We start from the raw sequence: 268,855 nt of genomic DNA on the forward strand, positions 1-268,855 counted from the left end.
TGTTGAGCACGGGGAAGGGGGAGCATAGGGCTCCAGCAGAGGCACAGAGGGAGCTGCAACCCCCACACCCCACAGACTTGGGAGGTCGGAGCAGGGAAGGCCTCTCTGAGAAAGGGATGCCTATGCTGAGGAAAGCGTAGGAGGCAGGCAGGCATAGAAAGGGAAACGGATTCCAAAGCAGAAAGAATAACGTAAGTGGCATTCTTAACGGGTCTTCCTAACCATCCTGTCTGCCGGGCTACCCTCGCACCCAGACCTCAGGCCTCTTTTGAGCAAGAAAACCTGATATTGTCGGTTCACTGTTTAAACCCCTCCAGCAGGGGTTTTGGAATGTGCCTCTCACTCGGTGCCTCTTCCCGGTTTCGGATGGTGCCTCTAGGCCGGTCCCATCACAGGGACCGCGGTCGGAGACGCAGCCCAGGGGAAAGATTTGTACCCAACGAGCCAGAAACGGAACAATTTGAAACGGATTTTTAAAGTACTTTTAAAAACGTTTCAAGAGAGAAAAGAAGGTATAAAAGTGCTAAGAACCAGGCAGCCCCCAGGCAGCCCGGGGCAGGCTCGCCCGAAGCGCACGGCGGGGGTCGCTGTCTGCACGTCTGGCCGCCCCTCCCCCTCCGCTGCAGGCGGCGAGGAGCAGCCGGGTCCTCAGCACGTCGTGGGGCACACAGCGGGGCGCCCCACAAACCGAGGCTGTCCGTTCCCGCCTGGCCGCTGCCCCAGGGCGGGAAGTGCCGGGCTCCTCTGCGTTCCCCGGGCCAGCTCCGGGCGCAGTCGGCCAGCGGGCGGCGAGCGCCGGAAAAATGAATGGAGGGCAGGGCCGCCCCTCACAGCCCCCGGCGGTCTCCGCGCAGGCTCCGGAACGACCCCCCAGGCCTCGGTCCCGCCTCCCGGCCCCGCCCCCGGCCGCCACTCGCCAATAAGCGGGGGCCGAGAGATCTGCGCCCGCCCCCTGGCCTTGCTCTCTGCCAGTCACCGAGGTCCGGCCGGCCGGCCGGTGCACGCCTCTGTTCGCCTGTCAGGTTCCAAATAAAGTTCTTGAGGAACTTTGAATTTTTTTTTTAAAGCGCCCGCTGCGGTCTGCCGCCGGCGAGAGCAGCGAGTCTCCGCCCCGCCACTTCCGGTCCCGCCGCCCCGGAGCCGGTGCGCCGTGAGGGGCCGCGTCTCGCCGCCGCGCCGCGGGGCCGGGCGTGGTGTTGGGCGCCGGGCTCGCCTCGCCTGTCTCGGGGGCCCAGGTGAGGACGCCCCGGGGCGCCGGGCAGGGCGTGGGGTGCTGCACCCGGCGGGCTGGGGGGCGCGTGGCGGCGGGCCGGGGCCGCTCCTCACAGCCGGGCGCCGGCGGGCGCACCCCGCGGGCGCGCGCCTGGCCGCAGACCCCGAACCCGGCCCCGGCCCGCGAGGCGCGTGGGCGCGGAGGGGCGGTTGCCGCGGACGGGCGCCGGGGCGGTGTAGGCCGGCCGGGGCGCTGGCCTCGCGGGGCAGCGGGGGAGCGGGCGGCTGAGGGCCGCTGCAAGGAGCCCGCACCTGGGCCCGGCTCGGAGCCGGGCGCGGCACGGCCCCCAGCGCGTGGACGCCGCCCTCTTACTCGCGAGCTGCTCGCTCCATTTTACGGAAGGGAAGCGGAGCCGAGCGCTCTGCCCAAGGTCACCGGCTCCGCGCGGCCGCAGGAAGCGGGCCTCGGACGCGGGCGGGCCGACTCCTGGCTGATGTAGGAGTCACGCCGGCTGTACGAAGCGGTAACGGCGAGGAGCGAGCGCTCGCGCCCTGTCAGCTCACCTGCCGCGGAAAGCATGTGAGCGGGCGCGGATCCGCAGTTGCGGACGGCCGCGCTGGTTGGGCAATTTCACCCGAGAAGGGAGGACATCTTGGAACGATGAATACACCCGAGTCCAGCATTCTAGATCTGGTTCTGCTGGCTTGTAGTCTTGGGTGTGGCCTTCCCCTTTTGGGGCTCAGTTTTCTTATCTGTCACGTGAGGGGAGGTGGGCTCACCCCTCTGCATTCCCTCCTGTGCTGGAGTGGGATCTGGATGGTTTGGGGTAGTTAAGAAGCCAGGCTTCTTGGAGGAGATGTTGGAATCTGGATGGGGCCTTAGGAAAAGGGTAGGATTTGGTGGTGAAGGGAAAGAGGGCATTTCAGTCCTGGGGTATCAGATATGAATAGAAGTTCCCAGAAATGACCAGAGTGTCGTTGGGGAGCCGTGAGGGGACTGGCCTGCTTGGTGCAGAGGGTTCTTGGCTGGACTAGAGGGAGGGTGGGGGGATGAAGGACTGAGATCCAGAAGAGGGTGGGGAAGGGGACAGGTGGGAGAGACTTCAGAGACAGAAATCACCAGGCTTAGTTTAGTAGTGTGGGGTCTCCTTGGGCATAGTGCCATTTAGGTGGTAGGCAAGGCAGAAGGGGGCAGGCTTATTACCTCTGAAAGTGAAAGCTTGGGTTGGCCAACCAGGAGGACTCCTCTGCTAGGCGGGAGATTCCTGGGCACTGGCATTCTGAAGGAGAGTGGGGTGTGGACTTTTTTTGTGCTCTGCCTGTTCTGTGCCCCTTTACTGGCGAATTCTGGTGTTCCTGCTGACCCACTGTTCCATCTGTTATGCTTGGATTGGGTCCCCTCCAGGGCAGAGACGTTGTAAATGAAGAGTTTCCCACACCTTAAAGTGACTGGCCCCTAGTGTCCCTGCAGAGGTGACATGGCCTGATCTTGCCACTACCTTCAGGGATGCTGAGTAAATATCACTTGACGATGAAACTGGTAACATACCACACAAGAATTCTCTTTGAACATTGGAAATAAGTTCCACCTGGAGGAGGAACTTAACTGGACAACTTGTGGAATTTAGAGATTGAGCACGCCATTTAAAATAGCTGAGGTATTATGAAAAATGCTGCTTTAGTCAGAGTATAATTTGCAGTAAAGGGGAAGTTTAGTTCTAAACCAGGTCCCCAAGATGCAAAGCATACAGAAAAAGGAAAACAGAATTCTGAAGCAACTGCAGGCATTCATCTAACCTCTTGACAGTTTGAATGCTCTTTTGTTCAAATCCATTTGTATATATTTAATTTAACATTTATGGAAACATTCCCAAATTATGCCTTTTGGGTAATGATACAGATGATGGAGAGAGAGAGAGGGTAATTATGTATTTGCTTTCTTAGAATTTTCAGAAAGTAAATTTTATGTTGTCTTCTAAGGACAACAAAACGCCAGCATTATTTTCTTTTACACCAGTGTGGTTTATTAAGAGCCATTGTTGAAGACAGCAAGCCATGGACCTGAGTCAGTGGGCTTGAATATTGCCTCCAGAGAGGAATTCAGTGTGCAGTTGCGGGGGGGGGGGGGGGGGGGGGGGGGGGGGTGTACAGGATGTAAGACTCGAGTCCAGTCCTCAGTCTGTGGTGGTGTGGAGACTTTCTTGGTGGTGCCACTTTCTTTCTGTGAGTGCTTGCTTTCCCCGGATCCCCAGAGCAGGCTCCTTCAGTGCCAGTCCTGGGGATGTCTGTCTAGTTGGACCAGGCATGTGCCGTAGCACTCGCTTCTCCTTAGGGTTCTTCATTATGGCTTTTCTCGGGTACTGCCTGCTGAATGCTCCTTACACATGTTGTGCCTTTATTTTGTATTTTTTGCCACGTTTACATCCCAAGGTCACCCAGAAGATAAAAACCCAGTGGCCCTTGTGTGGTTACTTCCTTCTGACCCCTACGTGAGGGGTGTGTATCGTGGCCCATCATCAGGTGACTGACGATCTGGCAGGACCCATGTGCCCATCTGGGCTCTTGGCCGTGGGACTTGGTCAGGCAGGCACATGGTGCTCTGTGATCCACCCGCTTCTGGGAAGCCTGGCAAAATCCCTCCAGGTGGGGATGGAGCAAGGGAGCTTGCCCCAGCTCTAGATAGTCCTCCTGTTCTGTCTGCCCCCACCCTCTCCCTTTAAGAAGTCACCATATAAACGGGACAGTCGCTCCCTTGCCCTGGGCATGGCTGTGAAGGTGTGGGTTTTGTTGGTTGTGGTCCGGGCCTCTCTGTAGATCTCTAGCGTGGGAGAACGGAGAAGTCCCAAGGTGGGACTCTAGAGGGGAGTATTCTTATATTTTGGCTTTCAAGATCTTGGTCTCAAACTAAAAGTTCTGGGCTTTGGTCAAGTTTTTCATCTGAAATTTTTAGATTATTTTCTGTTATAAGGAATCAGAGCAGTATTGAAAGGAAATGGTTTTAAAGCCACAGAGAAATTATGACTTGTGACCAATATTTGCCCTCAGAAGAAGTTCCAGAGTTCTTCTCTATGAAGCCATGTCAGATGAATGGCAGTGTATCTCAGAAGCAGAAGGCAGATCCAGAGAGTAATGATACCTGTCAAAATCAATGGCGTTTCCTCAGTCACTGTCTCCCAAGCAGTCATCCACCACCTGTTGGATCTTGCTTTCAGGGGTGGAACTTGAAACACAGATGTGTTGGAAGCAGCCATTGAAGAAGGAAATCTAGTGTTTGTCAGTAATTATAACTTCATCTTAATGCTAATGTTGCCTAAAATGTAAATGAGACACAACACATAAGTGTGAAGATGCTTAATTATGGTTCTCACACACCTTTATTAAAGGAAGAAGGAAAGTAAATGCCTTGTGGTGCCCTTGCCTTCAATAGGCTAATGCTCTCTCTGTCTGTGGCAGGCTAGTCGCTAGAGCTGTACCCCAAATGGGAAAGGCAGACTTCCCAGTCTGCGGTGGCCACGTGGAGCCCTGCAGCAGTGGCACACTGTTTGGGAAGTACTAGAGGGATCGTGAGCTCCAGGGGGCTTTGTTACAGTCACCTCCCAGGGCCTGGCACATGCCTGGCACCTAGCTGGTGCCCAGTGAGGATTTGTTCAATGCATGCCTCCCCTTTAAAAAATGAGGTCTATAGAGTGTGGCAGAGAAATTACCCCAGTTCATTGAGATAATCCAGTTTTATTCATGCACTTCGTATGTATAGAAGAAACTCAAAATTTAAAAAGCTGCACGTTTTTCCCAATGTCTGGGCAGTGTCTAGAGACATAGGTCTTATCCCATTCTTATTCTTGCATTTCAGGGTAAAGGAGCAGTAATGCTAACTCTGGCAAGCAAATTGAAGCGGGATGATGGTCTTAAAGGGTCCCGAACAGCAGCCACAGCTTCAGACTCCACGCGGAGGGTTTCTGTGAGAGACAAGCTCCTGGTGAAAGGTGAGGATCACACCTGTGAGCTGTTTGCATATCACGTAACACAACCAAGTTTGAATAGAGGCTCTTGTGGGGTGTAAAGAGCCCGTTTCTGAATAAAAATACCTGTTGGAAAATACTTAAAAATCTAGTTGCTTGGTGCTCCAGTGGAAGAACTCTCTGCCGTGCAGACACTGAGAATGCTGGGGTGGCAAGGACCTGGTCTTAGATGCGGTGCTGTGTCTCGCCCACTTTAAATGTCCTTCATGGGGCCTGCAGGGATGCTATGGAAAGAAGAAGGTCAGGGTGTTGGCAGGCCCCCACCTTGTCCAGGGCCGCCATTATCTGGCTGGGGCGTGTGTGGTTTCTTCCTGAATCCTCTGCACCAGAGTTTCCTGTCTGTAAAGGGAGGGGTTGAGTTGGACAATCTCTTAGGATCCGTATAGAGCCCATTTTATTCAGGTCATAAACCTAAGGAGATCTTTGTGCAAAATTAGTTCTCATCACAGAATAATGTGCATCACTTCCTAGAGCTGTAGTCTCTTCTTTCGGTGTTGACGGAGGAAGTCTTTTCCTTGGGAAGGGGTCATGTAACCATGGATGTGAATACGCATGCATTTGTGTGTTTGTGTGTACATTTGCACTCGTTCACTGAGCAAACTTTTACAGTTGTTAGATCAGGAGGACTATACAAGGTGACGAGGAAGGTTTCTGCCTTTACGATTTGCAGCACTGTTACTTTATAACAGATATTTACATTTCTTTCTTAAGTGTGGGAGCAGCTAGAATGCAAGGGTTAAGTGGTTTGTTAGCACTGCCTGCTTTCATGTTTTACTAGGCAGACAGCGTGAGGAATCCTGGCATTTATACGTCCTCGGAGAGTTTGATAACAGAAGAGTGTGTGCATGTAAAAGCCATGGGTTGAGCCTTTGCAGAAACCAACCCCTGCTGAGCTCCAGGAGGAATGGGACCAGGAAGGGGTTTGGTTGGAGGAAACTTAAACAACATATCACTTCCTTGTTCTCCCCTCAGCCCCTGGATCTCGATCTAGCTCTAAGAAAGACCAGCATAATGGGTAATCGGTTAAAGAAGGAGAAGGAAGCTTTCTCCCCACTGAGTCAGGAAGGCCCTAGATTATGTTGAAAGTCCTGCAGGGGCCCTGGGGTTGGAGTAGCGGGATGGGTTGCGGTTTCTCCTCGAGCCTCTTCCTCTGGATTCTGGCTCCCAGACAACCATTGCGGATGAGAACAGCAGCCAAGCAAGCCCAGTGAGGGGTCTGGGAGGGGGTTGTCACATTCTTATGAGTGGGGAGTATTTTGGGGGCCTGCGAAGTTGCAGTGAGGGAGACCCAGACTTTAGCTGAGGAAGAGTAGGTGGGAAGTGGCAGAGAGAGGACCCTGCCTTCTGCCATGGCCTCCTTCACTGTGTTTGAGACAGTTAATAGCAGCTGTTGTGCACCAAGCACATAGGGCTGGGACAGGCCCTCGGTCAGGTACCTGGTGGGGGTAATTGTTGTTGAACCTTTGCAAAGCTTGGCCAGGTGGTGGCGGTATCATCCCCATTTTACAGATAAAGAACTGAGGCTCAGAGAGGTGAAGAAGCTTGCCCAGGTTGCAGGTATATTGCAGCTTAGTGGGCAGAGCCATGTATTGGCATGTGGCAGGCTAAAGGGAGCAGACCCAGCAAGCAGATACTTAATGAGCAGAACAGAAGCGCAAGTCCAGAGAAAAGAGGATTTGGGAAGGTGGGTCTGAGGCTCCTCCTGCCTGAGCTCAGAACTCACCTGGGGGTTTTCATGAGGGACTGGTGCTGATGAAGTTTCTGGGGCCCAGGGCACTTGGGGGTGATAGGTAGGTGGCTGCGGGCAGTAGACCTCAGGGTAGCACGCCCCTCACGGGTCCCCTGGCTCCCTCCATCTTCCTGTGGAGCCCTGGCTGGGCCAGACCTGCTGAGTGGGGGGTAGTTTGGGCCTGTGGTAGAGTGTGGGTGAGGGCAAGAGTGGCCTGACCTGAGAGGCTGCAAACAGAAGGTGCACCCAGAGGATGCTCTGGTGAGTGAGTGGTCCCCAGCTAGGGGCATCTTTGCCTGGCTTCCCATTGGGGTCTGTTATCAATGACGTGTGCAGCTGCGACGTGCCAGCCCTCATTGCACTGTGCAGATACGGTAAAGCCCGTGGCTATGGCTGTGGTAGGGTGAGGTGTGTGGAGTCAGAGTTATTTGGACTTGGGGATAAATCGTGGGAGTGGAGGTGTCCATAAGAACCGAGCAGCTAACACCCTAGAGTCTGTTGTCTGGTGGGTGAGTGAAACCTGTTGAAAAGGGAATGCAGAAGAGTCAACCAGGCCTTTGTCAGCTGGGAGCCTTGGAGAGCTCCCGAAGCTGAGGCAGGTGCTTCAGTAGCGGTGAGGCTGTGATGGCCTTAAGTGTGCCATTGAAGCTGGCTGACAAGGACGCGGCCTGGACGCCTGCACTGGGAACTTGAAGACGGAGTTGAGGGGCGGAGGTACTGACTTCAGGGAGGGCAAGGGGCAGGAGGAGGCTCTCTACCCTTCCCCAGCAATGCACATTCTGCCTGTGGGCCCGTGGGGAGAGTGACCTGGGGTGACCTGCGTTTAAATCCGAGTGAAGGTGCATGCTGGCTGTGGGACCCCAGGGAAGGCGCTCAGCCTCTGTATCCAGTCTGCCTCGGCTCAAGTCAGAAAGGCCGGCTCTGCATGCGTGGTGAGGAGGGGCCAGCTCAGGGCCTGACAGGTGAGAAGCTTCCTAAAAGCTGACCTCGCTGTCCCAGCAACATGGGGTGGGGCTGCAGAGGATCCAGCAACAACTCGGGGAGCACCAGGTAGTGGTGGGGGTGCTGCTGGGGACAGGGTCTGGTGCCTCCAGGAGAGGCTGCTGGCCCTCCCATGGGCTGGTGCTGAGGGAGGTGGTCTGCTGCTGGCCGTGGGCCAAGTCCCAAGGGACCCTCATCAGGAAGGTCCTGCCAGAATTTGTGGCCTGGCCAGGGCAGCCTTCCTGCGGAGCAGGTGCAGGGAGGACGGGTGGGCTGGGAGAAGGTGTCCTGGGGGTCCTGTGGGCTCATCCCAGGTGGGGACTGAGGCAGAGCCCCTGGAAGCGGGACTTGGCACAGGCAGCCAGTGGGCAGCATGATTGTGGTGAGAGGTTCTCCTCAGCGGAACATTCCAGAATGGGGCTGGTTTGGGGAGTGCTGGCAGGAAGGCTGGCACATCCTCCCTGTACAGGGACACCCTGTGCTCCTGGGACTGGAGTCCCTTCCTGGAGAAATTCCCCTTTGGGCGATTTGAGGAAAAGTAGGTCGTTGGAGTTTAGCAAGGCTGGTGCCTCAGAATTGTCGTCTGGGGCTGTGGGTTTGGCTCACGTGGAGATGTTATTCAGGAGGATCAATCTGTTGTGTGTTAATGTGCCTTTGGGACTTGATGTGGAAGCCTGGGTTCCTGAGAAGCAGGGAGTTTGGCATGTAGCACGGTTGTTAAGGAATGTCCTTGGACCCTTGGAGGGGCACCTCTGGAAGGGGGGAGGCAGGGAGCAGGAGTGGGCAGGGGGTGAAATCGAGTGGCAACCAAGACCCCGCAACAGGCCCTTTCAGGCTGCCCCTTGTCGGGCGAGAGGGCTGGGCCATTTACTCCTGCATCGGAGGGTTACTGATTGGGGCTGTCCTGGGAGAGCTGGCCTGGGGTGAGGGGTCAGTGCAGCCCTGGCAATCCCTGGAGGGCCGAGCACCAAAAGCTGTTGCCTCTAGCCCTCCCAGCCACAGGAATACAGCCCTCGCCCTGGGGCGTCACAGTGACCCCCAGCCATGAAATGGGCACCCAAGGGAGAGTGCAGAAGCCAACAGGCAAAAAGATATATTTTAACAGGCCCGTTGCTCTGCCTGACTTCATGTGGGTGACGTCTGCAGGGAATGCCTGCAGGGCTGCGCTGACCAGCATGAGGGAGGCGAAGGCTGCAGGGCCAGTCGTCCCCAAAGCAGGGAGGCCCAGAGGCCACACAGCTGAAGCACCCACTCATTTTCCTGGATGGGAAGACGAGAGGTAGGAGTCACCTCCCTCAGACCCCAGCCCAGGGACACTGCAGTCACCTCGGGGTGGTGGGGTGAGGTCTGCATGCCTGCAGGAGCTCCACGCTGACACACCAGTGCCTTCGGCACCCGGGACCCTCTCGAGGAGAGCCAGTGTCCAGGCTGGAACTGGAGAGATGCCCGCAGCAGTTCCTCGAGGGTGGAGAACAATCCAAATGTTTCTGCCCTGAATCCGGGGAATTGGGGACCCTGTGGAGAGAGAATGTCAGATGAGCACATTTCCTGGCAGGTCCTGACATGGGACTGGGCCTGACCAGGGCCCTGTGGGTCAGGTGTCTCTGTGTTTTCAGCCACAGAGCAGATGGTGTCGTGTTCCCAGTGGACAAGGGCGGGCCCCTGAGTCCCCCAAGTTCTGAGCCTGGAAGTGTTCCCCAACCCCGCAAATAACCCTCAAGGCAGAATTACTTCCTTGCCTGTCAGAAATTGGACACTTCTTATAGGATGGTTAACTGAATGCTCGTCTGTTTTTCTCTTGTCTTCACTTATTCACTCAACAAACATTTTAGCCCCCTCAGGGGGCTCCAGGCAGGTTGGCAGGAACCTGTTGCCTATATCAGTGTTCAGGGAATGTGTAGATTTGTAATTGGACTGAGTTCAGAGTTGGAATTACAGGAACTGGCAGGGGTGGATTGTGGGCAGCCTTAGCTATCGCAGCCCCTGCTCCCCAACGTGCTTCCTTGTTCTCTGGTTTGGCTAGTGGGTTCTGGTGTGAAGGTATCTGGGCTCTGAGTCCACTTGGCAGAGCCTGGGGACCCTGGCTGCCCATCCACACCCCAGGCTTGTGGGGTCCTGGGCCTGGCCTGGCCTGCAGGGTGCCCAGTGGCCTTGGCCGTGAGTGTGGATGCTAGGATGACCTCAGGGAATGGACTTTGTATCTCCTTTCATGGAAGACCCTCCCCTTCCTGTAACTGTCTGCAGCGGCGTCCTTCCAGAGTAGTTCCTGTGGAGTGGGCAGAGAGAGAACCGTTTGTGCTCCAGAACTGCGTTTTCATGCTAGTCCCACCCAGAACTTGGAGCTGGAATCAGGGTCTGACTTGCCGTAGCATCTGGGTTTGCAGGGCAGTTGGCAAGGAAGCGTGGCAGCACCCTTAGGTGTTCCGAGCAGCCGGTGGGCCGAGAGGGCCCAGGGAAGGTGTAGATGGGCATCAAGACCACGGCGTGTGCTCCCATGCAGAATGGGGCTGGGGTGAGGCCGTGGGGCTCCATTCTTGGCGGTGCCAGTCTCTGCTTCTCAGTGCTGTCCGGTGTCCAGGGGTGCAGCTTTGTACCTCCAGGGTGTGAGCATCTGGGGCCCACACCCTGCATGGTGGGGCCGGGGAGTCCTTAGACCGAGTAAGAGGGCTGAGGTAGGGGCCCAGGCCCCCATGGTGCTCTCAGACCCCCAACCAAGCTGGATCTGTGGAGTGGCTAATGACTGTGGTTTGGGTGTTTCCCAGACCAGGGCACCCTGAGTGGGTGCTGCGAGTACAGAGGAGGGCTGTGATGTGTGGGGTCGGCCTTCTAGCGGAGGCAGCCAGGAGGGAGGGCTCGGAGCTTGTTCTTGGTGAGACCCTTCCTTACCCCCGGGTGGTCTTTGGGATGCCCGGGTCCTCAGCCACGAGGAAGAAGGCTGCTCGCACCCTTCCCACCAAGAGCCCTGCCCTCGCTTGGCAGGCAATGCCCAGGCACCCAGCTGGGGTCCAGCCCTGGCTGTGAACGTGGGGATGGGGGCTGGCCGCAACAGCCATGGGCCTCAGCCGGGAGTGGCCACAGCGGAAGGGCGAGGCGCCTTGCGGGGAGCCAGCCTTGTGGCAACCCGGCGCTTCAAGTGGGCTCCATGGTCTGAGCTCTAGCTGAAAAGGAAGAGCCCAGTTTCACAGAAGGAAGCTGGGCAGCCATGGAATTGTGCAAGGAGCCAGGTGCTGACGGAAAGGCTGGGTGTGTGGGTGGCAGAGGTGTTCGCTTCTTGGCGTGGGTGAGACTTTCAGCAGTTTAAAAATACCTCATTTCTTGTTGCGGAGGGTGAGGCAGTGGCCTTGGGGGCAGGAGGGTTATGGAGAGAAGAGCTTTGATGAGTGTGTGAAGTAATTTGTAATTTGCTTGTTCTTTGGTCCTGGTCTTCTTGTTCTCTCATTCCAAGGTTGGTAACCACTAATACTGATGGGTTCTTGTTTGCAATCGTCTGAAGTTTAGAAAGAGACTTGTCATTTCTCTAACTCCAAGGGGAACATTCTTTGTGTGTGCCCATACTGTTTCACGTTGAGTGTGCCTGCGCTGTTTCACACTGAGCGTGCCCGCGCTGTTTCACTCTGTGTGCCCATGCTGTTTCATGCTCTTGAGTGTGCCCGTGCTGTTTCACGCTGTGTGTGCCCGCGCTGTTCCACGCTGTGTGCCCGTGCTGTTTCATGCTCTTGAGTGTGCCCGTGCTGTTTCACGCTGTGTGTGCCCGTGCTGTTTCACGCTGTGCGTGCCCGCGCTGTTTCACGCTGTGTGCCCGTGCTGTTTCATGCTCTTGAGTGTGCCCGTGCTGTTTCACGCTGTGTGTACCCGCGCTGTTTCACACTGTGTGCCTGTGCTGTTTCATGCTCTTGAGTATGCCCATGCTGTTTCACGCTGTGTGTGCCCATGCTGTTTCATGCTCTTGAGTGTGCCTGTGATGTTTCACAGTGTGTGTGCCCGTGCTGTTTCACACTGTGTGCCCGTGCTGTTTCATGCTCTTGAGTGTGCCCGTGCTGTTTCACGCTGTGTGTGCCCGCGCTGTTTCACGCTGTGTGCCCGTGCTGTTTCATGCTCTTGAGTGTGCCCGTGCTGTTTCACGCTGTGTGTGCCCACGCTGTTTCACGCTGTGTGCCCGTGCTGTTTCATGCTCTTGAGTGTGCCCGTGCTGTTTCACGCTGTGTGTGCCCACGCTGTTTCACGCTGTGTGCCCGTGCTGTTTCATGCTCGAGTGTGCCCGTGCTGTTTCACGCTGTGTGTGCCCGTGCTGTTTCACTCTGTGTGCCCGTGCTGTTTCATGCTCTTGAGTGTGCCCGTGCTGTTTCACGCTGTGTGTGCCCACGCTGTTTCACGCTGTGTGCCTGTGCTGTTTCATGCTCTTGAGTATGCCCGTGCTGTTTCACGCTGTGTGTGCCCGCGCTGTTTCACGCTGTGTGCCCATGCTGTTTCATGCTCTTGAGTGTGCCTGTGATGTTTCACAGTGTGTGTGCCCGCACTGTTTCACGCTGTGTGCCCGTGCTGTTTCATGCTCTTGAGTGTGCCCGTGCTGTTTCACGCTGTGTGTGCCCACGCTGTTTCACGCTGTGTGCCCATGCTGTTTCATGCTCTTGAGTGTGCCTGCGCTGTTACACTCTGTGTGTGTGCCCGCGCTGTTTCATGCTGAGTGTGCCTGTGTTGTTTCATGCTCTGTGAGTGTGCCCATGCTGTTTCACACTTGCCCTGGGCTGACCTAGAAGACCAGGCATCTTTGTTGGCCCCTTGTGCCCCTGAATTGTGTTGCTTGCCTTGGCTCAAAGCCCGCGGGAGCCTTGGGCATTCTGGGGGTTGTTAGACCTGGGCTGGCACGAAGGACCCCCTCCTTGGCTACCCTTCCTGCATCAGACCCACCAGACATTGGAATCAAGGATAATGCTAGTCTTTGGGCTCTAGATTCTAGACTGTTTGTGAAGTTTCTATCAGATCCCTTTATTTGAAAAGCTGTGTGTAAACAGTAGCCTGGCAGAAGTGGTCTGCAGCGGTGCACGGTCCCTGGGGTGGGGAAGCCCTAGGATGTTGGGTGGAGCTGGTCTGCAGTGGGACCGGGACATCAGCGTTTTCAAAAACTCAGCAGGTCCTGGATGGTGGTGGTGGGTACACAGCTCCAAAATTTACTAAAAACCATTGAATTGGACACTTAAAAGGGCCTGTTCATGGTATGTAAGCTGTACCTTAGCAAAGCTGTTAAAAATAAAAACAGCAGCCCAGACGCCTGGAGGTTGAGAGCGCTGCCCTGTGGTGGGGCGTCCTCCGGGTCAGCGGTCTGCCAGCCCCATGCGCCTCCTCCCCCCCAGGCTGTGGGTAAAGGGCCCACTCTGGTGCTTGTCCATCACGGTTTGTTCTGCGCCTCCTGCGTGGCAGTCCTGGGCACTGGTCAGTGGCCTTGCCGTCCTCCCATCCACAGCACATCTCAAACATTTCACTTCCGTTATGTGGTCCTTCCTCTTCACCTGCATTGTCCAGTGCCACCCAGCCTTTGTTTGCTTTGCAGAGCTGACAGTCTGAGTTACACGATTGCAGACGGAGTCATCCCACTGCTTAGGCTAGCGCTCAGGCCCCCTCTGCCAGGCGAGGCCAGAGAAAGCTGGGTTCTGGTGGCACTTGTCAGTCCCAAGAGAAGGGACTTCCAGGACAGTTCCTTTTAAATTCGTACCACCAAAAAGTAGATAACAGTATAATATACAATAGTAAGTAGTGTTCATTTGAAAAGCATAATTATGATGCTATGTATTAAACAGATAGTATTAAAAAAATATGATTGGTGTGAATGACTGACTTGAAGAAAGTTGTGCTTTTCATATGACCCGAATGCCCTGTGAGCTTGGGGTGGGGCACACCCTGTCCTCGGGCCAGAGTGAGCCTGTCTTTACAAGTGTCCCTCCGCCGCCAGTGGCCACACTCAGGAAGACAAGACTAAAGGTCAGCGTGGTGGGTGTGCAACCCTGGCACGGGGCCGTGGTGGTTCTGTGAAGTGCATGTGCATCAACAACCACAAGCCAAGGCCACCAGGGAGGCTGACTCCCAGGCCTTTTCTGGCCACAGTAAGGGGGTGCGGGCCTCTTCCCCCCACGCCCAGCTCCTCTGGAGGAGATGTGCCCCTTTCTCCCCCTGGGCAGGGACCCTCCCTGCGAGCTGACTGGCTGGGAGGCCCCGGAACCACATACTGCACTGTCATCTCCCCTTTCCTGAGCTCCTCCTGCTCCTGCCACCCTTTCTGGAGGCCCTGCTCCATGCCTGGACCCTAGAGCCAGTGGATTTAATGGGCCTGGCTTGCCTTGACCAGATTCTCAGTCACAGCATGTAACAGCTGAACATCAGAGGCCTGTGTGTTTCCTAAACCCTTAGCCTCTGAGTAGGACCACCTGCCAGCTTGCCCACTCACCTGCTCTCAGCCTCGTTTTGCAGACATTCTGCTCTCCATCTCTCCTCTCCTTCCCTTCCCGACTTTTGGACAGGGTTGTCTGTACCTGCTGTGTCTGTATTATGACCACCCCTTTGCTTCTAAATTTTTTTTATAATCTGGCCATGGGCTTTCCTGCTGATTTGAGTGCTGAAGCCCGCTTCTGTGCTCTGGCTATATCATTCATCTCTCGCTCCTACTATCCCACCCGTTTCTCATCTGTCACAGTCCCTTCTCCTCTCCCTCTGCTTTCTAGCTAAGTTGCTTTTCCTTCCGTCTCTCTGCAGTCTGATGATGTAGGCGACATTCAGAGCTCCTTGGCCTAGTCCTCCGGCGGCTTGCCCACTGCTCATCTGGTGGTTGCCTCCCCTCCGCCCGCCCCTCCCGTTCTGCCTGCTTGCTCGCTCTCAGCAGCCTTTCTCCTTGGGGCTGCCACAGTGGCTGTCTCCAGAGCTGTCTTCTTGAGGCAGAGCTTAGAAACTTGCTTACAAATCTCCCACACTCCCTGTTGCCCACAGAATGAAGCCTAGATTTCTAAACCTGCTGCCCGGGGCCCTCCCTTCCCCCGTGAGTCAGCCATGTTCCCACAGCTCTGCTCTTTGCCCTTTGTTTTGGCCACGCTTGATGCCTCTGGTTCTGTGCTTTTGAAACATTGTTAATTTACCTGCTCAAAATACCTTTTTTACTACCTCTGCAGGACTGAATTCTACTTATTCTTCAGAGCCCAGTTTAGAAAACTCCTTCCTCATCCCCGTGGCTGGAGGCCCAGACAACCTGCCCACCTGGTCATTTCTACATGTGGCCCTCTCCCCACCAGCCATGGTTCTGACAGCAGGGTTGGGGCTCAGGGCTCTGTCCTGGCAGGGTGGCTCTCAGGGCAGCTTCACTGGCCCAGTGAGTGTCGTCCACTGAGGCCTGTGCAAGGAATGGCCACAGCGGGAGGTGGGGCGTTCGCTCCCTGGAAAAGTCTGAGCACAACCTGGGCGCACCCTCGTGGGAAGGCAGGAGGGGAAGGAACCTTGTCGAGGGGTGCTCACTGCTGATGAGAGCAGAAACTCACTGGCAGGTTTGGGGCAGTCGGGGTGGACACCAGGGGTAGGGTGCACGTCAGACTGAGCTACTTTGGAGCAGGATTTTCAAAAACAGTTTTGTGATTTTTTTATCCATAGGAAATTTCTATGTTAATTTGAGGTATTTTTATTCATGTAAAATGAATTTTAAGCACATTGACTGCATTTGTCAACATCCTTCAAGTCAGTGTGTATGTTTGGATGCAACAAAAAGGTTTTAAAATCTAAACTTGAGGCCAACTGTAGGTTTCAGGTAGTCTCATTTATTTGTGTCCTCATTGCTCTGGAGGAAATTGCCAATTTAGAACTGGTGTTTTTATGTGACATAATTGACCAATATTAACAATAATCTCTTTGTTTCTACAGAGGTTGCAGAACTTGAAGCTAATTTACCTTGTAAGTATAGCATCCCCAACCAAACATTAAGTGTACTGTAAAATAATTGCACAGAGAAAGCTCATTCTATGTTTTAATAACCTTGCATAGCCTGCTTTTCATCTATGTTTTGAATGAATTTTAATTTTGTGCAAAAGGGTAGCAAGATTTCTTGGAGGGCCTGCTGAGAAAGAGGTGTCCCCACTCTCCTAAATGGCCCGCCTTGTGCTGGACACCCCTGTAGTGTGGCAGAAGCGAGTTCTGTCAGGGCTTGTACCTCTTCCACGTTGCATTCTGTGTCCTTATTGGAGTGAAAAGGTATATAAATCAATAATGGGTAGTCCTGGTTTTGTTAGTGATGCTTCTATCTTGTGGGGTCAGAAAGTGCTTATTTAGTACTTACCTTTGTGTTTGAAGTGGGAGGGTGATACTGCCTTTTAGTCTGCAGGTTGCCTCACTTTGCTTGGTCTTCCCTGCTCCAGGTACGCGATCCAGCTGTACAGCCCTCACCTGTGAGCGTGGGAGGCTCAGGAAGCTTGTTTGTTTCTTAGACAATTAACTTGAGTAATATATGTGAAATTTTTTTTTTTCTATCATTAAGCACCCCTCAACCCTTTATGGTTCATAAGACCATCAAAATCTGAAAGCTTTGACTATTTTAGCATCTTTTGAATTATAACCTTTTTGTCATCATAGTTTAAAAATAGTTCTGAGGCTGAGGATATTTGTTGGTGTGTGTGGAATATTCTGTGATTGGGCCCCCTGGTTTGGGTGAATGCTACAAAAGAACTTAGATTTTGATATGGATGAGCGTTCCCATTCCAGCCTGTATCTAAAGTTGGAACAATAATTGCAGGTTGTAGCCTGTAAGTGGTTATGAAATCAGTTTTGTAGGTAGGACCCAGCAATTTTAAAAATAAAGTCATGTAGAAAATATGAGTATATTTCGGGAAAGACATTGTTTCTTGAAAAGTTATTTTTCATATATATTTATGTATAGATTTATTTGTAACAGATTGAGATATAAAATATGTTTCTTTTAGTGGATTTCCATCAGAAATGTCTTGAAAGTTTCTGAATTGCTTGGCCTCAAAACTTCTACCCTCTCCCCTGTTTGGGGGAATGGAGGGTGGGGGCGATGTCTGAATCAGTTTTTATAAGCAAGCCATGCTTTCCAAAAGCGAGCAGCTCCTTAATCTAAAGAAACAAGGAGCCACCAAAGAATGAATCTTCAGCATCTGTGGACACTTCTGACATCAACTGCAAAGACTAAAGTAGCTCAATTCAGTTCAATTCTGACGTGACTTAGAGTAGGCCAGACCTCACAGACGTCACAGGATAAAGACAACCCTTCAGGCAGGGCAACATTCACCAGTTCAGGCCTGGGCCACCCCCACTTCTGACCAACTGGCTACAAATTTGGGGTTCCCACCACCCCCTCGGGTTCAGTCATTCGCTAGAGCTCACAGAACAGACTGAAAGCACTATACTTGTGGTTATAGTTTTATTATAGTAAAAGGATACAAATAAGGAGAAGCCAAAAGAAGAGACACATGGGCACAGGGGGAATCTAAAAGGCTCTCAGGCACAAGCTTCCCTGCCCTCCACGTGGAGGCAGGATGTGGCATCCGCAGTCATGGAAGCTCCCCCAGGCTCCCAGTGTCAGAGTTTACCTGGGGTTTCCTGATGCTGCTGCAGCTGCTGGAATTCATGACCTCGTGGTTGAACTCAGTCTCCAACCCCGTTCCCTCCCAGGGGTCTGACTTCCCTGGCCCCCTAATCATGTGGTTGGTCCTCAGGTGTGGCCTCCCACCTGACTACCATAACAGCCATCAGCTGTGGTCCTGGGCCCTCCATGAGTAACAAAAGATACTCTGGGGAGTGAGGGATACTTCACTTTCCAAGGATGAAGAGGTTCCCTTCCTGGAGGCAGGACAAAGACCAGATCTCTTTTTGGAAGCCACATTCTTTGTGCTGTTTTTTAAATAGTCTTTCTAAAATACTTACAAGGCAAGCAAATAATTACATCATAACTTGACATGTAGCAGGGCTGCCCCATAAGCATTGAGAACTAATTTGGGGCTCTGTATGTGCAATTAAAAGATGTCTCAGATGGATTGAAATATTTCTAGATTCTTAGATAACCCATGCCTACATGTAGAGAAAAGGCTTGATTTTGGAGTTTTAATAAAGCCTTTGCATTGAATTAAAGCAAAAATCTGGCTTTTAACGTTTCTGTTAGAACTTGCCCCTTTTTTTGAGCCTTAAATTTTGATTCTTTTAGGTAGTTTTATTGTTATGTAATCCACCTTGGTCATTTCTTTATTCTTGAGCAGACCTTCACTGCCAGTTTTCTGGCAGTTGATCTCTTTCCAGGAGTTGGTTTCTACACCTGTACCTTTAATAAACAAACAAAGGAGAATGTTAGGTATTAAAAACAAATGGTATTAAAAACAGTTAACCATTGAAACTTTCCCAAAGTCTAGTTGTCCATTTTTTTTAATTTAATTTTATTGAGATATATTTACAAGCCATACAATCATCCATGGTGCACAATCAGTTATTCACAGTACCATTATATAGTTGTGCATTCATCACCACAATTTTTGAACATTTTCATTACCACCCAAAAAAAGAATGACTAAAAGTTAAAGTAAAAAGAACACCCAAAACATCTCATACCTTCCATCCCTCTCTATTATTCATTTACTTTTTGTCCTCATTTTTCTACTCATCTGTCCATACGCTGGATAAAGGGAGTGGGAGCCACAAGGTTTTCACAATCACACAGTCACACGGTGTAGACTATATAGTTACACAATTGTCTTCAAGAATCAAGACTACTGGGTTGCAATTCAACAGTTTCAGGTATTTCCTTCTAGCTATTCCAATACACTAGAAAGTACAAAGAGACTTCTATATAATGCATAAGAATGACCTCTCGACTCCATTTGAGATTGCTCAGCCACTGAAACTTCATTTTGTTTCATTTCTCTTCCCCTTTTTGGTCCAAGAAGGCTTTCTCGATCCCATGATGCCAGGGCCAAGCTCATCCCTGCAAGTCACATTCCACATTGTCAGGGAGATTTATGCTCCTGGGATTCATGTCTCACATAGAGAGAATGGCAGTGAGTTTACCTGCCAGGTGGGATTAGAGAGGGGGGCCACATCTGAGCAACAAAAGAGGTTCTCTGGGGGTGACTCTTAGGTACAATTTTAAGTAGGCTTAGCCTCTCCTTTGCAGTAACAAATTTCATAAGGGCAAGTCCCAAGATAGAGGGCTCAGCCTTCTAAACTGGTAGTCCCCAGTGCTTGTGAGAATATCAGAAATTCCCCAGGTAGGGAAGTTTAATACTTCCACATTTTCCCCTAGTCCCTCAAGGGGGCTTTGCAAATACATTTTTATTCTCTGCCCAGATTACTTTGGGATGTATCATGGCTTCACACTAACCTATACAAACCAACCAGATTTCACTCCCTATTCAAAGTTCCATGTACTGTTTTTGATATATACATCTCACTGGAAAGATGGAATATTGAAATCCATTAAGTTTGCCATACAGAGTTCTAAATACCTGGCTTAGGAGAAGGTCTAGAGTCCATTGGCCCCTCTTTATTTCTTTTTAAAATAAGAAAGTTGAGAATGTGACCTCTAAGAACCTGTCCTGCTCTTGTAGACTGATCTGTCTTTCACTTCTGATATGATTTTCTGAGAAGGTCATAAAAACCCTGCTAACAGTTCTGTGCTGCTTCATGTAATGTGTCTCAGTCTCCCATAGCTAACATGTTTATGAAGTAATGAAAGGAAATGAGGCATCGTTTAGGGGAAAGAATCGTGAACTAGTTACTAATTTGAGAACTAGCTTCTGCTGGTCAGTGACCCTCTCTGGACCTGCATGTCATCTCCCAGTTGAGAGCACTAGACTAGATGGGCTCTACGGCCATTCCAAGTCTAAATTAGAATCATCCTATTTTTTGATGAAAATTCATATCATTGCAAAACTGAGCAAAAATTTTCGGTGGGACTTGTAAGAAGTAAAGTCTGTAGTGACCTAAGGAATTTAGCACAATGTTTTCTGAGTTTATAGATGAATATAGAAAATTTCTACATGTACTTTTTTCAGTATTTATTCTATGGGTATATATGATTTTGGGGTATCATTTATTTGAGGGAGGCGGATGTGGAGTATGGGCAACTTCCCAATATCATAGTGAACATTTACAATTTTTACCATGTGAGCTAATTCTTCACTAGTGTACTTCTTTTTAATTCTGTACCATGGTGAGTGTGAATGGTTATATGCCAGGTGTACAGACTAGAAGTTTGGCCCAAGTTCTTTCTATTTTTTTGCCATTTGTTTGTTTATCCTACGTATATTAACCTTGCTGGGGTGTATACAGTTTCTTCTTTTCAAACTAAGTAGCATAACTCTTGAAATTAATAGAAAGACCTCTTTAATGACCCTTTAAAGGTTGAAAGAAAACATCTCAATTTGGAATTAACTAGTAAAAGGACCTAAAGAGTGAAACACATTGCAAAAATCACTGGTTGCAATTTTAGCCTAGTGGTACAGTTATTATTCAACCAACCAGAGGGGCTCCTCCTACTTGGTCAGTAAGCCTTATCACCCTATGCACACCATCAGAGTTGACCTGTGTTTCAGTTAGTCCTGACAGAGGCTGCCAGTAGTTATCGGACCTTCCTGATGTGTGGTTTCTTTTGCAGGTACATGTAAAGTGCATTTTCCTGAGCCAAACAAGCTTCATTGCTTTCAGCTAACGGTGACCCCAGGTAATATTCTTTCATACTTAAGTGCTAATGCGATTTTAAAGCAGCACATCTTAAAGGCTGCCGACATCTGTAATCTTTGGCTTGACTTGTCCACTCTTACCTTTTCAAAAGTGAGGACATGAATGACTGTCCCTGTGGGAAAACATGCAGTCGCTTAAACCATGGAGATGTTACCTGAGGCCCCCAGCAGGTGCCGCGGTAACAGGTCCACATTTAATAAAGCGGGTGGCTGCAGACCGTGGGTGTGCGGAGAGCCTGGGGCTCCTAGTCACTGCTGGGTCCAAACACTGACTTGGCCACCCAGCGGCAATGGGACCCTGGGGAGGTCCCTCCCCCTCTCAGCAGCTGCTGGGCCTTCTGAAGGGGACCAGAAAGGAGCCGTCTCCTGGGAGGACTGCGGGGATGCAGTGGTGGCGTGAGGGAAGTGCCAAAGCCCGGGTCAGGCACCAGAAGCAGTCAGCAGATGCTGGCTGTTCCTGTGAGGCCCGTAAGTGTTGGTGCTTTGTGGCAGGGCTTCCCAGTTTGTTACAAACCCACATTTTATATTGGACTTTAATGTTCAGGGGACAGTTGAACAAATTTTGGATTCTGATCTCCAAGTTGGCCCCAGGCAGGGCTTGTGTGTTTTTTTGTTAAGTGCAGCTCCAAGAGTTGCAGATCCCAGCATTCTGCATAGTCCCTTCCCTAGCCCCCCGTGTTTATGTTGGGGCGTGGTGGCAGCCCCCACCTCTCAGTACACTGGCCCGTTGGTGCTGCAGTGGGATCGATTGAGAAAGGAGCAAAAGACAACTGGAATCAACAAGAGGGAAAAGGAGTTTTGTGGAGGAAATCTAGGTTGTCATTTTATTTTGGGGTTGGAAAGGGAATGAGAGAAACTGAGAATGAGTCACTAGCTAATTAAAAAGTGAAAGAGAATGTAGAATTTCAGTAGCTGAGAATAAGCCTCCCAAGAGCCATGGCCATATTCTCCCTCTAGGTAGGTTGGGTTCTTCTATAGAATATGTTCTATTAATAATAATAAGAGGAATCCCAATTTCAAAATGGGCTTAAAAACTTGACCTGATTTTTATCTGTGCGGTGGCTCTGCAAATGGCTCTGGGGCAGTGCCGGGCTGGGGGAGAAGTGGGCGTTCACGCATCTGGCATGGACGGATAACTGACACCCGGGACCCCAGCCTTGGCGATGACGGCAGTTGTAACTTCTGCACCTTCCCAAAACACAGAGTATGGAGGCCGTTTTGAAGGCGGGGGACTGAGCACACTAGAGCACTTCCTCGGAGACTCCCAGCCGGCGCTGTGGAAGCCATTTCCTCCACAGCTCAGGGTGCGGGCTGTTTCCAGAAATTATTGCAGCGCTTCAGATCGGGGCTCTGTTCACCAAGCAGTCAGACTGTAGGGCATTTTCAGTGTTAGGGGTTCTGCCACCCTGCCCCACTTCCCAGGCACCGTCTTGGTGGTTGCTCTTTGTCACACAAAGACCTCTGTAGATTTTTCCAGGTTCCTCACTGTCTTTTGTGATGCGTTTGTGGCAAGTCTAATTTGGGGTTAAGTTGGGGTGTTTTTTTTTTTAACTGAATTACATAAATATTGTCATTATTGCATTATGTATAGTACAGTGTCTTTGATATTTTAATTCTTGTCCTTGAGAAGGGAGCACAATTATTTGTTACAGTTTTGGTATTCATTGTTCCATTGGTTAAAAAGGTAAGTTGTGTTTTGGTATCTATGAGTACCCAATAGCTTAACATTTCTCTTTTGTGAAGAATGCACATCAGGACGTTACCATCCCAGTTGAATGGTTCTCAGCGTTCCTGGTAGGCACAGGCAGGTGCCCCACTGTGGGGAGGCGGCAACTCCGAAAGCTGCTGTGTTCCTGCCCTTGGTTCATGAGGAACGGATGGCAGAGTCCCCATCCTGAAAACTTGCCTCTTATCACCGGTTCTTAAAAATGTTCTGGAGACATGCTACTCTTAGAATTGGGGAGAAAAAAAAAAAAAAAAAAAAGAGTTAGGAGTAAAGCTTTAACAAGGGATGAAGCAAATAATTAGGAAACTGGCTTATTTGCCGCCAGTAATCCTGGAACCAGGTCTGAAAACTTGATGATACAGGTGATCCAAATATTAGGAGAGTCAGCTGGGAAATTGCGTCTGCAATTAAATTTAAAGCTGTCACTTGCTAAAGGCAGTACAGTTCTTGTGCACACTTGATGACAGTCTCGTAGTTTTTCTTATTTTTGGAATGGTCCCACATGCTTGGGAACAAACGTTCTCTTCAGAGGAAAGATGAGAGTGTAATTTGGTGATAGAGGAAAAGAAAGGAACTGAATTTAAATTAAAATCTAAACGCAAAACAAGAAAAAGAAGACTCCCTGGGCTTCTGTGAAGTTAGTGGAACAGTTTGAAAAATGAGCAGTTCAGTGAACTGGTCCAAATTCTAGAAGGCTTCTCAGCCTGTCCTACTTTGGTTATCAGTGTCTGTGTTTTAGGCTGAAGGGAACATGGACTTAAATGACAACTTTTTTTAATTTCAGCTTTTGCTTTCTAAATCAATTTTACTGAGGTATAAAATTACGTACAATAATGTACTACTTTGAACTATTCTAATTTGCACTGTCCAAACTTGATGAGTTTTGAAAATTTATACGCCTGTGTAACTACTACCCCAGTACAGATATCTGATGTTTCCCACGTTCCCAGAATTCCCTTCTGCCTTCTTGCAGTCACCCCCACCCCACTCCAACTGCACCCGCTCTCTGATTGCTGTTACTATAGATAAGTATTGTCAGTTCTTGAATTTCATATAAATGGGATGTTATGTATTCTTTTATCTCTGGCTTCCTTAATTTTTTTAATTCATCCATGGTGCATCTATCCAGTAGTTCTTTTTAATTGGTTGGACAAATAGGTCATAATTTGTTTATCCAGTCTCCTATTGATGGACACTTGTTTCCAGTTTTTGGCTGTTAGGAATAAGACTACTATGAGCATTCTCACATGTGCCTTTTTGTGCACATATTTTTCTTCTTTTCATTTCTTTCTAAGAGTGGAATTTCTGAGTCATAGGAAAGGTCTGAATATAAGTTTATTGTCTGACAAATGAGCGGTGGATATTTTCTCCCGTTCTGTGGCTTTTCTACTAATTTTTAATGTATCTTGTTGAAAAATAATTGTAATTTTAATGTCCAGGTTATCATTTTTTTCTTTTAGTATGTTTTGTTTCCTTTCCAGAAATCTCTGTTAAACTTCAGGGTTGCATATCTATTTTCCTGTTTTTCTCTAGAAGCTTTATGATATTAGATTTTATGTTAAGGTCCACAATCCATCTTGAATTAATTTTTGCATATAGCTTAAGAGAGGGGTTGAAATGCTGATTGTGGTGATAAATGTACAACTTTATGATGATACCATGAACAACTGATTGTACACTGTGGATAAATGTATGGTATGGGAATATAACTCTATAAAATTGTAGGAAAATACATATATAGGAGTAAAAGTGTTGGAGAAAACATGGTGAGAGGGATGATGCCTCACCAATATGGACTAACTACAATGTGTAAACTCAAAATTGAATCTTAGAACATAGCCTAACATGGACACAATAATTGTAATAGTCCCTAGATTGTAAGCTCTTACAGCAGTTAACTCTATCCCTGAATTGTAAGGCCTATCTCTAAACTTTGAGGTGCTGATCCCCTAGCGTATGTTGTCACAAACATTGGGACTGGTGGTTTGATGTGCTGAGCCCTTGAGCATGGGACTTGCCCTTATGAAGCTCATTACCACAAAGGAGAGTCTAAAGTTGTATGTAATGGTGCCTAAGAGTCTCCCCCTGAGTACCTCTTTGTTGCTCAGATGTGGCCCTCTCTCTCTCTAACTGAGCCATCTCGACAGGTGAACTCACTGCCCTCCCCTCTACGTGGGACCCGACTCCCAGGGGTGTAAATCTCCCTGCCAACGCAGAGTATGACTCCCGGGGATGAATGTGGACCCGGCATCATGGGACTGAGAGTGTCTTCTTGACCAAAAGGGGAATGCAAAATGAGACAAAATAGTTTCAGTGGCTAAGAGATTCCAAATGGAGTCGAGAGGTCACTTTGGTGGACATTCTTATGCACTATATAGATAACACCTCTTAGGCTTTAATGTATTGGAATAGCTAGAAGTAAATACCTGAAACTACCAAACTCCAACCCAGCAGTCTGGACTCCTGAAGACAATTATATAATAATGTAGATTACAAGGGGTGACAGTGTGATTGTGAAGACCTTGTGGATCACACCCCCTTTATCTAGTGTATGGATGAGTGGAGGAATGGGGATAAAACTAAAGGACAAATGGGGTGGGACGGGGGGATGATTTGGGTGTTCTTTTTTCACTTTTATTTTTTATTCTTGTTCTGGTTCTTTCTGATGTAAGGAAAATGTTCAGAGATAGATTGTGGTGATGAACGCATAACTATGTTATCATACTGTGGACAGTGGATTGTATATCATGGATGATTGTATGGTGTGTAACTGTATTTCAATAAAACTGAATTTAATAAAAATAAAAAAAAAAGAGGGGTTGAAGTTTATTTTATCTGTATAGATACCATTTGTTCCAACAACTTTTCTTAAAAAGACTTTCTTGTCTTGGTTGAACTACCTTGACAGGGGGTTAAAAAATCAATTGGCTCATAGGTGTAGGTCCGTTTGCTTAACTCTTCTGTTCTGTTGATCTCTGTGTTAACTCTCAGTCCAGTTCCATGCTGCTTTAATTGTTGTACCTTTATAGTAAGTTTTTAAAATGGGTAGTGTGGGTATTCCAGTGTTGTTGTTTGTTTTAAAAATTGTTTTGTCTAGTGTAGGTTCTTTGAATTTCTATATACAGTTGAACACACCCTATCGCTTCTTCCAAGAGGCTGCTGGGATTTTGGTTGAGGCTGTTGATGTATAGTTCAGTTGGGGGAGAAATGACATATTGAGTCTCCAGTCTGTCAACATGGTAAATCTCTCCATTTATTTAGATCTTCTTTAACTTCTCTGAGCAGTATTTTGTAGTTTTCAGTGTATATGTGTTGTAAATACTTTGTTACATTTCAATATTTTGTGGCTTTTGATGTATTGTAATGGTACTTTTTAAATTTCAACTTTCAATTGTTTGTTACTAGTATATAAAATTACAATTGATTTTTCAATATATTGATCATGGTTCTGTGACCCTGCTAAATTCATTTATTATTTTTAGTAGCTTCTTTGAGATTCCTTAGGATTTCCTGTGCACATGATCATCTCATCTGTAAAGACATTTTTACTTCTTTTTTGCAACAAATTCCTTAAAAGAAGAAATTTAGCAAAGTTAATATAATAGGTGGAGAGCCCTGTATCTATTATAGAAATTGAATTCACAACCAAACCCTTTCCCAGAAAGAAAACCCAGGTCCAGATTGCTTAACTGGTGAATTCTATACGTATTTAAAGAAGAAATAATGCCAATCCTACGTAAATTGGTCTGAAAGGTTTTCTTTCAAGGACTTTGTCCGTTTTACCTAAGTTGTAGAATTTATTGATGTGAAAGTTGATCAGAATACTCTCTTTATTATTCCACCAATGTCTGTATGCTCTGTCGTGACATCTTTTTCATTTCTGATATTGGTAATTTGTGTCTTCTCTCTTTTTCTGGCTCAGATTAGCTTTACATCAAAGTTTCAGACGCACATACTTTATACTCTCATCCTTGCTTCTTTCTAGCCTTATATTAAATTTTAGGGTGAAGATGACCATTATGAGGGAGGAAATTTGAAAAGAACAGAATGTTGCCTACTATTCATGAGGAACGGATGGCTATTTCTCTTTTTTCATGTGTGATGGAAATGTGATGTAAGCTCTTAAAGACACCTAGTTGCCTGCTGTAGTGGCGTCATCCAACTTGTTTTGTTAGGAAAACAATCCCAATCACTGCTGCTGTCTTTCTCCACCTGAGAACTCTGGCGATTTGATGCTGCTTTTATTCCCGTCCTTTCTGGTAGGGGACTCCTCCCGTGTCTGATCCATGGTCCTTACACTGAGGACTGCCCACCAGTAAAGATGCATAGAATGTGTACAAAATATTCAAAATGATGTGGTGTTGAAAGTTTCTTTTTTTTTGGACATTTTAAACAGTGGCCATCCCTCTTTCAGTTTCTTGTTCTATCTCATAGCACCTTTTATGTAGATAGGCTTTTTCTTTATCATTCTCAAAACTGATGTTTAGTGAAGTGCGGTATACGGGTAGTAAATCCACCCTTCTTAGGGGTGTGGTTCTCTGCACATCGATGACCCCGTACAGTTATGTCACCCTCGCCACAATCAAAACGTAGAATATTTCTGTCACCTTGGAGCGTTCCCTTGTACCCCTTGGTAGTCCATCTCCTCTCCCCACCCCCAACCCATTTCCTGGTAACCTGTATTCTAATTTCTGAGTCTGAATTTGCATATTCAGTTCTTTCATATCAGTGAGATCATACAATCTTTGTCTTCTTGTGTCTGGCTTATTTCACTCAACACGATGTCTTCATAGTTCATCCCTGTTGTCGCACTTTGTATTGGAACTTCATTCCTTTTTATAGCTGAATAATATGCCATTATATGATTGAAACACATTTTGTTTATCCATTCATCAGTTGATGAACACTTGGGTTGCTTCCACCTTTTGTGGAGAATGCTGCTGGGAACATTGGTGTACAGATATTGTCTGAGTTCCTACTTTCAGTTCTTTGGGTCATATACTTAGTAGTGGGATTGCTGGGTCATATGGTAATTCTATGCTTCACTTTCTGAGGAACTGCCGAACTGTTCTTGACAGCGGCAGTACCGTTTTACACTCCCACTGACAATGTACTAAGTCCCCCTATTTCTCAGCGTCCTTGCCGACCCGTGTTATTTTCCATTTTTAAAATAATAGCCGTTCCAGTGGGGCATGGGGGTTTGCATTTCTCTAACAGCCTAATGGCCAGTGATGTTCAGCATATTTGCATGTGTTATTGGTCTTTTGTTTATTCTTTGCAGAACTATCTATTCAGATTATTTGCCCATTTTAAAATTTGGGCTGCTTTTCTTTTTGTGGTTGAGTTGTAGGATTTCTTTATATAGAGGGATTTCTTTCCACTTTCTGATAATGTCCTTTGAGCACAAAAGTTTTTAATTTTGACAAGGGCCCATTTTTCTGTTTTTCTTTTGTTGCATAATTATGCTTTGGGTATAGAGTCTAAGAATCCATTGCCTTAATACAAGGTCCTGTATTGCTGACAGGGCGATGCAGGAATGAGACACGGACACAAAGCTAAGAGTTAAGGGAGCAGGGGGCCCACTCGCCTCTAGGGCAAATGGACGCCAATGCATTTTTGCTCCAGCTATTTATTAGAGCAGATCACGTGCATATGCTAAAGATCCTTGGGGTCAGGAGAGCCCACCAGATACCTACGTTTACATCAGGTGCGTACATCTTGTTTACATCAGGAACGTCATAGTCACAAGTTACATCAGGTGTATATCATAGTCACAAGACACATACATCAGGTGTATATCGTTATCATAGTCACAAGGCTCACATCTTTACAGGGCGGGCCTGCGTGGCATTCTGTGCAGGCCTGCGGCTCAGCGTTCTCAGCCACCACCCTAGATATGCCTCAGGCAGCATGGAAGACTCAGTTTCCCACATATCCCCCTTTTTATTTTAGCTGCTGGCCAGATCTATCTGCCACTTGGGCTCCGATCTGAGCTGGGCGTGGGCAACAAAGTAGCCACAGGGGCAGGAGACCTCCCTTAAGGGATGAGGGTTCAGACCCTCACAAAGCTGGGGGAGTGAGGTTCTGTGCCCCACCTCTGTTGGCCCCCAAGTTTTCTCCTGATGGCCCCTCTGCGACTGTGCCTGTCTTAGGTTGTTCCTTCCCTGAGGAATCTTACCCGTCTCTGGCTAACCAGCCATCCTCCGGGGCCATACAGGGTGATGTAACGGAGGGGCAACACCTCCCAAGAGGGTCAGCTCTGTCTCCTTGACAGCCCATGCCCCGTGGCCTTCATGCCCAACAATGGTTTGGACCCAGGCAGCCAAAATGAGGAGGGAAAACTGAACGAACTGTTTTTACTCACAGCAATAGCAACAAGAGCTTACACTGCTGCCATTAGATTAGAACCCGTCATGGGCAGCTTATCTTGTTGGACTTGTTTTTAAGCGTCCTGACATAATGTCTTTATCTGCCCCCAAGTTGGATATCGGGCTTCCCTAGTTCGGGGTGTTGGCCCAATCACTGTTGACTTTAGTGTCAGACGACCCTGGAACTGCATCACTGGTGGCTCGATGTCCCATAGGAATTTTCTTTTCTTTGCTGGGTTCATGGTACAGCTTCAGTCATCGAGCCGGTATCCATGGGAAGTGGTGCTCGTCCGTTACCTGGGGAAACACAAGCATAACCTCTTCCCCATGTTAATAAAGTAAGCATTGTCCATTCATTATACAGAATACTGGTGGTGTGACAAATCTGCCAAGCAGCCGTAAAAGCTGCAAATTTATTGGATGTAAATTTTTGTTTTATCTTGATTTGCTAAAGGGATGGAAAAGAAGCAGTTGACACTCTGTATATTAGTTAACATTTTCCATCTCCCTTTAGCCTCGATTCTATTCCAAGCTTTTAACCACCACCACCACCACCACCAAACTTGTTCAATGTTCAGATCATCATCAATGGTAGAATAAATGTCCAATTGATATGTTTACATCACTTTGTCGATTATTAACAGCCTGTATTTTAACATATTCCATTTACCAAGTCTTAAATTGATTAGCATCTTGGCCAGGAGGCACTTTCTCAGTAACCGTGACCGGGAAAGCAACAGGATTACTCATAGCCTCTAAATTTCCACGCCGTTTCACCTCCGCAAGACCCTGCTGAACGCCCGACAAACCGGCGGGCCTGTTCAGCGGAGCGCCGCCAGGCGCAGGAAGAGGAGGGGGGGGAAAGGCGGAGGCCATTTCCCACAGCAAGGCGCAGAAAGAGGTCTGGGAAAAGAACAAAAAACCTGAGATTTCACTGGATCTTTTTTACCCTTATCATCGTCAGAAAGAGGATTGGGACCAGTATCGTCATCAGACTCATGTTGTTCCTCATCATTCTGAGCCCCCAAAGCTTCAAGAACAGACTCAACCAAAGACCATGTCCAAAATCTGTGATTTCCCTACCTTAACGCCACTGGCCCGCAGCCGCTGCCGTAAGAGGGAAATATAGGAAACCTATTTATTGTATCCTTCAGCATTACCCATTACCCTGCTTAATGCTCGGGGTTGTTCTACATAGGAACGCAAACGCGCGGCCGCTACCTCCCCCCGAGTTCCAGCGCCGCTGTACCTCCTTCCTTCAAGCGATTCTTCCGTCAGGAACCAGGTCCGGTTCTTAAGTCCCTGTTCGGGCGCCACTTATTGCTGCCAGGGCGACGCAGGAATGAGACATGGACACAAAGCTAAGAGTTAAGGGAGCAGGGGGCCCACTGCCTCTAGGGTGAGTGGACCCCAATGCATTTTTGCTCCAGCTATTTGTTAGAGCAGATCACGTGCATATGCTAAAGATCCTTGGGGTCAGGAGAGCCCACCAGATACCTACGTTTACATCAGATGCATTTACATCAGGTGCGTACATCTTGTTTACATCAGGAAGGTCATAGTCACAAGTTACATCAGGTGTATATCATAGTCACAAGACGCATGCATCAGGTGTATATCGTTATTGTAGTCACAAGGCTCACATCTTTCCAGGGCGGGCCTGCAGGGCATTCTATGCAAGCCTGCGGCTCAGCATTCTCAGCCACCACCCTAGATATGCCTCAGGCAGCATGGAAGACTCAGTTTCCCACAGTCCTGAAAATGTTCCCCCATGTTTTCTTCTAGGAGTTTGATAGTTTTAGGTCTTTGATCTATTTTGAGTTAAAGTTTTTTTTCCTCACTATAAAATTTTAGGAGTTCTTTACATATTCTGAATACAGGCGTCTTGCTCAGATCGTGGCGGGGGGGTGGTGTAAATATTTTTCCCACTCTATGATGTGTTGTTCCAATTTGCTAAAGCTGCCAAAATGCAGTGTACCAGAAGTGAGTTGGCTTTTATAAAGGGGATTTATTAGGTTACAGATTTACAGTTCTGAGGTCATAAAAGTGTCTAGACTAAGGCATCAACAAGAGGATACCTTAACTGAAGAAAGGCCAGTGGCGTCCAGAACCCCTGACAGCTGGGAAGGCACATGGGTGGCACCTGCTGGTTTCAGCTTCTGATTCCGGTGGCTTTCTCTTTAAGTGTCTGTGGATTCTCACTTCACTTCTCCAGGGCAAACTCTGGGCTTCATCTCTTATCTTAGCATCTCCAAATGTCTTTCTTTCTGCAGCTCCAAGTGTCTTGAGTTTCTGTCAGGTCTGAGGTGTCTCTTTCTCTCCTGAGCCCTCTTAAGGACTCCAGTAAACTAATTAAGACCCACCTTGTGTGGGCAGGGTCACATCTCCATGGAAATAATCTGATCAAAAGGTCCCACCCACAATAGGTTTGTCCCCACCAGATTGGATTAAAAGAGCACGGTTATTTATGGTGTACATAACAAATTCAAACCAGCATGTGTCTTTTCATTTTCTTAAGTGTCTTTCAGAGACTAGAAATTGTTAAATATAATGATATCCAGTTCATGATTTTTTTTCTTTGTAATGGGGTGGTAGGCAGAATAATAGTCCCCCATAGATGTCCATGTACTAATTCCTGGAATTTGTGAATATGTAGGCAGAGGGGAATTAAGATTGCTAATGGTGGACCTCAAAATAGGAATATTTTCCAGGATTATCTGGGTGGCCCCAGTGTAATCACAAGGGTCATTGAAAACGCAGGTCAGGGAAGGAGATGTGATGATGAAAGCAGGACAGAGTGATGCAGCATGAGCCCTTGACTGGCCATGGCTGCCTTTCAAGGTGGACAGAGGGGCCAGGAGCCGGGGAATGTGGGCAACCTCTGGAAGCTGGAATGGCCATGAAATGGATTCTCCCCTAGAGCCACCCAAAAGGATCTGCTGACACCTCTGTTTTAGTTCCAGGAGACCTGTTTTGGACTTCTGGCCTCTAGAAGATTATAAATTCATAATACTTACCTCACTGAGTTTGTTAGAGCAGCAATAGAAAACTAATATAAGGGATGGGGGGGTGACTTGGGTGTTCTTTTTTATTTTTATTTTTTATTCTTATTCTGATTCTTTCGGGTATAAGGAAAATGTTCGAGGATAGATTGGGTGATGAGTGCACAACTATATGATGGTACTGTGAACAGTTGATTGTACACCATGAATGATTGTATGGTATGTGAATATATCTCAGTAAAATTGAATTTAAAAAAAGGATTATAAGCAAAAAAAAAAAAAAAAAACTAATATAAGTAGTTTGTGCTTTTTATGTCCTGCCTAGGAAATCTTTGCTAAAGAAATAGAAATGTTTCTGCCTATTTTTTCTTTTAACTTGAAGTTTATAGTTTTAGATTTTACAATTAGGTCTGTGATCCATTTTGAGTTAATTTTTGGCTGTGGTCCTCGGTGAGGGTCTTGTTTCTTTTCCTCTCTTTGCATTTGGATGTCAGGCTGTCCAGCACTGTTGTTGGAGACGGTCTTTTCTTGTTGAATACCTGGGCGCCTTTGTTGATGTCACTGGACCACCTAGGTTGGGTCTGTCTCTGGGCTGTTTTCCGTTCCGTTGGTTTATTTGTCTATCCTAATACAGATGCCACTTGATTACTGTGGCTTTATGAGACATTTGAAATCCTGTCATGTGACTCCTTCAACTTTGTTCTACTTTTTCAAAATTATTTTGCTGTTTTACTTCCTTTGCTTTTCCATGTGCATTTTAGGCAGCCTGTCAGATTCCATTTTGATTGGCACTGCATTGAATCTGTTGTAGATCAGTTTGCCACCGGAAAGGTGAAATAGGAGGTGGGAAAGGAAAGCTGACATGACACCCCCCCCTCAAGTGCAGGGCCAAGAAGGCTCGTTTTAGGATAGAGGACATGTGGAAGCTGACCCTCTCGAGGGGGGTTTCTTAAGCCTGTGTCTGCCCTGCTCCCCATGGGAAGTCTTTGTTCTCCCGGGGATACCCCTAAGCGTCTGAAGACCCTGGTAAAGGCTCCTTGAAGGCAGGAGGAGGCTGTGGGCCCCAGCGCACAGGAGGCAGGAGGGTGATTCTTCTCACTGCATTGGTGGAGGTGGGGGCGGATCGGGGGATTGAGAGCCCAGTGTCAGGAACTTCCCCGCCCTGTGTTTTAAAAGCCAGTTATCCAAGAAGCTGGATATTTTCAACTTAACATTGACCTGTCCCAAGCTTGGAAATGGTGTCCTTTGCCATGGGGACGGTAGTGCAGTCATCCACGCTCTTAATCACCCTCTTTCTCCTAGTCCAGAGTCGGGCAGACCCTCTCCACCCTCCCCTAGAAAATGCAAGCCTGAGTGCCAGGTCCAGGAGGCCAAATCAGAGAATTCTTCAATGGGAATACTAATTGAGAAAATTATAGCAAATAAGAAATACTCTTAATTTAATCTCAGTCCATTCTGCTCTCCAGCTGCTTTTTAAATTGGACTGTGGAATTTTGGGGCAACTTCAGTAATAAACAGAATGGAACAGGTCAAAAAGAAGAAGAGGGGGAAGAGGTATTGGCTCAGAAGGAGATCATTTTCCTGAAAGCAGTTTATTCCATAAAATAGAAGAAAAATTAGAACTTGCCTCCTGTCTGTTTTCTGTGGGTTAAGAGAAAGCATAGTTCTAGTAATTAATTTATTAAATATAATCTTGCCTGGGACAGAGAATGTGGCAAAACCAAAGCCAAATTAGACCAAATAACATCTTTAAAACTGGTTGGCAATAGAGTTGAAACTGTATAATCAGTGAAATGGAAATCAAACTGGAGAAAAACTGTGGTCTGGAAGGATGGAATGACAGCCCTGGGGAGAGCTCGTGGCATCTGATCTGGGGATCGCAGTCGTTCCTTAAGAAAAGGCAAAGCAAACGCAGCAGTATCACCGAAACATGATGGTAACCACCCTAGAAATCAAACATGCGATTGGAGCTACAGTGTGTACTGAATGGTTTCCTTAACCTTGGATTTCTGAGCCATGGTGGTTAGTACCAGAATGTGAGGCTAAAGTCTACAGAGTCGCTGGGAACGAGAATGTTCTCTGAGTGTTTTATACCTAACATGCCACTTGCTTGAAAAGTTCTCATAACTGGAGTTTAAAATTTTTCCAAACAAGTCTCTTCCACAGACTTTATACTGACACAAATCCAAGTGTATACATAAGAATTAGAAATATACATATCAGATCTGTGGGGAAAAGGATAAAATAGTAAATGCTGGGGGGGAGGGGTTGCAGTTAGGAAAGATAGACCCCCTTATTCCTATAATAAAGAAAGTTCTAGATGAATGACTAAATTGATTAAATGTATTATGTAATACACTAAAATTACTAGAATCGAATCTTGATTGGAAAAGAATATTTAAGCATGATATCAAATTTTAAAACCACAAAGAAAGGTTGTTTAAAAATGAAAAACTTGGTTTTTCAGAAATAGCAAAGTCAAAAAGCAAAGAGCACACTAAGAAAGATTACTTGCAGCATATATATAGAGAGAGAGACAGGTTCATTTTCTTAAGACTTTAACTGCTGGATGACAAATATTGGTACTATCTTAAAACCCTTAAAGGAAAAATATACTTCTTGCTGCGATGATTTGTTTGAAGCTAACAACTCCCTATTAAATGTTCATTCCATATAAAAATGAAGGAAGCAAAAAATAATATACCTGATGGGTTCATGATGATGGATATATTGGGGGGAATTGAACTTTCATTTTAAAGATGCTGTGATTGTGTGAACACTTAAAGAATTTAATTCATTCGCGGCTTTTCTGGGCCAGCAGCACAGTCGGGGCAGCCGGTACCTCGCCGTGGGGTCTGCACCGTGGCCCGACCCTGGACCTCCTGCACACCCCCCAGCCCCCGTTTCCGGAGGGCCTGCCCTCTCCCGAAGGCCGTGCCGAGCCCTCCTTCAGCCGCTCATTCCGCAAATGCAGGCCATGCACGGTTGCTGAGGCGGCAGTTTTCGTCTGCTCGGTTTGCCTCCGTGTCCCCCAGGGCCCAGGACAGTGTCTGCAGAGCGTGTGCTCAGTGAAGGTGTGCCAGGCCCCTCTGTCGGCCTCCCGCGTGGAACCCCCCTTCCCGCCTGAGGCCAGCCGTGGGTGGACGAGCTCAGCACATCCACGGGGAGATTACAAGTGCTGAGACCTTGCAAGGGGGTCTCCTGGGGGCCGCCTGGGACGTGGCGGTGGGAGGGCGCTGGAGGCTGCCTTAGGTCACGGGGTCCAGGGCGGGTGGGAGCAACTGTAGGGTGAGAAGGACCCGGCAGAGGACAGCGGGGAGGGGACAGCAGGGGCCAGCCCTTCGGGGGTTCAGGGGCGGGACTCACTTGGCCGCGCGCGTGTCTGGTGAGGGGACGGAGGAGCGCCGAGTCCCGTTTTCTGACCTCCGAGGTCTGTATTTGCCATTTCCTAACACAGTGTTTGCTTTTGTTTCCCCTTTTTTTTCTTTTAATTTAAAGGATATTTTTGTTTTGTTCTGTTTTTTGATAGATGAGGGTTACTACCAGGGTGGAAAATTTCAGTTTGAAACTGAAGTTCCTGATGCGTACAACATGGTGGTGAGTAGACGGCGTTTAGCTTCTTGTTTTCCGTCTTGGGGTGCGCAGCCCCCACAGCAGTGGGCTCCAGGCTGCACCACAGGCAGCCAGCCTCCCCACTCCCCACCCACTCGCTCGTGGGGTGAGCACTGAGCTGCTGATGTTTCCGTGCTTTATGTCAACCATCACAGGATTTAGAGCTTACTAGAGAAATTCAGTGATTCAGCAAATACTCCACGAGTCCCAGGGGCTGGGCGCTTTGCTCGGGACACAGCTGTGCTGGGCGAGTACATGGGTTCGGTGGGGACAGCTGGCCCCAGGCTAGCACCCTTACTGTGAGCTGCCTGCGGATTTTATAGACGTAGTGTTTGTTAAATTGTGGCTCTGATGAATAAGGATTTTGTTTAATACTGTATTTGTTTATAGTATAACACCAAAATTGCAGAAGTCTCTAAAATGTGTATTTTTGAAGTTCAGAAAAGAATAATGACTTCATTTTAAACTTAACTTACACCCACAGCTGCATTTTATTCCCTCCAAGACCCTTCTTGGTGATGATTATACCAAATAGGATCCCATTCTGTCTTTGCTTTTGAGGAGCTTGCAAACCATTTAGGGAGATGAAAAGTAAAGTCCAGCAGGTTGAATGTGTGGGGGATAAAAGCGGTAAACAGCAGGCAGTAGTGATACCAAAAAATGATAGGAATTTAGAGCAGGAAAAGAGACAACCCCTTTGGGGAAGTGGTTGGGGCCAGTGAAGGTCTGAGGGAGAAGCAGCATTTGCGTTGTCCTGCCTTTGGTTTGGCACAGACCCCCGAGTGTGTCCAGGTGGCATCCCCACCTGAGCGAGTGTGGAGAAAGACCCCACAACAGGTGTGAGGTGCATCACCTGGACTAGCTTGAATGAAGAATAGGATGGGGGGGGGTGGTGAGAAAATGGGAAAACTCAGACTTGGGAGCATTTTCTATTTGGTAGTGAGAACCCACTGGAGATTTTGAACAGCTCCACACATGCCTGTGGGGGCTGGGTGGTGTGGGGGGGGCTTGCCTGTGCTTCAGGAGACCGCAGTGCTGTCTGGACTGTGGGGGGTGGGCTACGGAGAGGCCTTGTATTTTTTCTCTGCTTTTTTCTAACCTTTCCAGGCCTATCAAATGGTAAAGAAAAATCTGATGGTGCTAAAATTGTCTCATTAACCTGAAGATGTGGGTGTTGGGGACAACAGGTGCCCCATTATTTTGCCTGCGGTAATTGTGCGCTCCTCCACCCCCACCACCACCATGCGAGAACCTAACAGTTGCAACATATTTTTGCTTGAGGCCAACCTTTTTCTGTGGAAATTGGCCTTCACTGGCTTACTACATTAAAAGTTCTTTTTGAAATTAATTGATGGGTTTGAGGAAGGGTTAGAAAGCCAAGGGCTAAAAACAAAAGAAGTGTGATTTTAAATTTTTCTAAAATGCATATTTCCCTGGTTGAACTTGCCATCCATCCACCCAGCTAGCCATGAGACTGTCCCTATTTTCCAAATCATAAATTAAGAAACCTGACTTGACTGGACACTGCGGTGCTGTCTTGGGTGAGAGGCAGCTTGAGAGAGTTGGTTTAAGTTCAGATATTTAGAATTGGGGCTATTTGAAGAGTTTCTGGAGAAACAACCAGGCATTCAATATCTTAAATTCCAAACTTCAGTGATATCTAGACCTCTGCCATCTCTTTGGGTTGCTCATCAATCCGTGGTGAGTTGGTGACATTGTCCTTTCGGAGAAGTACTGAGTTGTTGGAAGGAAAGGTATTTAGGGGAAAATTTAGCATAAGTTGAGATAGTTTTCATATAAGCCACAGGAAATCAGAAAACAGTACGTTGTTTTAGGGATTTAAGGCGTCCTTCAGTAGCAGTTTCTTGTTCCCACTATACGAAAAACCTCAGGAAGGAATGGGTATTCACGGAGAGTTCCTGTGTGCCCGGTGCTTCCTCTCTCCTAGCAGCAGCCCAGGGCAGGTCAGGGCGGGCGCCAGGCACTGCCCATCTGCCCCGTGCCTGCAGGTTAAGGGCCATTTGTGGGCACGCTACGGGTGTTCTCATCAGCCAGGCTGGCAGTGGTGCATCACTGTGAAAGCACACTCCTGTGGGTGTGGTGTGAGCCGACATTCGAGTGTGAAACGTGCCGGCCAATCAGACTTGATGCTCAGTTAGCAACGAAGCAAGGGAACGGTGTGCATGCTGGTGCGGGGACCGTGGGCACACTGCCAGGGCTGAGAGATGGCCGAGTGACCTCCTCCTCCGTGTCTTGCAGCCTCCCAAAGTAAAGTGCTTGACCAGAGTCTGGCACCCCAACATCACAGAGACGGGGGAGATATGTCTAAGGTAGGTTCCTCTCCTTCCCTGTCTTCTGCATTTGTGTGTTGTGTGCTTGCATGTGGGACTTTTTAAAATGTCACCTCCTATGAGAGAAGGTTTGGGCAAAGGACACCTCAGGCTTTGGGGAACTGCAGTAGCTAAGAGGGGATTATAAAGAATACAGAAAAAGGTATGGGCGCAGGCCCAGGAACACCCTACGCACTTGGATTTAAGATGCCCTCTGTTGACCAAACCAGCCCTGCTGCCCAGAGGAATCACACCAGGGCCTGAAGAGTAGGGACCAGGTGCTGGGACTGAGTCTGTGGCTGGCTGCAGGAGGCTGGGCCTGGGGGCTGGGCACTGGGGACTGGCTGCTGGGGGCCAGGTGCTGGGTGCTGGCCTGTGTCTGGCTGCAGGGGGCTGGGCCTGGGGGCTGGGCACTGAGGACTGGCTGCTGGGGGCCAGGTGCTGGGTGCTGGCCTGTGGCTGGCTGCAGGGGGCTGGGCCTGTGGGCTGGGCACTGGGGACTGGCTGCCAGGGGCCAGGTGCTGGGTGCTGGCCTGTGGCTGGCTGCAGGGGGCTGGGCCTGTGGGCTGGGCACTGGGGACTGGCTGCTGAGGGCCAAGTGCTGGGTGCTCTCCTGTGGCTGGCTGCAGAGGGCTAGGCACTAGGCACTGGGGACTGGCTGCTGGGGGCCAGGTGCTGGGTGCTGGCCTGTGTCTGGCTGCAGGGGGCTGGGCCTGGGGGCTGAGCACTGGGGACTGGCTGCTGGGGGCCAGGTGCTGGGTGCTGGCCTGTGGCTGGCTGCAGGGGGCTGGGCCTGTGGGCTGGGCACTGGGGACTGGCTGCCAGGGGCCAGGTGCTGGGTGCTGGCCTGTGGCTGGCTGCAGGGGGCTGGGCCTGTGGGCTGGGCACTGGGGACTGGCTGCTGAGGGCCAAGTGCTGGGTGCTCTCCTGTGGCTGGCTGCGGAGGGCTAGGCACTAGGCACTGGGGACTGGCTGCTGGGGGCCAGGTGCTGGGTGCTGGCCTGTGGCTGGCTGCAGGGGGCTGGGCCTGGGGGCTGGGCACTGAGGACTGGCTGCTGGGGGCCAGGTGCTGGGTGCTGGCCTGTGGCTGGCTGCAGGGGGCTGGGCACTGGGGACTGCCTGCCGGGGGCCAGGTGCTGGGTGCTGGCCTCTGGCTGGCTGCAGGGGGCTGGGCGCTAGGCACTGGGGCCTGCGGCTTAGACGTAGAACCAAGAAGGGGACTGATGCCAGAGCCCGTCCAGGCAACTAACATCAGTGCCTCAAGGGAGAAAGCAACAGACACAGAACAACAAAGCTCAAATGCTAAATTTACTTTAATAATCCACACACCTCAGTCCTCTGCCTCAGAGACCAGCAACCTCAAGAAGTCGGCAGCCCCCAGTGCCCAGCCCCCAGCAGCTTTGTGACCTGGGCGAGTCATTTAACCTGCAGGTGGCTCACACAGCTGTGGTGTGGGCACTAGGCATTAGAAGACCCCCTTCCTTCCCACATGAAACACTGTGGTCTGACCGTCCTCAGGCCCAGCCTGTTCCCCTTTCCTCCACTCTCCTCCTCCCTGTAAAGTCCAGTCTCCTTTGAAACGGGACGTCAAGCCCTGCTCCTAACGTTACACATTCGAATACCAAGAGCACTTTTCCTTTTTAAAAGTGCAATTAGTATCTGTTTTCCATTTTATTTTTCTATATACTGCTCCCTTTTCATATCAGCTTCATTTTTTAAAGTTAAAAATACTTATAAAAATTTTTGTAAGAGTGTACCTTTTTTAAAGTATCTGTCCTTTAAAGTTTTGGAATTTTTAAAATCTGATATCCTTAGTCTTAAGTTGTAGGTGGGATCTGGCTCACCTGGTGCCTCCTGGCTTCCCCAGTGTCCGTGGGACACAGCGGCCCTCAGATTCAGTCCTGCACCCTCGCAGTTCCCCCACACAATCAGAATAAGTTGGTCTGGAGCAGGTATTCCTTGTCATGTGTGTTGTCTTCTAGAAATTCAGATCACTAACAAAGTATGACAGGAATATCAGGTGGTAGTTAATACAAAAGCCAGGAACCTTAAAGAAAGATATTAATAAATTTGACCACATTAAAACTAAAAGATGTTCTAGAAACATATAATATGGGACTAGAAAATATCCATGGGCTAGTATCCATAGTATGTAAATAGTTCTTACAAATCAATATGAAAAAACTGTACACAGTCTCTGGAAAAATGAGCCTAGACTGCAAATAGGTAAGACATAAAAGAAGAAATACTTGTGCGCAGAGGTGTGCAGTCTCGTTGGTAATCACGGAAAGGCGCACAAGAACGAGGCACTGCGCACACCTTTCGGATTCGTTTCCTCTGATCACCCAGCTAAAAGTTCAGGGTAAACTTGAATGGTCAGTTTAATGTTGGTTATATTTATTCTAACTGATCCTTTTAGAAAATTAAGATTATAGCTTTGGTTTGAATTCTATATATTTTTGTTTTTCTCCTGATCTAAATTAACTTGTATGAATTTGGACACAGATTCAAAATTTTTTTCACAGGTAACAATTATGGCCTTTAAAGCCTGATTTTAAAATGCAAACTTAGGAAATGTTGTGTGCAAATGAGAACAACAGCATGATATAATTCAGTTTGCAAAAAATAATTTCATCACAGAAGGAATCCTGGCATAATTCCATATACTGTTATTTTTCCAAGTGTGGAATACTCATTTATAAAGAGCATATACGATGCATGTTTACACAGACTGCAGTGGAGGCGGCATGCGTGCACCAGGGCAAGACACAAGGTTCCCAGAACCCTTGAGCTGGTGCCTCCCGTGGTCCACCCCACCCGAGAGGTAGCCACCACCCAGAGCCTCAGGTTACTCTGCCTTATCCTTAAGTTTTCCCTTTTGAGCTTTTTAAAAACCAGCTACGAAAATGCCATGTTCAAGAGCTCACAGCACTGGGTGGGGATGCAGGCCCTGGGTGAGCTGCTGGCTGGAAGGACCTGCCCTTCCTGGGTGCCTAATGTCAGGACGCCCCTTCTCTGTGCCTCGGTTTCTTTGTCCCTGAAATGGGGTAGATGGCACCACCTTCTCACCAGCTCACGTGGGAGCGAAAGGAGCTTGATGCCCAACACACAAGTATGGAGCCTAAGTGCCAGTTCTTGAGGTGTTTGTGACCATCAACATTTTTCTGGATGTTAAATTAACGAATGTTCTTCCAGTGTTGTATGTTGAACAAGCTCTTCTCTGCTTAAAACTTCCACGTCCTTGTGGGTTAAAGATCTATGTGTACAATAAATAAAAATAACAAGGCATTATAATTGAATTTGTGTTTAGCCTAGAAAAGTCCTTCTTAAGCAAGACAATAAACTGAGAAGCCCAACAGGAGGGCATGGGCTACCTGCAAAGTAAATCTGTGTGGCACAAACAAAGCCCAAAGACAGACTGGGAGAAGGGGTGGCCCTGCTGCCCCATGCCTAACTGCCGTGCGCCTCTGTCGTTTCAGTTTACTGCGCGAACACTCGATCGACGGCACCGGCTGGGCTCCCACGCGGACGCTGAAGGTAGGGTGGCACCTTCCCATCCGGTTTCCACCTGCTCTCCCCGCCTGCGAGCCAGCACTTGCCTGCTCGGCTCCTCTGCCCCTTTCTCTTCCTGGGGTGGTTAGATCGTCTCCCTCCTCGGCCCTTTGCCCTGGGTGCTGCAGAGAATTGGCAGTTTCTCTTCAGTCTCCCCCAGCCTCTTCCAGTCGTCTCAGTGTTTAAGAAGAGGGGAGCTGCCGAGAAGAGAAAGGGTGGGGTGACCTCTGTCCATTCTGAGTTAGCTGGACGGGGTCGGGGGACTGGAGACGCAGGATGCCTGAGGTAAGTCCTCGGGGGCACAGGAGGTGCCACAGGGATAAACGTGACCCCAATTGCTCCAGCAGCCTCGGCCTGAGCGGGGCCCTGGGCCTTCACAGGGCTTTTCTGCAGGGACAGCTGCGGGTTTTTCATGTGTCCTCGTCTTGTTACGAGCTCAAGCCAGTGTGTTTGGCTGCCTTCACTTGGTAGTCTGCACTTCTTGGTTTTTCACCCTTGTGTTTTTTTTGTTTTTTTTTGTCTTCATTTTATTGAGATATATTCACATACCACGCAGTCATACAAAACAAATTGTACATTCGATTGTTCACAGTACCATTACATAGTTGTACATTCATCACCTAAATCAATCCCTGACACCTTCATCAGCACACACACAGAAATAACAAGAATAATAATTAAAGTGAAAAAGAACAATTGAAGTAAAAAAGAACACTGGGTACCTTTGTCTGTTTGTTTCCTTCCCCTATTTTTCTACTCATCCATCCATAAACTAGACAAAGGGGAGTGTGGTCCTTATGGCTTTCCCAATCCCATTGTCACCCCTCATAAGCTACATTTTTATACAATTGTCTTCAAGATTCATGGGTTCTGGGTTGTAGTTTGATAGTTTCAGGTATCCACCACCAGCTACCCCAATTCTTTAGAATCACCCTTGTTTTTAACCGAGTAGGTGAAGTGGTTCCAGGTGATCCTGTCTTCCGCTCAGTCTTGTGCGGATATCTCCTTCCGGAGGAACGCTTGCCCGACCCATGGTTCTGAGGCAGCTCCGCCTGCCCGTCAGCACCACACAGCCCGGGACCTCAACATAAAGGAGCAGTCCCCGGACCCAGGCCCACCTTCCCCTGCCCATGTCCTGTCCGGGGTTGGCAGCTTCACCACATCACTAGACACCGAAGCGCACGTCCCACACGATGCGCCGTGGGGAGTGCCTGCTGCTGGCTGGGAGCAGGGACAGTCATCTTGTGCTGCGGTGCTTTAACCGCAACCCCCTTGTTCACCTTGGACATGTGTTCTTACAAAGTAGTTTTATTTTTTGTCAGGAAGGGCAGGCAGGAGGTAGGGCATTTTTAAGCTTTGATATGTATGACACTGTCAAGGATCCTAGTTTTTTAAACTTAAATGAGTCTCGCCTTCCAACATGTATGTTTTAGTGTAACTTCAGGAAGATATGCAAATGCTGCAAGGTTTGGAGCACCAAGGAACACACTATAATATCGGGAAGAGGAGCCTTCCCAAGGGGATTTCCGATTTCAGAGGGCGCAGTCACCCCCGCCCCATCACAGCCCTCCCATCCCGTTGCCCCCTGCCCGATTGCAGACTCCCCGTCCCGTTGCCCCCTGCCCCATCACAGCCCTCCCATCCCGTAGCCCCCTGCCCGATTGCAGACTCCCCGTCCCGTTGCCCCCTGCCCCATCACAGCCCTCCCATCCCGTTGCCCCCTGCCCGATTGCAGACTCCCCGTCCCGTTGCCCCCTGCCCCATCACAGCCCTCCCATCCCGTTGCCCCCTGCCCGATTGCAGACTCCCCGTCCCGTTGCCCCCTGCCCCATCACAGCCCTCCCATCCCGTTGCCCCCTGCCCGATTGCAGACTCCCCGTCCCGTTGCCCCCTGCCCCATCACAGCCCTCCCATCCCGTTGCCCCCTGCCCGATTGCAGACTCCCCGTCCCGTTGCCCCCTGCCCCATCACAGCCCTCCCATCCCGTTGCCCCCTGCCCGATTGCAGACTCCCCGTCCCGTTGCCCCCTGCCCCATCACAGCCCTCCCATCCCGTTGCCCCCTGCCCCATTGCAGACTCCCCGTCCCGTTGCCCCCTGCCCCATCACAGCCCTCCCATCCCGTTGCCCCCTGCCCCATTGCAGACTCCCCATCCCGTTGCCCCCTGCCGCATTGCAGACTCCCCGTCCTGTAGCCCCCTGCCCCATTGCAGACTCCGCGTCCCGTTGCCCCCTGCCTCATCACAGCCCTCCCATCCCATTGCCCCCTGCCCGATTGCAGACTCCCCGTCCCGTTGCCCCCTGCCCCATCACAGCCCTCCCATCCCGTTGCCCCCCTGCCCCATTGCAGACTCCCCATCCCGTTGCCCCCTGCCCCATTGCAGACTCCGCGTCCCGTTGCCCCCTGCCTCATCACAGCCCTCCCATCCCGTTGCCCCCTGCCCCATCGCAGACTCCCCGTCCCGTTGCCCCCTGCCCCATCACAGCCCTCCCATCCCGTTGCCCCCTGCCCCATCGCAGACTCCCCATCCCGTTGCCCCCTGCCCCATCACAGCCCTCCCATCCCGTTGCCCCCTGCCCCATCGCAGACTCCCTCTCCCGTAGCCCCCTGCCCCATCACAGCCCTCCCATCCCGTTGCCCCCTGCCCCATTGCAGACTCCCCGTCCCGTTGCCCCTTGCCTCATCACAGCCCTCCCATCCCGTTGCCCCCTGCCCCATCACAGCCCTCCCATCCCGTTGCCCCCCTGCCCCATTGCAGACTCCCCGTCCCGTTGCCCCCTGCCCTATCACAGCCCTCCCATCCTGTTGCCCCCTGCCCCATTGCAGACTCCCTCTCCCGTAGCCCCCTGCCCCATTGCAGACTCCCCGTCCCGTTGCCCCTTGCCTCATCACAGCCCTCCCATCCCGTTGCCCCCTGCCCGATTGCAGACTCCCCATCCTGTTGCCCCCTGCCCCATTGCAGACTCCCCGTCTCGTTGCCCCCTGCCCCATTTTCTGACCTGCCTGGCTCCCAGAGGCCTAGATGGGCTGCTTTTCCCGACTTCAGGTTTTGCCCTCTTTTGTAGCCACATTCGTGTGTTTCACAGACACCTGTGGAGGGAGTGGCATCTGCAGGCCCTGGATCGGGTCCGGGGAGACCATGCTGGGCACGGTTGCGTTCTCTGCCCTTGCAGAGCTCACATTTTTCTTTGTTGGTAGTTGATGAAGTTGGTAGTTGATGAAGTTTCTTTGGGTCAGATTTATAGTTTAACAGCAATTTTACTCACTTCTTGAGTTATTTAAAAATCGATAAAGTAGAGTGATTTTGAGGTGTCTTTCCTGAGTGGAGCCCGTTCGTTCCTTGAAATTGTCTAGCCTCTGGGACATCACGTGGCGTGGACTATGGCATTCACATATGACTGCAGGCTGCTTCTCTCCTGGTGCCAGGTCCTGGTGGAGGCCCGCAGCCTCACTCCCACAGAGCTCACACTGCCAATGAATTTTGCATTTTGTTGTAGAGTCTGTGTCTTCACCTCTTCAATAAACTCACTACCTTTATTCTGTTCAGTCTTGTCCAAGTGGGTAATAAATGTTGATTCTAAATTTAGGTTGTTGATCAGAAAGACCCTTTATTGTCCAGAGGAAATGATGATTCCTTTTCACATAGGCAGTTTTGCTCCTGTTCAGATTGCTGTGATTGAAGTCTAGTATCAACAGTTCTCTAAGTGCGGGGAAGGGCCCCTCAGCAAAGCCAGCCCCCCAAGGACAGAGCCCCTGAGCACCAAAGCCCAGGGCCTGACTCTCCCACAGCCGGCCCCAGAGGGGTCTCGGGGACGGACCAGGAGGTCAGACCCGAGGCGGGAGGCCTTCCTGTCGGGCTCAGCCATGTTAACCTGAATTCTTTTGCGTCACTCTGGCAACCTGACAAGATGAGGAACAGGGACCTCAGGTGTTCTCTCCTTGTACTCTGTGAGCTCGTGTTGCGTGCTGGGAGGGAAGGCCATAGGCTCAGGGAGGCGGACAGTGTTGTGTGAGGGACACGGACTCTGGGGCTCTGATACTTGCAGTGTGACGTTGGATTAGTAACTTAGGCTGCCTCTCTGTGCCTCAGTTTCCTCGTCTGTAAAATGGGATTGCTGATAGTACCTTGGCATAAAGAGGACCCAGGCCCTCTTTCCCAGTGACCGTGGCCTCTGTCTCTGGGGTGGACAGTCTTGCAGGTCAGTCTCAAAGGACTGTCCAGGCCCACTGCACCTGCTCCTTCTTCCTTTTTTAGGAATCACGGTTTTCCACAGATGGGAAATTGGGCTCAGTCATGCGTCAATTATGAACGTTGTTTTAATTAAAACCACCTGTAAGTCTCTGTATCTGTCAGCTGCACAAAAGCTAATGATGGCTAGTAACGGAGACACTGGCATGGATCGTCCCTCGGGGACCGCAGCTATGCCTCAGTGGGACTGGATGGGCCTTGGGCTCTGCCCCATACGTGTGGCCTGGGCTTCTTTCCCTCTGAGCCATTGCAGGGTAACCCTGGGTCTGCCTTTTGAAATGACTTCTGCAGAAAACTAACCTTCTCCAGCACATGCTGACGTGACTAGCTCTTCTCAGAGGCCGGCCTTGTTCCTGCTTCCCACCTCTTGGCAGGGAAAGGAGGCCGTCACAGCATCAGTGCTGCAGGAGGAAACCGAGGCCCAGACAGGTGGCACCAAATCATGCTGCAGCCCTGCAGGTGCCCGCACTGAGCAGGGGCCAGGTCTGCCATCCTAACACCACCCGGTGAGCCGCTGCCAGCGAAGGGTGGGCTCGTGGCCCTTGTGGTTGCTCAGTTCTGGGGACACAACCACAAATTATGGTGTATGGACCTCTCCCCGAGGCCAGACAGGACCATCAGGTGCTGGGTAGCACCGAGGAGGCACTAAGGGGACCAGCACAGAAAAGGGGTTTTTGACACAGTTGCACACTCAGTGGACACTGAAGACCGGTGTGCAGTTGTCCTATGGTTCCCAAGTGTGGCCTGGCCCCTGACAATGTGGCCCGTGCGTCTCCTTGGAGCCCCTTGCTGCACCCTGCTTTTGCCCCCCTTTCAGGACTCAGCTCTGTGCATGTGGTGCCCTCTATCTGGTTGGATCCCACTCGCCCTCCTAGCCCCCACCCACATGGCTGTCCCCACTTCATTGGGGGAGGGTCCTCTTTGGCAACACACTTCAAATGATGACCTTTCACCTGCTGACACACACCCGTCTGTCCCCCTCCACCAGATTGAGGGCCCATCATCACCGCCAACACCAGCTCTGAACCCTGCTCACAACGAGAGGTCAGGGAGGCTTGGATGGATAGATGGATGGATGGATGGGTGGATGGACGGATGGGTAGGTGGGTGATTGGATGGATGGATGGATAGGTGGGTGGGTGGTGGATGGATGAGTGGGTGGGTAGGTGGGTGGATGGATGGATGGATGGTGATGGGCTGCTGGATAAATGAGAAGAAGCAGAAAAGGGCATTTACAATTGCCAAATAGCAGAGCGTGTGACACAAGAATGTGAGAACAGTTCTAAAAAAGGCAAGACTCTTAAACTGATTAAGAGGAGACCAAGAAAGAATTTGTGCTTGCATCACAAATCATGTTAGTTCAGATAAGAACAAAATGGTGTTTAATCTTATTTTAATGGAAGTCTCTGATCCTTGAAAATGTTAGTCTCCCTGATTCTTGAAGTAACTTTATAGTAAAATTATTAAGACGGCCCAGTGGGCTAATGAGTAATTAGCCTGTTATCCCCAAGAGATAGTAGATGCCGAAAAGAACAGATTTTGTTTTAAAGATGACTTCAGAAGTCTGAACCATATCAGACGATGACAGGTAAACAGCTGGTTTAAGATGAAGCTGCAGCATGCCGACGGTGGCTTGTGGGTTCTTGGGGCACGGTGCGGGGCTGGTGGGTCCTCGTCTCACTTGGGGGGGGGGCATTTATGTTCTCTTTGATTGCATAGTCACTACTTGTCATTAGTCATCTCTTTGAACTTCCCAGAGTTTGTTGTTGTATTTGAAGTGGGTGATTTTAAATTTCTGTCTTGAGAAAAACAAAGCACGCTGAAGATGAGTTTTGATGTGTATTATATATTTCTTAGTCATGGATTTAAAATGCTTTAAGTGCACAGGCGCCTGAAACTTGTTTTCTGTTTTCTTATTCATTTCAGGATGTGGTTTGGGGATTAAACTCTTTATTTACTGTAAGTATTTTGATCAGAATTCCAAGTTTTTCTCAATTCCCCTGACTGCTGGTTTTAAACATCAAAGATAGCACAAGGGGGTTAAGTGAAAAACAACCCCTTGCACATACTTCTCTCTCTTGCTGCTGCTCGTTTATGAGTCAGAAGTAGAGCACTCAGATGGGAGCTGAAGAGGGTGTTGGGGAGCAGTTGGGGGCTGTGGGGTGTGGGGTGGGAGTGGAGCCGTCTTGGTGTGAAAATCAAGAATGGCCCACTGGAGCCTGCTGGCCTGGCTCTCTGCCTTCTGGGGTCCCCGGGCCCGATGGTCCACCTTCACCTCCTTTGCATGGAGTGGCCTGGCCTCTGTCTGTCCCTAGGGTCCTGCCACCTGCCTGATCAGCAGCCCCTTTGCTCTCAGGTATCCTGGTTTGGGTGCGTCATCACATGGTCACCTAAGGCTTTTGCTGACCACAGCCCTGGAGTGCTGTCTTACTTTCAGCGATGAGCTGCTGAAGTCTGCTATTCTCAGAACGAAAGCAGATCTCAGGCAGTGGCTGAAGGGGGAGCAGCTGCATGCTATCATTTGCACTTTTACATAATGCTGTTTGTTCCTTTGAGTTTCTACTTTTTGTTTCATAAAAACCGTAAAGGAAAGAAACAAGTCCTCTGTCTTTGAAAAAAAATAACATTGTTTTGCTACATGTAGAAAAATCTAAGATTCCCCTATGAGAATGAATAAGCCCACCTTGGACCGTCCGGCTGTCTCGGGCAACTTCCTAGGATCCGGCATCCAGACCCCCTCAAGGCCTGTATCCATGTGGGACGTCACTGAATGTGGAGACAGTAGACACTCCTGCTCCAGACACACGCGTGGCCACCTGGGGTGGTCATCTCTGCATTTCCTCACCCCAACATTTAGGGCACCACCCTGGGAGACAGCAGAGAGCACAGCCTCACAGCTGAGCCACACACCCCTGCCTGCCTTTTGCCAAATAGGGACTTGTCACTTGATGCTCCCTGGTGAGCTCCTGTAACAAGCAGACCCCCCACCCTCACCCCAAACTCTTCTCAGGCCTGTCAGGGTCTTCCTTAATCCCTGTGGGAGGCCAATACCTGATGAGACCCAGGCTCCAGCCATCCAGACAGTTGTCTGCTGCATAGGTGGTTTTGTCACAGTCCTGCCATTGGCCTCTTTGGTGAAGTAGAGCCTCGAAGGCCGAGCGCCTCGTGGTTATGTGTGGTGGCAGTGCTGCTACTCTCCATGTTCAGCTTTGGGTGAAGAGGCCAAAAGGGACAGGGTCTGCTCAGGACCCCGTTTCCATCAGCAACCAAACAGGTCCTTTCCGGAACCATCAGTTCTTCCACAGGTTCTGTAGTCCGTGAAATTGTTTCCGTTGACAACCTGCTCTACAGCTATTTGAGGGCAACTGGAGCTGGAGAGCCCACCTCCCTAACCACCCCAAACCTCCTAAATTTTGAAGAGGCAATCAAAATTATAAATTAAGACTGTGATGATTCCTCCAACCAATATATCCATTGTAGGTCAAATACATGGTAAAGAAGATAAGAGATTTTGCATGACTGGCATCTTTATACTTCACTGGGTACCTCAGATAATGTGTACTTGACATTTTTGCCAACTTGAGTCCAACTTTATATTATAACTAAACAATTGTAGAGACTTGTGATGATCTTTGCTGTATTTCCCAGCGTCCCAGGGTGTGCCGACTGCACTCCACTGGGACGCAGACGTCGGCTCCACGGGGCACAAAGGGGCTGCTGTGGCACCACTTACAAAGGCAGGGTTGTTAGCCACAAAATAAAGTAAGATAGGAAAATGGATTTTTTATGAAGAAAGAATGAGAGTTTTATTTGGAAATGCCAATAATGAGGGTGGTTTCATTCTCCAGTTATCAACAATAGCTTGAGAAATTGTGACTCCTCCATTTTCACCAAACCTTTGATAATTACATATGAATGTGGCCCTGACTTCATTCAGTCAGCATTAAATCATCATTAAAAAAAACCCACACAGTGGTTCTCTGGCATCCAAAAACCTCTTGTTCCTGGTGGGATTTCCCAGTTCTCCAGGTGTTTCTACCATTTGCTAATTAGATTTCTGTTGCATGCCTCATAAAATGAAGATTTATGACTCAGAAAAACGGATTCTTTCCATTGTTAACTTTGAATTTCTCTCTTTTTTAAGGACCTTTTGAATTTTGATGATCCACTGAATATTGAAGCTGCAGAACATCATTTGCGGGACAAGGTGAGTTGGTAGCAGACTCATTCTAGGCTGATGCATTTGGTAAAAAGATTGTTACTTTCTCAGGATTGGATGAGGAAGAAATCACAAATGCTGGGATGCAGGACTGGAATTTAAACAGTTTACAAATTACCTGTAATAAATGTGAGCAGTCACAGAGTAGATTTACCTGAGTGTTACTAATTAGGTATAGTTTTCCGGTTGGATTTAATATGAATAAGGCAACTATCACTGTTACTTTATGGCACTGTGGAAGCATATAAAGAAAGATCTTTGCAAAAACTTCTGCAACTTTGGACACCAGCTGCAAATACTGCAGCAGTTCAGTTCTGACTCTAACCACCTGGAGTCCCCTACAAAACCACCCAGCTGGCATCTGTTGTCATTTGGGGGACCCAGGCCACCTGCACTTCTGAACAGCTGGCTACAAATTCAGGGGTTCCTGGTACATCGACTCACAGAACACACTGAAGGCTCTGCAACTACTACTGTGGCTTTATTACAGAAAAAGGATGTAAGTGAGGAGAAGCCAGAAGAAGGGTCTCCATGCAAGCTTCTGTGTCCTCCATGTGGAGGCAGAGCTCGTCACTGCGTCCTGTCGGTCCTGGAGGCTCCCGGGGCTTCAGGCTCCCAGGTTCATGTGGGGCTCGGTTGTATAGACGTGGCCAGTGGCATCAGCCCATGTGGTTGAACTCACTCTGCAGCCCCCTCCCCTCCTGGCCTCTTCCCGTCAGCTGGGCCCCCCGAGACTAACCAGAAACCCTGCTGTCAAGGGAAGTTCCGGAGAGGTAGAGGTTCCCTCCCCGGGGGCAAAGAACAGCCAAGCCCGGTTCTCGTCATTCTGCAGTGTCACTTCCACTAGCACCGCTGCACCCGCCACCCCCACCCCTGATGCCACACTTCTCCTCCCACACCTTCCACAGACCCCATGCCTGTCCACACATCTGGTTTGGGGTCCTATTTTAACCCAAAGGATGGGTTCGTTCTTATTACTGTTACTCTTCAATTACTTTCTATGTTTTTTAAGTTTTCTTCCTCCAGGTCAAGGCATTAGCCGTAACTCGTGGTAGGGGTCACACAGTGGTTATGATGTGGCTGTACCAAGCTTTCTGTAACCGTTCTCTTGGTGGGTGTTCAGGTTTTTTCCATGGGAGGTTTTTCAACCGTGAACAGTAATGCAATAGTATCACTTGGACACCCATCCTGAATTTTATTTCTACAGAGAGTCCCAAACTTGGGTTACTGGGTCAGAGATTACGTGTAAGCTAATTTGAAGAGCCTGTGCAGGAACGTTTGTCTGCGTGGCGGCAGCAGTCCCTACCCCAGCCCGGCGCGGGAGGTGCTTGCTGCCCCTCGTTCCACTCTGCTGTCTGAGTGCCAGAGAGCCTGGCTGCCTTTCTCTGCACGTGGATGCTGGCTGCTTGTGTTTCGCTCTGTTTCGCTGACTCCCTTGTTCCTGTTCTGAGCACTTTTCCATATTGATTTCTAGGAGGTCTTTGTACCTTGGGGACATTAACCCTTGGCCTGTCACTTGTGCAAACACCAGCCTGGCCTCTGTCAGATTAACGACCTTCCCCATTAGCCTGCATTTCTACCTTGCTGTGTTCCCAGTAAGACATCTGATTAAGGAGCCTATTTACCTGGGAATAAAACACAGAACTATTGGGAAGTAAAGAGCAAATTCAAGAAAACCAAAGTTGATGTGTGTGGTTCTTGAATGTCCCCAGGCTTGAGTGGCCTGGGCGCCAGGGCATCTGCAGTGCTGACTGTGGTAAAGGAGGCAGGAAGGGCCTCCAGGGGGCAGGCGTTGCCTGGGTGAGGGGGTCTGAAGAGGACTCTTCAGTCGGGCCCCTCATGCTGAGTGCAGCCAGCAGCATCACAGCATCTCGAGTCTGGGGGTGGCGGGGCCTGGCCTGGTCTAAGCACGTCAGCCAAAGCGTAGAGCACGGTGTAGTCGGGGAGCCCAGAGCCACACTGTGAGATGGGCTTGTACAGGCTCCGAAAGTGTAGCGCTCTAAGAGCCATCCGCTGGGGTCTAGCCGTCCTAACCTCAAGAGGAATTGCTTCTTTTTATTTAAGACCTGCTGTGTGCTGGATACCGTGTGGGCTTTACATGGGCGTGTCTGACCTCAGCAAGCCCAGGAGCAGAAGCCTGGGAGCTCAGGGAACTGCCACTGGGGAGGGGTTCTGCCTGGGTGCGGGCTCCTGTCAGAAGTGGGCAGAGAGCCCCCCGGCCTGTGCACAGGTGCAGACCCCGAGAACAAGTGCTGGTGCAGCAGTGACAGCGAGTCACACAGCATGGCTGGGGCTTGGCGGGTGGCTCTGGGTGGGCAGAGGAGGCTGGCTGGGGGCTGGCGTCCTGCTGAGGCGTCGGCTCTGTGCCCAAAGGCCGGGAGGCTGGAGGTCCTTAGGAGGAGCACCTGCACGTGAGGTGGCTCGAGCAGTGGGCAGCGCCCTCACTGTGCCCTCAGCTGTCAGACCCACTCTCCGTGCTGCTCCAGAGGGGGCCTGTGTGCCCGCCCAGCCCCCTGCCATCTCGTCTCGTGTCCCCTCACTGACTGCTTCACTTGGACCGTGCCTTACAGGAGTGTCACCTGCAGCACCGCCCCTGCCCCTGGCTGCTTCCCCCCTGACCTAAGGCTGTTCACCCACGAGGCAAGGCCCGGCTCAGGGTGCACACACCTGCTTTCCTGCTGTCCTCACGGGGCCTGGTGGCCTTTGGTGAAGCCGCGGGTTCTGTGCTCTGCCGAGGAGCTCCCGACAGGCGCGTTCTCCAGCCCTCAGGAGGAGGCCTGCTCAGGCTGCTCCTGGCCCTGCCCGGCGGGCCTGGTGGCTGTGCCTGGGGGTGGCCTCGCCTGCCTGGGGTGGCCCTGGTTCTGAATCCTGGAGAATGAGAGCTCTTGTCAGATAACGACAGGGAATGTGCTTTCACCCGGGCGGAGAAAGACTTGTGTAAAATTTTTTCTTTTTACTTTTCTTGGAAATTTGTTTCTTAAAATAAGGGACATTTTGTGATTTCTAGACTTAAGGCTCAGTAAAATGGACCCATCCTCCCCCGTCACACTCCAACCTGACTTCCGCTGCGCCCCAGCTCCCAGCGCCCTCATGCTGGATCGTGAGCACAGAAACTGAACCTTCTACGTAGTTTATCTTGTAGGATCCTTTCTTCATTCCACAAGTAGAATGTGGAGCTAAATGCCGGAGAGATCAGGGAACACAGCCCCCCCGTCCCCATGGCGCAGACTTTCTAGCAGGGTAGGGTAAATGCGCGTGCGCACACACGTGTTGTGGGGCAAGCGTTGGTGTCAGTTTTTACGTAGGGGATTGGAGAGGTCCTGTGTGGAGAGTGGACCTAGTGGATACTGGGAGCCTGTTCTGGAAGGTGAGCACCTGGTGTGCAGGCCCTGAGGCGGGACCACACATGGGGGTTCAGGGAAGGGGGCGGGGGGGCAGCAGTGACGCGGTGGAGCGGCAGCCTGGACGGGCCACACAGGTGCCAGGCTGCATTGCCATTGCCTGCGGCATTAGAAGGTGCCATAGGATGCTGGCTCAGGATACCTCCCTGGGGGGTCCTGTGATGTCCCTCTTGGCTGAGAAGCGGGGCCACTGAGGAGTCAGCCTAGCCTGTTGCCCAGCCAGTGGTGGCAGAGCCCAGGAGCTGAGCCCAGGCAGGTGGCTGCAGAGCCGCCGGCTCACGCCAGAGTGTCCTCCGGAGCCCTGGACCCGGGCTTCATCCTGGCAGAGCTGCTCAGGGCAGGAGGCGTGTGGCAGGCAGCCTCTTCTCTCCCGAGGGCAGAAGGCAGGGCCCGGCTGCTGTTTGTAGCATCTGAATTTCACATCCTGTGCACTTTGCTGCTTTGGTGGCCCTTTGTGAGCTGATGGGATTTTCTGGCTCCTGGGCACCAAGGAAACGATCTCATCAAGTTTTTGCTGGAGGCAAGTTGGGGTTTCTCCACACCCCTTTTTGTTGCCAAGGGCAAAGGGCCAGCGTCAGAGCCTGTGAGTGGGTCTTAAGTGAGTGGAGGGATTTGCAGTCAGCCGGCAGCCCACCACTTTGTCACCCCAAGACTGTGAACAAGTAGCTGAACCACTCCCATGGCTTCGAACCTGGGGACCCCCAGCCTTGAGAGGGTCGCTGAGCTCCATGGGTGGGGAGGAAGGCCTGCGTCTGCCTTCAGACTTTCTCCGCCAGAGAGAGGCAGTGCGGGCTTGGGCCCTGTGCGGGAGGGCACCACGTCGGCATCCTCAGGCTGTGTTCACCGCCACCGGCACGGACTTCAGGCACCTGCTGTGCCCTGTGCCCCACACCAGATGTGAGGAATGCACAGAGACGATGGCAGGCCCCTTTGGCAGGGCTGCACACGCGAGGAGACGGTGTGGCGTGTCCCGCACACAGTGGAGCTGCGTGGCTGGCACCCATTACCTGATGGGCTGAGGCAGTGTGGCTGGGGGGCCTCGGAGAAGAGGGGTTAAGAGCAGATGGTCGGGCCATGTGGCGCCCCGTCTCTATGGTGGAGCTCTGGGCTGCTGGTGGGGACCCAGGGTAGGCGCTCTAAGGGCCCGCCAGCCCCAAGGGCTGTGTGTTCATTCCTGCAAGCCCAGAGGACTTTGTTCCTGACCTCAGGGCGGGTGGTGGCCCAGATTCGAGAAGCCCGGATGGTTCCTTTTCTCACAGGAGGCAGTGTCGCCAGGGCACCTTCTGCTGTCCGTGGGAGACGGGAGCTCCACAGCTTCCTCCTGGGCAGCCCTTGCCCTGCTGGGGCTGTGCTGGGGCTGGGGGAGTGGACCCTCGGGACAGGCGGTGAGGCCAGGGAAGCCATCTGGCAGGGTGGCTCTGGAACCCAGGGTCTCCGGAGAGCAGCAGCATGTGGGACATGCTGAGGTGGGGAGAGTCCTGGCCTGACTCGTGATGTGGCTTTGATCCCACTTGTCTGGGCCATGCTCTCCCCTTGCAGATGAGGGAGACAGTGCGCTGCCCCCGTGCTCCTCCCACCGCACAGACCCTCGCCCAGCAGGCCCCAGGGTTGGGGTGGGGAAGGGGGAGGGGCGCTCAGACCCTGCAGGCTCCCCAGTTAGCCCTTTGCTTTAGTGGGTCTGACGTGTTCCTGAAGTGTCGATTCCCTCGCTCTAACTCACTCTTCCCTTCTCTCCCCGGTTCCTTGCTGATCATAGGAGGACTTCCGGAATAAAGTTGAAGACTACATTAAACGTTATGCCAGATGATACGAGGAAAAGACTGCAGGACCACGGGTTGCGTGCTATAGATGTGTCTCTCTAACTTAAAACAACAAGATTGACCCTCCTCTGCCCGACCCCACGTCCCTCCCACCCCTGGAGTGTACTGCATTGTCCCCAGGAAGAAACGCTGCCCGACTGCCCATGTGCGCAGGGGAATTCAACTTAAATACAGCCGGATAATGTGTTTTGGGTTCTAGAGCGTTGTCTGCTTACCTTGACATGTTTACTTTTTTGAAACTGTACTGTATAGGCTGTTGATGACATTCTTGAAAAGTTTTAGTCAACTCAGAATTGAGGCTAGACCTTGCTTACCCTTTTCCCAAGCAAGTCAGTTTCCCAGACAAGTGATGCTAATGATGTGTTCAATGTAACTGCAGAGCGGCCATAAGAAACTCGCTACACATGGGGATCGGATGCAAATTCTCTTAGCTTCTTCCAGGAATGTTGGCCCTACCTAGATGCCCTGAAGCTTGCCAGAATGCTTAGAATCATTTACTGTATCTCTCTCACTGAAATGCGTATTTTATTTAATGTAAGTATATTTTGGAACAGACTTGTAATTTGTACAATTTAATGCTTTAATTATTTTTTTCTATTCTCATTTAGTTTGTATTTTCATTGTGTAGAGCAGACTGAAAGATGCTGGTCCAAGCAACTATTGAAAAGAAATACAAAGAAAATATGAAAGACAAATTATCCATTCTTTCCAAATGCAACAAGAATCTAGCTTCTAAAAATCAGAGCTCTTACTTTCAGGTCCAGATGTGGCAAGAAAGTTTTGGAGCCTGAATGGTAAAACACGGGGAGCCCTTGCTTGCATGCTGCCCAAGGAAGCCAGCCGGTGCCCCAGGCCAGCAGGGGAGCATGGCGGCCTGCTGCCGGAGGGGCCTGCAGACCAGTGGCCACACCTGGGAGCTGGTCACCCCGAGCCACACCCCCGCTGCCTCGCATCCTGGGGCATGAGAGAGAGCCCCGAGGATCGGCCCCACCGTGTCTGGCACTGCCTGAAGCTGGACCTGTGGCTTTCTGGTGTTTGCTGTGGTTCCAGCACTGTCGAGGGCTGAGCCTCCTGGGCCCTGGAGGACCAGGACCCGACATCGGATAGAGCCATACCTGGTCGGGCTGGCGCACTCGAGAGTCAGAACCCTGAGGAGGGGCGAGTGGACTTACTCCCACGTGTAGACATTTGAACCAGTGAAATCAAATGGAAAATAAATGTTTGTATGGTTTCATTTGCTGCCTGCCTAACACTCCAGTTTATTGACAGTCTCCTTAAATGTCTGGTTTCCCCCCATCTGACATCTAGCGATTGTTGCTTTGGTGGATGTTCGCTAGTTGATATAACCTGGTGAAACCAGCTGTCGTGGAGGTTCAGCAGGTGGGGACTGACAGCCGAGCTTCCCGACTGTGCCCACTGGACTTGAGGATGTCCCCGGCTGGTAGGCCACACCTCAGCGTGCGCAGAGCAGGAAGGGGACAGGCTGGAGGCTGGTCCAGGCTTGTCTCAGCAACCCCACCTCCCAGGGCCTGGGTGAGGCACTTCTGGTTGGCACTGTTGCCAGGATCAGGGGAGCTCACTCAGTGAGCAGCGAGTCTTCCTTTTGCTGGGTGGGTGAGGGACCAGCAGGTGCCCCTCCTCAGTCCTGCCCTGACCCCGGTGGCTTGGGTAGGAGTCGCCACTTGCTGCGAAGCCCAGACCTAAGTAACATCACAGCCCCGGTAGTGTCCAGGCTGCCCCACGCTGCACTGCTGATGGTACGGATGTAGGCTGGGAGGCTTTCTAATGAGAGCTCCTCAGTGGAAGAAATGCCCCCACTGCCTGTCGTGACAGGGGAGTCCTCCGGACCAGTGTGGGAGGGATGATGTTGGTGGTGAATTCTGACCTCAAACTTTGCATGATAGGATAGTTCTTTGATAATCAGATATTAAGTAATAGTTCAGAAAATGGCATTTTCAGGTAACCTATCTTCTTTGGGAGCCCCCAGATTCCATCATGGGGAGCAGCTGTTGCGGTTTAGGGAGGGGTCTGCATTTCCCAGGCTCTCAGCCTCCTTCCCACCCTGGGGCCACAGTGGCCTTTCTGGCTCCCGTCCACAGCACCCCCACCCCACCTGCCTGGGTGAGCATTTACAATTTCCAGTCTGCCAGGGTGGGGGTCGCAAGCCTGGCTCACCGAGCCAGCCCCAGAGACTGACAGGGTGGGCAGTCTCTCTGGGCAGTGAAGCCCTTGGGCAGCTGTGACATCCTGACATCCCCCATCCCCACCCTTTGTTCCTGCCTTCCTGGTTCCGGGCTGTGCTTGGAGGCTCTTCTGACTCCTGGGCTCCTTAGAGTTTGGCGTGTGAGCGGCTTGGTTTCCAAGCACACTTGGAAGGAAACAGTTCCAGGATAGGACTCTCAGAAGAAAAAGGCCCATATCTCTCTTACCTTCCCTTAAACATCCCTCCAGCAAGTTACTGCCCCTTTGATATCAGTCGAAAGCTGTGGGTTCTCTGCCTGATGGGGCTCAAGTGATCAATTCCTGAGACACTGGAGCTTCAGAGAGAGAAAGAGTTTATTGCTAGGCACAAAGCAGGAGAGCAGATGGCCTAGCAGCCTAAAAATCTGTCTTCCCAAACTGCAGTAACTGCTAGATGGGCAGGTTTTAGAATAATGAGCACAATGGCTGGAGATGATGAGGTTAGAGGTGATCTAATTATTGAGCATGTGCAGATTGATTATGTGCTAAGTCACAGAATGTGTGTAAGAAAACTGCGGCCTTAATATGTTGGTGGTTGTGGTTTTTTGTATTATAATGGGGCATAGGTCACTTACAGGTTACAGTTTAAACTGTGCATGTCAGGTGGGCCCATTTTGGTTAGATGCAGCTCCCTCTAGCAAGATAGCTTTGGAATTGGGTGGGTTTGTTCTGGGCTGGCCCAAGGCCCTTCATTAATAAACATTAGGGGCTGTCTGTAGTGATCTAAAGTTGGAAAACAAGGGGGTACAAGTGAGGGTTGTCACAAGGTTTTAACACTCACAAGATAAAGACTAGATAGTTACAGGATCATTATCAGAGATCAAGTTAGCTGGAGTACAGTTCAGAGATTTCAGGTATTTCCCTCTGGCTATTCTAATATTCTAGAAAGTAAAAAGAAATAGCTACATAATGATCCAGTAGTCAAAACCGTTTGTTAAATCCTAACTTCTCGGTTACACCCTTGTGGCATTCCTACCAAGGAGCAAAGACGACGTTTTATCTCCAGGGTCCAGCCGCTCCTCTCCTGGCCGGGTTCCTCTCCTTCTTCCTTGCCCCTCGTCTTAGTTTCTGACCAGCTGTATTTGAGCGACATGGAGCGCTGGCCCCAGGCTTGGTGTATGGTAAATGTCCCACGACTGAAATCTTCAGAAGGCTGCTTGTGTGATATCCACTAGCTCTCTAAATTAGACCAGGTTACAGACCTGCCAGGGGCAGGCGCTGCAGTGTAAAGTGGATCTGAAAATTTTGTAGAGAGCTGGTTCAGACTACTTCCTGTGGCTAAAACTTTGTTCCTATAAGGAACAAAGCTGCATCTTGGAGTATAGTCTTTAGAAAGAACAAGGGCCTTAGTATTAGGCAGTTTCAATAGCGTGGGGCACCGGTGCATGTTTCCTTGGCCGGTAGTGACTTGTCCATCTGATTCCCACAGATGTGTCTGGAAAGACCTTGTGGGGTACAGGAGGCAGCAGAGGGCCGGCCCATAGCCCACCTCCTGCTACAGGCCTACATGGATCCCTGTGGCCACAGAAACATCAAACAGCTCTTCTGCCAGGCTCTGGGGCTTTAAAAAAATCCCAGAAGGCAAACTCCCGGGCAGTGGTGGTCACCAATAACTTGTTCAGTTATTGAAACAAGTTATTCAAATGGCACAGTTTAAAATTAGTTTTGTTCCAGTTTCTTCCCCTATAAAACCCACAGCACTAATTGTGCTTTCTGATTGAACTTTGCTGAGCAGAACCTCCATACTCCCTAAGAGGTTTTAAAAATGAATCACAAATTCATTATCATCAGCTTTTTTTTGCTGATACAAAATCCAGTTTATTTTTTCCTGTAAAAATTCCAACAAGAAGAGGTCAGCCACTAATTCCAGTCGACAAGTCAGCTCTTTCCCTATTTTCTGTCTTAGCTCAGGATAGCTTCCACCTGTATCCACTTTAAAATGTTCACGTGTGGAAGGAAACTCAGGTTTGCTACAAGTTTATTTTTTCATAAAATATCTCTAGTAAAATGCTAATATGTAGACTTCATAAAATAATGTCTTACTTTGCCAAAGAACTAGAAAACCTATAATCCCTCATTCCTCCCTGCGGCAAGCAAACTCCCAGCAGCTCGGAGGGATTGATTTAGACATCCATATCATCATCAAAGTCATGCATTGTTGCCCTGGGTTTCCACAGGTTGCCAAAATTGGTTTACTGAAAGAACTGGTTTGAGGAGACCCAGTGATGGAAGTTATTTGGGGACCTTGCATTTTTAAGAATGTCTATTTGTTGACCTTGAGCTGTGTAAAGAATTACAGTCTCCTTCAAAAAACACTGAGCTTAGGGCCCATTTATTTTCATTGTCAAATTCACTGGAAGAGCCGGAGTTCTTCCAGTAAATTTGCTGGGGCCAGCTGGAAAAAGACTAAATGTGTGCTCCAGTAGTTGCTGGTGCTGGAGGGGGTCTGTGAAAGGACCCCCACCGCACACGGGGACGGAGACAGGGAGGCACCTGTACCTGGAGACATTCACAGGCGTTGCCATGGGCTCCTCGGCCTTTGGTTCGGTTCTGAGGGGAGAGGAGCTTCCTCCCCGCAGGCTGCCTGCCAGGCGCCCACACTCGCTGTGGTTCCCTCCTCGGATGCTGTGACCGCAGGGTCAGGACTTACTGACCTGGCAGCACTTCACCCCACGCAGGGCATGATGCTCCGCTCGGAAGACTGTCTTGAACCGCTGTTGGTCCCACCTCCGTGGCCCTGGTCCCCTGGGGCCTTCCTCCTGCTGACCATGGTGCCGTTGCTAGATGCAGCACAGCCGTGGCTAAGGCTAAGGGGGTGTGGGAGGCCTGCCCTCCTCTGGGTAAGGCCCGAGCTAACCGGTGCCCTCCCAGCCTGCTGCAAGAGGGCGTTTCTGAAACGTAACTTTGGCCACCACATCTCCCCATTGCCCCCCTCAGCCCTGCCAGCTCCCCTGCCCTGGGATGGGTGCCACTCTTCCCGAGATGCCTGTCTTCCCTCTGGGCTCCTGTCAGGATTCTTCAGTTGGTGCCACTCTGTGAAGCCGTGCCTGCTACTCCCGGCCGCAGACACCTGCTGGGGCACGCTCGTCATCTCCACCAGGATTTCAGAAGGGCCAGGGCTGTGGGCTGCAGCTACTCACTGTATCCCTGCCTCTCCCAGGAGTCAAGAAGCCGTTAGAAGGCTTGTCTTAGCCATTGTGTGTCTCCAGAAACTGAGTAGGTTATTACCACATGATAGCTTAATGTTGAGTAAATGTAGCAGCAGGCGCTTAAGAAAATTATTTTGGACTGCCAAGTCAGAGTGGCATAAGGTTAGAAGTGAGTCTACTGAAGCCTCTCAACTCTCGAGTCGGTTACCCATGAAGACAAGAAAAGATGAAAACTCCACACCACCAAGAACAGAGTATCAATCCTCTTTGTAAACTGGAGTCTCTCTGAGAAAGGTGATGGCTTTTTACCTGTCCATCTTTGCGCCAGCTCAGAGGCCCAGGTTTTGCTCACAGCGCAGTGGACGGGCTCCCACTCGCCCAGGAGCCTGTCCTGGAGAATACTGCCCACTTCCTCCCCAGCAGCCTGCCTTGAACAAGCCTGGAAATTTCAGGAAACAACTGGCATGCTAACTTGTGGGATGGGCATGTGATGGGGAAATGCGTGCTCTCGGGTAAAGAGGGATGGAGACCGCAGCTGTGCTGTGCACGGACGTTTCCAGCATACGCTGGTCTGGAGAGCCGGTCACGAGCAGAGGCAGGACAGTGCAAGCACAGCGGGAGCAGGCGCTTTGCCAGGAGCTGGGCACGTCAGCCAGCCCCGGCCACAGGTGAGGCGGCCGAGGTCACACAGGTGAGCAAACCACCCTCATTGGCCGACAATCGCCAGATCGGAACAGTTTGCTTTGAGTGATGGGCCTGTGAAATAATACTGCAGACAAGAAGAAATAATATCCAGGAGTCTTGAAGGATGAATGTGACTGGAAATGAAGGGTAGGATTGAAAAAAGAAATTGCAGTGAAAAGATCCACGTTTAGGAGGATGCAGTAAATGGAACCTTTGACTCAGAATGAAAAATTCAGTCAGCAGAAACAAAAAGGCAACCAAATGGAAGTATGAAAAGCAGGTGGATGCGATAAGGAAACAAAACCATCATAATAGAGCCCACGGCAAGAAATAGGGCAGGACTGGTGCTGCAAACAAATCCATCAGGTGGAAACAAATTTGAGAAAATTTCCCAGAAAGCAGAAGAAAAAGACAAAAAGAGAAGATAGAGATACAAAGGGTAGAGGGGACTTGTGCTTCCAGCCAAGATGGAGTAACGAGGACTGGATCCTCCCTCTGTGGGAAACACCTGGAAGCCTGACGAAATGTATGAAATGATGCTTTTCAGACATGGGCCACTGGGCAGTGCAGGCCCCTGACCCGTGGAAGAGAGGAAATGCGCTGTGACCGCCCAGCCCTCTACCTGAAGAGCTGAAGCTGAAGAGCTGGCAGGCCTCAGGCTGGGTGGGTGGGGGGCAGGCGGAACCCGGGGTCTAGGCGGGGGCTAGGGGCAGAGCACTGCACAAGACCACTGCAGACCGCTCTGGAGATCTGCAGAAGGTTCCTTCCAAGCCTTGACCTGACTACTGGCGAGCATGTGCACTGGTTGGGGAGAGAACCCTCCGGAAGGAGCACAGAGCCAGGGAGTCCCCACGGGCCAGAGCGGACAGACTCCAATTCACAGGGCTCGGGCATAGCTCAGTGCTAAGGGGAAACCATCCCTGACAGCTACTCTGGTCCCACCCCAAAAATCCTTAAAAAGGAAGCCTGAAAAGTATTAAATAGTTTCTAAGTAACTGTCCTGAGCAAGGCCTAAAAATATTTTCAGAAATAAAGAAATTACCAGATGCTGCCACGAGCAGCAGCCAAGTTGGGAAGCCTCTGTCTCACTGGGCTGGAGACTCTGTCCCCCACCCGAGGCACCAGGGTGGCTGGATGGCACCAGGCCGAGAAGCTCTGCCACGATGAGCACTGTGTGTCTCCACTGACCTGAGACCCTCTCGTGCCATCCACAGACACGGAGTGGCTGGTGGGTGCCGAGGGGGGGCCCTGCCACAGCCAGCGCCCCACCGGGCAGTCTCTTCTCCCCGCAGGCCCGAGCTCCCCTCCCCGGCCGGCCTGGGGAAACACCTTCTGCCCTCTCAGGCAGGAACAGTGGGAGTCACAGCAAGACAAGGTGGATCAAGCAGATGAAAATAACACCCCCAAGGCCTCCTGGGGCCTGCGTGCTGCACCTGAACAGGGTGACCATCTGCCAACCCCACCCAAAATCCCAACAGCCTACTTTGCAAGAATGGAAGAGCCAATTATCAAATTTATATGTAAGAATAAGGAGTCCCAGGTAGCCAAAAACAACTTGAAAAAGAACAAAGTTGGAGGATTTATATTTCCTGATTTTAAAGCTTACTACAGTAGTAAAAATGGCATGGTACTGGCACAAAGATAAAATATAAACCAATGGAGTCTAATTGAGGTTAAGAAATATATTCTCATACCTATAGCCTATTGATTTTTAACAAGGCTGCCAAGTCCACTTAATTGGGACAGAATAGTCTTTTCAACAAAGGGTGCTGGGAGAACTGGATATCGGTAAGTAAAGGATTGAAAGATGACCCCTATCTCACACCACGTAAAAAATTAACTCAAAATAGATCAAAGGCCTAAGAGCCAGGACTGTAAAACTCCTAGATGAAAATGTAGGGAAGCATCTTTAGGTTCTTGTGTTAGGCGGTGGTTTCTTAGTGTTTACACTCAAAACAAAAGCAACAAAATAAAAAGTAGATAAATGGGACCTCTTTGAAATTAAAAACTTTTTTTTTGCATCAAAGAACTTTGTCACAAAAGTGAAAAGACAACCTACTCAATATGAGAAAATATCTGCAAATCATATATCTGCCAAGAGTTTAATATCCAGAATATACAAAGAAATCCTACAACTCAACAATAAAAAGACAGACAACCCAATTACAAAATGGGCAAAAGACTTGAATAGACATTTCTCCAAAGAGGATGTACAAATGACTAAAAGCATGTGCTCAACATTTTTAGCTATTAGGGAAATGCAAACCAAAACCACAATGAGATATCATTTCACACCCACTAAGATGGCTACTATTAAAAAAAAAACAAAATTACAAGTGTTGGAGAAAGAGGAACACTCAGTCATTGCTGGTGGGAATGTAAAATGGTGCAGCCGCTGTGGAAGACAATTTGGTAGTTCCTTGGGAAGCTAAATAAGAATTACCATATGACCCAGCAGTCCCGCTCCTAGGTATATACCCAGAAGAACTGAAAGTAGGGACTTGAACACATATTTGCACATTGACATTCATAGAGGAATTATTCACAACTGCCAAAAGATGGAAGCAACCCAGGTGTCCATCAACCAATGAATGGATAAACAAAATGTGGTATGTACGTATGATGGGATGTTATTCAGCTGTAAAAAGGAACAAAATCCTGATGCATGCGGCAACACGGATGAACTTTGAAGACATCATGTTGAGTGAAATAAGCCAGACGCAAAAGGACAAATATTTTATTATGTCACTGATAAATAATTAGAATAAGCAAATTCATTGTCAGAAACTAGTGTACACATTTGCAGGGGTAGGGAATGGGGATATAATGCTTAATTCAAACAGAATTTCTGTTTGGAGTGATGGAAAAGTTTTAGTAATGTCTGGTGGTAATAGTAGCACAACTTGTGAATATAATGCCACTGAATTGTGTATTTCAGTGTGGTTAAAAGGGGAAATTTTGGGTTGTATATTTTACTAGAATAAAATTTTTTTAAAAAGGTTCTAAAATGTAATAAGGGAGAAATAAAGACAAGGAAACAAGAATTATGGTAAAATGTTCCCGATATGCTCACAGAAATTACTGGAAGTCCCCTTGGATCTCTGCCTTCTGCTTTTATTCCTGTGTACAAGGCTCACTTCCCATCATCCTTCCATTCTCTTGCTGAATTAGATAAATTTCAGGACATTCATACGGAGGAATTCTTAGGATCACTAAAGAGGATATTTTGAAAGACTAATAATATCAAATGTGTTTAAACTATAATAAAAAAGCATATGTAAAGCATGAAAAAAGCTGCATGTGAATCTACAATTTTATCAATAAAATTTTCAATTAAAAATATATATCCAGCATCCAAGAAGGTAAAATTCATAATGTGTGGCATGTGATAAAAATAAAAAAAAAAATTACAAGGTATACAAGGAAGCAGGAAAATAAGACCCATGTTGTGGGGGAAAAAAATCTATCAATAGACTATTATTATTTTTTTGACCCCTTCCCTGTTGTTCAATTTGTGTCAGCTACTAGGAGTGTGATGGCAGAGAACTGGATTTTAAGGTACCCAAAGACGGGGGTAGCACCAAGCATGGGAGCCAAAGCTCACCCCTGGGAGGTGAACTTGCAGACATGCAGACGTCCCCTCTCCAGTAAAATGCCTGAGATCCCCAAAATGGATGAGAGGACACATGTTTGGGGGAGAGAACTCAAGGTGCACTGTTCCTGTTTGCTAATACTGCCGGAATGCAAAACACCAGAGATGGATTGGCTTTTATAAAGGGGGGTTTACTTGGTTACACAGTTACAGTCTTAAGGACATAAAGTGTCCAAGGTAACACATCAGCAATCGGGTACCTTCACTGGAGGATGGCCAATGGTGTCTGGAAAACCTCTGTTAGCTGGGAAGGCACGTGGCTGGCATCTGCTCCAAAGTCCTGGTTTCAAAATGGCTTTCTCCCAGGACATGCCTCTCTAGCTGCAGCAGCGTCTGGGCCTGTGTGGCTCTTTTTAAAGTACTCCAGTGATCCAATAATTTTGATCCACATTGAATGGGTGGAGCCACACCTCCATGGAAACATTCAATCAAGAGGTCACACCCTAATCAAAGGTGTCACTCACAGTTGGGTGGGTCACATCTCCTTGGAAACACTCAATCACAAGGTTCCAACCTAATCAACACCAATACATCTGTCCCCACAAGACTGCATCAAAGACAGTGGTGTTTTGGGGGACATAATACATCCAAACTGGCACAGGAACTGAGAGAGGAGATGCAGAACTGAAAGCACTAAGGAAAAATGCTGGTCTCTGTGCTGTGGAGAAAATAACTTTCCTGAGAGGCTGAGGACTCTACTTCTGGCTCTACCCTCCCCAGTTCTCCTCAGTCATCTGGGACAAATAAACCCTATACCCCTTCTATCTTTCTGAGACAGTTCTGTCAAAACACACTGTTCTTCAATAAAATCACATTTAAAAAAAAAAACCCCACACACACTGTTCTTTGGTTTTATCTTTTTATCCCTAGAGCCTGGCAGAGTACCTGTAACACAGAGGCAGTTTGGCTAGTTCTGGGGCCGGAGAGCCTGGGTTCCCAGCTGTGGGGCACTTAGACTGTTAGATTGTCTGTCGCCAACCGGGAATGGTGACTGCTGCCACTGCATCCTGCACCACCCAGTGTTTCTAGTAAGAGTGGAGGAGTGGCAAAATGAGTAGCCAGCTGGGCTATGTCAGCCAGGTAGTTGCTCTCTGTTCCTTCTGGGTTTCATCAGCCACATGGGCACTACCTTGTCTCTGAGATGCCACCTCGACACTCACTATATCCACCCAGGACACAAACCCTCTATTTGCTATCTAATCAGTTCAAAGAGCAGTTGAGATCAATAACCTTGTCACCTGCCCCTGAGCTCCCTCCAGCTCTGTGCCAGTTCGATGTATTACGTCCCCCAGAACGCCTTTATCTTTGATGCAATCTTGTGTGGGCAGATATATTAGTGTTGATTAGATTTTGGAATCCTTTGGGTGTTTCCATGGAGATGTGAGTCAATCAGCTGTGGACAAGACCTTTGGTTGGATAATTTCATGGAGGTGTTGCCTGACCCATTCAGTGTGGGTCTGAATTAAATTACTGGAGCACTATATAAGCTCAGACAGAAGGAGCAGGCTTGCTACAGCCAAGAGGGACACTGAAGAATGCACAAGTTGAGAGAGGCGCTGCAGATGAGAGACAGTTTGAAGATGGCTGTTGAAAGCAGACTCTTGCTCCAGAGAAGCTAAGAGAGGATAAACACCCGAAGAGCAACTGAGAGTGACATTTTTGAGGAACTGCAGCCTAGAGAGGAACATCCTAGGAGAAAGCCATTTTGAAACCAGAACTTTGGAGCAGACACCAGCCACATGCCTTCCCAGCTAACAGAGGTTTCCCGGACGCCATTGGCCACCCTCCAGTGAAGGTACCCGATTGCTGATGTGTTACCTTGGACACTTTATGGCCTTAAGACTGTAACTGTGTAACCAAGTAAACCCCCTTTTATAAAAGCCACTCCATCTCTGGTGTTTTGCATTCTGGCAGCCTTAGCAAACTAGAACAAGTAACCTCATCCCCTCTCAACAGCTCTGGGACTTCTGCTATCCACCGGCTCTTCCCTCACTTCCATCTTCAATTCCCCTCTTCCTGCTAGCTACCTTCAGCCTATAAACACGTTTAGTCTCTCTCTTCCTAGAATATTTCCCTTTAATCTTCAGCACCTTGGTAGATTCTCAGTCAAGTTTTTCAAGAGCTGACTACATTCTTTTTCAGGTCCCATTCATCCTCTCCCCTTCCCACCAATCCACTGGCAGTTCTCTTGCTAAGTTCATCAGAGCCTCCCGATTGTCACATACAGTAGATGCTTTTCCCATCTCCTCAGCTGCACGTGACACCATTGTGGACACTTGTGTGGCTTTGGGATGCTCTCCCAGTTCCCTTTCCTCCTCCTGAGTATTCTCGGGCTCCTGTACCTATCCACTTTTTAAAGGTTGGTGTGCCCCCTGGAATTGGCTGTATTGGGCAACAAAGGAGCTCGGCAAAGAATTAGTCCCTTTACAAGTGGGAATGAAAGGAAAGAGTCCAGGAACAGGGAGACTTACAGCCGTGAAAAAGTCAACTTCTTCCAAGCCCCTACAGGAGTTGAGAAAGCCTATGAAAAGCCAGTTAACATTCAACCTCTTGATAGAGCATTCCTGAAGCCAAGCTCTGGCTTCACCGCCACCTGTTTGAACTTGGGCAAAATGCCTAACTTCTCCATACCTCAGTTTCCTCACATGTAAAATGGGAATAAGAGTACCCACCTGATGGGATAGTTATCAAGATTAAATTAGTTAACACATGAAAAGTGCTTAGAACTGTGCCTGCATATGGTAAGGGCTCAATTAAAATTTGAAATTATTGTGTCAGAAACGCAGGGGGTGGTAGATGACTTGATTAGAATTCCAGAATCCAGGTGGCCGCCCTCTCTCCCCACCTTCACATCTGATTTTGGGGTAGAACTTCCTATCTGCCCCTCCTGCCTTCTCTTCCAGCCCAGACGAGCGCACTGACCTTCCCGGTCCCCGGGGTTACCCTCGTTTCCTCCCCCTTCCTCATGCCCCACATCCCTGGTCCTGCCCATTTTACATCCTAAACACAGCTTGAGTCCCTCTTTGCCTCCCTAAGCCTCGCCCCGGCCTCCACCCCACGTGCCCCGAAATCCCCGCTCAGTAAACCGTCCTCCGGTTTCGCTTCGTCAACACTAGGCGGGGACACGACATCGCGGACCCCCGGGCCGGAGGTGGGGGCCGAGGCCCGCAGGCGGGGCGGGCGGTCCGGGGAGCTCGCGCAGGGCAGGCGCCCGGGCCGGTCCCCGCACTGCTCCGCCACGCGACCTGCTGCCGGGCCGGTCCCCGCACTGCTCCGCCACGCGACCTGCCGCCGGGCCGATCCCCGCACTGCTCCGCCACGCGACCTGCCGCCGGGCCGGTCCCCGCACTGCTCCGCCACGCGACCTGCTGCCGGGCCACGAGGGCGCTGCTTCCGCCCAGCTGACAGCCTAGCACCGCGGGCCCGCGGGCCCCGCCCCCAGCGCGTCACCTGACCTCTCGCAGCCAATCGGCCCTCCCCAGTGCCGGTGTCCCCGCCTCCCCGCGGGAAGCCCCCGCTGAAGCTCGACGATTGGCCGAGGATTGGCAGGTGCGCGGCTCAGCCAATCCCAGAGCGCTCCTGACCTCGCGCCCCGCCCCGTCCCGCGACGGCTCTGGGGTGCGCCGGGCGCGCGGCGGGCCTCGGGGCGCTCGGGCAGGGCCGGAGCGTGACGCCGCGGGATGGACGCAGCCGGGGCGCCGAGGCGGGACGCGCGGGGTGGCGCGGGGAGCCCGCCCCGCCGGCACAGGAGCCCGCCGCAGAGGTGCGCGCCGTCGGGGGCGGGCGGTGTGGCGGGCCCGGGGCCCGGGGAGGGCGGGCGGTGACCCGCGGAACGGACGGTCGGCGGACTCTGGCCTCGGGCCCCCGGCGGCTCCGGCTCGAGTGCGCGGGGCGGTTTGTTTGCTCGCCTGGTCGCGACTGCCGCTGTGACCAGCGCAGCAGCGGGGTCGGCGGGCGGCTCCCCTCGCGAGCGGGCGCGTGTTGGTCACCCTCGGCGGCCACCCCTCAGAGCCCACCCCTCAGCAGTCATCACCCCTCGGCGGTCATCACCCCTCGGCGGCCACCCCTCAGAGCCCACCCCTCGGCGGTCATCACCCCTCAGCGGTCATCACCCCTCGGCGGCCACCCCTCAGAGCCCACCCCTCAGCAGTCATCACCCCTCGGCGGTCATCACCCCTCGGCGGCCACCCCTCAGAGCCCACCCCTCAGCGGTCATCACCCCTCAGCGGTCATCACCCCTCGGCGGCCACCTCTCAGAGCCCACCCCTCGGCGGTCGTCACCCCTCGGCGGTCGTCACCCCTCGGCGGTCATCACCCCTCGGCGGCCACCTCTCAGAGCCCACCCCTCAGCGGTCATCACCCCTCAGCGGTCATCACCTCTCGGCGGCCACCCCTCAGAGCCACCCCTCAGCGGTCATCACCCCTCGGCGGTCATCACCCCTCGGCGGTCGTCACCCCTCGGAGGCCACCCCTCAGAGCCCACCCCTCAGCGGTCATCACCCCTCAGCGGTCATCACCCCTCGGCGGCCACCCCTCAGAGCCCACCCCTCGGCGGTCGTGACCCCTCGGCGGCCACCCCTCAGAGCCCACCCCTCAGCGGTCATCACCCCTCAGCGGTCATCACCCCTCGGCGGCCACCCCTCGGAGCCCACCCCTCGGCGGTCGTCACCCCTCGGCGGCCACCCCTCAGAGCCCACCCCTCAGCGGTCATCACCTCTCGGCGGCCACCCCTCGGAGCCCACCCCTCGGCGGTCGTCACCCCTCGGAGGCCACCCCTCAGAGCCCACCCCTCAGCGGTCATCACCTCTCGGCGGCCACCCCTCGGAGCCCACCCCTCAGCGGTCGTCACCCCTCGGAGGCCACCCCTCAGAGCCCACCCCTCAGCGGTCATCACCCCTCAGCAGTCATCACCCTCGGCGGCCACCCCTCGGAGCCCACCCCTCGGTGGTCGTGACCCCTCGGCGGCCACCCCTCAGAGCCCACCCCTCAGCGGTCATCACCCCTCGGCGGCCACCCCTCGGAGCCCACCCCTCGGCGGTCGTCACCTCTCGGTGGTCATCACCCCTCGGCGGCCACCCCTCAGAGCCCACTTCGGCGGTCGTCACCCCTTGGTGGTCATCACCCCTTGGTGGTCACCCCTCAGCAGTCACCCCTCGCTAGCAGGCGCGCAGTGGCCACCCCAAACCCCTGGCGAGCAGGTGTGCTGCTCCCGGTGCTGCAGGGAGAACCGCAGGGAGGACTTGCGTGACCCTGGCCAGAGCCGGGTTTTCACAGGCAGTGCCCTGTGACTGGCACCACGCCATCCGAGTCATTTCTTTGTACAAATGTCTCATTATCAGTTATTGTAAAGACACGACTTTCTCAATTAGCTTACATTCTCGTGGTCAGCACCTTTATGGTGTGCTTTGGGACTGAAGATCATTACTAGAATTTCAACACAGAACAGGCAGCCGGCGGCGGTCACTCTTGAGGGATCCCACCTGGGAAGGGGGGCTGGCGGGCGTCCCTCCAGGGTGCCCTGTGCAGGGATGAGGCACTGGGCCACCTGTCTGAGGAGGAGGTCTCGGTCGGGTGGGAACTGAGCTGGCCTGGGAAGGGCCCCCCTGGAGGGGACACTTGGGCTGAAGCCCGGTGGCAGCAACAAGTCAGCCACAGCAGTTCTGGGAAGAGCATGCCTGGAAGCGGAAGGGCCACCCCCAGGCCCAGAGCTCAGAGAGGAGCCCCCTGGGGTCCTGAGGGCCCCTTAGGAGGGTGCTGCTTGGCTCTGCCCTCTTGGAGGTGACCCAGCAGAACACGTGGCACTGCTGGGGAGACTTCTGGGTTTGTGCTACAGGTTAAGGGTCCATTGAAGATTGGTGCAGATGGGTGGTGTCAGTCGTATTTTAAAGGAATCCTCCTGACTGCTTTGGAAAGAGTAGGGGTGAGGATGGGCACCCACTGGGGGTCTTTTGTAATGGCAGGGAGGAGATGGCTTGAACTAGGTAGTTGTGGTGGTCTTGGTGGGGACAGGTGGATGTATCAGAGCCGCGACCTACAGGATTTGCTGCTGCGTTGGGTGTAGGGACAAAGGGGGTTTTTGCTGGATGCCTCCCAGGCCACTGGCCCGAGCACCTGAGACAGTGGGGATGACCCTGCAGAGACTGCGGGGCCACCTCCCTCGGGGGCCGGGACCAGGGCATGCATTCTTGGGTTGGCGAGTCTTCTCTCTCAACTCAGTGTGGGTTAAATCCTTATACTTTTATGCTTTCTGTCTGGGTTTAGAATATGAGGTATGAATGTGTCTGGCTGTTTTTAAAGTTGGGTCCAGGCCTAATTCCCTTTCTTTCAACATTCTGCTTTGGTTGGTTCGGGAAGAAGGAGGCTGGGAAAATGTCCCCTAGGGTGACTGAGTGGAAACAGGGTGCCATTGCCTTTGTAACTTTTATTTATGAAACTAATAGAGCTTAGCTTTCCCATCCAATATTGATACCACTTTAAAAATGTAGCAAACAAGGGATCAAAGTGATAGATAAACCATTGATCTGAAATGCAAGCCATAAATTAGCTCAACAAACAGCAGATTGAAAAGCTGCAGCAGTTCCCTGCAAAAACTGGCAGTTTGAGATAGTGGGTGGTCCTTATTTACAGGAAATGAGAGATTTAAGTGCACAAGGTGCACAGGACATGGTGACTTGTGGGGTGAGTCCTGCTAACCCGAGTTGTGAAGGAGGTAGGTACCCCAGGGCCCCCAAGCCCTGCACCGGTTGGTTGATTGTAAACAGTTTATAAAAAAAGACTCTGCTTTAAAATCAACATACATTCACCCCATGCTGCACAGTTTAGAAAAAATAACTAAACCTTAACAGCCAGAGCTAGTAATTGCATTTGAATTTTCATGTAGATTGGCTTAAATATCATCATTTTTAAAATCAGGTAAAATAGCTAATAGTATAGGGTTCCTACCATTTACATACGGGGTTATTGTTTCTGAAGGTTTGGATGTTGGGAAAGAGACACATTTTACTGGGTGAGCGTTCTCATGGGAGATGTGTGTTTCCTGTGACATTTACTCTGTCACCTGGTAAAGGGAGCCCTTGAAATGGACCAGCCGTTGTTTGCAGTCAGGGATGGAGCAGTGGGCAAAGGGGACAGAACCAGGGGCGCTCGTGGGGCTACTCCTGTAGGGTCAGTGGAGCTGATGAGAAGCAGGGGCAGAGCTGGTGGGTCCAGTGACAGGGACGAGGAGTGCTGGGAAGCAGGGACCCGCCGCTGCCGTTGTAAATAGAGCTGCAGGGAAGGTTAGGAGGTCAAGAAGGTCAAGGGCAGAGCCCTAAGCGGTCAGGTAGGGGGCAGGGTCACCCAGGCAAAGGAGCAGCACCGAGGAGGAAACCTGCCACTGCCAGAGGTTGGGAGCAAAGAGGGTGAGAGGGGCCACAGGCCATTCAGACACAGGGACAGGGAAATAAAGGTCAAAAACAGGGAAAAATAGCCCCCAACCCCTGGGAACGTGAGGCCCCAGGGAAAGCTTGTCCCTCCAGCCCTCGGGAGGGCAGGGCCAGCGAAGTCGGGGAAGGTGACGGGCCCACACCCATTACCCGGGCCAGCGGTGGAAGGAATTTCTGAAAATCTCCATGTGCAGCCTCCTACCAGTTATTAAAAGGAACTGATTATGAGAATTTCACGGGTGCTTTCCATGGCAATGAAGGTTTGCAGTGCCCCGTGCTTGTGGGAGCTGGTGCCTGCCCTTGGCAGCACTGGGCCCTGTTGCGGTGGCAGGGACCGAGGACACCTGTGTCCCAGAAGACTGAGGTCTTTGTTTCCCCCCTGCAGGCAGGTCTACATGGACTACAACGCCACCACGCCCCTGGAGCCCGAGGTCATGCAGGCGGTGCAGGCGGCCATGCGGGAGGCCTGGGGGAACCCCAGCAGCACGTACCCAGCAGGTAATTCTAGAAGACGCCTGGTGCAGAGAGGCCCACCTCGGAGGTCACTGGAGGCCGAGGGACTGGAGGGAAATTGTACACCCCCACTTGATCGTTTGGTTTTGAATAGGTTTTCTGTTACCTTCAGATCTTTCACTATAAATTTTGACAGTTATTTTTTTCCCTGAGGAGTAGATTTGTAAATTAAGCCTTTTTGATACAATAACCTTGAAACTTTATAATCACTGTTCACTCCTGCCTCCTTTTCCCAGATAAAAGAAGTGTCCTATTAAGAGTTATTTTGTAACAACAATACCTGTTAAAACCCTTTCACGTGTCTGTACCACTCAATCCTTGTTAAATTTGCAAAATATATCTTTTAAATCATCAGGATCATATATAATCCTGTCCTTTTTCTTTTTTAATAAAAACTACTTTTAAAGTTTTTAATTATAATTCAAAATATCCTTATTTGCTTCTAGTTTTTCTTATTGTTAAATTGCAGGTTTTGGAAAATATTTTGCCACAGTTCGGTAGTTAAATGGCAGTGTTAGAGCACGTTTCTCAGAGGGCTAGGCCAGGAGTCTTCTTTCTTATTGGGGATAATTAGGGTAAATTCTTCTTCCTGTGGCTCATGATGAACTAAAACACCATTTCCAACAGGATATTGCCAGCCCCTAGGTTCAGTAATACCTGTGTAGAGCTTTGCAGTTTTTAAAGTGGTTTCATATCACTTTGCTCACAAAAAGTCTCACGGCAACTTGGTAACTAAAAGCTTTTTTAGGTGTATCGTCTGGGTGTTGCCTGGGATCTAATTTTTCCAGTAAAAGTGATCTTTCTGAGAATGTGGAGCACATTAAGTGCTGATAAAAAGGCATTTTTTCACTAAGTAGTTTGGGAATAGCTTTCAAGAGGAAAGAATGTCCCTGTCAGCGAGTGGCTAGGGGTGACCTCCACAGCCTTTGTTTCCACAGATCAGGGACTATAACTAAAAAGCACTTTGCAAATCACTCTCTGTTCATACTCCAGTAGAAGTGTGAAAAATGAAGAAAACCACCTGTGATGGTGTGTTCTTAAATGTGACCCATGCCTCTGGGTGTGGACCCTTTGGTGAGGCTGCTTCAGCTAAGGTGTGGCCCACCTCAGTCAGGTGGGTCTTAATCTTATTACTGGAGTCCTTTATAAGGAGAATGAATCCAGACCTGAGGAGAGAAAGCCAGGGAAGCAGGAAGCGGAAGTCAAGGAAACCCAGAGGAGCAGGAAGAGACCAGCAGATGCTGCCCTGTGCCTTGCCATGTGACAGGAGCTGGTCTTCAGGAAAGAAAGCATCGCCTTGATGGTTCCTTGATTTGGACATTTTCCCAGCCTTAAAACCATGAACAAATAAATTTGTGTTATTTAAGTTGAACCATTTCATATTATTTGCTTAAGCAACCTGGAAAACTAAATCACCTCCTTTATGATAGAATCGTTTAAGTACTTCACAGTGTTATGATTTAAAGTCTTTGGGAGGAATTTAAGAAAAACTTTGAGGCTGTGTAAGATCTTAGATTCCCAGGATGTTGATCAGTGTCTTCCTTGTAGTAGCAAAAACTGGAAGTCGCCTCAGTGCTCGTCACAGAGGACTGTCTATGTAAAGGATGGCGGTGCTCTTTAGTGGACTCTGGGCCCCCCTGAAGTGCTGGTGTGAACTGTATTAGAGACATAGAAAGACAGAATCACCATCTGGTTCAACTGGAAAAAGCAGGTTATAAGAGAGAATGTGCAGGATATTTGATTTTTATCCCTACTTACCCCTCAAAGCAAAAGTTGTGTCTGAGCAAGTATGGGAAATGTGTTATTGAGTTTTGCTGTGAGAGACAGAAAATCCAAAACAACAGTGGCTTAAACAGCTTGAAGCTGATTTCTCTCACACAGTTCAGGGTCCCTATGGCGGCTCACCATGCTCAGGGACCCTGGCACCTTCTGGCCCGTTGCTCTTCTGTCCTCAATGTGCACCTTCCTCCTGTGGTCAAGACGGCTGCCCCAGCTCAAGCCATCGTGTCAGCATTCCAGCCTGTGGGAAAGAGAAAGAGGAGGCAAGTGGTATGTCCAGGTCCTTCAAGGGCAATCCTGGAAGTTGCACATGCCACTCTGGCTTACAGCCCCTTGCTCGGAGGTTGGTCCCACAGCCACACGTAATCGTAGTGAGCACTAAGGCGAGCACCGGAGTTGGCCACATGGAGACCCCGGGAGAGGAGATTTGGGGGTCAGTGGCCTGATTGTAGTCCTCAAAAGAGAACAGAAAGAGGAGTGGAGACAGGAAACAGAGGACAAGTGCTGATGGCACCAGGCAGAGGACCAAGGGTTTCAGGTGTGAGGGACAGCCAAATGAAAAGCACTTGCTTTTGGGGGGCAGTGAGAACCATATGCACATACTCATTCCGTTTCATGCTTTGCTTTGATTGTCAGGAATTCAGAGCTAAGTGTAAGCTCAGCTCTACATGTGCCAGGTTCTCTGTGTGATTGTTTCTTTTCTGCCTCTGTGGTTTTGGAACTCTATTCTTTACATTTAATACACTAATGATGCATGCGTTTTCCTAATTTCTTATTGTGAAGACAGGAACATTTCAAACATTCAGAAAAATTGAAAGATTAGTAGAATGGAAGCCTGTATATCTTCTACCTAGACCCAATAGTTTTGCCGTATTTGTGTGATATCTTTCTCAGTTTACTCTTTTTTTCCTGAGCCTCTTGAGAGTGACTTGCGGCCAGTGAGATGCTTCACCATCCAGGTGACATGCATGCATCTCTAAGAGAAATGAGTCTCATTGACAGTGTTGTCCTGCTCTGAGGTCAGGCCACAGTCACGCTTCTACAGGTGGGTGTGGGGTGAGGACCCGTGGCTGCCAGGCATGCTTCACAGTTGTCTTTTTGTAACTCCTCCTACCAAAGTTTTATTTTCAAAATGTACCACCTGCAGAAAAGTGGAAGAACAGTATAATGAGCCTCCTGCATGCCTTTGACCCAGATTCACCAGTTGTTAACATTTTTGCCCCATTTTTGCCCAATCATTGAAAAGTCAGTAGTAAATAGTGTAATGTTTCACCCCAAAACACTGAGTCATATATCACCCAAGAACGTTCTCCTGTTTAATCATAGTATCATTGTCCCACCCAAGAATTTAACATTAATCCAATAATATTATGTAATTTACAGTCCATATGCAAACTTCCCTGATTACACATTTCTATTTCAAGTGGTATTAGATCCTTTTTGAAAATATAAATTATGAGTAAATGAAAAGAACAACCAACAGTTTGTTTCTGACAGTTTTCCTTCCTCCCCAAAGAGGACATGATTCTCAGTGTTCAGTAGCTGCCCAGCACACTTGGGTTCTTGGGGAGTCATTGGTCTTGTGTGTCTGTAACCATACCGAAAATGAGCTTTGCAGTAAAGAAACTCACCCCGATAGCCTTACTGAGGTGTAATTAACATTTAGTAAACTGCATAAAGTGTATGATTTTGCAACTTTGGACTCATCTCTGTACTTCCAAAGTGATCACCCCATTCAAGGTGGTAAACATTTTCATCCCTCCCCAAAGTTTCCTGGTACCCTTCTGTAATCCCTGCCCCCACCCCCACCCCAGGCAACCATTGATGTGCTGTCACTGTGGATTAGTGTGCATTTTGTGGATTTCATAAACATGGAATCATAGGTATATGTTATTTTTTGTCTGACTTCTTTCAGCTTAAATATTGTGACACTCATCCATGTTATTGTGCATCTCAGTAGTTGGTTCCTTTTCATTGTGGGGTGGTGTTCTATTGCGTGGATGCACCACAGTTTGCTCATGCATCTGTCTGTTGATGGCCTTGTGAGCTGTTTCCAGTTTGGGGCTATGACAAATAATGCCACTGTGAGCATGCGTGTACAAGTCTTTGGATGTACAGCTCATGTCTTTTCTCTTGGGTAACTAATACTTACCAAACACACCAAGGTGGGGAATGGCAAGAGCCTACATTCGTACATTTGACTTAAAGTGCCAAACTCTCTCCAAAATGTTTGTACCATTTTCTGTCCCCCCCGGGATTGTATGAGAGTTTGAGTGTCCTCTAATCCTCGCTCACACTTGGAATGGTCTGTCTTTTCATTTGAGCCATTCTGATAGGTAGTCAGGTAGCTCCTTGAGTCCTTATTTTAAACAGTCTCCAAGACTTGGTAAATGGAAAACATGAAGTTTTTGCCACACAATCAGTAAATTGTAAAACCCAATTTTGAAGAGAAAACCCCATGAAATCCTTGTCTGAAGGTATCTGTCTTAAATGCATTGGGCAGGTTGGGAGGGTCACACGCCAAACGGGGAACGGCGTTTGCCTCGGGAGGGAAGTGGGAAGGTCCCGCGGGCGGAGAGCTGCTGCCCGGGAACCAGCCGCTGGCTTCCGAGTGGGGGCTCTTCAGCAGAATCTTGGTGGAAGAATGGGAATGTTTCTGAGGGACAGTTTGTGCAATATTCTAAGCAGAGCTAACGACACGTGCCAAACAGTGGCCCTGCCATGATTTATTGACAGTTTATTACTGTACTTTTAATGTCTCTCCAGTTAAAATGACTAGGTTTTCCTGAGTACCATAGACCATCATTATGTATAATTAAGGAATATGAAAATTACTTTTCATATTTATTTTTATTTCATCCTTTCACATTTTCATTTGGATATATGTTCTATAATAAATTATGACATATTAGTGCAGTCATATAATGGAGTGCCTGCTCAAATTTTTTTACAGTTAGAACTGTATGGCCAAAAAAACTTTGGAGACAACTAACTGATCTGTAGGTTACTTAAGTGAGAACGGTCATCACATTTTTGGAATTCCCATCCCAGGCCTCTTTCTATGCCACATGAAGTTTGGCTCCTGTGTTTTCCTGCTAACCAGTGAGACTGGGGAGTCACTGGGTTGCAGAGCCTCGTTCCTGGTTAGAAAGCACATATGTCCTTGCACCAGTTACCTTCTGGTGGACCTGGGGTGGCCTGCATCGTGAGATGCAGTGTTGCGCTTTGTGTTGGAGTCACGCATTGTAGCTTTGCTTATTGTCTGTTGTTTTGCAGCAAGATCTTAAGCAAATTATTCATCCTTTCATTCTCCTGTCTTGATGAATGGGAAGCACGGGGCAGATGGCCAGTTTCCCCTCTGCTCTAGCATCCGGTAAGAAGGAAACCATGTCTTAGGGAATTTTAGGGTTTTCAGACATCTCCCTTGTTTGTTTGTGGCTTGCTCTAAGTTATCTAAATCTCAGTAGTTGGCACTGATCTGCTCATGTTTCTCTGCTTTGCCAAGTTATTTCCAGGTCGTAACACCTTGCTGTGTCCTGCTGACGGGACCTGTTTCCTGTCACGGGCCCACTCCACTGCTCGCTCCTCTGTGTCTGGCCAGCTTGTAAATGTGTGTTGATTGGACTTAGGGTAGCAGTGTTGACTGATGAATTTCCTTTCTGTCCCTCAAGGGAGAAAGGCCAAGGATATCATAAGGGCAGCTCGGGAGAACTTGGCGAAGATGATCAGCGGAGAACCTCAAGACATAATCTTCACGTCTGGAGGCACCGAGGTAAAGTTTCTCAATAAAGTTGTAAGTTACAATAAAAGATAGAATGTGATGCCATTTTGGTGGTTTTTTTTTAAAGAAACAGTAGTGCTTGGTCTTGCTGTTTTGCAAATTAGCTTCATGTAATCGGCCAGTATATATCCTAGTAAGTTCCGGTGGCTGATAGAATCTTTGTAATATAATGTGTGAATTAACTTGCTTTGCATTGTTATTTCAATAAAGAGAATTTCCCCTTCATGTTTGCCCTGGAATCATTCCTTTGAATCCCTACTAAGTTGTTTGCCTTAATAAGAATTGGAGGTTTGGCCCATTCCAAAGGGACTTATTTTTGAACCTGAAAGAAGGTACTGGAAGACGATGTGAGGGTGTCACAGCGTCTGCTCAGTTAGTAACATTCACTGCCTCATTTCCTCACTGGAAAGGAAAGCCCCACTGTCATCCACAGAGGCTCTGACTATCCACGGAGGAAACCCCGAAGAAGCTACAGCTAGATTACTAGAATTAATAAGCAAAGTTAGCACAGTTATTGTATCAATTGTATTTTTATATACCAACAACAAACGGCATTTACCAGAACATCAATATATGTATATGTGTCAATCTAATGTAAAAACGTGTTCGATCCCCACTGGGAAAGTTCAAAATGTTACTGAGAACTTCCAAGAAGATGAAAGTAAATGGAGCAATAGACCATGTTCACCGATTAGAAGACTCAGTAGTATAAATACGTCTGTTCTTCCCAAACTGATCTGTAGATACCATGCAACCCCAATCGACATTCTGACCCTCTTGCTGGAATCTCACAAACGGATTTATACAGAGATACAAACGGCTCAAAAATAGCCAAAACTTGTGACGATTACGAACCAGGGAGAAGACTAGCTCTGCTCACGCTCTCGCCCCTCAGGCTGTCGTGTGAGGGTGGATGGCAGGGCCGGCAACGGGCCTGGACCCCTGCTGCCCTGGCGTGATTATGACGGGCCGCCTTTTCTCTCAGCTGTTGGTGTTTAGACAGTAGATTACGGAATCATCCTGTATGGCTAAGGTAGCACAAAGGAGTGGGGAGAAAGGACCAACTGTATACATAAAGAAAAAAGGAAATTGGACTTCTGCTTCCATACAGAAAATATAATTCCAGATGGAATAAACACCTAAATGCGAAAGGTAAGTTTTAGAAAGCTTTTAGATGTCTCCATATAAATCTTCGTGACATTTGAGACTAATGGATTTTTTAAATAAAATACAGAAAACATTAACTCAAAGGAAAAAAATTGATTCATTCTACCACTACCCCAGCAATGACAACAAACTTCAGTTTATCAAAGGATGAAAAAAGAAAAGCTAGAGAGAGTGGGAAAAGATATTTGCAACACATAACTGACAAAAGGCTAGCATCCAGAACATAAAGGAACTCCTACAAATCATGAAAAGGCAGACAGAAAACTGGGCAAGAAACTCGAGTAGGCATTCAGTAGAGAAGCCTGAGTTCAAAAGAACAGACATTCACAAAAGAGAAGCCCACATGGTTTCAACATGAGAAAAGATACTTGGCCTTATCTGTAATCAGAGTAAACTGCAGTAGACACCTGCAGACCCATCAGAATGGTGAACATTAAGATGTCCGATGACACGAAGTGTTGACAGGGATGTAGAGGGGTAGCCACACCCAGGTAACACTGGTAGAAATGTGAAGTGGAAAACCATTTTGGGAAATGGGTAGGCATTACCTAGTGAAGTTGAACACACATGTACCCTCTGAGCCAGCAATTCCGCTTATAAGGATACATTCTAGAAAAGCGATACTCATGTACTAGGGCACATGTACAAGAACGTTCCCAGTGGCCCAACTGGGAATGATCCAAACGGCACTCACAGTTAGAAGGGGTAAGTGACTGTGTCGTGGTGTGGTCGTGTGACGGGAACCCAGCACAGCTGCCTGTGGGACGTGCTCCCAGGCCCGGTGCACTGAGCTTTCTATGTGAGCTGCTGTGGTGCTGGGTGTCAAAGCTACCACAGTTAGACGGTGAGAGCACTGGTGGTGTTGCCCTGGTGAGGTGTGGGGGAAGGCAGGACCTGCCAGTCGGTACGGAGGCCTGTACCTCCACTCCGTTCTCCCTGTGGATTGATGGGGAAGCCCATGGAGCGGGTCAGGACACTGTCACCTTGTTCACGTTCACCTGGATCGTCTTTTACTGCCACCCATGCTGATCTGTGGGTGCAGCCCCACCTGCCCCGTCCAGTCCTGTTAAATGGGGTGCAGGGGAGCCTGAAGGCTCTTCTCTCCTGGACCCGGAATCTGGGGGTGGGTGGGTTGTGGTTAAGGAGGTGTCAGGGTTTTTTTTACAAGGGTGTTATCAGAAACTTGTGAAAACCATCCACCTTTTGGAGAAGCTCATCTGAGGCATCACAAGGTTTTCACATCCTTGAATCTTTATTTGAGAAAAAACTACCATTGGTTTGATTCCGTTTACATAAAGGTGAAAAATAGGGGAAATGAACAGCACCATTTGGGGCTGCTCACACAGGAGGTAGAAGTAAAAGGAAGCATGGCAGTGGTCGCCATGACGACCAGGGTGGTGGGGAGCCCTGTGTGGGGGTGCTGATTGACAGGGTCCCTCGGGGCGTCTGCAGCCTTTTCCTTGGCCCAGGTGACAGCTGCTCAGGTATGCACTGCTAGACCTTCTCATTAGATGGTGCATTTCTATTTCACACACTGCTGTCTGTGTTATATTTAACAAGAGAAGAAGTTTTAAAAGCAGAGTTCACATCCCATGCCCTCTGTCGTCCACTTCCCTTCCCTTTAGGGGACACCAGTATTTTTAGTTTCTTGTCCAGAAGATAATCCATTCATTAAAAGCAAATGAGGTAGATTTTAATTTTTTCTCCTTCCATTTTTAACCTTTTCATAGATTTTTTTTTGAATATATAAGCAAACATGTATTTCTCCTTTAGGCAAATTGTAGGATATGGTATATAATGTTTGCTCCCTTTTGTTATTTAACAAGTATAGTGGCACATAAAGTTTCCTCAGTATTTTTTATATCTATTGAGTGGATGTTAATTTATTTAATGAATTCCACTTATTGATAGACATTTAAGGGTGTTTCCAATGTCTTGCATTCCAAACAGAGCTACAATCAATAAATAACCTTTATATAGGTAACTGTAGGAGAAAGTATAGAGTAGAGCTGCCAGGTCCAAGGGCTTCCACATTTATAATTTGATAGCTGTACCAAAAGGCCCACCCTAGGGTTTATATCAATTTATGGTCCCACCAGCAGTGGGTGCCTGGAAGACATACTCTTTTGACAGATTTATAAAATTTAGAAATTCATAACATTGTGTAATGAAACAGGCATGACTGATTGGAAATGAATTCAGAAATTTTTGAAAGTTTGAACCCCCCAAATCTTTGTACTTCGGCTGGATTTGTTTGAGGCTATTTTTTTTTTTCTTTTTTAATGTTACCCACAAAAGAAAATACAAGGGAGAGACATTTTTAGGACAATTTCTGTAAATGCTTTTTCTACTGTATCTCTGCAGTCAAATAATTTAGTAATCCATTCTGTGGTGAAACACTTCCAAGAAAACCAAACCTCCAGAGAGGACAAGACTGAGCATCACAAGCCCCATTTTATCACCTCCACCGTGGAGCATGATTCTGTCCGGCTGACCCTGGAGCACCTGGTGAAGGAGGACGTGGCCGGTGAGTGACTGACCGCTGGGGCTGTTGCGTGCAGGGCCTGGAAGTGACCCTGGAGATGGACGTTCCGTCTCTACCCCTACCCCCGACCGACTGGGCCTGCATGGACTGAGCTGGCCCCGCGGGCCGTGGCGTGTACCGTGCGCGAGCGGCCTGGCCTGTGCTCACCGCGTGTACCAGCGTGCCCCTCGGAGGCGGTTAAATGCCGCTAGATAGTCCTGCAGGAAGACCTTGGTAGCCACTGGTATGTAATCCACACATCACATTTACATGGTTTGTGTCTATGAATGATGAACTGTGCTCTTCATTATTTGATTTTAATGATCAAATCTTGCCTCTCGCTTCCTCTTTCAGGAAGGCGAAGGATCAGATAGACTAACCTGGGGCAGTGGAAACAAGAATTAATGACTCTGCTGCATAACTAGCTCAGCACAGCAGGAGACGAGGGCCCCTCGGGATGAAAGAGAGTGGGGAGATGGCCAGTGGGGACAGGCTCCCGGGTCTAGACTGCCAGGAGGGACAGGCTCCGGGTGTAGACTGCTAACTTCTGCAAACATAGGGAGGGCCTTTTCTCCTCCCCAGAGAGCCAAGGTGAATGCTCTTCTTTAAATAAGAAAGCCTTTTTCTGTCAACATCGGCAGCCTTATCTAATTCACCTGGAAACCTGCCAAATAAGGGGGAAATATTTTTTCTTAGAGGGTCTGTAGCAGAACTGCATAGCTTGACTATAAAGCCTTATCAGTTTTCCTGTTTGACTCCGTGAAGACTTGTTCTTTTTATGATCTTACCTGAATGACTTCCTGCAGGTATTCAGACAAAGGGTTTAGATTCTGAGATTACATTTTTCACCACTTAAAAAAACAAGCCAGTTCCAATTTTCTTTGCTTATTTAAATTGAAGTTCTTTTTACTCCCTGGTACCTTTTTTTTCTGTGTCTTCCTCATACAGGGAAGGGCAACTTAGTATTCATCATGAGTTACTGTTACATTTAGCCTTAAAAAGAAAAAAAAAACAAGTGTTTTTTAAGTATAAACCCGCATGTGGTGGAAATAAAACATTTTGAAGTGGTAGAAAGTAAAAAGTAAAGGTGTTCTTTCCTGCTGCCCCAGTCCTGCTCCTCAGAGGCAACCACTGTTCAATTTTGCTTTTAGTTCTTCTTGTGGTTATCAATATAACTACATACTTCTAATTTAATACAAAATAACTTAGAACCATGTTCTATATTTCTCATTTATCACCTCATGTATTCGTTGACTCCTCCTTATGAAAAATGAGAATTATGACCCCCTTAAGACTACCTCACTGTTCTCTCCACCTCCACACCTCCCTTTTTTTTTTAAACAGCTTTATTAAGATATAATTCATACACTGGTTTCTTCAACCATTTATAGTGTACAATTCAGTGGTTTTTAGTATAGTCCCAGAGTTGTGCAACCATTACCACGGTCCATTCTAGGACATTCTCACATCCCAAAAAGAAACCTCATACTCCTTAGCGGTGACTCTCCTTTCCCCCAACCCTTCACCCCCAGCCCTAGGCAACCACTGCTCCACTTTCTGTCTATATATTTTCCTGTTCTGGACATTTCATGTAAATGGTATCAGACTGACTGTCCATGGTCTTTGGGGACTGGCTTCCCTCACTTAGCATCATGTTTCAGGGTTCACCCATGTTGTAGCAGGATCAGAATTTCATTCCTTCTTGTTGCTGAATAATATTCTGTTGTATGGATAGACCACATTTGGCTTATCCATTCTTCACTTCATGCACGTTCAGATTGTTTGGGGCTATTATGAAAAATACCAATATGACCATAAGTGTACAAGTTTTTGCATGGACATATGTTTTCATTTCTCTTGGGTATATAGTTAGGAGTCGACTTACTGGGCCATGTGGTAACTCTGTGTTTAACCTTTTGAGATTAAACCTTTCATCTTCCAAAGTGGCTGCACCATTTATATTCCCGCCAGTTGCAATTTCCCCTTACCCTGGCTAACACTTATTATCTGTCTTTTTTTATTATGGCCATCCAGTGAGTGTGAAGTGGTATCTCACTGTGATTTTGATTTGTTTTTCCTTGATGGCTAATGATGTTGAACATCTTTTCAAGTGCTTATTGGCAACTTGCATGTCTACTTTAGGGAAATGTCTATTCAAATCATTTGCCCATTTTAAAATTGGGCTATCTTGTTTTTGGATACTCAATAAATGTTATGTTTAATGAATGAATGGACAGATGAAAGGCAGGGAGGGGAAGGCTGATAGTACAAATATAAATTTTGCCAGCATTATTAAAATAATAGTAAATACACTTAAATACATACAAAGTTTCTTAAAAGTAGCCTGCAACTGAAATACAGTAGAATGGAAAACGGCAGCAGTTTTGATGTCTTTTCCATAATAATGCACATTTATGAAAAGCACTTTTACGCATTTATATTTGATCTAATCATCCAAGGATGATTTTTATTATTGAATTTTAAGAATTCTCTATATATTCTAGATGCAAGTCCCATATCAGGTATATGATTTGTAAATATTTTCCCCATTCTATGGATTTTTACTTTTTTCGTGGTATCCTTTGAATTACAAGTTTTAAATTTTGACGAAGTCTAATATATCTGTTTTTTGTTTTTTGTTTTTTATTGCTGTGCTTTTGGTGTCATATCTAAAAAGGCTTTGTCTGCCCAAGGTCCTGGAAATTTTCTCCTATTTCTTTTTTTTAAGACTTTTATAGTTTTAGCTCTTATATTTGGGATTCTGATCCATTTTGAGTTCATTTTGTGTATGGTATGAAGTAAGGGTCCAGATTCAGCCTTATGCATGTGGATATTCAGTTGACCCAACACCATTTACTGAAAAGATGATTCTTTCTCCACTGAATTTCTTGGCATCTCTGTTGAAAATCAATTGACCATAAATTCAAAGGTTTATTTCTGAACTCTTGATTCTGTCACTTGATCTCTATGTCTTTTTTTTTTTTTTTTTTTTGGTGCTGATACCATACTGTCTAAGATTATTGGGAATGTGAAGTGTGAGTCTTCCAAATTTTTCTGGCTGTTCTGTCTCTTCCATTCCCATGTGCGTTTTAGAATCAGCTTGTCAATATTTGCAAACAAACAAACAAAAAAAACTCAACTGGGAGTTTGATAGGATGATGTTGATTCTGTAGATCAGTTTGGGGAATGTTGCCATCTTAACAGTGGTACATCTTCCAGCCCGTGAACATGGAATGTCTTTCCATTTATCTAGGTCCTCTTCATTTCTTCCAACAATTTTTGTAGTTTACAGAGTAGACATTCTGAACTTTTTTTCCTAAGTATTTTATTCTTGTGATGCTATTGTAAATGGAATAGTTTTCTTGATTTCATTGCTAATATATAAAACTAGAAATGATGTTTTTATATTAATCTTGTACCCTGCCCATTGCTCAACTCATTTATTACTTCTAATAGGCTTTTAGGGAATTCCTTAGGATTTTCTATATACAAGATCATGTCACCTGCAAATAGGGATACTTTAACTCCTTCTTTTCCTTTTACATGTACTTCTTTTTCTTGCCTAATTGTCCTGGAGAGAACCTCCAGGACAATGCTGAATAGAAGTGGCAGGAGTGGATATCCTCGTCTTGTTCATGCTCTTAGAGGGGAAACTCTTTCACCGCTATGATGTTAGCTGTCAGTTTTTTATAAATACTTTTTATAAGGCTGAGGAAGATTCTGTCTATTCTTAGTTTGTTGGCAGTTTTTACCTTGAAGAGGTGTTGGATTTTGTGAAGTACTTTTTCTGTATCTATTGAGGTGATCATGTGGTTTTTGTCCTTTTCTATTGATAAGATGTATTACATTAATTGATTTTCAGATATCAAACCAGTCTTCCATTCCTGGCATGAATCCCACGTGGTCATGGTATACAATCCTTTTGCTTTGTTTCTAGATTCAGTTTGCCTGAGTTTGGTGAAGATTATTTTTATTTTCATAAGAGATACTGATCTGTAGTTTTCCTTTCTTGTGATGTCTTTGTCTAGCTTTGGTATGAGGGTAACACTGGCTTCAAGGAATGAGGTGGGAAATGGTCCCTCCTCTTCTATTTTTTGGAAGAGTTTGTAAAGAACTGGTGTTAGTTTTTCTTTAGATATTTGGCAGCATTCACCTTGAAGCCATCTGGACCTGGGCTTTTCTTTGTGGAAGTTTCTAAGTGTCTAATTCAATTCGTTTACTTCTTACTGGTCTGTTCACATTTTCTATTTCCCTTTGAGTCAGTGTCAGTATTTGGTGTCTTTCTAGGAGGAATTTGTCCATTACATTTACTTTATCTTATTTGTCAGCATACAGTTGTTCAAAGTATTCCCTTATATCCTTTTAATTTCTGTAAGGCTGGTAGCAGTGTGTCCTCTTTCATTCCTGATCTTAGGAATTCAGTTCTTCTCCTTTTTCTTCTGGGTAGCCTAGCTAAATATTTGTTGATTTGTTGATGTTTTCAAAGAGCCAACTTTTGGGGTTTTTTTATTTTTCCTCTTTGTTTCCTATTCTCTGTTTTATTAATTTTCACTCCAATTTTTATTATTTCTTTCCTTCTGCTGGCTTTAGGCCTGGTTTGCGCTTTTTCTCATATCTTAAGATGGAGGTTAGTTTATTGATTTCAGATGTTTCTTCTTTTTTGATATAGATGTTTATAAATTTCCCCGTAAGCACTGCTTTAGCTGAATCTGATGAGTTTTAGCATGATGTGTCTTCATTTTCATTTATTTCAAAGTATTTTTCATTGTCCTTTTGATTTCTTCTTTGACCCATTGGTTATATGTGGGAATGTGTTGTTCAATTGCTACATATTTGTGAATTTCCCAAATTGCTTTCTGTTAATGACTTCTAATTTCATCCATTGTGATCATAAAACATACTTTGTAAGATTTAAATCCTTTTACATTTCTTGAGCCTTGTTTATGGCTAGTATCTGGTCTGTCCTTAAAATGTTCCCTGTGTGTTTGAGAAGAGTGTGTTCTGCCGTGGTTGGGTAGCGTTTTCCAAGTAGACGTCTCAGGGGTCTACTTGGTTTATAGTGTGTTCAGTTCTTCTGTTTCCTTGTTGATCTTCTACCTACATGTATCAATTACTGAAAATGGTGTATTGAAGGTCTCCAACTATTATTGATGAATTGTGTATTTCTCTCTTTTCTCCCATGTTTTTCTTCTCTAGGTTGTTTGTTTGTTTGTTTTGGTCCTTTTCTCTGAAGGTTCCCAATGTACAGCTTTGTCTTGGTCTTCAGGCGTGTTTATCTTCTCATTCAGCCAGTACAGGGAGGCTCTCATTTTAGAAATCATATTTTTAATTTCTAAGTGTTCTTTCTTCTTTAGTGGCTCCTTTTTTTTCTTTTTTAATGCAATTTTACTGAGATATATTCACACACCATATAATCACGGTTTCATCACATAGTTGTGCATTCATCACAACAATTAATTTTCAAACATTTTTCATTACTCCAGGAAACAAAAAAAAGAAAAAGAGAGAAAACCCAAAACATCCTTTCTCCTATTCCCCCCATCATTGACCCCTAGCACTGGTGCATACATTGTCACTATGATGTCCATAGTCACTACTGTAGTCCACAATTTGCAATAGGTACATTTTTCCCCATATTAACTCCTTATAATAGTGTCATACATTTGTTCTAGTTCGTAGAGGAAATAATTTATATTTGTACTGTTAATCACAGTCATCGTCCACCACAGGATTTACTGAGTTGTACACTCTCATGTTTTAACTCTGGCTTTCCTTCTGTTGACATATGTGACTCTAAACTTCCCCTGTCAACCACATTCACACGCAGTTCAGCACTGTTAATTATACTCACAATAATGTGCTGCCATCCCCTCTATCCCTTGCCACTCATTTGTTATTCAACCTAGTTAAAAATTCTGTGTATCTTAAGCAACCATTCACATTTTCTAGCCTCATTCTATCTCCTGGTAACCTATATTCTAGATTCTATGTCTATGAGTTACATAGTATAATTAATTCATATTGGTTGAGGTCATACAATATTTGTCCTTTTATGTGTGACTCATTTCACTCAGCATGTGCTCAGGCTTCATCCGTGTTGTCACATGCATCAGGACTTCATTCCTTTCACGCCTGAATAGTATTCCATAATACGTATATACCACAGTTTGTTTATCCATCCATTAGTTGATGGACACTTGGGTTGTTTCCATCTTTTAGCAATGGGAATAATGCTGCTATGAATGTTAATTTGCAAATATCTGTTTGAGCCCCTGCTTTCGGTTCTTTGGGGTATGTGCCTAATAATGGGACTGCCGAGTCATATGGCAGTTCTACAGTTAGCTCCTGAGGAGCTGCCAAACTGTCTTCCACAGCGGCTGCACCATTTTACATTCCCACCAGCAGTGAATAAGAGTTCCAATTTCTCCACATCCTCTCCAGCACTTGTAGTTTCCTGTTTGGTTAATAGCGGCTGTTCTAGTGGGTGTGAGATGATTATCTCATTGTGGTTTTGATTTGCATTTCCCTAATAGCTAGTGAAGATGAGCCTCTTTCCATGTACTTTTTTAGTGGCTCCTTTTTAATCGAAGCCTGTTCTTGCTCTGTGGATCAATGTCTTCTTGAATATCTCTGAGGATGCTGGTTAGAATGTTTTATTTGGTTTCCTCTGTTCCTGGGATTATTTCCTTGCTGTAGAATTAGTTCTTTGCCCGGTGCTCTTGGTTCCTCACTTGCACGCTGTTAGTCTTCCTCATTGGCCTTGGGATCCTTGGCTGTCTCTGCAGATGAATGAGGCCTTGGCTGTTTGCTGTGGGTGGTTAGGGAGGGCTCATCTCCAGTTGTAGATCTGTTTCCCCAGGAATTGTCTCTCTTGAAAGATGGCTCACTGTGGGTTTTGTGTAGGGTGGCAAGGTGGGTGACTGGCAAGCTACATATTTCCATCCCTCCCTGCAGAATACCACCAGCTCCTCTTTTGGGGTGGAGGACTCTGGTGTGTCATCCCCAAGGAGAGTCGCCTTTCCTTGTTCCCCTTTGAGCCTCTGTAGCTTGCACAGTGGGTGCTGCAAGCTCTGCCCTAACCCAGCCCCTGCCCCCCACCAGGAGCCCACCCCAGCCTGTCCTTCCTCCTGGGAGGGTGGTGTTTGTTGTTAGGACCCCTGCTGTCCACTTTCACATCTGAACCCAGCCCTGTGCCCGCCTCAGCTGCGTCGCGGGCCGGCCCTTCACCCCCTTCGCCCTGAGCTTGGTGGCCACTGGAGCTTCCCATGTTCTTTATGGAGTTAGTTTTCGCCTTTACGTGTTTTTAGTTGTTTTTTCCCTGCTCCTACTAATCTAATGCCATTATATTTTTATATTCTGGGAATTCCTGAAAATTCCCGGTTCACAGATGTTACCCTTTCTTAATATTGCAGTTTCAATGTTAGGACCACATAGGGGAGGTAGATGCATTTGTACTCTGGAATCCTCAGTGTAATCACTTCTTACTCTCCGTCTGCACCTGGTAGAAGGTGTGAGCAAACACTGGCTGAGTGCGTGGAGGCTGTGTGCTCGGCACACCGAGATGCTCTTGCCTCTCGCGAGCAGGCTTTCACCACTGGTGTATAGCTTCCTTGTGGGCCCCTTTGGAAAAGCAGAATTTGGAGGCAAATTCACCAGCTGAAGCTGCAATAAAGGAGCTTTCAAGTCAAAAATACCTGACTGTCATAGGGGGTGGCTTATATTTCCCTCTTCACAGTTTTCTGAGTTTGAACAACAAATTGCTTTTAAAATAGATTTTTAAAACTCTATCTAAGCAACCTTTCAGAGTCCACTCTGTCTTATTAACCCGGGCCTGGTGTCTGTTCTGCAGCTGTCACCTTTGTCTCAGTGTCCGAGGTGAGTGGGCAGGTAGAAGTGGACGATGTCCTGGCGGCGGTGCGCCCCGCCACGTGCCTGGTGACCGTCATGCTGGCCAACAACGAGACGGGCGTGATCATGGTGAGTCGGCTCCGCTCTTCTCTCAGGAAGCCAGCAGGGGAGGGCTCAGACTCGCTGGGATCTCCTGCGTCTCAGCTGGGCCTCTGCTTTTCCTCTGTTCTCCCATTTTGTAGTGTTTTCTGCCTGTCCTCATTGACTACTCCTTACTTCTGTCATTTAGTCATCAAACCATCCGACCAAGGCCATGTCATCACTGTTTGCTTTTCCCGCTGCAGCCCGTCCCTGCCATCAGCCAGCACGTCAAGGCCTTGAACCAGAGGCGGGCGGCGTCGGGGCTGCCCCCCGTCCTGGTGCACACGGATGCCGCGCAGGCCCTGGGCAAGAGACGTGTGGACGTGGAGGACCTGGGCGTGGACTTCCTCACCATCGTGGGGCACAAGGTACCGTGGAGGGGCTCCCTGTGGGGAAGACTGTGTTTGCCTAAAGGCTCGCTGTAGAGCGCCGCCTGCTGCCGTTTGTCATGTGCTTGTCAATCCGTTAGCCTTCAGTGCTCCCAGGAGCAAGACCCTGGGAGGTGGTGACAAACAGCTCATGGTCCCAGCAGATGGGGACCCGAGACAGTGCTGCTTTTTCTAATTTGATTCACACTGTGGCCCCTGAATGTAAAGCTTTGGATTTAGAGACCCATATCTTTAAGGTGGAGGGGGGAGGGACCCTATGAAGCTTTTGCTCCTCTTTCTGGCAGCTGACAAGGACCTGAAATATTTTTAGTGCTCCATTTTGAAGTGCGATCCTCAACTAGTTTCCAAAGGAGTGTGTCTGTTAGCTTGACACTGTGACTCTTAAAATTTTGGCATAATATCAATTTGAAAACATGGGAGTATGTGCAGGAAAAGCCCGAAGCCATCTCTAGATCCATCCCCTCTCCTTTTGCAGATTCTTGCTGCATGGTGTATAGTGAGCTCTGCCTGCTGCAGAGCTGGGAACGAGAGTGCAGCACCCTGGGCCTCTGCCCTGCCTCCTAGGCTTTTGTGACTTCTACGCACCCAAAGGGGTGATGGTAGCATGAGGGGCTCAAGGACACACAGGGAGTGTAGTTCAGAAGTATCTCTTCTCCAGGCTTCCAAGCACTTGGCACGTGTCAGGGTAGGACCCGGGAGGTTCTTGTTGGGTAAATGACTCATTTTTCGTTTCAGTTCTATGGCCCCAGGATTGGAGCACTTTACGTGCGAGGGCTGGGTGAACTCACCCCTCTGCACCCCATGCTGTTTGGAGGTGGGCAAGAGCGGCACTTCAGGCCCGGGTAAGGTGGAGAGCCAGTGATGGTTCTGACCCTGCCACTTGTCTGTAAAGCAGTGATTTCTTAAAGCAGCATTTTAGTATGTCTTCTGTAATAGGACAAGTCACATAAATGCTGAATCGGAATTGGCTTCACAGATCTTTTTCTTTCCGTTGCTTCAAAGCAGCCCATTTCCCTTGGCAGCAGGTGTGGTGCAACCATGAGCTTGGTAGCCAGACTCACCAGGGGTCAAAACCTGGTGCTGCCCCGGACAGGCTGCACGAGCTGAGCGCACCATCAACCCCCTTGGCCTCATCACGAAACATGGGGCTGACGACAGCCTCTCCCTCATCGGGTTGACGTGAGGAACCCGAGTCATCTGTAAGGCTTCCCACCTGGGGCAGCGCACGGGCCATAAGCCAGCGCCAGGTTCCCTTGCTGCTCTCGTTTTTGGGGCAGCCCACCCAACCTTCATCACTCAACCTTCATCGTTGAGATGCACTGCAGGGCCAGGTGGCAGCACCTGGGTTCCCTTCCGATAGCTCCTGTGTACCCACCACATGCAGAGATGTTTTAACTGGGGAAGCAGATGCTACCCACACACACTTTTTGTCTGTCAGAAACTTCATAACAAGAGGGAAAATTGTAATGACACATGGCGAATATTCTGGGTTTTCTTTTTGCCACATGTATCTCAGGCTTTGAGTGAAAGAAACCAAAAAACCAGAAACCCCAATAGGCATAGACAACCTAAGCCTGCTCTCTCTAGCCAAAGGACCAGGAAAGAGTCAGCCTAGCAAGACAGATATTTTAGACACTAACGGCACTAATCTAGCCAGACGCCATAGAAAAATCTGTGGTGCTACCTCCACCTACACCAGCAAAGACCTTGTGATGTTTTCCTAATCAAATCTGGAAAGCAACCAGAGAAAAATGACAAGAACTTTGCAAGATGAAGAAGAGAGAAAGAATAGAGTAGCAAAAATATTGATGAATATTCTAGGGTTCCTTTTCCTCTTGAGTTTTCTAAATTATGTTTGATAGTATAAACAAAAGTTGTAACACTGTCTGATGTGGTTCTAAATGTGTGTTGAGGAAATATTTAAGGATAATATTATAAATAGGGAAAGGTAAAGGGACATTAAATGAGGTAAGTTTTCTGTACATGATTTAAACTGGTAAAACACCAGCACCAGTAGACTGTGATAAGGTAAATATATGTATATATATATGTATATATGTGTATATATGTAATAGACTGTGATAAGATATATAATGTAATATCTAGAGCATCCACTAAAAAACTGTAGAAAGAGATACACTCAAAAACACTATATATGTCAAAATTGAACTCTAAAAATTATTCAAGTAACCCACAGGGATGCAGGAAAATGAAAACAGAAATGAAAAATAGAAAGAACAGACAGAAAACAAAAAGTAAAATGGGAGACTCAAGCCCTAACATATCAATAATGACATTGAATGTAAATGGCTTAAATATACCGATTAAAAGACAAAGATTCGCCTTGCATTTTTGTAAAGGAAATACTCAGAAATATCTGTTTTCATTTTGGAAATCATGGGACTTATTAGCTAAGTCAGGAACTGATAAGCAAACCAAAGAAACTATCAGATATACTCCCTCAAGCCTCTTGTTTGCCCAATAATCAGTAGTAAAAGTAGGACTAGGTCTTCAAATATGAGAAACTAGTTTACAAATACTTCAAATTCTAATTAAATTTAAAAATCCAGTGATAAATTTCATTGCTTACACCTTACTATTTAAAAAAAAAAAGACGGATTTGCAGAATGAATTAAAAAACATGACCCAACCTTATGCTATATCACTTCAAATATAGCAGTATAGGCAGGCTGAAAGTAAAAGGATGGAAAAAGATGTATCATGCAAACATTAATCAAAGGAAGGTAGGAGTGGCTATGTTAATAACAGATATAGTACACTCCACAGGAGAAAAAATTATGAGAAACAGAGAGAGGACATTATATGATTAAAGGATCATTCCACCAAGAAAACATGGCAGTCCTGAATGTGTATGCACCAACCAACAAAGCTGAAAATATGTGTAACAAAAACTGATAGAACTGTAAGGAAAAACAGACAAATGCACAGTTATAATGGCAGACTTTAACACCCGTCTCTCAACAGTGGATAGAACAGTAAGACAGAAAACCAGTGTTTTGGTTTGCTAAAGCTGCCGGAATGCAATATACCAATAATGGGTTGGCTTTTAACAATGGGGGTTTATTAAGTTGTGAGTTACAATTTTAAGGCTGTGAAAATGTCCTAATTAAGGCATCAAGAGGAAGATACCTCAGAGGAAAGGCTGCTGGCATCTGGGTTCCTCTGTCACATGAGAAGGCACCTAGTGACATCTGCCGGTCCTTCTCCCCTGGGTCCTGGTTTCAGTGGCTTCTCTCTCAGCTCCTTTGGGTCCTTCTTCTCCCGGGACATTTTCTCTAAGCGTCTGTGGGTCCTTTCTTAGCTTCTCCAGGGCAAACTCCGGATTTCATCTCGTAGCCTCTCTCCTGGTTCTGGTTTCAATTCTCTCTCCAAAATGTCTCTCCAAAAATCTTTCTCTACTCTCTGAGTTTCTTCTGCCTTCTATCCTCTCATAAAGGAATCCAGCAAAGGGATTAAGACCCACCCTGAATGGGTGGGGTCACATCTCCATGGAAACAACCTAATCAAAAGTCCCACCCATAATAAGTCTTCCCCCACAAGAATGGATTAAAAGATCATAGTCTTTTCTGGACTACTTAACAGCTCCAAACCAGCACAACCAGCAAGGATACAGAACGGCTCAGCAACACCTTAACCAACAGGATCTAATTGACATGTACAGAGAACTCTGCCCAACATCAGCAAAATCCACATTCAGCTGCCCACGGAACACTTACCAAGATAGACTGTATCCTGCTCTATTAAACAGACCTCAGTAACTTTGCAGGAATTAAAACCTTTATAAAGAGTGTGTCCTTTAATCACAGTGCAATCAAACTAGAAATCAGTAAGAAAAAGATAATGAGAAACTCTCCAGATAGTTGAAAATGAACCAGTAAACTTCTAAATAATCTAGGGGTCAAAGAGGAAGTCTTGTGGGAATTAAAAAAAATAAATTAAACTGAATGAAAATGAAAATACAGCATATCCTAATTTGTGGGACACTGGTAAAGCAGTATTAAAAGGAAAATTTATAGCACTAAATGCATATGTTAGAAAAGAGGAAAAGTCTCAGATCAGCAACCTAAGCTCCCACCTTAAGAACACTGGAAAAGAGGAGCAAATAAACCCAAAGCAAGCAGAAGGAAAGAAACAATACAGATAAGAGTTAGAAAACAATGAAATTGAAAACAGAAAAGCAATAGAAAAATCAATGAAGTAAAGAGTTGGTTCTTTTGAAAAGACAATAAAATTGTCAAACCTCTAACAAGATGAAGAAAAAAAGAAAAAAGACACAAATTACCATTACCAGGAATGAAACAGGAGGAATCACTACAGACCCTGAAGACATCAAAAATGATAAGGGAACAACTCTACAAATATACAACATACACACTCTGCAAACATACAGTACAAACAACTCTACACACATGTATTTGACAACTTAGACCAAGTGGACCACTTCCTCAAAAAATACTAACTAGCACGACTCACCTAATATGAAATAGATAATTTGAATTTCTCCATAACTATAAGGATATTGAATTCATAATTTTAAAACTACCAAAACAGAAAATATCTGGTGCTGGAGAATTATACCAAATGTTTAAAGAAGAATTAACACCATATCTACACAATCTTTTCCAGAAAATAGAAGAGGACGGGACACTTCCCAGTTCGTTTTATGAAGCTAGTATTAACCCTTATCACAAAACCAAAGTCAGTATAAAAAAAAAAACTATAGATCAATACATCTCAGAATTGATAAAATCCCTAACAAAATATTAGCAAGTAGAATTCAGCAATATGTAAAAAGAATTATATACCATAACCAAATGTGGTTTATTCCAGGGATGCAAGACTGGTTCACTATTCAAAAATCAATTGGTATAACCCATAATATTAACTGGCTAAAGGAGAAAAGTCACATGATCATATTATTTGATGCAGAAAAAGTATTTGACAGAATTCAACACCCATTCATGGTGAAAACTCTCAGAAATATAGGATTAGAGGAGAACTTCCTCAACTTGACAGGAGCATCTATAAAAACTTGCAGTTAACATGGTACTTTAGGGCTAAAGCCTGAATTTTTACCCCTGTGATCGGAAACAAGGCAGGGATTTGGCCCTCACCGCTCTTGTTCAGCAGAGTGCTGGAAGTTCTGGTCAGTGCCGCGAGGCAAGAAAAGGAAGTAAAGGTACACAGACCAGAAAGGAAGAGGGAGAACTGTCTGTGTTGCAGATCACATGATTGTCTACATAGAAAATCCTGAGGAATATGCAAAAAACTCCTAGAACTAGTGAGTACAGCAATTTCATAGATACAAGATAGCACAAAAAAATTAGTTGTATTTCTATATTTTAGCAATGAACACATTGACAATGGAATTTAAAATGCAAGACCACTTAAAAACACTCCAAAAATATGTACGTGTTAATCTAACAAAATATGTACAGGACTTGTATGCTCAGAACGACACAATGCTGACGGAAGAGGTCAAAGAAGACCTAAATAAATGGGGAAACATACTGTGTTGATGGATGGCAAGACTCTACTGTAAAAATGTCAGTTCTCCCCAAATTGATACACAAATTTAATGCAAGTCCTATCAAAACCTCAGCAAGATTTTTTGTACATATAGACAATATTATTCTAAAATTTATTTTGAAGGGCAAAGGAACTAGAAGGGCTAAAACATTTTGAAAAAGAACATGGTGGGAGGAATCAGTCCACCCAGTTTCAAGTTGTATATAAACACTGTGTGGTGCTGGCAGAGGTATAAAAACCAAGAGCAGTGGAACAGAACGGAGAACCCAGACGTAGACCTGCACAGACATCCCAGCCGATTGTTGACAAAGGTGCAGAAGCAGTCCGATGGAGGAGAGAGAGCCTTTTCAACAAGTGGTGCTGGAGCAGTTGGACACCCGTGGGCAAAAAATGAATCTCAAACTACATCTCACACCTTATAAAATATTAACTCAAAACGGGTCGTGAACTTAAATGTGAAACATAAAACTGTAAAACTTTTAGATAAAAATCAGAAAATATTGGGGATCTGGGGCTCTGAAAAGAGTTCTTGGACTTGACACCAAAAGCATGAGCCATAAAAAGAAAAATTGATCAATTGGACCTCATCAAAATTTAAAAGTTTTGCTCTTTGTGAAAGACCCTGTTAAGAGGAGGAAAAGAGAACTACAGACTGGGAGAAAATATGTTCAAACATATCTGACAAAGGGCTATCTCTCAAAACTCAACAGAAAAAAAAAAATAGCAAAAAAAGCAAACACTCCAATCAAAAAATGGGCAAAAGATAAGAAGAGATATTTCACCAAAGTGGATGGACAGATGGCAGATAAGCTGGTGAAAAGATATTCAACATCATTAGCTATTAGGGAAATGCAAGTTAAAACCACAGTGAACTACCACTGCACACCTATCAGAATGGCTAAAATAAAAATTAGTGACAACATCGAATGCTGGCAAGGATGCAGAGAACTGGATCGCTCAAACATTGCTGGAGGAGAATGTAGAAAGGTTCAGTCACTCTGGAAAAGTTTAGCAGTTTCTTTAAAAACTGAACATGCAACCCCCATATGACCCAGGAATTTCAGAAAAATGCAGACATATGTTAAGCAAACCTGTACACTTGGTGATATGGAGTGTGTGTAAAACCATGTACATGAATGTTTATAGCAGCTTTATTCACAGTAGCCAAAAATTGGAAACAACCGAGATGTCCTTTAATGAGTGGATGGTTGAACAAACTGTGGTTCCCCATGCCACAGAGTTCAGTTCAGCAATGCAGCAGAACAAACTACTGATGCAACAGCCTGGATCCATCTCCAGAGAATTAGAGTGAAAAAAGCCAACCCCGAAAAGATATATACCATATCATTGATTCCATCCATATGACATGCTGGAAATGACAAAATGAGAGAAAGGAGAACAGATTGGTGACTAGCAAGGGTTGGGGAGGAGGTGAGACACAGGTGTGTCTATAAAAGGGCAACGGGAAGGCCCCTCGTGGAGCTGGAAGGTTCTGTGTCTTGACTGTATCCCAGTGTTGGTATTGCAGTTGTGATCTTGTGTGAGCTTTCCCATGATGTTACCATTGAGGGGAACTGGGAAAAAGGGACACAGGCTCCTGCCTGTTACTTCATACTATGGCATGTGAACCTACAATTATTTCAAAATAAAAAAAAGAAAAGTAAACATCGGAAGCCCTACTGGGCAGCAGCGTGTTGGAGACAGCAGGAAGCGGGTTTCTTTTACCCTGGGTGGAGGGAGAGGTGGGCTGGTGAGACAGGCCTGATGGCAGGACTGGGTCAGCGCAGGGTGGGCTTAAGGCCCTCCCTACAAGGGGGTCCCAGACTGACCCTCCCTGGCAGCCCTTCCTGGCCAGTGCAGGCCCGTCTGCCTTTGCTATGCTCCTCAGCTTCTGATCTGACCATTGTCCTGCAGTGGAGGGAGCTGCCGCTGGAAAGGGGCTGAGAGCCCCCACACCCAAAGTACCCCGTTCCTCCCCGACTCTGCCCCCTGTGCCTGAGCACCGTCCCAAGCAGGTCCGAGCCAGGCTCAGGGAGAGGCCGAGCAGGGAAACCTGTTGGCAGAGAGAGAACGGCTTGGTCGGGTTTCCTCCTCATTTATCAGACTTTCTCCAGGTAAACAAACAGTAGCAGCCTCCGAGGATTTCAGAAAACTTTATTTAGCCAAAACTTAAAGTTAAGAGAATTCTGTTAAGTTAGCGTGTTTTGTTTTTTTTTCTCCTGAAAATGAAGAGTTTTACTTCTCAGTTTGTTGTATTAGAGTGAGAGCCACCGGGCTGCAGGGGTTCTGTTGTCCCTCTCCCACCAACCACATCCCCGGCCAGCTGACACCTGAAATCTCGGTAACAAAGGGGCCATTTGGTGGACAGCTGAGGGGCTTGATAGGTGACAGCTGCTGGCAGTGGGCCCCGGTGAGCCCCGCAGACCGCCCAGAGGAGGGCCCCGGGGCCTGCAGGAGAAAAGGGTCCAGAGAGAATTGTCGGGCTGGACACACACCCGTTTTGCCCACAGTGGGCCTTTCTGCCTGCCGCAGGCTGGACAGTGAGGGCTTTGCACGGAGGGATTCTGGGGTGGCCGCTGACATCCAGGCAACCACACGGCCCATGCTGGGGAAGATGTTGGTGTGACTTTTTATTAAAATCTTCACAGCACAACTTTCATGTAAACAGAATGGCTCCCGAGGACATTGCCAGTTGCAATAGCCTTGTTCTGTTTGCTTGCTGTGCATGGAGATAGGATTTAACCTCTTGTCTCCTGCAGGACAGAGAACACGCCGATGATTGCCGGCCTCGGGAAGGTAAGCAGGGGCTCACCCACGCTCGTCACCCACCAGCCTGCGCTTCCTCCTGGGGGTCCCCGGGGCGGGCAGCATGTTCCAGAAAGGCCAAGAGGCCTGCCCTTGGGGAACTGACCTTTGGAGAAGGTTCAAGTTCGAGCTCACTCCTTTGTTGCTCTTGGTAACCTTGAACAGATTGACGACTCGCTTTGTCTGTCACTTTCCCCAGCGGCGTTGGTAGTCGCCAGGATTTTAGGAAGATCATATTCATGATCCCGGTAATTCAATAGAAGAAAAAACCTAGAATTTTCTTTATCAACCTGGAGAACCAGATGCTTTCAGATCTCTAGGGTTGTACATGCTTAACCTTTAAAAGGAGAAAGCCCTTTCTTCGCGTCTGTTCTATATAAGAAATCCAGGGATGTCACTGGGCAGAGGTGAGGAGCCAGGCCACTGCCTCTCGTCCCCGTCTGTCCTGGCAGTCCCCGGCCGCAGCCTGTGGCCTGCACTGACCTCAGGGGCGACCTTTGGGGTTTGAAGGCAGCTTCTTCAGGGATAGCACCTGAGGGGGCCTGGGCTCGGCTCGTTTGCTGGCAGCCCTGCTCCGCGTAGACCGTGCTGCTGAGGGGGTTTTGTGGTCCCGAGGCAGGGATGCCGGCCGGGCCTCGGCCACCTCGGGGCTGCTCCCTCGCTGCCCTCGGCCTCTGGCAGACGATGCTGCCAAGCAGCCCTCCTGTCCCCCTCATCTCTCCGTCCCCTCGCACTGCTTTATCCTTTCCCATGCTTTTAGCCTTCCTCTTGTTTTGTGTATATGGGTTTTGTCCTGCCTCCCCCTCTCGAAGGGGACGTCAGCCCCAGGATTTGGCCTTGTTCACTGGGACGGCAGCACACAGTGGGTCCTCGGAGGACTGTGAGTGCATGCACCGATGGGCTGAATATTCAAAATTACATTCATAACTGGCAGCGGCCACATCTGAACATTTTGATGTGATGACGAAGACTTCATCCCCTAGAAGTAAGAACGTATGTTAAGTAGGAGCCCGCAGTGGCAGCTCTGGGGCTCTTTCACCGCAGCCAAGGGACCGACCTCCCTGAGCCCTGCCCGTCCCGCCTCTGAAGCGGGAATCGCGGGAGCAGCTGCCCAAAAGTTGACGTTGACGGTTGCTCCATCCCGAATGAGCTGCCTGGCCCCGGACGGCCTCCTCAGACCTCCCGGGGCCGCGGCAGCCCCTCATCCCCACATCCCCACCACGTGTCCTTCTCTTCCCTTCTTCCCCTGCTCTGTCTTACTTGCTGTGGTGTCTCCAGAGCCTGCAGACACCAAACTTCCTGTTAAAGGCAATTCCTGTTAACTGTGCCACACTAATACAAGGTGTTAACAGTGTGGGCTCAATATTCAAAATTACATTCATAACTGGCAGCATCTGAACATTTTGAAGTGATGTTAAATTCCTGTTAACTGTGCCACACTAATATGAGGGTGGTATATAGGGGAAAATACACCTAATGTAAACTATGGACCATAAAAAAAGTATTAGGAAATTTTTATACCCATTTAATAAATTACAATGTTTCTACCATTAAAAAAAAAAAAAGTAAATTCCTGGTGAATGAGGGAGTGAAGATAACACTCCAAGAACCCACTGTGGCTCCCGGCCCACAGCCGCTCTTGACAGTATTGCCTGTTTAGGGTGTTGGCGAAAGTGAGCAGCGCGAGGCAGTGCCACTCTCCGTCCTCTGCCAGCCACAGTTCTTTCGTTTTGCTGTAAGTGAACGTGCTTTCACCCGCCGTGAAGGCTGAGCAGCACTCGCGTCTGTCTGTCCGTCCCCAGGCCGCCGAGCTGGTGAGCGAGAACTGCGAGGCTTACGAGGCCCACATGGAGGCCGTGCGGGACCACCTGGAGGAGAGGCTGGTGGTGAGCGGGGGGCGCGGGGCAGAGGGGGCAGTGGGGACCGGACCCCCAGCGAGGGGCTCCAGACCACGTGAATGAAGAGAGAATATTTATTATTCTCCTCATCAGCCTCACTTCCCACAGCCAGTCCCCGTAACTGTGGGAGGTAGATGCTCACGACAAGGTCAACATTTAGACGCTGAGGTTGGGGTTTTGTTTCCCAGAACAGTCTAAAGTTCAGACAGTGGGGAGGGAGCGTTTCTTTGAAGCTGTCACCGAATATTTTGTTTTCTTTCCTCAGGCTGAATTTGGTGAGAAGAGAATCCACTGGAATAGCCGGTTTCCAGGGACTGAGCGACTTCCCAACACCTGTAACTTCTCCTTCCGGGGACCCCAGCTCCAAGGTGACCCAGCCGCCGCCCCTCGCTCTCCCTGGCTGGGTTTGCATCGCAGCCGCCCCGCGGTGTCGGGGTTGGGACCCTCCCCTCCGGCTCCGGGCTGCTGTGGACAAGGGCAGCTCGGGGCGTTTGGAGGCCCTTGCTGCGATGGCGGAGGGGCCCAGCGGTGAGCCTAGAAGGTTCCGCGGGGCGGCCGCTCTGTGGTTTGTTGAGGCTCTTGTCGTCAGCGTCTGGTTTCTTTCCCTGACTTGCTCATATTACTGGATCATGCTCCACGGTCGCCTCGGTCTTTGGCATTTACCTGAAAAGCTGTTGGGAAGGTTGGAAGGTAATGAAATTGAAGTTGAGACTGGGTTGTCCATTTTGATGGCAAATTTATGAACTATTTGATGAGGGTGAAGGAATGTGGAGGCAATCATTTTGTTTTAATGGCTAAGAGGAAGGATTAGGTGCAGCTTTGTGGATTTCCTTTGTTCCTGCAGTCTCTGCCTCCCTGTGCTGGAAATAAGAATTACCTTCCCAAATCCATGTGCACTTGGTGCACCCTGATTCCGAGAGTCCAAGTCCAGAATGTTCGTGGAGAATGTTTTGTGACTTCTGCACAATGTTTTGTTGCTTCTCAGAAGACACAGGGCGGTTGCTTTCTCCACATTCTTGGATTACACAACAAAGGGGCAGTTCTGCATGTTTGGACCATGAAGAAAACCTGGGATAACTGCCATCGCTCCATATTGATGAGAACCAGGGAGGGAATGCATTGTTTTGGCAGAGGAGCAGTTTTCATATTTCTGTTGGGGCCACAGAGGACAGAGCCTCGTCCCTGTCGACAAAGAGATCAGATTCTTCAGCCACTCTTGAGTGGGCCCTGGGATGACCGGGCGCGGTGGGCACATTGCGATGGCTCGGAGGAGGACCCTGGGTAATTGGAGGGTGCAGTCTTCTTGATCGGGCCAGCACACGGGTGGGGGCTGAGTCAGGGCAGAATTGTAGTCAGGCCCCCAGTGGTGAAAGATGCAGAGTTCCCATGTACCCCATGATTACCAACACCTTTTGCTTTAGTGTGATAACCTTTGTTAAAATTGATAAAAGAACATTATAATAATTATGCTATTATAGTACATAGTTTACATGGGGGTCACTGTGTTTTATGGCCCTTTTTTGGAAAATTTGAAATCTAGTAACATACATAACAGCCTGCAATTTCCCCTACTAGTCACATTCAAATATGCAATTCAGTGGTAGAAATCACATTTACAATGTTGTGCTACCATCACCAGCATCTACCACCAAAATCTTTCCATCATCCCAAAAAGAAACTCTGCACCAATGAAGCCTCAAGTCCCCGTTCCCTACCCCCACCCCTGGTAACCTGTATTCTAGATTCTGACTCGATGAATTTGTTTATTCTAATTATGTCATATCAGTGAGGTTATACAATATTTGTTCTTTTGTGTCTGGCTTCTTTTACTCAACATGATGTTATCAACGTTCATCCATGTTGTCGTATGTATCAGGACTTCATTCCTTTTTACGGCTGAATAATATTCTGTTGTATATACATAACACTTTGTTTATTCATTCATTGGTTGAGGAACATTTGGGATGCTTCTGTCTTTTGGCAATTGTGAATAGTGCCACTTTGAACATCGGTGTGCAAATCTCTGTTCGAGTTCCTGCTGTCGGTTCTTTTGTGCACATGCTTAGAAGTGGCCATTCTGCTCTTGGTGGTTCCTTTCTGAGGAGCCACCAGACTCCTCCACAGCAGCTGCACCATTTACATTCCCACTGACAACAAAAAGTGTTCTTATTTCTCCACATCCTCTTCAACACTTGTCATTTTATGTTTTTTTTTAATAGTAGCCATTCTAGTGGGTGTGAAATGGTATCTCACTGTGGTTTTGATTTGCATTTCTTTAATGGCTATTGATGTTGAGCATCTTCTCATGTGCTTTTTAGCCATCTGTATATCTTCTTTGGAGAGATGTCTATTCAAGTCTTTTGCTTATTCTTTAATGGGGTTGTTTGTCTTTCTGTTGTTGAGTTGTGGGATTTATTCATATATTTTCGATATTAATCTATTATCAGGTATGAGGTTTTCAAATAATTTCTCCCATTCTGTAGGTTGTCTTTTTTTAAATTTTATTTTGAAATAAATTCAACCTTCAGGAACAATTGCAAAAACAATACAAACCCCATACACAGAACTCCAGCATACCCTTACTCCCTTCCCCTGATACCCCAGTTCACCAACTTTAACATCCTGTCACGCCACCATCTCTTTCTTTCCCTCCCTCCCTCCCTATCATCCATCATCTATTGCTCTGTCTTCTGAACATATGAGAGCCAGCTGCACACATCCTTGAACAAACACTATAATTCACATATACATTTCCCATGAACAAGAACATTCTTTTATGTAATCCCATTAAGCGCAGCTAAGAAGTTCAAGAAATTCAACATTGATACAAAGCTTACATTCTATATTTCCTTTATTTTTTTTTCTCTTATGCCCCCACTGTGTCCCTTTGAGCCCCCTCTCCTCCATCCTCAGATCCCATCCAGGATAATCCTTGGCATTTAATTGTCATTGCCTATTTAGACTTTTTCTTTTTTTTTTTTTTTTCAATTGTGGAAACATATATACACCTTAAATCTTCCCATTCCAACCCCTCCCTAGCATTTCATTAGTGGGATTAACCACATTTAGAATGTTGTAATGCTATCACCCTCCCACCATCCATTACTAGAAATTTCCCTTCACCCAAAACAGAAACCCTACACTCATTTCTTAACTCCCCATTGCCCCTTCCCCCACTTCTTGGAACCCAGACTCTACTTTTCATCTCTATGGTCATATTCTGTGATAATTTCTTTGTGTTTACTGTGGGGCTTAAATTTAACCTCTTAAATCTATAACAATCTTGTTTTTCTTTGATACCAACTTAACTTCAATAGGACATGTAAACTATGTTCCTATACTCCTCCATTCCCCCACCTTTATGTAGTTCTTGTCAAAAATTACATATTTTACATTGAGTCCAAAACCACTGATTTGTCATTAGAGTTTATGTATTTTATATCCTGTAGGAAGTAAATAGTAGAGTTACAAATAAAAAATTATTGACTTCTATTTGTATTCCATTGTGGTCAAAGAATGTGCTTTGAATATATTCAATTCTTTTTTTAATTTATTGAGGCTTGTTTTATGTCCCAGCATATGGTCTGTTCTGGAGAAAGATCCATGATCACTAGAGAAAAATGTGTGTCCTGGTGATTTGGGATGTAATGTTCTATATATGTCTGTAAATTTCTCTCTATCTCTCTCTCCTTTCTTTGTTTCTCTGTCGGTAGGGCTCCCTTCAGTATCTGAAGTAGGGCAGGTCTTTTATTAGCAAAATCTCTCAGCATTTGTTTGTCTGTGAAAAATTTAAGCTCTCCCTCAAATTTGAAGGAGAGTTTTGCTGGATAAAGTATTCTTGGTTGGAAATTTTTCTCTCTCAGAATTTTAAATATGTCATGCCACTGCCTTCTCTCCTCCATGGTGGCCGCTGAGTAGTCACTACTTAGTCTTATGTTGTTTCCTTTGTATGTGGTGAATTGCTTTTCTCTTGCCGCTTTCAGAACTTGCTCCTTCTCTTCAGTATTTGACAGTCTGATCAGAATATGTCTTGGAGTGGGTTTATTTGGATTTATTCTATCTGGAGTTCGCTGGGCATTTATGCTTTGTGTATTTATATTGTGTAGAAGGTTTGGGAAGTTTTCCCCAACAATTTCTTTGAATACTCTTTCTAGACCTTTACCCTTCTCTTCCCCTTCTGGGACACCAATGAGTCTTAAATTTGGATGTTTTATTTTATCTATCATATCCCTGAGATCCATTTTGATTTTTTCTATTTTTTTCCCCATTCTTTCTTTTGTTCTTTCATTTTCTTTTCTGTGGTCATTGAGGACACTGAGTCATGGTTCAGCTTCCTCTTATCTTGTATTATGAGTATCCAGAGTCTTTTTAATTTGGCCAGCAGATTCTTTTATTTCCATAAGATCTTCTATTTTTTTATTTACTCTTGCAATTTCTTCTTTATGCTCTTCTAGGTTCTTCTTTATGTCCTTTGTATCCTGTGCCATGCTCTTCTTCATGTCCTTTATGTCCTGTGCCATCCTTTCATTGTTTGATTTTAGGTCTTTGATTAGTTGCGCCAAGTACTGTGTGTCTTCTGATCTTTTGATTTGAGTGTTTGGGTTTGGGCTCTCCATATTGTCTGGTTTTATCATATGCTTTAAGATTTTTTGTTGTTTTTGGCCTCTAGGCATTTGCTTTACTTGATAGGGTTCTTTCTGGATATAAAAATACCGATCTCTAATTTGTCAGATCAACAACTTGGTGGCGTGTACTTTCTCTAACTAGCTAGCAGATGGCATCTGCGAGTCACCTATTCCCCTCAAGTCAGTTCTCCCCAACTTTGTCTTTGTGTTTTGTGGGGATCTGATTCTTGTGGGGTTCAACTGGTGCACTAAGTTTGGGTGTGTTGCTGGTGCTGTCCGCCCTGAATGTGGGGCATGTGTCTGGGTGGTTAGGGAGGCAGGGCAGCTTTAATAATCAAACCTCCCAGGTATTCCCGGAGATTTAACGCTGTCACAGGAGTCTAAGCCTTCATTTCAGTCTTTCCACAGGTTGTCTCAGCCGCTGACCCACAAGTCCTTGGTATTCGCGTAGGGTCCCTGGGATTTCCGAGCGGGTCCCCTAACCCAGCTTTGCTCTTCCAGGACCTCTGCTGAGGGAAGGCTGTGCCACGTCACAAGTGTGCACTGACCCTCCAGGGAAGCCCTGGGCCGCTGGGCCGTGCAGGGGCGCTCCCAGCCTGCTTTAAAGATGGTTGAATGAGGCGTGTTAATTTCCCCCTCTTTGTACAGCTCCACCTTCCCAGCTCCGGGACACTTAGCTGTGGGTGCATTAATGGCCACTGTCCACGGCCGATATTGTGGCGTGTGCGCGGTGCTCTGGGAAAGACTCCCCATCACACTGGGTTTCTTGGCGCGGCTCTGGGCTGTGGGTCCGGCCCCGGGCGGGAGCATCCCCAGGCCACCAGGAAGATGTCTGCAAGGGGCATGGTTTCTTTCTCCTTTTGGCTCCCCTCTGTCCCCCCATCCCCGAGACAATCAGCAGCAGATGTGGAAAGGACTATCCTCCATGCCAGACCCCGAGGCGTTGACTACAGCCCACTCCTGCCGTGCTTCACTGTGCAGTTCTCACTGCCGTATCTGCAGCCACTCCTGGGTTTTTTGTTTTTTTTTTAAAGAACTAGTCCGTCTCCAAATGCCAACCCGTGGTTTCCCCACACCGCAGCACTGCCACAGCACGGCTGGCTTACTCACTTGTTTCAGGATGCAGACTCCCAGTTTCACAAATGGACAGTCCCTGTGGATTTAGCAGACCTTGTCTGGCTGGTGCATCGCTAGAACTGGTGTTCTGGGCCACTTTCTGGCTTTTATCTAGTATTTTTCACGGAGGTGTTTTTTTTGCCCTGTCTCACCTAGCCGCCATCTTAGGTTCCTCTATAGGTTGTCTTTTTAATTTCATAATGAAATCCTTTGATGCACAAAAATTTTTAATTTTGCTGAAGTCCCATTGATCTATATTTTCTTTTGTTGCTCATGCTTTTGGTTTAAAGTCCTAAAACAAAGTCCTGAAGATGCTTCCCTATGCTTTCTTCTAGGACTTTTAAAGTTTGGGTTGCTATGTTTAGGTCTTTGGTCCATTTGGAGGTAGTTTTTATATATGGTGTGGGATAGGGATCTCCTTTCATTATTTTCAGTATGAATATTCAGTTCTCCCAGCACCATTTGTTGAAGAGACTGTTTTTTCCGCATTGAGTGGACTTGACAGCCTTGTCAAAAATGACTTGGCCATAGATGTGAGAGTTTATTTCTGAACTCAATTCAATTCTGTTTTAATTTCCTAGGCTGCTCCAAGCAAATACCATGAAATGGGTTGGTTTAAACAATGGGAATTTATTAGCTTACAGTTTTGAGGCTGCAAAAATGTCCAAATCTAATGATCATCAAGGCAATTTTTTCTTCCCAAAGACTGGCCACCAGTGATCCTTGGCTCTTTTGTCACATAGCAAGGCACCACGGCAGCATCTGCTGGTCTTTCCCTTCTCTTCCAAGTTTGGTTGATTTCAGCTTCTTGCTTCCCTGGCTTTCTTTCTCTGTGTGTGTGTTCATCCCATGTATAAAGGACTCCAGTAATGTGATTAGAACCCATCCTGAATGAGGTGGGTCACACCTTACCTGAAGTAGCCTCATCAAAAGGTCCGACCTACACTGGGTTCTCAGCGTCAAGAATGGATTAAGTTTAAGAACATGTATTTCTGGGGTACATGCAGTTCCAAACCACAGTTCCATCGGTCTGTGTATCTGTCCTTGCGTCAGTTTCATGCTGTTTTGATTACTGTGGCTTTGCAATAAGTTTTAAAATCGGGAAGTATGAGTACTCCAACTTCATTCTTCTTTCTCAAGATGGTTGTGGCTATTCAGGGCCCCTTGTCCTTCTATATAAATTTGGTGGTTGGCTTTTCCATTTCTGCAAAGAAGGCTGTTGGAATTTTGATTCAGATTATAATGAATCTGTAAATCATTTCAGTGGAATTGACATCTTAACAATATTTAGTCTTCTAATCCATGAACATGAAATGTCCTTCCTTTTATTTAGGTCTTTAATTTCTTTTAACAGTATTTTGTAGTTTTCTGTGTACAAATCCTTTACATCCTTGGTTATTATGTATTCCTAAGTATTTGATTCTTTTAGTTTGCCATTTTAAATGGATTTTTTTTCTTAATTTCCTCTTCACATTGTTCACTACTAGTGTATAGCACCACTATTAATTTTTGCGTGTTGACCCTTGTACCCTGCCACTTTGCTGAATTCATTGATTGGCTTTAGTAACTTTGTTGTAGGTTTTTCAGGATTTTCTTTATACAAGATGAGGTCATCTGCAAATAGGGAAAGTTGCACTTTTTCCTTTCCAAATTGGATGCCTTTTATTTCATTTTCTTGACTAATTGCTCTAGCTAGAACTTTCAGTACAATGTTGAATGCAGTGGTGACAGTGGGTGTGCTGGTTTGAATGTATTATGTCCCCCAGAAAAAGCCATATTCTTTGATGCAATCTTGTGTGGGCAGACATTATCAGAGTTGATTAGATTGTAATTCTTTGAGTATTTCTGTGAAGATGCCCCACCCAGCTGTAGGTGATAACTCTGATGAGATATTTCCATGGAGGTGTGGCCCCACCCATTCAGGGTGGGCCTTGATCAGTGGAGCCATATAAATGAGCTTATGGGCAGAGGGAACTCATTGCAGCTGTGAATGACATTTTGAAGTGGAGCTACAGCCAAGAGGGACACTTTGAAGAAAGCACAGGAGCTGCAGATGAGAGAGTTTGAAGACGGCCGTTGAAAGCAGACTCTTGCTCCGGAGAAGCTGAGACAGGACAAATACCCCAAATGCAACTAAGAGACATTTTTGAGGAACTGTGGCCTAGAGAGGAACATCCTGGGAGAAAGCCATTTTGAAACCAGAACTTTGGAGCAGACGCCAGCCATGTGCCTTCCCAGCTAACAGAGGTTTTTCCAGACTCCATTGGCCATCCTCCAGTGAAGGTACCTGATTGCTGATGCATTACCTTGGACACCTTATCGCCTTAAGATTGTAACTGTGTAACCAAATAAACCCCCTTTTATAAAAGCCAATCCATTTCTGGTGTTTTGCATTCCGGCAGCATTAGCAAACTAGAACAGTGGGCATCCTTGTCTTGTTCCTGATCTTAGAGGGAAGCTTTCAGTCTTTCACCATTGAATATGACGTTAGTTGTGGGCTTTTTATATATGCCGCTTATCATGTTGAAGAAGTTTCTTTCTATTCCTAATTCTAGTTTGCTAATGCTGTCAGAATGCAAAACACCAGAAATGGGTTGGCTTTTATAAAAGGGGGTTTATTTGGTTACACAGTTACAGTCTTAAGGCCATAAGGTGTCAAAGGTAAGGCATCAACAGTTGAGTACCTTCACTGGAGGATGGCCAGTGGTGTCTGGAAAACGTCTGTTAGCTGGGAAGGCACGTGGCTGGCATTTGCTCTGGAGTTCTGGTTTCAAAATGGCTTTCTCCCAGGATGTTCCTCTCTAGGCTTCAGTTCCTCAAAAGTGTCACTCTTAGTTGCTCTTGGGGCATTTTTCCTCTCTTAGCTTCTGCGGAGCAAAAGTCTGCTTTCAGCGGCCATCTTCAAACTGTTTCTTATCTGCAGCTCCTGTGCATTTTTCAAAGTGTCCCTCTTGGCTGTAACAACCTCGCTCCTTCTGTCTGAGCATATATAGGGCTCCAATAAACTAATCAAGGCCCATGCTGAATGGGTGGGGCCACACCTCCATGGAAATTATCCAATCAGAGTCATCACCCACAGTTGGGTGGGTCGCATCTCCATGGAAACACTCAGAGAATTACAATCTAATCAACACTGATACATCTGCCCACACAAGATTATATCAAAGATAATGGTATTTGGGGGACATAATACATTCAAACCAGCACACTAGTGTTCTAAGTGTTTTTATCAAGAAGTAGTGCTGGATTTTGTCAATAGCCTTTTCTGCATCAATAGAGAGGACCGTGTCTTTTTTTTTCCCTTTGTTATATTAATTTGGTGTATTACATTAATTGATTTTCTTAAATTGAACTACCCTTGCATACCTGGGATAAATATCATTTGCATGCCTGGGATAAATATTACTTGATCATGGTATATAATTCTTTTAAGGTGCTATTGGACTTGGTTTGCTAGTATTTTGTTGATTTTTTGCATTTATATAGTTAGAAGAGATAAGGGTCTGTAATTTTCTTTTCTGATGGTATCTTTCTCTGGTTTGGTATCAGGGTGATATTGGCCTTGTAAAATGAGTTAGGAAGAGTGTGAGCAAAATTGGTGTTAAGTCTTCTTTGACTGGTAAAATTCACTGGTGAAGCCATCTGGTCCCGGGCTTTTCTTTGTTGGGGGATTTTTGATGACTGATTCAAACTCTTTACTTGTAATTGGTCTTTTGAGATCTTCTATTTCTTCTTCATTCAGTGTAAGTAGGCAGTGTGTTTCTAGAAATTTGTCTGTTTCCTCTAGGTTATCTAATTTGTTGGTGTACAGTTGTTCACAGTATCCTCTTAAGATCCTTTTTATTTCTGTGGGATCAGTTCTAATGCCCCCTCCCCTTTATTTCTGATTTTAGTTATCTGTGCCCACTTTCTTTTTCCTTGTTAGTCAAGCTGAATTTAGTCAAGGTAAATGTTTGTTGATTTTATTGATCTTTTCAAAGACTCAACTTTTGGTTTTGTTGATTCTCTATTGTTTTATCATTTACCTCCACACTAATCTTTGTTATTTCCTTCCTTCTGCTTGCTTTAGCTTTAGTTCACTCTTCTTTTTCTAGACCCTCCGGTTGTAAGATTGTCTCTTATGTGAGCTCTTGCTTCTTTTTTAACGTAAGCATTTAGAGCTATATGTTTTTCTTTCAGCACTGCCTTCACTGAATGCCGTAAGTTTTGGTATGTTGTGTTTTCCTTTTCATTTGCCTCAGAATATTTCCTAATTTCTCTTCTGATTTCTTCTTTGACTCATTCATAGTTTGAGGGCATTGTTTAATTTCCACATATTTGTGAACTTTCTAATTCTCCCTCTGTTGATTTGTTGAGCTTGTTACATACATCTTTAGACATTGTATGTTCAAAACCATAGATCTATCATTACTTCTTATGCATTTGCATTTTAGAACCTGTAAAAAGTAGTGTTACATATCAAAAAATACAATAGTACTGGCATGTACAATATGGTTACTTTACCACAGGTCTTAATTTCTTTTTTTTTATTCATTTTTATTGATATATATTCACATACCATACAGTCATACAAAGCATACATTCAGTTGTTCACAGTACCATTATATAGTTGTGTGTTCATCACCAAAATTAATTTTTGAACATTTTCATTACCACACACACAAAAATAATAAGAATAAACATTAAAGTGAAAAAGAACAATTAAAGTAAAAAAGAACACTGGGTGCCTTTTTGTTTTGTTTTGTTTTGTTTTGTTCCCCCATTTTTCTACTCATCCATCCCTACACTGGACCAAGGGGAGTGTGGTCCTTATGGCTTTCCCAATCACGTTGTCACCCCTCATAAGCTACATTTTTATACAATCGTCTTCAGGATTCATGGGTTCTGGGTTGTAGTTTGATAGTTTCAGGTATTTACTGCTAGCTATTCCAATTCATTAGAACCTAAAAAGGGTTGTCTAAAGTGTGCGTAAGAGTGCCCACCAGAGTGACCTCTCGGCTCCTTTTGGATTCTCTCTGCCACTGAAGCTTATTTCATTTCCTTTCCCATCCCCCTTTTGGTCAAGAAGATGTTCTCCGTCCCACGATGCCGGGTCTACATTCCTTCCCGGGAGTCATATTCCACGTTGCCAGGGAGATTCACTCCCCTGAGTGTCTGATCCCACAGAGTGGGGAGGGCAGTGATTTCACCTTTCAAGTTGGCTTAGCTAGAGAGACAGGGCCACATCTGAGCAACAAAGAGGCATTCGGGAGGAGACTCTTAGGCACAACCATAGGGAGGCCTAGCCTCTCCTTTGCAGCAACCGTCTTCCCAAGGGCAAGGTCTTTATGTCTTTATGCTGCCTCGATCCACCATCTAGTGTCCTCTCCTTTCAGTCCAAAGAACCCCCTTTAGCACTGCTTGTAGGGCAGGTCTAGTGGTGATGAACTCCCTCATATTTTGCTTATATGGGAATGTCTTAATCTGCCCCTTATTTTTGAAGGAGCATCTTGCCAGATACAAAATTCTTTCTTGGCATTTGTTTTCTTTCAGCACTTTAAATATTTCACCCCACTGCCTCTGGCCTCCATGTTTTATGATGACAAGTCAGCATTTAATCTTATTGAGACTCCCTTGTATGTAACATGTTACTTTTCTCTTGGAACTTTCAGAACTCTCTTCTTATCCTTGGCATTTGAGATTGACTAGTAAATGTCTGAGCATGGTTCTCTTTGAGTTTATCCTGTTTGTGGTTTGTTGGGTTTCTTGAATGTCCATATTGGTATCTTTCATTACTTTTGGGTAGTTTTCTGCCAATATTTCTTTTTTTTCTTCTTCTTCTTTTTTTTTTTCACCAGCTAATAAATTCTTTTAATCATCAGCAACAAATGCCAGTACCATTGACTGTAAACTCTGTGTCCAAATCAGCAAGCTTAAGAATCTGCCTGCCTACCCTAACCCGGTAGTTTGGGCTTCAGGTAGGACTCACACAAGACAAGCAGAGAGTTCTTGGGAGCTGGGAGGGACAAGTGGCAGCATCCTGGAGGACTGGGAATAGGAGCGTTGAGAGTGGCAGCACAGCAGGCAGACGGAGAAGGGCACCTGCTCATGGCAGGCTGGAGGGTACGGGCTTGGGGTGCAGACGGTCAGCATGCATGGATTCCTCACTGGGGCAAAGGAGAGGCCCCTCCCCATCACCCTGAACAGAGCGGATATCAGTTGCACGGGGAGGCAACGTGGAATAAAAACGGAGCACAGGCGGTCCAGTTTGCCCTCCATTTGGGTCGGGCAGCTACTTCTGGAGCATCTACAGCAAGGAGAAATCATGATGGGACACTGCGGCCCGCACTCATTGGAGTGGAAAGACCTGAAGAGGTGCTGTCACTGAACTTGAATCTATAAATAACTGATTTCTTGTCCTGGGTGTTCTGAAGGCCACTTCCTTGAACCACCACTGTGTATTCTTCTCCTACACAAGCAGCGGAAGGCTCCAAAGATTTCAGTTCAATACAGCTCTTTTCTGCAAGCCGGTCAGTGATGCTTTGCAGGGCACTGAATCCTCCAGTCACTCCAAATGCATGGTCCTTGGTGTCTGCAAAGCCTTCCAGCTGTGATTGAAGGCATAGTCTTTTATGCCCACGCCATACACAGTTGCCCCCATCAATCGAGCCCTCTGAGCTTCATACTTGTTTGTTCATCCGGTGTTGGCTCTAGTGTTCCTTGGTGAAAGGAATAATCATGCTGGAAATCTTAGTGATATCCTGTCTTGGAACTCTGCTGTGGGTACAATGGGAATCGTTCCACTGTGCTTTGCAAATTTTCTTTCCAAACTCTCTTGAACAGACATGAGCAAGTGGTAGTTAGAATCCTGTTCATATTTGAAGGTCAGATGGCCATAGCTGACATGATTTAGATTCTTCACCCACTCAAAGTAAGACACTGTCACTCTTCCAGCATTCAAGTAGAGATCAGGAATAACTATAATGTTCCTCTCCAGGAAAATCTTACCAGCTTCTGGAGTTGTGGGCCTGTTGGCACCTTCAGCAATGATCTTGGCTTTGACCCTGGGTGCATTGGATTTGGTCAGCTGCTTCTCGCTGGCAGCAGGGATCAGTATGTCACAATCTGCTTCCAAGATGCTCCCTTGGTAGCACTTTGCCTTGGGGAAGCCCAGGATTGATCCATGTTGCAGTTTGAAGTCTTCCAGTTCCTTTGGGTCAGTACCATCTGGATTCCAGGTGCTCCCATCAGATTCACGACAGCAATACATTTAGCACTAAAATGAGATAAATATCTCATGGAATGCAGACCCACGTTACCAAATCCCTGAGCAAGGAAGGTTTTATCTCTGAAGCCTGGGGTCATTCCTAAAATGCTCATGTAGGAGGCTTCATTGATGAAGTTTTCAATCCTGTGGAAAACCCTGCGGCCGGTGGCAGAGATGCACCCGTGGATGCCACCCTGGCTGACAGGCTTGCCGGTGACGCACGCGTGCGCGTTAGTGTTGTAGTGCCCGAGGGTGCTGGCGCAGGTGTTGGCAATCCGGGACATCTCCCGCGCGCCTGTGCGCATGCCCAGACCAATAAAGCCTTTCTTTGCCAACTCCATGGTGAACCTCCTTGTGATCTTTTCCAATTCGTTATCGGAACAGTTCTTGGGATTGATCTTAACGCCAGCTTTAGCACCCCCAAATGGCACATCCCCACGGCACACTGCACGTCATCAGGGAAGCCGAGGCTTTCCCCTCATCCGCACTCACGCCTGCGCGGTGACGGATGCCTCCCTCGCAGGGCGTGCGGTGCCGGCTGTGCGGGGCGCGGCACCCTCCACGGCCTCCCGGGAGCGCTCGGCGCGCGGGTGGGGAAGGAGAGGCTCAGGCCGGGTGGCAGGGCTGGGTGATCCGCAGGACGCCGCGCCCCGGGTCCGCTTCTGCTCCCGGCTCTCGCGGGTCCTGAGGTCCTCCAGCAGCTGGTCCTCCACCGTGCTGGCGCCGCGCTCGAAGAAGCTGGGGTCGTCCTCGCGGTCGGCCGCCGCCTCGCTGCAGTGTCGCCGGGCGGGCCGGGCCGGGGCAGCCCCTGCGGCGCTTCGCTCGGGCGGCGGAACGGGGCGGGCGGAGGCCTGTGGCCGGCGGGGAGGAGCCGGGGGCGGCGGCCCTCGTGGGCAGCAGCCTCCCGCCTGCCCGGCCGTCCCCTCCCCTCGCGGCCTCGCCGCCTAACGGGAGAAACGGACCCCGGGGGCCGCAGCCCAGCGACGCCGGGAAAGGCAGCGGGCGCGCGAGGCCTCCCTCCCTCCCTGGGGCGGCGGCGGCCTGCCGTTATTGCTCATATTCCTGCCACCCCTTTCTGTCTTCTTTCGGGATTTCCATAATGCATATATTGGTATGCTTGATGGTGCTGCACAGATCTCTTAAGCTCTGTTTGTTTGTTTTTTTTTTAATTTAATACATTTTATTTTGAAATAAATTCAATCTTACAGGAACAGTTGCAAGAACAGTACAACCCCATACATAGAACTCCATCATACCCCTCCTCCTCCCCCATACCCCGATCCACCACCTTGAACATCCTGTCACGTCACCGTTTCTTTCTTTCCCTCCCTCCTTCCCTATCTATCATCCATCATCTATTTCTCTGTCCTCTGAACATACGAGAGCAAGCTGCACATATCTTTGAACAAACAATATAATTCACATATACCTTTCCCATGGACAAGAACATTCTTTTATGCAATCCCATTAAGTGCACCTAAGAAGTTCAAGAAGTTCAACATTGATACAAAGCTTACATTCTATATTTCCTTTTTTTTTTCTTATGTCCCAGCTGTGTCCCTTTGAGCCTCCTCTCCTCCATCCTCATATCCCATCCAGGATCATCCTTGGCATTTAATTGTCATCTATTTAGACTGTTTTGTTTTTTTTTTTTTCAATTGTGGAAACATATATACAGCCTAAATCTTCCCATTCCACCCCCTCCCTAGCATTCCATTAGTGGGATTAATCACATTTAGAATGTTGCAATGCTATCACCTTCTCACCATCCATTTCTAGAAGTTTCCCTTCACCCAAAACAGAAACCCTACACTCATTTCTTAACTCCCCATTGCCCCTTCCCCCACTTCTCAGAACCCCTACTCTACTTTTCATCTCTATGGTGATATTCTCTGATACCTTCTTTGTGTTTGCCATGGGGCTTAATTTAACATCTTGAATCTATAACAACCTTGTTTTTCTTTGATACCAACTTAACTTCAATATGACACATAAACTATGTTCCTATACTCCATCATTCCCCCACCTTTATGTAGTTCTTGTCAAAAATTACATATTTTACATTGAGTCCAAAACCACTGATTTATCATTACAGTTTATTTTAGATCCTGTAGGAAGTAAATAGTAGAGTTATAAGTCAAAAATACAGTAGTATTGGTATTTATATTTACCATGTGATCTTTACTGGAAATCTTTATTTCTTCATGTAGTTTCAGTCAATTGTTTAGTGTCCCTTCCTTTCAGCCTGCTCAGTTCCCTTTAGCATTTCTTATAGGACTGATTACTGGTGATGAAGTCCCTCAGCTTTTGATTATCCGTGAATGTTTTCATCTCCCCTCATTTTTGTCCTCCAGGTGTTTGTGAATTCTCCAAGACTTTGATGGTTATTGACTTCTAGTTGTATTCCATTGTGGTCAGAGAATGTGCTTTGAACAAATTCATTTATTTTATTTTATTTTATTGAGGCTTGTTTTTATGTCCCAGCATACAATCCATTCTGGAGTAAGATCTATGATAACTAGAGAAGAATGTGTGTCCCGGTGACCTGGGATGTAATATTCTATATATGTCTGTTAAAATTATCTATATCTCTCTCTCCTTTCTTTGTTTCTCTGTCGGTAGGGCTCCCTTTAGTATCTGAAGTACAGCAGGTCTTTTATTAGCAAAATCTCTCAGCATTTGTTTCTCTGTGAAAAAATTTAAGCTCTCCCTCAAATTTGAAGGAGAGTTTTGCTGGATAAAGTATTCTTGGTTGGAAATTTTTCTCTCTCAGAATTTTAAATATGTCATGCCACTGCCTTCTCTCCTCCATGGTGGTCGCTAAGTAGTCACTAGTCTTATGTTGTTTCCTTTGTATGTGGTGAATTGCTTTTCTCTTGCCGCTTTCAGAACTTGCTCCTTCTCTTCAGTATTTGACAGTCTGATCAGAATATGTCTTGGAGTGGGTTTATTTGGATTTATTCTATCTGGAGTTCGCTGGGCATTTATGCTTTGTGTATTTATATTGTGTAGAAGGTTTGGGAAGTTTTCCCCAACAATTTCTTTGAATACTCTTTCTAGACCTTTACCCTTCTCTTCCCCTTCTGGGACACCAATGAGTCTTAAATTTGGATGTTTTATTTTATCTATCATATCCCTGCGATCCATTTCGATTTTTTCTATTTTTTTCCCCACTCTTTCTTTTGTTCTTTCATTTTCTGTTCTGTGGTCGTTGAGGATGCTGAGTCATGGTTCAGCTTCCTCTCATCTTGTATTATGAGTATCCAGAGTCTTTTTAATTTGGCCAACAGATTCTTTTATTTCCATAAGATCGTCTATTTTTTTATTTACTCTTGCAATTTCTTCTTTATGCTCTTCTAGGTTCTTCTTTATGTCGTTTATATCCTGTGCCATGCTCTTCTTCATGTCCTTCATGTCCTGTGCCATCCTTTCATTGTTTGATTTTATGTCTTTGATTAATTGCGCCAAGTACTGTGCGTCTTCTGATCTTTTGATTTGGGTGTTTGGGTTTGGTTTATGCATATTGTCTGGTTTTATCATATGCTTTAAGATTTTCTGTTGTTTTTGGCCTCTTCGCATTTGCTTTACTTGATCTTTAATTTGTCAGAATTGCAGCTTGGTGGCGTATACTTTCTCTAACTAACCAGAAGATGGCGTCCGTGAGCTGTCTGTACCTTACATTTGTGTCCAGCTTGTCATATGACAGAGATTTCCTTGAGTTCCAGGAACAAAAACAAACCCAACTCAAAAAATACCTTTCACAGTCTTTGCAAATTGGCTCTGCATTGCACTATCTGGTGCTCTATTGTATGTCTTAATCCTTTGCTCCAAGCACTTCTTATGTGTTTCCTACACTGCTTTAGTTGTCTGCATGCTGCTCCTGCCGGGTAGGGCTAGCCCGAGGTGAATTTCCTGGTTCAGTCTTTCAGGCTGCCATCCAGTAGATTGGCAGGGACATACAGTCACCCCAGTAAGCATATAGGGGTTACACTGCTCCCTGTGGAACTGGGCCAGGGACCCACAATTGGAGTGTAGACTGGCTTCATACCGCATGGGGTAAGTGCTAGGTGAGGGATCATCTAGGCTTCAGGAGCTTCTGCTACAATTTTTAAAGCTGTGTTTTCTTGATTTAGCACTTGCCCAGTCACTGTAATCATTCAGCTGCATTCCAGAGTTTCAAGGTCGATGGCTCTGCCAGTTTTTGCTAGTTGTTCAAAGACTCTACAGAGGACCAGCACCCCAGAACATTTTATGCCACCATCTTGGTCCTCCTTGGCCCAGGCATTCTTGAAAAAGAGGCAACTTGTGTGGCCATCCTAGTCTCTGATGAAATGCAATTTTGTTTGAAAGGAAGCATAATGCTTGTTTGCTATTACTTCAGATATCCTTGCTGTGAAAATTAAAGTTCTCTGTAATCTTTCCCCCTTCTTCCGGGGATACACTTTGTATTCAGTGATTTGCTCTGGTAATTTAAATGAGAGAAATATTCTCAGTCCCTCTATTTGAAGTCATTTTTTTTTAAACCTCTGTGTTTGTGAAAGAAGAGGAAAGTGCTTTCTAGCTTAATAAAAAGAACTGACGTGTGTCTGTCTGTTTGAGAAAACAGGTGTAAGTTTAAATATTACTAAGGCAGCGAATTATGAAGCAAGGCGGCCAGTAAGCATTCTGGAGTCTCAAAGGACAATTGGTTAGAAATAATATTTTCCAGGCCTGTATGACAGGGGACAACCGCATCTGCTTTTCTTCAGCCAAGGAAAAAGGATGCATTTGCCGGGATATCTCTCCCCGGCAGGTGGGAGGGCAGCAGAATTGAGGCTGGGACCGAGAAAGGGAGACCCCGCCCAAGAAGCCTGCAAAGGGAGTGGGGCAATGGGGCGTCACCCCTGGGCATGGGGCGCAGGGCTCCCACCTCAGGGGACTTGTGCTCTTTCTCTGCAGGCCGCCTGGTGCTCGCGCAGTGCCAGACACTGCTGGCCAGTGTGGGAGCCGCCTGCCACTCGGGCCATGAGGACCGGTAAGTGCTCTGTGTGTGCCCAGCACAGGTGTCCAGGGGCTCGGCCCAGGCTGGTGCCTTCACAGAACTGTGCCGTCGGGTGGGGACACAGCCTGGCCTGGTGGGGAAGCAGTGGAGTGAGCAGGGGTCATGTGGCACCCATTCCTTTGGGTTGCAAAAAGCCAGTAAATAAAGGGTCCAAATCAGTGGGCACTCGGAAGTTCGACGTGGGGGTGCCCCCCTCACCTGGCGGTGCCAGCGCGGGGCTGTCCCATCTAGTCCGAGGACAGCCTGCCAAGGGGCCCCTCAACCCCAGTCACGGCTGCTGGAGCTGCCTGAGTGCCTGGGACGCAGGCCTGCTTCAAGGAAGCCACCATCTCTGGGCTGATTCTTTGGTTGATAAACCTTTGGGGGACTGTATTGTCTGCCAGGGCCTGTGCCAGGTGCCAGGGAAACTCCCAGACGGGCTCAGGGGTGCCATGGGCCCTCCAGGAGGATACCTGGGGTTAAGGCACTTGGCTGTATCCACCTGAATATGTGTCTCCCTGCAAAGACGGCTTAAATCCTCAAGGACGGGAATCCCTGCATCCCCAGGGCGCAGCACCCAGCATGGCTGGCTGAACGGGGCAGGGGGCCACTCCCCAGGTGGAAAGGTTTAAGTGCAGCGGGTGGGTTGGAAGGCCAAATCCAGGGATTCCGTCCGGCAGAGAACCTCGGGCAGGGAGCCAGCCTTGCAATCTGGGGCTGGGCGCTGCAGGAGCTGAGCCCTGCGCCCCCATGGGGGCCAGGCCGGGCGGGATGCTGGAGAGGGGCAAGGCCTTCTCCTCCTTCCCTGCGATCTCAGCGCAGCCTCCCACCGCTCTCCCCTGCCTCCAGGCCGTCCCCGGTGCTGCTGAGCTGCGGCATCCCACACGACATGGCCAGGAATGCCCTCCGGCTCAGTGTGGGCCGCGGCACCACCATGGCCGACGTGGACCGCGTCGTGGAGGACCTGAAGCAGGCCGTGGCCCGGCTGGAGGCCAGCCCCGGCCCCGACGGCCCCCTGCCCGCGGACACATAGGCCACGAGCGCCTGAGCCCAGCTTATCCAGAAGATAAGCCCGGGTTTTTATAATCTATTGTCAGTTAATGGCTGTCACGAAATAGGAAACTTGAAATAGGAAACGTGATTCGGGGCTTTGCCTGGATCGTGCTGCTTGGCCTCTAGTGGCCCCCCATGCGCAGAGCCCCTGCCCTCCCCCCGCCCCCCACGGAGCCCAGACCGCTGCCCCCTCAGCCCTGGTCTCTGCCCATCCAGGGCCGGCAGCGCCCCCTCCCGCCGCAGACCCCCGGCCCACCCTTCCTGTCTCAGGGCTGCAGCACAGATGCCCGCCGAGGCCCCATGGGATTCTGGCCCATTCTGAGGTAGGAAATCAGTTCACCTCCCACTCAGCATCCATCTTGATTTTATTCACAAAAGGAATCTTACTTTCACATGTTTTGGGCACTCTGATACGCACCAAATAATCTGTGCTGAAGAGACATTTGCACAGGATTGATTTTTAATTAACATTTTTAATGTGTGGTTTGAAACTCTGAAGAACTACATGATATCTTGAGGAATCAATTGCCAGGAAATAATAAACTATTTCCATGCTGGTGTTTAATGTCCTGTAGTTTTTCACGTGGGTGCTGGGCGTTCTTTCCCTGGTGCCTTTCTTGGGGCGCTGGTGTGTTTGTGCCGAGCATGGGGACAACTGTGGAACTGAGCGCGGTGAGAGTGGCATTAGCGGGCTGACCGGGGTTCCAGTCTGAAGGGTAGTTACACTTTAGCTTAAGACATGCGCCCTGGAATTCTGTCTCTGGAAGCCCCTGGAGCCTGGGTCCCTGGCCCGCGGTGTCCCGCCTGCCACCAGGAAGAAGCTGGGACCGTGCTTTCCCTGGCGAAGAATTATGGAGTGTCCAGCACCACTGAAGAAAGATCTGGAATGAGATGCTGGGGCTCTGTGGTTGGAGGGTGGACTGGGTGGGGCCACGGCGCTCACACTAACTCCGGCGATGGGTGGGACGCGCACCCACACGCCCAGGGCCAGGGCTGTGCTCACCGCGAGCGCCGAGGGACGGAGCCCGCCTGTTTCCCCAAGGGAAACCGGCCAGGAGAGGGCAGGGACCAGGCACAGATTTGCATGCTTTTCCCACAGTCCGGCTCCCGAGGGAGAGAGGATGGGGACTCAGCTCTGTGGGAGGTGACAGCCAAGCATCGCCATCCCAAAGGGGGCACTCAGTATCCAAAACACGCGGTGATGTCCCCCAAAGGGCGCATCGTGCAGTGGCACTGGCCCCGCAAGGACTGGGGGAACAGTCTCCCGGGTGACGCCCGGCACCGGCCAGCGGCCACTCAGGATGGCTGGCACTGCGCTGTGGAAAGAGGACGCACGGGTGCCTCCCGCTGACTCGAGAGGACCTGGGTGCCCAGTAAACACGCTGCAAATCCATCTCAGGCAGAGAACTCGGGCGCTTCACAGAGAGAAATGGGGGTGTGCGGAGGAAGAGCTGGGTCCCGGCTGGCTGGCAGCCACCCCCTGGCCCGACCCAGACGCCGCCCTGCAGCCCCCTGCCCGCCACGGCCACAGGCCCCAACCCCCGGGCAAAGGGGCGAGAGAGAGGCTCCTGCGGGACGGCGAGGGCCCGCCCCCTCCCCTCTTCTCCTCCCATCCTCTCACCCGCTCCCTCCCTGTCCTCCCCTCCCCTCCCTCTCTCTCCCTCTCCTCCCCCTCCCCCCTCCTCCCCCTCCCTCTCCCTCTCCCCTCCCCTCCCTCTCCCTCCCTCCTCCCCTCCCCTCCCCCTCCCCCTCTTCTCCCCCCTCTCCTCCCCCTCCCCCCTCCTCCCCCTCCCTCTCCCTCCCTCTCCTCCCCCTCCCTCTCCTCCCCTCCCCCTCCCTCTCCTCCCTCCCCTCCCTTTTCCCCTCCCATCCTCTCACCCCCTTCCTTTCCCCCTCCCTCCCTCCTCCCTCTCCTTCCCCCTGCCCCTCCCTCTCCTCTCCCCCTCCCCTCCCCTCCCTCCCTCTCCTCCCCACTCCCCTCCCTCTCCCTCCCCCCCCCCCCACTGCCGCCTCCCATCTGCCCTCCGCCGACGTCGGGTAACCAGATCTGGGGACTCGAGTCCGCACCTGAAACAGGAAGCCCGTGCGGGAGCCGCCGCCGGCCGGCCGGGGCCGGGGCCGAGCATGGAGGAGCAGCGGGCGCTGGCGGCCGCCGAGCTCGGGGACCTGGCCGCCCTGGAGGCGCTGCTGGCGGGCGGCGCGCTGGGCCCCGGCGTCGCGGACGCGCGGGGGGCCGGCCTGGTGCACCACGCGGCGCGCGCCGGCCGCCTGGACTGCGTCAAGTTCCTGGTGCGGCGCGCGCGGCTGCCCGGCGGCCAGAGGGCCCACAACGGGGCCACGCCCGCCCACGACGCCGCCGCCACCGGCCACCTGGCCGAGCTGCGCTGGCTCGTCCGCGACGGGGGCTGCGGCCTGCAGGTGAGCGGGAGGCCCGCTGCGGGGCGCGGGTGGGTGTCCCGCGGGGCGCCCCCTGGCAGTGGCGGGGGGGGGGGCTACCCCCGAAAGCAGCATCGGCCCCTCCCACTTGGCCTCTTCTGCACGGTCTCCTTGGCTCCCCACAGCCCCTCCCCGGACACGGGGGTCTTCCAGGGCTCAGGACCCCTGTCTCTGGTCAAGCCTGGTCAGCTGGGCCTGTTTCCCAAACGACCTAGAAGTGGATCCTAGGAGAAGCACCATGGATGGGATTTGGGTTCTCCACAGCAGAACCTGGGGTCAGGAGTGTGGGGTTGGGGCTGTGGGGTCAGACTTGTGGGATCAGGAGCTGCGGGGTGGGACTGTGGGCTCTGGCGTAGATGACGGCCCCCTGGTCCCCCTGACAGCTCAGGCCCAGTGTCCACTCTGGGTGGCCATTTCTACCCGGGCCCCACCCGCTCCCTTCCTGCCTGTCCTTGGCTCTGTGTGTGGCCCTTTGGAGGCTGGGGCCACCTCTGATAGGCCAGAGGGGGAGGGGTCAGAGGCCCCCCTGGGATCTGGGGAGAGAAGACCGGGCTGAGGGAAAGTCCCCTCACCCCTACCCCGCCAGTGCCACAGGCCTCAGTGTCTCTCTCAGCTCTCCCGGAAACACTGAGAAGCTGCAGGGCAAAGCCACACGTGCTTCCAATCGCAGGGCCCTGGGGAAGGCCTGGTGCTAGCTCGGGGGGCACCCGGTGGTCAGTGGGGAGGTGGGTCAGAACCCCTGGCTCTCAGAGGGGCAGGGGTCCCCCCCGTGGATGGCCGCCTGCCCAGTGGCAGGATGGACAGCAGCTGAGCAGGAGGCCGCGTCCCTGCTGGAGGGCAGGTGGCTCCGAGGCAGCAGCAGGGACAGGGGGACAGGGGCCCTCTGGTGGGCGAGGGCGAGAGAGGGATGGGGCGGGGCGGGCAGGGCAGCCCTGGGCCGCCAGCTGGGGCCTGCTGGGGGCTCAGCGTCCTCCTTCCGCCTCGGCAGGACCAGGACGCCTCGGGCGTGTCCCCACTGCACCTGGCCGCCCGCTTCGGCCACCCCGCACTGGTGGAGTGGCTGCTCCGCGAGGGCCACGCGGCCGCGCTGCCGACACTGGAGGGGGCCTGGCCCCTGCACCACGCGGCCGTCAGCGGGGACCTGACCTGCCTGAAGCTCCTGGTGGCCGCCCAGGGCAGGTGAGGCCCAGGAGGGGCCGGAGGGGAGTGCAGGGGAGGGGGAGGGAGGGGGCACTCAGCTCAGAAGCTGGGGCCAAGGAAGAGACAGAGGAAAACCGCCCTGGGGTCTCTGAGAGGACCCTGTGGGGCAGGCACCCTGTCAGCAAAGGGGGAGTCTGGAGCCAGAAGTATGGGGGGGCTCTTGATGCCCACCTGGGGGTTCAGCCCTCATCCTGCAGCCGCGGGGCAGCATGGTGGTGAGTGCATCTTACCTGTGTGGTGGGTGGGACTGCAGAGGGCAGTGAGAACAGCCAGGAAGCTGCTAGAACGAGTGATGCTCAGGGCTCCCCCAAGCAGCTGGGACAGAGGCAGGTGGGAGGCACGGGGGCCCCTAAGGCACATGGAGGAAGCGGAGGCTGTTTAACTAGTGGACTTGGTGGCACCAAGGGCCCGGTCAGGCCAGCTCGAATGCGCCAGCCCCACTTTCCCATCCCTGCCCCGGGGCCCCTGGAGGATGGGGGTCTGTCACCTCTGAGGCCCCTGCCTGGAGCTGGTGGTGGGTGAGCAGGGAGGAAGGGCGGGTCCCTGAGGCGGCGGCAGGAAGCTCCCCAACCCCTCCACACCTCGCACCCTTGTCCGGCTCACCTCACCTTGGTCCCAGCCCTGCCACGGTCCCCCTCTGGGCCGGCTCTGGAGAGAGGGGGCTCTCGCGTAAACCCCAGATCTCAACCACCACCTTTCTTCTCACCCCTGGATTCTTCTCCTCAGTAACTTCTGCTCTGATTTTGTTTCTCCCCATTTTGGGAGTGGATGCCTGGCTGTTGTGGCTGCCCCTGTTTGGGGACAAACCCTGACAGCGCTGCCTTATTTTGGGGTCTGTGTGCCTGGGGATTTGGGGGTTCTCTTCCCTGGGTCTTTCCCAGGGACCCCAAACTGGCTGCCCTCTGAGGGGTCTTGGACCACATGGGTTTTAATGTCATTTCCTTCATTTGAAAGCTGGAAGACTTCCTATGAAACCGACAAATCCTGTTTCTCTTTAGAAAGGGGCATGTCTGAGGGTCTGGAGCCCACTGTCCCCCATGGTGGGCCGACCACTCGCTGTTTGCCCACGTCCCTTCCTGCGTCCCCCTGCCGGCCCCTGGCCCTGGCCCCTGCTGGTGGTGCTGCCCGCTCCAACCCAGGTTGGGTCAGGGGCCTTGGGGACTCTGGTGAGAGCTGGGCACCCCCCACCCCTTTGGGGTGCATTTCCTGACCCGTGAGCAGCCTCCAGGGCTCTGTGAGATCACGGGTGGGCCTGGCATTGGCAGGACAGGCTGGTGGTGGGGTCCAAGGTCAGAGGTGGGTCCCGAGGAGGGGTTTCCACTCTCACGGCCTCAGTTTCCCCTTCTGCAGGGGAGCTCTGTGGCTGGATCTGTCGTCAGAGGTGGGGAAAAGAACTGGGATGTTCACAAGTGATTCATTACAAACCAGCCCCCTCCCAAGAGACATGCCCCCAGCTTGCGGTCCGGGAGGAAGGGCTGACAGGACCCGGTCACCTCGCACTGCCCCCAGCCCACACCAGCCTTCGCAGACGGGGCACACGTTTCCCCTTTTAACTCCCCGCGGCAGCCGTCCCATCCAGTGAGAGCCCCCAGGAGGGGCAGGCACCCCCAGCCACAGAAGGGGAGCACGGAGGCAGGGGGGCCTGGGGACAGCTAAGGATTCGGAATCGGGTCCGGGATGGCGACCTTGGGGTCTGAACAGATTGAGGTTTACGGCCTGGGCCCGGAAGCCCGAGGAAAGGCACGGCGGAGCCGGCAGGTGTGTTCGCCAGCTGGGGAGACCTGGCTGGGGGTGGTGGGGACCCCGGAGCCCTGGGCAGCAGCTGTAAGGAGTTAGAGAAACACATGGTCACGTTCCCCGCAGCGGGCAGGGCCGGTGGGGGAGTCTGTGTCCCCAGGGGGTGGGCAGAGGCCCGGCCCTCCCTCCACCGTGTCACTGGGGACTGAGGACTCACCTGTGCCCTACAGCCCCCGGAGGGCGGGGGGGGGATGGGAAACCCGAGGCCCTGCTCAGCACAGCCACTCAGGGGCCTGAATGTGGGACCAGGCCTGGGCACCCCACCTCGCATCCCACTCACGCTGCCCTCTGTAAGAGTGGGGCATTGGGGCTCCGAGGCTGCCTGCCCTGCCCACCTGCCGGCCCCACCGGGCTCTCCAGCCCCTCGAGCAGACTAGAGAAAGCGCCCCGTGCTGTGACCCCGCCCCAGCCGAACCCGCAGTGTGATGGGAACGGGGGGAGCTGGCTTTCAGCAGTGATCCCTGGGCTGGGGCAGTGCACACCTGTGCAACCCTGCAGGTGCGCGGCTGGGGCCGCTCAGAGGGGATGGGCTCCGCTCAGCAGGGCAGCCCCTCCCCCTCCCGGGGGGGCTCCTCCCGGCCCCGCCCAGCGCCCCTGAGCCCCGCCCTCCCCGCAGCGGCGTGAACCGGCGGACCCGCAGCGGCGCCTCCCCGCTCTACCTGGCCTGCCAGGAGGGCCACCTGCACCTGGCGCAGTTCCTGGTGAAGGACTGCGGCGCCGACGTGCACCTGCGCGCCCTGGACGGCATGAGCGCGCTGCACGCCGCCGCCGCCCGCGGCCACTACTCGCTCGTCGTCTGGCTGGTAAGGGGGCGCCCAACGCGGGGAGGGGGTGCGGGGAGAGGGGGGTCCTGGGACCCCCTGCCTCAGCCCCGGCGCGGCCTCTCAGCTAGCAGAGCCAGAGCTCGGGTCGGGGGTCCCCTCTTGGTTTGCCCACACACCCTGAAACCTTGGGGTCAGAGGGCCAGTAATACAGGGCTGAGAGCTGCACTGGCGCCTCCTCACCCAGCACCAGGTGTGCCAGGCCCAGGGTGGGTCCCGGGTCGTGGCTGCCAGCTGGCAGGTGGGGGCCTCTGGAGGACCCCAGGGCTCGCAGCACCTGCCTGGCCACCCCTAGGCTCTCCCCAGCACATCAGAGGCCGTGGGGAACCCAGCGTCACCCCCTGGGGCTCTCCTCTGCCCCCACCCCCAAGGAGTCCAAGCCACGGGCCCGGGTCGGTCAGCCCTGCCCCTCCCCCTGCAGAGGGTCAGTGCAGCCTCCACCCAGAAGGAAGCCCTGAGACCCCAAGCATGGGGTGGGCGTGGGGGTGCCTTCCTCCCACTCCTGAGGTGAGCTGGGGGGCTTCCTGCCTCCACGGCAGAAAACCAGATCCCAGTGGGGTCCCTGGGAGTCTGAGGGTCCATTACAGAGTCCCGATGGAGTGCAGAGGAGGGGTGACATTGGGGAGCAGAACCGAGGATGGACGGGTGGTGGCTGGCGAGGGCCCAGGGCCCAGTGCGAGATCCGGGCTCGGCTCAGCTCCTGCAAAGGTGGGGAGAGGTGGCCGAGGGCTGGAGGGGTGGACGGGGTGGCCAGGGCAGACGCAGAGGACTGGGGGACCCTGGGCCCTTTCCTGAGAACATTGGGGGGCCACGGAGGGCTCTGAGCCAGGAGCAGCAGGATCTGACTGGCCGCCGCGTGGGGCAGGAGAGGGCCAAGGCCCTGTGAGCCCGTCTCCCCCTGCCCTCCTCCCCCAGCCCCGGGGCCTGTGCACGTGCTGCGCCTTCCCTGCCCACCCCAGCCCCCACGGTCCTGCTCCCTGCTCTCATCTCCTTCGCGGCACCAACACCCGGCCACCTGCATTTGTGACTTCATCTTGTCTGTTGTCTCTCTCCACCTCCTGGGTGTAAGTCCAGGAGCTCCACGAGGGTCTTTGTCCATCTGCTGCGTTTCCTGAGCCCGACCCACAGTGGGTGCTCAGGAAGTGTTCACTGAATGAACGAAGGAAGGAACAAATGAAGAAGCTAAGGGACTGCATTGCCCTCAGGGGAGGCGCAGCCTCCTGCCCTTGGCCCCAGAGGCCCCCAGGACCTGCCCCGACCTCCCTCTGGGGCCGGCTCTTCCAGCTGGCTCTGCTGGACCCAGGCCGACCCCCGGCACCCCCTGCACCCACAGGGCCCCATCTCTGCCGGCACTGTCTGCCCTCCTGGATGCCCCCCAGGTCCCTCTGCCAGACTCGTCCTCCGCTTCCCACCCTGTAGCTCAGCCCCTCCGCTGCACACCATGCTGCCCAGGAAGGGGCCTGGCCTTGGGGTGGACTGAGTCCCCGCCATCTCTGGCTGCGGAAGGTGCTCGGCAAAGGGGGTGGACCCTCATGGGGCAGGGAAGGGTGGGCAGGGGACAGGGGACCCCGAGCCACACAGGGGCCACTGCCCAGCTGAACCCTCTGCCCTGGGGAAGAGGCACCTAGGGCCAGGGGGTCGCAGGGCCAGGTGTGGCCCCCCGGGAACCCCCTCCCCAGCCTCCCAGCAGGGAGTGGGGTAGAGCAGGGAGGGCAGCCTCCAGCCTGGCTCTCCGCATCCCGGGACAGGACTCCTGCTCCTTTGGGGCAGCTGGCCCTTGGGGAGGGTCTCCATTCCCTGCCCACTGTCCCTTTCCTAGCTGACGTATGTGAGTATCGAGTCAGGAGTGCTTTGCATTGAGGTAACAAAACCTGACCTCAGGGGCTGGGCAGCTACGGGGCGGGTCCCCTGATCAGGAGCGACAGGCCACTCGATGAGGGTCAGTGCCGTCCGGCCAGCATCTCTCCTGTCCTCTTGGCTTTTCCCATGGGGTGAAAACCAGCCACATGCAGGCTGAGAAGAGGGGAGAAGGGGTGATACCACATGCACAACCCCTCTGGTCAGGAAGGCAAAACTTTCCTAGAGGCCACATCTCACTGGCAGAACCGGGTCCCATGTCTGTCCGTGACGCTTGTGTTTCACTGACAGCCCCAGAGAAGGGGGGTGATGGCTGTCAGGTTGGACACCCCAGAGCATCTGCCCCAGTGGCCCCTGGGTCCATGGGCCAGAACCCACTGGGCATCCCACGGAGGACGGGCCCCAAAGACACCCAGGCTCCAGGTACAGTGCTCCCGAGGGACCTGGCAGGCCTGCTCCTCCCGCAGCATCTGTGCCGGGGGTGGGCGCAGGGTGCAGAGAACACCCTGGGAAGGTGGCACCGACATCTGCTTGCCCTTCCTTCTCCATCAGCAAACATTTATTTACTGTCCCTGGATGCCAGGGGTGGATTTTTTTTTCAGTTGATGTGTGAAACCAGGTGCTGGGGACGTTTGGTTTAAGATGTTGGGCTGGGGCGGATTTGGGGACCGTGGAGTCTCCAAGGGAAACCCCTGAGGCCCACTGTACCCCCACCCTGAGCCTGGGTGTCACACCGCCCGTGGTCACGGGACGCCTGACAGCTCCTGCCCTCCAGGGCCTCGGGGGTCGGCCCCGCATTCCGGACAGGCACAGCCCGAGGTCGCCTCCCGCTCCTGCTCTGAGCCCCGGTGCCCCCCCACGGGCGCCGCTCCCCTCCGTCCTGCCTCCCTGGGGCCACCACGCCCACCCTCAGCCTGCAGGACCGTCTGTCCCTCGGCCCTGTTCTTCCTTCCTCTCCGCCCTCCAGGTCATGTTCACCGACATCGGCCTGACCGCGAGGGACAACGAGGGGGCCACGGTCCTGCACTTCGCTGCTCGCGGCGGGCACACGCCCATCCTGGACCGGCTCCTGCTGATGGGGGCTCCCGTCATGAGGGACTCCTGGGGGGGGACCCCGCTCCACGACGCGGCAGAGAACGGGCAGATGGAGGTATGGCTGGCGTGGGTGGGGGGCTGGCCCCGAGACGCAGATAGCTGTCATCGAGCATGTCCCAGGCCTGGGCACTCTGTAAAGATGTCACGTCTGCCTCAGGACAACCCTTTTTACCGCTAGGTAAACTGAGGCTCAGAGGGGTGGAGTCTCTCGCCCAAGGCCTAGTGGCAAAGGCAGGATCCAGACCTGGTGACGAGATCCCCGCCTCGTCCCCGCCACAGTGCTCCCTCCGTTCGTGGTCACATGCGGCCGCTGCCCGCCCAGCGGAGAGCAGGAGAGGCCAGTGGAGGACGATAGCCCCTTTGCTATTATCCAAATTAATCTCGGGGGCTCCCAAGGCTCAGACTCAGGGAAACGATATCCAGAACCCCCGAGCCGGCAGGCACGCTGCTCGCATACTGAGCGCCCCATCGGAGCTGGGGAGCGAGGGCTGCACGGCGCGTCGTGGGGACAGGTGCAGGCCCCTCGGAAGTGCTCCCCAGTTGGCTGCGTCATCATGCGCACGGCACAGCGGGGCTGAAGGAGCAGGGGCCGGGGTCCCATCGCGGCCGGGCTCCGGGAGGCCAGCGGCTCACGGCGGGGTGGGCGGAGGGCAGCTCCGGACGGGAGAGGATCTCTGTGCTGTTGTGGGTCAAGTCTTTATCCACCCCAGGGAGGGCCCCTGCCCCATGAGCACCTGGGGCTGCTGGTCCCGGCCTCCAGGTGTGAGGTTTAGTCCCCTGCCCCGTAGACCGCACGTCCCCCCAGCTGTGGGATGGAGACAGACGGAGGCGTCGCCGCATGCTGGGAGGGTGGGTAGACGGAGACGGGCTGGAGGTGCTGCTGAGCGGGTGTGGGCGCCGCCCCTGGGCCACCTGAACGGGGGCCTGGTCTAGGTGAGGCAGTGCAGAGTCCCCCTCCTCTCCTGTCCCCCCCAGGCCTCACCGGCACCTTCTCCAAAACGTGGGTCCATATGGTGCCACCATGGCTCCAGGGCTGCCCCGGGGCTGGGGCCTGCTGCCGCCTGGAGCTGGGACCAGGGGCCCCCAACCCCGACGAGGCTGGTTCAGTCGGGGGGCAGCCAAGAACCCCATCCCAGATGGCTCTTTCCAGCTGGAGGCGGAAGCACCCTGGTGGTCCAGCCCGGCACCCACAGCAGCGCTTCTGGAAACTGTCTCTCTGACTTGGGGCACTGAGGTCCCAAAGCCCCCTCCCCCCAGCGCTCCCCTCCCCCTGCACCTCCCTCACCGCGGCCCCTTCAGTCCACCACTGAGCCCTGCACGCTTGCACCCCTCAGCACTGTCTCCCCAGCCCCCCACCCCTAGATGAGGAGGGAACGGCGGGGAACCCCCTCAGCAGGCTCCCAGGGAAAAGAAAAGCCTGCGGATACCCCACATGGTGCTTTCTGTTCTGCTGCATTAAAAAAAGAAGCTGAGAAGGAGGGGACATGACGGGGAGGCCAGGGGTGCCTGGGGAAGGGGAAGGAAGGGGTCTGGGAAGAGGGGGCAGGTCCAGTCGGGGGTCCTCTGTACCTGCAGTTCTGGGGGGAGGGCTGGGTCCCAGTCAGACAACTCGGGGTGCGAGGGAGAGCACTGAGCTGAGCCGGTGCTGGGGGGCTCAGGCAGCCCCCTCTTGAGACCCCAGCTTCTCCTCCATAAGGGGGAGGGGTGACCCACCTCTGTGGTTTTCCATTTTTTTCCTTCTTTTTTTAAAGCAGCAAAATCTTTTTCTAAAATGAAATATTCTGTGGGGTCCATCACGTCAGACAGAAAAGTCAGGAGTCCTCCAGCTCCTCACTCTCCCTCAAGAGGGAAATAAAATCACTCAAGCCTCAGAGCTGAAAAACTCTTTCCTTTGAAATCGTTTTATTATGGAAATTTATGGGTCCAACCCTAACCTCCATTATCTCATGGCCAAGTCGGTTCCAGTTCTGGTTCTGTCTTCACCCAGCAGCTCACGCCCACCCACCGGGTCGTTTAAGAGCACGTCAGAGACATCACCCTGTGTCCTCCGTAGAGCCTTTAGCTGCCATCCCCGAGAGCTGGGGACTGTTGTCGGAGTCTGAATGAGGTCACATGTTGTTGATTTGTCTGCTAAGCTCTTTTACTCTGGTAACAGTTCCAGAAACATGCTTCATCCAGGAAATGGAGGCATAGCATTTGACTCTTCCTCATCTCCTTTTTAAAATAAACTTTTATTTTAGAATAGTTTAGACTAGTATTAGATTTGCAGAGACATTGAGAAGATATAGTACAGAGAATTCCCAAACACCCCACATCCATTTTCCCCTATTATTAACAGCTTACATTAGTATCCTGCGTCTGTCTTAATGCATGAACCAATACTGATTCATCATTGTTAACTGAAGTCTGTGCTTTATTCAGAATTCTTTAGTTTTTCTTAATGTCCTTTTTCTGTTCCAGGATCCCATCCCGGACACCACATTGCATTTAGTCATCATGTCTCCTTAGGCTACTCTTGGTTGTGACCACTTTTCTCCCTTTCTTAAAAACAAATTTCCAGAATAATGAGTTAGTGCCTTAACATCTTCCAGAGGGAGGCAATGATTATTTTAGCATATTTGACGTTTCAGTATATTACATTCTTTATTCTTTGGTGTGAATTACAATGATTTCTTTTTAAATGTTAAACCAACCTTGCATTCCTGGAATGAATCCAACCTGGTCATGACATATTATCCCTTTCATATATAGCTGCATTCAATTTGTTAACATTTTTTTAGGATTTTAGCCTCTATGTTCTTGAGTAAGAATGGCCTGCAATGTTCTTTTCTTGTTCTGTCCTTGTTGAATTTTGGAATCAAGTTTATGCTTGAATTAGGGAGTATTCTGCTTTTTCTATTCTTTAGGAAATTGTTACATTTCCTTAAATGTATTGTTGAATCCACTAATGAAGCTGTTCTAGTTTGCTAAAGCTGCCGTTATGCAAAGTGCCAGAAATGGATTTGTTTTTATAAAGGGGATTTATTATGGTACAGATTTATGGTTCTAAGGCCATAAAAGTGTCCAAACTAAGGCATCAACAAGAGGATACCTTCACTGAAGAAAGACTGTTGGCATCCGGAACACCTCTGTCAGCTGGGAAGACATGTGGCTGGCGTCTGTTCCCAGTTTCAGGTTTCCAAATGGCTTTCTCCAAAGTGTTCCTGGGCTTCTGTCTCTCTTGGCTTCTCTCAGCTCTCTGCTTGGTTCTTGTGCCAGTTTGGATGTATTATGTCCCCCAAAACACCATGTTCTTTGATGCAGACTTGTGTGGGCAGACGTATTAGTGTTGATTAGATTGTAATTCTTTGAGTGTTTCCATGGAGATGCGACCCACCCAACTGTAGGTGATAACTCTGATTAGATAATTTCCATGGAGGTGTGGCCCTGCCCATTCAGCGTGGGCCTTGATTAGTTTACTAGAGCACTATATAAGCTCAGACAGAAGGAGCGAGATTGCTTCAGCCAAAAGGGACACTTTGAAGAATGAACAGAAGCTGAAAGAGGAACTGCTGTTTACAGAGACATTTTGGAGACAGCCTTTGAAAGCAGACTTTTGCTTTGGAGAAGCTAAGAGAGGACAAACACCCCATTTTTCAGGAGCTGCAGCCTAGAGAGGAACATCTTGGGAGAAATCCATTTTGAAACCAGAACTCTGGAGCAGATGCCAGCCATATGTCTTCCCAGCTAACAGAGGTTTTCCAGATGCCATTGGCCTTTCTCCAGTGAAGGTACCCCATTACCTTGGACACTTTATGGCTTAAGACTGTAACTTTGTAACCAAATAAACCCTCTTTATAAAAGCCAATCCATTTCTGGTATTTGCTTAATGGCAGCATTAGCAAACTGGAACAGTTTTTCTGGGGTGTTTCTCTCTAAGCATCTGGGCAGCTTCCTTTAGCTTCTCCAGGGTAAACTCTGGGCTTCATCTCTTAGCTTAGCATCTCCATATGTCCTTCTGTCTATATTTCCAAGCATCTGGGTCTGTGTCAGCTCTTAGCTTCTCCCAGGGGCAAACTCTGGATTACATATCTTAACTTCTCTCCAAAATGTCTCTCTCAGCTCTCTTAAGGACTCCAGTGATCTAATTAAGACCCACCCCGAATGGGAAGGTTCATATCTCCATGGAAATAATCTAATCAAAAGGTCTCATCCACAGTTGGGTGAGACACATCTCCATAGAAACACTCAATCAAAAGGTTCCACCCCACAAAGATTGGATTAAAAGATCATAGCTCTTCTGGGGTCCATAAAAGTTTCAACCTGGCACAGAAGCCATCTGGATCTGGAATTTTCTTTGAGGGGAGACTTTTAATCACTAATTCAATTTATTTAATTATAGAACTATTAGAGTTTTCTATTTCTTTTTTGTTGGTTTTGATAAGTTACATTTTTCTAGAGATTTTTTTCTGGAAATGTTCCAAGAATCTATTTCATCTAAATTGTCAAATGTATTGGCATAAAGCTATTCATAATAGCTTCATTATTCTTTATTGCCTATTGGGTATTGCCCTGTTTTTTTATTCCTGATATGGGTTATTTTTGCCTTTATTTTTTTGTCTATCAGCCTCACCAGGGGTTACTCTGTATTATTCAGTTTTTCAAACAGTCAGGTTTCAACTTTGCTATTTCTAATATATGTATATTTTCTATTTCATTAATATCTGTGTTTGTCTATTTTTCTGCTCTCTGTTCTAACTTTTTGAGATGGATAGTTACCTCACTTATTTTCACCTTTTTTTTTTCTTTTTTAATATATATTATTAAGGCTATGAATTTCCCTCTAAGTACTGATTTAGCTGTAACCCACGTTTTCCTAATTGTTTAGTTAAAAATATTTTCTAATTCCCATTTTGATTCTTCTTTGACCCACAGATTAATCAGAAGTGTTTTTCTTAATTTCCAAACATATGAAGCTTTTCCATTGATCTGTTACTGATTTCTGTCCTAATTGCATTATGGGCAGAGACTATACTCTGATGGTTTCAGTACTTGGCTCTTTGCTATCACCTATGTTGTGGCTCAGTGAATGGTTAATTTTTATAAATTTTCAGTGTGTTCTTAAGAAGAATGGATAGCCTGTGAGTTGTTTTAAAATTGCTTGACAGAGATATGTTGAAAACCTCTCACTGTGATTATGGATTTGTCTGTGTTTCCCTCTATCCAGTCACTTTTTGTTTTATGTGTTTTAAAGCCATGTCTTTGGCCTATTTTGGCTGATATTACTATAGATACCCTAGCTTTCTTTCTGTTAATTCTTTGCTTGGTATATCTTTTTCCATACTTTTGCTTTCAGCCTTCTATCTCCCATTGAATTACCTGTGCTGACCAGATACCAGAAATGCTTTTTTTTTTTTTTTTTTTTTTTTTTTTTGGCCAGTCTGACAATCTTTGTCTTTTGGTGCATTTGTTCCATTTATAGCAAGTGTAATACTAATATTTTGGAGTTTATTTTTGCCCTCTTGGTTTATGCTCTTTATCTATCTTTCCTAGTCCATGTTTCTTTTCCTGTCGTATCTTCTGTGTCAGCTCAGGTCTCCAAGAAGCAGAGGCCAGGGAGGGGTTAGAGGTGCAGGGGATTTATTGAAGGAAACACCTGTGGGAGGAGATGGTGTGCATATGGGGGAGGAGCTGAGGGCTGGGAGAGGTGCACCTAATGCAGAGAGGGGTACAGAACACAGCCGCGGGGGGCATCTGTCAGTTCCACTCCCTGCAGCTGGAGACCTGAGAGGCACGTTTCCCTGCCTCCCACATGTCCCTTTGGATTGAAAAAAAAAAAAAAATCATTTCCCTGTTCTCCCTCTCCTAGATTAGAATGTGGGCCCTCTATTTCTGTGCTTTTAGCAGTTACCCTAAAATTGCAACTCAAATCCTTAACTTATTCAGGTCTAATATTAATCTATTCTTTCACCCTGCTCCCACACAACACAAGATTCCCGCAACCCTTGTGTGTTTTACCTTCCTCCTGAATGATACACCATTTTTATGTTTTATTTCTACAGTTTTTAGAATCCCATTTGATACTACCATTTTTTTAATGATAGTAAATGATAGTAAATGGTAGTGGTCATTTAGACTTAGCCACAAATCTACCACTTCTTTCATCTTCCTTCCTTCTTTCATTTCAGGCCTTCCATGTGAAATCCCTTTCCTTTGGTCTGAAGTAAATGTGTTAGATCTTCCCTTCGTGTGAGTTTGCTGCCAGCAAATTCTTTGTTTTGTTTGTTTGCCTGGAAGCAGTTTTATTTCATCGTCAATATTGAAGAAGAGTTTTGCTGGATACAGAATTGTAGCTTGACAGTTTCCAATTGTTTTCTTTCTGCACTTTGAAAACAGCACTCATTGCCCTCTGGCTTCCGGTGCTGCTACTGGGATATCATCTTTTGAAGAGAATCTCTTTTTCTCTTGTTACTTTTTTTTTTTTTTTAATTAAATTCAGCTTTATTGAGATATATTCACATACCATATAATCATCTATGGTGTACAATCAACTGTTCACAGTACCATCATATAGTTATGCATTCATCACCCCAATCTATTTTTTTTTTTAATCATCATTTTATTGAGATATATTCACATACCACGCAGTCATACAAAACAAATTGTACTTTCGATTGTTTACAGTACCATTACATAGTTGTACATTCATCACCTAAATCAATCCCTGACACCTTCATTAGCACACACACAAAAATAACAAGAATAATAATTAGAGTGAAAAAGAGCAATTGAAGTAAAAAAGAACACTAGGTACCTTTGTCTGTTTGTTTGCTTCCCCTACTTTTCTACACATCGATCCATAAACTAGACAAAGTGGAGTTTGGTCCTTATGGCATTCCCAATCCCACTGTCACCCCTCATAAGCTACATTTTTATACAACTGTCTTCGAGATTCATGGGTTCTGGGTTGTAGTTTAATAGTTTCAGGTATCCACCACCAGCTACCCCAATTCTTTAGAACCTAAAAAAGGTTGTCTAAAGTGTGCGTAAGAGTGCCCACCAGAGTGATCTCTCGGCTCGTTTTGGAATCTCTCTGCCACTGAAGCTTATTTCATTTCCTTTCACATCCCCCTTTTGGTCAAGAAGATGTTCTCCATCCCACGATGCCGGGTCTACATTCCTCCCCGGGAGTCATATTCCACGTTGCCAGGGAGATTCACTTCCCTGGGTGTCTGATCCCACGTAGGGGGGGAGGGCAGTGATTTCACCTTTCAAGTTGGCTTAGCCAGAGAGAGAGGGCCACATCTGAGCAACAAAGAGGCATTCTGGAGGAGACTCTTAGGCACAAATACAGGGAGGCCTAGCCTCTCCTTTGCAGCAACCGTCTTCCCAAGGGTAAAACTTATGGTAGAGGGCTCAACCCATCAAACCACCAGTCCCCTATGTCTGTGGTCATGTTAGCAACCATGGAGGTGGGGTAGGCGAATACCCCTGCATTCTCCACAGGCTCCTCAAGGGGGCACTACATCGTTTTGTTTTTTTTTTTTTTTCCCTTGTTTGTCTTTTTTCTTTTTTTTTTTTTTTTTAACTTTCCCTTCTTTTTTCAAATCAACTGTATGAAAAAAAAAGTTAAAAAGAAAACAAACATACAATAAAAGAACATTTCAAAGAGACCATAGCAAGGGAGTAAGAAAAAGACAACTAACCTAAGATAACTGCTTAACTTCCAACATGTTCCTACTTTACCCCAAGAAGTTACATACTATAGCAACATTTCAGTGAACTTGTTCCTACTACATCCATCAGAAATTAACAGACCATAGTCATTTCTGGGCATCCCCAGAACGTTAAATAGCTTATCTGTTCTTCTTGGATTATTGTTCCCCCCTTCCTTAATTGCTCTCTACTGCTAGTTCCCCTACATTCTACATTATAAACCATTTGTTTTACATTTTTCAAAGTTCACATTAGTGGTAGCATATAATATTTCTCTTTTTGTGCCTGGCTTATTTCGCTCAGCATTATGTCTTCAAGGTTCATCCATGTTGTCATATGTTTCACCAGCTCGTTCCTTCTTACTGCCGCGTAGTATTCCATCGTGTGTATATACCACATTTTATTTATCCACTCATCTGTTGATGGACATTTGGGTTGTTTCCATCTCTTGGCAATTGTGAATAATGCTGCTATGAACATTGGCGTGCAGATATCTGTTCGTGTCACTGCTTTCCGATCTTCCGGGTATATCCCGAGAAGTGCAATCGCTGGATCGAATGGTAGCTCTATCTCTAGTTTTCTAAGGAACTGCCAGACTGACTTCCAGAGTGGCTGAACCATTATACAGTCCCACCAACAATGAATAAGAGTTCCAATTTCTCCACATCCCCTCCAGCATTTGTAGTTTCCTGTTTGTTTAATGGCAGCCATTCTAATCGGTGTTAGATGGTATCTCATTGTGGTCTTAATTTGCATCTCTCTAATAGCTAGTGAAGCTGAACATTTTTTCATGTGTTTCTTGGCCATTTGTATTTCCTCTTCAGAGAACTGTCTTTTCATATCTTTTGCCCATTTTATAATTGGGCTGTCTGTACTATTGTCATTGAGTTGTAGGATTTCTTTGTATATGCAAGATATCAGTCTTTTGTCAGATACATGGTTTCCAAAAATTTTTTCCCATTGAGTTGGCTGCCTCTTTACCTTTTTGAGAAATTCCTTTGAGGTGCAGAAACTTCTAAGCTTGAGGAGTTCCCATTTATCTATTTTCTCTTTTGTTGCTTGTGCTTTGGGTGTAAAGTCTAGGAAGTGGCCTCCTAATACAAGGTCTTGAAGATGTTTTCCTACATTATCTTCTAGGAGTTTAATGGTACTTTGTTTTATATTGAGATCTTTGGTCCATTTTGAGTTAATTTTTGTGTAGGGGGTGAGGTAGGGGTCCTCTTTCATTCTTTTGGATATGGATATCCAACTCTCCCAGCCCCATTTGTTGAAAAGACCATTATGGCTCAGTTCGGTGACTTTGGGGGCCTTATCAAAGATCAGTCGGCCATAGATCTGAGGGTCTATCTCTGAATTCTCAATTCGATTCCATTGATCTATATGTCTATCTTTGTGCCAGTACCATGCTGTTTTGGCAACTGTGGCTTTATAATAAGCTTCAAAGTCAGGGAGTGTAAGTCCTCCCACTTCGTTTTTCTTTTTTAAAGTGTCTTTAGCAATTCGAGGCATCTTCCCTTTCCAAATAAATTTGATAACTAGCTTTTCCAAGTCTGCAAAGTAGGTTGTTGGAATTTTGATTGGGATTGCATTGAATCTGTAGATGAGTTTGGGTAGAATTGACATCTTAATGACATTTAGCCTTCCTATCCATGAACATGGAATATTTTTCCATCTTTTAAGGTCCCCTTCTATTTCTTTTAGTAGAGTTATGTAGTTTTCTTTGTATAGGTCTTTTACATCTTTGATTAAGTTGATTCCTAGGTACTTGATTTTTTTAGTTGCTATTGAAAATGGTATCTTTTTCTTGAGTGTCTCTTCAGTTTGTTCATTTCTAGCATATAGAAACATTACTGACTTATGTGCATTAATCTTGTATCCCGCTACTTTGCTAAATTTGTTTATTAGCTCTAGTAGGTGTATCGTTGATTTCTCAGGGTTTTCTAGATATAAGATCATATCATCTGCAAACAATGACAGTTTTACTTCTTCTTTTCCAATTTGGATGCCTTTTATTTCTTTGTCTTGCCGGATTGCCCTGGCTAGCACTTCCAGCACAATGTTGAATAACAGTGGTGACAGCGGGCATCCTTGTCTTGTTCCTGATCTTAGAGGGAAGGCTTTCAGTCTCTCACCATTGAGTACTATGCTGGCTGTGGGTTTTTCATATATGCTCTTTATCATGTTGAGGAAGTTTCCTTCAATTCCTACCTTTTGAAGTGTTTTTATCAAAAACGGATGTTGGATTTTGTCAAATGCTTTTTCAGCATCTATTGAGATGATCAATTGATTTTTCCCTTTCGAGTTTTTAATGTGTTGTAATACATTGATTGTTTTTCTTATGTTGAACCATCCTTGCATGCCTGGAATGAACCCCACTTGGTCATGGTGTATGATTTTTTTAATGTGTCTTTGGATTCGATTTGCAAGTATTTTGTTGAGGATTTTTGCATCTATATTCATTAGGGAGATTGGCCGGTAGTTTTCCTTTTTTGTAGCATCTTTGCCTGGTTTTGGTATTAGATTGATGTTAGCTTCATAAAATGAGTTAGGTAGTGTTCCATTTTTTTCAATGTTTTTGAAAGAGTTTGAGTAAGATTGGTGTCAGTTCTTTCTGGAAAGTTTGGTAGAATTCCCCTGTGAAGCCATCTGGCCCTGGGCATTTATTTGTGGGAAGATTTTTGATGACTGATTGGATCTCTTTGCTTGTGATGGGTTGGTTGAGGTCTTCTATTTCTTCTCTGGTCAGTCTAGGTTGTTCATATGTTTCCAGGAAATTGTCCATTTCTTCTACATTATCCAGTTTGTTGCCATACAGTTGTTCATAATATCCTCTTATAATTTTTTTAATTTCTTCAGGATCTGCAGTTATGTCACCTTTTTCATTCATTATTTTGTTTATATGGGTCTTCTCTCTTTTTGATTTTGTCAGTCTAGCTAGGGGCTTGTCAATCTTGTTGATCTTCTCAAAGAACCAACTTTTGGTGATATTTATCCTTTCTATTGTTTTTTTGTTCTCTATGTCATTTATTTCTGCTTTAATCCTTGTTATTTCTTTTCTTGTACTTGGTTTAGGATTGGTTTGCTGTTCATTTTCTAGCTTCTTCAGTTGATCCATTAGTTCTTTGATTTTGGCTCTTTCTTCCTTTTAATATATGCGTTTAGTGCTATAAATTTCCCCCTTAGCACTGCTTTTGCTGCATCCCATAGGTTTTGGTATGTTGTGTTCTCATTTTCATTCGTCTCTATATATTTAGCAATTTCTCTTGCTATTTCTTCTTTAACCCACTGATTGTTTAGGAGTGTGTTGTTTAACCTCCAGGTATTTGTGAATTTTCTAAGTCTCTGATGGTTATTGACTTCTAATTGTATTCCATTGTGGTCAGAGAATGTGCTTTGAATAATTTCAATCTTTTTAAATTTATTGAGGCTTGTTTTATGTCCCAGCATATGATCTATTCTGGAGAAAGTTCCGTGAGCACTAGAAAAGTATGTGTATCCTGTTGATTTGGGATGTAATGTCCTGTAGATGTCTGTTAAATCTAATTCATTTATCAGATTGTTTAGGTTTTCAATTTCCTTATTGGTCTTCTGTCTGGTTGATCTATCTATAGGAGAGAGTGATGTGTTGAAGTCTCCCACAATTATTGTGGAAACATCAATTGCTTCCTTTAGTTTTGCCAATGTTTCTCTCATGTATTTTGTGGCACCTTGATTGGGTGCATAGACATTTACGATTGTTATTTCTTCTTGCTGAATTGCCCCTTTTATTAGTATGTAGTGGCCTTCTTTGTCTCTCAAAACATCCCTGCATTTGAAGTCTATTTTATCTGAGATTAAAATTGCTACACCTGCTTTCTTTTGGCTGTAGCTTGCATGAAATATTTTTTTCCATCCTTTCACTTTCAGTTTCTTTGTGTCCCTGTGTCTAAGATGAGTCTCTTGTATGCAACATATTGATGGTTCATTTTTTTTGATCCATTCTGCGAATCTATATCTTTTAATTGGGGAGTTTAATCCATTTACATTCAACGTTAAAACCGTGAAGGCATTTCTTGAATCGGCCATCTATCCTTTGGATTATGTTTGCCATATTTTTCCCTCTCTCTATTAATATCCTTTATTGTACCCATACCGAATCTCTTTAGTACTGAACCTTTCTCCAAGTCTCTCTGTCCTGTCTTTGTTTCTCTGTCTGTAGGGCTCCCTTTAGTATCTCCAGTAGGGCAGGTCTCTTGTTAGCAAATTCTCTCAGCATTTCTTTGTCTGTGAAAAATTTAAGCTCTCCCTCAAATTTGAAGGAGAGCTTTGCTGGATAAAGTATTCTTGGCTGGAAATTCCTCTCACTCAGAATTTTAAATATATCGTGCCACTGCCTTCTCGCCTCCATGGTGGCTGCTGAGTAGTCACTACTTAGTCTTATGCTGTTTCCTTTGTATGTGGTGAATTGCTTTTCTCTTGCTGCTTTCAGAACTTGCTCCTTCTCTTCTATGTTTGACAGTGTGATCAGTATATGTCTCGGAGTGGGTTTTTTTGGATTTATTCTATTTGGAGTTCGCTGAGCATTTATGATTTGTGTATTTATGTTGTTTAGAAGATTTGGGAAGTTTTCCCCAACAATTTCTTTGAATACTCTTCCTAGACCTTTACCCTTTTCTTCCCCTCTGGGACACCAATGAGTCTTATATTCGGACGTTTCATATTATCTATCATATCCCTGAGGTCCATTTCGAGTTTTTCAATTTTTTTCCCCATTCTTTCTTTTATGTTTTCATTTTCCATTCTGTCATCTTCCAGGTCACTGATTCGTTGTTCAACTTCCTCTAGTCTTGTACTATGAGTGTCCAGAATCTTTTTAATTTGGTCAACAGTTTCTTTAATTTCCATAAGATCATCCATTTTTTTATTTAGTCTTGCAATGTCTTCTTTATGCTCTTCTAGGGTCTTCTTGATTTCCTTCATATCCCGTACTAGGGTCTCATTGTTCATCTTTAGTTCTTTGAGTAGCTGCTCTAGGTGTGTCTCTTCTGGTCTTTTGATTTGGGTGCTTGGGCTTGGGTTATCCATATCGTCTGGTTTTTTCATATGCTTTATAATTTTCTGTTGTTTTTGGCCTCGTGGCATTTGCTGACCTTGATAGGGTTCTTTTAGGGTTTGTAGACCAGTTGAAGTCCTTATCTCTAATTTATCAGATCTACAGCTTTGTGGAGTACACTTTCTCTAACTAACCAGCAGGTGGCGTCCACGAGCCACCTGTTCTCCACAAGCCAGATCTCCCCTGCTTAGCCTTTTTGGTGAGTGGGGGAGTGAGTCTTGTGGGGCCCAATTGGTGTCCCAAGCTTGCGTGTGTAGTTGGTGTTGCCTGCCCTGTATGTGGGGCGTGTTTCTGGGCAGTCGGGGAGGGGGGGTGGCCCTAACAATCAAATCTCCCTGATGATCCTAGAGTTTTAAAGCTGCTGCAATAGTCTAATCCTTCAGTTCAGTCCTGCCACAGTTTGTCTCTGCCACTGACCCACAAGTCTTTGGTATTGGCGTATGGCTCCTGAGACTTGCAAGTGGGCCCCTCTTCCAGGCTGTGCACCCCGGGTCCTCTGTTGAGGGATGACTGTGCTATGTCACAGGTGAGTGCCGTCCCCCCAGGGCAGTTCTGGGCTGCTGGGCTGTGTTGGGAGGCTCCCAGTCTGCTCAAATGATGGCTGAATGGGGCTCTGTTAATTCACACTGCTCCCCCTTCCCAGCTCTGGGACATTCAGCTGAGGTTGCAGGGAAGGCTAATGTCCACGCCCAGTTTTGTGGTGTGTGCCTGTTATTTGAAGCACTTCCGTCACACTGGGTTGTCTGGGGCAGCTCTGGGCTATGGGGCTGGCGATGGGCAGGAGTGTCCCCTGTCCACCAGGATGGTGGCTGTGAGCGGACACCCCCCTTTTCTTGGGAAGTTGTGTTGTTTAGTGAATTTTCTTAGCCACTGGATTATTGCCTTTTGTCTCAGAGCTCTCTTAGTTCTGCTCTTGACTTGACGTGCCCAAATTTCAATTCTTTGAAGCTTTCTGTATTGAGCTTCTTAGAGTAATTGTTTTAGAAAAAGCAAAAAGGATTTAAAAAAAAAAAAAAAAAAAAAAAAAAAAAAACGGCCCTCCTCAGAGATCTAATGGGTTATTGAAATGCTAATAGACAAAGCAACCAGGGCCATTAAGGAAAGGTGCCCAGGGTAGAGAGATCAGCCTTGCTTCGGGATTTGCATATGCGCCTCAAGGCCTGATCTCCGCCCTTCCCCTTTCTGTGTTCACCAGAACTCCAAAAATCCTCTGCTTTTATTTTGGAGTTTTTCGTGTTGTTTTTTTTCTATGCCTGTCTCCTCTCTGCTGGGCTGGCTGCTCTCAGAGTCTCTGGTGTCTGGCCTCAGTTTATCTATGGTTGGAGTTTGAATCAGTAGAATGAGTTTCCGGTAAGAGCAGCCACTGCAATTCTCCCTTCTCCTTCCCGGAGCTGACAGCCCCTCCTCCCCCGGGACTGAGCCTGGCAGGGAGGGGCGCGGGTCCCCTGGCCGCAAAAACTTACAGATTTCGCTGATCTCAGCAGTTCCACGTTTTCATGAGTGTTGTATGAAGTATGCCCAAAGACAGATTGCTCTGTGGTGTCCAGTCCACGCAGTTCCTGGCTTTTTACCTACTTTCCTGGAGGAGTAACTAAAACATACAGCTCACCAGTCTGCCATCTTGCCCCGCCTCCTCTCTTGTTACTTTTAATATTTTCATTTTGTCTTTGGTTTTCTACCGTTTTGCTATGATTTGACCAGGAGTCTAATCCTTTTATTTATCCTACTTGGGATTTGTTGGGCTTCTTGAATTTGTGCTTTGGTGTTATTCACCTGCTCTGTAAAATTCTCAGCCATTATCTGTTCAAATATTACCTCTTCCCCATTCGGTTTTGCTCCCGTTTGGTGATTAATATTACATATATATTGGAACTTACTGTATCTGCTGTTGTTTTTTTGTTTGTTTGTTTTCACTTTATTGTCTCTTTATGCTGTATTCTGGATCACTTCTTCTGACTGATTTTCTATTCACTAATTCTTCAGCTTCAGTTTTTAATTTTGTTATTATTGATATCTCCTAGGCCTCTATTTAATGCTTTTTCAAATCTGCTGTGTCACTTTTTATAGTTTTTATTTCCATGTCTAAATTTTCAAGCTTGTTTTTTTTTAAATTCAGTTTTATTGAGATATATTCATGTACCGTACAGTCACCCATGGCGTACAATCGCACTACCGTCACGTAGCTGTGCATTCATCACCACAGTCTATTTTTGAACATTTTCCTTATCAAGCTTGGTTTTATTTCTTTAAAAGCAGTTGGCATAGTTTTTTGGTAGTTTGTGAGTTCTCATGTCTGTGTGGATCTATTTCTTTGTTGGATTTTCTGCTTCTCATTTATGGCATCTTATTTCCTGGTGTTCCTGGTTTTATTTGACTATATGCTAGATGTTATATTTGAAAAAATGATTTGTAGAAGTCATCTGAGGCCTCAGACGATAGCTTATTTGCCTCTGCCAGGCACAAATGGGCATTCCAAGCCCAGGATCTTCTTAGTCCAGAATCCAAGCTGGATGTTCCCTGAACCTGGATTTTGCTGGTCTCAGAGAGGGACGGCTTACTTCTGGTTTGCCCTTTCTCTGAGGGTGGAGTCCTCTCCCCAGTCCTATGACGCTGCTGAAAGAACAGCTCACTTGTTTCCCCACGCGAACAGGGAGAAGGTTTATTCAGTGCACACGCAGGAAGGGCCTGTGGGCATCTCGCAAGCGGAGAGGCAAGAGGCCCCCGGTGTTGGGGGCAATTTGCTGTTATTGCTTAGCTTTACTTACTCCTCTCCTCTTCCCCCTTCTTGTTAGATCCAAGTGGCTTATTAACAAGAATTTTCTGATAGCCGCTCTATTAGGTCTTGTCTTTGCAAAACAGGACTTTGAAAAACATACAAGTCAGGCTCTTCCCCCCACTCCCTTCCCTCCGGGTGGTGCCGGGCGGCGCGTGCACTTGGGCGGGTCGGCCGCCCAGGTATTGTGGTAGGTGGCAGCCCCAGGAGGGTTGTCCTTGCGGGACAGGCCGTCCTGGCCTTGCTCAGCCATCCTTGCTCAAGGCTTCTTCTCGGTGTCCTCTCTGCCCTCTCGGGTCCCTGCTCTATTCTCAGGGTGTCTCCAAGCCTACCAAGGAGAGGGGAGTGAAGGTCCTTATTTTGGCTTTACCGTCACTCCCATGACTAGGCAAGTCCAAGTGGAGGGAGGTCCAGGGTGGCAGCTCAGGACAGAGCCAGTGGCTCCAGTGTTAATTAAGAAATAAACAGTCTTACCTGCCACATCGAGTGTCACCCAGGGCTCCTCTAGGTTGATGATCACGTGAAGTCCGCAGAGCCATCGTGGCCTTGGGGACCCTCAGCCTTCACTCGTCCTGAGCAGGGCTCTGGGGGCCATCCTGCCCCCCTCGGAAGACAGCACAGTCCCTGGCCCACTGCCCCTGTTGGCAGCACCTGGAGCAAGGCCCCTGTGGGTCCCAAGGTCGAGGGTTGTCTCAAGGTTTCGGGCTCTCTCTCTGCCAGTGGCCCTCTGACCCACAGTTGAAGTGAGGCCCTTGAGTCCTGGAGCCACAATTTGGGTGGCCTCGAGGGTACAGGGCACCTCTAACAGCGATGGCAGGAAGCTGAGCCTGTTCCCCGGTCTCCTGTTTTCCTCTTGGCCTCCTCCTCCTCGGCCTTGGCCCGGTTGTTAAAGGCAGAAAAGGCCGTTTCTAGCAGTCGTGAGTGGGAGGTGTGGGGCCCGTGAGCCTCTGCAGCTTTCTCCAGGTATCAGGGGCAGACTGGCTGGTGAAGTGGGTGACCAGCAAAATCTGACCTTCTCAAGGGTGCAGCTGACATTAGGGTGCTTCTCAGAGCCTCCACTAGCCTCCCCTGAACAGGGGCGGGTTTTCCCTTTCCTCTGAGTGAGCTCCCACAGCTTATTACGGTTGGCTGTCTTGGTGGTGCGCTTTCCTGTGCCGTCTAACAAACAGGCCGTGGTGTGGTCCCTACTGGCTAAGGGGATCATCAAGAACTTCTCCTCTAATGGAAGCTGAGACACAGGCACAACACAGGCAACAAGTTCCTCTCGGGTCCTTGTCTTGATAGAGCTGTAAGCGTCTGGGCAGAGGGGGTCTTTGAGCACTTTCCCTGTTTACCGGAGGATGGTGTTGTAATTGAGAGTCCATGGAGGCCAGGCCTCCCCATCTCCTAGCTGATATTGACTTTTGGTGTTTCCCACTTTCTCTGGAAAAGGACATAGAGGAGCCTCACTAGCTCCAGTGTGACCACGTGGCATCTCAACGCACATCAGAGCTGGGCAGTTTCCTCTCCGCTGGCCTAGTCTCTTGGGAACATGGAGGGTACAGTTGCTGGGCATCCCTGGGACACCTTTCCTGAGGGATGCCTGGACCTACCTTCCAGGGGGGTTCTCGGGCCTTGCCTAGAAGAATTCCAGGGCAATGCTCTTGAGGAATCCTTCCTCTCCGCAGGCCCAATCTCTTGGGAAAACGGGAGCAATGTCACCAGGTGACCCTGGGTCGAGTCGCCAGGTGTCCCTGGACGTTCCTCCATGGGAGACGTCTAGACCCATGCTCTGGAGGTGGGGACACTCGCCCCACCTGAGAGAAGTCCAGGACAGTGCTCTGGGGAATACCTTCATCCCCCAGTTTACTGTTTGCTGAGCGCTAAAGAGCGAGCACGCTCTAGAACAAGGGAGCTTTATGTTCATCTGTAATAGGTCTCATAGAGACTGAACAATCTGGGCCTGGGGGGGAGACGCTCCCCCTGGGAGGTTCCTAGTTCCCGTGAGCGTGGACCAGAGGTGACTCCCTAGAATGTCAAAGGCAACACCTTATTTGGTACAAGAATCCTTAGCCCAGAATCCTGTGTTACAAAAGAAATAATGTGCAGAAGCATCAAAAGCCAGACAGAGGAGAAAGAGGGAGACTCTTGAGGAGGCCAGGAGAGGCCCTCTGCAGAAGAGGAGAAGAGAGGAGCAAATCCAGCAGGAGGAAGGACCTGAAGGGCCAGGAAATGCTATCAAGCAAGAGGATCAAGAGGTGGTCCCCAGAGGGGAAGAAAGGGGAGAATGTGGGAAGTCTCGGAGAACTGAGGAGAGAGAGAGAGAAGAATGGGGGGGCTTGATCTGGGTCCCAGTGCTCTCCTGCACGACACGGGGAGAAGCCCCAGTCAGGTCTCAAGGGCAGCACCACCCGCCGCTGTAAGTCTCCTGGGATCTGCACGGCACAGAGACGAGCTCCTGCCACCTCTGCGGAGAGAGCCAGAGAGCTTGGAGTGGGCTGAGATTATGTCCTGGGGGAGCCGGGCCAGAGTCCCCAGATTCCTCAGGGCCCGAGGACACAGGAGAGGGTAACAACGAGCCCATGAGAAGAAATGTGAAAGCTCACAGCCAAGCCTCCCGGGCGACAGGCATGGCCCACCCGTCCGGATGGTCAAAAGGAGAAGCGTCTCCTGGCTGGCTCGCCAAAAACATGTTGCCGGTGTTGAATTCCTAGGCTCTTGGCCATGCTGCAAGAGCGAATGCAAGGGCACAGCACAGATCAAGCAAGTAGGTAGAAAATTTATTAAGAGCCCATGCCAGAAGGGCACGTGGGCTCTCTTGCAAGAGAAGAGGTGAGCAGCGAGAGGCCAGCACAGCTCACCTTTGCCACTGTCTCTCCTGCATCTGCAAATGTACCCATGGCAAAGGCAGCTCTGAGTGCTAGCCTAACCCGCTCTGAGATTTCTTGTCTTCTGAGTTGGGCCCGGTAATTCCTCACTGTCCTGTTACCTCTTTGATGCTTTAAGAAGGTGGTTTTTGCATCTGGTCCGTGGCTTACACTGTCCTGGGGAAGGGGCCTCAGGCACCTGCTATGGAGCATTTGACTGCCCAGCACAAGGGCAAGTGCAGCCTGCGTGGGGCACTGTCAGGGCCAGAGGAGGGTGCTTGGGGACTGGGGCCGGGGGGCACGGGGCAGGGCTCAGGGCCCCACTGCCCATATCCAGTTCTGCAGAATGGTGGTGGGGCCGTGGGGAAACTCCTCACCTGTGAGGTGGGAGGGGCCCTGCCTTGAAGCCAGGTGCGATGTGCCCCACCCCCGCAGTGCTGCCAGGCCTTGGTCTCCCACCACGTGGACCCTTCCCTGAGGGACGAAGATGGCTACACTGCGGCTGACCTGGCTGAGTACCACGGACACCAAGGCTGCGCCCAGTTCCTGCGGGCTGCAGCCTGGCCGGTAAGGCCTCCGGGGGCCTCGTCCGGGTGGAGGGTGAGGGGGGCTTGTCTCTGCACCACGAGATTTGCCAGGTCAGGGCCGGTCCTCAGGCAAGGGTCAGGGCTGGGGCTGAGGCTGGGGCTGGGGCGGGACATGGGGGGCTGCTGTACCCGCTCCCCCCTCGGGGCATCTCCTCAGGGGTCTGGGGCCATCAGAGGTGGCGACAGCAACTTCCCCAGCCAGGGTTCCTGCCTCCGCTGTCACCGGACCGAAACGCGCCCCCAGGCATGCTTGCTATTAGGGGACAGCCCCAGGGACTCGGGGACATGGAGTGGTTTTAGAAACTAGAATTTCGGTTACTGTTGGAAGTGACTTATTTGGTGTTTATTGATTTACCTACTAAACATTCGATTGGTGTGGGTCGGTCAAAGGTGGCCTCTCTGGCATGGGCTCGGGAAGCTGGTGGGCTCGGTGGGTTTCTGGTGCAGTGGACGGAGCTTTGCGGCTCCAGCTGCCCCCACCCCTGCCTCCCTGGCGGCCGTGCATTCCTGTGGCTCTGCCTCGCTCCCTGGGGAGGGCGCATGCTCAGCAGGGGTCCCTGCCTGGCCTCTGGGGTCCCCCAGCTCACCCTCGCAGGGTCTCTGTGTCCCCTGCCTCCCACCCCCAGCCCTTCCTGGTCACTCGTGCCCGAACCTCAGGGGTGGGGTTCTGGTTGCTCTCCTGGTGCCCCTGGGGCTGTGGGGGCCGGGCCATCCCTGGCTCCCTGTGGTTTTTCTTCCCAAGGGCTGTGCCTCCTCCCCGGGCCCTGCTGCTCCCTGGGGTCGGGATGGGAGCCCCTTCCCTCAGGGTCCGCCACGCCCTTCTGGACCAGCAGTGACGCCTCCACTCCCCACCTGGGGGCCAACCTCTCAGGAGCTCACCTGTGCCGCCCCTGGGGGTCGTGTGTCCTCTGGGCCACACCTCGGTCACTCCTGCCAGCTCTTGCCAACCAAACCCTCGCTTTCGAGGCAAATTGACAGGAGCTTCCGGAGCCCGTCTGGGAGCTTGGGGTTAAGGACTGAGTGCTGTTTTCTTGTCTTCTGCCATCCGTGGAGGGGCCGAGGCCGTGGGCACCCACGGGGAGGGAGAGCCGGGTGGGCTGCCCTTACCAACCCCACAGCCCACTGGGTGGGGCTGCTCGGGGCTGTGGGACCCGCTGGCTGGGGTCTTGACTCCACTGGTGTGGGAGGTGCCATCGCATGTCCAGCCCGGCTGTCGTCAAACTTGCTTTGTGGGGTTCAGGGACACCGGGGACCCCTGTGTGGGGGGGACAGTGGAGGGAAAACTGCAGCTGGTCACTGAGGCTGGAGGCCGTGGGCTCTGCTGCCAGCAGGCCAGGGTGGGACAGCAGGGGGTGCTGGTCCCTTGCCCTGCCGGGAGCCCCCCGCTTCCCACATGTCCTCGGGCTGTGCCCCACACTGTCAGGGAGGGGCTGCGGGCCGGATGCAATATTGACGGCAATGCAATATCCAGTGGTCGCCTGCCCCGGCCTCGGAGGGGTGCTGGAATCCGCCGTGTCCCCCCGAGAGGGCGGCCCGCGCCTGTCCCCACTGGACGCCAGGCCCCAGAGGGGCAGGCCGAGCGAGGCTGGGCAGGACGGGCGAGCCTGGCCCCAGGGAAGAGCCCTGGGTGCTGCCCCGGGTGGCCGGGGCCTCTCCCTCCCTCTGCACCGCTGTAACCCGGGCGACGGGGCCTCCTCCCCAGACAGGGTGGGCCAAGCCCCCGCCACCACCTCTGCCCTCAGCCTGGGCTGGGTTCCGGGTGTGGCTCTGTCCAAGGGTGGGGGACAGAGGCTCCTCCGCCCCGTGTGTGGGGACCGAGCCTACAGTGTCTTGGGGTGTCCAGGGCTGGCCGGCCCGTGCCCCTCGTCTCTGCCACTCCCTCTCCTGCACCTGCCTGCTGGAGCCCCCAGACCGCAGAGAGGGGAGAGGGAAGGGAAGGGAAGGGGCACGGAGGGGAGGGAGGGGGCACGGCAGGCAGCCCCTGAGCCTCAGAGGGGACGGCGGGTTGAGCTCCTCTGGCCCTGTGGCTGCTGGCAAGTCCTGAGCCTCTGGGAGCTTGTGTCCTAATCCGTAAAGGGATGGGAGAGCCTTGTCACCGGCAAGCAGATCTGTGTCCAGCCCCAGCAGGGCACCTGCCACGGTGGGTCCCAGGCACCGGCTAATCCTCTGCCCAGGCCATTTTACAGATGGGGAAACTGAGGCCCAGGGGCGCAGGCCCTCCTTGGCCGCGTCCCACTCCTGGCCGGTAATTGAATCTCAGCTGCTGTGGCTGGTGTCAGCGCCGATCCGTGGGCCATGATTTCCTCGGCCGGGTGGCATTACAGGCCTGTAACCCGGCTCACTGCGGTGCCCTCGATGCATAATGCATGGCAGACTCAGCCGCTGCTCAAATCTCACCAAAAGTATGGAAGCGGGAGAGCCGGGCCCTGGGAGGTGCCAGCCGCGGGCACTCAGAAGCCCGGTGCCAGGGCCCGGGGCAGCATGGGGTCCTCGGACCCCAGCAGAGCCGGACACCTGCCGCCCTCCGGAGCCATGTGGATCGGGCTGGTGTGACGGCCCGATCGTAGGGGACACAGGGACGCGGCTGCTCCACCGCCTGGAAGCATCACAGAGACCATCATTACGTGGCAGAAGAAAGTGCGTATCAAGCCCCGCCAAGTGCCAGGCCTGTCCCAGTGCTTTCCAGAATGTTCATCTTGCAAGCAGCTCTGCAAAGTTCTGATTTACAGCTGAGGACGCGGGCTCTGTGGGGAGGGGTTGCTCTCCCAGGACTCCCGTCAGTAAGGCCTGGAACCAGAACCAGAATGTGGGCCCAGGGCCAGGGGTCCCTGCCCCTCCAGCTCCCTGCCCGCCCGTCCCCCCCACCTGGGGGCCACTGCTCCCCACCCAGGCCCCTCAGTGCTCTGCCCGGGCTTGGCAGGCACGGGGGAGGCCAGTGGGGCGGTCCTGCTGGCGAGGGGCCCACCCGGCTTGGCCTTCCTCCATCCGTCTGTCTGTCCGACTGTCAGACCCCACCTCCCTGGTCCATACTCCGTCAGGATGTTGTGGATGCCAGCAGAGGACCTGAGACACAGGACTTCGCTGAGGTGTGTGTGTCGGTGCCCGTGGCCTCCAGGTCCCGGGGTTCTGCCGTGGACCCCACGGACGCTGCGTCCACAGGAGGCTCCCGTCACGACTGGGGACAGCCGCCCTTTCATAGCAAGCAGCAAGTGTGGCCGCTCGGTCCCCTGAGGCTGCTTGTGGTGAGCACCCCTGAGGAACAGCCCGGCAAGGTGCGCAGCTGCACGAGGGACCCAGTGTCGTGCCCCCACCCCCGGCCCCCGACAGGCCCCTGCTGATGTCCCCGGGGCAAAGGGGCAGCGACTCGAGGGGCCTTTGGGCCTGGCAGGGAGCAAGGACTGGGGTCTCCAGCAAGGGGGAGCTGGAGAAGGCCTGCTGCCCTCTCGGGGCCTTGGTTTCCCCCACTGGGCCCTGGGAGTGGTACTGGCGCTGGGAGGACCCCTCAGGGTGGTCTCCCATCCAGAAAGGGCCCCTGTGAGGGTTGCCGTGACCCGGGGGTCCCGGGTTTCTCCCTGCTCCGGCCCTCCCCCACCCGCGAAGGGTCAGCCGCTCTCCAGCCCCCGCGCTGTGTTGGGTTAAAGGCTCCGTGGTTAGGGATCCCACGCCCGGCCCGAGCCCGCCGGCCACCAGCCACCTTGGCCGTCAAATATTAATGTGTTGGGGCACAGCCCCCCTCCGACGTGCCTCTGCCCATGGCTGAGCTATCTCCGCAGTCCCCTGGCTGGGCTGCTGGACGTCCCTCCCTCCACCCTGGGGCTCCCAGATTCCTGGAAGGAGCAAGGTGCATGGTGCCAGGCAGGGGCTTGGGGCCTCCCCCTAACCCCACGGCCTCAGTGGGCTGACAGTCCCAGGGGGGGTGACCAAGGGGCTGTGGGCCATGGACACAGACTTGGAGTTCTCCTGAGGGCACCCCTGGGCTGGGGTGCCCAAGACGACCTGCCCTTCTTTGGGGCTGCAAGGCTCCTAGTGGAGAGCACAACTGGCCCCCCGAGCTGAGAGCAAGGGGCCAACCTCCGGGAGGTCCAGGGCCAGCAAGGCCCAGCGCTCAACGGAAAGAGTCTCGAGACGGCCACGGCGGGGCATGAGCCAAGCGGGGGCCTCCTGAGCTTGGGGTCCTTCCGAGCAGAGAGCCCTTCTGGGCGTGGACCCTCAGCTGCTACACAGGTTGCTCCCCCTGGACCCCTGCCCTGTCCCCAGGCCTCACGTCCTGAAATGGGGGCCCTGGGTTTGAACCCAGGTCCTCGGCCGAGCTCAGAGCTCTTTCCAGCCCTATCCTGGGCCCCCTGAGGGCCACGTCCAGCCTCTCCCTGCCCACGGGACAGAGGGGGAGGAGCTCTTGCCTCACTGCCGGGTGGGAGGCTGAGAGGGGGAGTCACGTGGCCCTCGGAGCTGGGGAACGAGCTGCCCAAGGGGCACCTGGAGACACTGGCACAGCCCGGGGTCCGGGGCATCCTGCTCGAGTGTCCAGCCTTTAGCCTCGGGAGGCGGGCAGTGCCCACGGCTCCGGCGGAGGACGGCTGGTGTCAGCCAGCAGAGGGACACAGGGGAGGCGGGCAGTGCCCAGTGCTGTGGCACCGCCCCCAGGGTCAGCACCCTCAGGACTCACGTCCCCAGCGACACCCCCAGGAGATGGTGGGGTGGGCGTCTCGGCTCCCGTTGCTCACCGGGGAAAGCCGTGGCCCCGTGGGCCGAGCCGGGTCTGCACCTCCAGGCCCAGGGATCTTGTGGGCTCCCCAGCAGTCAGCGCAGGGCGGGGGGGACAAGCCCAGGTCCGAGTGGGGTGATGGCCCTGTGCCCTTGAATGCTGGGCCCGTTGGCAGCCCACCCCCCCCAGTCCACAGCCCCCCCAGCTCCTTACCAAGTCCCTCGCTGAGCTGTCCTGCCCGGACACGGGGCTTGTGTCAGGGAGGGGGGTTTCCAGCGGGGCCGTCTCAGCATCCCCATCAGGGACGGTCCTGCAGGGTGCGCCTGTGCCCGTGTGTGCCTGTGTGCGCATATCTTCACGTGTGCACACCTGTGTGGACACGTGTGTGCCTGTGTTTCCCTGCATGTGCGCGTGTGTGTGCCTGTGTACCTGTATGTGTGCGCCTGCATGGCCATGTGTGAGCCTGTGTGTGAGCACACCTGCGTGGGCATGTGGGCACCTGTGTGTGTGCACCTGCGCATGTGTGTGCACCTGCATGGCCGTGTGTGGGCCTGTGTGTGCGTGTGTGCACCTGCATGGATGCACCTGCATGGATGTGTGTGCACCTGTGTAGGCATGTGCACCTATGTGTGCACCTGCATGGGCATTTTGCCAAAGGGAGCTGAGCACAAGCTGCACTCCTAGCCTTGACCCCACCGTGCCTTGACCCAGTGTCCCCTGAGGCTGTGTCCCGGAGGGAGCCGGGAGCCGGGAGCCGGGTCTGGAGAGGGGACGGTGCTCCCCGGCAGAGGTGGCCTGTGGGGCCGTCAAGGTGGAGGGCTCGTGAGCGAGGGCATCCAGACGAGCACGGCGGTGTTTGGGGAGCCCCTGGTCGTCAGGTGGAGGGAGGGGAGCGGGGTGGGAGAGCCAGACCCCAAGGGGCCTTGGCCCCTGCAGACCTGGCCCCCTGTGCCCCTCCCTGAGGTGCTTGCCCCCCAGGTCGGGTCCTGGCCTCGCCCGCTGGCGGCCCCCAGCCCCACCCGGAAGAGCTGGGCACCCCCGAAGTCAAGGCCCCCTCGGGCTCCCGCTGACCAGGCCTGTGCCCTGCAGGTGCCGCTGCTGCTGACGCCCCCGCCGCCGCCCTTCCCGCCTCCCCCGCTGTCGGCCACGAGGCCCGCCCTGGAGGACGGCAGGAGAGGGGCCTCGGGTCTCGGGAGCCCCACCCGTGAGTACCCATCTGGGGGCTCGTGAGGGTCCCGGGAGGGGGAGCGAGGTCAGGTCGGGCTAGCGGGGCCTTGTCCCTCAGCAGGCGCCGCGGTGGTGAGGGAAACCCCCCGCAGGAAGCACGCTCGCTCAGACGTGTAATTGCGTGTGGGTCTGTGTGTCCGTCTGGAGTGCGACGTGATGCTTCTTACCCTGGGTTGTGGCAGAAGCACCTCAAGGCCTCTAGGGGTGTGGAGGGGTGGGGAGGGGGCAGGAGCTCTGCAGGCTGACGGGCTGCACTGGGCTGCACTGGGCCGCACTGGGCCCAGACCCCCGAGCCCCAGGCTGGCCCAGCTCCTTCCAGGCCGCAGGGGGCCGGGGTGAGGGCTGCGGACGGGATGGGGGGGTGAAACGCAGCCTCTGGGATCCGCCAGGCTTGGGGCAGGCCCCGGCGACGCCCTGGAAAAAGACCCAGGGACAGATGAATTTCAGGGGTCAGTAACAGGGTGTGGCGGCTGTCCCCAAGCCCAGGGTCCCTGAGGCTGGGTGTCGCACTCGCCATCCCCCTGCGTCTCTGGTGGCCCCCCGACTCCAGCTGCCCCTTCCTGGCACTAGCAGCAGCAGCAGCAGCAGCAGCGGCTCCCTGCCCGGCCCGGCCCCGCCAGCCTGCCCAGCCTCTCTCCAGGGAGCAGCCGGCCTGCGCAGCCCCCCAGGGGACCCCCACCACTGCTGTGGCTGTCCCCACGGTGCGTCCCCCTCCCCAGCTGACCCCAAAACCCAGCAGCTCCCTCCGTGACCTCGGAGGTGGGCCAGGCTGGGTCCCAGGCCTCCCCAGTCCTGCTCCCGGGCAAGGCCCACCCCCACCCGCACCCCCCCACCCCCGCCGCCAGCTGCCCCCTCCCTGCACTTTGGGTGTCCGCCGCGTCTGCACAGGGAGCCGAGTCGGCGGCAGTGAGGGACGCCCCGGACGGCCTGGTGTTGCTGCAGCTGGACGCGCTGCCCCCGGGCGGCCTGGACGGGCTGGTGCCCACGCGGGACGCGCGCGGCCGGCCCATCCCCGAGTGGAAGCGGCAGGTGATGGTGCGGAGACTGCGCCTGGGCTCCGAGGGGACGCCTGAGGCCCAGGTGGGGCCCGCAGGGGCGGGGCTGGGAGCCGGGGGCGGGGGGGGGGTGTCCCGGCAGGGGGAGAGGGAAGGTGGGGCCCCCGGAGCCAGGACTGGGGATCCGGAGACCCAGGTACGCAGGTGCCCCACTGCCGGCCCACTAGGACCTCAGCTTCCTCTTCCAGGAGAGACAGAGTCGACCTGATCAGAGGGTCTGAGTGGCACCCTGCATCTGCTCTGGAGCGCGATTCTCCTTTTACTTAATTTAACTGGTTTTTGTCAGGCGCCAACCTCCAGCAGGAAGACGGGTGCACCAGCTGAGCACCCCTGGGGGGCAAGATTGAGGTGCTGTGGGGAGAAGCAAAGCAGGGAAAGGGAGAGAGAGGATGGGGTGGGGGTTGTTCAACGAGGGCGGCATTTGGGAGGAGCACATCCTAGGCAGAGCCAGTGCAAAGCCCTGGGGGTGAGCAAGCTGCCTGAGGGGGAGGAGGGCAGGGCTGCAGTGGAGGGCATGAGCGAGCTGTGGGGGGTCAGGGAGGAAGCAGCGGATATTGGGGGACCCCTGTCAGGCTGCTGGGGTGCCTTCAAGGATCGGAGCAGAGAGGGCTGCGACTTCACTGGGATTTCTCCTGGAGCTCTCTGGCTGCAGTAGTTCTAGAATCTCACCCTCGAGGCCTCAGATTGTGTTTGAACCACGTTCTACAATCCGTGGTCTAGACCTGGGCTGTCACGTGAGACTACTTAGACTTAAATTAACTCACATTAGTTAGAAGTAAAATGTCTGCTCCTTGGCTGCACTGGGCATCCCAGGGTTCGGCAGCGCCCGTGGCTAGTGGTCCTGTCGTGGACGGCACTGGACACCTCCAGTGACACCGAACCGGACAGCGCTGCGGGGGTGGTCACCCATGGGGTGAAGGAAGGGCAGGCATGGGCGGGGTTCTTCAGCCTCAGCCGGGAAACCCGTAGAGTCTTGGCTTGGGGAAGGGCCCAAGGGTCTGCGAAGGTGCTGGGAACTCCGGGGTGGAGGGTGGAGAGGTTTGGGGTTACTGAGTCAGAGCCGATTGACCTTGGCCACAGCCTGGTAGAAGGCTAGGGGTCCCTGGGCTAGAGCCTCATGGGCCAGACCCCTGCCCACCCAGCACAGTGCCCCAGGCCCCGGCCGTGCTGGGTGGAAGAAGGCAGGCTTGGTCTCCGCCCCCGTGAACCGGGCAGCACAGCGGTGCCTGCCGCAGAGGGGACGCAGCTCAGGGCCACTCCGTGTCCACCTCCCCTGGAGCCCGTGAGCGCCTGGGGCGGGGGGTGGGGGCTGGAGCCCGGGGCCGGGGTGAGGTCAGCGGGGCTCGTTTGGATGATGTTAGCGGCCCATCAAGGGAACCCAGAACCAGTGGTGAGGCTGCCCGTCCTCCGGGGCTGCTGCCCAACCACAGAAGGTTCTAGAATTTGATCAGAAGGGACTGGGAGGCCTCTGAGGAGTGAGACCCTTTGGGTTAAACATTCAGGAGGAGAAGATGTGGGGAACTCAACCTTTTGCCAAGAGGGAACTGGCCCCCAATGGGGCTGAGGTCTTCCTTGGGCCCCACACTCTGGGCTGAGGCTGGGGTGCACCTTGCTCACTCATGACATCCAGGCCAAGGACCAGCTGGGTGACCACTGGTTGGGCGGGTCCCTGGGGGAGCTGGAACCTCGGGGAACGTCTCCTGGTGGGAGCTCGCCCTCTCCCAGCCGCAGCGCGCAGTGTGGCCTCTTTCCGCTGACCGGCCCTCTCTGTCCCAGGACGGCGGCGGGGGCCTGGGGTCCGCAGAGCAGGTGGCCTGGCGGTACTCGCAGACCCACCAGGCCATCCTGGGCCCCTTTGGGGAGCTGCTGACCGAGGACGACCTGGTGCACCTGGAGAAGCAGATCGCCCACCTGCAGCTGCAGCGCCGCTGCCAGGAGTACCAGAGCGAGCTGGGCCGACTGGTGGCCGAGCTGCAGGCCCTGCTGCCCACGCCGCTGGCCAGCATCACTGTCAACAGCCACTTGCTGCTCCAGGTGCCCGGGCCAGAGGGTGAGGAGGCTGCAGGGGCCGTGTCCGAGGACCTGGCACAGGCTGGTGGGCAGCCCCTGCCCTCCTGGTGCGGCCATGTCGTCCGCTTGATGCGCAGCATTTCCCTGCTGCTGAAGGGCATGAACGGGCTGGCTCAAGCTGAGGACAGGCCACAGGACACCCCCCGGGAGGCCCCAGATGGCCCCCCGCAGAGCGCGGCCCAGCACGAGATCCGCGAGTGTGGTGTGTCCGTGCGGACGCTGCGCAGCCATTTCGAGCTGGCCCCGGCCCCCCGCCCACCCTGCACCTCGAGTCCAGGGCCTGGGCAGTGCCCGAGAGGCTGCTGGGTGGCGTCTGGGGGCGGCCCCATGGGTGGGGAGCCCAGGCTGGGCAATGCAGAGGCGGCCGGCGACTCGGGCACTGGCCGCCTGGACCCGGGCAGCCTGCGCAAGGAGCGCATCATCACCCTCTTCCTCAGCCACTGGAAGCGGTCGGCCTACACACCGGCCCTCAAGACTGTGATCGGCAGGACCCTGGAAGCCCGCCAGGCCAGGCTGCGGGGCCAGGAGGCAGCCAGGGGTCCGTGGCCACCCTCCCCGCCGCCCCGTGGGGGCCCCCGGCTGTGGCAGCAGCGCAGCGCCATTGCCCACCTGCTGGGCAGCTGGAAGGCCATCATGGCACACGTGCCGGCCCGGCAGCTGCGGCGGCTCAGCCGACGGCCCCATGGCCCGCTGTCCCCGGAGCAGTTCCTGCCCCACGTGGACGGGGCTCCCGTGCCCTATGGCTGCCTCACCCTGGACCTCTTCATGCTGGGCTACTTCCAGCTGCTGGAGTGCGAGCTGCCCCCCGAGGAGCGCAGGACGCGCCACCTGCTGTGCTTTGAGGTCTTTGAGCACCTGGGTGCCCACGGCTGGGAGGCCGTGCGTGCCTTCCACAAGGCCGTGACCGACGAGGTGGCCGCTGGCCGCCGCACCTGGGCCGACGGCTTCGACGACATCAAAGCCCGCTTCTTCGGCTCCAGCCGGGGTCCGGGCTGGGACACAGAGCCCGGCCGTGAGACGGGCCTGGCCCCGCTCGGGCTGCTGTCCCCAGCCACCGCCGCCACCCCCTGCAGTGACCCCGAGCCCACGGCCCAGCAGCTGGGGCCCAGCCCCCAGTGGGGCAGCTTCAACAGCGAGGACATCTGTGGCTTCATCGACCGCAGCTTCGCCTTCTGGAAGGAGAAAGAAGCTGAGATGTTCAACTTTGGGGAGTGAGGCCGGGCTGGCCTCTGGGATGGGGTTTGGGGGGTGATTTAGGTTTTCTCTCCTCCTTTCCTTTTCCTTGCCACCCTGGTGGGCAGGTGAGCCCTGGGCAAGGCTGCCAGACGCGCCGTGGACTTGGCACCACCCTCCGGTCCTACAGCGACAACCGATGTGCTCCTTTTCCAAGCTGGGACCCACAGTTTTGAATCTTTCTCGCCACTAAGTCCCAAGAAGCCCCTCCGGCACCCAGAGCTGGCCCTGAAGCTGCTGTGCCCTGCGGTCGCCTCGGGCTTCCGGCTTTAGCTCCTGGGATGCTGGTGGTGTTGCCATGTGTGACGCCTTCCGGTGCCCCGGGCGCCCGAGCATCCTGTTCCTGGTGGCCCTGGCCCTGCTGGACCCTCGGTGGCCATCGACCTGAGCCTCGGGGCAGCGGCCCTGGGCCAGGCCTCTCTCTGTTCTGTCTGGTGACTTTGGGGGAGTCCCTTTACCTCCTGAGGGGTCTGTGAAATGGGGAGCAGCTGGGGGGTTGGAGAGAATAGGATTCACTGGGTAAAGACGCCTTCCTTTCAGACGCAGCCACCCTCCGGAATTCTCCGGATGCACATGCCAGCCACGGGCAGTTACCCACTGACTGGCATGTCGCCCTAGGCCCCCAGGGAGGCCCCAGTGTGGCTCCTGCCCACCCAGCAGGCCCCAGAGCACATCCACAGGAGAGGGGCTGGTGGAAACGGGGGCTGCCAAGCAGAGTGGGCCGGCACCCTGCTCCCAAGGGGGCTGTGAGGAGAGGAGGGCACATGGCAGGTGGGGACTTCACGTGGGTTTCCAGATGTGGGCTGCTGGGTGGGGTCTGAGAAGGAGTGGAGGGAAAAAGATGGAGTCGGCTTCGGGGACCCCCAGGCTGCAGAGTATCCTGTGAGTGGGGTGGCTTAGGGAGCTCCGAGTGGCCCGTCCCCAGCTCTGAGGCCCCTTGGCCTGCTGGGCAGTCCCCATGACAGCCAGGAGGATGGGCCATGCCCCCCAAGAGGCCTGAGGAGGGGGCAGGGCCCAAAGGGGACTTTGGAAGAGGGGCTTCTGCAACTGTGAGAAGGGCCCAGCAGGCCGATACGGTGAGGGGTTTCAGGAACCTCCCTCAGCCAGGTCCACTTAGGGCCAAGGCGGGCGTGATGGGGACAAACGTGCGCCATTCAGGCCTGGCGAGTGTCCTGCAGGGGCCCTGCCATACCCATCAGGCAGCGGCCAGGCAGAGCATGGAGGGCTGCAGGCTGCTGGTCAGAAGGGGCTGGAATGGAGACCCCCACTCCCCCGGGGCACAGAAGAGACACTTGGGGACATAGGAGGTTGGGGAGTGTGAATATTAGGTGGCAGCGCTGCCAGGGCCAGCGGGAGGTGGCACTGGGCTGGCCCCGGGCTGACAGCAGTCCACGGCTATCGCCCAGGGCCTGCTCTGGGAGGCTGGTCTAGAGGCTCGGGCCCTACTGGCTCCCTCCACCGCGGCAGGGCCTCAAGGTAGAGCTGAAACTGGACACGAGTTTGTTAAATAAAGACCCTGCTTTTGGCTGACCCCCCTCCTGCACTATTCACTCCCCGGTCCCCTGGGAGGGGCCCGGCGCCCACAGAGGGTCCTGCCCCTGGGGTGGACAGGGACACTGGGGGCAAGGCCGTCAGCCCCACGGGGCCTCGGCTTTCCCACCTTTGCAACGGGCGAGTGATGGGACGAGGCCCGGGTGGGCGGGGTCTTCGCCTGGGACGGCGGCAGGAGGGGCTGTTGGGGCCGAGCCCCAGACCAGCGGGTCGATGGGTCAAGGATGAGGTTCTGAGGTGCGGGGCACCGTCTGCCCCCAGCGGCGAGGCCTGGGATGCCGGGAGCGAGGTCCTGGTGCTCGGCCCGATGTGCAGCCGCTGGAGATGGACCACAGCTGGCCCACAATGTGCTGTCACCGCCCGGCGCCGGCTGGGGACACGGGGCAGGGGTTGGGGTTGGGGGAGCCCTTGGACAGGGGTGCCCGAAGATGCTGGGTGCTCTGTCCCCTCCTGGAGCTGACCCCCTTGTGTGCCACCTGCAGGACAGATGCTGTTCCGGGGGCCCGATGGTGGGGGCAGCAGCAGGAAGTCGGCTCACCCAGCTTGGGGGTCCTGCCTGCTGGCTGTGGTCTCGGGCCTGTCTCTCCTCGGCCCCCCAGGCCTCAGTTTCCCAGCCCAGGGGATTGACTGAGTCTGGCAGGGGGTGTCTCACCAGCACTGGGGTGGGGGGCTCCAGGATTCCAGAGAACTTGGGGTCCGGGAGTGCTGCCAGGTGGTGGCAGCAGGTGGCTCAGACTCGCGGCTGGAAGGAGAGTAAAGTCACCTCCTAAGTGCCCTTCAGCTACACGCTGCCTCCCGGGAGACCTGAAAACATGGTTTCCTGGGAGCTGCCCGCAGGGGCTGACACTCAGCAGCTCACCTGAGAGGTGCTGGTCACCCTGGGACAGGCAGGGGCCACACTCTGTGCAAGGCCTGGCCAGGGCCTGGAAGCCTGTTGTCCGCAGGCAGGAAATTCCCTGAGGATCCCAGACACCCCTTGCCCACTTGGTGGGGCGGCTGTCTGTTGTGAACGGTCCAGCGGAGCAGCCCACCAGGGGAGGCCCCCACCCCAGCCAGCCCTCAGACGGCCGCGGCCCCCGCTCACCTGTGACGCAGCCCACGGAGAGATCCTGGGCAGAAGCCCTCAGCTAAAGCACTCCTAGATCCGTGACCCACAAACCCTGTGCGACAGTAAATATTTCCTGTTTTAAGATACCAAAGTTGGGGGCAATTTGTTATACAGCAATAGATAATACAGCAGACAAGGCAAAGTTAAATATTGTGATGAAGAGAGGCTTATGCATCACATATAAAAATACAATGAAAGAGCAATAGTCAGTCTTAAACAGGTGGTTCTGACCCGAGAAGACGGTCCCTCAGCTCAACAGACCAGAATAGAGAGACCGGAACCTGCGTCACACAAAAAATGTTGGCCCGAGATAAAGGCACTGCCGCAGATCCACGGGGGAAAGAACTGTCAGTACGAGTACTGAGGACACTGGTAAACTATTTGGGAAAAAAAAAAAAAATTTATGATCTCAGGTGCCCAATGCCCAAAATAAATGCCAGCTCAGGAGATGCTGTGAACAAATAAAGCCAGAAAATGCTAGAAGACAAGCGGGTGGGTCTGGATGAGGTGGGATGGCCGTGCAAGGCGAGGGTAGTTTTCCCTCCTGCCGGGGCAAGCATGCAACCCGCACGTCCACACTGGAGGACCCTCCGGGTGTGCATCAAGGGCCTTAAAATGCCCATGCATTGTAACTTGGCAGTTTCACACTCAGACTTTATTCTGGGACAAAATCAGAGCGGAGAGGCGACGCCTTATTAGTCATAACAGTGCAAAAGGAGAGCCACCCGAGTGCCCGTTAATAGGAGATTCTTAAAGGTGATGCATCCCCGTAAGATGAAACTTGTTTTCAAAGACATGATCTCGGAATGACGTCGCATGCCCATGATACAGTATCAAGTGATAAAACAGGACTCAAAACCAAATACGTAGTGTCATTCTAATTTTGAGAACAGTGAAAGGCTGGGAGGGAGCAAACCAGTATGTCCACGGTGATTAGCTTTTACTGGAGGAATTTTCTGCTTCATGTTTTTCTGTGTTTTCCAAATCTTCTGCAATGAACGTTTTATTTTTATGATCATGGAAAGAAATACCGAGTGCACCACTCGGTAGCAATCTGTGGCTGAAGCCCTGGTATTGAGTTTCCCAAACTGGCCTGTCATTTGAGGTCCTGGGTGTCCGGTTCCGCATCTCCCGCGGGGCCACCACCCCGGAGCAAGAGCTGGGCCCACTCCCAGGACGGCAGCCTGTCTGTCAGCAGAGCCCCTGTCTGTGTTTCCTCTAGCTGGGAACGCGTTAACCCTTCTTGTTCTGGCTGAAACAGGGACGGTGGCAAGCCCGATACCTTTGACGCCCTGCAGCGCCCCAACCTCATGATAGCATGGGACACACTGAGGATGTGAGGCCGTCCATGAGGGTCACCCACTTCACTTGAGGCTGATGCCCAAGGCCAGGGGAGAAGTCCTGGAACAACCTGGGGCAGCGGCAGGGCCTGGGGCTGGGCTGGGCTGGGCTGGACTGGACTGGACTGGACTGGGCTGGGCTGGACTGGACTGGGATGAACTGGACTGGACTGGGCTGGGCTGGGCTGGGCTGAACTGTACTGGACTGGGCTGGGCTGAGCTGGACCGGGATGAACTGGACTGGGCTGGGCTGGACTGGACTGGGCTGGGATGAACTGGACTGGACCGGGCTGGGCTGAGCTGGACAGGGCTGGGCTGAACTAGACTGGGCTGGACTGGGCTGGACTGGGCTGGACTGGGCTGGGCTGGGCTGGGCTGAACTGGACTGGACTGGGCTGGGCTGGACGGGACTGGGCTGGGCTGGGCTGGACTGGACTGGGATGAACTGGACTGGACTGGACTGGGCTGGGCTGGGCTGGGCTGGGCTGGGACTGGGCTGAACTGGACTGGACTGGGCTGGGCTGGGCTGGGCTGAACTGGACTGGACTGGGCTGGGCTGGACGGGACTGGGCTGGGCTGGGCGGGACTGGGCTGGGATGAACTGGACTGGACTGGACTGGACTGGGCTGGGCTGGGCTGAACTGGACTGGACTGGACTGGGCTGGGCTGGGCTGGGCTGGACTGGACTGGGATGAACTGGACTGGGCTGGGCTGGGCTGGACTGGACTGGGATGAACTGGACTGGACTGGGCTGGGCTGGGCTGGGCTGAACTGTACTGGACTGGGCTGGGCTGAGCTGGACCGGGATGAACTGGACTGGGCTGGGCTGGACGGGACTGGGCTGGGCTGGGCTGGACTGGGCTGGGCTGGACTGGACTGGGCTGGGCTGGGCTGGGCTGGGCTGGGCTGAACTGGACTGGACTGGGCTGGGCTGGGCTGGGCTGGGCTGGGCTGGACTGGGCTGGGCTGGGCTGGGCTGGGCTGGGCTGGGCTGAACTGGACTGGACTGGGCTGGGCTGGACTGGACTGGGCTGGGCTGGGCTGGGCTGAACTGGACTGGACTGGGCTGGGCTGGACGGGACTGGGCTGGGCTGGGCTGGACTGGACTGGGATGAACTGGACTGGACTGGACTGGGCTGGGCTGGGCTGGGCTGGGCTGGGACTGGGCTGAACTGGACTGGACTGGGCTGGGCTGGGCTGGGCTGAACTGGACTGGACTGGGCTGGGCTGGACGGGACTGGGCTGGGCTGGGCTGGACTGGGCTGGGCTGGGCTGGACTGGACTGGGATGAACTGGACTGGACTGGACTGGACTGGGCTGGGCTGGGCTGAACTGGACTGGACTGGGCTGGGCTGGACGGGACTGGGCTGGGCTGGGCTGGACTGGACTGGGATGAACTGGACTGGACTGGACTGGACTGGACTGGACTGGGCTGGGCTGGGCTGAACTGGACTGGACTGGACTGGACTGGGCTGGGCTGGACTGGGCTGGGCTGGGACTGGGTAGCAAAGCAAGGACACAAGGCTCCTGTGAGTGAGCCGGGTGTGGAAGCACCTTGCAAACTTGTCATTAGCCGATGAATTGTGGTAATAATTTGTCGCATGGCATCTCCTTGACTGGAGTGCACAGGTCACGAGGGCAGGGGCGTGGCCTCCTCACGCACACCCGTGTGCCCGGAAGGAGCAGGGCCAGCAGCCGAGCCGGTGGGGGAGGGGTGGCCCATCCCCGGCCCCTTCTGTCGTGACACGTGACACCCTTGACAAATGACCTAACCCTGCTGGGGAGTGAGGACAGCACCGAAGGACCACCCAGGCTTCTCTGCCCTGAAAGTGAGTCAAACTGAACCCCGGCGAGTGTTGGCGGCCCCTGCCAGACTCGCCCCCCCCGACTCTTCCCATGTCCCAGCCGCCTGGGAGACGGCACCGTAGTTAGGCCCTTGCAGCCGAGCCGAGGGCTTCTCCCCTGTGCAGCCAGAGCCCCTCAGCTGGGAAGCTCTCCTGTGGTCACCAGCATGGGAGCTGTCTGGAGACCCCCTCCCCGTCCCCCAGCACAGCCTCCTGGGTAGTGTCCCAGACCTCAGCCAAGGCCTGTGGTTCCAGAGCCCAGTGACGCAGGAGGGCGCCGCAGGTGGCTGCTTGTCGTCCTTTCCAATGGTCCCGTCTCTGGGCCGACTCTGGCACTCACTGCGGACAAAGGTCCCCAGGCAGTCTCAGGCCAGGGCCCTGGTGGGACATGACGGAGCCTTGGGATCCAGCGGCCCTGCCACCAGCCTGTCCACCTCTTGGGCACCCCATTTGACAACCAGAGACCCTCCCTCAGCCCCACGAACCCAGCCAAGTCAACTTTGTCAGTCAACCTGCATTTATTCCTAATTCCTTTTCCCACTTGAAAGAACCAGAGGCCACAGGGGAGCCCGTCACTAACAACAGTGAGGCGCGTGCTTATTGGGTGCTCTCCACGTGCACCTCCCTAATCCCCAGCAAGGGCTTCCACTGCCCCCATTTCACAGACGGGAAACCGAGGCACCCAGGGACGCCCTGAGTAGGGAAGCCACATTCCACCTGCTCGAGTCAGCCCAGTGGCCACCGGGAGGGGTTTAAGCTGGGATGGTGTCCGGCCCACCTGGGCTGCCTCCACTCTGTCCCCGCCCAGGGGTCACACCAACGCCCCGGGCATCCCGACGTGACGTGGCCAGTCGGGGCTTCCAGAGCGGGCAGTGCGGGAGGCGTCCTCACGTCGCTCTCCCCTGACTGGCCCATCTCACTGCCCCCTCTCCCGGCAGGCAGAGGCTAAAAATACCCTCTGCTCCCCACGTGGCCGGCTCGGGCCCAGCCCTGCCTGCCCAGCCCTCTCCAGGCACCTCTCCGGGCTCCCTCTCCAGCCGGGCTGTCCCGTTCTCGGGCCTCTGCTCTCAGCGTCGGGGCCACACGCCGACTGGACTGTGAGGTAGGTTGGGGGGCTCTGCAATGGGGGCAGCGGAGGGGGGAGGTGAGTACACGGGGCAGGGCCCAGGGCTTATTATGGTGGGCAGCTCAGTGGGCTCTGGAGAAGGCTGCACTGGGTGATTCTAGAGAGAGACCCCTCCATGCAGGCTGAGACAGGTACCCTGGGGTGGGGTGGGGGGCAGCAGGCCTGCTTCCCTCTGTGGGTAAGGGGACCGGGGCCACCTGGCTGGTCGAGTGGGTGGGTGGGGGCCTGGACCCACACCCCCGACTACTGCCGGGCCACGTGGGCTGGGCTCCGGCCTATGCTGGGGTCCAGGCCCCTCACTGTCCTGCTGCCCAGCCCCCCAACAGCCTCGCTCCTCTGGGTGGGCCTGGCTCACCACTCTGAGACCCTCCCCAAGCCCCCATGCCCCACTCTGTGCCGGGGACACCAGCTGGCAGCTCTGCGGCCCTGAGGACCCTCCCCACTCCCAGCCTGCCCGGGTCCCCCGAAGCCCCCACCCTGACTGGGGACTGCAGGGTGGCAGGTGTCAGCGGGAATGTGGCCGACTGTCACAGCCAGCCACAGGGATCCCAGCAATGGCTGGAATGTGAGGCCCAGGGGAGTCCCCCCTCCCACCCCTCCCCTCCTTCCCCGCCTGGGCCCTAGGTGGGCAGAGCCGCCTCTGGGGGGACTCCTCCTGGGAGGGGGTCTGTGGGATGGACACTCAGCCGGGGCCCTGGGGCATCGGGTCCGTCGGCCCCCCAACCTGTCTGATGTGGGACACCCCTCCTGGCAGCCTGGAGATAGGGGTGCTGGAAGTGGGGGCCCCCACCCCCACAACACAGACCCAGCCTCGTAGCTTCCGGGAGGCCAGCCCTGCCCCTGTCCACCAGCGTCCCTGGCTTACGGGGTCCCTGTGTCTTGCGATCCTGGCCACCTCGTGGGCATTTGTCCCCTTGCCCGTGGACGCGCCCGACGCGGTGCCTTCACCCCCCACCCCCCGCTCGGCAAGGCACCCCCTAGTGGGGCTGCGTCTATGACACACTTTTTCTTTCTTGGTGCCGGCATCTTAGGGTAAAATTCCAGAAGTACATAAATACACACCTAGGAAATCAACCCAGAATAGACTTGCTGAACCAAACGATATGAACCTGCTATGTGGCTTGAAATTACCCTCTGGGATGTGTTTTCAGCTCTCTGGACTTCACTCGGTGACGTGCAAATGGGGGTACAACACACGGCCCCCAAGCCCAGCTCTGAGTTTGAATCCCAGCTCCACCACTTCCTAGTCTGGTGATCTTGGGCAAGTGACTTGCTCTTTTGCCTTGGTTTCCCCACCTGTAACAGGGACAGGCACGGCAGCCCCTCTCAGGATTGTCATGAGGGGTGGACACACGTGCGATGCCTGAGGCGGCCTGGCCATGGGGAGCACGGGTCAGAGTTGGCTGCTGTGGGGACGATCCCTGGAGCCCCCATCACTGCCACTGTCTGTCTGCAGATGGGGAAACTGGGGAGCACAGAGAGCCGCGGCCCACGCAAGGCCACCTGCAGGGTCATGGCAGGCCGAGGTGCCACACAACCGCAGACGGTGTGGATCGGTGGGGCAGGAAACCTCTCAAACGACCCCAGCGCCTCCCCAGCACTGACTGATCTGGGAGTGGGGGGCCCACCTGGGAATTTGGCGCTAGGGGGATCCCCCAGTTCTAGGTGGCTGTTGGCAGGCCTCGCAGAGCTGTCGAGAAGGCCCAGGGTTGGGGGTCTCTAGCTGGCCCCACCTGCCCCCACTCCCTGGCTGTGGGTGGGCCCCGCCCTCTCTGAACCTCAATTTCCGCCCCATAAAAAGGGAATAACATATTGAGTCACTGAGATCTGCCAAAGGAAGCCCCACAGCCCAGCAGCTTAAAGCAGAGGAAATGTATTCTCTCGTGGTTCTGGAGTCAGGACTGAAATCAAAGTGGTTCCTTCCAGACACTGAGGGGACCTGCCCCCCGCCCTCAGCCTCTCTGCCAGCTTCTGGTGGCGTCCGGCCATCCTGGCATCCCTTGGTAACTGCATCGCTCCAGCCCCTGCCCCCCCTTCAGATGGTGTCGTGCCAGGTGTCCTCGAGTCTCACCTGCCTCCTAAGAGGACCCCAGCCACTGGATTCAGGGACCCCCCCCCCACTACAGTCTGGCCTCATCTTAAATGGATCACATCTGTGAGGACTCTATCTCTAAATAAGGTCACATCTGTTCTGTGGGTTCCAGGTGAACATGGAATTGGGGGGCGGGGGTGTTCAATCTAGAACAATCCACGGCCCAGGGTTGCTGATGAGGCCGGTCAGGAGAGAGGGGAGGTGAAGTGCCTGGTACATCACAGCTGCTCACTCGATGCTTGTTCGGGGATGGAGAGGACCGATGAACGGTCGGACGGGCGGGTGACTTGGAAGATGAGGCAGTCCACCCCTCGGCTGACGCCTCCTCTCTCCCTAGGAGCTCGGGCAGTGCCGGGCCGACTTTGCTGTGAGTGGCCAGGGGCCGAGGGTCCAGCGCTGGCAGCGGCAGCCATGGTGCAGAACGTGGACAACATGGACTTCCACCTGCCGTCGCACGCCCAGGACATGCTGGCCGGCCTGCAGCGCCTGCGCTCCCAGCCCAAGCTGGCCGACGTCACGCTGCTGGTGGGCGGCCAGGAGCTGCCCTGCCACCGCGGCCTGCTGGCGCTCAGCAGCCCCTACTTCCACGCCATGTTCGCGGGCAACTTTGCCGAGAGCTTCTCGGCGCGCGTGGAGCTGCGGGACGTGGAGCCGGCCACGGTGGTGCAGCTGCTGGACTTCGTGTACACGGGCCGGCTGACCGTCACCCAGGACAACGTGGAGGCCCTGACGCGCACGGCCGCGCGCCTCCACTTCCCTGCTGTGCAGAAGGTCTGCGGCCGCTACCTGCAGCAGCAGCTGGACGCCACCAACTGCCTGGGCATCTGCGAGTTTGGGGAGCAGCAGGGGCTGCTGGGCGTGGCGGCCAAGGCCTGGGCCTTCCTGCGGGAGAACTTCGAGGCGGTGGCCCACGAGGACGAGTTCCTGCAGCTGCCCCGGGAGTGGCTGGCCACCTGCCTGGCCAGCGACCTGTTGCAGGTGCAGCCGGAGCAGAGCCGGCTCGAGGCGCTGCTGCGCTGGGTGCACCATGACCCCCAGGCCCGGGCCGCCCACCTGCCCGAGCTGCTGGGCCTGGTGCACCTGGATGCCCTGCCCGGGCCCTGCCTGCAGCAGCTGATGGCCACCGAGCCGCTGATCCGGGACTCAGAGGCGTGCCGGGCAGCGCTGTCCCGGGGCCTCGGCGGGGTAAGTGAGGGCCAGAGACGCATGGGAAAGGGGGCAGGCTCAGGGGCCCCCAACTCTGGGCGGCAGAGAGAGGAGACCCAGAGACCCACCTGCACAGGAGGGGTGTCTTAGCTTCCCGGCTGCCAACAACAGGTTGGCTGAGCAGCAGGCGCTCATTGGGTCGTGGTTTCAGAGCCAGAAGGCTCGCTTCCTTCCGGGTCCGGAGCGTTCAGGCTGCCAACGACCTTTGGGTTCCTTGGCTTTCTTGACATATGGCCATGTCCTCTCCTTTTCTGGGTTCTGTTGCCTTCCAGCTCCTTCCACGGGGCTCCTCCCTGTGGCTCTCTCCCTCCAAGGCCTCCAGGAATACGGTGAAGACCTGCCCTGACTCGGTTGGCTACACCCTAACTGAAAATACCATCTTAAAAGGGCACATTGACAAGGGCTCACCCCGCGGGAACGGGATTAAGAACACGTTTTTTCCTGGGGTAGAACATTCAGCCTGACGCAGAGAATAAGGAAGGAGCATCCCCGAGGTGCCCCCCGACCTTGCAACTGTATCTTGGGCCTGTTAGCCAGGAGGACGCACCTCCATGCCCCCATCAAACACAGACTGTGCCCTCTGCCTGCCAGGCCCTGGGGGTGAGGGGAGGGGGGACCTGGAAGTGACAAGTCCAGGCCCGAGTCCTAAGGGAGTCCAAGCTCACTGGGGACAAAGCTGGAAGAAACCTGTGTGTGTGAGAAAGGCTGGAGCTGCACCCGAGTCTCGTGTGCAGGCTTTCGGGGTGTCCTCAGGGCGTGCAGTCAGGGAGGGCTCTCCCGAGGAGGCAGCATTTGAGCTGGGCCTTTGCGGAGGGATAGGAGCTCAGCAGGGGGAGAAGGAGGGAAACCCACCCAGGAAGCTGTCAGGGCTTGAGCATGGACAAGGAGACCCGGACGAGCAGGGTGGCCTACCACTCCCTGCCCCATGGGAAGCCGTCCACGTGTTTAAGGGGTGCCATTTCCTGCTGGCAGCAGACCTGGAGTTGGGGGGGGGTGGCAGATCCTGATGGAGTGACCGGCCAGGGAGTGGCTGAAGCAAGCAGCCGGTGGGGCTCAGGGCCTCACTCTGGGGGTCTCCTGTGGAGCCACATCAGGGGGCGAGGAGGGGCTCAGGTGGGTGGTTCCCAGGTGGGTGGGCTGTGACGGGCTGGCCTCAGCTGGCGCCGGCTCAGGGGACACCCTGCTCGGCTGCTGTGGGGACATCGAGCGGGGCGGCACGGGGGCCATCCCCTGTCCTCTGACCTGGCCTCTCAGCCGCAGGTGCTGCTGGGCCTGCCACGGAGGCTGGAGGAGGTGCTGGTGGTGGTGGGCGGGCGGGCGCTGGAGGAGGGTGAGGAGGGTGCCGAGGAGCCCACGCCCCACTCCGCAAACTTCACCTTCTACAACACCAAGGCCGGTGAGTAGCCCTCACCCCTCGCCCCGAAGTTGGGCCGCGGAGGCTGCCGGGCAGGGGGCTCGGGAGTCACTGGACAGTGGGGCCCCGCGGCCCCTTCTCCCTGCAGCCAGAGCCCCTGCCTTCGGGCCTGCTAGGCCCTGGGGTGTCCAAACAGCTGCCCAGACTGTGCTGCGTGAGGGGTGGGCGGCCAGGCCGGCTTCCAGCTCCTGATACCCCTGCCCTGTGGGGACGAAAGGGGGTGCAGGCCTCCAGGGAGGGGGTGAGGGCTCTGGTTTGGGCTCAGCCCCCCTGGGGCTCTGATTCTGGCCCGTGAGCAGGCCCCACCCCCACCCTGACCCCCAGCCTCCTCCCCTGTGAGATGGGCCCCCAGGCCCTCCCGGGGCTGTGACGGTGGACATGGCAAAGCAGGGTCACCCAGAGTGGGGGTGGGGGGGTGAGTGGGGCCTCGGTGGGGGCCTGGGGCTGCAGGAAACCGGAGGTCACCGTCCCGGGTCAGGGGCTGACGAGTGGGGATTTGGGGCTGACGTCAGACACTGAGCCCTGCTGGCTCGGCCTGGGAGCAGCTGTCCCCCAGAGCAGGCGGGGAGGGCACTGGGGACAGTGAATGGCGACTGCTGGGGATCCCCGCCCAGGGCTGACACAGGCGTGAGTCAGGGCGACACGGCGTCCTGGACCCCGGTGCCAGGGCCTGCTGGCTGCCAGTGAGGCACAGAATTCAGCATGGCCTAAAAATCATCGTCAACAGTCAACCGCCGAGCCCGGGTCCCTCTCCCAGCCCTCCACTGACAGCCCAGGTGTGCCCAGGTGTAGGAATTTACCGTCCTCACATCTGTCTTCTCATCTTGATGTTTCAAAGCATTTTCTCATCTCTCGCCTCCGTTTCTCCCATGAACTTCCATGCAGGCAGCCCTGTCTGGGTGTGTCACTCTGTCCCTCACAAAACATTACCGGCCCCCACCTCAGCCTGGGAGGCAGACATCACCCCACTCTATAGATGAGGAAACTGAGGCTGAGGCCTGCCCAGGGCACACAGCTGGTGCACGAGAACTGGGATTCGAACCCCGCTCTGTCTGGTGCCTGGCACACCCCTGGCTGCCTGTGAAGGTAGCAGGATGAATGCATGAATGAGGGAATGAATGATGGTTGTGTTGGAACCTGCCAGCGACACCCACAGATCAGGCCACTTAACTCCTTATCCTGGTTCAGGACTGGGCCTGGGGCTGAACGGTCTCTTCCGGAAGAGCAGGGTCAAGGGCAGGGGCAGGCGAGAGCCGGGCTCCAGAGCCTGTGCGGCCACTTGGCAAAGCCTGTGTGTGATCTTGTGTTCAGTCTGGGGCCGGGCTCCGAGGGGCGGCAGGGACAGGCGGGGATGGCTGTGAGCCGGGCTGGGCACGGTTGCCCAGGGCCACCCTCGGCGCCCCCCACTCATGTCCTGCTGAGTCCCACCCCAAGTCCCTGCCCGGCGAGGGGACATCACTGCACCCACTGGAAGAGCAACGAAGGGGCTGAGGCCTGGGGCTGGGTGCCGTGAGGTCTCCCATCAGGCCGGGCGAGGGCTGGGCCGGCTGTAAACTTGGCCGTGCCTCACCCCGTCTCCCTCTCTCCTCCTGCCAGAGAGGTGGATGGCGCTCCCAGACTTCCCCGACTACCACAAGTGGGGCTTCTCCCTGGCGGCGCTCTACAACGACATCTACGTCACAGGTGGGCAGGTGGGGGTGGCCGTGCAGCTGCTTGGCCAGGGGCCAGTGAAGGTGGCACCCCTCTCTGTGAATCTCAAACCACATGGGAGTGAACCCAGCGGAGGACCCGCCCCTCATCTCAGTTCCCAACACTGTTCTGGACCTTTCCGTGTGTGTGAAAATATGGACATTTAAATTCTCAGTCCACACACGGACACATGAACCATCCCATGGACAGATGTGTGCCCGCAGCCAGGGGCTCCCCAGAAGGAATGAGTGATGTGGGTCCACTCTGCTCTTTGAGAGCGTAGAGGCTGGGGTTCCTCGTGAGATTCAGTGGGGGCAAGCCCCCACTGATGGAGTGTCTGAAACCACAATCTCACCACCCTTTGGACCCTGTCCAAAGTCATAGCTAGACCAACCTCCTCAAAAGTAGGGGCCATTCTGGACATTTCCACACCACCCCTGCCATACCTCTTTCCCAGGGCGTGCCAGCATAGAGGCTCAACGTTTCTGTGGTCATGGCATGGGGGTGGGGGACCGTCACTACCCAGCCCCACTGTCCAGGGACCCCAGGCTGGTGGGCGCCCGTGTGGACGGACTGTCTCCCGGCAGGCGGCTCCCGGGGCTCCAAGACGGACACCTGGTCGACCACGCAGGCCTGGTGCTTCCCAGTGAAGGAGGCGGCCTGGAGGCCCGTGGCGCCCATGCAGAGGGCCCGCACCAACCACGCCAGCGTGGCCCTCAACGGAGAGATTTACGCCATCGGAGGTGAGGTCCCCCACTCCACCCCTCCTCTCCCTGGCCTGGGGCCTCTCTCCCTGCTCAGAGGCTCCCCACACCAGTCCCTGCCCCGGAGCTTGTGGTCTGCCATGGCGAATAGACCCCACGTCGGGGCTCCCAGCCACGGCCGGGCTGCCTCACCTGTTCCTGGACTTTCTGGGGGGCGGTGCAGGCCCAGGACCCCAAAGTCTGCTCAGGTGGTTCTGATGCACTCAGGGCAGAGTAAACAGGATGAGGAGACCCCAAAATGTGGGGCTGAGCACCCATGGCAGACCTGAACCCATCTCCCCAAACACCTTGCGGACCCCGGGACGAGCTGCCAAACTAGCCCTCCTGAGTCTGCGAGGGGCTGGGGGTGGGCAGGGCCTGGCAGCAGGGACACTCACTGGAGTGGAGGGACAGGCCACAGGGCACAGTGACCCGACATGCCCGGGGGGCGCTGGAGCATGCGTGGACCCGTCTGATCCCTGAGGTTCGTGTCGCCTCCTTTACAAACTATTTTTATTACACAGCAGAAAAGCCTTATTGCTGAAGGAAAAGAACTCAGACTAGCCAAAAAACTGCAAATTATTCATACGCTTTAAGTGGCATGACCCCCTGTTGCGGCTTGGCCCGCATGGCTGGCAGGCTGGTTTTGAGGCCCCCACGGCCTGTGGGACCCGGAGGAGCCAGCCTAAGGGTGGGTCTCGGGCTCTGGGCTCGGGCTCTGGGCTCTGACACTCGAGTCAGGCTGGAGTTTGGGCACAATGACAGAAACCCAACCCAACCTGGTGTAGGCCAAAAGGGAGTCCAGGGGCTCGCAGGACCCCAGGAGGGGAGGGAGAGCTGGGTCGCTGGTGGGTCCCGACAGGAAACAGGTGGGCGCTCTGGTTAGGGTCATTCGGGGGACTTGTTTACAGCACCGGGGAGGCAGGGACCGCATGGGGTTCTGTGGTCACTGGTGCTGGTGGCAGAGGCGCTGTGACCGTCCAGAGAGGACACGGGGAGCGCAGTGACCAGAGCTCGGAGCAGGCTTCCTGGGGGAGAGGGGTGGGGGACAGTGACCTCCATGGAAGAAAGCCAGCCAGCCCGAGGGACTGTGAAGGAGGGAGTGGGGGGTGCACCCCCCCACTTGCTCCCCTCCCTGAAGCCTCCTGGGGCAGAGAGCAAGGTGGGGTGGACCTGGAGGGGCAAATGAAAGGGAGCTGACACCTCGGTCCCTCCTGGAAGGCTGGGGGCCTGCTGGTGGCCGACGAGCTTCCTCCAGGAGCAGAAGCAGGGCTGCAGGAGCTCCCCAGGACTCACTTCCTCAACTCCACTTCAATTACCCCCCCAGCAAGGCCCCCACCACCCTCCTGGGGCTCCCCCAGCTCCTCTCCTACCTGAGCATTGGGGGGAGGTCAAGGCTCATCCTGCACTGTGGGGTCGGCATTCTTGGGCTAAGGGACACCCCCTACCATGTCACTCCCTGGTTGGGGGGGGACCTCAGCCTCCCTCTCTGTGAAATGGTGGCAGCACCCCTGCCCCGTGAGGCCATGTCCTCCCCCGTTCACCCACCCCTCCTGGGCCTCTCAGGGTGCTCCCTGCTGCCCCCAGGAAGCCCCCTGCCCTCCCCTATCTGTTCTCGGGTCCCTGAGGGTCTGGGAACCCTGCCCCCCACCCAGCCGAGCCCTGCCCCCCACCAGGCACCACTCTCGACGTGGTGGAGGTGGAGAGCTACGACCCCTTCACGGACAGCTGGACACCCGTCAGCCCGGCCCTCAAGTATGTCAGCAACTTCTCGGCCGCGGGCTGCAGGGGCAGGCTCTACCTGGTGGGCTCCAGCGCCTGCAAGTACAACGCGCTCGCCCTGCAGTGCTACAGCCCGGTCCCAGGTGGGCGGGGCAGGGGCGGGCCGGGGGCGGGGCCTCGGGGGGAGGGCGTCCTCCCTGCAGCGCTACAGCCTGGTCCCAGGTGGGCGGGGCGGGGGCGGGGCCTCGGGGGGAGGGCGCCCTCCCTGCAGTGCTACAGCCTGGTCCCAGGTGGGCGGGGCGGGGGCGGGGCCTCGGGGGGAGGGCGCCCTCCCTGCAGCGCTACAGCCTGGTCCCAGGTGGGCGGGGCGGGGGCGGGGCCTCGGGGGGAGGGCGCCCTCCCTGCAGTGCTACAGCCTGGTCCCAGGTGGGCGGGGCGGGGGCGGGGCCTCGGGGGGAGGGCGCCCTCCCTGCAGCGCTACAGCCTGGTCCCAGGTGGGCGGGGCCGGGCCGGGGGCGGGGCCTCGGGGGGAGGGCGCCCTCCCTGCAGTGCTACAGCCGGGTCCCAGGTGGGCGGGGCCGGGCCGGGGGCGGGGCCTCGGGGGGAGGGCGCCCTCCCTGCAGTGCTACAGCCGGGTCCCAGGTGGGCGGGGCGGGGGCGGGGCCTCGGGGAAGGCGCCCTCCCTGCAGTGCTACAGCCTGGTCCCAGGTGGGCGGGGAGGGGGCGGGGCCTCGGGGGGAAGGCGCCCTCCCTGCAGTGCTACAGCCTGGACCCAGGTGAGCGGGGCGGGGGCGGGGCCTCGGGGGGAGGGCGCCCTCCCTGCAGTGCTACAGCCGGGTCCCAGGTGGGCGGGGCCGGGCCGGGGGCGGGGCCTCGGGGGGAGGGCGCCCTCCCTGCAGCGCTACAGCCGGGGCCCAGGTGGGCGGGGCGGGGGCGGGGCCTCGGGGGGAGGGCGCCCTCCCTGCAGTGCTACAGCCGGGTCCCAGGTGGGCGGGGCATTGGGGGCATCTGCGATGGGGGGGGCCAGAGGACAGCTGGACCGGGAGTCCAGCCCCAGCATGGCTGGGAGTGGAGGATGGGGCCCAGGAGACAGGCGGACGGGTGGCTACAACCTGGTCACAGGTGGGCCAGGGTGGGGGGACACCAGGGTGCACAGGCCCCTCCCTGCAGTGAGTGGGGTTGCAGGCTCAGGCCGGGTGGGGCCGGGGTGGGGAGCAGGTGGCCTTGCAGTCAGGAGCAGAGACCCGGAGCCAACGAGGCTGAGGCCAGGGGCTTGGAGCAGACCCGTTCACAGCGGCCCCTCCCCAGAATGGTGCCCACAGGCCTCCCCCTACGGGCAGCTGTGACCCCGTGTCCCCACAGACGCCTGGAGTGTCATCACGTCACCCTTCCTCCCCAAGTACCTGTCCTCGCCGCGCTGCGCTGCGCTGCACGGGACCCTCTACCTCGTCGGGGACAACACCAAGAAGGTTTACACGTACGACCCCGGGGCCAACCTGTGGCGGAAGGTAGGCCCGACCCCAGGCCAGCAGGGCCACCCTCCCCAGCGCCCCTCCTCGGTGGTGAGACCCTGCAGGGGGCTCGGGGGTCATCAGAACTGGGGGTCTGCGTGCAAGAGGCCGACGAGGCCTAGGGCTGGAACTACCCCCCGGGAAATGGGCCCTGCAGCTCTCTGGTGGATCCCCGTGTGGCCGGGGAGTTGGTGCCGGGGGTTGTGCAGCCCATCCTCCCAGAGAGAGGTGGCCTGCTCCTCTCAGGGAGCAAAACCAGGCCTTATGGGGCAGTGCTTATGGGGTGCTGCCAGCTGGGGGCAGGGACTGGCCCAGGAGGGAGACCCCCTGCGCCCCGAGGTGGCCACACAGGGGAGGGGACTCCTGAGCTGTGGCTCAGGTGGGAGCAGCTGCTTCTCGCCAGAGGAGGGAGAAAAGGGGACAGTTTTTTGGGGGTTGGGGGGCAAGGCCCACTCTCCTAGCCAGTTCATTGGGGCCTGGCCCCAGGGGTGGTGGCTCTTCTCCACGGTGCTCTAGAGCAGCCTCCCAGGGGAGGGACGGCACCAGGGGGTGCCTGGACAGGCCTTGCCACAAGCGGATGAACCGGGCCCACCCACTGCCCTACTAACCTGTCCCTGGAGGCCTGAGGAAGTGGCCCTCCTTCTGGCAGCCGGGCGGCAGCGGCGGTGGCCAGGGACAGCAGGCCGGCAGCAGTACGTGGCCTGCAGCTGTCCTCCAGTGTCAGTGCTCAGCTGACCGGGGCCCATCACTGCAGGGGGACAGTTGCAGGGCCAGCTGCCAGGCGGGTGCCTTCGTCCTGGGTCCTCGGCTGAGCTCGCTGCTGGGCTGGGCAGGGTCACAGCGGAGCTGGGCCTCACCCCATCATCTACAGGCCAGGTGGGGGACAGCGGGGCCCAGTGCCCCATGACCCATCTTCTTTGGAGACCGCCCCAGGGCTCCCCCTTCCTGCCCTGGGCCCTTCTGGATGCCCCGCCTCTCTCTGCGGCCTCCAGAAAGCTGCTGGCTGTCACCCCGCAGTGCCAGGGCTCGTCAGAGAGCCCCAGGCAGGGCCAAGGGTGCAGGGGCAGGGCCAGGAGCCAGCGCCCCGGGGGCTTCCCAGGCTCTGGCGCCCCTCAGTGTGTCCTAGGGCACAGGACACACCCCCCCCTCCGAGAGAGCAGCTGGGAAGCTGAGCTGTCCCACACCCCCCTCAACTCCCCAAGTCAGAGATGGGCAAACTTGGGCCCAGGACAGTGAGAGTGGGGGGCTGGAAACGCATCCTGCCAGATGCATGTCAGGAGGGAGGGGGCGTGGAGGGTGCTCCCGGCCAGGGAGAGTCTGAGTGGTAGTGGGTGGGGTTGGGGAGGTGGGGGACCCCAGGGAGAGGCGGGCGTCCCCCGACCCCGGTCCCGCCGATGCCGCCCGCCCGCAGGTGCAGCCCCTGCACAGCCTGCACGAGAACGGGGCGCTGGTGCCGCTGGGCGCCGCGCTGTACGCCACGGGCGGCCGCTGGCAGGGCATGGACGGCGACTACCGCGTGGAGATGGAGGCCTACGACCGCGCCCGCGACGTGTGGACGCGCCGCGGCGCCCTGCCCCGCCTCTGGCTCTACCACGGCGCCTCGGCCGTCTTCCTGGACGTCTCCAAGTGGACGCAGCCGTTCGGAGCCCCCCAGGAGCCCTGACCGGGAAGGTGGGAGGGGGGTGAGGAAGGGGCCTGGGGGCGCCCCGGAGCTGCTCCCGCACCACGCCCGGAGGAGGGCTAGCTGAGCCCTGCCCTGGGGGGACGCCCCGTTTTTGTTTTGCTTGTTTGTTCCCCTGGAGCTGCCACCCACCCCCAGGGCTGGCGCCGGCCCCAGATACCCAGAGAACACGGCCTTGGGCCCTGGAGGCGCCTCCTGGGACTCTGGACTGACTGGAAACCTGCACAGTGATGGGGAGAGGCCTCCTGCCCCCCTCCACGCACCCACCACCACCACCATCACCACCGGTCCTGAGATTTCAGAGAAAGGGGCGAGGGGCGCGGGGAAGCTTTCTGGAAGCTCCCCCGGGCTGTCCCACTGTTAGCTGCGCCAGTTCCAGGTCTCACTGGTGGCTTCCAGAGGAGTTGCACAAATAAGGGGTGACCACGTAGCCGCCCAGGAAGCTGAGGCTGTAGGGGAGGGTGGTCAGGGACGGGGGCTGGGGGCCCCATTCTGCGAGGATAAGCTGTGCAGCGGTGGCCGGCAGCCTCCCCTCTCTGGGCCTCAGGCTCCTGGTCCACACCCAGGGGGCCCCCACAGGCTCTCACTCCCCCTGCCCCAGCTGGCTGGCTGGCTTTGCATTTCCCAAGGCTGCTTCTGGGTGCGCAGGAGGCCCTCTCCCAGCTCTCCATGGGTCACCCCCTGGAAGAGCACCCTACCAGGAAGGAAGGGGCTAGAGCCTGGGGGCAAGTGGGGAGGGACCCTCTGGCTGGAGTGGGGATCCCAGGGAAGGGAACTCTGGCCAGGATCTCCCTGTTCCTTGGGCCCTTCATTCAGAATGCAGTTCCCCCCCAGGGGGGGGCCACTCAGAAGGTTCTGCAGGGAGTTCCTGGGTGGCTCTCCTGCACGCTGGGGGCTGGCTCCCAGGCGGCCCCCCGAGAGAGGGTGGTGTCTGATGGGCTCCTTCTGCCAGCTCACACCATGGTGCGTGGTGAATCAGGCATGCTCTGGAGCCCCCCGAGTCTCTGGCTGGGGCCCCACACAGAATGGGGGCAGCCTCCCGGCTCCTTGTCACTCATCCTGAACAAGACAGTGTTGGTATCCAAGGAGACCACAGGGGTGCTCCCTGGGTGCTGAAGTGGTGCTCCCCTTCGCTCCAGGGCTCCGTCAGAAGGCAGCCGGGCAGCTCAGGAGCCCTGGGTCCCAAAGGGCCCAGGTGGAGCCGGGACCTCCTGGGTTCTTGCTCCCTGAGGAACAACAGCCCCAGGGACCCAAAAAAATCTAGGTCAGCTGGTGGGTTGGGTGAAAACCAGCACAAGGGTTTCTGGGATCCATGAACCTTTTTCTGGATAAAAATCTTCTGAAATGTTTTCTAGGCAATTACTGAAGATGAAAATAAAGTGCTTTTTAAAAATGAAGACTTGAAATATCAAAGGAGATTTATTTTCATCACAGCTGGGTGGTGGAAAGAGCGGTGCCATAGAGAAAGACCCATGTCTGCTCCCACACTCCCTCGTGGGAGTGGGGTCAATATGGGGTGCAGGGGATCCCAGCCCACTGCAGGCCCTCAACCTTGGGCCTGTTCCTGCAGAGAAACACGGCCAACAGGGCATATGGATGTATTAAGAGATTGATTTTAAGGAATCGGCTCATGCAGCTGTGGGGCTGGCAAGTCTGAAACCTGTAGGGCAGATCAAGCAAGCGTTGATGTTGTCATCTGGAGGCAGAATTTCTTCTCCAGGAAACCTCAGTTTTGCTCTTAAGGTCTTTAACTGGTTGGATGAGGCCCACCCACATTGTCGAAAGTCATCTTCCTTTCCGTAAAGTCAACTGATGATAGATGTTAGCCACATCTGCACAACGCCCCTGCAGCAACACCTGGAGCTGGGTGCTGCAGCCTGCCTGGCCAAGTGGACACATGAGACTAACATCATAGGACCCCAAGCTCCACCCTGACTGAACAGCAGAGCCGCCCCGGTTCGGGTGGCCTGGGTCAGGCCAATTGTGCCTGGCAGCATCCAGGAGGAAAACAGCCACTCAAATTGGGTAATTGAGGAGAATTTAGTGGAGAGCTGTTTCCCAGCTGTGGCCAGGTTTAGGCAATCAAACAAGGGCCGGAGAGGTTCCCTGGGGCTAGCAGCAGAAGGAACTGTCACCACCTCTCCACCTCCAGGGACAAGGGTAAAAGGTTCCGGAAGGAGCTGTGCAGACAGGGCTGCCCAGGGGCTGAGGTCTTTGGTGAAGGCCTGCAGGCACTGCCACCCAGCAGGGAGGAAGGAGCGGCATAGATAGATGTCCCAACCTCACTCTCCTTCCTGCCCCTCAGTTTCCCACTAGTGCCTCCCACTGGCCAGAACCAACCAGAAGCCAGAGGGAAGGGAGGCCATTGCCACAGTCCAGAGCGGTCAGCCTCCTGGGCAGAGAGCAGGTGGAGAAGTGCAGACAGGCATCGGGATGGGCAAAGAATGTCCAGCACATTAATCAAATACCCAAGAGATTCTCGTGTAAAACTAATTCGCTAACATACTAATCCATACAAGGAATGTCCATGGGGCTGCCTAAGCCATCCTCTTCCATTACCAAAGTCCCCAGGAAAACAAGGACTCTGTAGAAACTTTGCGGTACGAGCTTCTGGAAAAGGGAATGGATAATCTTGGGACATGTGCAAAAGCCCAACAAACCCAGGCCCACGGAGGGTGAAACCCACCTCCCCAGCTCGAGTAGTCAGGTCTGCCAACTGGGTGCACGTTGTCTTTCCCGTGGGCAATGCAGGATAAACCAAGACATTCCGGCAGCATCTGGCCTTCTGTGACCACTCAGTGCCCTCCACAGCCTGGTCCAGCACAGCCAACTTGGTCCCAGCTCCCTCTGGTCCTCAGGTTGGGTTTTCCAACACCTCCCAGACAAGACTTTTATTACTAAGCATCCTCCCTGCATCAGGAGGGACAGAGATTGCTGGAGCTGGGCAGTGGACACCCCATGCAGCCATTTGTAATTAAGCTGAATGGTCAAATGACCGTGCACTTCAGTCCATTTAGATCAATGCGCCAGTTGGTTGGTTGAACGGTCGGCTCAGTTGAAAGGATGCATGTTGACCTGGAATTAATTCATTAATGACATAAGGAGAGGTGCGGGACACTGATTACGTGCTTCAACTTGGCGGGCCTGGGCTGGGGGACCTGATCAGCCCCTGGGGACGGTGGTGGGCACGGGCGACAGCGCCCTCCGCAGCCCCCCGGGCCTGGGAAAGTGAGGCCGGAGGCAGGCCCCATTTCCTCACCCAAAATATACCACTGTTAGGGGAGGCTTGCCGGAGGGAACCGCCTTTTCCCCACCCCCTTATCTTGCCCGGACACTCCCCGTTGCCAGCGCAACTCCCATCACCACCAGTGCGCATACATTGTTGCCGGACACCGTTACCGGAGCAACTCTCGCCCCTTTTCAATCAACCTCCGCGCCCTCTCAGAACCAATCCAAGCCTTTAACCCCTACAGCTACCCCGCCCTCTAAACGCCCGATATAAGCTTGTACTCTCCCCTAATAAAGCTCTCTCTCTCTTGGTTTCTTCACCCTAAAAAGAACCGTGTCCCGCCTGTTCCTTTCTCGCCGCCCTCCATACTTTGCACGCCACCCCGCCGGGGACCTGGCCAAGTCCCCCGCCTCACCCTCGCCTCCGGGAAAGAGCCCCCGCCGCCGGTACCCTCCGAGCAATCCTGGGAGCCTAGGATTTAGCAACCGGCCGCCACCCCCCCCCCCAGACGAATCAACTGCGACCGCAGAGAGGGGTGGGCCTAGCCATGTCCCAGGTAGGCAAGCCCATGCCTCCAGGGCAGGGCCATACTCTCTGCCTTCAATACCCACCAATGCCCAGCACAATGCCCGTCACTCAGCCAACCCTAAGGTGTGGCGCTATGGCCGTGTGGGCGGCTTCTCCCTCATTCCCAGGTAGGTGGGGCGGGGGTGGGGGGCAGCCACGCATGAAGCTGAGTGATTGAATAATGACGACGACAGTGACATGGACCTTCTTTGGGAAATTAATTCCCTGATAGGGATGGGCCACGCCAGGAGCCCTTGTGACTTCCTCAAAGCCAACAGACTGCCCCCGGCTTCCTCAGGGACTGGAGCCGGGGTTGTTTTGATCACAGCCACACTTCAGAATGGGAGAGTCTACTCTGAATGGCAGAAAGAGCCACCAGTTATGTACCGTCTCATATTAAAACGAGAGGTGACCTCGAGACGAATTTTTTAAATTAATCTATCCAAAGTAGGGAGATAATTAGTAGAAAATAACCCGAGACCCTCTGGGTAAAAGTGAGAACTCTTCCCCTGTCGGATCCCAGGTTGCCCACAGACCCTCCAGGGGGCATGCGGCTCGCTCCCAGGCTGGGACCCAGCGGGGACTGAATAAATGCACTGAATAAATTCACTGAATGAACCTGTGGGCTCCTCAGGACTACTGGCCTCGAGTTGTGGTGGCTGGACCTGGACCAGGTTACATTTGGCAGCTCCACGACTTTGAGCCAATCCTGCGGCTGAGCCTCAGTTTCCTCATCTGTACAATGGAGAGAATCCCCTAATTTGAGGATCAGATGATGTTGTGTGCTCAGACAGGCTGGGTAAATGGCACAGGCGCCTGCCCGTGCATCCGAGGCCACCCACCGAGCTGCCTTCAGGCTCCCACCGTTCTTGGGGGCAAAGGGAGCATCTATTCCCATGACTTCATCCGCAAAGTTCCTCTGGAGGAGGAGCAGAGGGGGAGCAGCTTGACTGCATCAGGCGGCTGGCGGCCAGGGCCGGGGCCATGACACGAGGCCCAAGAATGAGGATTAGGTTTCCGCCCGGCGTGGAGGCGTGGTGGGGAGGCCACCTCGTGCTCTGCCTGTCCCTGTCCCCGGGTCACTCATCCAGGGCTTCCTCTGAGACTCGCTGATGCACCCCCAAGCGCCGCCCAGCTTCTGAAACTGTGGGTTGCTGCTGCTGGGGGAAGGGGAGCCCAGTGCCAGTGGAACCCCGTTTCTGGGAGACCTTCCCTGTGGGATTGTTTGCTCGACTCAGCCCTCCCCTGGGAGGAAGGCTTTTGGACACAGGCCTCAGAAATGTGTCCACTTTGGCCTCCGCCCTCTCGGTGCCCCTGCCCGGTCCAGGCCGTGTCGTCACCCCGGATAGTGTTACAGGACGCTGCGGCTGGACCAGAACCGATTAGATTTGGGCTCTCTGGCGGGACCTCTGATATCATAGGGCTGATCACTGTTTGGAAAAATAAGTGTTTTCACATGGCCCCTGTCCTCCACACTGACCTCATGCAGGCTGGTCCCCCACCGTGAGACGGAAACAATGTCACACACAGAGCTTAAGGGATCCCAGTCCCCAAGCTGGGTCCCCATCCCCCCCCACTCCTCCATCCCCACTGAGCTTCCCCTCAGCTGGCCTTCCCCCACCCCACCTGGCTGGGATAACAGGTGGGGCCTGGGAGAGGCCAAACACCTCTGCAGACAGAATCCAGGCCAGCGACCCAGGAGCGGCCCCCACACCTCCTGGCCTTCAAGCGGTGGCTTGTCCCTTCCTCTTGGCCTTGGCCTGGCTCACGCTCACCCTCGGCAGGCTCCGGAGGGCCAGCCAAAGGCTCAGGGCTGCCAGCTGCTACTGTGCCCACTTCACAGACCAGCAAACCCAAGTGTGTGTGTGGGGGGGCACCTAAAGGCCCAAGCCACAAGCGACTCTCACTCGGTCTCTGCTGGGCTCTGACTGTGCTCTGCCCCTGCCCCGTGTCTTCACGCCTGTCTTTGCGTCACTCACAGCCGAGGCCAGGGGACCCTCCGACCGAGGCAGCCTGGAAGGCATGAGCCTCATTCACGGCCCCACCCAGCTGCCCACTGGGAGCTGCCGTCTCCCTCAGGGCAGACCCTGGGGCCCTGAGCCTTCACCCCAGCTCATAGGTGGGGAAACTGAGACCCCGAGAAAGCTCCCTTTGAACGTGAACCCCAAAGCTGACGCCCCAACCTCAGACCACATCAGGCTGCCCCGGGGGGCTGTGGACAGGTGTCCCGGCCTTCCGGAGTGCCCGGCCACCCCCGCCTTCCTGGAGCCCAAGACAGCTGGACACGGGTCCTCAGCACACCCAAGCTGGAACCTGTAAGAAACCTGTCCCATGGGGACCTGTCTGACTTGGGGAGAAGTCAGGCCACATTTTCTGCAACCTGCATCTCTTCCTTTCGGGCTCACCCACGGCTCATGTTCAGATGAAACTCAGAAGATCCCGGGTAAGGAAACGCGTGGCCATGCCCAGTGGGCCGGGAAGAAGCCAGCAAGCTGCCGGGTGTGGACGTGCTGCTGCAGCAACGCAAAGGCGCTGCTCCCGGGGCCCCGGGGCCCCTTTCTGCTGGCCAAGTCGTAGGCAACTGCAGCAGATAATAACCCACACTCTGGTACCGAACGGAATTTTAAGAAACACTACAGGGGAAGCACCTGCCCAACACATGTAACCAAGTCAGGGCCAAGTTCCCCGTGCCAGGCTCCTTAGCAGACGTTCCTGTGGGACCTGAGATGAGCGCTCCAGAGACCCCCTACTCAGAGGGCTTCACGACCCTCGCTAGGAATCCCAGCTGGGAACATGAAGGTCCTGAGGCTGCTGAATGTTTGCATCGTGTTTTGTTGAGGACATGTTATATAAGCCAGTATTTCCCAAAGTGCTCTTGGAGATCTGCAATTCCTATAGGAATTTAATTTCTTTTCATTTCATGGATAACTCAAAAAAGAAAAACCCTTTTACCAGGCTTTAACGACCAACTTCTCTTGTGCAGTCATAATCTGCCATTGAAAGACATCTCCACGGCGTAGCCTACGGGTCACCCTGACCTCTGGGGAAACAGTTTTCAGTGGGCAGGGTGTTTTTCCCTCTAAATGCCTCCACTCCAAACTCCACCACCATCCCCACATTCTACATGGAAAGACATGGAATCACAGGGGATGACTGACACCTAATAGCACAGTTTTTCTTAAAGGAGAGAGCATTTCCTGCTTTCCCCCATCAGCCAGCCCTGGGAAAGCTGCGTGGACAAAGCCTGAGTGACCAGGACACTGTAGTTGATGTGGGGGAGCTTCGGGGTGTGGAATCACTTTGGCCCCAACTCCAAGGCTGGGAGTGGGCGCCATCTTGACGCCTGGCACTCCTTTTCAGTCCTTGGCCACACTCTGAAACAAGACAGGGAGCCCCGGCAGCTGGAGGCCCCTCTCCCCTAGACTGCTGTTCTTGGGAGAGGTGGAATCACGCATTAGCAGGGGACCTGGTGGAGACCTGGCAGGTGCATTTCCCCAGCTGCACCTTTCCCCGTTGTTTGACAAAACCTAGGTCTACCCACCAGGCGCAGGCACCTCAGGCACATGAGGAAACAGCCAGGTGGTGAGGAAGCGGCTCTTTCCAGGGAGGGGTGCTCTGAGGCCTCTCTGGGGCACTGACCCCCGTGGGCTGCAGGCAGCCTGGTCTCGGGGGATCCTCCCAGCCCGGGCCTCCGACGGCCACCATCAGTGTGGGGCAACCCCACCCCGGCTCAGGGAGGAGGCCGGGGAAGGAAAGGCTCCCCGCTTGGGAAGGGGGCGCGGAGGGCAGCCCTGAGAGCCTGCCGGCTCCGACGCTCCCAGCCTGTGAGGCCCAGACCTCGAGGGGCGCGGCCAGGAGACCGGAGGGGCAGCGCCCGGGTCCCCGCAGAGGACGCGCGCGTCAGGGAGGGGCGAAGGGGTGCTCCGAGGTCAGGACCAGTAGGCGCCCTGGCTGCCCACGGAGATAAAGAGGGTCCAGAGGGCGGGTGGCGGGACCCCCGGGGCTGCGAGAGGGAAGAGGAGCCCGTCAGGCTGCGGGGGGGATCAGGAGAAGGAGGGCGCTCGGGCTCCCCACGAAGCAGACGCGCGCGACAGGGAGCGGGGGGCTCGGGCCGCCGCCAGCGAGTGCTCCGCACGGCCTCCTTCCCCCGACGCCCCCTTCGCCCCGCCGGTCCTCTGCCGGCACCCCCTCCCCGCGACCCCCTGACCCCGCACCCCCTCCCCCGCGCCCCCCCGCACCCCGCTCCACTCCCTGCAGCGCGCGCCCCGGCCGGGAGGGGGCGCGGGGGGACGCGGCCCGGGGCGCGGCGGGGGATTCAAGCGCGATATAAGCGCCGAGCGCGCCGGGCGGGGAGCGCCGCGGGCCCCGCCGACAGGACGCCGCCCGCATGGCCCCGGGCCGCTCTGCCGGAGCCCGCCTGCTGCTCGTCTACGCGGGCCTGCTGGCCGCCGCCGCCGCGGGCCTCGGCCCTCCGGAGCCCGGCGCGCTCGCGGGGAGCCGCGCCCAGGAGGAGCCGCCGCCCGGGGCCCAGCTGCCCCCGGGGGCCGAGGAGAGCCGCGCCGGGCCCGCCGCCCGCCCGCCGGTAAGACGCCACACGGACGGACGGACGGACGTCTCCACCCCGCCGTCCCGGCCCGGCCGCTCCGGGTTCCCTCCGGGCCTCAGCGTCCCCGCCCGGAGCCCGCGGCTCCCGCCACCCGGGTGCGCCTTCGCGGGGAGCGCGGCTGCGCGGCGGGGCCTGGGCTCCCTCGGGTCTAACGCGGGGCGCGGGGAGACCCCATGGGCGCAGACGCCACCCCGCGGCACAGAGGGTCGCAGTAAAAGCAGCCTGCCCTCGGGCTTTGGGGGTATTAAAGCAAAATTCCGTTGGGCTAGGGACGATCCTTCTCATGTGGGGACAGAAGGAAGTGTCACTAATTTGACCGATGGATTGGAAAGAACATGTTTGTGAAAGTGGCAGCAAATTACTGTTTTCCAGTCCCCTTTCCTCCCTCAATCTATTTGGTGCTGCTCTCCCTGTAAAACAAGAGCTGGGAACCCCCAAAAAGTGTCTCTCTAGGCAGGTGGGGGTAGGGGGTCGGGGGGGCTGTAGCTCCAGAAGAATGTGGGGGGGGGGCTTTTTTCTGGCCACAAAGGGGTGTCTTTAGCACTGCTCTGCTCCCTTTTCCAGGGTCCCAGAGCCTGGAACGCTGAGCAGAGGGTGGGACCTCCGGGGGGGGGGGGCTGGGGACTCAGTGGCCCTTCAGGGGAGCCCTCTGCGTAGTGGGGCCTTTGGGTCAGCGAGATGGAGACTGTGGCCAGGGCCAGATCATTTGGGCTTCATTGAGGACACTCAGGGGGCAGTGCCTAGGCCGGGGCGTCACTGGGGCGCCAGGCCAGCCTCCGCGCTCAAGCATCACACAGAGCCACAAGTGTCCAAGGGTGCGTCCACTGAGGAAAGGAGGAGATGGCGGCCAGCCCCGCAGCCCCCAGCCATCATGGGGCTCCTGTCCGCCACCCCCAGCCACCTCCCCATGGACCAGAGGCAAGCTCCCCCATCCCAGACAGTGGCCACGCCACCCAGGTCTGGGACTGGGGCACAGCCCCCCTGCAGCAACCACCAGCAGAGGGGCTCAGGGTGCTTCAAGGCAGGGGGTTGGCCTGGATCCTCTTTTTGGGACCAAGGAGGCACCAGAGGCCCCTGGCACCCCCAGGCCCCAAAACATGCAATGGGCCTACCTCGTGGGTTCCACCTGTCTCTGCTCCCCTAAACCAAACTGGGGTCTGAGTCCACCCCCAGGCCACTGGAAGGGCCAGGCTGCTGGGAGGGCATGCCCACATGCCTGCGTGCCCGCTGCACCTGGGTGTAGAATCCTTATTCCACGTGTTTCCGCCCCGGAAGCACAGGGTCCAGGGGCCCCGGGGAACCACCAGGGGGGCAGTGCCTCTCAGAGCCTCTTGCCCAGCGAACAGGCTCAGCTGGGGCGGCCTCACCCCAGGGCAGGGGTCCCCGGCACTCCCAGGCTTTTCTCCAACACCTGCTGCCCGGGCAGGATGTGAGTCCTGGGTCTTCCGACACCAAAGCCACCACCCCCCTCACCATGGCGCACTGCCCTCTGCGTCAGTCAGCAAAGCCACGGGGTCTCTGCCAAGCGGCTGGGAGACCACGGGGCAGTGACCCGGTGGCCAGGTCTGTCTGTGCCGAGAGGACCTGGCCAGCCCTAAGCGCCCAGGTGTGGCCTGCGGCCCTGGAGGCAGCGCCATGACCTCATACCAGGCCCGATTTCCTTCCCAGCTGGTGGCCCTGCCTGGAGCCCTGACCGCCCCAAACTGCCAGGGGGCCAAAGGCCTCTCCCTGAAAGGTCCCTCCCAGAACGTTCCTTGGTGTCAGAGTCGGTTGGAATGGGGACAGGTGCGAGAGAGGACATTTCTGGAACCGTCACTGTCCTTGCTTGGTCAATTGGCTCTGAAGTCCTGCCCCATGTAGAGGACGTGCGTCGTCCCATCCCAGCCTGGCCTGCTGGTGGAACCAGGCCTCCCGGGGCTTCTGTGTGGGGTGGGCAGGCGAGCTGCCAGTGGCTGGGTCCCCGACAGGTGCCGGTGCCCCGGGCCGCCCGGGGGTTCTGCACAGGAGTTCTCACTCATACCCAGGTGGAGGAAGGGCAGCTGGAGGAGGGCTGGGAACCCGACTGCCACCCAGCTCCACACCTGTCTCCCTCCACCTGTGTCCCCTGCCCTCTTCTCCCCAAGGGCAAAGTCCAGGTCGGGCTTCCTCAGGGCTCGTCCTCCATGTGCCAGAAAAACACGGGACGGTGTGGGGGAGGCCGTGCTGCCTTTGAGCAGTCCACGTGGTGGACAAGGATTTGGGCCTTGCTTGCTGGGGCCCTAGGGAGCCAAGACCAGTTTCACTGAGTCCCTCATACCGAGCCTGAGTCCCACTCACAGTCCCCTTGTGTGAAGCCTGAGTCCCGCTCCGTGCCAGGTAGGGTGAACCAACTTGGGGGCTGGATGTGTTCCAGGAGCCCCTCGCTGAGCGCACACATGGCATCGACCCCAGGGACGCCTGGACACTTTTCGTCAGGCAGAGTGACCAGGGCATCAACGGGGTCAGCGGCAAGAGGAGGAGCAGAGGCAAGGCCAAGAGGCTCAAGGTGAGTGTGCAAGTCCAGGTGTGTGTGTGTGCAGGTGCGTGTGCGTGAGAGCATGGGAGGGAGGGAGGGAGGGTCTCACGTGCTGGCCTCCCTGCGCCCGCAGCCCACCACCATCATGCCGGTACCCCCCACCTTGCCAGCATCCCTGGCCCTATTTCCAACAAGCACAGACCCCACAGCCTTGGCTGGGTTAGATGACATGGAGAAGGCTCCACGGCAGGGCCGAGGGCAGCCCCAAGTCTGGGCCTGGCTCCAGCCTCTACCCAATGCCCCTGGCATGTCAGGCCTTGGCGCTGTCCTCCCTTCCTCTGGGTCTTGGTGAGCGAAGCCCGACGGGCAGGTCCCCTAGCCCAGCCGTCTGTGAACAAGCTGGAGGGGTCCCAGGGGCAGGCTGGAGTGGGGGTGGGGTGGTCCGGGGCCCTAGCAGGTGCCCCTCTCGCCCAGCCCGTGTCCCTGGGGCGGGAAGCCCTGAGCTTGGACTGTGCCGCCCATCTTGGGGTTTGGGCTTCTCTATCCAGGGGAGGCTGGCTCACCCTGTCTGGAGGGGACCCGACCCTAGAATGCCAAGCTCTGAGCCTGAGGCAGGCGGCTGGCAGTGCTGTCACCCTGGGCCTTGGCCACCACCCTCCAGGCTGAGCTGGGGGCTCCCCGAGAGCTCCTCCCGGCAGAGCTCCTGTGCTGGGTCCCCACCAGCCGAGTGTGGGCTCCTCGAGGGCCCCAAGCCCTGGGGCTGGGCCAGGTGCAGTGGGGGCCCAATGAAGAATGCCAGACCCTGAGACCAGAGACCCCGAAAGTGTCCTGCTCACCTCCGCCTAACCTTCCCCTGGGAAGCCAGCCCTGGGGGTGGGCTGCAGCCCTCTGTCTGCCCTGGGCCCCAGCACCCCCACCAGCTCCAGGCCTTCAACTGGATCCCAACTGGGAGTTGATCACAAAAGGTCCTCGCCCTCAGCAGGGCAGCTAGTAAGATAGGAACCTCACAGCTGCCCACGGCTGAGCCCCCTTGGGAGCCAAGCCCACTGGCCAGCCCGTGGGAAGCAACAATCCGGGGTCCCCAGGCCCCTCCTCTGCACCCTCACTGCCCAGGTTCTCTTTCAGTTCGGCCTCCCAGGCCCCCCCGGACCTCCTGGACCCCAGGGGCCGCCAGGCCCCAACATCCCACCTGAGACCCTGCTGAAGGAGTTCCAGCTGCTGCTGAAAGGTAGGGGTGCACACCCACATCCCCCCAGGGTGAGCAGTGCACAGAGAGGGGATCAGGGGGAGCCGGGATGGGCAGGACCTCAGCCCCTGGGCCACAGAGGGGCCGCTGGGCTGGGGTCCCCGCCCTGGCCTTGCTCGCGTCCCCTGGGGGGCAGGAGGAATGTGTCACAGGAGGCTGCCCAGAGGACGGTGCAGTGGCCGCACAGTGTCCACAGGTGCTCGGGGATCAGCATCCGCACGCCCCACCTGGAAGCGGGTGAGCCCAGCAGAGGCCCCTGGTCCCAGAAGTGGGGGCTGTCAGGGCGGGGCCAGGGCTCCTTAGGCTGGCAGGGCTCACCTGATCCCCACAGAGGCACAGAGAGGCATCCTTGTCCCCATTTTCCCAAAACCAGGGAGGTAACAGACTCACCTCAGGTCTCCTGATTACGATCCCCCCTCCCCCCCTCACCTCCGCCTCTGCCCCTTCCCCAAGGCAGATCTCAGCCGCCGGCCATGGGTCCCCAGGGAGCCACTGGGAAGAGGCCCCGTGTGGCAGGGAGGGCAGTAAGGGGGCAGCACAAGGTGGAGCCACGTTCCCCCTGCCCCCCGCCGGCCCTGGGTGCCCAGAGGACGAGTCCCACAGGTGTCACGAGATCACTGTCCCCACCCCGCATTATTGGGCGCATGCTAAGGAGGGCATGGCAGACAGATGCTGGGCCTGGCCCTCCTGGGACCATCTGCTGGTAGAAAAGGGATATTTGTTAACTAAGTCCCTACTGGTTCCTGTGGTTGGCAGGTGGGCAAGACCTGGGCTGCACCGTCCCTCCCTCTGTGCCCCGCTGGGCTGGGGCCCACATCATTCACTAGGACTGATTTTATTACAGAGCACTGTAGAGAGAGCCCATTTTCCCCCTTCAATTCAATCTTTTGTTCATTTAAACATACCAGCTTCAGCTGCCCAAGCGCCCCGGTTTTATTCCGTAAGAGCCACAATGATTATTTATTTATACACAGCTTTCTTCCAAAAAGGATTGGGGCTGGCTTATACGATGAGCTAATAAAAGGGAAACAGAAAAACATCCACGTGAATGGGGAAAGTGGATAGGACAGAAGTGAGGCTGGAGGGCCACGGCACTGGGATTTGCAGTGAGTCTGCCCTGAGCCTCCAGGTGGCCAAAGTGTGAAGGAAAACAGGATGAACCGCGGGATCAGGATTCTCCAGGTCCGGGGTCCCCCGTGGATCGTGAGGGCGCATGTGACCAGCTGGCTCCAGGCCACAGCGCTGGTGGCCTCCGGTCCCGTGCAAGCCCACTGATGGTTGTGATGAGTGAGGGTCTCCCTCGTTGTCAGATGGGACCCCTCCGGGGGTGGGGGTCCCGGCGCGGCCACGGCTCGCTCTGTGCCAGGCGCGGTGCGACAGCGAGAGCGCGCGGAGACCGAGGCCTGCCCGCGCGGCCCGGAGGACGAGGAGCGGGACGAGGAAGCGGCGGACGTCCTGGCCCTGCTGGCCGCGCCGCTGGGTCCGCAGGCGCCGCGCGTCCAGGCCGCCTTCCACTGCCTCCTGCGCCGGGACGTGGCGCTGGAGCGGCGCGCGCTGCGGGAGCTCGGCGGCTACTACCTGGTGAGTGCGCGGGCCGGGGCGGGGGGGCCGGGCCCGGGCCGGGGTGACCGTCCGCCCTCCGTGCGCCCCGCAGCCCGACGCCGAGGGCGCCTTCCGCCGCGGCCCGGGCCTGAACCTGACCAGCGGCCAGTACACGGCGCCGCTCGCCGGCTTCTACTCCTTGGCCGCCACGCTGCACGTGGGTGAGGCCCGGCGCGCGGCGGGGGGGGGGCGGGGCGGGGGCGGGGGCGCGCCCAGGCCACGCCCCCGCCGTGACCACGCCCTCTCCGCAGCGCTCGGGGAGCAGCCGAGGCGGGGCCCGCCGCGCCCCCGGGACCGCCTGCGCCTGCTCATCTGCATCCGGTCGCTGTGCCAGCGCAACGCGTGAGTGGCCGCGGGCGCGGGGGCGGCCAGGCTCCTCGGACCCACCCCCTTGGCTCCGTCCCAGCTGCTCCCCCGGGCCTGGGTGACCCCAGCGCCTCCTTCCCTCACTTCCGCCCCCACCAGGCCTTCCCTTCACAGCAGCCAGCGTGATCAGGTGCCATCCGCTCTTGGAAGCCCCCAGACTCCTCTCCCGGCCCCTTCCCTGGTCTCCCTCCTCCACCGCGGGCCTCTTCCACCCCCCAGCCTCCCGCCCTCCAGCCACGCAGGACACCGTGGCTCCGCTCCTCAGAGGCCTTTGCTGACCCCTCTTCCACGCACTCTGCTTTCTGCACCCCCAGCACCCCCGCCAGAGCCCAGGCCCACAGCAGAGGAAGGAAGGAATAGACAGACGATGCTCAAAACTTCAGTCTGGCTTTCGAAGCCGTCAAAACGTCGGCCTAAACCCGCTTCTCAGGGTCCCCCTGCTACGCGCCCCATCCAGCGTACCAGGCAGTGTCGCATTTCCCCGCACCACCAGGCCGTGGCTGCTGCCCTGCTGGCCCTGTCCTGATCCCCTTTGCGACCCGCCTCCCTGGGAAGATGCGCGGCGAGAACCAGTGTGCCCACAGCACTTCATCGGGGTTCCTGGGAGCACACTGTGGTGAGGTGGGCGGGGCGCTGTGGCCTAGCTGCTGCCACCCCGACATGGACCGGACTTGGCAAGTGCCTTGCTCCAGCCGGAGGTGTCCCGGGGTGGGCTGCCTCCTCCCGGGCTGACCCATCTCTGTTCTGGCCACAGCTCTTTGGAGGCTGTCATGAGTCTGGAGAACGGCAGCGACCTCTTCACCATCTCCGTGAACGGCATTCTGTACCTGCAGGTGTGCAAGACAGGGCACGGCGTGGCCACAGGGTGACCGGGTGTGGAGGCGGAGCTGGGTGGACACACCAGCCTCCAGCGCAGGCTCGGGAGCAGGGCCTGACGAGTGCTGTCCAGACAGAGCTGGGACCCATGTCCCAATCTCCAGGGGCCCTTGCCTGCAATGCCTGCCCCCCCAGCAGCCATTCCGCTCCTCAGTTACCAATTTTCAGACCTCCCGGGCATCCCTTCTCAGTCATACTGAGACGCAGTGCTCAACAGCCATAAGAGGCTTTCACAGTGCCATTGCAGGGGACAGAGTGTGGGTATTTCCTTCTGGCACTGTGAAGATTTGGCAGGTGGTAGAAAAGTTGACAGAGACGTGGGCTTTACTAGAAAAGGAAAAAGTAAAGTGCAGATAGATGGAATAGCAGCTCACACCTAAAAAGCACCAAGTCTGGCTTTGTTCTAGGTGCTTTACATAAATTACCCAGTTTAATTCTCACAGTGCTTTGAAGCCCGCTCTTTTATTATTCCTCTTTTACAAACAAGGCACAGAAAGGTGAAGGAATTTGCCCAAGGTTGCCCAGCAAAGCTACGCTTGGCTAGTTGCTGGAAGGTGTTTGTCCGGGGCACGGCACAGCCACGGGAATCCTGGGAAGCTGCGGGTTCAGACGCAGCGGGCGGTGCCGCCGTGCTGGTGCAAGGGCTCGCTGCGGGCATGGAGGCCGGAGCACTGGCCTGCGGGTGGAGGGCTGCCCTCTCCCCATCACCTGGGGCCCCCGCCAGCCTCTGCCGCAGAGAACCCTGAGCAGTGGCGTGCTCCCCACATGGCCTTGTGGGGCCCGGGAGAGCCCTGGGGGGTCACAGGCCCTGGGCCTCTGTTCCCTGCGGGGCTGAGTGGGCAGGAGGGGGGCCTCGGCGCCGCTGGGGGTGGCCTGGCGTCCTGACAGCGCCCTGAGCCGTGCCGGCCCCTCCCCGCAGCTGGGGCAGTACACCTCCGTCTTCCTGGACAATGCCAGCGGCTCCTCCCTGACTGTGCGCGGCGGCTCCCGCTTCAGTGCTGTCCTCCTCGGCGTGTGAGCAGTGCTGCGGGCCCTGCCTTTCCCGGGTGGACAGAGCAGCCCCAACGATCTGGTGGGGACCGCAGGCAGAGGCCCCCACCCCTGGGCTGTCCACCGTGGCTTCAGTGCTCCACCGTACCGGACAGGCCCCCGCTGGCCGAGCAGGGGGTGCTTTGGGGACACCGTCTCACTCAAAGGGGAAAGCTCTCCGGGGCTGAGACTGGACGTTTCCCTGTCCAGTGCAGTGCCTGGGTGCACGTGCTTCTGCCCAGCCCCTCTCCCTGGGCCCACCCCGGGCCTGGTGGCAGGTCGGCCCTGGGCAGCTGAGGGGGAGTGAGCTGTACCTTAACACTCAGAGGGGAGCAGAGGCTGCCCTTGCCCACCACCCCACCCTGCTCTCACCTTCTGTCTCCAGCTGGAGACCCTGGTCCTTAAGGGCCCCTCCCCCAAGGGCTCACCACATGCCTGTGGCCTCCGGGGGGACTGGAGGGAGGCCGGGAAGAGGCCATGGGTGGCTGGTGAGTGCGGGCCTCACTCTGGGAGCCCTCTCCCTTCTAAGGTCCTCCAGTCCCCCTGCAGAAGACGCCTTCAGACAGGAGCCACATCTCCTCCCCTGCTCTGCTAAGCCCCTGAAGGACAAGCTCGGCCTCCCCTCTGGAGGGCCGTCCCCTCCGGAGCGGAGCGGGCTCACTGCCTGCCCCACCCAGTAGATAAAAGGGGCATCTTTGCAGAGACTGGGCTCCTGCTGCCCCCCATAGCCCTCTCAAGTGGGTGGGAAGGTGGCCGTGGGCTTGGGCTATGGGCAGGAAGCCAGGACTGAGAGCTGGTCTTGGGAAGGCTGAGCCCAAGTCCCACTTGTGCTCTTTCGACGGTGCTGGGACATCAAGGGTAGGGGTTCCCATGAGACCCTGGGGTGTCAACCTGCACCTTTCTTAAATTTAGCCTGCTACATTTTATCCAAGGTGTAGCACTGTCCCTGAAGGAGCGTCCAGAAGCCCTCAGTAGCTCCCTCTGGGGGCCCCAACCAAGGGCAGTGGCGCTTTCCGGGAAGCCTGCCCCTCCTCCCCGGCCTTGCACAACTGACCACGAGAAACCCGAGAGGGCTCCTGGGGCTGCCTGCCCCGGCAAGGGAGAGATGGGCCCACGGGCGCAGTCATCTTCACCTTCCAGCCGGCCTCAGGGTGACCAGGTGACCACACTCCAGAACCAAGCGTGCCCCTCCTTCCAAGCCAGGGCCCCCTGGCTTGCTACCGTGAACCAGGCCCTGTGCCCATGGGCAGGCCCGCCCGGTTCTTGGTAGGACTGGCACCCACCCTACCAGGAAGGGCCTGGCGGGCTGTGCCCTGACCTCCCCTTGCACAGTGATAACAGCAGGGGTGCAGCCACACCCTTGACTGTTTCACCTTGTATCCAATGGGCAGATATTTTAGAAGTTATCTTTTTCCCCTGAAAAAAAGCCATGTATGTATTTCAGTCTCAATACAAAAGTATATGTCATACAGCAATTTACTGAAATATTTATTGTATAATATTGCCACATGGAAGTTATTTATATAACGGGAGTTGATGGAATGACAAGTACTTAAGAGCTGAATTACATGATTGCACAAAGTTACGAAGGGAAAGGGCCAAACTCAAAATAGAGACTTAATAAATTAGGAAAAATTTATAAGGAGGCAAATTAAAATTCTCCTTCCCTCTCTGAGCCTGAAAGAGAACTGACGGCTGCTGAGCTCACTAAGGACCACCAGAAGTGAGCCCCGAGAGGCAGAAGGGCCTCCCCTCTGAAGAAGGCAGCTCCAAGCCCCTCCCGGCTCGGGGACAGGGGCATTTTGTAATTTGGGAAGTGTGAGCTCTCAGTGTGCAAACCAACCCCGGTTTGCTGGAGGAAGAGATGTACTAAATAAATTGTTCTATTTCCTGATTCTGAGGTTCTTTTCTTCAGTGATGCCAAACTGAGCTATTCAAGCCCTCGAGGCACTCTGGGGTGGGAATGGGGGTGGGCCGCACTGATGATGCCTCTTCATTCAGTTTTACATATGGCCTCCACACAGCAGACCCCCAGGAATAATCCAAGGTCTGCACCTCCAAGGTGCTTGCAGCCTGGACACCCAAGGCCACACACGCACTCAACTGACGGCCGAGAAGGCCAGGGCGAGTGTTGGGGGGAGGAGGCAAATTTTTAGAACCACACAGAATCCTGAGCCAAACATTTACACAAAAAGATCTGAGAGCTGCTTTACTAAAAGATAATTACGGTAATAGTGACATGTTTTATATATAAACAGACACCTTGAAAGTATTTTAAAGTTTGTTCAGACTGACTGGGAATAGTCTCTTTCCTGTCTTCCCCATAAGCCCCCCTTCAAATGCATCCACCACAGGGACCAACCTCAGCCAGCCCAGGGCCTGCACTCCTGAAACGGGCAGCTCGAGTGCTGAGGCTACTCTGTGTGGCACTGGGACTGCTCAAGAGGGACGGTGCCCACTTCAGACCTGGACCCATGGGCAGACGACTTAACCCAGGGCTGCGGAGCCTTCAGCCCAAGCACATCTGTCAGCAGTGGCCTCGGGCGCAGGCCTGACCCCATGGTTTCTGGAGGGCCTGGCAGGGGCACAACACACAGGAGCCCAGTCCCTCCGTCGATGCCCTTGGAGGAGCTGGGGCTTGCACTACGGAACCTCTCGTGCCTCTTTCTTCTCTTAAGGAGAACAGAAGCCAGGGAAGTCCTGAGCCCTGGGTCTGGGTCTGAAGCAGCCGTACCCCCCACCCTCACCTCCTCAAATGGGGAAACCGGTACCTCCCCCACTGGGGCCCGAGGATGGAGAGTCCCGGCCCGGGGTCCTGAGATCAACAGGAAACCACACGCGTGAGCAGCGTGCAGGCGGCTGTTAGCCAATCCCAAGTGCCTATAGCGGCTTCGTCGAGGAAAAGCCCAAAACACTGGAATGCAAACACGTCTGACAGGTCAAGAGTCGCTCAAAGTATAAAAAGAGAACTCAAAAGACTAGGAAAAAAAAAACACAAAACCTTTATTTACAACCATGGGAGTCCCACAGGAGTACACAAAACGCATCATGTGCACACACACTAATGAACTTCGACCTCGGTGTTGCGCCGTGCCCCGGCGCAGCCTCAGTGCCCTATCTGCACCACCATCACCGTGACGTTGTCTGCCGAGCCCCGCTGCACCGCCTTGTTGGCCAGCCGGTTGCAGGCGGCCTCGTAGCGGGCGTCGATGGCAGGCTTCCCTTCCCGGGTCTGGATCTTCTCATCCTACCGCAGGCAGGAAAAGGGCACAGCTGAACAGGGCAAGCCTGGCCTCTCGGCCCAGAGTGGGTGAGCCACGGTCTCCACCATGGCGGGCAGGACCAACCGAGACGGGCAAACGAGCGCACCAGCTTCCTCACAAAGCTGGTGACGGTGGGGGGAGATGGGACGGGACAGGGTCACAGGACCCTGCTGTCCAGACGCTGCAGTGCAGACGGACACGGCTTACCTCGAGGCAGGACAGGATGAAGTTCACAGCTTCCTCGGGGGTGAAGACCTTGAAGAGGCCGTCACAGGCCAGCAAAATGAACCTACACCACAGGGAAGAAACAGAAATGGGTTTTAGCAGCAAACTTGCAAAACAAAATGGCCCTGGCAAGGGAGGTAAATAAATATTTGTCCAACTACTCAAAGTCTAGATTTTTAAAAACCAACTTAACGTCTATGAGACAAAAGTGAAAACTATTTAAAAATATTCATAGTGGGATGTTACATATCACAACTGGGGGGCTACCCTTCTCTTCAACAATAAATGTAATTCTGATTTAACGCAAACCTTGGGTGCTGTACTTTCTTCAACAAACTCAAGGACAATCACTAAATAAAAAGATCCAGTGTTACGGCCAATGTATACTGAATTTACGTCACCACATGCCCTGGGACATTTCCCGAAGACATCAAGATGACAATCAGTTTAGACGCAGATGAGATTCGTGCACGGCCCCTGCACACAGTGAAGGATGTGGGGAAGCCCAGGGCCCTGGCAAGGTGCCCACCCACGTTCTTGTTTGAAAAGTCACCATCACCTCCCTCTCAAGATCCCCCTCCTCAAGATGTCCCTCAGGCAGCCCTTTTGAAAAATGATGAATTTGAAGTGAGAGTTTTCAGTTTTCCCGGCCCCGAAGACTGTTTGTCCTCACAGCTGTACTCAGAACCACCCTTCTCTTCGCACTGCACACTCAGGTCCCCGGCTGTCTGCCTCTGACCGGGCATCACTTCAACAAATGGTTACTGAGCACAAAGTCTGTGCTGGGGGCTCCGAGGGGAACCAGGCTGAGCGAGGTGCTGCCTCTCCAGTCTCCTAGGCCAGACACTGAATAACTCCTCATGCAAATATGTATCACGACCACAGAAGGAAAGCTACGAGGGCAGAGTGGAGAGAGCTAGGACGGTTCAAGAAAGAAGGGACCTGGTCTAGCTGGGGTCAGAAAAGTTCATCCTGAGGCACCATTCAGGAAACCAGAGGAGGGGGCTGGGGGAAAACGTGTCCCAGGATCCGGAGGTCAGCAAGAACAAGCTCACCAGGGCCCGGAGCCCAGGGCAAGGGGCTGGGAGGAGGCAGAGGCCAGCAGGGGCCAGAGTGACTGTGTGCCTGTCACCCCGGCACTGGGAGCCCAGAACCGGGCTGTGCGTGGGAGGTGTGACTCCCGGGCTGCAGGTAGCCGACAGAGCTTTCTCCCCTCCTGTACCTACTTGGTCCCGTGAAGCCCACGTTCCTGAGCGTTTCTTTATTCTCCTTTCAGCTACTGCCTCGGTCCAGGCCCTCCCCATCTAGCCACTGCCCCAGCTCCTTCACGACTCATTGTCGCAGGTTTCCCTCCGCTGGGCCTGGGGCCTCAACTTTAGGCAGCTGAGAACAGGAACTGGACAGGTAAGAGGCAGTCTCTTTCCAAATCTTTCTTGGCTCCCCCTGAAAGCTGCCATGAGTCACCACCAATCAGAAGCTGAAGTTCAAACTCCTCAGCATGAATAAGGGCCCTTCACAACCCATCCCCAAAGCGCCCTGCCACCACTTCCCCCGACCCCCTAGAGGCATCTAACCCGCCGTGCTTTCACCCTTTCATGCTCAACTGCCTCTGGGTGGAGTCCCTCAGCCAGGAAGGCCCTTCTCCTTTCTCCAACAGGCAAAGCCTCCTGGGCGCCCTGGGAGGGGATCACTCCCTCACGTGTGCTCCCCACCAGCCTGTGGACCCCACCTGAGCAGAGACTGCATTTTATTTATCCCGGCACCCACAGGGCCCAGTACAAGGGCCTACAACAGGCCCAAGCCACCCCACCCCCCGGGAAAGGTTTGGCAGACAAACATGAAGGAGTCAGGAAAGCGAGCCAGCCAGCATGGGGGCACGTGCCCCGTGGCAGTGTCTCACCTGTCGTTGGGGGTCAGCTGGCAGCGTCTGATATCCGGCACAGACGTGACCCCGCAGCGCTTGTACTGCCCATCCCCGATGGAGCGGGACACCTCCAGCACGCCCAAGACCCGCCCGTCCCTAGAATGAGGAGGAAAACATTTTCAGACTCCAGCTCAGAGTGACGGGTCCACTGCACTTAGAATCTGAGGCAGAAAATGGGAAAAAAGTGAAAGCTGCAGTCTTATTAACTGGCATTATGAACCAGCGCTGGCACTCTCTGGCCAGCAGTGACACAGAGACTGACTCTTCGTTGCCTGAGTCCTTGGTGATGCTCTGCCCTGGGGCCTCGGCCCAGCTGCACAGACTGATGGGAATGGAGCCCCCTGAGGCTGCCAAGTGGCAGTGCTCGGCCCACCCGCTGATGTGACCTGGACCAAACGCAGGACCCCTTAGTGCCAAGGCCCACACCCCAAAGATCCGGATCAGATTCGATGGGGCAGGTGGCTGGAGGTGTTGGTGGTGATTCAAGCATGTGGCCAGGGTGAAGAACGGCTGGCCCAGCGGGATGCTGCATTTCAATCAACTCACCACGGGAAAGCACCCAGAAGTGATGATCCCTAGATTCCAAGGTACGTTCTCTTGACATCAGGTCTGGGTGTGACTTAAAGATTAACCAGCGGTATTCTGCACAACCTCATCCTTTTGCATGTTCTACTTTTAGGCAAGGAGATATGAAAGACGGGAGAGGACCCATTAATGGGCAGTAACCCTGTCGAAGGCTGATGACCATTACCACGGGAGACCCACCAACCTGATGCCCCCAGGGTGAGTCTGCCTCGGCTTCACCACTTCAGAAGACCCTCACCTGGAAAAACCCCGGGGAAGACAACACACACTCCCACGGCCGAGGTAAGGGCTGCAGGACAGGGGTCTTGCACCGCTGGAGGCTTCCACGTTAGGGAACTGGAAGCTGTGCCCACGCTGTGCAGACAAAGCCCATGCAGGAAATCCCTCCATCTAGGAGGCAAAGTTCAACACGGCCCCTGGCCCTTATGTTGTCCCACAAGGGAGCCTCCAGCTCCAAGGCTCGGGGGTCAGTTACCCACAACAGACTTGAGTTCTTTCTCCCCTAAAGACATTTGCTGACATCTGTAAAGAGCTGAGCAATCTTCTGGGATAAAAAATTTTAAAACAAACAGCAAGAGGAACCACAAAGTGCACCAAACTAACGCTAAAGATGTGACTGAAAACTGAGGGGTGAGTTGATTGAAATGCAGTGATTTTTGGTGTGGCCAAACTCGGCACAGCAAGCTGGGAGCAATTCCTAAGTCTAATAAAGAAAAACACAAACACCAGAGAAGCTGCCATTTTTCATTCTTGTTTCCTGAGCAAAATTCCACACACCAAGTTAAAATCTTATACTCACTGAACCAACAGCGTAGCAGGAAAAGGCTAACAGGCAGAATTACTGACCCAGGAAAAGCTACTTGCGTTTCAGAACGAGTTCACCCTGCCTCCACCCAACGCAATGTCCGACCTGGGCCGTACGTGTGCACGTGCATCAGCTCCCACAGGCAAATCACTTCCCAACTCTGAGCATCACAGGAGAGCAAGTCTATACCACCTTCACTTGGTGAATTTTCAGTAAAAGTTCCATAGAACCACTGCTGACTAGTCTTGTCAGGAATAAGCCACACAGACATGCAGGTTTTGTTCTGCCCAGCCTGCGTTGGTCCTTTCTGAGAGTAACATTTCTAGCACATACTATCCCATTCCTAAGGATGTCTGCACGACTGTGAACACAAGAGAAGGCTGTATGTTTTGCAGCATCTTCTCCCCCAACAAACCACTGAAAACTCACTCTCCCCACTTCCCTCAGTTTTCCCCCGAGGGGGGCGTGGCTCTGAGTCTCTGTCTCTCTCTCTCTCTCTCTCTCTCACACACACACACACACACGCCAATCTGGCTGGCCCTCAGCAGGACACTCCCCGCCACCTTGGTTTTTACAGCTATCCCAAATGGACACAGGAGTCATCGGGGAGGAGCTGCCACTGGCCACATCTAGGATACTGGAAGCAGCAAAAAGCACGACTCCGTGACCACAATTAACAGGCTAAACAAATAAAACCCACTGGTCCACAGTGACTCACAAGGCAGGGAGGGAGGGAGAGAAACAGAGGAGTGAAAGAAAAGCCCTAATTTCCACAATCGTGGGTGACTATGTTAACTTTGCCAACTGCAAGTAAAGGAAATAATTAAACATTTAGCTGCCTTTTTTAGAAGCAACTACAGGTTACCCTCTATTGATGAGGGGAAGCCTTTCTTTACTGAATGCCTGCTAATACAGATGGAAGGAACTCTTTAGAAAATCATCATTTGCCATCCCTAATGAGATAACTGACTCAAGCAAGCATCATTAAGGGACGCTGAAGTCATCAGCTGAAGGGCTGACGGGAAACAGCATGGTCACAGGTATCAAGGTTGATCTCCCTGACCGTGCTCTCGCTCTGTGGGGACCTGAGTGTTACACGGGAGCCGAGTGACGGGACTGGGCACCACTGACGACAACGCGCCTGAGGTGAGGGACGACCAAGTGTGTGGCACGTCCTACAAAATGCTTCTGCTACAACGTTTAATCTGAATTTAGAGAAGTCTTTAGACCTCACTTCCAGGGAAAGAGAAACAACTTAAATAAAAAAGCAGGCAAATCTGGAATGTGGGTGATCCCACCCCACAGCTCACCTGGACTGTGAGACGGTCCGAGTCTAGAGGAAAAAGGAGACGAATATTCCAGAGTAAAAGATGTAGAATCAAATGTAAAGTGTGAACATGTCTGGATCCTGGCTTAAGACAACAACCAACACTTTGGGAACAACTGGGGAAAAGATGAACACGGGCAGGATTATCAGGTAGATTAATACAACCCTAATAGAGTACTTTCTCCTTGAATGCGATAATGGTGACTGGTCAAGAAGGTCCTTCAGGAGCTGCACGCTTAAGTATTTAGGGACAGTATGTCAGGATATCTGCAGCCGACTTTCAAATTGCTCAGCCTGGCACACACGCAGACACACACACACAAAGTAAGGCAACAGGTTCACTGCGGAATCCAGGGGATACATTCTGAAATGTTTTTTTACTATGTAAACTTTTAACAGATGTGGGGGGGCGTAGAAAAAGCAAGGGGCCAGCAGTCCTAGTTCTGTGTGTAACAAAAGCTGCCGCCCAGCTCTGAGCCCTCGCTCGTCTCCGATATGTGGGGCCCACCCAGCCCACACTGGCAAATGAGACTCCTACGGTTCCCAAGCACTGCTCTCAGGTAAGTGGGAACTAGGAACCAGGCAGTAACTGCAACACGGCTGCCTCTACTTTCAGTCTTAAGACCATCAATGTCAAAACCCTTTTAAGGAGTTCAGGGGAAGAAGTTTAAAAGTTCTAAGCCAGGGCAGAAATCAGGGTGACGTCCTCAGGCATCAACCTCCAGAGTGTGAGGGCGGCAGTCCAGAGGACAAGGCAGGGAAACAGACGGCCCGTGGCCTGAAACCAGCCTTATGCAAACGGCAGCAACTGGGCCCCAAATCACCTCTTTCCCTACGAAGAGCTTGTGAACAAACGCCAAGCCCACCTAAATTGTGACTGCTCTCCAGAGACCTTCCTGCTCCACTGGCTAGACTCAGTTCTCCAAATCAACAATGGAAGATGAGCTAACGTTTTAAAGGACAAATACCTGCAATCTTACGTCAACATCTCTTGTCTCCAACAAAATTTTAATGGTAAACCAGAAAATGCAAATGGACAGGAGATGATGCAAAGCCCTTGACGTGGATTCTCCCAAAGCCTAGAAAGACTCAAGACCCCTTCAGCACCTCTGAGAGATGGCCAGTGATGAACCCAAGAAGGCACATGGTCTTCAGAGATTAAAGAGGGAGAGGGAAAGTAGAAGTGCTGAAGACAGAGCCAGTGAATACATGGACCTCTGCGTCAAAGCAGCTGTCTCCCAGAAGACCTAGAGATAGCACACATGGCCAACATTCACCATCTCAACCACTTTAGATTTTCTCTCTGGAGAAGTCTCCTGAAACTGTAGCTGTGATAAATGACGTCACCTATGAAAGTTCCAAGGCACAGAGGAACAGGTTTTGTGAACCTGAATGAGACAGATTTTGTCCTTTATCAAATTTAGGGGTGAGTTTCTTCTACAAACATTTTGCCCCCTCTCTGACATGTGCGGCCCCACGGCATGCATCCACGACTTCACCAGCTCTAGCCCCCAGACGGAGGAATCGCGTCACGCTGAAGACTGTGGCACAGTGAGTTCTCCTCCTCAGAGGTCTCAGAGGCGCTGCCGACACCTGTACTGCGAACTACCCCCCTCCCTAGAGCTTCTGCCAGTCCCTGGGCTTCCCCCTCCTGGTTACCTCACATTTCCTCCAGCCTTCTGTATTCTCATTCGTTCTTCGTACTGGGTTGGATTATGCTCTTTGCTGAGGCTTAAGGCTGCATGTTTTTGACTCTCCTCATTATAGCGACACAGAATTGCCTGGGAAGATGGAGATTGTGATAGTCTTATAAAATTCAATGAGAGCAGCAGCTAGTTATCAGCTGAAGAGAAAGGTTAACAATGGAGTTTCAGATTCGGCCTCCTGCTGATACACTCCTAGCAATAAAAACAAGTTCAGAGGATCAAGCATCAAAGGAGTGTCAAATCGCAAAGCACTGTCATGGAAACGTCAGTCTTGGAGGGAAGCCCTGGGTTTGGGGCTCAACTCTGGTGCAAATTTTGTTGGATGACCCCAGCCAATTGCTCACCCTCTCTAGGATGTGGACTTTTCATCTGTGAAACGAAAGGGAGGCGTTAAACAAACACTGAGGTCCCTTCTGGCATTACTACTCCATGTCTACAGGAGACAGAGACAGGGGTGAGCAAAGAGGAAGGCCTGCTTGTGCTGATGGAGGGCCCAAAGGCGGGCCCATCTGCTGTGTGCCTGCAGCCTCCGTGGGGGGCCTCTACTGTGACCCCTTCACAGAGCAGGGAATGAGGCCGCAGGCTAAGTGACCTGCCTGAAGTCACACAGCAGGAGTAGGATGCAAATTTGGGTCAGACTCCAAACTCATTTTCATTTTGCTTTTGCTAATTTTACTCCTGCTATTTCTTTTTTTATTGTGGTGACATTTAAAACATAAAATTAGCCATTTTAACCATTTTGAAGTGTATAATTCAGTGACATTAATTACATTCGCAAAGTTGTGCTACCGTCACCACCATCCATTACCAAACTTTTTCATCAACCTAAACAGAAACTCTGCCCTTTAACCAATAACCCATTCCTTTCCCTCCTTGCCTCTGGTAACCTCCATCCAACTTTGTCTCTATGAATTTGTTTATTCTAATATTTTATATAAGTGGAATTATGTAGCATTTGTCCTTCTGTGCCTGGCTTCTTTCACACAGAATAATGTTTTCAAGGCCCATCCTGGAAACATGCTGTAGTACATCTCAGGAACCTCAATGCTTTTTACGGCTGAGCATTATCCCAGGGTATGCACAGATCACACTGTATTTACCCATTCATCTGCTGATGGCCACTCAGGTTGTTTCTACCTTTGGCTACTGGGAATAATGCTGCGATGAACAAGTATCTGTTTAAGTTCCTGCTTTCAGTTCTTTTGAGTATATTCCTAGGAGTGGACAGCCATGAGATATGGTAATGCTCTTTAACTTTCTGAGGAACCACCTAACGGCCTTCCACAGCAGCTGCACCATTTTACATTCCCACCAGCAATGCACCAAGGTTCCAATTTCTCCACATTCTCCCAACCCTGATGCTTCCGGTTTTCCTAAGAGTAGCTATCATAGTGGTGTGAAATGGCATCTCGCTGTGGTTTTGATTTGCATTTCCCTGATGGCTAATGATGTTGAGCATCTTTTCATGTGCTCACTGGCCATTTATATAACTTCTCTGGAGAAAGGTCTATTCAAGTCCTCTGCTCATCTGTCTTTTTGTTGACACTCATGCTGACTTGAAGTCATTAGAGACAAGAATCTACTAGAGGAGGAGCAGAGGGAAAGCCCCACTCAGGCAGGGACTGACACCTGTCACACTCAGTGCTGTACCTCAGGGCTTGGCATTCGTTTTCTTGAACACATGAATAAATCACCCCGAAATCAGTGGAGACGGGGGCAGCTTTCTCCAGGTCTGGAGATGCTGCTTCACTGAGGCAAGGGCGGCTCTGCCACTGTGACTGCTGAAGGACAGGAGGCACCAGCTTTCACAGTGGGGTGACGCCTGGTCCCCCAGGGGAGGAGGGACTGAAGCCAGCCTCACGGGGCACCATGCTGAAGGCTGAATGAATGCCACACAGCAGTGGGGGGCACGCAGCCTGGATTACCCCCTTGGCGTGGGGACTGAGCTCAATGAGTGAATGACTCATCACCTAGTACCTTCCTAGCTATTGCTTTTCAGTTATTCCGAAATCAGAATGACTATGAGAGCAGGGGGTTAATACTTTACAGTCTTTACTGTCTGAGTTCAGAAAAATGAAGTTAAAAATATTTAAACTACTTGGATACTGATTACATTCTGACCCACAGCACCATCTAGACAGAGTACACATACAGGAGAGGGACTGGGGAGGGGGAAGGGTCTGGGGAAAATAGAAAAAGAGGTCTGTCATAGGCTGTGTTTCCAGAGAACAAATGCTTCAAACTTAGCAGCTGTTCCTCTATAGGAAGGCCCTAAAATTAAACTCTGTAGCAGAACACACTTCAACAACCCCACAAGAACAGAGATTTTAACCCAGTCATCATCATTCAAAACATATTCAACCAGCTCTTGCTAAGTTTTTCCCCCACAAAACTTGCTCTTATCTAAGTGGGTGGCCCCCAAGCCCCGTACCCGACTATCTCCGAGGTTGGCAATGTAGAGGATGTTGTCCACAGCCAGAACGCAGGTAGCAGTGGACCCATCTTTCCAGGCAGGCTTCCTGGGGAGAAACACATCAGAAACACGGTCAACACCCACAAACCCGCGCTGTGAGAGCATCCCCCGGAGTCAAAGGGTAAGTGTCTTATACTCTAAGATGAACTTCCCGTGCTACTTCCTTTTCTCAGCTCACGATTCCGAGTGCTTACTCAGGGACAGGCACTTTTAGAACAGTGAACATAGTATCAAATCATCAGAAGACCCAACACGCATTAGAGTAACACACACCCCCCGACTTGTACTACTTCATCTGGTTATACTCACTGGCTTGAAGCTTGTTTAAGGAACTCTTCATCAGTATGCTTAAAAGTATCCAAAAGGCATCTCTTCACGGTTTTCTCTACACTGATTACATCTCCTATTATAGAAGGACCAAAAGAAAGCAAACTCTCAAGGAGGGAAAATTATCTTCCTCCCACTGTCATTTTGGTTTTGCTTTATTATTTGCCCATCACTTGATTTCTAAGATGACTAAAAACAATCTGTTTCCTCACCCATAAGACAATGCCGCTGTGTTTGGTGGTAAAAGTTTCTCAAGTGTAAAGGTAAGATACTCACTTGTATCCAAAGACAATTTATTAAGGGGCCAATCACTCAGAGACATGAGGACTAGGCCACTACCATGTGACGTTACAGCTGGGAGCCTCCAAGTCCATGAATCGCAGCCACATTCTTTCAAGATTCATTTGTGATTCTTTGTTAAAGCCAAAATGAGGTATCTCACTGACACATAGTAATCACCCAAACAGCAAAAACCAAAATGAATATTAACTGATTTGGTTCTAGTCTCACCTTTAGGAAATTTCCTGATTAAGTTCTGATGCAAATTCTGTGCGGCAAATTTTGAGGCTCGGATTCCTCCATGTCCATCGAAAACCGCAAAATATGAAACCCGAGTACTGGAAGAATCAACTGAGAGTCAATGAAATTTTCACAGCAAAGACTGCAACTCCCATTACCGTGTTTGAATCCCATCTCAAACACTGGGCATTAATAAGATGGTAAAAGAAAACCAATCATGCTGTCATGAATGGAAAAAAAGAATGTAACATTAACTAAGATAAATATTTAAGTAATTTTCACAGCATTTTAAAATTCACTGTTAAAAACCCACATTTGTTTAAAAAATCAAGATGAACTTGTCAACGATGACTTTCCACTGAAGATAAAGAAACTAAAATCACAACTTTTCTAATCTAAATCAGATTTAGTTTTAAACATTAACACATAGATTAACAGTTACTAATCCAAGATAGTCAAGACTCTTTTCTATTTATAAGAACAGGGGAGAAGTTCCAGAATTTTCACTCAAACTTTGACCGATACCTAATTTTTAAAGCCTATCTTATCAAGTCTTATTGCTATTCCCCTTTCAAGTTTTGCCAGGAAATTCATATATATGAAACAACTGGCATTAAATAATAAACTGTTTCAAGAAAAGAACAAAAATGGCTATGAGAAATGACATTTATTCAAACTGCCCTTTTATTCATTTATCCAAACTGCCCTTTTTTCAAACTTTTTTGGAATTCTTTTTCCATTTAGAATATTATGAGTTATGAGGAAATCAATCTCTTCTAGTTTGTAACTTAGAACTGTTATTTTACAGTCTGGTATTCACCAGACACGGTTTACTGTCCAGTTTCCCAGTTAAATCTATCCCCAAAGGATCCGCCCTCGTGGGGTCCCCTGAAGCCCCGGCTTTAAGAGCCTCTGAGAGAACAGGAAGTCTGTGTGCTACCAAAGTGAGGTTGGTATCACAACAAACGTGACTGTTATCTACTTAGGATTTTAAATTTTAACCTCATGGTAACCACACGGAAAATAGATAAAAATATATCCAGATAGAAATGAGAAGGCACTCAATATGGTAGAACACAAAAAAGCAAATTAATATAGAAGTAGGCTTTAACAGAAGTGAGGGACAAAAAAACTATAAGACTTACAAAGGCTAACAGCAAAATGGCAGGAAAGTCCTACACTATCAGTAGTGAATTTAAATGTAAATGGATTAAACTCTCCAGTCAAAAGGCAGATTGGCAGAATGGATAAAAAAGCATGACCCAAATATATGAACTATATGCTGTCTGCAAGAGACTCACCTTAAAGTTAAAAATATAAGTAGGTTGAGGGTGAAAGGATGGAAAAAATATTCCCTGCAAGCAGTAAAAAAAAGAAAGCTGGTGTGGCTATACTAATATTGGATAAAACAGACTTCAAGTCAAAAGCAGTTATGAGGGACAAAGAAGGTCATTATATACTGATACAGGGGACAATTCACAGGAAGATATAACAATTTAAACATGTTTGCACCTAATAGCAGAGCCCCAAAATAAATGAAGCAAATTCTGATAGATTTGAAGGGAGAAACTGACGGTTCTACCCCAATAGTAGGAGACTTCAGCACACCCCTCTCAATAATGGACAGGACATATAGTCAGAAGATGAGTAAGGAAGTACAGGACTGAATGATCCACTAAACCAAGTGGACCTAACAGACATATCTAGCACTCTTCACCCAGCAAAAACAGAACACACATTCTTCTCGATTGCTCATGGATCATTCTCCAGGGGAGAATATATGTTGGATCACCAAAAAAGTCTCAATAAATTAAAAAATATTGAAATCATACCATGTATATTCTCCAACCACAAGAGAACAAAGCCAGAAATCAATATATATAGAGAAATACATGGAAATTAAACAACATACTTTTAAACAACCAATGGGTGATAATCAGAAATTAAATTAGGAAGTATCTTGAGGCAAATGAAAATGAAAATACAACTTACCAAAACTTATGGGATGCAGTGAAGCCAGTGCTGAGAGGGAAATTTATGGTTCTAAATTCTTACATTATAAAAGAATAAAGTCTTCAAATCGGAGACCTAACCTGAAAACTGGGAGATCTAGAAAAACAAGCAAACTAAACCAAAATGAGAAGGAAAGAAATTACAAAGATTAGAGTGGAGATAAATGAAATAGAAAACAAAAAGAATAGAGAGAATCAACAAAACCAAAACTTGGCTCTTTGAAAAGATCAATAAAAGTAATAAACCTTTATCTAGACTAAGAACAAAAGAGGATACAAATAATGAAAATGAAAAGGGTGTGTGTATGTGCAGGTTTGAATCTATTATGTCCCTCAGAAAAGCAGCGTTCTTTAATGAAATCTTTTGGGGGGCAGACTTATTAGTCTTTTGATTAGGGTGGGACTTTGTGATTAGGTTGTTTCCATGAAGTGTGACCCCACCCACTCTGAGCGGGTCTTAATTAGATGACTGTTGCCCTTTAAGAGAGCTCACAGACAGATGGAGCTCAGAGAAGCGGAAAGAGAAATTTTGGAGAGAAGCTAAGGTATGTAACCCAGAATCTGCCCACAGGAGAAGCTAAGAGACAACACAGACCCAGACGTGTGGAGATGCTGGGAGATGCAGACAGAAGGATGTTTGGAGATGCTAAGCTAAGAGATGGAGCCCAGAGTTTACCCTGGAGAAGCTGTGAGGACTCCCAGATGCTTAAAGAGAAACACTTCAGAAGACAAGCAGAGACTGACAGAAGCTAAAAGAGACAGAAGCCCAGAGACATTCTGGAGAAGCCATTTTGAAATGCAACCCAGGAGCAAAGGACCAGCAGATGCCAGCTACGTGCCTTCCCAGCTGACAGAGGTGTTCTGGACGCCACTGGCCTTTCTTCAATGAAGGTACCCTCTTGTTGCTGCCTTAGTTTAGACACTTTTACAGCCCTCAAACTGTAAATTTTTAACCTAATAAATCCTCTTCATAAACTCTGGATTACATACCTAATCAAACATCCCACCCTAATCAAAAGACTAATAAGTCTGCTTCCACAAGACTGCATTAAAGAACATGGCTTTTGCGGAAGACATAATAAATTCAAACCAGCACAACATCTAACAAAATGCAGCACCCTTTTTTGATAAAAACACTTGGAACCTGTGATGGTTAGGTTCATGTGTCAACTTGGAAAGGTAATGGTACACGGCTGTCTGGTCAAGCAAGCACTGGCCTAACTGTTACTGTAAGGACATTTGTGGCTGCTTAATAAACCAGAAGGCTGGTTTATTAAATCATCAGTCAACTGGCTGCAGCTGTGACTGATTACGTCAACAAAGGGCATGTCTTCCACAGTAAGAGAATGCAGTTAGCTGGATTTAATCCAATCAGTTTAAGACTTTTAAATGAGACAGATAGCGGACCTTCACTACTTCTTCGGCTGACCAGCAAAGCGTTTCCTGAGGAGTTCATCAAAGTCACCAGTTCGCTGCCTGAGGAGTTCATCAAACATCTTCATTGGCATTGCCAGTTTGCTGCCTGCCCTACGGAATTCGGACTCATGCATACCCACAGTTGCATGAGACACTTTCATAAATCTTATATTTATGGACATCTCTCGTTGATTCTGTTTCCCTAGAGAACGCTAACTAATACAGAACCCTAGGAATAGAAGGAAATTTCCTCAACATGATAAAGGGCATATATGAAAAGCCCACAGATAATATCATACTCAATGGTGCAAGACTGAAAGCCTTCCCTCTGAGATCAGGAACAAGACAAGGATGCCCACTGTCACCACTGCTATTCAACACTGTTCTGGTAATTCTTGCCAAAGCAATTAGGCAAGAAAAAGAAATAAAAGACATCCAAATTGGAAAGGAAGAAGTAAAATTTTCCCTATTTGCAATGACATGATCCTATACACAAAAAATTCTGAAAAATCCACACAAAGCTCCTAGAGCTAATAAATGAATTCAACAAAGTGATGGGGTACAAGATCAACACTCAAAAATCCAGCAGTGCTTCCATTCACAAGCAGTGAACAAGAAGAAGAAGAAATCAAGAAAAAAACTCCATTTACAATAGCAACTAAAAGAATCAAATATCTAGGAATAAATCCAACAAAGGATGCAAAGGACTTGTACACACAAAAAACTATAAAACATTGCTTGCTAAAAGAAATGAAAGACCTAAATAAATGGAAGATTATTCTGTGTTCATGAATTACAAGACTAAATATCATTACGATGTCAAAGCTGCCCAAAGCAATGTTTACATTCAATGCAATCTCAATCAAAATTCCAACAACCTTCTTTGCAAAAATAGAAAAGCCAATCATCAAATTTATTTGGAAGGGTAAGAGACCCAAAGAGCTAAAGCCATCTTGAAAAAAAATAATGAATTTGGAGGACTCACACTTCCCAATCTTAAAACTTATTACAAAGCCAGAGTAATCAAAACAGCATGGAACCAGCAAAAGAACAGACATACAGACCAATGGAACACAACTGAGAGCTCAGAAATGAACCCTCACATTTACAGCCAACTGATATTTGACAAGGTGGTCATTACCACGCAATTGGGGAAGCATAGCCTCTTCAACAAATGGTACTGGGAAAACTGGATCTCCATTTGCCAAAAAAAAAAAGGAGAAGGACCCCTAGCTCACACCATATACAAAAATCAACTCGAAACGGATCAAAGAATAAAAGCTAGAATTATCAAACTCCTACAAGAAAATGTAGGGAAGCATCCTCATGACCTTGTGTTAGGCAACAGCTCCTTCAATTATACACTCTAAGCACAAGCAACAACAACAAAAATAAATAAATGGGACCTTATCAAAGTTAAAAACATTTGTGCCTCAGAGGACTTTTTCATGAAAGAAAAATGACAATCTACACAATGGAAGAAAATATTCAGAAACCACATATCTGATGAGATTAATATCAAGAATATATTAAAGGAGAAACTAAGATGGCAGCTAGGTGAGACAGGGCGAAAAAACACCTCCATTAAAAACACTAGATAAAAACCAGAAAGTGACCCAGAATACTGGTTACAGTGATGTGTCAGCTGGACAAGTTCTCCTCGTTCCAGAGGGGCCGTATACTTGGTGAAACCGTAAGTCTGCATTCTGAAACGAGTGAGTAAGGTGGCTGGAAGACCCGCAGCCACGCGGCGGTCTGGGGAAGCCAGGGTTTAGCGTTTGGAGACCGAAGAGCTCTTTTTTTTAAAAAAAAAAAAAAAAAACAAAGGGGAAAAACCCAGGAGTGGCTGCAGCAGCGATAGTGGGAACCACACAGTAAAACACAGCAAGAGGGGGCCGGGCCGGCCTCTCAGTGTCTGGCCTGGAAGATAGCCCGCTGCACATACCCTTGGGGCTGGGGAAACGGAGGGGAGAGTTGGAAGCAGAAAGAAGCCCCGTGGCTAGCAGCTCACTCCCGGGAGGGCTGGATAAACTCCTGCCCAGGGCTGTGCCCTCAGCCCAGAGCCCCGCAAGTTGTCCCGGAGCTGGGAAGGAGGAACTGTGCGCAGAGGGGGATGTTGAGATGCCCCATTCGGCCATTTTTGCATCAGGCTGAGAGCGTCGCTGCATGGTCCGGCAGCCCGGGGCTTCCACTGAGGGACGGCGCGCACTGGTGATGTAGCACAGCATTCCCTCGGCAGAGCTCCTGGAGGATCGCGGCTGGGAGGGGCGAACTGCTCGGAGAACCCAGGGACACTACGCCAAGTCCAGTGGTTTGTGGGACAGCGCGAGAGAGGGTCTGGGGCTGAACTGAAATGAAGACTTAGACTCTTGCGGCAGCCTTGAATCTCCAGGAACCTGGGGGATTTGAATATTAATCTGTCCTTCCTCCCTGGCCACCAGCACACACACCCCACATTCAGGGCGGACGGCTCCAGCAACACAACCAAACTGAGTTCTCCAACTGAACCCCACAAGAATCATTTCCCCACACACCACGGGAACAAGGTGGAGAACGGACTTGAGGGGTATAGGTGACTCACAGATGCCATCTGCTGGTTAGTTAGAGAAAGTGTATGCCACCAAACTGTGTTTCTGAAAAATTAGATCGGTATTTTTTTTTAAAACTCTAAAGAACCCTATCAAGCAAAGCAAATGCCATAGAGGCCAAAAACAACAGAAAATCTTAATGCATATGATAAACCCAGACGATATGGAGAATCCAACTCCAAACACACAAATCAAGATATCAGAAGAGACACAGTACCTGGCAAAATTAATCAAAGAACTACCATCGAGGAACAAAAACATAGCAAAGGATTTAAAGGACATCAAGAAGACCATGGCCCAGGATATAAGAGACATAAAGAAGACCTTAGAAGAGCATAAAGAAGACATTGCAAGAGTAAATAAAAAAATAGAAGACCTTATGGAAATAAAAGAAACTGTTGGCCAAATTAAAAAGACTCTGGATATTCACAATACAAGACTAGAGGAAGGTGAACAACATCCCACTGTCCTAGAAGTCCACAGAACAGAAAATGAAAGAACAAAAGAAAGAATGGAGAAAAAAATCGAACAAATTGAAATGGATCTCAGGGATACGATAGATAAAATAAAACGTCCAAACTTAAGACTCATTGGTGTCCCAGAAGGGGAAGAGAAGGGTAAAGGTCTAGAAAGAGTATTCAAAGAAATTGTTGGGGAAAACTTCCCAAACCTTCTACACAATATAAATCACAAAGCATAAATGCCCAGCGAACTCCAAATAGAATAAATCCAAATAAACCCACTCCGAGACATATTCTGATCATACTCTCAAATACTGAAGAGAAGGAGCAAGTTCTGAAAGCAGCAAGAGAAAAGCAATTCACCACATACAAAGGAAACAACAGAAGACTAAGTTGTGACTACTCAGTGTCCACCATGGAGGTGAGAAGGCAGTGCATGACATATTTAAAATTCTGAGAGAGAAAAATTTCCAACCAAGAATACTTTATCTAGCAAAACTCTCCTTCAAATATGAGGGAGAGCTTAAATTTTCCACAAACAAATGCTGAGAGACTTTGCCAATAAAAGACTTGCCCTACTTCAGATACTAAAGAGAGCCCTACCAACAGAGAAACAAAGAAAGGAGAAAGAGATACGGAGAATTTTAACAGACATATATAGTACCTTACATCCCAAATCACCAGGACACTCATTTTTCTCTAGTGATCACGGATCTTTCTCCAGAAGGGACCATAAGCTGGGACATAAAACAAGCCTCATTAAAAAAAAAAAAAAAAAAATTGAATATACTCAAAACACATTCTCCAACCACAATGGAATACAAATAGAAGTCAATAACTTTTGAACTGTAACTCCACTATTTACTTCCTACATGATATAAAATACACAAACTCCAATGACAAATCAGTGGTTTTGAACTCAATGTAAAATATGTAATTTTAGACAACTATATAAAGGTGGGGGAATGGAGGAGTATAGGAACATAGTTTATGTTTCCTATTGAAGTGAAGGTGGTATCAAAGAAAAACAAGATTGTTATGGATTTAAGAGGTTATTTTTAAGCCCCATAGTAAACACAAAGAAATTATCAGAGAATATAACCATAGAGATGAAAAGTAGAGTATGGCTTAAGAGAAATGGGGGAAGGGGCAATGGGGAGTTAAGAAATGAGTGTAGGGTTGCTGTTTGAGGTGAAGAGAAATTTCTAGTAATGGATGGAGGGAAAGAGCATTACAACATTCTAAATGTGATTAATCCCACTAATGGAAGGCTAGGGAGGGGGTGGAATGGGAAGATTTAGGCTGTATATATGTTTCCACAACTGGAAAAAAAAAAGACAGTCTAAATAGATGACAATTGAATGCCAAGGATGAACTTGGATGGGATTGGAGGATGGAGGACAGGTGGCTCAAAGGGACACAGTTGAGACATTAGGAAAAGGAAATACAGAATGTAAGCTTTGTATCATTGTTGAATCTCTTGTACTTCTTAGCTGCACTTAATGGGATTGCATGAAAGAATGTTCTTGTTCATGGGAAGTGTATTCGTGAATTATAGTGTATGTTCAAGGATGTGTGCAGCTAGCTCTCATATGTTCAGAAGACAGAGCAGTAGATGATGGATGATAGATAGGGAGGGAAAGAAATAGCAATGTGACAGCATGTTAAAGTTGGTGGATTGAGCTATCGGGGGAGGGAGGTCAGGGTATGATGGAATTCTGTGTATGGGGTTAGTATTGTTTTTGCAACTGTTCCTATAACTTTGAATTTATTTCAAAATTTAAAAAAAAAGAATATATTAAAAAAAATCCTTCAACCTAACAAAAAGACAAACAACCCAATTTTAAAAATGGGCAAGACTTGAATAGACATCTCTCCAAAGAAGACACACAAATGGCCAGAAAGCACATGAAAAGGTGCTCAACATCATTAGCCATGAGGGAAATGCAAATGAAAACCACAATGAGATACCATTTCACACCCATCAGAATAGTTTCTATTAATAAAACAGAAAATAATAAATGTTAGAGAGGATGCGGAGAAATAGGAACACTCATTCCTTGCTGATGGCGGTGTAAAATGGTACAGCCACTGGGGAAGACAATTTGGTGTTTCCTTGGGGCCTTAAGTGTAGAATTACCATATGACCCAGCAATCCCACTACTAGGTATATACCCAGAAGAATTGAAAGCAGGAACTCAGATATTTGTACACCGATGTTCATAGTGGCATTTTTCACAATTGCCAAAAGGTACAAGCAACCCAAGAGTCCATCAACCGATGAATAAACAAAATGCTGTATATACATATGATGGAATATTATTCATCTATAAAAAGCAACGAAGTCCTGATACATACGACAACACGGATGAACCCTGAAGACATCAAGTTTAATGAAATAAGCCAGACACTAAAGGACATATATTGTATGATCTCACTTATTCGAAACAATTAGAATAAGCATACTCAGAGAGTCAGAATCTAGAATACAGGTTACTAGGGAATGGGGTGGGAATAGGGAATGGGGCTTAAAATGTACAGAGTTCCTATTGGAGTGACGGATGGTGGTGATGGTAGCAGAACCTTGTGAACACAATTAACAACACTGAAATACATATTTGAATATGATTACTATATATGGTAACAAAACAAAAATAAAGAAAAAAATCCATGGGACTACACTACACAAACCGTGAACCCTAAGTTAACCCATGGACTCTAATAACTAGGACAATTACAAAAATGTGTGATCATCAATCTAACAATGTTCCACACCAATGTGAGGTGTTGGTGCTGGGGTGTTATGTGGGGTGTTATCCTATATTTTATGCATGATTGTCCTGTAAACACACAATTTCTCCAACAAGAAAAGCCACCCAGAGGACACTCCTGATCTTGGTGAGTGACGGCAGCCCCACAGCACTGAGTGTGTCTACAAGGCCCCCACATGTCCAGCCACTCTGAAGGGGCCCTCACCTCTCCTGGCTCGCCTGGTCTTCATGATCAGGCCTCATCGACTAGACAAAGGCCACGCGCACCACTGGTCCGGCACTACGTACTGTTAATGACCTACTGGGGACCACTCAGTGTCCCACTTTCTCGTTGCTTTTACTCCACTCCTAAAAGTTTGTCCAGAAGGCTTCAATTTCATTTGCACAGTTGTGGGGAATTTTTCACTGTTTTTCTTTTCTTTAATGCCACTCAGCCTTTTTGTTCTCCTTCTGGGCATGGATTATCTGTACTAAGTCTCCCTTTTCACCATTCACTGCTTTCATCAATGGCTTCCAACTCCTCTAGGTTAGTCTTCCAGCTTAGAGTTGTTTCCTGTTTGGCAGGGTTTCCCAGTTTCAGCACTAACAGCACTGGGGCTGACCTGGACATTTTGGGAAGTTTAGCAGCACTCCTGGCCTCTACCTACCAGATGGCAGTAGCAGCCCCCCACCCCTCTTGTGAGAAACAAAAATATCCCCAGACATTGCTAAATACCCCCTGGGGGATAGGGGAGTAGACTAAGATCACCCCTGGCTGAGAACCACCAATGTAAAACCAAGCAACTAAAATGACACGTCAATCTTTCTAATAAATACAAACTGGATATAGTCCAAATCTCCAGTTGCCAGAGGGGAGAGCTGAATGCCGAGAAGCTCTCGTGGGGTGTGGGCACTTACATGAGGGATGATGGGGGCCTACACTCCTCGGTGATGTCATTCAGGATGACGTGAGCATCCTGCATCTCCTCCCGCTCGCCCTTCCGCTCGGCCACGTAGCCTTTCAGACCGAAGATCACTGAGGAGGCTGAGGAAGAGAACAAAAAGCCAATACAAAACTGTGCCCTTCCCTCTGGAAGCCCTAGTCCCAGAGCAAACGAGGGAACTACAGCTGTTTGACTCCAGCATGGCCTAATGGTGCAAAAAATAAGCAATACCCCTCGAGGCACCCCCCAGCTGCACCTCTGTAACTACAATCAGGACTACTGGACAGGGCCTGAAGGGCTAAGCAGCAGAGGGCCATTAGATGACAAGTTAGTAGGGAACGGGGCCATGTTAAAAAGGCATTAAATCCAGGCACCAGAGCACTGAATGCGCTGTCATCTACAGGAGTGGGATTCAAACTGGGGGAAGGAATTACGTGCAAATCTAGGCCTATCGATAATTTAACAAGGACAGAAAAAGCCCTAGTTCATTGGAATGCAAGTCAGTAGTTTATCCCAAATGCCTTGTCAGACACACTGAAAATATGTATTTCCCATGCTTAAGGCAGGTGAGGAACATGGATGAATAAGATTAGCTGCTTTTACTTTAACTGAGGAGAAAAGGATAACAGAGTCCACCGGAGGCCAGAAACCTGTTTCTATTTAACTGTGAGGCTAGTTGAAGCTCATTTTTGACACCTGGAGCCATGTAAAAAATAAAACCAACACTCAGGAAAGAGCTGTCCTGCTGGAGAGCATGAAGCTCTTTTCCAAAGGCAGCGCCAGCCTCGTGGAAGACACCTCCTGAGAGCAGTGAGAGGCGGGCTTGTGCGCAGGCCCCACGTGCACCCTACACTCTCCGCTGAGGTCAGCTCCGGCAAAGGCCAAAGTGGTCTGGGCAGCCAAGGAAAAGCCAGAAGTTCTCTTTAGTCAGCACTTTCAATTCTCTTTTCTACCAACGCTGACAAGTTACAGAACTAACAACAAACCACCTGATTTGTCTAGCCTCAGCTCTCTTAGAAGCTGCCCATTGCACTAACTCATAAAATTCAAGGTACTAATCAAAGGCAAATGAGTGAAGACAGGAGTCAGAGAGAAACTGGGTGGTCAATCAACCTGCCCACCACTGCAGAACGCTACTGAAAAACTCCATGCATTGCTCACTCTGGAGGAACAAATGCTGGTTTTCTATCTGACAGAGGGAGGGTCAGAGATGTATACAGAAAATAAAAAGGGAAAGAACATAGAGGTAAACTTGGAGATCTGGTCACAGAAAGCACACCCTAACCCACTTCTTACATATAGTCATAAAAAGGAAGTACTCTATTTAGAAAGTTGAGCTTGTTTTTGCTCTGGGTTGTTTTAAAATATGAAATCTAATACATTTGTTTTCAAACTGTCTGAAAACCTTTACAAACTTTCTTTTCCACAAGCTCTTCACTGCCATTCTTCTCTTCTTCAGAGGTTTTTCTCTTTGCTCCTTTCCCTTCAGTCTTTACAGTCTGGGGTATCGGAGTGGCAAGAGACCCTGGAAATAAAGTAGAAACCAGACAGAAACACGGCTGTAGGCAGAAAAAGAGTAACTAGCAGGCCAGGCTCCATCCCAGCCCTCTGACACAGAATAATGCTTCAAGCAGGATCGGCAAATTCGGGGAGCACTAGGACTGGGGCTCAGCTCTGACCCCTAAGGGGAGGCAGTGCTCACGCCTGCATGTGGTGGGAGACCACAAGTCCCTGAGTCAGGCTGACCATGAAATAATTTCAGAGAAAGGCTGCCCAGTGGAAAATCATACACAGATATTTTGGGGCTTTAGCATACCCATAATGTTTTAAGTTCATAAGCCCTTAGTAAAAAATCTGCAAACAAACTGATGCATTCTAAAAATATTTAAAAAGTAACGGCTGACAAAAGAGGCTTAAAATGAGGTAAATGTCAGCCTTTAAGAACTGTATAAGCCCTGAAAGGAAAAATGGGGCCACTGAACCTGTTCCACTTGCTTAGTGCAGAGTCTGTACTCAAGCCAGAGCTACAGGCTCCTGTGGTGAATAAGAGTTATGGGTATGTGCTTTGGAAAGAAAGAAGTCTAGGTTCAAATCCCAATTCTGCCCCTGAGAAGAGGTGTGACCTTAAGGAAGTTACTCAACCTCGCAATTTCAGTCTCTTCATCGGTAACATCAACAGAGCATGGTCCATCTCAGGGGGTAGTTTGAAAACGGAAGGGGACAAGGTATGTAAAGCAGCTGCCACAGTGCCTGGTACATCAAAGTGTCCAATAAATGGCAGCTGCTGCCATATTAAATGGCCTTAAGTGGCTGTCTGTATTTAGGTATAAAAGCATACAGTCACTTATTCAATCTACTCTTTGCCAGGCATTTCTGAGTATAAGGGAAAAAAAAGTGAGTAAGAAAATGTCCCCAGATTCAAGAAGACTCAGTTACTTACAAAAGGACAGACTTCTGCTATAGTATAACATGATCTACACATTCCATCCCACACGATATAAAAAATTAACTGAGAAAGTTTCATGAATGTTTTCAACAGAATCTCTCCCAGTGGTCACTCCATTAGCATCACGTGACTTACTGTTTGTGCGCAGGTTTTCAAATGTCTATGTAAAAGTATCTTCCTTTCTTTTGAATTCCAAAATAAAGAAATTTTTTAACTTTGCATTGGCTTCTAATTTGATTACACTGCAGCCAGAAAACATGGTCTGTATATAAAACCGGTTCTTTGCTGGGATTTACATGATGGCCTAATACACAGTCAATTTTTGTAAATGGTTCTTATGCATTTGAGAAGAATGCATGTTCTCAAGAAATCAAAAATTATATATATATATATATATATCTCCCCCTCTGCCCCCCCAAATCAAGCTTGTTAATAGTGCCAATGACATCTTCTAAATCATGGCTAAATCATTGTCTTTTGCCCTACTGTTAACTAAGGGATAGCTACGCTAAGTCTTCCTTTCTCCTTTTAAATCTGTAAACAGCACTGTTTGGACACATTAGCTTTCATTTTAAATAAGAGTACTATCTTTACTGGGAAGGTTTCAGGCTAAACTGTAATTATGAGAACACTATAATTTTTTTGGTACAGGCCCACAGCCATGAAAATAAAATAGGAGAATTCTTACACAAGATGACTGCAATACAAAAAAAAAAAAAAAAAGACTGTTAATACCTTTTCTAAAATACAGCAACTGTACTAATGAAATCTGCCATTTCTAGACCAGTTTGGATGATTATGGTTGTGAGTTAGAAACACAAAAACATAGTTTTGTATTTGACAACATAAGGCTTTCTAACCAGAAGAAAACCAACTGCACATGAAACACGCTGTCCTCCACCACCCCCCAGGAGAATTCCATGTAAGAGGAAGTCCTCAGAGATGGAATGAGATTTGTCATTATGACAGCATAGTAGAATCTGCTCTATTTTTTTCATTCTATTTTACTGGGACATAAAAAAGTAAAGTTAAACATTTACAGGAGCCAGTAGAACCAATATTAATAGGCTTGGCAAAAATGAAACCAAACCAATAATTTGAATCTCAAAATATATAAGGATGAACTGGAAAATAATTAGCTAAGGTCTTGAATTTCAAGGAAATTTGTACACATGGTCTGAACCAGGATCATCAAATCAGTGCCTATCAGACTTCATTTCCTTAAGATCAAAATTATTTTTAATATAAGTGGCACAGAATGCCTATTTATCTGTATGGGTTCAGGGATATAAAATATTTTTGTCAACTGTATTTCATACTTCCAGAATACTTTTTGAGAGTTTGGTCTATCAGGAACATAGCAAGGAGATCCAGAAGTACAGACTGAGACATTTAAAAAAAAAAGGTTAATAGAAGTTTGATGTAAATTACTGAACTCTTAATTCTTGAAGTCAGTTCCAACAGGTTGAATCCCAAGGAATGAAAGACAATCACCAAAAAATGGTACAGTATTGAAGCATTTCCAATACGTATGCTGCCACCTGATGGTCCCCATCTAATTTTAAGAAACCTGTTGCTATACCAAGATGTAAGGTCATCCTAAGTCCTTCTGAAACCTGTAACAAAAACATAATGTGTAATTTCTGTCAGCACCTTAGATTTATATATTTTTTCCCACCACTCACCTGAATCACCACTGCTGGCAGGTGGGAGATCATCAAAAAGCAAAGGTCCCCCTGCTCCTGCAACACAGCAGAACACGGGGTGAGCCGGCCACGACTGCAAGGGGCTCTGCTTTCAGAATCCATCCCACCAGGACACCTTTGCAAGGGCATTGAAATAAACTCAAAACTTCTGTTGTCAATCCAGTGGCAACTCATACTGTAGCAAATATCTCGAATCTACTTTATTTTAATGTCCTATCATTTCAAAAGAAACAGAAATCTGCCTTAAAAAGGTCAATTTTATCTTAGCTAATAAAGTAAATACTCAAATGAACCAGAGAAAACTGCTCAACATTTTATGCAGTACTTCTCAGAGCTACCAACTAGCCGATCTTCTGCCTTACCTGATGCCATGGATTCAAAACTTAAGACAGTCCAACACCTAAACCATCTGTGTGTTGAAATGGAGGAAAGGGAAAAAGATTGAGACAACTACAATCCCAGGATGAGTAGAGACGTTGACACACACCTGGGAGAGCCTGAAGACTGTACCTGAATCAGTACTGCTGGCCGGAGGCAGATCGTCAAAGAGCAGAGGTCCTTTCTGAGCTTCGTTCCCTGAAACATGGAAAAGCTGTTCAGGGCATATATGGTCCCGGTTTAGGGCAGCTTTTCAGAGGGGGAGACTTGTGTTCTCCCAGGCTTTGCGGTAAGTTTGCTAGTAAATTCAAACTTTCTCCTCCCTGTTGGACAAAATTTTGCTTTCAAAAATATTGTCCTTGACAGCTTGGGTTGATTCTCCTAGGGTTGATTCTCCTCACTGCAGAAGGTATGCTCTCTAAGTGCTGGAACAATGAATTAGCAAACACTGAGCCACTGCTCCTGGGGAATAAATATAAGGGCTGGGTTCCCGCCAGCCTTTGGTCACAATGTTTTCATCAACTGATCAATACATAGCCTTGTTTAATGTACATTTCTATTTAAAGACACCTTATTTCATATATATTGCTGACTCACTAACAGTGAACTCGCGGCTAACAGCACTATAACTCGAGCCTAAAATGAAGCCGATCTAAAACATGTGTTTTCTCCAGGCCCAGCACAGCCTTCTCATTCTTAGGAAGACTACCCAGCACATCAGCAGTACACCTGGAAGCCATTTTAAACAGCAAAGTCACAAAAAAAAGGGCATGAAAACGTGAAGAACATAGCACCAAATATGCCATGATCAATAGAAGTAATATATTACAACAGAGAATTCAGAAGCAGATATCAGAATCAGCTCTCTTCTATATAGACAAATATTGGAAAGGCACTTGCAAAACTGTAACCAAATGCCACTTTAATTACTGATTTAAGGTTTTGGAAAGCTGTTTTTCATTAAAAAGTCTTATTTATGTTAACATGTAAAATGAATACACACATACACACCCATGAAAAGGACACACATTTACAGCATGAGCGCTCCAACACGAAGATAGAGCAATCCCTTGTTTAACCTCAGTGGGGAACTTGCCATCTGGGAATCTGAATTTTTCACTGCTCTAGATATGTCCCCAAATGGCTGGGAAAGCACCATGACTATTGATTTGGGGGTTATTTATTACAAATAAGTTTTAGCAAGTAGGCAAGTCTGCAAATACAGAATCCACAAATAATGAGAATTGACTCTATTTAACCGGACATTTGTTTCCAACAGTTACAGACAACATAAAAGAATGAGTGATGACCCCACAGGCATTCTAAGGGCCATCGTGTAATTTGAGGAAAACAAATATTTTTCTTGATAATTTTATCACTGAATGCATTAAACATTTTAAAATCTTTCTTTAAAAGATAATTTGGGGAAGAAAAGAATTGATTCTAGAATTAGAAAATTTTGAACCTCAAGACAGATGATCAAAGATGGGGGTGGGAAGTGTGGGCTTCAAAAATCAAATACATCTTCAACAATCTATTTCAATAGCTTTCTGGATTAACCAGCAACCAGCATCTCAAACAAGCAGAGAGAGGATGACAGCCTTGAGGGAAGAAATGTCTTAACCTGGCCATGCTAATGCCAGGGCAGTGCCCCATTCAATACATCTCTTGCCAGGGAATGAGGAATTTCAGGTAAGACAAACAGCCTCAGGAGAAAGCCCAGAAGTGTTTTATCTAAAATTCTGAAGATTCAGACTCCAAAGCGCCTGTACTAATTTAACAGCCATTCTTTATTCTCCAGCTTATTCTATCTAAACTATTAAACATATGGAAATGAACTGGCACAAAGGAACACGGGAGGGCTGGGGGCACGGACTGAAGATGAGTGTGTACCTTCCTTGTGGGGCTCAAAGCACTGACAACACACAGGCTCCCTCCCACCTCTTGTTCCTCCAAGTTCAAAGTGAGGAGATGCACGCACTGAAAGACCAACTCAGAAAAAAACCAACGAACGTAAACCACAACAAACACGAATTCAGAGGATTGTGGTAAGGTGGGAGAATAAGTCCTTCCATGAATCAACTAGTAAACTGGTAAAACAAACAAACAAAAAAAACTGTCTGAACCGACTATTTGGAATCTCTGGAGTCTGGGTAATGGAGTCTCATGGATACAGGCATCACAAAGGAAAGACCTGAAGGAAGAAGCTGGTAAACTGCAGTTAATATTGGGGATTTTCATCCCCCGCTCCGTGGCAGGCAGCCTGGGGATTGCAGACCGGCTCTTGGTGCTGCTTGCTGGGGCCGGGCTGAGCTGTAAGGCCCAAGGGTGAGGGGGTGGTCTGATCTCATCACTGCCTAGGTGCTTCAGATGGCTGGGGGACAGGCTCTGGGACAGCACACGCTCCCACCCCACTCCGGGGAATGCACAGAGAACTGCCTACGTTTTCCTCCCCCGCCCCCCCTTCTCTTTCCGTTCACCATTTGGGAGAAAAATAATTTTAACAGCCTAAAGGAAGGCACCAGCCCTCAGAAACAACACAACCTAGCAATCCCAGAGTAGTGGAAGAACTAATACTTCCAGAGTCTAACAATATGATACTCAGAATGTCCAGTTCTCAATAAACAGTTACAATACTCAAAGAAACAGGAAAGTATGGTCCATTGTCTAGAAAAAAGATTTTGCTGGGAACCACACCTGAGGACGCTCATACACTGGAACTACTAGTCAAGGACATTATCATCTGTCTTAAATATTTTCAATGAGTTAAAGGAATCCATATACAAACAACCAAAGGAGATTAGGAAAACACTGTCTCAATAAAATGTAGATATAAATTAATAAAAGGAACCAAACAGAAATTTTGGAGCTGCAAAGTAAAGTAATTGAAATGAAAAACTCGTTAGATGGATTAAACAGCAGATTTAAACAGGGAGAAGAAAGGATTAGCAAATTTGAAGACAAGACAACTGAAATTATTCAGTGAAGAAAAACAAGAAAAAATAATGAAGAAATGTGAATAGAGCCTGAGGGACCATGGGACATCATGAAGAAAAAACAGATAAAAAGGGCTTCATCAAAATTAAAAACTTCTGTGCAAAGAACTTTGTCAACAAAGCGAAAAGACAACCTACAAAATGGGAGAAAGTATCTGGAAATCATATATCTAATAGGGGTTTCATATCCAGAATATGTAACAAAAAGATAGACAACCCAATTTAAAAAATGGTCCCAAGATTTGGACAGTTCTCCAAAGAAAATATTCAAGATGCTCAACACCACTAGCCATTAAAGAAAAGCAAATTAAAATTACAATGAGATAAACCGCTTCACACCCACTAGGATTGCTATGATCATTTTAAAAACTGAAAATGACAAGTGTTGGAGAGGATGTGGAGAAATGGGAACCCTCGTACACTGTTGGTGGGAATGAAAAATGGTGCAGCTGCTGTGGAAGAGTTTGGCAGTTCCTCAGAAAGTTAAACACAGAATTACCATATGACCTGGCAATTCCATGCCTAGGCATACACCCCAAAGGAATTGCACAGGGACTCAACAGATATTTGTACACCAACGCTCATCGCACATTTTCCACAATGGCCAAAGACGGAAGCAACCCAAGTGCCCATCAACGCACAACTGGGTAAATAAACTGAGGTATAGCCATACAATGGAAATGTTATTCAGCCATAAAAAGAAGTGAAGTGCTGGCACATGTTATAACACAGATGAACCTTACATCATATTGAATTACTTAAGACGACATATTGAATTATGTAAGACTGAAAATGTTTTCTCATTACAGCTAATTTTGTCTAGGATTTTTTTTCAGTTATCTATATTCCGAAGCTAAGTCCAGAAAAGTCATATATCATGCTGAGAAAAAATACTCAGGTTGATCATATTCATGTCAGCTAACAGTTGCAATGTACAATAAAGCCACAAATGATCTTAGACTCATACTCTAACAACACAATAAATTCACGTATAATGTGGTTCACTTATCTCACCAGGGCACGCTCCAGGCCAGCATGCCTGGATCTACTTCATTCTTTCCAGGAGTTGCCTGCTGGTAAGCATGTACACTAGTTTGTTCAATCCCCTTCCTGAAGGGCATTCAGGATGTTTCCGTTATTTTGCACGACAAATGATGCCACAATAAACATCCTTATACATACAGCCTTACTCTGCTAGATTGCGGGTCAAAGGTTATGAGTAGGTTAAATTTGACAGATGCCAAAATTCATTCCCAAAAAAGTTGTGGTAATTTCCACTCCTAACACACTTTATGGGACTATCCATTTCTCTACACCCTCACCAACAAGCAACATTACCAATTTTTACTAATTCCATGGGTAGAAGAAAATGGTATCACATGGATTTGCTATTTCTTTCCTCAGTGACTAGGGAAGCTAAGCTTCATTTCCTGTTGACAGACCATTTGCATTTCTTCTTCAGATGCATCTTTTGACCATTTTTCTAAAGGGCTCTCTCTTACGAATTTGTACAAGCCTTTTGCTTATTAGGAATATTAACCCTTAGTGATGTGTACTGCACGTGTTTTCCATCTTTTGCCTTTGTGGTATCTTCTGTCCTGCAGAAATCTTTAAGTTTTACATAGTCAAATTTATTTTAATTTTTTGACTTCTGAATTTTTTCTTGCTTAATCCTGGCATTTTTCAATTACTAAGTTTTCATTTAATATCTAAACCTTTATTTTATATTTAGATCTCCAACTATTTTTAAAGCAATACTTTTATGATGGCTTGACCAAGTAAATATTTACTTAGTCCTTGATAGCTGATGATCAGCTTTAAAGTGTACTGCTGTAGCAACCAAACAGGTCACAGAACCTCAATATAAAACTGAAACCGAGTTACTGCTGAAGCAATTTTAAGCCATGACACTTTTCATTTGTTTGGACTGACAAATATAAGCTGTCGATCTTAAAAGCACTTGTATGGGTATGACATCAGAGGCATTCCATTCTGTCTGATACAAAAAAACATTCTTCCTCTCCTAGGCGAACCATACATATTAAAAAACAAAACAAAACAAAACAAAAAAAACCCTGATTCACCCAGCAATCAAATCTGTAAGTACTAAGATGAAAGTGTTAATTTAGCATAATACCTAAATACCTTTCTACATTTTTCTTCAGGCCATAATAATTAAGGTAGGAACATTAGATGTGATGTTTAAAACAAAACAAAAATTAAAGAACAAAATACACTTTGAGGTGATCTGAGCAGTGTGGTATTTACTCCCTTAGAGACAATGTTTTCACAAATCCATCAAGATTGCATTCTTCTCCCTTTAAATGATGTTAACATTAGAAGTTCACATAATAGCAGCTAACATTTACTAAGCAATGACTATGTGTTCCACACTGTTCTACACACTTTACACATAGTATATTATTTAATCTGGTGTAACAGTAGGTGTCACCTGTTTTACAGATGGGGTAACAGCTACAGAAGGCAGTTATGAGATGCACAGAGCTGGGATCCGAAACCCAAAAGTCTGATGACACTTCCTGAGCAGCCCTTTCTGGGGACTGTGAAAATGACTAGGTCTCTTTAATAATTCTCTGCATTAGCTTAGAAATCCGTGGTGCCCGCACGCCAGGTGTGAGGGCCATGAGGGTACAACCCACTCTATGTCACCAACTTTATTTTCCTTTCACTCACTCCATCTTAAAGTTTAGCAATATGACTGATTTCCTGAAACAAAGTATAGTGTATGTATAAATAAATAAAATTGCAGCACTTTCACAATAACATGAAATCAGATTCTGTTCTCATTCGAATGATCTTTTTTTTTCCCTAGACATTATGTAGAGCTTTGTTCAACCAAACAAAAATTTGTTTTTATTCCTGTTGTAAGATCATTGGAAACCTGAACATTGGACTTCATTTTCATGAATTTTTATTCATCCTTTAGGTGTGATAATTATAGTGTAGATTTTTTTTTACTTAAATTCAGTTTTACTGAGATAGATTCACATACCATACAATCATCCATGGTGTACAATCAACTGTTCACAGTACCATCACATAGTTATGCATTCATCACCAATCTATTTTTGAACATTTTCCTTACACCAGAAAGAGTCAGAATTAGAATAAAAAAAACAGTAAAGAACACCCAAATCATCCCCCTTATCCCACCCTATTTTTCATTTAGTTTTTGTCCCCATTTTTCTACTCATCCATCCATCCACCGAATAAAGGGAGTGCGATCCACAAGGTTTTCACAATCCCTTCCAGGATACATTGCTATACAATCATCTTCAAGAGTCACAGCTACAGTGTTGCAGTTTGATAGTTTCGGGTATTTACTTCTAGCTATTGCAATGCATTAAACCTAAAAGGGGTTATCTACATAGTGCGTAAGAATGCCCATAAGAGTGACCTCTCAACTCCATTTGGAATTCCTTAGCCACTGAAGCTTTATTTCATTTAATTTCGCATCTCCCTTTTGGTCAAGAGGATGTTCTCAGTCCCAAGATGCTGGGTCCAGATTCACCCCCGGGAGTCATATCCCGCGTTGCCAGGGAGATTTACACCCCTGGGAGTCAGGTCCCACGTAGGGGGGAGGGCAATGAGTTCCCCTGTCAAGATGGGTTAGCTAGAGAGAGAGGCCACATCTGAGCAACAAAGAGGCACTCAGGGGGAGACTCTTAGGCACAATTATAAGCAGGTTTAGCCTCTCCTTTGCAGCAACGAGCCTCATAAGGGCAAGCCCCAAGATAGAGGGCTTGGCACCTCAAGCTGTCAGTCCTCAATGTTTGTGAGAACATCAACAACAATCCAGGTGAGGAAGCCTAACGCCTCCGCATTTTCCCCCAGCTCCTCAAGGGGCCCTGCATATATATTTTATTCTCCACCCAAATTACTTGGGGATGTGTCACTATTTCACTCTAACCTATACAAATCTACCATATCGCACTTCTTACCAAATTATCTTTTTAACCTGTTGAGTCTCATCTGGTTGGTTTTAGCTGTCTGTCAAGATAACTCTGGATCCCAATTCTGTCAGTCACTTTAGTGATTACACCCGGCAGCATGCCTGCGATTTTAAGCTCGGCCAGGCAGGGCCTGTGACTGTGCTAGTCCTCCCAGCCTGAGGCAGCAGTTTGCTGGCCCGCTTACCAGGTAAGGGCAGTGTGAACACCAAGCAGTCACCGCAGCTGTCCTGCCAGCAACTCCCTATTTCTTCATATTTCCACTGGCAAAGAAACCGTAATTTCATCATCTCAGCCAAGGCTGGACACTGAGGCTGGAAATGCCAGTGGCAGGATGTGCCCTCCCCAGTTGGGAATTAACTACAGGTTGCTAATTCCCAACTTGTAAGACTTACAGTTGTCACATTTTGTATCATCTCAATTTTTTTTTTTTTAACATTCTAGAAGTATTTATTTCATTGCTGACAATCAGGTTGCAGCAGCTCAGACCCCCTAAGCAGAATTAAGTTAATTTCAGGTAAAAAGTAATGGACATCCATCAAGAAACTGAAAAGACAACCTCCAGAATGAGAGAAAATATCTGGAAACCATGTATCTGTTAAGGGTTTAATATCCAGAATATATGAAGAACTCCTACAACTCAACAACAAAAAGACAAACAACCCAATTTAAAAATGGGCCAAGGATTTGAATAGACATTTCTCCAAAGAAGATATTCAAATGGCCATTAAATATATGAAGAGACATTCAATACCATTAGCCATTAGAAAAACAGATAACTGAAACTATGGTGCTGTAACTCATAACATTTTTGGAAATTTGCTATATAACTACTTGTTAAATCATAATTTGAAAATTATTACCTTTTTGCATATATGTTATATTCACAATAAGGAAATAACTGAAACTGTGGAACAATAACCCATAACATTCTTTGAAATTTGCTAACTACTTATTAAATTTCACTTGGAAAGTTATCACTTCTATGTATATATGTTGTATTCCATAATAAAAAATATCATTAAAAATGGAAATTAAAACTACAATGAGGTACCACTTCATACCCACTAGAATGGCTTTTATTTAAAAAACTGAAAATAAGAAGTGTTGGGAAGGATATGGAGAAATAGGAACCCATGTACACTGTTGAGTAAAATGGTGCAGCCACTGTGGAAAACAGTATGGCAGATTCTCAGGAAGCTATCCAAAGAGTTACCCCATGACCTGGCAATTCCATGCCTAGGTATATACCCCAAAGGAATTGAAATGAAAACAGGGACTCAAACAGATATTTGTACAACAATGCTCATCGCACATTTTTCACAATAACCAAAGGTGGAAGCAACCCAAGTGTCCATCAACAGATGAATGGGTAAATAAAAATGTGGTACAGTCATACAATGGTGTGTTATTCAGCCATAAAAAGAAGTGCTAGAACATGCTACAACGTGGATGAATCTTGAAGACATATTGAGCAAAATAAGCCAGACGAAAGGAAAAATATTGTATGATTTCTTTCACATGGGAAATTTAGAATAAGCAAATTCATCGAGATAGAGAGCAGGCGAGTGGATACCAGGGGTGAGGGTAGGGGGGGATGGGCAGTTGTGGCTAAATGAGTATGAGTTTTGATTTAGGATGATGAAAGTAGTCTGGAAATAATGGAGAGAGCTACAGAGTATTGTCAATGCACTTCGAGTCAAAGAACTGTCCACTTAAAATGGTTAAAATGATTTTTGTTAGATACAGTTTACCACAATTAAAATACTCTCACAAACATTGGGGACTGACGACTTGATGTGCTGAGCCCTCTGTCTTGGGGCTGGTCCCTATGAAGCTTGTTGCTGCAAGGAGAGGCTAAACCTGCTTATAATTGTGCCTAAGAGTCTCCCCCTGAGTGCCTCTTTGTTGCTCAGATGTGGTCTCTCTCTCTAGCTAAGCCATCTTGGCAGGGGGAACTCATTGCCCTCCCTGCCACGTGGGACCTGACTCCCAGGAGTGTAAATCTCCTGGCAACGCAGGATATGACTCCTGGGGATGAATCTGGACCCAGCATCATGGGATTGAGAACCTCTTCTTGACCAAAAGGGGGATGCGAAATGAAACAAAGTTTCAGTGGCTGAGAGATTCCAAATGGAGTAGAGAGGTCACTCTGGTGGGCATTCTTATGCACTATGTAGATAACCATTTTTAGGTTTTAATGTATTGGAATAACTAGAAGGAAATACCTGAAACTACCAAACTCCAACCCAGTAGCCTTGACTCTTGACGATGATTGTACAACAATGTAGCTTACAAGGGGTGACAGTGTGATTGCGAAAACCTTGTGGATCGCACTCCCTTTATCCAGTGGATGGATGGATGAGTAGAAAACTGGAGACAAAAATTAAATGAAAAATAGGGTGGGATGGGGAGATGATTTGTGTGTTCCTTTTGCTTTTATTTTTTATTTTTGTCCTTATTCTTTCTGGTGTAAGGAAAATGTTCAAGAATAGATTGGGTAATGAATACACACCTAAACGATGGTGCTGTGAACAGTTAATTGTACACCATGGATGACTGTACGGTATGTGAATATATCTCACTAAAACTGAATTTAAAAAAAATATCCAACATGATTGTAGAGTATGTGAATATATCTCAGTAAACTGAATTAAATATATATATATATATCCAAAAATAAATAAATAAGTAAATTCATTATTAAAAAATAAAAAAGGTACAGGGTCCCTATTTGGAACGAAAGCAATGTTTTGGTAATAGATGGTGGTGATAGTAGCACAACATTAGGATTGTAATTAACAGCACTAAAATATATATCTGAATGTCATTAGAAAGGAGAAATGTTAGGTTGTATATATGGTAACAAAATCAAAAAATTAAGAAATAAATCCATGGAATTGTACTACACAGTGAGCCTTAAGTTAAACCATGGACTACAGTTAATAGTCAATTACAAAAATGTGCTTTCGTCAACTGTAACAAATGTTCCACACCAATGCAAAGTGTAGTAATAGGGTGGCATATGGGAATTCTGAATTTTATGCATGATTGTTTTATAAACCCACAACTTCACTAAAAAAGGGGGGGGGGATAGTAACAGAGATAAAAATGACAAGTTTACAGGCATATTTATAAATCTAAACTTTGACCCAAACATATTCGTGTAGAAATGGTACTCCATTAAAAGGGCAAAAAAAGAAGGCTGCACACACAAAGCCAGAGGTTTTCCCCATAACTAGAGCTGGGGCTCTCTCACAAAGGAACGCCTGAGTGGCACGCACAGCCTCAGGGACCAGCTACCCACATGCTCTCCTCCCACCAGGGGATGGTAGGTGGAGAAAAGCCACAGTGCCACTACCAGGAACAGACACACTTCAAATGGCCTGAGGAAGACTGCCCGGCATTCCAGGAGAGCCAGAACCCAGGCCCCGAGGAGGGCAGACCCCACAGTCCCACTACTCCTCCACACCGGGGTGCTCCCCTTCCTAGACTCCCTGCTCCCCCAGCCATCTACCTCCACAGATCAAGTCTACCCCTCCTCAGAGGCCTCCTTCCACAGTGGACAACCAACATATCACTCCTCAGGGTGCTCTGCATTTCCTGCAGCCACTAACTTCTGCCTCCTTTAGTTATGATCACTTGCATCCAGAATTCTGCTCCTGGAAAGCAAAGGCTGGGGCACACACACCTTCATACTCCCCCAATAGTGGTTCCTAGACAACTGTCTCCAGAGCCCTGCTGGGTGGTCCAGGGACAATCACTGAGGACTTCGGCTCACAAGAGTCGGGGCCTCACCCCCAGGGATTGTGATTCAGTGGGTCTGAGGTGGGCCTGGAAATCTGAATTGGCTTTTAAGGTTTCCAGGTTTTCTGACACCAAGTTAGGTTTGGAAATAAAGCCTTCAACTACAGCATCTGGCTGAATGTCCTGCTTTACAAGCATGAATATGTTCTGCCAAACCAAACCATGATGACTTAATCCAGATGATGCACACAAGTGACAGAATAACGTCTATGTTGCTAACACTGTCAACCCGTGGTCAGGGGGTTGGCAGGTGGGCGGCCGAGGCACTTGCTCTCAACTTTAGGTACTTGCTAGAAACAACTAGTGATCATAAAGACCATAGGATCCTTTCTCCTGGGCTTCAAAATGTGTAGGGCTTCAGAGGCAAGCAGCATCAAGTTGATGATTCATTCTATCTACAGTTTTTAAAAAAAGACAACAGCAAAACCAAAAAACCCACCCGGACTTGTACCATGCCCAGAATATCGTTGTTCAAAAGAAACCAAAACTGGTTTCTACGCGCGCCGGAAAGCTGCAGGCGGGTCCCAGGACAACTTGCAGGCACAGCTCAGAAATTCTGAGTAAGGGGCGACGTGCAAAAAGCTGTGGAATGGTGTCCCTCGGAGACCCCCGGGAAAACGCACGGGATTCCTCGGGGGTGCGGCCAGCGGGCGAGCAGGGCCCGCGCGAACGTGGCGGCTCCTCGCGTCGCCACCTCCCCAGCCGGAGGCTGTCACCCCCGCAACACGTGTCAGCCCGCCACACAAAGGCGACGCGGCGGCCCCGGGCCCCGCCCCCCGCGCACCCGGCCGAGGTGCCCCCGGAGCCCCCCGCCCCGGGGCCCGACCCGCGCTCCGACCAAGGGCCCTTTTCTTCCTACGCAGCGAAAATGGCGGAAAGGCGTTCTCGAAGCTCCGCCAGTGCCCTCGCCGGTGGGCGGGAAGCGCCGGCTCGGGGTCGCGGCGGGCCGGTGCGGGGCGCTCAGGCGGGCCGCAGGCAGGCCCAGACCCGCCCTCCGGGGCCTCCCCGCGGCCGGCGCCCCTCCGCCGCCGCGGGCCTGCAGGCCGCCGCCACCCCGAGCCTCCCTCTCGCGGGCCCGGCGGCAACGCCGCTTACCGGCAGCCGAGCGCGGCGAGCCCTCGGGCTCCGGCAGGTCCCCGAACAGGTCCATGGCGGAAGCAAGGGCGCGGGCGGCGGCAGAGGCGCAGCCCGCGGGCGGCGGCCGGGCTCCCACACCCGGACGGTGGCGGCGGTGGCGGCGAGGGCGACACGGAGCCGTCAATCACCCGAAGGGCGGGCTCCGAGCGCGACCAATCGGCGCGCAACGCGGCCCCGCCGCCCCAGAGTCCTGCGCGCCGCGGGCCCAGCGAACAGCTCCAGAGCGCGCAGTCGGGGCGGGGTCACGGCGAGGGGGCGGGGCGTCATGGTGCGCACGCGCGCGGGCTTCTTCCGTGCCCCGTCCGGGGGCTGGTAACTGACGTGGCGGAACTGGCGGCGCCCTGGCCGGGTGTTTCTGGGGAGGCGAAGCCCGCGTTCCCAGCTGCTTCCTTTGGCGGGGGCGTCCGATTTCCATCAGGTTCAGGAAGGCTCCTCCAGACTGAATCCGAGCTCAAGGACAACCGTAGTGACCCCTGATTCCTGGAAAGGCTTTATGAATCAGTTCACCTTCCCACCACCAGGACAGGCACTGATTCCTGGCCTATTTTAAAAACTGCAGAACAGGCTTGGGTAGAGTGGTCTTGTGCGTGAGGATGGAAACCTCATAAGATGCCAGAGAAGGGGATGCATCCACGGCCTGTCTGCTCTTCCTGCCGGGGCCGGGGGTTCCAGTTGTTTCTCCACACAACTGAGAAAGATAAGCGCAGCCACTGATATGGGGAGCTGACCTGGTCCTGTCAGCCAGACCTCCGCAGGATGGTGCAAGCTGGCCTGGCACACACAGCTTAGGCCTCGGTGTTCTCCTGTGTTACATAAACAGTGTCATATGACATCAACATCAGACTCTGAGAGATCAAGGCAAAAATGGACCCTTTATAATCATGAGCACTGTGCAAGCCACAAACATGACCAACATCCCGCATCCTGGCTAACAAAAGGACTTTTGGTTTTTTACAAATGACAAGTGTAGCCTTTGTCTAGTCTTCCTGTGTTTTAAGTTTCCTAGCTGCTAAAACAAATACAATGCAATGGGTCTGCTTAAGAGTCAGAATTCATTGGCTCATGGTTTCAGAGGTTTGCTTTCTCCTGGGTGGGTATCCTCTGGCTGGCTGGCTGGCAGTCTTTGAGGTTCCCTGACTTTTTGGTCCCATAACAATGCACATGGCTATGTCTTCTTTCTCCTCCCAGTTCCTTTGACTTCTGGCTTCTGACTGCTATCTGTGGCTTCTCTCTCCATCAGACTTGGACTCTGCCTATAAAGGACTCCAGTAATCAAGATTAAAACCCAACCTGACTACCTTAACTGAAGTGACATTTGAAGAGATGTTATTTGCAATTGGTCTACACCCACCAGAATGCACACCAAGACTAAGAACATGTCCAAATTGGGTACACAAATCAATCCCCTACATCCTGCCTTCCAGGTAAAATTTATTCAGATTAACTGCCATGGAATTACCTTTTCTTCCTTTCATCATCCAATCCAAAGCAAAGACCTGCTTCCTTAAACTTAACTCTAAATAACCTAACACAAACCCAAATCTAAGTCTTTTCTAAAACCCTCTGTTCTAGTTTGCTGATGCTGCCAGAATGCAAAACACCAGAGACGGATTGGCTTTTATAAAAGGGGGTTTATTTGGTTACACAGTTACAGTCTTAAAGCCGTAAAGTGTCCAAGGTAACACATCAGCAATTGGGTACCTTCACTGGAAGATGGCCAATGGTGTCCGGAAAACCTCTGTTAGCTGGGAAGGCACGTGGCTGGCGTCTGCTCCAAAGGTCTGGTTTCAAAATGGCTTTCTCCCAGGACGTTCCTCTCTAGGCTTCAGCTCCTCAAAAATGTCACTCTTAGTTGCACTTGGGATATTTGTCCTCTCTTAGCTTCTCCAGAGCAAGAGTCTGCTTTCAACGGCCATCTTCAAACTGTCTCTCATCTGCAGCTCCTATACTTTCTTCAAAGTGTCCCTCTTGGCTGTAGCTCCTCTTCAAAAGTTCGCTCTCAGCTGCACTGAGTTCCCTCTGCCTGTCAGCTCATTTATATGGCTCCACTGATCAACTTAGACCCACCCCAAATGGGCAGAGCAACACCTCCATGGAAATTATCCAATCAGTCATCACCCACACCTGGGTGGGGTGCATTCCAAAGAAACACTCAAAGAATTACAATCTAATCAGCACTGATAACGTCTGCCCACACAAGATTACATCAAAGATAATGGCGTTTGGGGGGACATAATACATTCAAACTGGCACACCCTCTTACTGAGGTACCCCAGGGAATGCATTCTCCCTTCCAGCAATGAGTAATAAATTCAACTTGTTCAGTACAGATATGTTCCACGCACTGACACAGCCCGGCAAGCCTTCAGGCCCTTCATCTTCTTGACTGCCCACTGGCCACTGCTGGAAGCCTTTACTGCTCTCTCCACTTGCAGCAGATAAACTGCTGCCTCCCTTACAGCAGACACAAGGAAAGCACCTGATGGCCCAGGGCATTACTGGCTGCCTATGTGGCAGATTGTATTTTTCAAAGTTTGCTGCAGCAATATCTCCTATCCTGCACACTCCTCTAAAATGTGTCTGTGCCCCTCCTCCCATCAAGAGGTAGGGTCTGTGTTTCTCCTATTGATTCTGGGTGGGCTATGACTGCTCAGAGAATGGAAGATGGGGCCTTGTATCATTTCCAAGACAAGATCATTAAAGGCTCCGCAGCTCCTGCCTGTTTCTCTAGAGGTGCTTGCCCTGAGGGAAGTTAGTCACATACGTCCAGCTGCCTTGGGACTGCCATGCCAGAGAAATCACATGAAGACACTCTCTCCATCAGCCCCGACTGACCTAACAGCCAACAGCCGGCATCACCAGCCGTGTGGCGGAGTCATCTTGGACTTCCATCCAGTAGAGTCCTCAGGTGGCTGTATCCTGGCCAGTATCATACTGTACCCCTGAGACACCCAAGAAAGGACTGCCCAGCTAAGCCCTTTATGAACTCCTGACCTACAAAATTTCAAACAAAAAAAGAGGTTTTTAAGCCAATACATTTTGGGGGTAATTTCTTATACAACAGTAGTACCTGGTAGAGAAATTTGGTACAGAGAGTGGGGTGGTGACACATCAAAACCCCAAAACACATGGTATTGTCTTTAGGACTGGGCAGCAGGAAAAGTCTGGGAGGATCTTGAGAAAACTGTTGGTGGGTCTTGGGGATATTGATGAGGGCTTAAAGTAAGAAATTTGTTTATTAGAAAGCAGAAAAGGAAATCCTTGTTATGTAGCGGTGGGAAGTTTAGGAAAACTTTTTGCCTGGAGTAATGTGAGAAATGGAAAATGTACCCATTGAACTGATGAATCTGGCTGAGGAGATTCCCAGGAGAAATGTTGAAGGTGACAAGTGCAGCCACACGAGAGACCTCAAGCAAGAACTGCCCAGCGAGGCCCTTCCAGAATTCCTGACCCACAAAATCATGAGCAAAATTAAGTGGCTGTTTTAAACTGCTAAGTTCTGGGGTATATGTAATGCAACAGTAATAACTGGACATCCTGGTCCAGGATGTCCAGTTATTATTTGCTTTGTGCTTGCTTTGTGCTCTGTGAGACTGTTCTGAAAAATGAGTATGGTGAATATTGATTCTGTCTTCCACAGCGATGGGGATAGGGATTTTACAGAACTCTGGTCTGGGGAAGTTTGAGGACATGGTAGAAAAGGCCCCTCTCAATGTGTAAAATAGATTGCTATGTTACGTTTACTGTGAAACTTTTCTTTGAGAAAGGGGCTCAGAACTAAATGCCTGATATGGGCCAGGTACAAAGTTAGATGCTTTGCATCTGTTAATTTGATTTTGCCTCTCAGCAACCGTGTGAGGAAAGTAGTAATATTGCCATTTGATAGGTCCCCAGAGGGTTCTCCTTGAGTCCACAGGTGAGAAATGATCAGCACTTGCATGTGCTGCTAGATCTAATAAACGAATTCAGCAAAGTGGTGGGGTACAAGATCAACATGCAAAAATCAGTAGTGTTTCTATACACTAGTAATGGGCAATATGAGGAGGAAATCAAGAAAAAAATCCATTTATAATAGCAACTAAAAGAATCAAATATCTACAAATACACTTACCCAAGGATATAAAGGACTTATATGTGGAAAACTAAAAAACTTTGCTAAAAATAAATCAAAGATAATCTAAATAAATGAAAGAGCATTCAATGTTCATGGATTGTAAGAATAAACATTGTTAAGATGTTAATTCTACCCCAAATTATTTACAGATTCAACACAATCCCAATCAAATTCCAAAAGCCTATGTCCCAGTTTGCTAATGCTGCCGTTATGCAGTATACCAGAAACGGATTGGCTCTTATAAAGGGGATTTATTAGGTTACAGATTTACAGCTCTAAGGTCATGAAAGTGTCCAAACTAAGGCATCAACAAGAGGATACTCTCACTAAAGAAAGGCCGATAGCGTCCAGACCACCTCTGTCAGCTGGGAAGGCACATGGCCAGTGTCTACTGGCCCTTTGCTCTGGGCTGTGTTTCAAAATGGTTTTCTCCAAAATGTCTCTGTGCTTCTGTCTCTCTTAGCCTCTCTCAGCTGTCTGCTTCGTTCTCCTGGGGCATTTCTGTCTAAGTGTCTGGGAGTTCTTGCTTAGCTTCTCCTGGGCAAACTCTGGGCTTCATCTCTTAGCTCAGCATCTCCAAATATCCTTCTATATGCATCTCCCAGTGTCTCCAAGCGTCTGCCTCTCTGTGGGCTCTCAGCTCTCTTAAAGGAATCCAGTGATCTAATTAAGACCCACCCAGAATGGAAATGAGCCAATCAGAGGTTTCACAGTTGGGTAAAGTCAAGCTCCATGGAAACACTCAATCAAAAGTTTCCACCCAAAAAGATTGAGTTAAAAGATCATGGCTCTTTTGCGGTCCATAACAGTTTCAAACCAGTACAGCCTACTTTGCAGAAATGGAAAAGCCAAAACCTTCTTGAAAAAGAACAATGTTGGAGGACTCACACTTCCTGTCTTTAAAGCTTATTACAACACTACAGTGGTCAAAACAGCATGGTACTGGCACAAGGATAGATATATAGAATAATGGAATTGAATTGAGAGTTCAGAAACAGACCCTTGTGTCTATGGCCAGTTGATTTTGGCTGCCAAGTCCACTCAATTGGGAAAGAACAGTCTCTTCAACAAATGGTGCTCAGAGAAATGGAAATCTATATGCGAAAGAATGAAGGAGACCCCCATCTCACCCCATATACAAAATTTAACTAGAATTGTAAGAACCAGAACTATGAAACTCCTAGAGGAAAATGTATGGAACTAGATGGAAGCATCTTAAGGCAATCGTTTCCTGGACTTTACATTCAAAGCGCAAGCGACAAAAGACAAAATACATAAACAGGACCTCATCAAAATTTTAAAATTTTGCGCCTCAAAGGACTTTATCACAAAAGTGAAAAGACAACCTACTCAATGTGAGAAAATATTTGGAAACCACATGTCCAATAAGGGTTTACTATCCAGAATATATAAAGAAATCTTAAAACTCAACAATAAAAAGACAAACATCCCAACTGAAAAATGAACAAAAGACTTGAATAGACATTTCTCCATCAAGGATATACAAATAGCTAAAATAGCTAAAAAGAACATGAAAAGGTGCTCAATGTCATTAGCTATTACCACGATGAGATACCATTTCACACCCAGTAGGATGGCAACTATTAATAAAACAGAAAATTACAAGAATGCGGAGAAATAGGAACACTCAATCACTACTGGTAGGAATGTAAAATGGTGCAGCCACTGTGGAAGACAGTGTGGCGGTTCCCCAGGAAGCTAAGTACAGAATTACCATATGACCCAGCAGTCCTGCTGCTGGGTATATACACAAAAGAATTGAAAGAAAGGACTCGAACAGATATTTGCACCCTGATGTTCATAGTATCATTATTTGCAATTGCCAAAAGATGGAACAACCGAAGTGCCAATCAACTGATTGATGGATAAACAAGATGTAATCTATGCATACAATGGAAAATTATTCAACATTAAAAAGGAATGAAATTCTGGCTCATGAGACAACATGGATGAACCTTGATGGCATGTTCATTGCAATAAGCCAGACAGAAAAGTACAAAGATTGTGTGATCTCACTGATATGAAATAATCAAGCAAACTCATGGACTTGGAATCTAGAATATAGGTTACCAAGGGCTAGGTTGGGGGTAGGGAATAGGAAGTTAATGCTTAATTTTTACAGATTTTCTACTGGGGTTGATTGTAAAGTTATAGAAATGGATGGTGGCACAGCATTGGGAGTGTAATCAACAGCACTGACTGTATATGTGAATGTGGTTAAAAGGGGAAATTTTAGGTTGTATATGTTACTAGAATAAAAATTAAAAGATAAAAAAAGGAAATGGAACAAATAGAAAACAAATAGCAAGGTGGTAAACTGAAACCCAATCATATCAATAACACCATTAAGTATTAATAATCTAAACACCCCAATTAAAAGGTAGAGAGTATCAGATTGAATAGAAAACCAAGACTCATCTATATGTATTTAGAAGAAAGTCACTTTGAAATAAAAAGACACAAATAGATTAAAAGTAAAAGGATAGAAAAGATATACCATGATAACATGACTCAAAGGAAAGCTAGAGTGGCCATATAAATACTGACAACATAAGTTGCAGAGCAAAGAGCATCACCAGTGGTAAAGAGGTAAATTCATTAGGAGAACATAACAATTCTTACTGTTTGTGCACATAATAACTCCAAAATATGTGATGCAAACACCATAGAACTAAAAGGAGAAGTGGACCAATCCACAATGACAGCCAGATTTCAATATCCTTCCCTCAGTAATTGATAGAACAAGTTGACAGAAAATCAGTAAAGATGAAAGACTTTAACTACACTATCAACTAATTTGACCTTATTAACATTTATAGAACATTCCAGTCAACAAAAGTAGGACATCCAGTCTTTTCAAGGGCACACAATGTTTACCAAGGTAGACCAGAAGGCACTTCTGACTCCCTGCCCTGCAGGATGACAAGACTCCAGTAGACTGAGCGCATCTTCCCAAGAGAATCATCGGTGAGTGTGTGCGTGTGGGTGTGTGCACATGCACACACCCACATATTCAAGAGGGATGCACAGAAATGGTTCAAGTGATAAGGAATCCTGGACCATGCACCAACAGAACCTACTACCCACACTTTGAAAATCAAGGCTGATTTCAAAATATCAAAATGAGAGAAATGAACAAATATTATGGAATCATGGAAAAATATGAAATGCTTCACGAATTTGGTGTCATCCTTGTGCAAGGGCCATGCTAATTTTCTGTATCTTTCCAATTCTAGTGCACGTGCACACAATGATTGTCTCTTAACATGGACATTACTAGAATACATTTATCATCACATTCAGAGTTAACTAAGGGATCTTCAAAGAAATGAAGGGAAATGTTAGAAATTTAGAATATGAGTTTAAGCAAACGAAAAAGATTATTTGAAATAAATTGATGCAACAAAAACAGCCTACCAAAAATAAATGTATCATACTAACCAACATACATCTATTCCCTGTTGTAGAAGACCTTCCTATAAAATAAAAAAAATACATGTCAACAAGTCATAACTTCCCACTTCAAAATCCTCTAAGTACCTTTATCAATGTCTGTGAACAAATGACTATTTTGGTCTCACTCCAACTTCCCCAATTTAAAATCACCCTGCTCAATAAATTTCTCTTTCAATAAACCTACAGCTTTAATTACAGTGATAACGTTCTTGTGACACACTGACTTGGCTGTATTCTGATTTATGTCCTATAGAAATTTCTCTGGAATACTTTAAAGCAGCATGCAATATCAATAATTTGTAACATAAAATTATCATGTTTGGGTCTTCTAAACCTGATCTGCAAATTTTGAAAGTGGCTTTGAGAAATTTTTAACAATACCCATCACGTCGGTATCCTATGAAAGCCAAAGATAATTAAAAGTTAACTCACTTGGTCAAGAGAAATGGTCAAACACGGCAATTCTCTCAGTTGACAACAAGGTAAGAGAATTTAAAAATATCAATGAAGAGGTTCTGCTTGCCCGAGGTTGCTGCTGTGTGGAGACCCCGAGGTGACCACCGTCACCATGTCTGACCAGGAAGCGAAACCTTCAACTGAGGACTTGGGGGGTAAGAAAGAAGGCGAATGCATTAAACCGGAAGTCATTGGACAGGAGAGCAGCGAGAGTCACTTCAAGGTGAAATAGACAACACATCTCAAGAAACTCAAAGAATCATGCTGTCAAAGACAGGGAGTTCTAATGAATTCACTCCGGTCTCTCTTTGAAGGTCAGAGAATTGCTGATAATCACTCTCCAAAAGAACTGGACACGGAGGAGGAAGATGTGATTGAAGTATATCAGGAACAAACTGTCATCCAACAGTTTAGATAGTCTTTAATTTTTTTTCTTTTCCCTTAATCCTTTTTTATTTTTAAAAATAGTTCTTTTGTAATGTGGTGTTCAAAGCAGAATTGAAAACTGGAATCCCATCTCTTTAAAACATCTGGTATTTTGAATTACAGTGCTCAATTATCATTATTGTTTGTTTTCATTGTGCTGATTTTGGTGATAAAAACTCAGCTCCCTTCATATAGCCCTCTCCTTTTAAAATATATGTGTGCACTTTTCCGGAAGTGTGCCTTTTCAGGCTTGTGATGATGAATAAGATGGACCAATGTGAGAGTGTTCATGATGACTTTCCAGTTGGCCCTGAGGTTCTAGCATGTGATTGCTTCACTCCTGGATTGTGACTTTCAGTGGGAGATGGAAGTTTTTCAGAGAACTGAACTGTGGAAAAATTACCTTTCTTTAACTTGAAGGTACTTTTAAAATCTGAGGGTCTGGACCAAAAGAAGAGGAATATCAGTTGGAATCAAGATGACAGATATGGTATGAGTAATGACTAACTCCAAAGATGGCTTCACTGAAGAGACAAAGCATTTTAAGAATAAAAACAATCTTGTCAGAAGATCCCAGAAAAGTTCTAATTTTCATTAACAGTTAATAAAGTTATTCATGCAGAAGTGTATATGACAGAACACTGTTCTTTTTTATTTTATTTGTACTTTTTACCCTGCGATATGGGTTTTTTGTTTTTTTTAATCTTTTTTTTAAATTTAATAAATTTTATTTTGAAATAAATTCAATCTTACAGGAGCAGCTGCAAAAACAGTACAAACCCCATACGTAGAACTCCATCATACCCCGACCCCCCTCTCCCGATACCCCAATCCACCATCTTTAACATCCTGTCACACCACTATTTTTTCTTTCCCACCCTCTATCTCTCCCTCCCTCCCTCCCTATCTATCATCCATCATCTATTTCTCTGTCCTCTGAACATATGAGAGCAAACTGCACATATCTTTGAACAAACAATATAATTCACATATACCTTTCCCATGGACAAGAACATTCTTTTATGCAATCCCATTAAGTGCAGCTAAGAAGTTCAAGAAATTCAACATTGATATAAAGCTTACATTCTGTATTTCCTTTTTTCTTTGTTTACTTGTGTCCCATCTGTGTCCTTTTGAGCCTCCTCTCCTCCGTGCTCAGATCCCATCCAGGATCATCCTTGGCATTTAATTGTCATCTATTTTGACTGTCTTTTTTTTTTTTTTTCAATTGTGGAAACATATATCCAGCCTAAATCTTCCCATTCCACCCCCTCCCTAGCCTTCCATTAGTGGGATTAATCACATTTAGAATGTTGCAATGCTATCACCTTCTCACCATCCATTTCTAGAAGTTTACCTTCACCCAAAACAGAAACCCTACTCTCATTTCTTAACTCCCCATTGCCCCTTTCCCCACTTCTCAGAACCCCTACTCTACTTTTCATCTCTATGGTCATATTCTCTGATACTTTCTTTGTGTTTACCGCGGGGCTTAAATTTAACGTCATAAATCTATAACAAACTTGTTTTTCTTTGATACCAACTTAACTTCAATATGACACATAAACTATGTTCCTTTACTCCCTCATTCCCCCACCTTTATGTATTTCTTGTCAAAAATTACATATTTTACATTGAGTCCAAAACCACTGATTTATCATTACAGGTTATGTATTTCAGATCCTGTAGAAAGTAAATAGTGGAGTTATAAATCAAAAATATAGTAGCATTGGTATTTATATTTACCATGTGATATTTACTGGAAATCTTTATTTCTTCATGTAATTTCAGTCAATTGTTTAGTGTCCCTTCCTTTCAGCCTGCTCAATTCCCTTTAGCATTTCTTATAGGACTGATCTACTGGTGATGAAGTCCCTCAGCTTTTGATTATCTGTGAATGTTTTCATCACCCCCTCATTTTTATCCTCCAGGTGTTTGTGAATTCTCCAAGTCTCCGATGGTTATTGACTTCTATTTGTATTCCATTGTGGTCAGAGAATGTGCTTTGAACAAATTCATTTTTTTTTTTATTGAGACTTGTTTTTATGTCCCAGCATTCGGTCCACTCTGGAGAAAGATCCGTGATCACTAGAGAAGAATGTGTGTCCTGGGATGTAATATTCTATATATGTCTGTTAAAATTCTCTATATCTCTCTGTCCTTTCTTTGTTTCTCTGTTGGTAGGGCTCCCTTTAGTATCTGAAGTAGGGCAGGTCTTTTATTAGCAAAATCTCTCAGCATTTGTTTGTCTGTGAAAAATTTAAGCTCTCCCTCAAATTTGAAGGAGAGTTTTGCTGGATAAAGTATTCTTGGTTGGAAATTTTTCTCTCTCAGAATTTTAAATATGTCATGCCACTGCCTTCTCGCCTCCATGGTCGCCGCTGAGTAGCCACTACTCAGTCTTGTGTTGTTTGCCTTGTATGTGGTGAATTGCTTTTCTCTTGCTGCTTTCAGAACTTGCTCCTTCTCTTCAGTATTTGAGAGTCTGATCAGAATATGTTTTGGAGTGGGTTTACTTGGATTTATTCTATTTGGAGTTCACTGGGCATTTATGCTTTGTGTATTTATATTGTATAGAAGATTTGGGAGTTTTCCCAAAAAATTTCTTTGAATACTCTTTCTAGACCTTTATCCTTCTCCTCCCCTTCTGGGACACCAATGATCTTAAATTTGGATGTTTTATTTTATCTATCATATCCCTGAGATCCTTTTCCATTTTTTCAAATTTTTTTCCCCATTCTTTCTTTTGTTCTTTCATTTTCTGTTCTGTGGTCCTCGAGGAGGCTGAGTTGTTGTTCAACTTCCACTAATCTTGTATTATGAGTATCCAGAGTCTTTTTAATTTGGCCTACAGTTTCTTTAATTTCCATAAGATCTTCTGTTTTTTTATTTACTCTTGCAATATCTTCTTTATGGTCTTCTAGAGTCTTCTTTATGTCTTTTATATCCTGTGCCATGCTCTTCTTCATGTCCTTTATATCCCATGCCATGCTCTCGTTACCTGTCTGTAGTTCTTTGATTAATTGTGCCAAGTATTGTGTGTCTTCTGATCTTTTGATTTGGCTGTTTGGGTTATCCATATCATCTGGTTTTATCATATGCTTTAAGATTTTCTGTTGTTTTTGGCCTCTTGGCATTTGCTTTACTTGATCTTTAATTTGTCAGAATTGCAGCTTGGTGGCATATACTTTCTCTAACTAACCAGCAGATGGCGTCCGTGAGTCACCTATTCCCCTCAAGTCAGTTCTCCCCAACTTTGTGGTGTGTGGGGATCTGATTCTTGTGGGGTCCAATTGGTGCACTTGATTTGGGTGTGCTGTCAGTGCCGTCCACCCCGAATGAGGGGCATGCGTCTGAGTGGTAAGGGAGGAAGGGCAGCTTTAATAATCAACCCCCCCAGGTGTTCCCGGAGATTTAAGGCTGTTCTCTGCCACTGACCCAAAAGTCCTTGGTATTGGCGTAGGTTCCCTGGGATTTCCGAGTGGTTCCCCCTTCCCTGCTGTGCTCTTCCAGGACCTCTGCTGAGGGAGGGAGGGCCGTGCCACGTCACAAGTACGCACCAGCCTCCAGGGAAGCCCTGGGCCGCTGGGCTGTGCAGGGGCGTTCCCAGCCCGCTTCCAAGATGGTTGAATGGGATACATTAACTTCCCCCTTCCACACAGCTCTGCCCTCCCAGCTCTGGGACAATCAGCCGTGGGTGTATTCAAGGCCACTGTCCATAGACGATGTTGTGGCGTGTGAGCGGTGCTGCAGGAAAGACTCCATCACACTGGGTTTCTTGGTGCGGCTCTGTGCTGTGGGTTCAGCCCCGGGCAGGACTGCCCCTGCCCACCCGGGAGATGGCTGCAAGTCATGCATTTTTTTCTCCTTTTTAGCCTATAATTCTTGACTGGTGTGAGGAGGTGTGGCCGTGTTCCCCCAGGCTCTGGGGTCTGGTTCTGAATGGAAAGGGCCCCACCCCTTTCCTCTTGGAGGTCATTAGCATTTCAATGGTCTCTCTCTCTCTGCTTGTGCTGTCTCCACCCTTCTCTGCTTCACAGCCCTGGAAACTGAAAATGACTGGGGCTTTCTCCACTGAGCCAAAAAAGAAACAGATGGTCTCCTTCAGACCCAGTCCAAGGCGACCCTCCAGCTCTCCAAGGTCAGTCATCACCCAAAGCCTCTGTGTATTTTTTGGGGATTCATACCTGCAGTGAGCAGTTCATACTTGCTACTTAAAACCCCAGTTGGAGCTCAGCTGAGCTATATTCGGTTGCTGGGAGAGAGCTTCTCTCTGGCACCACGAGGCTTTGCAGCTCGGGCTATGGGGGAGGGGGTCTCACGACTTGGTTCTGCAGGTTTTACTTACAGATTTTATGCTGTGTTCTCAGGCATTCCTCCCAATTCAGGTTGGTGTATGATGAGTGGACGGTCTTGTTTGCCCCCGCCCTGCAGTTATTCTGGATCATTCACCAGTTGTTTCTGTTTTTTTCAGTTGTTCCAGGGGGACTACTTAGCTTCCACTCCTCTCTATGCCACCATCTTAGATCTCACACTCACTTTTTAAAAACTCCTATTGCACCACATTGCAACGTACGGGCACTGGGGAGCATTTTCACCCAGCCACGAGCCTCTAACCACTCCAACACTGGACAGATCCCTTCTTGGCCATTACAAATTTGGTTTCCATAATGCAGTGCCAGCACCCCTTGGAGGCTGGAGCCTCACAAGCCCAGTGCAATCTCCAGGCATAACCTAGAGTTCTCACAAAGCTCCCGTGTGACCCCCACAGATCTCTCCTACATCCACCCTTCGCAGCGCGGAGTTCCCGTAGAGGAGCAAAGCTGTCCCCCATGCCGGGGCTGGCGGTGAGCCGGTCCTAGCTCACAAAGCGCTGGAACCCTCCACAGGTGTGAGCGCAGGAGCCCAGAGGCAAGGGCGCCGATATGAGTTTTAAATGGACGCTGTCTGTACCAGCTTCTCTAAAAGAAACAAAATATTTGTGAAAACTGTAAAAAAAAAATTAATGGGTGTGTGTCATGGCCCAAGAGGGCATTTGTAGCCAAAGGACTAAAGAAAGCATTGGACACGTTATGAGACATGATCTTTTATTATAGGGCTTACCTACAGGGTGGGGAAGTCAAGCCACATTGCCCTGAAATCAGGAGCTTCTCTGGATGGCGGCCAGTTCAGAGCACAATGAGGAAATAGTCTGCACTTTGGGTGGCTGAATAAGCTGGTTATAAGGGCTCCATATTCCAATGGGTGTGAGAGCATAAGGCCGGGAGCGGGGTCATGCAAAGTAGGGAGAGGTTGATTATAATCAACAGGGAGGAGGGGAGGATTATAGAGACAACAGTATCTCAGGGAGTCTCAGGGAGGAGGTAGTTTTGGGTGTAGATTACAGTTTGCACCTGATATTACAAGGAGAATAAGTCCTAGGTCAAACAAATTGCTATGTGCAGTTTTCAAGACACTTGTGGGCCAGGAGATCCGACATTCCACCCCCACGCAGCAATTTGTGTTGACCATAGGACAGACATTGCATCTATAATTCACAATAACAATACAGCAAACAGCAGAGTGCAAGTAAACTTAAAAGTGTTTTCATACACCAATTTTCAACTTTTTTCACCTATTTTAATATTCTGGGAAAAAATTAACTATTTAAAAAATGCATGTCTCCTTTTGCCTTAGCCTGAAGTATTGCTTGTCCTGTGGGGGGAAGGAGTGGCCACTGGGAAAGCACAGGAAGGAACTGCCTGGAGCGGGGTGGGGGGGGTCCGGGAGGGGGTGGTACCACCGAGGACCTTGATAAGTGTTCGACAAACATTTGTCAAAACTCTGCAAGACGCACTTAGGAGCAGCGTATCTCATAGCATGGACATTGTACATCAAATGAAAAAATCTGAATAATCAATGCTAATTAATGATAAAAATGATGAAGAAGTATTTAGGGGGAAGCATAGTTAAATCTGTAATTTACACTGAAATACATAAAAAATATAATGGATTAATAGCCGGAGGTTTGGATAGAGAAGGGCTAAAGCTAATACAATAGAATATGAATGGTGCAAGAACCTGGTGGGTAGAATTCACTGTAAAATTCATTCAACTGAGCTGTATGTTTGCAAATTTCCAAAAATTCCATAAAATGTTGGGGGAAAATAAAGAAGCTCTGCTCCTCCATACTTGGCTTCAAAAGCTGGTCCGCCGACTCCCAGGAGTATAAATCTCCCTGGCAGTGCAGAGTATGACTCCCGGGGATGAATGTGGACCCAGCATCGTGGGACTGAGAGTATCTTCTTGACCAAAAGGGGGATGCAAAATGAGACGAAATAGTTTCAGTGGCTGAGAGATTCCAAAAGGAGTCGAGAGGTCACTCTGGTGGACATTCTTATGCACTATATAGATAACACCTCTTAGGCTTTAATGTATTGGAATAGCTAGAAGTAAATACCTGAAACTACCGAACTCCAACCCAGCAGTCTGGACTCCTGAAGACAATTACATAATAATGTAGATTACGAGGGGTGACAGTGTGATTGTGAAGACCTTGTGGATCACACCCCCTTTATCTAGTGTATGGATGAGTAGAAAAATGGGGATAAAAACTAAAGGACAAATGGGTGGGATGGGGGGATGATTTGGGTGTTCTTTTTTCACTTTTATTTTTTATTCTTGTTCTGGTTCTTTCTGATGTAAGGAAAATGTTCAGAGATAGATTGTGGTGATGAACACATAACTATGTTATCATACTGTGGACAGTGGATTGTATACCATGGATGATTGTATGGTGTGTGAATGTATTTCAATAAAACTGAATTTAATTAAAAAAAAAAAAAAAGCTGGTCTGTCTGATGAATGGAAAAATGCGGACAAAAATGAGATGAAGAATAGAGTGGGATGGAGCAGATGGAAAGAGTTAGGGGTTCTTTTTTGCTTTTATTTTTATTTTGGAGTAAGGAAAAGATTCAAAAATTGATTCTGGTGATGAACGCACAACTGTGTGATGGTGCTGTGAATAACTGTACACTGTGGATGACTGTAGGGTGTGTGAATATATCGCAATTAAACTGAATTTTTAAAAAAAGTAAAAGAACATTGGGGGGAGAAGGGGAATGGGATGTTTGGGATATTCTTTTTTTATTTTAATTTTTATTTTATTTTTTGGAGTAATGAAAATGTTCAAAGTTTGATTGTGGTGATGAAAGCACAACTATGATACTGTGAACAACTGATTGTACACGTCAAATGATTGTATGTTATATGATTATATCTTAATAAAATTGTATTTAAAAAAAAAAAAAAGCCGGTCCATCTGCGAGGTGGCCAAGGCCCAGGAACGAGGTCCCTCCAGCCTTTGGAGTCTTTCCAGGAAGGCTGGCTGGTTACACTGTCCTGAGGGTGACATGGGGAAGCTTACGCCTGGGAGGAAAGAAGGGGCAGAAAGCAAAGAGAATTTGGCTCCAGGCAGAGGGAACATGGAGTGTGCTCCCCAAACAGAAGGGGTCTGGGCCTGGACCCCTGTCTCCCTGCTCCTGGCATCCTCCAAGATTTTCCTCCTGCTTGCTCTGCACCAAGCACCAGGCCAGGCCAGGCCCATGGATGCAGCCAGTCAGGAAGTAACAGCCCTTTTCTGCTCAGTTTATTACTCACAGAGATGGTGACAGACAGAGCAGCAAAGCTCCCCATGGCCCCTGTGCCAGGTGACACTGAACAAAAATGCCCGATGATGGCACATGGCTGCGAGGTCACAGCCTGCAGCTCTGCCCTGAGGTGGCCAAGCAGGGAGCCTCTTACCTCATCAGAACCTGGGGACAATGGGAAACTGAGTCACGGTAGTCTCCTCCCGTGGGGGACAGAGAGACCAGTGGGCGATGGCCTGGAGAGGCTCCCCCAGCTCCCGGGCTCTCTGGCTCCAGGAAGCTGGCGACTTAGAGTCAGCTGTGGCTCAGCCGTGTCCAGGTGGCCCCTGTGGGTATGTGCAAGGGCATGGGGGTGCCAGGGGGAGCTGTGCCCCCGCCTCCCTTCTCTGATTTTCTCTAATGTTCTCCGCTCCTGAGATGGCACCAGCAGGGAGCACTGGGGATCCAGACCGGCTCTGTGAAAAATCCAACTAACTCATAAGCTTAACAAAAGATGCTCTATGTCACTCAGGAAACAGAATTAAAAATCATCAGATGCCTCAGAAAGCTTTAAACAGGGCAACATGCGGACCGAACACTTTGAGTGCATCTCCTGTTGCTGCAGCACAGAGCTTTCTGGGCACATTTCTCTCACCACATAAAAACTCAGGTTCTAGTTTTTAAAATAGCAATATAACGCCAATAAAAATTATCAGTCTTGGGTGCCTGCAAAGAGCACTGTACACCAGAATACCAACATACTGAGAACATCGCGACTCGGGTGAGGCCCGGCCCCATAGGCCCAGGGGACTATAGGAAGGGCACAGCCAAAGGTGGTGGGATGGGGGGCTGTGGCAGGCGGCCTCTGTGATGGCCCCAATAACCCTGTCCCCTGGTACGTACATCCTGTGTCATCCCCTCCCCCTGAGTGTGGGTGAATTTAACCAATGGAATATACGGCAAAAATGACAGATGCCACTTCTGAAATGAGGTGACCGTGAATCTTGCTCCCCTCTTGCTCGCTCAATCACGTGGAAGCAACTGAGGGAGATGGAAAGAGAAGGAGGTAGAGACTGAAAGAGAATGGGAATTCTAACCGAGACGAGCTGCTGGGATGGGGCTTAACGCATCACCTCGTGTAACCCTGAAAATGAGGCGGGCACTGTATGACCCCCATTCAACAGATAGGACATAAAGGTGTAAAGAGAGAGACAAAGAGTAGGAAGAGAAAAAAGTGCAAGACAGCAAAAAGAGGAGAGAGAAAGCAGAAAACAGCTCTTCAAGAAGCAATCGAGACTGAGGAGGATCTAAGATGGCGGCACAGAGAGGAGTGGAGGCTAAGCAGTCCCCCTGGAACAACTAAAAAAAACCAGAAACAACTAGTAAATAATCTGGAATAACTGCGGGGGGACAAACATGACTGTCCACTCATCATACACCAACCTGAATTGGGAGGAATGCCTGAGAACACAGCATAAAATCTGTGAGTAAAACCTGCGGATCCAAGTCGGGAGACCCATCCCCCCACGGCCCAAACTGCAAAGCCTCGTGGTGCCAGAGAGAAGCTCTCTCCCAGCAAGCGAATACGGCTCAGCTGAGCTCCAACTGGGGTTTTAATTAGCGAGTGTGAACTGCTCACTACGAGGGAGGAATTCCCAGCTGACCTTGGAGAGCCAGAGGGTTGCCTCGGACTAGCTCTGAAGGGGACTTTCTGTTCCTTTTTCGGCTCAGTGGAGAAAACCTCAGCCATTTTCAGTTCCCGGTGCTGTGACCCAGACAAGGCAGAGAGAGACCACTGAAATGCTAATGACCTCTCCCTAGGGGGTCTATCTTCTCTAAGAGGAAAGGGGTGGGGCCTAGCTCTACTACCCACCTTCCACTCAGAACCAGATTCCAGAGCCTGGGAAGAAACAGCCACGGGCCACACCTCCTTACACCAGTCTGGAGCTACAGGCTGACAGGCACCACCTGCTGGGAAGAAAAGCACAGTGACCTGAGGCATCACAGGGTGCACCAACTTTCTAAGACACACCCTCAGGGAAACCAGATACTGAATATTTTTTCCTTCTGGGACCTGAGCCCATTCTGATCTGGGAAAACCTGATTGGGGTAACCAAGGAAACCATGCCTAGGCAACAGAAAACTACAACCTACACTAAGAAAAACAAAGTTATGGCCCAGTCAAAGGAACAAACTTACACTTCAACTGAGATACAGGAATTGAAACAACTAATAATAAGTCAATTCAAAAAGTTTAGGGAAGATATGGCAAAAGAGATGAAGTGTATAATGAAAACACTGGGCATACATAAGGTGTATACTTATGTATGGAACATACTTTGAAAAAACAACTGGCAGAATCTATGGAAATGAAAGGCACAACACAACAGATGAAAGACACAATGGAAACATACAACAGCAGATCTCAAGAGGCAGAAGAAAACACTCAGGAACTGGAGAACAAGTCTCCTGAAACCCTATACACGAAAGAATAGATAGAGAAAAGAATGGAAAAAAACGAGCAACATCTCTAGGAACTTAAAGACAAAATGAAAAGCAAGAATTTACATGTCATTGGTGTCCCAGAAGGAGAAGAGAAGGGAAAAGGGGCAGAAGCAATCATAGAGGAAATAAAAATGAAAATTTCCCATCTCTTATGAAAGACATAAAATTACAGATCCAAGAAGTACAGGATATCCCAAACAGAATAGATCTGAATAGCCCTAAGCCAAGACACTTAATAATCAGATTATCAAATGTCAAAGATAAAGAGAGAATCCTGAAAGCAGCAAGAGCAAAGCTATCCATCACATACAAAGGAAGCCTGATAAGACTATGTGTGGATTTCTCAATAGACACCATGGAGGCAAGAAGGAAGTGGGGTGATATATTTAAGATGCTGAAAGAGAAAAACTGCCAACCAAGAATCCTATATCCTGCAAAACTATCCTTCAGATATGAGGGAGAGCTTACAATATTCTCTGACAAACAGACAATGACAGAGTTTGTGAACAAGACACCTGCTCTGCAGGAAACACTAAAGGAAGCACTGCAGACAGAAAGGAAAAGACAGGAGTGAGAGGTTTGGAAAACAATTTTGGGAGATAGTAGCACAGCAATGTAAGTACACTGAACAAAGATGACTGTGGGTATGGTTGAAAGAGGAAGGCTGGGACCATGTGGGACACCAGAACAAAAGACGAAAGATAAAGACTGGGACTGTGTAACTCAGGGAAACCTAGGGTGCTCAATGATTGTAATAAAAGGTACAAATATGTTTTTACATGAGGTGGAACAAATGAATGTCAACATTGCAAGGTGTTAAAAATAGGGTGGGATTGGGGGGAAAATACAATCAATGCAAACTAGAGGCTGGAATTAACAGAAACATTGTTATTATGCTTCCTTTAATGTAACAAAAGCAATATACCAAAGCTAAATGCATATGGTGGGGGAGGGACAGGGGAAGGGTATGGGACTCCAGGCATTGGTGATGTTGTCTGACTCTTTATTCTGCTTTAGGTTAATGTTATCTTTCCTTTTGTCACTTTCTAGCTATCAAGTTTTGTTTTTTTGTTTTTTTATTTGTTTGTTTCTTTTCTGTCTTTTTCTTTTTCTTTTGCCTCTCTGCCTTCTTTGACTCTTCCTCTGTCTTTGTGGAAGAAATGGAGATGTTCTTATATAGAGAGTGGCGATGGTGCTCAATACGTAAATATGTGACCATACACAGAATCAGTGATTGTTTACTTAGGATGGAATGTATAGCGTGTGAACAAAACCATCTTAAAAGAAATGGGTTGATGAAGAAATCCTGAGGGCACTATATTGAGTGAAATAAGACAGACACATAAAGGCAGATAGTGCAGGGTCTCACTGATATGAACTAATTATAATATGTAAACTCATAGACATGAAATATAAGTTACCAGGATATAGAAATGGGGCTAAAGAATGGGGAGCGGTTACTTATTATGAGCAAAATGTTCAACTAGGGTGAACTTAAATGTTTGGAAATGGACAGGGGTGATGGTAGCATATCATGAGAATAACTAACAGTGTTGAAAGGTGTGTGAAGGTGGGGGAAAGGGGAAGCTCAGAGTCACGCATGTCACCAGAAGGACAGTTGGAGGTTGAGAGATGGGAATGTATAAAACAGCGAATCTTGTGGTGGACAATGTGCGTGATAAACTGTACAAATATTAGAAATCTCTCTCATGAACTAGAACAAACGTATGACACTATAACTAGAAGTTAATAATAGAGAGGTATATAGGGAAAAAATATATACCTATTGCAAACTATATACTACAGTTAGTAGTACTTTAACATTCTTTCATCAGCAGTAACAAATGTACTGTACCAAAACTATGAATCGATAATGGAGGGGGGCGTGGTTAGGGGTATGGGAGGATCTGAGTTTCCTTTTTTTTTGTCTTTATTTCTTTTCTGGAGTAGTGAAAATGTTCTAAAAATTGAAAAAGAAAATTGTGTTGATGGATGCACAGCTGTATGGTGGTGCCGTGGGCAACTGATTGTACACTTTGGATCTTTGGATAGTTGTATGGTACCTGAACAATCTCAATTAAAAAAAAAAAAGCAGCAGCAATCAGAAGGACTGTGGGAAGATGGTGGAGTAACAAACTCCAGGAATCAGTTCCTCAAGAAAACAGCTATTGAGGGGGCAGGAGCGTCTGGATCCACTGTTTTGGAACTCGAGTCTCGTGGAACACTGTGCAGCATCCAGGGGACCGCTGGAGGAAGAGGATGGTGAATTGTGGCAAATGTTGGTGAATTTCACCCACTGGGCAGCGGTCACCATCCGCCACCCCCACAGTTGTGTGGCAAGCAGCAGTGGGGGCTGCAGCCAGGGCTCCTGGTGTAACTCGCTGGTGCTAGGGTGGGTTGGAAGGACCCAGTCCTCCAAAATCCAGGTGTGTTGTCTGATTACTGACCACTGCTTTTCTTTTTCTTTTAGCCATTTTAAATTTACAGTTTGTATTCAATGCAAATCCATACCATAACATGAGAAGTTACTATGAATGAAAGCATAAATACCCAAGCACAATACACAATCTAAAACAGATGTATAGCATTCAAATATACAGCAAAAGGAGTGTCCATTCACACATACACTAGCTTGTTGGACTTGGTTGTTCCTGAGTAGGTGTGCCGGTCTGAGTGTATTGTGTCCCCCAAATGCCATTATCTTTGTGGTCTTGTGTGGGGCAAACGCTTTGGTGCTGATTAGATTTGCTTGGAGTGTGCCCCACCCAGCTGTGGGAGATGATTCTGATGAGATGTTCCCATGGAGGTGTGGCCCCGCCCATTCGGGGTGGGCCTTGATCAGTGGAGCCATATAAATGAGCTGACTCAGAGAGAGGGAAGAGAGTGCAGCTGTGAGTGACGTTTTGAAGAGGCGCAAGCTTGCTGGAGAGGAACGTCCTGGGAGAAAGCCGTTTTGAGGCCAGAACTTTGGAGCAGACGCCAGCTGCCTTCCTAGCTAGCAGAGGTTTTCCGGACGCCATTGGCCATCCTCCGGTGAAGGTACCCGACTGCTGAGGTGTTACCTTGGAAGCTTTGTGGCCTTAAGACTGTAACTGTGTAGCAAAATAAACCCCCGTTTTATAAAAGCCTATCCATCTCTGGTGTTTTGCATTCTGCAGCATTAGCAAACTAGAATAGTAGGTTTCTAAAGATGGAAAAAAAAAAGACTGGCTATCAAGACGACTGTGGCCATATTAGATACTGGAACATCTAAGCATCAGTGTGTGACCACGTGAACAAAAAACTTCTTGGGGTGTCTATTTTTAAAAAGGTTTCTGTGCATTGAGGCAGTAGTAAAAGATTTACTTTCCAGAATCAAGACTATTTTAGGCTTAGGACTGACTTCCAACTATCTAAAAAATATTATCTGATATGGAAAGTGTTCCAAATGTGGCTATTCTGATTCATAAAGTTAAAAAAAAAAAAGAATTTAAAGAAAGAGTATAAAAGTTTTTGCGAATTTAATGCAAGATAGGTTCCAGTATTTACTTCCTGTTCTGGTTTGTTAATGCTGCCGTTAAACAGAACACCGGAAATGGACTGACTTTCATAAAGGGGGTTTATTTGGTTACACAGTTACAGTCTTAAGGCCATAAAGTGTCCATCAACAAAGGGTACCTTCACTGGAAGATGGCCATCGGCACCCAGAAAACCTGTTAGCTGGGAAGGCACGTGGCTGGTGTCTGCTCGCTCCAAGGTTGCGTTTCAAAATGGTCTTCTCCAAAATGTCTGCATCAGCTTCCAATGGCCATCTTGAAAATGTCTGTCTCAGCTGCAGCTCCTCTCTCAGCTCCTGTGCATTCTTCAAAGTGTCCCTCTTGGCTGAAGCAAGCTCGTTCCTTCTGTCTGAGCTTGTAAGTGCTCCAGTAAACTAATCAAGGCCCATGCTGAACGGTCAGGGCCACACCTCCGTGGAAATTATCCAATCAGAGTCATCACCCACAGTTGGGTGGGGCACATCTCCATGGAAACACTCAAAGAATTACAATCTAATCAACACTAATACGTCTGCCCACACAAGACTGCATCAAAGATAATGGCATTTGGGGGGACATAATACATTCAAACTGGCACACTTCCCAAATACTGGATTTACATTATTTTTGGCTCCTTCACATTTGCCTTTTAAAATTCAAGACCTGTCAATTTCACTTTCAAAACAGATCACTTATTAAATTGGAAAAAGTATTCAACATATGCAGAAACAAAAAAGCAGCATTTTGAAATTGACTGAGGTCAATGCACTTCTACTCCTTGGAATCAGTTTAGCTAAATGAATCTGGTGCTGTTGGTGGTTGGAATGTGATGGGAAATGCCCACAGTTTGATTTTATAAGTGTAAAAGCAAGATTTATACATTATGCTTGCATTGGAGGGTAGATCCCAACACATCATTGCACTAGCACATGTCAATTACAAAAAGATACAATTTTATAATTACATTTATAAAAAGTCAAATACAATGTCAAATCCAAAGCCTCAGAAATAAGAGTTCAGTTCCCAAGAGAACAGTGACAGCTTAACAATGTAAAACTTTTATCTAGAGTTTATCAGCATTAAATTAGCATAGCTGAAACAATACATGGAGAATTTACAGTAATACCTGGAGGTTCCTTCTAATGTATACGTAAATAGAATCATGGAAGCTTTTATATTACCTAATCATTTCATGGCCTATATATTTAATGCACCAAATGAAAACTGAATCTCGATTCCATACCCAATTGTTTCTCCCTAGATAAGACATAATCTATTTGTTTTCAAGTGTCCATATGTCTTAAGTCATATTTAAGGAAATCCTCTCTTCATTTTGGATGTTGTCTGCTTTCATCTTCTACATGAAACTCCAGCAGATTTCATATTGGCATTCATCATCTAGTCAAATCCTTCATATGTTCTTTAAACCAGTCCAACTTGGGATTCCCAATATTTTCTGCATCAATAAAGTGTGGAACCAGTAGATTCAATGAAGACCTGTTCTCTCCTTGCCACAGTGGGCTTTAGATGCCATTTGGATTGGGTTCCTAAGATGGGGAAGTATAAATGTTTCCTGACCTGAGTCTCTCAACAGTAGATGTAATAGATGCCTTGTAGTAGGTAATGGATTTTTAGATTTTACACCAAAAGTCCAAGCAACAAAAGAAAAAATAAACTGGATTTCATCAAAATTTAAAACTTGTGTGCATAACAGACATTTGGAAGAAAGTGAAAAGATGGCCTATGGAATGGGAAACAATATCTGGAAACCATGTATCTGATAAGGGTTTAATACCCAGAATATATAAAGAACTCATACAACTCAACAACAAAAAGACAAATAGCCCAATTAAAAAAAAAGGGCCAAGGATGTGAATTGACATTTCTCCAAAGAAGAAATTCAAATGGCCAATAGGTACATGAAAAGATGCTCAAGATCATCAGCTGTTACAGAAATGTGAACTCGAACCATAATGAGGTAACACTTCACACCCACTAGGATGGTTTTTATTTTAAAAACTGGAAATAAGAAGTGTTGGCAAGGATACGGAGAAACAGGAACCCGGGTACATTGCTGGTGGGAATGTAAAATAGTGCAGCCGCTGTGGAAAACAGTGTGGTGGTTCCTCAGAAAGTTAAACAGAATTACCATATTACCTGGCAACACCACACCTAGGTATACACTCAAAAGCATTGAAAGCAGGGGCTCAAACATAGTTGTACACCAATGTTCACTGCAGCATTATGCACAATAGCCAAAAGGCAGAAATAACCCAAGTGTCCATGAACAGATGAGTGGACAAACGAAACGTGGCACATACGCACGGCGGAATATATACAGCCGTGAAGAGAAGTGCTGGAACTTGCTACAACGCGGACAAACCTTGAAGACATCATGTTCAGTGAAATTAGCCAGACACCAAAGGACAAATATTATATGATTTCTCTTACATGAAATACTTAAGAATAAGCAAATTCATAGAGACAGAAAGCAGAACAGTGGCTACTGGGTGGGGGCAGGGAGGAACGGGGAGTGATTGCTAAATGAGTATGAGTTCTGGTTTAGGATGATGAAAATTGTCTGGAAATAGTGGTGAAAGTAACACAGTATTGTCCATGTACTTCACGTCAAAGAATTTCTATGTAAAGTGGTTTTTATGTAATGTATATTTTACCACAATTAAAAATAAATAAAAAATTTTAAAAAAATCGAGAGGCAAAATCCAACAAAACAAGTCCCCCTGGCCCCTTGGGGCTGCGAGGACACTCTGGAACACGACAGGCCAAGCCTAGGTGACTGCAGTTTGGTCAACTCTTTAAGCACTTTACAGACTATATTATCCCAATTTAAAAGCACCAAGGCTCCCCATCTTTTCATAAACATAGCAAAACACTGGCACCAAAACCAGACAAGTTAAACACACAGAAGGAAACTATTGTCATGCTTGTCTTTTTCAAGGATTATGCATTGATTTTATGTAGAAACTTCGTTTCTAAAAAGGTCACTTATCCTATTTGAGCCTCAGTTTCTTCAACAGTGAGACGAAGAATAGTAATACCTACCTCTTAGGCTTGGGCCAGCTAAAGACATAAGGTCATGTGTGTACTATGCTTTACATAAATTCCTCTATTATTAAAATAGAGGGAAAAAACAAGAATTAAAAAAATAGACCACAGGAAATGTCAATAATTTTCAGACATTCAGCTGCAGCCACAGGGTCCCCTGAACAGGCCGTGAGTATTCCCACCTCACGGCCTTTGCACTTGCTACTGACTTAGAATATTCCTTCCCAGGCCAACTGCCTGGCTTTTTCCTACCCTTCTTTCAGTTCTCTGCTCAAACAGAACCTACCAGAAAGGCCGTCCCTGATCTGATTTATCTATAACTGTACGCTGCTTCCACTCATCATTCCACACCCTTGATTTCATTCAGTTTTCTTGTTGGCATGTAAATACCATCTGCCATATTCTGTATTTGTTGGTTTCTCCCCATAAGGGTATAAACTGGAGAGGAACTATCTGTTTATCTGCAGCACCTAGCATGGTACTTGACAAAGAGAAGGCATCCTATATTTGTAGAATGAGTAAAAATCATCTGAAATACGCCATCGGGAAAGGAAAGAAACCTTGGAAACTCCATAAAGCCAGGGAAGCCCAGAATTAGCTTCACACAGGAGATGAGATCTGAGCTACTCTTGAAAGCCAAGTGGATGCTCAGCAGGTAGTTGATTGAGGAAATGGCACTCCAGACAGAGCAAGCAACATGAGCAAAAAGGTATGGGGCTGAAGTTTGGTGGGTCATATTCACAAAAAGGCAGGCAGAGTAGAGCAGGTGACAGCAGTGCAGCAAGGGGGTAGGAACAGAAGGGGGTCCCCGAGGCAGAGCTCAGAAGTTCTAACTTGACCTGCAGGAGTCGTGGGTCTACTGCACTTTGCTGATCTGCGCAGGGTTGGGCTTTCGAGAAGACTGAGGCCCAGAAGGTGATAACACAAGGAGCCTTCTGAATGACCTGTGCCCTTCTCCAGGTGAGAGCACAGAACCTGAACTCAGGACCCATCAGCAGGAATAGAGGAAAGGAACAGGTATAAGAAACACACTCATCCGTCCATCCATTCACTCCATCTATTGAAGTAGAATAGACAGTTCCTGGACACTGCTCGCATGTGAGGGCTGAGTGACTGCAGACAGCCTTGTGGCTCTCAGGGATTCAGAACCCAAAAGGAGTTGCCAGTTTTGCAGGAAAATTCAGTTCAGGTTTGAACTTACTGAATTTGAAGAACCTGTGGGATACATGAGAGGTGTCAGTCAGGAGGCATTTGGATAAACTTGACAAGAGCTCCAGAGAGTACTGGGCTGGCAATAGCTTTTGGAGTTAGCAACACCATTGGTGAAGCCACGGAGATCATATAAGTTGTATTCTAGACTCTAGAGATGAGAAGCGGGCCAAAAAAAGAAACATGGTGCACAGAAGTATTTAAGGGCTGGGCTGAGAAGTGCCTAAGAAGGATGGGCTGAAGAAGCAGCAAGAAAACTAGACAGAGAATAGGGTTTCCGGAAGCATGAGAAGGTGGACAGTGTCCACTGCTGCAAAGCTCAAGTAAGAGGAGAACTGAGGTGTATACTTGGCAATTAGTTCATTGGAGATTTTGCCAGTTTTCAGGAGAATGGTAGGAAGGATTACTGGGTTGAAGTTTTGTGAGGCACAAGCAGGAGGTGAAAACATGAAGAAAATAAGGGTGAAGAATATTTTCAAGAAACTTAATTGTGAAAGAAACTATAGGACAATAACTAGGACACCTCAAGTTTCCTGGGAAAGAGTTGATAGGCAGAAGGTTGGAGCTTAGGATTTTGGAGCTAGTGCAACCGTGAGGGATGACAAGGCCCATGGGTATGCTCTCCAATGGCTAAGAGGCACACAAGATTTTGTGAGGTTAAGGTGGGGTAGGATATGGAAGAGAGAGGAAGACAGGCTCCCAAGTGGCACCCATTGCCAGGTCAATGGTAGCATGACAACATCTGGGAACAGAACAGGTGTAGCCAAATGACAAGGTCCCTCAAAGAGGGCAGATGCTTTAAATGAGGATAGAAGAACAAAAAGCTTGGGAGCTCCAAAAGGTAAAGGCCTCTTCTTTCCAGTCACATTTAAACCCAAGGACTGACCATTTTGATAAGACCTGAGCTTCCCTGGCTAGCTTCTCTCTACCAAGAAATGCCACTGTCTACCTCTGGGCAGTTTGCTGATCTTAAGAGAAGGCAAGTTCCACGACAGCGAGGACCTTCTTTCTTACTATCATCCCTGGAACCTCAGTGCACAAGAGGTGCTTAATATTGTGCAGAACGAATGCTGAGAAAAGCTGAAGCTCGCTTGTTTGCCCTTGTTTGCCGTTCCACGGCCAGAAATGCCCTCTTCCTTCTTTGACCTCAGGCTGTCGACTTGGGCTGGGCGAATCACCAGGGGAGCATTCAACACCCCCGACGTCCGGACCACACCCGACGCCAACGGCCCGGATCTCCTGGTGGACCCGGCCCCGCCGCCCTAGGCTGGCGCCACAGCCGACCGCAGCCCGGGCTGGGGGACTCTCCTCGCCAACGCCTCCCCCGCGGGGCCTCTGAGCGGTGAGGTGCTGGGGCCTCTCCACCTCTTCCTCTTGGTCCCACGGGTGTCCACCCTCGGCCGACAGGAAAGCCGCCTAACCAACGGCGCGAGCTCGCGGCACCGCCTGGCACCGCCAAGTACGGTCGGCCACAGGCATCACAGCGCGCGGCAGCCGGGCCCGGGAGGCCGCTGGGAGTCGCAGTCCCGGCTTTGCCTGTGGCTGCGTCGGATCAAAGGAAGTCGAAGAGCGAGAACTACACCTCCCAGAAGGCTTCGGGGCTCGGCTCGGGCGGAGTGGGGGAAAGGGGCGTGGGCGTGGCCTGGGCCCCGGGCGCCTCCGAGCATTTCCGAGTTTTTCCGAACGGATCCGAGCGGCTCCGAACGCCCCCGAACGCTCCCGCGCGGTATCCACAGAGTTCCGCCGAGCGCGGGTTCGCTTCTCCGTAAGTCCTGCGTCTTTACCCCACGCCGGCTCCGGGTGGTCCCGGGGCCGCGCAGAGGCGGAGCGAGGCCGGCCGGACCCCCGCTCAGGGATGCTCGCAGCTCGGGGCGGCCAGTCCAAGGCCAGGGTGCGCGTGGAGGCCACAGTCCCGGGTACAGTAGGCTCGGTCCCCGAAGGCGACACCCGGCGATGCCCGCTGAGACCGCGACGGGGCCAGGAGACCCCCGAGGAGGCCATCAGGCTGCCAGCAAGATGCAAGGAGGGAGGTGAGGGGTCCAGGCTAGAAATGACGGCAGCGAAGATGACACGTGGAGATGGGGTTTAGCAGTAGCGCTCCCGGCCTTGATCGATTGGAAATGGGATGGCGGAAAAAGCAGTGGAGGTGACCTCTAGATTTTTTGCCTCGTCAATGGGATGTCATGAAGCGGCGACGACTGGGGGAGGGACAGTGTGTTTGCGGGGTGAGACTCAGTTGTGTTGGTGCCCGTGTGACGTCTAAGTGGAGGGGGGAGGATGGGATGAAGCTGGGCTTTAAATCAAGGGCACCGCATGGAATACACCAGGGCTGGGGTGGTAGGGGGGCGGAGGCAGGGCCTTGGGAGGCGGGAAGAGACGCTTATCTAGTAAAGGAGAAGAACCCCCACCCCCCAGAGAGTGCCGTGTTTTTGAGGTTGAGGGAAGTGTTTCAAGATGAGGGCCTCCAGGCTGAGAGGTTGTGTGACAGTTGATGGTGGAGGCTGGATTTGGAAACCTGGACATCATTGGAGATCTTGACAAGAGCAGTGTCAGTGGAGAGGCATGAGCCTAATTGGAGAGGGGTGACAAGGGCGTGGGAAGTGAGAAGTGGAGAGGCTAAGAGGGTGAGGGGACCAGGGAGGCCTTAGCCCTCCTTTTTCCATGTGGGGAGATGTGACAGCTTGTTTGTGGATGAGAATGATCCGGAAGAGAGATTAATGATGCAGTTGCTGAACAGATGGGAAGGGCGGGTCTGTGATGTAGGGCAGAGTGCATGGGCCAAGGCCAGGTGGGTGGGTAGGCAGAAAAGTGGTCCCCACAAGATGTCTACATCCTAATCCCAGAGCCTGTAATATGGTGCCTTGTGTGATTCTGCAGATGTGATTAAGGACTAAGATTAAGGACTTTGAGATAGGGAGAGCACCATGGAGTGTCCAGTGGACCCAGTGTAATCACAAGGGTCCTTAAAAGTGGAAGGAAGCGGGAGGCAGGAGAGTCAGACTGTGATGCCACAACGGAAGAAGGGTCGGGTAGATGCAGCGTCGCTGCCTCTGAAGATGGAGGGACCATCAGCTAAGGAACGTACGTGGCCTCTGATGCTGAAAAAGGCAAAGAAATGGATTCACCCTCAAACCTCCAGAAAGGAACCCAGCCCTGCCCACACCTTGATTTTAGCCTAGTGAGACCCTTGTCTAACTTCTGACCTTGAGAACTGGAAGATAATAAATCTGGGTTGTTTTAAGTGACTGAATTCGTGATGATTTGTTATGGCAACCATAGAAAACTGACATAGTTGGCCAGAGATTTGGGGCAGGACAGAGGCAGGTCTCAGGAAAGGCCTCGGGAAGGCCATTGAATGCCAAACCCAAAGACTGCGAGGGAGTCTGGGTGTTGCAGAGCAAGGGGTGGTGTGACATCGTTTTCTGGAGTGGGACCAGGCTTCCAAAGGAATGCGGGCAGGAAGCTGGAGGCCCAGGCTGTGCCACCGGTGAGCGCCTTGGCAGCTCCCACCCCGAGGAAACCCAGAGTGGTCGCTGGCTTCCAGAGCCACTCACATTTCTGGGAAAGCAAAGGGGCTGCTTGGAGGGATCTGAGTGAAGCTGCTGTGTAGGTGGGCGGGGTGCAGATCCAGAGTTCTGATCCAGCGGCTTCTGGCCTCAGTTAGTGACCTCTTTCCCCACAGGCCAGCTGCCTGCACCTTGCTTTCTGAGTCTTGAGCTCCCCTTGTCCCCTTCCAGGGCCTTTGGGAGGACAGTGAACGTGAATGTGAAAGGAAAAAGCTGTTCCTTCAAAGCTTTGGCTGATACTCCCCTAATGGAGTGTCACAGTGACCTCTGGGAGGTGTTGGGAGCTGCCTGTGACAGAGGAGGGCTCACAGGTTGGCCTGCTATATGTGTTGGTGCGTGCACCCGACATCAGTCTCCCGGGGCGATTAGACTCATCCCAGGAATAACGCTTCCATTCCTAAACCCCTGTCTAATGGACCCTCCCACCCCAGCTCAGTCTGTCACTAAAATTAGGCTGCATCTGGTTCTAGCCCTGTGGCTGAAGTCTAACAATGAATCACAGGGGAGCCAGGGGGAAACCCCATGCTCTGAAACACCCCCTGGCGGCCAGGGCCTGCTTGAGAAGGATGTTCTTGCCAGGCCTGGGCACTGCCAACCCAAAGTGAGAACGAGGTTTATGAGGCCCTGGAGGGGGAAGGAGGGAGTTGACAGCTGGCTGGACTCCCCACCCACTACACCTCAGCTGCCCAGGTCATTACCCTCCTTCCCTGGCGGTTCTGACCTCCAGCCCAAGCAGCCCGAGACTAAGACCCTTCAAGACATTAACTGCATCTTCTAGTCCCTGAATTCGGTGGCACCAGGGCTAAGCTGCCTCTTCATCAAGAAGTGAGCCTAGCACAGGTGGACATGGGTCCAAAAGCAGGTATTTGAAAGAAACTTCCAAACCAAAAGGCTAACTTTAAGCATTAGTTTTATTATTCTAGAAGTTCACAAACCAGATAATGGTACAGGGACAAGCTACTTCCCTGCCCCTCCAGGACTAACACCATTCCCAGGGAGAGCAGGCCAGACCTCATCGGCCACCTGGTGATCACACATGTGACACACTAATGACACTCCATCGTTCAGTAATCCTACAAAGGGGTACCTAACGCTCCAAAATCCTTTATTCAAAAAAATTGCATCGTTTGATGGCAACAATGAACAGACAAACTTGTATGTGCTGGATATACAGTCTGCTTATCGAGCAGCCTGAAGGGAGGCTGCAGCATGGCCTGCTCCTCCTGCTTTCCCAGAGGTCAGCTTCTGCTCTGGCCTGGGCAGCTGGGGCCGGACGTCCCCCCAGCATGGCTCAGCATCACCAGTCACTGCTGCCCCAGCCCCAACACAGTGCCTGAGAAGAGGACTGGGACAGGTGAATCCGTTGGCCCAGGGAGCTCTACGAGAGCCTTCCTCCTGCCTCCCTCCACCCACCCTTGAGCTGTGGGGTCCACAAGTTACTCCTCCCAGGAACAGGGATCAGGATGGGCCTGAGCCGGCTGGCACGGGAGGCTGCCTGGTGGGCCGTCCTCTGGAGGTAGCAGAAAGCCATCTAGGGCGCTGCACCACCCCATCCCATCCCAGGAAAGGGAGGGAGTAGAGCGTGGGGAGGCCGCGCCCACTCCCGCAGACTCCGAGCGGGTGTCGGTCACCAAGGCCTCCAGACGCTCTGGGCTATGCGGGCCGCGGTCAGGCTGCCCAGGGCCGCAGGCACCAAGTCCACTTCCTCAGCAGGGGCCCGGCTCATTTCAGCCTCGGGAGCCTCCTCCAGGTCGGAGCACGGGTCGTCCCCCGAGCCCGGGGAGCTGGGCAGAGGGGACCCCGGGGCCCCTCCCACCGGCCAGCCCCTCCGTCCAGGGGCTCCCGGCGGCCGGGCCAGGGCGCTCCCCAGCAGGTCCCGGAAGCTGCTGCCCTCGCGCAGGGGCATGGACTCCAGCAGGTGGTTGAGGAGCTCTGCGGCGACAGTGGCGTCGATGGCCTGGCACGTGGACACGAACGTGTGCACCTCGTGCATGCACTGGATGTAGCCGGCGGCGAAGCGCTCGCTCGCTTCCGCCTGCAGCTGCTCGCGCTCTGCGCCCGGGAGTGGGAGGGAGAGAACCGCGCTAGGCACCGTGAGCGGCCACTGCGGGCTCCCCGCCAGCCCGGCGCGCGGGGAGGGGGCTCACCCAGGCGACGCGGTGGGGTTAACCGCGCCGCCGATGGAACGGGGGCGCCCTGAGAAGGGGCCTCCTTCCTAGAGAGGAACGGGCTGGGCGAACGCGCCCCCGCCCGCGCCCCGCCGCCACTCACCGCGCGCCCGGCCCCGCAGCGCGCCCTGCACGCGCCGCACCGTCAGCTCCAGCACCTCGGCGTTCTCCAGCTTGGCCTGCACCTGCCCCGGCGGGGCGCCGGTGGAGGGGGGTGGTGAGGCCGGGCCCGCCCGCTCCCCGCCGGCTCCTAGCCCCCGCCGCCCGCCAGCCCGCACCTCGGCGCCGGCGAGCAGCAGCCGCAGCTCCTGCAGGCTCTCGTTGATCCGCGCACGCCGCTTCTTCTCCACCAGGGGCTTCCGGGCCTGAGAGAGAGCGCACGGCCTGAGCCCCGGCCCGGCCTCCGCCCTCCGCCCCCCGGCCCGGGCCCCGGCCTGCACCTTGCGATCCCCCCGTGCCTCCCAGCGGTCCTCGTCTTTCCCGCCCGCCCGGCACTGGCCGGGGCCCAGGGGCGGAGCCATAACCAGCACCCGGCCCGGGGCGCGCAGGAGCAGGGGGCGGACGGCTTCCCCAGCGCCCCCACAGCCCGCGGCCCCTTCGCGGCCGGCTCCCGGACACGCCCGCCTCCCCACCCGGACGAGTCTCAAACGCCGACGCCCCACCGCATTTCTAGCGTCTTATTTGCATCTCAATGCGCCGATTGGCCGCGCGGGCTCGGCGAGGCGCGCCGCGACCAATGGGAGCCGCGCGCTTTGTCTGGCCCCGCCACCCGGGCTGCGGGCAGCTGGCGGGGCGGGGCGGAGGGCGGGGTCGGCGGGCGGGCCCCTCCCGGGCCTCAGCGCGACCCCTGGCGGGGAGGCGCGTGTTCCCTCCCCGCGCGGGGTCCCAAGGCTGCCGAGCGTGCGCGCAGGGGCGCCTTCATTCACTCAAGCCTCCACTTCGCTTCCCCGAAGGCGCCTCCTAGTAGCGCTCGGGGCCGGGGTCCCGGGGTGCCAGGGACCTGGGGTGCAGAGCCACGGCCGGGTCCGCAGTCTGCGCACCTGGAAGGGGCTTCGGGTCGGGCCTGGGGTGGCGGCGCAGCCCCCCTGGCGTGGTGCCGCCGGGGCCGCGAGGCTGGGACGGCCCAGCGGGTCCCCCAGTTTCCCGCGGATTCGTGCGTCCCGCCTCGCGGCCGATGGGGCTGGGCCTGCGGGCGACTGGCCCGCTCCGTCCCCCTCCGGACGCTCCTTCCCGAGCCCCCTTCCCCCGCCGGCCCCCTCGCAGTACGCACCCCACCCCGCGCGCGCTCTCCCGGTCCCCCGCTCCCACCCCCTCGCCTCCCCCCAGCCGCCTCGGTTCCTCTGCCCTCCTGCTGCCCCCCGCGCCGCGCGCTCTCCCTCCGGGCCCCCATTCCCTTCCCCCCGGGACCCCACCGCCCCCTCGATTTCTCTGCCCTCTTGCTGCCCCCCGCCGCGCGCTCTCCCTCCGGGCCCCCAGTCCCGTCCCCCCGGGACCCCACCGCCCCCTCGATTCCTCTGCCCTCCTGCTGCCCCCCGCGCCTCGCGCTCTCCCTCCGGGCCCCCATTCCCGTCCCCCCGGGACCCCACCGCCCCCTCGGTTCCTCTGCCCTCCTGCTGCCCCCCGCGCCGCGCGCTCTCCCTCCGGGCCCCCATTCCCGTCCCCCCGGGACCCCACCGCCCCCTCGGTTCCTCTGCCCTCCTGCTGCCCCCCCGCGCGCTTTCCCTGCGGGCCCCCATTCTCTTCCCCCCCGGGGCTCTCAGCGCCCCCTTTGGTTCCTCTGCCCTCCTGCTGCCCCCCGCGCCGCGCGCTCTCCCTCCGGGCCCCGTTCCCGTCCACCAGGGCCCCCAGCCCCGGCCCGCGGAGCGCCGTCTGGCCCCGCCGTAACTTGATGCCCGTGACAGTTGGCAGCTGCGGCGGCTTCGGCAGAGAAAAGCGGCGGCCACGCCAGCAGCGACAGGTGTCGGCCGCGCCTTTGTCTCGGGCCCGCTTTGTCCCGCGCGGGCGGCGTCGGGCGCGTTTGTGTCGGCCAGACGCCCGCGATCCCCTCCCGCGGGCCGCCCATCTGCCGCCCTCCCCGCCGTGGGGGACGCGGGCGGAGGGGGCCCAGCCCCCTCCCCGGGCCAGGTGTCGCCCGCTGCCCGGCGGGGCCCGAGCGCGGAGAGGCCCCCTGGCCGCCAGGCCTGGGCACACACCGCGCCTCCCGCCTGGAACCCCCTTCAGCCGCCCCTCGTCACCGGTCCGGTCTCGGCTTCTCTCAGCCTCCGGGATTGCGGGGGGACTTGTCCGGTACGCGCCTGTCCAACCCCAGCCCCGCAGCAGCCCTTCCCCAGGCCGTCAGTAGACGCTCTCCGGTTTGGAATTGTCAGGCCGTGGCCTCTGACCCTCCAAAGTCATGAGCAGAGAGCCTGACCCCGGGAAGCCCTGGTGAGTAGGGAAGGCCAGGGGCCGGGGAACAGCCAGGGCGAGGACAGAACCAGGCCCCAGCACCCTGTCCCCCGTGGGTCGGGCAGTCCTCCGGTGGCCCTTTCACTTTGGCACCTTCAGGTAGCGTGAGTTTGGCTGGAGTTTGAAGATTGCACCTCAGGGACTTCTGCATACTCCCCTGGGAGTCCCGTCTGGCCCTCTGTCACCTCTCCCTCCTCTTTCTCTCTGAAAGGGCCCCTGAGACAGTCCCCCACCCCCAAGTCCACCATCACTCACCTCCCTGCGAACCCACTCCCTTACTACAGTCATCCCCTGTTGTCCTGTCTCCCCCACAAACCACGAAGCCCAGCTCTCTCCCTCCCGCCCTCCCCTGGCTGTTCAGAGACCCAGGTGCCCTCGCTCCCGGTGGAGGGGTGGACAGGGTGGGCAGCTGGAGTGGTGGCTGCGAAGGAGCCAGAACCTGACCTGACCTGGGATTTACTCACCAGGACTTGGCCCCACCCCGGGGAAGGAGCCCCCCAAGTGACTAAGTCTGCCATTTTGAGAAACTGAGAAATGGGAAAATAAACATTTTCATTCCCAAGTTTGTGAACTGAGTCTCACTTGTCCCATTACCCAAAAGAACAATGCCAAGCGGGTGTTTTAGGACTGTCTGCTCAGAAGGCACAGCTCACACTCCAACAGGATGGTCAGGGCCCCGGGGCAGGTCTCTGGGAAAAGACCAGAACAGCCGGTTGGAGGGGACCTGGGCATGGGGGAGAGGGTCAGAGGAGGACTTGAAAAAGGCAAATTGTGTAACCATAAAATGAAAGGCAGTTAGGAACTCCAGGAAACACAAAAAGCTGCACAAGAAATGAAACCTAGCGTCTGCTTGGCTCTGCAGCACACAGTTTTTTCAGTCTCAACAATGTAACACTGTAGTGTTTCAATATTTAGTATCATTCTAGAGCAAAGGCAAGGATGGCTTAATTATGGTTACAGAAGGTGACATAACGATGACTTTGGAAAAACAAAAGGATGGGTGGCATGGGTTAGAAGAGGGGAGGAGGCTGAAGGGAGGGCTGGGGAACTTAAGAGTCTTGTCTTACAGAGTCGGGATGGGGGGTGGGGTGGGTGGAGAGAAATGGTGCTAGAGTTGAGAGGAGAAGAAATTAAGGGCTGGATATGCCTCAGCGTGACCAAGTACTTGAGATAAAAAAAACCTAGGGCTAAAACATGGTGTGTCAGTTAGCAAAATCCTTAGTTGCAGGGAGCACTGGAATTTGCACAAGGTCCTGTCTGCAATGTCAGCCTCAATTTCCCTTAGTGGACCCACTGGCTGGCTGGCTTGGCTTTTTCCTCCCAAGGCCTGGACACCCCATCCCAGGGCCACCAAACCCTCCCTCCCACCCTCTCCTAGCAGACCCACTTCCTACCATTGTCTGTTGGACCTAGCCTTCTTCCAAAGATTGCTCAAGCACAGACTTCTGAGCATTTAGACCATTTGAT

General features: G+C 50.7%; 7 protein-coding genes and 3 pseudogenes across 18 annotated transcripts; 6 read left to right on the forward strand and 4 right to left on the reverse strand.

Annotated features, from left to right (window-relative positions):
• The first annotated feature begins 1,117 nt into the window (after positions 1-1,117).
• Positions 1,118-56,171, forward strand: UBE2F (ubiquitin conjugating enzyme E2 F (putative)). 4 transcript variants are annotated; one of them, XR_005218820.1, is made up of 11 exons: positions 1,118-1,235; positions 5,063-5,195; positions 15,835-15,864; positions 20,570-20,635; positions 35,280-35,347; positions 37,622-37,692; positions 41,172-41,229; positions 47,419-47,451; positions 49,637-49,699; positions 54,869-55,466; positions 55,561-56,171. XR_005218820.1 is itself a non-coding variant. In XM_037849792.1 (10 exons), exons 2-10 carry the CDS (start codon positions 5,078-5,080, stop codon positions 54,917-54,919), a joined length of 558 nt encoding a protein of 185 aa, XP_037705720.1. In that variant the 5' UTR covers positions 1,118-1,235; positions 5,063-5,077; the 3' UTR covers positions 54,920-56,171. The 4 variants fall into 4 exon arrangements, 3 of the variants coding, with proteins under 3 accessions (XP_037705720.1, XP_037705722.1, XP_037705721.1); XM_037849792.1 differs by having other exon boundaries at positions 54,869-56,171; XM_037849794.1 differs by lacking the exons at positions 54,869-55,466; positions 55,561-56,171 and adding an exon at positions 51,186-54,851.
• Positions 56,172-68,268: 12,097 nt separating this feature from the next.
• Positions 68,269-120,102, forward strand: SCLY (selenocysteine lyase). Of its 2 annotated transcripts, none has more exons than XM_037849363.1 (12): positions 68,269-68,421; positions 72,468-72,580; positions 78,046-78,146; positions 81,687-81,849; positions 89,696-89,823; positions 90,039-90,203; positions 90,960-91,066; positions 98,534-98,570; positions 100,382-100,465; positions 100,743-100,845; positions 118,403-118,478; positions 119,334-120,102. In XM_037849363.1, the coding sequence occupies exons 1-12, from the start codon at positions 68,339-68,341 to the stop codon at positions 119,515-119,517; spliced, it is 1,344 nt and encodes a 447-aa protein (XP_037705291.1). In that variant the 5' UTR covers positions 68,269-68,338; the 3' UTR covers positions 119,518-120,102. The 2 variants fall into 2 exon arrangements, with proteins under 2 accessions (XP_037705291.1, XP_037705292.1); XM_037849364.1 differs by lacking the exon at positions 68,269-68,421 and adding an exon at positions 77,651-77,747 and having other exon boundaries at positions 72,467-72,580.
• LOC119544523 lies at positions 112,934-117,517 on the reverse strand (annotated as a pseudogene).
• A 1,553-nt stretch (positions 120,103-121,655) lies between the features above and the next one.
• Positions 121,656-159,556, forward strand: ESPNL (espin like). 4 transcript variants are annotated; one of them, XM_037849358.1, is made up of 9 exons: positions 121,656-121,955; positions 122,962-123,152; positions 125,587-125,773; positions 128,616-128,798; positions 147,585-147,716; positions 153,531-153,645; positions 154,239-154,369; positions 154,557-154,748; positions 156,500-159,556. In XM_037849358.1, exons 1-9 carry the CDS (start codon positions 121,662-121,664, stop codon positions 158,006-158,008), a joined length of 2,934 nt encoding a protein of 977 aa, XP_037705286.1. In that variant the 5' UTR covers positions 121,656-121,661; the 3' UTR covers positions 158,009-159,556. The 4 variants fall into 4 exon arrangements, with proteins under 4 accessions (XP_037705286.1, XP_037705287.1, XP_037705289.1 ...); XM_037849359.1 differs by having other exon boundaries at positions 154,242-154,369; XM_037849361.1 differs by having other exon boundaries at positions 154,245-154,369.
• A 5,299-nt stretch (positions 159,557-164,855) lies between these two features.
• KLHL30 (kelch like family member 30) lies at positions 164,856-178,427 on the forward strand. Its single transcript, XM_037849857.1, has 8 exons — positions 164,856-164,971; positions 167,425-168,272; positions 169,554-169,689; positions 171,304-171,390; positions 171,984-172,139; positions 173,816-174,004; positions 175,224-175,369; positions 176,784-178,427. Exons 2-8 carry the CDS (start codon positions 167,499-167,501, stop codon positions 177,033-177,035), a joined length of 1,740 nt encoding a protein of 579 aa, XP_037705785.1. The 5' UTR covers positions 164,856-164,971; positions 167,425-167,498; the 3' UTR covers positions 177,036-178,427.
• Positions 178,428-185,236: 6,809 nt separating this feature from the next.
• Positions 185,237-194,928, forward strand: ERFE (erythroferrone). The gene is made up of 8 exons (XM_037849811.1): positions 185,237-185,431; positions 187,848-187,979; positions 189,075-189,177; positions 190,562-190,776; positions 190,850-190,958; positions 191,049-191,139; positions 191,918-191,996; positions 192,959-194,928. The coding sequence occupies exons 1-8, from the start codon at positions 185,237-185,239 to the stop codon at positions 193,055-193,057; spliced, it is 1,023 nt and encodes a 340-aa protein (XP_037705739.1). The 3' UTR covers positions 193,058-194,928.
• Positions 194,929-196,053: 1,125 nt separating this feature from the next.
• Positions 196,054-232,960, reverse strand: LOC119544075 (ILK associated serine/threonine phosphatase). 2 transcript variants are annotated; one of them, XM_037849140.1, is made up of 12 exons: positions 232,793-232,960; positions 221,056-221,121; positions 220,525-220,581; positions 217,799-217,918; positions 216,368-216,494; positions 206,214-206,320; positions 205,686-205,779; positions 205,335-205,422; positions 202,857-202,978; positions 198,457-198,576; positions 196,539-196,620; positions 196,054-196,315 (listed from the first exon to the last, which is right to left on the reverse strand). In XM_037849140.1, the coding sequence occupies exons 1-12, from the start codon at positions 232,845-232,847 to the stop codon at positions 196,175-196,177; spliced, it is 1,179 nt and encodes a 392-aa protein (XP_037705068.1). In that variant the 5' UTR covers positions 232,848-232,960; the 3' UTR covers positions 196,054-196,174. The 2 variants fall into 2 exon arrangements, with proteins under 2 accessions (XP_037705068.1, XP_037705069.1); XM_037849141.1 differs by lacking the exon at positions 232,793-232,960 and adding an exon at positions 220,908-220,954 and having other exon boundaries at positions 221,056-221,080.
• Positions 232,961-240,125: 7,165 nt separating this feature from the next.
• Positions 240,126-240,218, reverse strand: LOC119545005 (annotated as a pseudogene).
• A 775-nt stretch (positions 240,219-240,993) lies between these two features.
• Positions 240,994-241,299, forward strand: LOC119543868 (annotated as a pseudogene).
• A 22,369-nt stretch (positions 241,300-263,668) lies between these two features.
• HES6 (hes family bHLH transcription factor 6) lies at positions 263,669-265,578 on the reverse strand. 4 transcript variants are annotated; one of them, XM_037849256.1, is made up of 4 exons: positions 265,384-265,578; positions 265,222-265,308; positions 265,047-265,128; positions 263,669-264,827 (listed from the first exon to the last, which is right to left on the reverse strand). In XM_037849256.1, exons 1-4 carry the CDS (start codon positions 265,462-265,464, stop codon positions 264,403-264,405), a joined length of 675 nt encoding a protein of 224 aa, XP_037705184.1. In that variant the 5' UTR covers positions 265,465-265,578; the 3' UTR covers positions 263,669-264,402. The 4 variants fall into 4 exon arrangements, with proteins under 4 accessions (XP_037705184.1, XP_037705182.1, XP_037705183.1 ...); XM_037849254.1 differs by having other exon boundaries at positions 265,047-265,308; XM_037849255.1 differs by having other exon boundaries at positions 265,222-265,578.
• Positions 265,579-268,855: the final 3,277 nt, after the last annotated feature.

Source organism: Choloepus didactylus, chromosome 9 (assembly GCF_015220235.1).
Source record: "Choloepus didactylus isolate mChoDid1 chromosome 9, mChoDid1.pri, whole genome shotgun sequence".
NCBI classification, from domain to species: Eukaryota; Metazoa; Chordata; class Mammalia; order Pilosa; family Megalonychidae; genus Choloepus; species Choloepus didactylus.

Excerpts from the sequence above, each read along its gene's own strand:
- LOC119544075 (XM_037849140.1), bottom strand. The coding sequence starts at position 232,847 with ATGGACCTGTTCGGGGACCTGCCGGAGCCCGAGGGCTCGCCGCGCTCG. Across the intron at positions 221,122-232,792 it reads CTCGCCGCGCTCGGCTGCCG|GGAACGAAGCTCAGAAAGGA; the intron begins GTAAGCGGCGTT and ends TCCATGTTTCAG. Across the intron at positions 206,321-216,367 it reads AGGCCCCCATCATCCCTCAT|TACTCGGGTTTCATATTTTG; the intron begins GTAAGTGCCCAC and ends TGATTCTTCCAG.
- UBE2F (XM_037849792.1), top strand. The coding sequence starts at position 5,078 with ATGCTAACTCTGGCAAGCAAATTGAAGCGGGATGATGGTCTTAAAGGG. Across the intron at positions 47,452-49,636 it reads GATTAAACTCTTTATTTACT|GACCTTTTGAATTTTGATGA; the intron begins GTAAGTATTTTG and ends CTCTTTTTTAAG. Across the intron at positions 49,700-54,868 it reads AACATCATTTGCGGGACAAG|GAGGACTTCCGGAATAAAGT; the intron begins GTGAGTTGGTAG and ends TGCTGATCATAG.
- ESPNL (XM_037849358.1), top strand. The coding sequence starts at position 121,662 with ATGGAGGAGCAGCGGGCGCTGGCGGCCGCCGAGCTCGGGGACCTGGCC. Across the intron at positions 128,799-147,584 it reads CAGAGAACGGGCAGATGGAG|TGCTGCCAGGCCTTGGTCTC; the intron begins GTATGGCTGGCG and ends CCACCCCCGCAG. Across the intron at positions 153,646-154,238 it reads GGGTCTCGGGAGCCCCACCC|CAGCAGCAGCAGCAGCAGCA; the intron begins GTGAGTACCCAT and ends TCCTGGCACTAG.
- KLHL30 (XM_037849857.1), top strand. The coding sequence starts at position 167,499 with ATGGTGCAGAACGTGGACAACATGGACTTCCACCTGCCGTCGCACGCC. Across the intron at positions 169,690-171,303 it reads CTTCTACAACACCAAGGCCG|AGAGGTGGATGGCGCTCCCA; the intron begins GTGAGTAGCCCT and ends TCCTCCTGCCAG. Across the intron at positions 175,370-176,783 it reads GGGCCAACCTGTGGCGGAAG|GTGCAGCCCCTGCACAGCCT; the intron begins GTAGGCCCGACC and ends GCCCGCCCGCAG.
- HES6 (XM_037849253.1), bottom strand. The coding sequence starts at position 265,464 with ATGGCTCCGCCCCTGGGCCCCGGCCAGTGCCGGGCGGGCGGGAAAGAC. Across the intron at positions 264,828-265,046 it reads GCTGCGGGGCCGGGCGCGCG|AGCGCGAGCAGCTGCAGGCG; the intron begins GTGAGTGGCGGC and ends TCCCGGGCGCAG.
- ERFE (XM_037849811.1), top strand. The coding sequence starts at position 185,237 with ATGGCCCCGGGCCGCTCTGCCGGAGCCCGCCTGCTGCTCGTCTACGCG. Across the intron at positions 190,959-191,048 it reads GGCCGCCACGCTGCACGTGG|CGCTCGGGGAGCAGCCGAGG; the intron begins GTGAGGCCCGGC and ends CCCTCTCCGCAG. Across the intron at positions 191,140-191,917 it reads TCGCTGTGCCAGCGCAACGC|CTCTTTGGAGGCTGTCATGA; the intron begins GTGAGTGGCCGC and ends TTCTGGCCACAG.
- SCLY (XM_037849363.1), top strand. The coding sequence starts at position 68,339 with ATGGACGCAGCCGGGGCGCCGAGGCGGGACGCGCGGGGTGGCGCGGGG. Across the intron at positions 72,581-78,045 it reads CAGCAGCACGTACCCAGCAG|GGAGAAAGGCCAAGGATATC; the intron begins GTAATTCTAGAA and ends CTGTCCCTCAAG. Across the intron at positions 81,850-89,695 it reads GGTGAAGGAGGACGTGGCCG|CTGTCACCTTTGTCTCAGTG; the intron begins GTGAGTGACTGA and ends TCTGTTCTGCAG.